This window comes from Grus americana, chromosome 32, assembly GCF_028858705.1.
Source record: "Grus americana isolate bGruAme1 chromosome 32, bGruAme1.mat, whole genome shotgun sequence".
Lineage (NCBI taxonomy): Eukaryota > Metazoa > Chordata > Aves > Gruiformes > Gruidae > Grus > Grus americana.
The window spans coordinates 1,801,237-2,073,499 of NC_072883.1; the positions used below are offsets into that span (position 1 = coordinate 1,801,237).

General features: G+C 59.1%; 16 protein-coding genes, 1 long non-coding RNA gene and 3 pseudogenes across 23 annotated transcripts; 7 read left to right on the forward strand and 13 right to left on the reverse strand.

Annotated features, from left to right (window-relative positions):
• The first annotated feature begins 1,002 nt into the window (after window positions 1-1,002).
• On the forward strand, window positions 1,003-5,334 carry LOC129198429 (myelin-oligodendrocyte glycoprotein-like). 2 transcript variants are annotated; one of them, XM_054807739.1, is made up of 6 exons: window positions 1,003-1,227; window positions 1,542-1,608; window positions 2,050-2,397; window positions 3,715-3,819; window positions 4,035-4,055; window positions 4,726-5,334. In XM_054807739.1, the coding sequence occupies exons 2-6, from the start codon at window positions 1,554-1,556 to the stop codon at window positions 4,761-4,763; spliced, it is 567 nt and encodes a 188-aa protein (XP_054663714.1). In that variant the 5' UTR covers window positions 1,003-1,227; window positions 1,542-1,553; the 3' UTR covers window positions 4,764-5,334. The 2 variants fall into 2 exon arrangements, with proteins under 2 accessions (XP_054663714.1, XP_054663716.1); XM_054807741.1 differs by lacking the exon at window positions 4,035-4,055.
• A 225-nt stretch (window positions 5,335-5,559) lies between these two features.
• Window positions 5,560-12,428, forward strand: LOC129198265 (butyrophilin subfamily 3 member A2-like). The gene is made up of 12 exons (XM_054807415.1): window positions 5,560-5,681; window positions 6,170-6,293; window positions 6,792-6,951; window positions 7,266-7,350; window positions 7,812-8,159; window positions 8,898-9,182; window positions 9,477-9,581; window positions 9,797-9,817; window positions 10,488-10,511; window positions 11,411-11,443; window positions 11,932-11,996; window positions 12,321-12,428. Exons 4-12 carry the CDS (start codon window positions 7,272-7,274, stop codon window positions 12,426-12,428), a joined length of 1,068 nt encoding a protein of 355 aa, XP_054663390.1. The 5' UTR covers window positions 5,560-5,681; window positions 6,170-6,293; window positions 6,792-6,951; window positions 7,266-7,271.
• On the forward strand, window positions 11,378-16,858 carry LOC129198425 (butyrophilin subfamily 3 member A2-like). Its single transcript, XM_054807727.1, has 9 exons — window positions 11,378-11,443; window positions 11,932-12,055; window positions 12,554-12,713; window positions 13,028-13,112; window positions 13,574-13,921; window positions 14,660-14,944; window positions 15,239-15,343; window positions 15,559-15,579; window positions 16,250-16,858. Exons 4-9 carry the CDS (start codon window positions 13,034-13,036, stop codon window positions 16,285-16,287), a joined length of 876 nt encoding a protein of 291 aa, XP_054663702.1. The 5' UTR covers window positions 11,378-11,443; window positions 11,932-12,055; window positions 12,554-12,713; window positions 13,028-13,033; the 3' UTR covers window positions 16,288-16,858.
• Window positions 16,859-17,139: 281 nt separating this feature from the next.
• LOC129198266 (butyrophilin-like protein 2) lies at window positions 17,140-33,114 on the forward strand. Its single transcript, XM_054807416.1, has 15 exons — window positions 17,140-17,205; window positions 17,694-17,817; window positions 18,316-18,475; window positions 18,790-18,874; window positions 19,336-19,683; window positions 20,422-20,706; window positions 21,001-21,105; window positions 21,321-21,341; window positions 22,012-22,035; window positions 22,935-22,967; window positions 23,456-23,520; window positions 24,552-24,636; window positions 25,098-25,445; window positions 31,079-31,228; window positions 33,050-33,114. Exons 4-15 carry the CDS (start codon window positions 18,796-18,798, stop codon window positions 33,112-33,114), a joined length of 1,608 nt encoding a protein of 535 aa, XP_054663391.1. The 5' UTR covers window positions 17,140-17,205; window positions 17,694-17,817; window positions 18,316-18,475; window positions 18,790-18,795.
• A 4,056-nt stretch (window positions 33,115-37,170) lies between these two features.
• Window positions 37,171-38,581, forward strand: LOC129198267 (butyrophilin-like protein 2). Its single transcript, XM_054807417.1, has 3 exons — window positions 37,171-37,432; window positions 38,170-38,437; window positions 38,539-38,581. The coding sequence occupies exons 1-3, from the start codon at window positions 37,171-37,173 to the stop codon at window positions 38,579-38,581; spliced, it is 573 nt and encodes a 190-aa protein (XP_054663392.1).
• A 17,847-nt stretch (window positions 38,582-56,428) lies between these two features.
• Window positions 56,429-62,499, reverse strand: LOC129198268 (class I histocompatibility antigen, F10 alpha chain-like). The gene is made up of 10 exons (XM_054807418.1): window positions 62,474-62,499; window positions 61,953-61,990; window positions 60,950-61,177; window positions 59,939-60,202; window positions 58,912-59,187; window positions 58,562-58,834; window positions 58,378-58,479; window positions 58,198-58,224; window positions 57,866-57,898; window positions 56,429-57,685 (listed from the first exon to the last, which is right to left on the reverse strand). Exons 1-10 carry the CDS (start codon window positions 62,497-62,499, stop codon window positions 57,672-57,674), a joined length of 1,281 nt encoding a protein of 426 aa, XP_054663393.1. The 3' UTR covers window positions 56,429-57,671.
• LOC129198426 (C-type lectin domain family 2 member B-like) lies at window positions 61,998-65,096 on the forward strand. Of its 4 annotated transcripts, none has more exons than XM_054807730.1 (6): window positions 61,998-62,052; window positions 62,921-63,178; window positions 63,505-63,588; window positions 63,992-64,164; window positions 64,424-64,524; window positions 64,687-65,096. In XM_054807730.1, exons 2-6 carry the CDS (start codon window positions 63,040-63,042, stop codon window positions 64,808-64,810), a joined length of 621 nt encoding a protein of 206 aa, XP_054663705.1. In that variant the 5' UTR covers window positions 61,998-62,052; window positions 62,921-63,039; the 3' UTR covers window positions 64,811-65,096. The 4 variants fall into 4 exon arrangements, with proteins under 4 accessions (XP_054663705.1, XP_054663704.1, XP_054663707.1 ...); XM_054807729.1 differs by having other exon boundaries at window positions 62,011-62,052; window positions 62,865-63,178; XM_054807732.1 differs by having other exon boundaries at window positions 62,032-62,052; window positions 62,924-63,178.
• A 1,879-nt stretch (window positions 65,097-66,975) lies between these two features.
• Window positions 66,976-68,950, reverse strand: LOC129198431 (uncharacterized). Its single transcript, XR_008574474.1, has 3 exons — window positions 68,857-68,950; window positions 67,728-67,831; window positions 66,976-67,242 (listed from the first exon to the last, which is right to left on the reverse strand). It is a non-coding gene; the product is annotated as an uncharacterized LOC129198431 (long non-coding RNA).
• A 2,742-nt stretch (window positions 68,951-71,692) lies between these two features.
• On the forward strand, window positions 71,693-146,016 carry LOC129198269 (tenascin-X-like). Its single transcript, XM_054807420.1, has 62 exons — window positions 71,693-71,915; window positions 72,553-72,621; window positions 73,172-73,383; window positions 73,823-74,059; window positions 74,858-74,970; window positions 75,682-75,835; window positions 76,855-77,805; window positions 77,889-77,978; window positions 78,606-78,899; window positions 79,714-80,007; window positions 84,097-84,390; window positions 86,752-87,045; window positions 88,041-88,334; window positions 89,889-90,182; window positions 91,749-92,042; window positions 92,309-92,596; window positions 94,155-94,448; window positions 94,715-95,002; window positions 96,549-96,613; window positions 96,704-96,842; window positions 97,283-97,396; window positions 98,942-99,006; window positions 99,097-99,235; window positions 99,676-99,789; window positions 101,502-101,645; window positions 102,086-102,199; window positions 103,920-104,063; window positions 105,622-105,686; window positions 105,777-105,915; window positions 106,356-106,469; window positions 108,186-108,329; window positions 108,770-108,883; window positions 110,600-110,743; window positions 112,302-112,595; window positions 112,862-113,149; window positions 114,704-114,997; window positions 116,556-116,849; window positions 117,116-117,403; window positions 118,958-119,251; window positions 119,518-119,805; window positions 121,368-121,661; window positions 121,928-122,215; window positions 123,774-124,067; window positions 125,626-125,919; window positions 127,482-127,775; window positions 128,042-128,329; window positions 129,888-130,181; window positions 130,448-130,735; window positions 132,294-132,587; window positions 132,854-133,141; window positions 134,688-134,981; window positions 135,248-135,535; window positions 137,058-137,387; window positions 138,367-138,654; window positions 139,260-139,553; window positions 140,493-140,617; window positions 141,083-141,215; window positions 141,593-141,744; window positions 142,187-142,283; window positions 143,218-143,379; window positions 144,644-144,807; window positions 145,873-146,016. Exons 2-62 carry the CDS (start codon window positions 72,569-72,571, stop codon window positions 145,951-145,953), a joined length of 13,860 nt encoding a protein of 4,619 aa, XP_054663395.1. The 5' UTR covers window positions 71,693-71,915; window positions 72,553-72,568; the 3' UTR covers window positions 145,954-146,016.
• A 15-nt stretch (window positions 146,017-146,031) lies between these two features.
• LOC129198270 (steroid 21-hydroxylase-like) lies at window positions 146,032-157,892 on the reverse strand. Its single transcript, XM_054807421.1, has 11 exons — window positions 157,798-157,892; window positions 156,630-156,781; window positions 156,140-156,229; window positions 155,377-155,531; window positions 152,748-152,843; window positions 151,707-151,814; window positions 150,920-151,006; window positions 150,654-150,839; window positions 149,869-150,038; window positions 147,068-147,171; window positions 146,032-146,689 (listed from the first exon to the last, which is right to left on the reverse strand). The coding sequence occupies exons 1-11, from the start codon at window positions 157,890-157,892 to the stop codon at window positions 146,445-146,447; spliced, it is 1,488 nt and encodes a 495-aa protein (XP_054663396.1). The 3' UTR covers window positions 146,032-146,444.
• Window positions 157,677-161,872, reverse strand: CENPA (centromere protein A). Its single transcript, XM_054807744.1, has 4 exons — window positions 161,646-161,872; window positions 159,499-159,590; window positions 158,507-158,588; window positions 157,677-158,038 (listed from the first exon to the last, which is right to left on the reverse strand). The coding sequence occupies exons 1-4, from the start codon at window positions 161,737-161,739 to the stop codon at window positions 157,920-157,922; spliced, it is 387 nt and encodes a 128-aa protein (XP_054663719.1). The 5' UTR covers window positions 161,740-161,872; the 3' UTR covers window positions 157,677-157,919.
• Window positions 161,873-161,987: 115 nt separating this feature from the next.
• Window positions 161,988-190,171, reverse strand: LOC129198433 (complement C4-B-like). Its single transcript, XM_054807743.1, has 39 exons — window positions 190,050-190,171; window positions 189,529-189,721; window positions 189,234-189,411; window positions 187,699-187,769; window positions 187,305-187,393; window positions 186,714-186,796; window positions 186,171-186,267; window positions 185,667-185,760; window positions 185,139-185,262; window positions 184,723-184,835; window positions 184,332-184,502; window positions 184,029-184,214; window positions 182,980-183,162; window positions 181,411-181,483; window positions 180,595-180,768; window positions 179,832-179,949; window positions 179,214-179,284; window positions 178,858-178,997; window positions 178,011-178,211; window positions 177,853-177,904; window positions 176,950-177,039; window positions 175,817-176,020; window positions 174,505-174,580; window positions 173,966-174,122; window positions 173,136-173,252; window positions 172,160-172,325; window positions 171,251-171,417; window positions 170,601-170,765; window positions 169,904-169,963; window positions 169,343-169,436; window positions 169,002-169,251; window positions 168,307-168,397; window positions 167,780-167,854; window positions 167,010-167,112; window positions 166,578-166,667; window positions 165,683-165,772; window positions 164,771-164,854; window positions 163,594-163,717; window positions 161,988-162,816 (listed from the first exon to the last, which is right to left on the reverse strand). The coding sequence occupies exons 1-39, from the start codon at window positions 190,121-190,123 to the stop codon at window positions 162,684-162,686; spliced, it is 4,821 nt and encodes a 1,606-aa protein (XP_054663718.1). The 5' UTR covers window positions 190,124-190,171; the 3' UTR covers window positions 161,988-162,683.
• Window positions 190,172-190,357: 186 nt separating this feature from the next.
• On the reverse strand, window positions 190,358-193,993 carry LTB4R (leukotriene B4 receptor). The gene is made up of 3 exons (XM_054807422.1): window positions 193,904-193,993; window positions 192,401-193,366; window positions 190,358-190,366 (listed from the first exon to the last, which is right to left on the reverse strand). The coding sequence occupies exons 2-3, from the start codon at window positions 193,346-193,348 to the stop codon at window positions 190,358-190,360; spliced, it is 957 nt and encodes a 318-aa protein (XP_054663397.1). The 5' UTR covers window positions 193,349-193,366; window positions 193,904-193,993.
• Window positions 193,994-218,981: 24,988 nt separating this feature from the next.
• Window positions 218,982-220,508, reverse strand: LOC129198272 (uncharacterized). The gene is given in 1 exon segment (XM_054807423.1): window positions 218,982-220,508. A coding segment is annotated over 1 exon segment (1,527 nt).
• A 6,752-nt stretch (window positions 220,509-227,260) lies between these two features.
• On the reverse strand, window positions 227,261-256,222 carry LOC129198436 (uncharacterized). 3 transcript variants are annotated; one of them, XM_054807748.1, is made up of 5 exons: window positions 255,983-256,112; window positions 228,486-228,545; window positions 228,316-228,371; window positions 228,008-228,169; window positions 227,261-227,865 (listed from the first exon to the last, which is right to left on the reverse strand). In XM_054807748.1, the coding sequence occupies exons 2-5, from the start codon at window positions 228,522-228,524 to the stop codon at window positions 227,274-227,276; spliced, it is 849 nt and encodes a 282-aa protein (XP_054663723.1). In that variant the 5' UTR covers window positions 228,525-228,545; window positions 255,983-256,112; the 3' UTR covers window positions 227,261-227,273. The 3 variants fall into 3 exon arrangements, 2 of the variants coding, with proteins under 2 accessions (XP_054663723.1, XP_054663724.1); XR_008574475.1 differs by lacking the exon at window positions 255,983-256,112 and having other exon boundaries at window positions 228,008-228,077; window positions 228,486-228,588; XM_054807749.1 differs by lacking the exon at window positions 228,008-228,169 and having other exon boundaries at window positions 255,983-256,222.
• On the reverse strand, window positions 235,473-237,417 carry LOC129198273 (HLA class II histocompatibility antigen, DM beta chain-like; annotated as a pseudogene).
• LOC129198274 (class II histocompatibility antigen, M alpha chain-like) lies at window positions 238,170-238,783 on the reverse strand (annotated as a pseudogene).
• Window positions 256,223-261,894: 5,672 nt separating the features above from the next.
• LOC129198275 (uncharacterized) lies at window positions 261,895-263,421 on the reverse strand. The gene is given in 1 exon segment (XM_054807424.1): window positions 261,895-263,421. A coding segment is annotated over 1 exon segment (1,527 nt).
• A 2,737-nt stretch (window positions 263,422-266,158) lies between these two features.
• On the reverse strand, window positions 266,159-267,668 carry LOC129198276 (HLA class II histocompatibility antigen, DM beta chain-like; annotated as a pseudogene).
• Window positions 267,669-268,402: 734 nt separating this feature from the next.
• On the reverse strand, window positions 268,403-269,034 carry LOC129198277 (class II histocompatibility antigen, M alpha chain-like). The gene is given in 4 exon segments (XM_054807426.1): window positions 268,403-268,425; window positions 268,528-268,653; window positions 268,729-268,794; window positions 268,797-269,034. Coding segments are annotated over 4 exon segments (435 nt in total). The 3' UTR covers window positions 268,403-268,420.
• Window positions 269,035-272,263: the final 3,229 nt, after the last annotated feature.

Genomic DNA, 272,263 nt, shown 5'->3' on the forward strand with positions numbered 1-272,263 from the left:
AGCTGGGATGGGACACAGCCAGGACAGGTGACCCAAACTAGCCACAGGGAGTATTCCCTACCATGTCACATCATGCTCCATATAAAAGGGGGGTGGCACGTCTCCAGGGCGCATGGCTCCGGGACAGTCCGACTGCGGGATGGGTCTGAGGGTGCGGTCTAAGTTCTATGGCCATTGGGTGAGAAGCTGCACTGTGTCACCAGGTCTGTACATTCTGTTAAGTACTGTTGTTGTTATTTCCCTCTCCCCTTGCTGTCCCAGTAAACTGTCCTTATCCCAACCTGCAAGGCTTTGCCTTTGTCTTCCCATTCTCCTCCCCATCCCACTGGGGGAGTAGGGGATGAGTGAGCGGCCGCGTGGTGCTCAGCTGCCAGCTGGGGCTAAACCAAGACAGAGGGAGGTCTCAGGCCAGGCAGCCCTTTTGGGGCTGGCACCTTTGGCCTGGGAGTAGGGGCTGGATGTTTACAGTTTGAAATCCCAAATCAGCCAAACTCGGCTCATTCCCAACTTGTCCTGTCAGCGGATGGGAGAAGTGTGAGAAGGGGAAGAGCACAGCAGGACCTGCCTGACACCCCTGAGAGATTTGACACTCGGTGCTGTGTGCTGGGCCAGGAGGGGTTCAGGGAGGGGAGGCACTGCTGGGGGGTGGAGGTGAAGGGGGAGGTGGGAGGTGATTCCTGGTGGGCTGTGGGGGTGGCCAGGGACTCTGTGCACAGGAAGGGGGATACGGCCCTGAGCCCTGCAGGAGGGATCTGGGGACTGGGGCACTGCGAAGAGCACTTTGTGTCTCTCACCTCTCGTCCCCTGTCCCTGGGCCGGGTCCCCAGGAGATTCTGGGTCTGTCTGGACTGCACGCAGGGGCTGGTGACTTTCATTGATGCCGACAGTGGGGTCGAGATCTTCACTTTCCCACCAGCCTCATTCAATGGAAAGAGCATCCCCCCCTGGTTTTGGGTGGGGTTGTTGTTTTCCACCAGAAGGCGGCTGAGCCCCACCCAGCCACTCACTTCCTCCCTATCATCAGGTGTCAGAGAATTGGCAGAGAAACTGTATTTTTCTTTGCTGTTTTGTGGTTAGAAGTTTATTTTATCACTACCCTATTGGTGTCGAAGATGCAAAACCTCATCTTGGGGGAAGAAGCCTGTAGTCAGTTTTTCTGCACCTGAAACTACACAAAGGTTGGATTTATTGGGCAGCCTGGTGCCTCCTGCACCTCGTGCCCGTTGGGTGAGTGACTTTTCTTTACACAGGGGATTTAGAATATGTCCTTTCCTTTAGAGTCTTGTCAGGGATTTGGAATAAATGCTGGTGAGGGGGAGTGGGGCAGGGCAGGGGGCTGCACCAGGGGAGCCGTGTCTGGTCCTGTCCTGCCCTGGAGCAACAGTTTGTTCTGCTGCCATGGGGGTGCTGGTGCAGGTGGTTTGGTGGGATTTCCAGAGCCACTTTGAGGGCAGGTGCAGCCCTTCTTCCCCATCCCCTCTCTGATGGCTGTAACCCCCCATCGCCCTCCCTCTGCCTCCCTTCCCCTCCCTCTTCTCCAGCTCCGGACACAGATGTGGCTCCTCCTGAGTTATTTGGTGACTCTGCACGTCCTGCGGCTGGGATCAGGTAGGGATCCTGCAGGGCTGGCGGGGGGTTTCTCCCACTCTGGGTGGCAGCTGTGGGGCAGGGGAGCTGCCGTGGGGTGGGGGGAGCACAGCCCAGAGCTGGGACCCGCATGGGTTTTGTTTTCTGCAATACGTCCCTCGCCCTGGGGGCACCTTCGGTCCCGTCCTGCAGCGCTCCCCTCAAACATTTCTGGCTTGCAGCAGGGCTGGCTGGGGTGGAGGTCGTTTTCTGGAGCAGGTTCCCACTCCCAGGAAACCTCCTTCTCCTTCCAGTCCTCCTTCTCCAGTTTCTTCAGTGTCTTTGGACCACCGGGAGGGCAAAGCAATGCCCGTGGGATGGAGCGTGCACCAAGGTCACGCCAAGCTCACCCCTTGCCATGCAATGCCCCTAAATTAACGTAGGCGCAATCTCCATGTCTCTGTGCCCTTCTCCATCACCAAGCTGACTTCAGCGTGGTGGGACCAGGCCGCCCTCTCCAGGTCACTGTGGGGCAGGACGTCGTGCTGCCATGTCACTTGTCCCCCAGCATGGACACTCGGAGCTTGGACATCAGGTGGATCCGGCCCCGGTTCTCCAAAACGGCGCACCACTACCGAAATGGAGAGGACCTGTACAGTGAACAGCTGAGGGAATATGTTGGGAGGACAGAGGTGGTCAGGGATGGTCTCTCCCGTGGACGCCTGGACTTGCGAATCTCTGGGTTGAGACCCTCTGATGATGGTCAGTACGTCTGCACGGTGACAGATGGTGCCTCTTATGGAGAAGCTATGGTGGATGTGGAGGTGTCAGGTTTGTGTCCGGTGTGGAGTTTGCAGGGGCTGGTGCGGGTGTCCCTGGGTTTATGTGTCCCTCCCAGAGCTCTGTCCCATCCTCAGGTGTGTGGATGAGGTGCCGAAGGACAGGAGCCGTTGAAAGAGGTGGGGTGCGAGGGGGCTGTTGCCTGCAGTGCCTGCCCAGGAGGGAGCACGCAGGTGGTGCTGGAGGTGGTTTTGGGGCAGAGCGGCATGGATGTGGTGGCTTTGCTGGGTGTGTGCGGTGCCTGTGAAGGGTGTCCTGGTGATGTTGTGAAGGCCGTGGGGACAATGTGCTGAGCAGCTCCTTGGGCTGAGAGCTGGGGCTGCCAGCCAAGCCAAGGCTGGGACCTGACGCTGTTAGGTGTGGAGTTGGGAAGAGACCTCTTCCTGGCTCTGAGCAGCTGGATCTTTGCTTTGGCTTTGCCCTTTGTGCCGTAGGCAACCTGGCACGTTGTCTGGAAGTGTTGGGGCTTCTTGAATGAAGATGGTTCGGTGCAGACGCTGCCTTGAGGCGCTGAAGCTCGGCAGCTGGGTCTTGCTCTGCTGGGCTGTTTTGTGGGAGATCTGGGGCTGTTTGGCATCAATGCTCTGTGGTTCCTGCACAAGTTGGTGTATTTTTGGGGGCCGGTTCTGCAACCCTGGTGGGACCCATGATGTGTCTGCTATTGGATTCGGTTGTCACCTTTGAGTTGAGTCCATCCCACACTGACCCCAACTACGGGCTCTTCCCCAGCCACTGGCTCTTGCCCTCAGCTCTCCCTGGAGGCTTACAAGGACGGAGGCATGCGGATGGTGTGTCGATCGGCCGGCTGGTACCCACAGCCGGAGGTGCTGTGGAAAGATCCTGATGGGCAGCATCTCCCCTCAGTCTCCCAGAGTCATTCCTCAGATGCGAGGGGCCTATTTGGCATCGAAGGCGTCATCGTTGTGTCCAATGGGAACAGACATGGGAAGTGGTCCTGCGTGGTCAGGAACAGCCGCCTCAACCAGGAGCAGGAGACGTCCCTGCACATCTCAGGTGCTTTGAGCAGCTTTGATCTGGGGTTCCCGGTGCAAGATGTGGGGTGTGGGGGCACGGGAGGGGTGTGCACCTTCACATCAGTTTTAGCACACGAGAGAACTGGAGCCTCGTGCGATTCAGGTGAGCATTGGTATGTGCAGGGGAGAGAGAGGACTATGTCCCCTTGAGGCCAGGGCTCCCAGGACAAGGGGCTTGTGAGCTAGAGCTTTGGGGCATTTGTCTTTTTCTTCTTCTGCTCAAACACGGGACTCTAAAACCATCCCTTTTCCTGCTGATGGTTTTGTTTCTCAGCTCCCTTTTTCCACAATGCCCGTCCCTGGATGGTTGGTGTGGGTGTGGTCCTCCTGCTTTTAGTGGTGTTCCTTGGCCTCGCTGCTTATCTGTGGAGAAGGAAAGGTAAGTGGTGCCAGAAGAATGTTTTGCCTTCACCAAAAAGCTCTTTGGGCAACAGAAGGAAGGGCACAAGCACAAGTTGGGGTGTGGTGAGGAGGACAGGGAACAGGGCCAGACTGTCTGTCTGGTGGGAAGGTCCAAGAGGCCCTCTTGAGATGTTCCCAGGGATGAAGCCAGCTGCTGTCCTGACCCCCTCTTCCTCTGCCTTTGCTTTTCAGTGCTGCAGTCCAGAGAGCTGGGTGAGTCCTTGTGGCCCCTTCCCCCAGCAAAACCTCCAGGCAAAGGAGCCCCCCTGGGAGGGACTTGGGTTTGGATGGCTCTTCACCATTCTCTGGCCATTCATCTGGGTTGACGGAGTCCAAAATGGGGCAGGAGAGCTCTGGGGGTGTGGGCTTCACTGGGCATGGGACATGTCCTGCCCCATGGAAAGAAACGGGGATCAATGAGGGGAGCAGAGACCGAGCTGCACGTCTGCCCTCTCCTGTGCTGGTGCTGATGGAAAGGAATGTCCTCCCCTCATCACCCTTCATGTTCCTTGGCTCTTTGGTGGCATGGTGCAGAGTGCTGCATCCATCTCATATTCTGCCCAGTCATGAAAACCTTGCTCGAAGCTGTGCCTTGCTGATCCTTAATCTGGAGCAGCAATTTCCAGATGTTTTCCCAGTATTCAGTTAGCTTCAAGCAGGCTGAGCCTTCAATCTTTGAGTCAGGCTTAAGTCCAGAGTGCCTGGGTGGGCTGACGGGGGGATAGGAGGGCAGGGAGCCCTTCCCAGGAGCAAGGTGGTCTTTTCCAATTCCCCAGGCAAAGAGTTGGGGATCTGCCCAAACTCTGTTTGCTCCTGTGGGAGCAGCCATGGCATGAGAAGCTGTCCCCTCTGATCACTTAGTGCTTTTGGTTTTGCTTTCCAGAGACAACAGTTGCAGGACTGAAGGGTGAGTGTCTGTGAGCTCTGTCATGGCATGGAGTCCTGTCCCGGGTGCTGTGTGCTCGGCCCTGTGAGAGACCGGACTGTAAGAACATTTGTCTCAAAGATTGCTTGCTCAAGCAGAAATCCCCTCCAGCTACTGAGTGGGATAAGGACGATAGCCGGGGCATAGAGACTTTCAACCTGTGAAAAACGCCCTTCGGGGTCATGGGCAGCTCAGTCAGATGACAGCTGTGTGAAGAACAGGGCTGGAACTGCAAGAAGTGTGTGCACGTGTGCAGGAACACTGAGCCGTGTCGCATGTGCTGTGGTGAAAACCACCACTGGTATAAAAGGGAACTGCCAAGATGAGGGGGTCCGCACCTTCGCCCACCATCACAGAATGAGAGATTTGGGCCCCCGAAATGCTGTGGATTCCTGCCTTCACCCACAAGACGCTGTGGTTTTGCACCTCCACCCACCACCACAGAATGAGAAATTTGGACCCCCGAGACGCTGTGGATCCATGGCAGTGACTATTCTTATTTTTCTATCCCAGAGTCTTGCTTGGTTTTCTGCCTTTCTTTTCTGCTCTGTCCTGTCGCTCTTATTGGTTACCTTCACCTTTTTTTATTACTTTTTTCATAATAAAAACTGTTTCCAGTATACAGTATTTGACCTCGTTTGTGTCTTAATCTTGCTCTTGGGATCATATCGAAACGTCTCCGACACTAGATCGAGACAGGCCCTTTCCCTCCTTGCCCGTCCTCTCCATCCCTGCAGCCCCTGGCTCTGGGAAAGTCCAAGGCGATGTGCCTGGCAGGGTGGGCAGCTCGGGGACACCAGCCCACGCCTGGACCCTCTCCTCTGCCCAGACTTGCTGGGGACCGGCTGGGGGATGTGACCAGCTCTTGTCTCTCTTTGTAGCCTGGAGAAAGTTTCTGCTTCCCCATCATCCAGGTAATCGCGTATTTTATTGCCATTCTGGGTGGTTCTCCTCCCTGTGCTTGTGTGCAAGGGGCATCTGGGCTGGGCAGTGCCCGGGACTGGCCATGCCTGGGTGTGTTTGGTGACTCAGACACCCCCGAGCAGGGCACTAGCCTGTTCTCCAGCCCCTTTTCTTGCCTTTCCAAGGCATTGTGAGTGGCATCCCTGGGGCCAAGAGGAGCCCTCTGCCACCCCCCTGAGAGCCCGTGCACTGCCCAGACCCAGCCACTGCCTCCCCATGCTGCTCCTCCCTGCTGGGGCTGCAGCCCCACCGTTGCCTGTTCCCAGGGGACCCAGCTGGGCCGTGGCCGTGCTGGGGCCGGCCCCGTCATGGGCATCTCTAGGAGGAAGGAGATGCCCCGTGTGCTGCCCCGCGGGGCAGAGCCTGGCCCCAGGGTGCTCAAACCCTGCCCACGACGCAGCTCTGCCCCTGATGCTCTGGCTCCTCCTGTCCCCTGCAGACGTGGTGACCCTGGATCCAAACTCGGCTCATCCTGAACTTGTCCTGTCAGCGGATGGGAGAAGTGTGAGAAGGGGAAGAGCACGGCAGGACCTGCCCGACACCCCTGAGAGATTTGACACTCGGTGCTGTGTGCTGGGCCAGGAGGGGTTCAGGGAGGGGAGGCACTGCTGGGGGGTGGAGGTGAAGGGGGAGGTGGGAGGTGATTCCTGGTGGGCTGTGGGGGTGGCCAGGGACTCTGTGGACAGGAAGGGGGATACGGCCCTGAGCCCTGCAGGAGGGATCTGGGGAGTGGGGCACTGGGAAAGGCACTTTGTGTCTCTCACCTCTCGTCCTCTGTCCCTGGGCCGGGTCCCCAGGAGATTCTGGGTCCGTCTGGACTGCACGCAGGGGCTGGTGACTTTCATTGATGCTGACAATGGGGTCGAGATCTTCACTTTCCCACCAGCCTCATTCAATGCAGAGACCATCCATCCCTGGTTTTGGGTGGTGTCGTGATTGTACCCCAGCCAGCAGATGGGCACCACGCAGCTGCTCGCTCACTCCCCCTCATCAGGACGCAGATAATTTGCATAATTTGAATATGTGAAACTCACATCACTATTTTTGCTATTTCTGGTCAGAAGGTTTTCGAACATCAGTGTTGAAAATACGGAACCTCAGCTCATTGCATGGGGGAAGGAGACTGAAGTCACTCGCACAGGCAGGAATTCTGCACCTGAAACTACACAAAGGTTGGATTTACTGGGCAGCCTGGTGCCTCCCGCAGCTCGTGCCCGTCCGGTGAGTGAGTTTTCTTTCCACAGGGGATTTAGAATATTTCCTCTCCTTTAGAGTCTTGTCAGGGATTTGGAATAAATGCTGGTGAGGGGGAGTGGGGCAGAGCAGGGGGCTGCACCGGGGAGCTGTGTGCGGTCCCTTCCTGCCCTGGAGCAACGGTTTGTTCCACCGTTGGGGTGCTGGTGCAGGTGGTTTGGTGGGATTTCCGGAGCCTCTTTGGGGGCACATGCAGCCCTTCTTCCCCATCCCCTCTCCAGCAGCTCTAGAAAACCCCCCATTGCTCTCCTTCTGCCTCCCTTCCCCTCCCTCTTCTCCAGCTCCGCATGCAGATGTGGCTCCCCGCGAGCCCCGGGGGCCTTCTGAGTTATTTGGTGACTCTCCACGTCCTGCGGCTGGGATCAGGTAGGGATCCTGCAGGGCTGGCGGGGGGTTTTGCCCACTCTGGGGGGCAGCTGTGGGGCAGGGGAGCTGCCATGGGGTGAGGGGAGCCGAGCCCAGAGCTGGGCCCCGCATGGGTTTTGCTTTCCCTTGGGCTCTTTCTGCAATACGTCCCTTGCCCTGGGGGCATCTTCAGACCCGTCCTGCAGCGCTCCCCTCAAACGTTTCTGGCTTGCAGCAGGGCTGGCTGGGGTGGAGGTCGTTTTCTGGAGCACGTTCCCGCTCCCAGGAAACCTCCTTCTCCTTCCAGTCCTCCCACTCCCTCGCCACTTTCTCCACTGTCTTTGGACCATGGGGAGGGCAAAGCAACGCCCATGGGATGGAGCGTGCACCAAGGTCACGCCAAGCTCACCCCTTGCCATGCAATGCCCCTAAATTAACATAGGCGCAATCTCTGTGTCTCTGTGTCCTTCTCCATCACCAAGCTGACTTCAGCGTGGTGGGACCAGGCCACTCTCTCCAAGTCACTGTGGGGCAGGACGTCGTGCTGCCATGTCACTTGTCCCCCAGCATGGACACTCGGAGCTTGGACATCAGGTGGATCCGGCCCCGGTTCTCCAAAACGGTGCACCACTACCGAAATGGAGAGGACCTGTACAGTGAACAGCTGAGGGAATATGTTGGGAGGACAGAGTTGGTCAGGGATGGTCTCTCCCGTGGACGCCTGGACTTGCGAATCTCTGGGTTGAGACCCTCTGATGATGGTCAGTACGTCTGCACTGTGACAGATGGTGCCTCTTATGGAGAAGCTACGGTGAAGCTGGAGGTGGCAGGTTTGTGGTGCGTGTGGTGTTTGCAGGGGCTGGTGCGCGTGTCCCTGGGTTTGTGTGTCCCTCCCAGAGCTCTGTCCCATCCTCAGGTGTGTGGATGAGGTGCCGAAGGACAGGAGCCATTGAAAGAGGTGGGGTGCGAGGGGGCTGTTGCCTGCAGTGCCTGCCCAGGAGGGAGCACGCAGGTGGTGCTGGAGGTGGTTTTGGGGCAGAGCAGCATGGCTGTGGTGGCTTTGCTGGGTGTGTGCGGTGCCTGTGAAGGGTGTCCTGGTGATGGTGTGAAGACCCTGGGGACAATGTGCTGAGCAGCTCCTTGGGCTGAGAGCTGGGGCTGCCAGCCAAGCCAAGGCTGGGACCTGACGCTGTTAGGTGTGGAGTTGGGAAGAGACCTCTTCCTGGCTCTGAGCAGCTGGATCTTTGCTTTGGCTTTGCCCTTTGTGCCGTAGGCAACCTGGCACGTTGTCTGGAAGTGTTGGGGCTTCTTGAATGAAGATGGTTCGGTGCAGACGCTGCCTTGAGGCGCTGAAGCTCGGCAGCTGGGTCTTGCTCTGCTGGGCTGTTTTGTGGGAGATCTGGGGCTGTTTGGCATCAATGCTCTGTGGTTCCTGCACAAGTTGGTGTATTTTTGGGGGCCGGTTCTGCAACCCTGGTGGGACCCATGATGTGTCTGCTATTGGATTCGGTTGTCACCTTTGAGTTGAGTCCATCCCACACTGACCCCAACTACGGGCTCTTCCCCAGCCACTGGCTCTTGCCCTCAGCTCTCCCTGGAGGCTTACAAGGATGGAGGCATGCGGATGGTGTGTCGATCGGCCGGCTGGTACCCACAGCCGGAGGTGCTGTGGAAAGATCCTGATGGGCAGCATCTCCCCTCAGTCTCCCAGAGTCATTCCTCAGATGCGAGGGGCCTATTTGGCATCGAAGGCGTCATCGTTGTGTCCAATGGGAACAGACTTGGGAAGTGGTCCTGCGTGGTCAGGAACAGCCGCCTCAACCAGGAGCAGGAGACGTCCCTGCACATCTCAGGTGCTTTGAGCAGCTTTGATCTGGGGTTCCCGGTGCAAGATGTGGGGTGTGGGGGCACGGGAGGGGTGTGCACCTTCACATCAGTTTTAGCACACGAGAGAACTGGAGCCTCGTGAGCTTCAGGTGAGCATTGGTATGTGCAGGGGAGAGAGAGGACTATGTCCCCTTGAGGCCAGGGCTCCCAGGACAAGGGGCTTGTGAGCTAGAGCTTTGGGGCATTTGTCTTTTTCTTCTTCTGCTCAAACACGGGACTCTAAAACCATCCCTTTTCCTGCTGATGGTTTTGTTTCTCAGCTCCCTTTTTCCACAATGCCCGTCCCTGGATGGTTGGTGTGGGTGTGGTCCTCCTGCTTTTAGTGGTGTTCCTTGGCCTCGCTGCTTATCTGTGGAGAAGGAAAGGTAAGTGGTGCCAGAAGAATGTTTTGCCTTCACCAAAAAGCTCTTTGGGCAACAGAAGGAAGGGCACAAGCACAAGTTGGGGTGTGGTGAGGAGGACAGGGAACAGGGCCAGACTGTCTGTCTGGTGGGAAGGTCCAAGAGGCCCTCTTGAGATGTTCCCAGGGATGAAGCCAGCTGCTGTCCTGACCCCCTCTTCCTCTGCCTTTGCTTTTCAGTGCTGCAGTCCAGAGAGCTGGGTGAGTCCTTGTGGCCCCTTCCCCCAGCAAAACCTCCAGGCAAAGGAGCCCCCCTGGGAGGGACTTGGGTTTGGATGGCTCTTCACCATTCTCTGGCCATTCATCTGGGTTGACGGAGTCCAAAATGGGGCAGGAGAGCTCTGGGGGTGTGGGCTTCACTGGGCATGGGACATGTCCTGCCCCATGGAAAGAAACGGGGATCAATGAGGGGAGCAGAGACCGAGCTGCACGTCTGCCCTCTCCTGTGCTGGTGCTGATGGAAAGGAATGTCCTCCCCTCATCACCCTTCATGTTCCTTGGCTCTTTGGTGGCATGGTGCAGAGTGCTGCATCCATCTCATATTCTGCCCAGTCATGAAAACCTTGCTCGAAGCTGTGCCTTGCTGATCCTTAATCTGGAGCAGCAATTTCCAGATGTTTTCCCAGTATTCAGTTAGCTTCAAGCAGGCTGAGCCTTCAATCTTTGAGTCAGGCTTAAGTCCAGAGTGCCTGGGTGGGCTGACGGGGGGATAGGAGGGCAGGGAGCCCTTCCCAGGAGCAAGGTGGTCTTTTCCAATTCCCCAGGCAAAGAGTTGGGGATCTGCCCAAACTCTGTTTGCTCCTGTGGGAGCAGCCATGGCATGAGAAGCTGTCCCCTCTGATCACTTAGTGCTTTTGGTTTTGCTTTCCAGAGACAACAGTTGCAGGACTGAAGGGTGAGTGTCTGTGAGCTCTGTCATGGCATGGAGTCCTGTCCCGGGTGCTGTGTGCTCGGCCCTGTGAGAGACCGGACTGTAAGAACATTTGTCTCAAAGATTGCTTGCTCAAGCAGAAATCCCCTCCAGCTACTGAGTGGGATAAGGACGATAGCCGGGGCATAGAGACTTTCAACCTGTGAAAAACGCCCTTCGGGGTCATGGGCAGCTCAGTCAGATGACAGCTGTGTGAAGAACAGGGCTGGAACTGCAAGAAGTGTGTGCACGTGTGCAGGAACACTGAGCCGTGTCGCATGTGCTGTGGTGAAAACCACCACTGGTATAAAAGGGAACTGCCAAGATGAGGGGGTCCGCACCTTCGCCCACCATCACAGAATGAGAGATTTGGGCCCCCGAAATGCTGTGGATTCCTGCCTTCACCCACAAGACGCTGTGGTTTTGCACCTCCACCCACCACCACAGAATGAGAAATTTGGACCCCCGAGACGCTGTGGATCCATGGCAGTGACTATTCTTATTTTTCTATCCCAGAGTCTTGCTTGGTTTTCTGCCTTTCTTTTCTGCTCTGTCCTGTCGCTCTTATTGGTTACCTTCACCTTTTTTTATTACTTTTTTCATAATAAAAACTGTTTCCAGTATACAGTATTTGACCTCGTTTGTGTCTTAATCTTGCTCTTGGGATCATATCGAAACGTCTCCGACACTAGATCGAGACAGGCCCTTTCCCTCCTTGCCCGTCCTCTCCATCCCTGCAGCCCCTGGCTCTGGGAAAGTCCAAGGCGATGTGCCTGGCAGGGTGGGCAGCTCGGGGACACCAGCCCACGCCTGGACCCTCTCCTCTGCCCAGACTTGCTGGGGACCGGCTGGGGGATGTGACCAGCTCTTGTCTCTCTTTGTAGCCTGGAGAAAGTTTCTGCTTCCCCATCATCCAGGTAATCGCGTATTTTATTGCCATTCTGGGTGGTTCTCCTCCCTGTGCTTGTGTGCAAGGGGCATCTGGGCTGGGCAGTGCCCGGGACTGGCCATGCCTGGGTGTGTTTGGTGACTCAGACACCCCCGAGCAGGGCACTAGCCTGTTCTCCAGCCCCTTTTCTTGCCTTTCCAAGGCATTGTGAGTGGCATCCCTGGGGCCAAGAGGAGCCCTCTGCCACCCCCCTGAGAGCCCGTGCACTGCCCAGACCCAGCCACTGCCTCCCCATGCTGCTCCTCCCTGCTGGGGCTGCAGCCCCACCGTTGCCTGTTCCCAGGGGACCCAGCTGGGCCGTGGCCGTGCTGGGGCCGGCCCCGTCATGGGCATCTCTAGGAGGAAGGAGATGCCCCGTGTGCTGCCCCGCGGGGCAGAGCCTGGCCCCAGGGTGCTCAAACCCTGCCCACGACGCAGCTCTGCCCCTGATGCTCTGGCTCCTCCTGTCCCCTGCAGACGTGGTGACCCTGGATCCAAACTCGGCTCATCCTGAACTTGTCCTGTCAGCGGATGGGAGAAGTGTGAGAAGGGGAAGAGCACGGCAGGACCTGCCCGACACCCCTGAGAGATTTGACACTCGGTGCTGTGTGCTGGGCCAGGAGGGGTTCAGGGAGGGGAGGCACTGCTGGGGGGTGGAGGTGAAGGGGGAGGTGGGAGGTGATTCCTGGTGGGCTGTGGGGGTGGCCAGGGACTCTGTGGACAGGAAGGGGGATACGGCCCTGAGCCCTGCAGGAGGGATCTGGGGAGTGGGGCACTGGGAAAGGCACTTTGTGTCTCTCACCTCTCGTCCTCTGTCCCTGGGCCGGGTCCCCAGGAGATTCTGGGTCCGTCTGGACTGCACGCAGGGGCTGGTGACTTTCATTGATGCTGACAATGGGGTCGAGATCTTCACTTTCCCACCAGCCTCATTCAATGCAGAGACCATCCATCCCTGGTTTTGGGTGGTGTCGTGATTGTACCCCAGCCAGCAGATGGGCACCACGCAGCTGCTCGCTCACTCCCCCTCATCAGGACGCAGATAATTTGCATAATTTGAATATGTGAAACTCACATCACTATTTTTGCTATTTCTGGTCAGAAGGTTTTCGAACATCAGTGTTGAAAATACGGAACCTCAGCTCATTGCATGGGGGAAGGAGACTGAAGTCACTCGCACAGGCAGGAATTCTGCACCTGAAACTACACAAAGGTTGGATTTACTGGGCAGCCTGGTGCCTCCCGCAGCTCGTGCCCGTCCGGTGAGTGAGTTTTCTTTCCACAGGGGATTTAGAATATTTCCTCTCCTTTAGAGTCTTGTCAGGGATTTGGAATAAATGCTGGTGAGGGGGAGTGGGGCAGAGCAGGGGGCTGCACCGGGGAGCTGTGTGCGGTCCCTTCCTGCCCTGGAGCAACGGTTTGTTCCACCGTTGGGGTGCTGGTGCAGGTGGTTTGGTGGGATTTCCGGAGCCTCTTTGGGGGCACATGCAGCCCTTCTTCCCCATCCCCTCTCCAGCAGCTCTAGAAAACCCCCCATTGCTCTCCTTCTGCCTCCCTTCCCCTCCCTCTTCTCCAGCTCCGCATGCAGATGTGGCTCCCCGCGAGCCCCGGGGGCCTTCTGAGTTATTTGGTGACTCTCCACGTCCTGCGGCTGGGATCAGGTAGGGATCCTGCAGGGCTGGCGGGGGGTTTTGCCCACTCTGGGGGGCAGCTGTGGGGCAGGGGAGCTGCCATGGGGTGAGGGGAGCCGAGCCCAGAGCTGGGCCCCGCATGGGTTTTGCTTTCCCTTGGGCTCTTTCTGCAATACGTCCCTTGCCCTGGGGGCATCTTCAGACCCGTCCTGCAGCGCTCCCCTCAAACGTTTCTGGCTTGCAGCAGGGCTGGCTGGGGTGGAGGTCGTTTTCTGGAGCACGTTCCCGCTCCCAGGAAACCTCCTTCTCCTTCCAGTCCTCCCACTCCCTCGCCACTTTCTCCACTGTCTTTGGACCATGGGGAGGGCAAAGCAACGCCCGTGGGATGGAGCGTGCACCAAGGTCACGCCAAGCTCACCCCTTGCCATGCAATGCCCCTAAATTAACATAGGCGCAATCTCTGTGTCTCTGTGTCCTTCTCCATCACCAAGCTGACTTCAGCGTGGTGGGACCAGGCCACTCTCTCCAAGTCACTGTGGGGCAGGACGTCGTGCTGCCATGTCACTTGTCCCCCAGCATGGACACTCGGAGCTTGGACATCAGGTGGATCCGGCCCCGGTTCTCCAAAACGGTGCACCACTACCGAAATGGAGAGGACCTGTACAGTGAACAGCTGAGGGAATATGTTGGGAGGACAGAGTTGGTCAGGGATGGTCTCTCCCGTGGACGCCTGGACTTGCGAATCTCTGGGTTGAGACCCTCTGATGATGGTCAGTACGTCTGCACTGTGACAGATGGTGCCTCTTATGGAGAAGCTACGGTGAAGCTGGAGGTGGCAGGTTTGTGGTGCGTGTGGTGTTTGCAGGGGCTGGTGCGCGTGTCCCTGGGTTTGTGTGTCCCTCCCAGAGCTCTGTCCCATCCTCAGGTGTGTGGATGAGGTGCCGAAGGACAGGAGCCATTGAAAGAAGTGGGGTGCGAGGGGGCTGTTGCCTGCAGTGCCTGCCCAGGAGGGAGCACGCAGGTGGTGCTGGAGGTGGTTTTGGGGCAGAGCAGCATGGCTGTGGTGGCTTTGCTGGGTGTGTGCGGTGCCTGTGAAGGGTGTCCTGGTGATGGTGTGAAGACCCTGGGGACAATGTGCTGAGCAGCTCCTTGGGCTGAGAGCTGGGGCTGCCAGCCAAGCCAAGGCTGGGACCTGACGCTGTTAGGTGTGGAGTTGGGAAGAGACCTCTTCCTGGCTCTGAGCAGCTGGATCTTTGCTTTGGCTTTGCCCTTTGTGCCGTAGGCAACCTGGCACGTTGTCTGGAAGTGTTGGGGCTTCTTGAATGAAGATGGTTCGGTGCAGACGCTGCCTTGAGGCGCTGAAGCTCGGCAGCTGGGTCTTGCTCTGCTGGGCTGTTTTGTGGGAGATCTGGGGCTGTTTGGCATCAATGCTCTGTGGTTCCTGCACAAGTTGGTGTATTTTTGGGGGCCGGTTCTGCAACCCTGGTGGGACCCATGATGTGTCTGCTATTGGATTCGGTTGTCACCTTTGAGTTGAGTCCATCCCACACTGACCCCAACTACGGGCTCTTCCCCAGCCACTGGCTCTTGCCCTCAGCTCTCCCTGGAGGCTTACAAGGATGGAGGCATGCGGATGGTGTGTCGATCGGCCGGCTGGTACCCACAGCCGGAGGTGCTGTGGAAAGATCCTGATGGGCAGCATCTCCCCTCAGTCTCCCAGAGTCATTCCTCAGATGCGAGGGGCCTATTTGGCATCGAAGGCGTCATCGTTGTGTCCAATGGGAACAGACTTGGGAAGTGGTCCTGCGTGGTCAGGAACAGCCGCCTCAACCAGGAGCAGGAGACGTCCCTGCACATCTCAGGTGCTTTGAGCAGCTTTGATCTGGGGTTCCCGGTGCAAGATGTGGGGTGTGGGGGCACGGGAGGGGTGTGCACCTTCACATCAGTTTTAGCACACGAGAGAACTGGAGCCTCGTGAGCTTCAGGTGAGCATTGGTATGTGCAGGGGAGAGAGAGGACTATGTCCCCTTGAGGCCAGGGCTCCCAGGACAAGGGGCTTGTGAGCTAGAGCTTTGGGGCATTTGTCTTTTTCTTCTTCTGCTCAAACACGGGACTCTAAAACCATCCCTTTTCCTGCTGATGGTTTTGTTTCTCAGCTCCCTTTTTCCACAATGCCCGTCCCTGGATGGTTGGTGTGGGTGTGGTCCTCCTGCTTTTAGTGGTGTTCCTTGGCCTCGCTGCTTATCTGTGGAGAAGGAAAGGTAAGTGGTGCCAGAAGAATGTTTTGCCTTCACCAAAAAGCTCTTTGGGCAACAGAAGGAAGGGCACAAGCACAAGTTGGGGTGTGGTGAGGAGGACAGGGAACAGGGCCAGACTGTCTGTCTGGTGGGAAGGTCCAAGAGGCCCTCTTGAGATGTTCCCAGGGATGAAGCCAGCTGCTGTCCTGACCCCCTCTTCCTCTGCCTTTGCTTTTCAGTGCTGCAGTCCAGAGAGCTGGGTGAGTCCTTGTGGCCCCTTCCCCCAGCAAAACCTCCAGGCAAAGGAGCCCCCCTGGGAGGGACTTGGGTTTGGATGGCTCTTCACCATTCTCTGGCCATTCATCTGGGTTGACGGAGTCCAAAATGGGGCAGGAGAGCTCTGGGGGTGTGGGCTTCACTGGGCATGGGACATGTCCTGCCCCATGGAAAGAAACGGGGATCAATGAGGGGAGCAGAGACCGAGCTGCACGTCTGCCCTCTCCTGTGCTGGTGCTGATGGAAAGGAATGTCCTCCCCTCATCACCCTTCATGTTCCTTGGCTCTTTGGTGGCATGGTGCAGAGTGCTGCATCCATCTCATATTCTGCCCAGTCATGAAAACCTTGCTCGAAGCTGTGCCTTGCTGATCCTTAATCTGGAGCAGCAATTTCCAGATGTTTTCCCAGTATTCAGTTAGCTTCAAGCAGGCTGAGCCTTCAATCTTTGAGTCAGGCTTAAGTCCAGAGTGCCTGGGTGGGCTGACGGGGGGATAGGAGGGCAGGGAGCCCTTCCCAGGAGCAAGGTGGTCTTTTCCAATTCCCCAGGCAAAGAGTTGGGGATCTGCCCAAACTCTGTTTGCTCCTGTGGGAGCAGCCATGGCATGAGAAGCTGTCCCCTCTGATCACTTAGTGCTTTTGGTTTTGCTTTCCAGAGACAACAGTTGCAGGACTGAAGGGTGAGTGTCTGTGAGCTCTGTCATGGCATGGAGTCCTGTCCCGGGTGCTGTGTGCTCGGCCCTGTGAGAGACCGGACTGTAAGAACATTTGTCTCAAAGATTGCTTGCTCAAGCAGAAATCCCCTCCAGCTACTGAGTGGGATAAGGACGATAGCCGGGGCATAGAGACTTTCAACCTGTGAAAAACGCCCTTCGGGGTCATGGGCAGCTCAGTCAGATGACAGCTGTGTGAAGAACAGGGCTGGAACTGCAAGAAGTGTGTGCACGTGTGCAGGAACACTGAGCCGTGTCGCATGTGCTGTGGTGAAAACCACCACTGGTATAAAAGGGAACTGCCAAGATGAGGGGGTCCGCACCTTCGCCCACCATCACAGAATGAGAGATTTGGGCCCCCGAAATGCTGTGGATTCCTGCCTTCACCCACAAGACGCTGTGGTTTTGCACCTCCACCCACCACCACAGAATGAGAAATTTGGACCCCCGAGACGCTGTGGATCCATGGCAGTGACTATTCTTATTTTTCTATCCCAGAGTCTTGCTTGGTTTTCTGCCTTTCTTTTCTGCTCTGTCCTGTCGCTCTTATTGGTTACCTTCACCTTTTTTTATTACTTTTTTCATAATAAAAACTGTTTCCAGTATACAGTATTTGACCTCGTTTGTGTCTTAATCTTGCTCTTGGGATCATATCGAAACGTCTCCGACACTAGATCGAGACAGGCCCTTTCCCTCCTTGCCCGTCCTCTCCATCCCTGCAGCCCCTGGCTCTGGGAAAGTCCAAGGCGATGTGCCTGGCAGGGTGGGCAGCTCGGGGACACCAGCCCACGCCTGGACCCTCTCCTCTGCCCAGACTTGCTGGGGACCGGCTGGGGGATGTGACCAGCTCTTGTCTCTCTTTGTAGCCTGGAGAAAGTTTCTGCTTCCCCATCATCCAGGTAATCGCGTATTTTATTGCCATTCTGGGTGGTTCTCCTCCCTGTGCTTGTGTGCAAGGGGCATCTGGGCTGGGCAGTGCCCGGGACTGGCCATGCCTGGGTGTGTTTGGTGACTCAGACACCCCCGAGCAGGGCACTAGCCTGTTCTCCAGCCCCTTTTCTTGCCTTTCCAAGGCATTGTGAGTGGCATCCCTGGGGCCAAGAGGAGCCCTCTGCCACCCCCCTGAGAGCCCGTGCACTGCCCAGACCCAGCCACTGCCTCCCCATGCTGCTCCTCCCTGCTGGGGCTGCAGCCCCACCGTTGCCTGTTCCCAGGGGACCCAGCTGGGCCGTGGCCGTGCTGGGGCCGGCCCCGTCATGGGCATCTCTAGGAGGAAGGAGATGCCCCGTGTGCTGCCCCGCGGGGCAGAGCCTGGCCCCAGGGTGCTCAAACCCTGCCCACGACGCAGCTCTGCCCCTGATGCTCTGGCTCCTCCTGTCCCCTGCAGACGTGGTGACCCTGGATCCAAACTCGGCTCATCCTGAACTTGTCCTGTCAGCGGATGGGAGAAGTGTGAGAAGGGGAAGAGCACGGCAGGACCTGCCCGACACCCCTGAGAGATTTGACACTCGGTGCTGTGTGCTGGGCCAGGAGGGGTTCAGGGAGGGGAGGCACTGCTGGGGGGTGGAGGTGAAGGGGGAGGTGGGAGGTGATTCCTGGTGGGCTGTGGGGGTGGCCAGGGACTCTGTGGACAGGAAGGGGGATACGGCCCTGAGCCCTGCAGGAGGGATCTGGGGAGTGGGGCACTGGGAAAGGCACTTTGTGTCTCTCACCTCTCGTCCTCTGTCCCTGGGCCGGGTCCCCAGGAGATTCTGGGTCCGTCTGGACTGCACGCAGGGGCTGGTGACTTTCATTGATGCTGACAATGGGGTCGAGATCTTCACTTTCCCACCAGCCTCATTCAATGCAGAGACCATCCATCCCTGGTTTTGGGTGGTGTCGTGATTGTACCCCAGCCAGCAGATGGGCACCACGCAGCTGCTCGCTCACTCCCCCTCATCAGGACGCAGATAATTTGCATAATTTGAATATGTGAAACTCACATCACTATTTTTGCTATTTCTGGTCAGAAGGTTTTCGAACATCAGTGTTGAAAATACGGAACCTCAGCTCATTGCATGGGGGAAGGAGACTGAAGTCACTCGCACAGGCAGGAATTCTGCACCTGAAACTACACAAAGGTTGGATTTACTGGGCAGCCTGGTGCCTCCCGCAGCTCGTGCCCGTCCGGTGAGTGAGTTTTCTTTCCACAGGGGATTTAGAATATTTCCTCTCCTTTAGAGTCTTGTCAGGGATTTGGAATAAATGCTGGTGAGGGGGAGTGGGGCAGAGCAGGGGGCTGCACCGGGGAGCTGTGTGCGGTCCCTTCCTGCCCTGGAGCAACGGTTTGTTCCACCGTTGGGGTGCTGGTGCAGGTGGTTTGGTGGGATTTCCGGAGCCTCTTTGGGGGCACATGCAGCCCTTCTTCCCCATCCCCTCTCCAGCAGCTCTAGAAAACCCCCCATTGCTCTCCTTCTGCCTCCCTTCCCCTCCCTCTTCTCCAGCTCCGCATGCAGATGTGGCTCCCCGCGAGCCCCGGGGGCCTTCTGAGTTATTTGGTGACTCTCCACGTCCTGCGGCTGGGATCAGGTAGGGATCCTGCAGGGCTGGCGGGGGGTTTTGCCCACTCTGGGGGGCAGCTGTGGGGCAGGGGAGCTGCCATGGGGTGAGGGGAGCCGAGCCCAGAGCTGGGCCCCGCATGGGTTTTGCTTTCCCTTGGGCTCTTTCTGCAATACGTCCCTTGCCCTGGGGGCATCTTCAGACCCGTCCTGCAGCGCTCCCCTCAAACGTTTCTGGCTTGCAGCAGGGCTGGCTGGGGTGGAGGTCGTTTTCTGGAGCACGTTCCCGCTCCCAGGAAACCTCCTTCTCCTTCCAGTCCTCCCACTCCCTCGCCACTTTCTCCACTGTCTTTGGACCATGGGGAGGGCAAAGCAACGCCCGTGGGATGGAGCGTGCACCAAGGTCACGCCAAGCTCACCCCTTGCCATGCAATGCCCCTAAATTAACATAGGCGCAATCTCTGTGTCTCTGTGTCCTTCTCCATCACCAAGCTGACTTCAGCGTGGTGGGACCAGGCCACTCTCTCCAAGTCACTGTGGGGCAGGACGTCGTGCTGCCATGTCACTTGTCCCCCAGCATGGACACTCGGAGCTTGGACATCAGGTGGATCCGGCCCCGGTTCTCCAAAACGGTGCACCACTACCGAAATGGAGAGGACCTGTACAGTGAACAGCTGAGGGAATATGTTGGGAGGACAGAGTTGGTCAGGGATGGTCTCTCCCGTGGACGCCTGGACTTGCGAATCTCTGGGTTGAGACCCTCTGATGATGGTCAGTACGTCTGCACTGTGACAGATGGTGCCTCTTATGGAGAAGCTACGGTGAAGCTGGAGGTGGCAGGTTTGTGGTGCGTGTGGTGTTTGCAGGGGCTGGTGCGCGTGTCCCTGGGTTTGTGTGTCCCTCCCAGAGCTCTGTCCCATCCTCAGGTGTGTGGATGAGGTGCCGAAGGACAGGAGCCATTGAAAGAAGTGGGGTGCGAGGGGGCTGTTGCCTGCAGTGCCTGCCCAGGAGGGAGCACGCAGGTGGTGCTGGAGGTGGTTTTGGGGCAGAGCAGCATGGCTGTGGTGGCTTTGCTGGGTGTGTGCGGTGCCTGTGAAGGGTGTCCTGGTGATGGTGTGAAGACCCTGGGGACAATGTGCTGAGCAGCTCCTTGGGCTGAGAGCTGGGGCTGCCAGCCAAGCCAAGGCTGGGACCTGACGCTGTTAGGTGTGGAGTTGGGAAGAGACCTCTTCCTGGCTCTGAGCAGCTGGATCTTTGCTTTGGCTTTGCCCTTTGTGCCGTAGGCAACCTGGCACGTTGTCTGGAAGTGTTGGGGCTTCTTGAATGAAGATGGTTCGGTGCAGACGCTGCCTTGAGGCGCTGAAGCTCGGCAGCTGGGTCTTGCTCTGCTGGGCTGTTTTGTGGGAGATCTGGGGCTGTTTGGCATCAATGCTCTGTGGTTCCTGCACAAGTTGGTGTATTTTTGGGGGCCGGTTCTGCAACCCTGGTGGGACCCATGATGTGTCTGCTATTGGATTCGGTTGTCACCTTTGAGTTGAGTCCATCCCACACTGACCCCAACTACGGGCTCTTCCCCAGCCACTGGCTCTTGCCCTCAGCTCTCCCTGGAGGCTTACAAGGATGGAGGCATGCGGATGGTGTGTCGATCGGCCGGCTGGTACCCACAGCCGGAGGTGCTGTGGAAAGATCCTGATGGGCAGCATCTCCCCTCAGTCTCCCAGAGTCATTCCTCAGATGCGAGGGGCCTATTTGGCATCGAAGGCGTCATCGTTGTGTCCAATGGGAACAGACTTGGGAAGTGGTCCTGCGTGGTCAGGAACAGCCGCCTCAACCAGGAGCAGGAGACGTCCCTGCACATCTCAGGTGCTTTGAGCAGCTTTGATCTGGGGTTCCCGGTGCAAGATGTGGGGTGTGGGGGCACGGGAGGGGTGTGCACCTTCACATCAGTTTTAGCACACGAGAGAACTGGAGCCTCGTGAGCTTCAGGTGAGCATTGGTATGTGCAGGGGAGAGAGAGGACTATGTCCCCTTGAGGCCAGGGCTCCCAGGACAAGGGGCTTGTGAGCTAGAGCTTTGGGGCATTTGTCTTTTTCTTCTTCTGCTCAAACACGGGACTCTAAAACCATCCCTTTTCCTGCTGATGGTTTTGTTTCTCAGCTCCCTTTTTCCACAATGCCCGTCCCTGGATGGTTGGTGTGGGTGTGGTCCTCCTGCTTTTAGTGGTGTTCCTTGGCCTCGCTGCTTATCTGTGGAGAAGGAAAGGTAAGTGGTGCCAGAAGAATGTTTTGCCTTCACCAAAAAGCTCTTTGGGCAACAGAAGGAAGGGCACAAGCACAAGTTGGGGTGTGGTGAGGAGGACAGGGAACAGGGCCAGACTGTCTGTCTGGTGGGAAGGTCCAAGAGGCCCTCTTGAGATGTTCCCAGGGATGAAGCCAGCTGCTGTCCTGACCCCCTCTTCCTCTGCCTTTGCTTTTCAGTGCTGCAGTCCAGAGAGCTGGGTGAGTCCTTGTGGCCCCTTCCCCCAGCAAAACCTCCAGGCAAAGGAGCCCCCCTGGGAGGGACTTGGGTTTGGATGGCTCTTCACCATTCTCTGGCCATTCATCTGGGTTGACGGAGTCCAAAATGGGGCAGGAGAGCTCTGGGGGTGTGGGCTTCACTGGGCATGGGACATGTCCTGCCCCATGGAAAGAAACGGGGATCAATGAGGGGAGCAGAGACCGAGCTGCACGTCTGCCCTCTCCTGTGCTGGTGCTGATGGAAAGGAATGTCCTCCCCTCATCACCCTTCATGTTCCTTGGCTCTTTGGTGGCATGGTGCAGAGTGCTGCATCCATCTCATATTCTGCCCAGTCATGAAAACCTTGCTCGAAGCTGTGCCTTGCTGATCCTTAATCTGGAGCAGCAATTTCCAGATGTTTTCCCAGTATTCAGTTAGCTTCAAGCAGGCTGAGCCTTCAATCTTTGAGTCAGGCTTAAGTCCAGAGTGCCTGGGTGGGCTGACGGGGGGATAGGAGGGCAGGGAGCCCTTCCCAGGAGCAAGGTGGTCTTTTCCAATTCCCCAGGCAAAGAGTTGGGGATCTGCCCAAACTCTGTTTGCTCCTGTGGGAGCAGCCATGGCATGAGAAGCTGTCCCCTCTGATCACTTAGTGCTTTTGGTTTTGCTTTCCAGAGACAACAGTTGCAGGACTGAAGGGTGAGTGTCTGTGAGCTCTGTCATGGCATGGAGTCCTGTCCCGGGTGCTGTGTGCTCGGCCCTGTGAGAGACCGGACTGTAAGAACATTTGTCTCAAAGATTGCTTGCTCAAGCAGAAATCCCCTCCAGCTACTGAGTGGGATAAGGACGATAGCCGGGGCATAGAGACTTTCAACCTGTGAAAAACGCCCTTCGGGGTCATGGGCAGCTCAGTCAGATGACAGCTGTGTGAAGAACAGGGCTGGAACTGCAAGAAGTGTGTGCACGTGTGCAGGAACACTGAGCCGTGTCGCATGTGCTGTGGTGAAAACCACCACTGGTATAAAAGGGAACTGCCAAGATGAGGGGGTCCGCACCTTCGCCCACCATCACAGAATGAGAGATTTGGGCCCCCGAAATGCTGTGGATTCCTGCCTTCACCCACAAGACGCTGTGGTTTTGCACCTCCACCCACCACCACAGAATGAGAAATTTGGACCCCCGAGACGCTGTGGATCCATGGCAGTGACTATTCTTATTTTTCTATCCCAGAGTCTTGCTTGGTTTTCTGCCTTTCTTTTCTGCTCTGTCCTGTCGCTCTTATTGGTTACCTTCACCTTTTTTTATTACTTTTTTCATAATAAAAACTGTTTCCAGTATACAGTATTTGACCTCGTTTGTGTCTTAATCTTGCTCTTGGGATCATATCGAAACGTCTCCGACACTAGATCGAGACAGGCCCTTTCCCTCCTTGCCCGTCCTCTCCATCCCTGCAGCCCCTGGCTCTGGGAAAGTCCAAGGCGATGTGCCTGGCAGGGTGGGCAGCTCGGGGACACCAGCCCACGCCTGGACCCTCTCCTCTGCCCAGACTTGCTGGGGACCGGCTGGGGGATGTGACCAGCTCTTGTCTCTCTTTGTAGCCTGGAGAAAGTTTCTGCTTCCCCATCATCCAGGTAATCGCGTATTTTATTGCCATTCTGGGTGGTTCTCCTCCCTGTGCTTGTGTGCAAGGGGCATCTGGGCTGGGCAGTGCCCGGGACTGGCCATGCCTGGGTGTGTTTGGTGACTCAGACACCCCCGAGCAGGGCACTAGCCTGTTCTCCAGCCCCTTTTCTTGCCTTTCCAAGGCATTGTGAGTGGCATCCCTGGGGCCAAGAGGAGCCCTCTGCCACCCCCCTGAGAGCCCGTGCACTGCCCAGACCCAGCCACTGCCTCCCCATGCTGCTCCTCCCTGCTGGGGCTGCAGCCCCACCGTTGCCTGTTCCCAGGGGACCCAGCTGGGCCGTGGCCGTGCTGGGGCCGGCCCCGTCATGGGCATCTCTAGGAGGAAGGAGATGCCCCGTGTGCTGCCCCGCGGGGCAGAGCCTGGCCCCAGGGTGCTCAAACCCTGCCCACGACGCAGCTCTGCCCCTGATGCTCTGGCTCCTCCTGTCCCCTGCAGACGTGGTGACCCTGGATCCAAACTCGGCTCATCCTGAACTTGTCCTGTCAGCGGATGGGAGAAGTGTGAGAAGGGGAAGAGCACGGCAGGACCTGCCCGACACCCCTGAGAGATTTGACACTCGGTGCTGTGTGCTGGGCCAGGAGGGGTTCAGGGAGGGGAGGCACTGCTGGGGGGTGGAGGTGAAGGGGGAGGTGGGAGGTGATTCCTGGTGGGCTGTGGGGGTGGCCAGGGACTCTGTGGACAGGAAGGGGGATACGGCCCTGAGCCCTGCAGGAGGGATCTGGGGAGTGGGGCACTGGGAAAGGCACTTTGTGTCTCTCACCTCTCGTCCTCTGTCCCTGGGCCGGGTCCCCAGGAGATTCTGGGTCCGTCTGGACTGCACGCAGGGGCTGGTGACTTTCATTGATGCTGACAATGGGGTCGAGATCTTCACTTTCCCACCAGCCTCATTCAATGCAGAGACCATCCATCCCTGGTTTTGGGTGGTGTCGTGATTGTACCCCAGCCAGCAGATGGGCACCACGCAGCTGCTCGCTCACTCCCCCTCATCAGGACGCAGATAATTTGCATAATTTGAATATGTGAAACTCACATCACTATTTTTGCTATTTCTGGTCAGAAGGTTTTCGAACATCAGTGTTGAAAATACGGAACCTCAGCTCATTGCATGGGGGAAGGAGACTGAAGTCACTCGCACAGGCAGGAATTCTGCACCTGAAACTACACAAAGGTTGGATTTACTGGGCAGCCTGGTGCCTCCCGCAGCTCGTGCCCGTCCGGTGAGTGAGTTTTCTTTCCACAGGGGATTTAGAATATTTCCTCTCCTTTAGAGTCTTGTCAGGGATTTGGAATAAATGCTGGTGAGGGGGAGTGGGGCAGAGCAGGGGGCTGCACCGGGGAGCTGTGTGCGGTCCCTTCCTGCCCTGGAGCAACGGTTTGTTCCACCGTTGGGGTGCTGGTGCAGGTGGTTTGGTGGGATTTCCGGAGCCTCTTTGGGGGCACATGCAGCCCTTCTTCCCCATCCCCTCTCCAGCAGCTCTAGAAAACCCCCCATTGCTCTCCTTCTGCCTCCCTTCCCCTCCCTCTTCTCCAGCTCCGCATGCAGATGTGGCTCCCCGCGAGCCCCGGGGGCCTTCTGAGTTATTTGGTGACTCTCCACGTCCTGCGGCTGGGATCAGGTAGGGATCCTGCAGGGCTGGCGGGGGGTTTTGCCCACTCTGGGGGGCAGCTGTGGGGCAGGGGAGCTGCCATGGGGTGAGGGGAGCCGAGCCCAGAGCTGGGCCCCGCATGGGTTTTGCTTTCCCTTGGGCTCTTTCTGCAATACGTCCCTTGCCCTGGGGGCATCTTCAGACCCGTCCTGCAGCGCTCCCCTCAAACGTTTCTGGCTTGCAGCAGGGCTGGCTGGGGTGGAGGTCGTTTTCTGGAGCACGTTCCCGCTCCCAGGAAACCTCCTTCTCCTTCCAGTCCTCCCACTCCCTCGCCACTTTCTCCACTGTCTTTGGACCATGGGGAGGGCAAAGCAACGCCCGTGGGATGGAGCGTGCACCAAGGTCACGCCAAGCTCACCCCTTGCCATGCAATGCCCCTAAATTAACATAGGCGCAATCTCTGTGTCTCTGTGTCCTTCTCCATCACCAAGCTGACTTCAGCGTGGTGGGACCAGGCCACTCTCTCCAAGTCACTGTGGGGCAGGACGTCGTGCTGCCATGTCACTTGTCCCCCAGCATGGACACTCGGAGCTTGGACATCAGGTGGATCCGGCCCCGGTTCTCCAAAACGGTGCACCACTACCGAAATGGAGAGGACCTGTACAGTGAACAGCTGAGGGAATATGTTGGGAGGACAGAGTTGGTCAGGGATGGTCTCTCCCGTGGACGCCTGGACTTGCGAATCTCTGGGTTGAGACCCTCTGATGATGGTCAGTACGTCTGCACTGTGACAGATGGTGCCTCTTATGGAGAAGCTACGGTGAAGCTGGAGGTGGCAGGTTTGTGGTGCGTGTGGTGTTTGCAGGGGCTGGTGCGCGTGTCCCTGGGTTTGTGTGTCCCTCCCAGAGCTCTGTCCCATCCTCAGGTGTGTGGATGAGGTGCCGAAGGACAGGAGCCATTGAAAGAAGTGGGGTGCGAGGGGGCTGTTGCCTGCAGTGCCTGCCCAGGAGGGAGCACGCAGGTGGTGCTGGAGGTGGTTTTGGGGCAGAGCAGCATGGCTGTGGTGGCTTTGCTGGGTGTGTGCGGTGCCTGTGAAGGGTGTCCTGGTGATGGTGTGAAGACCCTGGGGACAATGTGCTGAGCAGCTCCTTGGGCTGAGAGCTGGGGCTGCCAGCCAAGCCAAGGCTGGGACCTGACGCTGTTAGGTGTGGAGTTGGGAAGAGATCTCTTCCTGGCTCTGAGCAGCTGGATCTTTGCTTTGGCTTTGTCCTTTGTGCCGTAGGAGACCTGGCACGTTGTCTGGAAGTGTTGGGGCTTCTTGAATGAAGATGGTTCGGTGCAGACGCTGCCTTGAGGTGCTGAAGCTCGGCAGCTGGGTCCTGCTCTGCCGGGCTGTTTTGTGGGAGATCTGGGGTTGTTTGGCATCAATGCTCTGTGGTTCCTGAACAAGTTGGTGTATTTTTGGGGGCCGGTTCTGCAACCCTGGTGGGACCCATGATGTGTCTGCTATCGGATTCGGTTGTCACCTTTGAGTTGAGTCCATCCCACACTGACCCCAACCACGGGCTCTTCCCCAGCCACAGGCTCTGTCCCTCAGCTCTCCCTGGAGGCTTACGAGGACGGAGGCATCCGGGTGGTGTGTCGATCGGCCGGCTGGTACCCACAGCCGGAGGTGCTGTGGAAAGATCCTGATGGGCAGCATCTCCCCTCGGTCTCCCAGAGACATTCCTCAGATGCGAGGGGCCTATTTAGCATCGAAGATGTCATCGTTGTGACCGATGGGAACAGACTTGGGAACTGGTCCTGCGTGGTCAGGAACAGCCGCCTCAACCAGGAGCAGGAGACGTCCCTGCACATCTCAGGTGCTTTGAGCAGCTTTGATCTGGGGTTCCCGGTGCAAGGTGTGGAGTGTGGGGGCACGGGAGGGGTGTGCACCTTCACATCAGTTTTAGCACACGAGAGAACTGGAGCCTCGTGAGCTTCAGGTGAGCATTGGTATGTGCAGGGGAGAGAGAGGACTATGTCCCCTTGAGGCCAGGGCTCCCAGGACAAGGGGCTTGTGAGCTAGAGCTTTGGGGCATTTCTCTGTTTGTTCTTCTGCTCAAACACGGGACTCTAAAACCATCCCTTTTCCTGCTGATGGTTTTGTTTCTCAGCTCCCTTTTTCCACAATGCCCGTCCCTGGATGGTTGGTGTGGGTGTGGTCCTCCTGCTTTTAGTGGTGTTCCTTGGCCTCGGTGCTTATCTGTGGAGAAGGAAAGGTAAGTGGTGCCAGAAGAATGTTTTGCCTTCACCAAAAAGCTCTTTGGGCAAAGGAAGGAAGGGCACAAGGACAAGTTGGGGTGTGGGCAGGAGGACAGGGAGCATGGCCAGACCATCTCTGGCTGGAGGGAAGGTGCAAGAGACCCTCTTGAGATGTTCCCAGGGATGAAGCCAGCTGCTGTCCTGACCCCCTCTTCCTCTGCCTTTGCTTTTCAGTGCTGCAGTCCAGAGAGCTGGGTGAGTCCTTCTGGCCCCTTCCCCCAGCAAAACCTCCAGGCAAAGGAGCCCCCCTGGGAGGGACTTGGGTTTGGATGGCTCTTCACCATTCTCTGGCCATTCATCTGGGTTGACGGAGTCCAAAATGGGGCAGGAGAGCTCTGGGGGTGTGGGCTGCACTGGGCACGGGACATGTCCTGCCCCATGAAAGAAACGGGGATCAACATGAGGACTAGAGACTGAGCTGCAGCTTTGCCCTCTCCCACGCTGGTACTTATGGAAAGGGATGTCCTCCACTCTTCGCCCTTCATGTTCCTTGGCTCTTTGGTGGCGCAGTCAAACAGTCTCCTTATTCTGCCCAGTCGTGAAAACCTTGCTCGAAGCTGTGCCTTGCCGATCCTTCATCTAGAGCAGCAATTTCCAGAAGTTTTCCCAGTATTCAGTTAGCTTCAAGCAGGCTGAGCCTTCAATCTTTGAGTCAGGCTTAAGTCCAGAGTGCCTGGGTGGGCTGACGGGGAGATAGGAGGGCAGGGAGCCCTTCCCAGGAGCAAGGTGGTCTTTTCCTACTTCCCAGAGAAGGAGTTGGGGGTCTCCCTGAGGACTTTCTGCTCCTGTGGGAGCAGCCATGGCATGAGAAGCTGTCCCCTCTGATCACTTAGTGCTTTTGGTTTTGCTTTCCAGAGACAACAGTTGCAGGACTGAAGGGTGAGTGTCTGTGAGCTCTGTCATGGCATGGGGTCCTGTCCCGGGTGCTGTGTGCTCGGCCCTGTGAGAGACCGGACTGTTAGAACATTTGTCTCAAAGATCGCTTGCTCAAGCAGAAAACCCCTCCAGCTACTGAGTGGGATAAGGACGATAGCCGGGGCATAGAGACTTTCAACCTACGAAACACGCCCTTTGGGGTCATGGACCGCTTAGTCAGATGACAGTTACATGAAAAACAGGGCTGGAATTGCAAGAAGTGTGTGAGCATGTTCATGAACGTGGAGCCGTGTCACACATGCCGTCGTGAAAACACAGAGCCATGTCTCACGTGCCGTTGTGAAAACCACCATCAGTATAAAAGGGAACTGCCAAGATGGGGGTGTCTGTGAATTTCCCCACAAGACGCTGTGGATCTGCGCCTTTGTCCACCATTGCAGAACGAGAGATTTGGACCCCCGAGACGCTGTGGATCCATGGCAGTGACTATTCTTGTGATTTTATCCCAGAATCTTGCTTGGTTTTCTGTCTTTCTTTTCTGCTCTGTCCTATTGCTCTTGTCAGTTAACTTTACCTTTTTTTTTTTTTTAATTTTTTCATAATACAAACCGTTTCCTATATACGGCATTTGACCTCGTTTGTGTCTTAATCTCGGTCTTGGGATCGTATTGAAAGCTCCCCAACGTTGGATCGGGACAAGGGCAAGAGGGATGTTAAGGTGATTCTCGGTCCCTTTTGGGGTCTAGATGAGCCCGCAGCCCCAATGTGAGTGTGGCTGTGTGAGGGCCGGTGAGGGAGGTTTGAGGCCAGGCATCCCTTTTGGGGCTGGCACCTTTGTCCTGGGAGCAGGGCCTCGACGTTTACAGTTTTGAGGGTGGACGCTGATTTTGGTCGAGAGGGACGTAGGACTATATGTTGAGCCCTTGCTCGGCTAGGCGAGACCGCAGCCCCAGTGTGAGCGGGTCTGTGCGAGGGCCGCTGAGGGAGGTTTGAGGGCAGGCATGCGTTTTGGGGCTGGCACCTTTGGCCTGGGAGTAGGGCCTCGACATTTACAGTTTGGAGGCTGGATGCTGATTTTGGTCGAGAGGGATGGTAAGGCAATGTTTGGCCCCTTTCGGGGTGCTGGGCCAGGAGGGGTTCAGGGAGGGGAGGCACTGCTGGGGGGTGGAGGTGAAGGGGGAGGTGGGAGGTGATTCCTGGTGGGCTGTGGGGGTGGCCAGGGACTTTGTGGACAAGAAGGGGGATGCGGACCTGAGCCCTGCAGGAGGGATCTGGGGACTGGGGCACTGGGAAGGGCACTTTGTGTCTCTCACCTCTCGTCCTCTGTCCCTGGGCTGGGTCCCCAGGAGATTCTGGGTCTGTCTGGACTGCACACAGGGGCTGGTGACTTTCATTGATGCCACCAGTGGGGTCAAGATTCTCACTTTCCTACCAGCCCTGTTCAATGGAGAGATCATCCATCCCTGGTTTTGGGCAATGTTGTGGTTTTACCCCAGCCGGCAGCTGAGCACCTCGCAGCCGCTCGCTCAGTCCCCTCCATAGGGATGGAGGAGAGAATTGGAAGAGTGAAAAGGAGAAAACTCGTGGGATGAGATAAAGACAGTTTAATAGGGAAAGCAAAAGCCAGGCACACAAGCAAAGCAAACCAAGGAATTCATTCCCCACTTCCCATCTCAGGCAGCTGTTCAGCCATCTCCAGGAAAGCAGGAGATGTAACGGTGACTTGGGAAGACAAAAGCCATCGCTCCGAACGCCGCTGTCCCCCACCTCCTGCTTCTCCCCTTCCCCCAGCCCCTTATAAACTGAGCATGACATCATATGGGATGGAATATCCCTTTGGTCCGTTGGGGTCAGCTGTCCTGGCTGTGTCCCCTCCCAACTCCTTGGGCACCCCCAGCCATCCCGCTGGCGGGGCCGTGCCAGAGCCAGCAAAGGCCTTGGCTCTGGGGAAGCACTGCTCAACAACAACAGCTCCAGATAACAAAAACATCTCTCTGTTATCAACACTGCTTCCGGCACAAATCCAAACCATAGCCCCATACTAGCTACTGTGAAGACAACCCTTTCTCAGCTGAAACCAGGACAGGTGGGGTGAGAACTGGCTCAATGGCAGAGCCCAGAGGGTTGTGGTAAGCAGCACAGAGTCTAGTTGGAAGCCTGTAGCTAGTGGTGTGCCCCAAGGGTCAGTGCTTGGTCTGCTCTTATTCAACATATTCATCAATGGCCTAGATGAGGGGACAGAGTGGACCCTGAGCAACTTTGCTGATGATACACAACTGGGAGGAGTGGCCGACACAGCAGAAGGCTACACTGCCATTCAGCGAGGTCTGGACGGGCTGGAGAGTTGGGCAGAGAGGACCCAAATGAAATTCTGCAAGGACAAGTGTAGGGGAGGAATAACCCCAGGCACCAGTAGAGGTGAGGGGTTGACCTGCTGGGACGCAGCGCTGCAGAGAAGGACCTGGGAGTCCTGGTGGACAACAAGCTCTCCATGAGCCAGCAGTGTACCCTCATGGCCAAGAAGGCCAATGGTATCCTGGGGTACATTAAGAAGAGTGTGGCCAGCAGGTCGAGGGAGGTTCTCCTCCCCCTCTACTCTGCCCTGGTGAGGCCACATCTGGAGTTCTGTGTCCAGTTCTGGGCTCCCCAGTTCAAGACAGACGGGGAACTACTGGAGAGGCTCTAGTGGAGGGCTACGAGGGTGATGAAGGGACTGGAGCATCTCTGGTATGAGGAAAGGCTGAGAGAGCTGGGGCTGTTTAGTCTGGAGAAGAAAAGACTGAGAGTCTGAGACTGTCAGTCTCACCTCCGTGCCTGGTCAGATGATGGAGCAGATCCTCCTGGAAACTATGCTCAGGCACATGGAAAATAAGGAGGTGACTGGTGACAGCCAATGTGGCTTCACCAAGGGCAAATCGTGCCTGACACATTTGGTGGCCTTCTATGATGGGGTTACAGTGTTGGTGGATAAGGGAGAGTGACTGACGTCATCTAGCTGGACTTGTGCAAGGCATTTGACAGTGACCCACATGACATCCTTGTGTCTAAATTGGAGAGACATGGATTCGATGGATGGACCACTCGGTGGATAAGGAATTGGTTGGATGGTCGCACTGAAAGAGGTGTGGTCAATGGCTCGATGGCCAAGTGGAGATGCTATGGTTCTATGTCCCCAGCCATCCCCACCACGTCCCTGCAGTGTCCCCAGCCACGTCCCCACCACGTAACCCCACTTCCACACCATGTCCTCCCCACATCCCCACTGTGTCCCCAGCCGTTCCCTGTGCCACAGGTGGCCATCGTCCCCCAGGAGCCGGTGCTCTTCTCCATGCCAACATCACCTATGGGCCGGAAAGCTGGAGCCCGGCGCAGGTGACAGTGGCAGCCACCCATGCAGGTGCCCACACCTTTATCACCCGCCTGCCCCGGGGCTATAAGACAGGTAGGAGGTGCCCCTCCCCCTCGCTGTCCCCGTGTCCCCATATGCCCACACTGACCCACGTTTTGCGCAGAAGCGGATGAGCTGGGGGAGCAGCACTCTGGGGGACAGTGGTAGGGGGTGGCCATCACTGGTGCCCTGGTGAGGGATCCTTGTGTCCTCCTCCTCAATGAGCCCGCCAGCGCCCTGGACGCAGAGAGCCAGCTGCAGGTGGGAGGTGACACCCGTGTCCCCTCGATCACCCTGTCCAGCAGCACCCCAGTGCCTGGGGGTCCCCCTGGGTCTCCTCTTTCCATCATCTCCTGGGTCCCCACATCTCAGTGTCCTCTCTGTCCCTGGCCCCTGAGTCCCCTTGGTCCCCAGTTCCAGTCTCCCCTGGGTCCCTGCTGCCTGGGTTGCCTTGGTCTCCAGTCCTGGTGTCCCCTGGTGTCCCCATGTCCCCTGGGTCCCTCTCTCAGCAGCCCCCCAGTCCCAGGTCTCCATCTCCCCTTGGTCTTAACTCCCAGTGTTCCCCAGGTCCCTCCGTCCAATGTCCCCTGGGTCCCTGCTCTCCGTGTTCTCTGGATCCTCACTCCCCATGTGCCCTTGGTCCCCATGTCCCCTTGGTCACAATCCCCATGTCCCCTGGGTCTCTGCTCCCTGTGTCCCCACACCCAGGGGTCCCCACTGATGATGTCACCCACCGCAGGTGGAGCAGGAGATCTTCAGAGCCAGCAGGACCAGGTGTGCGGTGCTGCTCGTGATGGGGCAGGTGGCCCTGGCCATGGGGGCACAGTGGGTGGCTGTGCTGGAGAGGGGACGACTGCATGAACTGGGATCCCCCAGGGAGCTCCTGCGCCCAGGTAGCCACTACTGGCACCTGCTGCAGGGTGGGGGAGGAGGGGGGAGAGCAGGGGACGGGGACATGGGGAAGGAGGGTGAAGGACAGCAGGAGCTGAAGCTGGGGACACCAGATGCCAGAATGGGGACACCAAGGGATGGGGATACTGGGGGCAGGGATGATGTCCCTGAGGACATGGATGGGGACACCAAGAGGTGGGATGGGGACACCACATACCAGGATGGGGACATGAGGGACAGGGATGGAGACACCACAAGATGGGTTGGGGACACTAAGAGATGGAATGGAGACACTGGAAGCTGCAATGAGGACACCACAAACCAGGATGGGGACACCAAGAGCAGGGATGTGGACACTAAGAGATGGGATGGGGACAGCAAAAGCTGTGACAAAGAACTGTTAGAGCTGTGATGGGGGAGTGCAGGCACCCAGCTGGGCATGCTGCCACGTCCCTGCTGCGTGATGGTGACCACGGGGGCCAGCGGGTTCCACCGGGTGCCACTGGTACCCAGCAGGGCTGGCCACGGGACACAGAGTTCGAAATAAATCCTTCTGTTTGTACCCAGGATGTATTGGGGCACCCCAGAGCTTGGGTGGGGGAAGGGGCTGCAGGGATGGGGGGCTGAAATAGGGGTGCAGGGATGGGGGCAGCAATGGGGTGGCCAGGGGGGCTGCTCTGCCCACTTTGAGACAGAAATTTGGATGGAATAAAGCAGAATTGCTTCAGACAGCAGCCGTCTGGGTCATGGGGGCCTGGCCCGACTGCGGGGTCTCAGGTGCTGAAGCCATGCAATTGCCCTTCGGTCATTTCTGCCAGGTCAGGTCCACCCCTCCATCGTGAGCCCACCCATCCATAGTGTCTCTTCCCCCAGTGTCCCACAGAACCGTGAACAGCTCACAACGATGTTCTCACTCCAGGTCTACCCGAGCCACTCCAGTTTTAGCCACCCGGTCTACATGGTCCTTGTGTTGATGTTCTCCAGGAACATGCCTCTTGGACATCTACGTGACAGGGCTCAGCCCAGGCACCAAGGTCCTGATGACATAACGCAGCAGCCCAGAGGGGTTTACCTCCGCAGCCATCACTGTAGCCACCCCCACAGGGCACTGGCCACACTCAACGAGTCAGTACGGAGACAGAGTACTGGCCACATTTCTCAGGCAGCAATCTCTAGGTCCAGCTGGGTTCCTACAGAGAACATCTCCCCTGAGATGTCTGATGCATCCACCCAGATGAAAGTGGTAAGGAAGGAGACTTCAGGCCAGGCGGTAGGTTGCAGGGAGTGCCCAGACCCCTCTCCTGCTGAAAAGGTCCGTACCTGCACGAGGTGTGCACAGGTTGATGACCTGTTGCGTCAGGTGTCCGAGTTGCAGGAAACAGTGAAAAGACTGCCCAGTGTTAGAGGGGCCAAGACAGAGATAGATGGGTGGTTCCATAACCAAGTACCTGTAGTGGGCACCGCTGAGAATGAGGCACCTTGGACCCTGCTGACCCACAAAAGCAGGACTCTGCTTCAGTCTCCACCCTCCAGCTTCACAACCAAAACCAGATATGAAGCTTTAACAGCTATAGACACCCACGAGCAAGGTGTGCAAGGAGAAACTGTACCAGCAGCACACAGTGGGGACCGTAAAAAGAAATGACGAGTGCTCGTAGTGGGTGACTCTCTGCTAAGGGGCACCGAGGCGCCCATCTGCCGACCTGACAGGGAGTCACGAGAGGTACGCTGCCTTCCGGGAGCCAAGATCCAAGAGGTTGCTGAGAGGGTGCCACAACTTGTCAAGAGGACACACTACTGTCCACTGCTCTCTTTCATGGGGCTGATGTGCAGCAGCTCTGACTCAGCGTGGGCAGGGACAAGAGTTTTGGTGGCCAAACCCCCTCACATCCAAGAGTACCCCCCAGGGAGCGCGAGCAACCTGGAGTGCAGCAAACAGGATGTGGTGTGTCAGAAGGGCGTGGTGCGGCAGTTTGCGTAGGCAGGGCGAGCGGGTAGGGCACAGTCCCCATCCCCTCTCAAGAGGCCAGCTCGCCTAACGGCCATCACCCTCCCAGAAGCACTAGACCTAGCCATGGTCTCCACCCGGCTGAAAGCTGTCGCCAGAAAGAACATGGCGACCCAAACCGAGCGCCCACGTAAACATGCGGCTGTCCAAGTCTCTGGCTGCAGGGAGTGCCTGAGCGTATCGCTGCTACTGGAGGGTGGCGGAGCCAGGCAGATCTCCTCCCAGCCTACGTTGCCCTCCCAGGTGCCCCTACGGAACAGGTTTGTGGCCCTGGAACTTGAGGGACAGGAAAATGAGAACGTGGGTGACAGCCCATCCAGCGGATTGTCTAGAGGGAGTCGGTCGTCCCCACGCCTCATGACTGCCTCTGCCAAGAACAAAAGAAGGGTCATTGTCATAGGCGACTCCCTTCTGAGGGGAACGGAGGGGCCGACATGCCGACCTGACCCTACCCATGGGGAAGTCTGCTGCCCCCCTGGGGCCCGGGTCGGGGACGTTACTAGGCAGCTCCCTGACCTGGTGTGGCCCTCTGACTATCACCCGTTTTTGGTATTTCAGGTCGGCAGCGATGAAGGTACAGGGAGAAGCCCGAGGGCCATCAAAAGGGGCTTTAGTGCATTGGGGCGATTGGTGCAAGGAGCAAGGGCACAGGTGGTATTTTCCTCTATCCCTTCAGTAGCAGGGATAAACACTGCAAGGAGCAGGAAAACCCACCTGATCTACACATGGCTCAGAGGCTGGTGCCGTCGGTGGAATTTTGGGTTTTTTGATCACGGGGCGGTCTATTCAGCACCAGGCCTACTGGCGACAGATGGGGTCCACCTGTCTCAGAGGGGGAAAAGAATTCTAGCCCAGGAGTCGGCAGGGCTCGTGGAGAGGGCTTTAAACTAGCTCTGAAGGGGGAAGGGGATAGAACCAGGCTTGCTAGAGATGAGCCTAGGGGCACCATGTCAGAGACGGGGGTTAGACCAGTAGCCCAGCTGAAGTGTAACCACATCACCAGTGACGAGCTATGGGAAGGCAGGCCACAATCAGAGGGGCTGTGTGCTAGTAAGATTCTTCAGTCTGCTCCACGAGGTGCTGGGTACATGGAAGCACATCTGAAATGCTTCTGTACCAATGCACGCAGCATGAGGAACAAGCAAGAAGAGCTAGAAGCCTTGGCTCAGTCCCAGTGCTATGACGTCATTGGCATAAGTGAAGCCTGGTGGGAAGAGGCCTGCGACTGGTGTGCTGTGATGGATGGTTACAGGCTCTTCAGAAGAGACAGGCAGGGCAGAGGAGGTGGGGGGGTGGCCCTCTATGTAACAGAGGGGCTGGACTGTACGGAGCTGTCAGTCGGCAACAGCACAGTTGGGAGCCCCTCGGACCTCCCTGTGTCCCCTTCTCTGGGGGATGGGCTGCCCCTGCATGGGGATGGGAGGGTGGGGACAGCGGGGGACACGTCCTCCCCTGGGATCTGAGGTCCCCGAGGGGACAGGGCAAAGGGACAGGGCACAGCTGGCATGTCCCAACACTGCAAGCCCACACACCCCATCTTGTCCCCTTCTCACCCACTCCCCACGAGCTCCTGGCTGTTGTCGGGCTGCAGGGACGCTGCTGGGCTCCTCCTGGATGGCCCAACATCACAACGAAGCTCTAAGCTTTGCACCATCACCCCCAACAAACAGCCTTCTTTTGCCTTTCTTCTTCTCCTTTTCTCTTCCTATGACTGAGGGGCTCCTGCCTTTCACTCCGGAACACACCAATGTCCTGAAACACCAAAGAACCCCAAGAGATGGACCCAGTGCAACTGGCTCGGGTGGACAATTCCCTGGGGTCTGGTTGGGGGTTTCCTCATTGCTGCAGCGACAGTGCTCATGCACAAGACAATCAGCCCTTTTTGGGAAAGGAAACAGGTATTTCTGGGTGCCAAACCTGGCCTAGTGCTGTTCCCCAGCACAGGCTGCCGGGAGAGGTGCAGCTCCGGGAAAAGCCACCTTCAGCAGCTCCCATCCAGGTGGGAGTGGGGACGCTGTTGGTTTCTCTTTTGGTTTTGTGTTTGGAAGATGATTTTATGACCCTGGACTTGGATATGTGGTTGTGAAACCTCAGCTCCTTGTCTGGTGGATAGAGCCTGAAGTCACCCCACATTTAGAAATTGTGGACCTGAAACTAGACAAAGGTTGGAATTATTGGGCAGCCTGGTGCCTCCTGCACCTCGTGCCCGTCCGGTGAGCGACTTTCCTTTCCGCAGGGGATTTAGAATATTTCCTTTCCTTTAGAGTCTTGTCAGGGATTTGCAATAAATGCTGGTGAGGGGGAGTGGGGCAGAGCAGGAGGCTGCACCAGGGGAGCCGTGTGCGGTCCTGTCCTGCCCTGGAGCAACGGTTTGTTCTGCCGTCAGGGTGCTGGTGCAGGTGGTTTGGTGGGATTTCCAGAGCCTCTTTGGGGGCAGGTGCAGCCCTTCTTCCCCATCCCCACTCCAGTGGCTGTAACCCCCCATCGCCCTCCCTCTGCCACCCTTCCCCTCCCTCTTCTCCACCTCCAGCTCCGGACGCAGATGTGGCTCGTCCTGAGTTATTTGGTGACTCTCCACGTCCTGTGGCTGGGATCAGGTAGGGATCCTGCAGGGCTGGCGGGGGGTTTCTCCCACTCTGGGTGGCAGCTGTGGGGCAGGGGAGCTGCCGTGGGATGGGGGGAGTACAGCCCAGAGCTTGCCTTGCCCTGGGGGCACCTTCGGTCCCGTCCTGCACCGCTCCCCTCAAACGTTTCTGGCTTGCAGCAGGGCTGGCTGGGGTGGAGGTCGTTTTCTGGAGCACGTTCCTGCTCCCAGGAAACCTCCTTCTCCTTCCAGTCCTCCCACTCCATCTCCACTTTCTCCAGTGTCTTTAGACCACAGGGAGGGCAAAGCAACGCCCATGGGACGGAGCGTGTACCAAGGTCACGCCAAGCTCACCCCTTGCCATGCAATGCCCCTAAATTAATGTAGGTGCAATCTCTGTGTCTCTGTGTCCTTCTCCATCACCAAGCTGACTTCAGCGTGGTGGGACCAGGCCACTCTCTCCAGGTCACTGTGGGGCAGTATGTCGTGCTGCCATGTCACTTGTCCCCCAGCATGGACACTCGGAGCTTGGACATCAGGTGGATCCGGCCCCGGTTCTCCAAAACGGTGCACCACTACCGAAATGGAGAGGACCTGTACAGGGAGCAGATGGAGGAATATGTTGGGAGGACAGAGTTGGTCAGAGATGGTCTCTCCCGTGGACGCCTGGACTTGCGAATCTCTGGGTTGAGACCCTCTGATGATGGTCAGTACATCTGCACTGTGACAGATGGTGCCTCTTATGGAGAAGCTATGGTGGATGTGGAGGTGTCAGGTTTGCGGTGCGTGTGGTGTTTGCAGGGGCTGGTGCGCGTGTCCCTGGGTTTGTGTGTCCCTCCCAGAGCTCTGTCCCATCCTCAGGTGTGTGGATGAGGTGCCGAAGGACAGGAGCCGTTGAAAGAGGTGGGCTGCGAGGGGGCTGTTGCCTGCAGTGCCTGCCCAGGAGGGAGCACGCGGGTGGTGCTGGAGGTGGTTTTGGGGCAGAGCCACATGGATGTGGTGGCTTTGCTGGGTGTGTGCGGTGCCTGTGAAGGGTGTCCTGGTGATGTTGTGAAGGCCGTGGGGACAAGGTGCTGAGCAGCTCCTTGGGCTGAGAGCTGGGGCTGCCAGCCAAGCCAAGGCTGGGACCTGACGCTGTTAGGGGTGGAGTTGGGAAGAGATCTCTTCCTGGCTCTGAGCAGCTGGATCTTTGCTTTGGCTTTGCCCTTTGTGCCGTAGGAGACCTGGCCCGTTGTCTGGAAGTGTTGGGGCTTCTTGAATGAAGATGGTTCGGTGCAGACGCTGCCTTGAGGTGCTGAAGCTCGGCAGCTGGGTCTTGCTCTGCCGGGCTGTTTTGTGGGAGATCTGGGGTTGTTTGGCATCAATGCTTTGCAGTTCCTGTGCAAGTTGGGGTGGTTTTGGTGGCCGGTCCCCAGCCCTGGTGGAACCTGTGATGTGTCTGCTATCGGATTCAGTCGTCACCTTTGAGTTGAGTCCATCCCACACTGACCCCAACCACGGGCTCTTCCCCAGCCACAGGCTCTGTCCCTCAGCTCTCCCTGGAGGCTTACGAGGACGGAGGCATCCGGGTGGTGTGTCGATCGGCCGGCTGGTACCCACAGCCGGAGGTGCTGTGGAAAGATCCCGATGGGCAGCATCTCCCCTCGGTCTCCCAGGGACATTGCTCTGATACGAGGGGCCTGTTTGGCATTGAAGACGTCATTGTTGTGTCCAATGGGAACAGACATGGGAAGTGGTCCTGCGTGGTCAGGAACAGCCACCTCAACCAGGAGCAGGAGACGTCCTTGCACATCTCAGGTGCTTTGAGCTGCTTTGATCTGGGGTTCCCGGTGCAAGGTGTGGAGTGTGGGGGCACGGGAGGGGTGTGCACCTTCACATCAGTTCTAGTGCACGAGAGAACCGGAGCCTCGTGTGCTTCAGGTGAGCATTGGTATGTGCAGGGGAGAGAGAGGACTATGTCCCCTTGAGGCCAGGGCTCCCAGGACAAGGGGCTTGTGAGCTCGAGCTTTGGGGCATTTGTCTTTTTGTTCTGCTCAAACACGGGACTGTAAAACCATCCCATTTCCTGCTAATGTTTTGGTTTCTCAGCTCCCTTTTTCCACAATGCCCGTCCCTGGATGGTTGGTGTGGGGGTGCTCCTCGTGCTTTCACTTGTGTTCCTTGGCCTCGCTGCTTATCTGTGGAGAAGGAAAGGTAAGTGGTGTCAGAAGAATGTTTTGCCTTCACCAAAAAGCTCTTTGGGCAACGGAAGGAAGGGCACAAGGACACGATGGGGTGTAGGCGGGAGGTCCGGGAGCATGGCCAGACCATCTCTGGCTGGAGGGAAGGTGCAAGAGACCCTCTTGAGATGTTCCCAGGGATGAAGCCAGCTGCTGTCCTGACCTCCTCTTCCTCTGCCTTTGCTTTTCAGTGCTGCAGTCGAGAGAGCTGGGTGAGTCCTTCTGGCCCCTTCCCCCAGCAAAACCTCCAGGCAAAGGAGCCCCCCTGGGAGGGACTTGGGTTTGGATGGCTCTTCACCATTCTCTGGCCATTCATCTGGGTTGACAGAGCTCAAAATTGGGCAGGAGATCTCTGGCATCAGGGGCTGCACTGGGCATGGGACATGTCCTGCCCCATGGAAAGAAATAGGGATTAACGTGGGGAGCAGAGACCGAGCTGCAGGTCTGCCCTCGCCTGTACTGGTGCTGATGGAAAGGGATGTCCTCCACTCATCACCCTTCATGTCCCTTGTCTCTTTGGTGGCGTGGTCAAACAGTCTCCTTATTCTGCCCAGTCGTGAAAATCTTGCTCAAAGCTGTGCCTTGCTGATCCTTAGTCTGGAGCAGCAATTTCCTGATGTTTTCCCAGTATTCAGTTAGCTTCAAGCAGGCTGAGCCTTCAGTCTTTGAGTCAGGCTTAAGTCCAGAGTGCCTGGGTGGGCTGACGGGGGGGATAGGAGGGCAGGGAGCCCTTCCCAGGAGCAAGGTGGTCTTTTCCCACAACCAAAAAGAAGCAGTTGGGGATCTGCCCAAGCACTTTCTACTCCTGTGGGAGCAGCCATGGCATGAGAAGCTGCCCCCTGTGATCACTTATTGCTTTTGGTTTTGCTTTCCAGAGAAAACAGTTGCAGGACTGAATGGTGAGTCTCCATGAGCTCTGTCATGGTTTGGGTGCTGTCCCAGGCACTCTGTGCTCGGCCCTTTCCCTCCTTGCCCGTCCTCTCCATCCCTGCAGCCCCCAGCTCTGGGAAAGCCCAAGGCGATGTGCCTGGCAGGGTGGGCAGCTCGGGGACACCAGCCCAGGCCTGGACCCTCCCCCTGCCCAGAGATGCTGGGGACCGGCTGGGGGATGTGACCAGCTCTTGTCTCTCCTTGCAGCCTGGAGAAAGTTTCTGCTTCCCCAGAATCCAGGTAATCCCGTATTTTAGTGCCATTCTGGGTGGTTCTCCTCCCTGTGCTTGTGTGCAAGGGGCATCTGGGCTGGGCAGTGCCCGGGACTGGCCGTGCCTGGGTGTGTTTGGTGACTCAGACACCCCCGAGCAGGGCACTAGCCTGTTCTCCAGCCCGTTTTCTTGCCTTTCCAAGGCATTGTGAGTGGCATCCCTGGGGCCAAGAGGAGCCCTCTGCCACCCCCCTGAGAGCCCGTGCACTGCCCAGACCCAGCCACTGCCTCCCCATGCTGCTCCTCCCTGCTGGGGCTGCAGCCCCACCGTTGCCTGTTCCCAGGGGACCCAGCTGGGCCGTGGCCGTGCTGGGGCCGGCCCCGTCATGGGCATCTCTAGGAGGAAGGAGATGCCCCGTGTGCTGCCCCGCGGGGCAGAGCCTGGCCCCAGGGTGCTCAAACCCTGCCCAGGACGCAGCTCTGCCCCTGATGCTCTGGCTCCTCCTGTCCCCTGCAGACGTGGTGACCCTGGATCCAAACTCGGCTCATCCTGAACTTGTCCTGTCAGCGGATGGGAGAAGTGTGAGAAGGGGAAGAGCACGGCAGGACCTGCCCGACACCCCTGAGAGATTTGACACTCGGTGCTGTGTGCTGGGCCAGGAGGGGTTCAGGGAGGGGAGGCACTGCTGGGGGGTGGAGGTGAAGGGGGATGTGGGAGGTGATTCCTGGTGGGCTGTGGGGGTGGCCAGGGACTCTGTGGACAGGAAGGGGGATACGGCCCTGAGCCCTGCAGGAGGGATCTGGGGACTGGGGCACTGCGAAGGGCACTTTGTGTCTCTCAGCTCTCCTTGCACCTCCCTGTCCCCAATCCCCGTCCCCAGGAGATTCTGGGTCTGTCTGGACTGCACGCAGGGGCTGGTGACTTTCATTGATGCCGACAGCGGGGTCAAGATCTTCACTTTCCCACCAGCCCTGTTCAATGGAGAGATCATCCGACCCTGGTTTTGGGTGGAGACAGAGGAAACCGAACTGTGCCTGAGGGACAGCACCTCCTGCACCCTCTGCCCCCCTTCCATCCCCACCGCAGCCCCAGACAGCCCCTGCCCTTCTGCAGACACTGCCCGCTCTCCTCTCCTCCATCCCGCAGCAGCACATGTCCCTCTCTGCCCTGCCCAAGCCCGCCCTGCCCAAGCACAGCACCATGGCCTTCAAGAAAGCTTTGTGGGTGACCATGGAGTGTGGCCGTGCTGGTTCCTGGGGGCTTTTGGTCCTGATTCCTGCCTGCCCGCGAAGGGCATTTGCAGCCAGCGCAGTTGGAGCAGTGGTTGGAGCAGGAGCCTGGGGGCAGCTCCCTGCAGGATGAGCACGGGGAGTGGGGGGCGGAGGCGGGGGGCACTCACAACTCAGGCACCCCCTTCTCTTCCTTCTGGGCACCCCCAAACTTTGCCAGCACCCCCTGTCCCCAGGATGCCCCTGCTCTCTCAGCATCCTTCTGCACCACACAATCCTGTTGGGAGCAAGAGTGATTTCTCTTTCCCTAATCCCCTTCCTCGCTGGGCACTCGGGACAGGCGGCTGCGGCTCGTTGCTTCTTTTGGGGATTGGGCTGAGTGTGCGAAAGCATCTTGGTAACCGAGTGGCTTTAGGTGCAGCAGCAGAGGAACCTTCTGAGTGGAGAAAGAATTTCCCAACCTGGGGCTCTTTTAGGGTGATATTTAGCAATACTGATGGCTGCTGCTGCTGCTGCTCCAGAGTTTAGTGTAGTATTGGGGACAGTGGGATGGGATGGGATCGTGGTGGGAGCAGGGGTCTAGGGTGGCTGAGCCCGGAAGGGCATGCAAAGGAGTGGGGGACACACAAGAAGCAGGAGCCGGGACGGCAGGACCTGAGAACAAAGCAGAGCCCAGGCAGCCCGGCTGCTTGGAGCCAGTACAGATGCTCGGATCCGCTCCTGGTGATGCCAAATCTTTGTAAGTAATTGGCAGAGGATGGCTGGGGCTGGGGACGAGACTGTCCTCGCTGCACTGACTGGGGGGGGCTTATGGGCCGTCCTTCTTCAACCCTTGCTGTCTTTCGAAGCTGGACTCTGGTAGACAGCCAGACAGACGTAAGGCGTTGTTAGGACTGTTTAGGCGGCTGGGCGAGTCTGCAGCCCCAGTGTTATGAGGGCTGTGAAAGTGCCGCTGAGGGAGGTTTCATGGTGGAAACTTTGGGCACTGAGTGTTGTAGCCAAGTCCCTGCTCGACTTTGTGATGTGCCTGAAGGAACAAAGCTTCCCAGCTGTGTGCTGGGGCTGGGCAGCCCAGGTGGGTGCCATGAGGCTGGGGCTGGGCAGCCCAGGTTTTCCAAAGGCTGGAGGTGGGCAAGGGCCAGGGCAGCTCTTTGTGCAGCGCCTGAGGCTGGGGCTGGCCCTGCTGGGCCAAGGGCTCTAGCTGGGGAGGGGGCTGCCTGCCCTTGCCTGCCCTTGCCAGCTGGCCTAGGAGGGAAGGGCAGGGCAGGGCAGGGAAGGGAGGGGAAGGGGCTGCCGCCACAGGCAGCTGCCTCCAGCAAGGAGCAGCCCGTCCCCGTGGCAAGGAAGGATCCCTCCCAGCAATGCCTGACTTCACGCACCACCAGCACACAGTGCCGGGAGCTCGGTGCCTCCGTCGGCCGTGTGCGTGAGCTGCCGTGCGTCCGGGAAGCCTGGTGGGAGAGGAGTGTGAAGGTACCCGCCACCTGCTCCTGGGTGGGCGAGGGTCGGGCAGCCGGCACTGTGGAGGAGCAAGGGGCGGAGGCAGAGAGAGGCCTCGGTGTGCTGAAGGTCTCCCGTGGGTGCCAGGAGGTGGGGTGAGTCATGTGTGCGGGCCCATCCCTGCCGTGCTTCTCCAGATCTCTGCCTGCCTCCTTCCTCTCCCTGCCTCCAGCTCCCTTTCCACCTGGCCGGATCCCCCAAGATCGTTGCTCTTCTGCCAATGCTGCCCTGTACCCTGCTGCCTTCCACTTGGCCTTTCTCTGCCTCTCCTGTTCTGCTACCCCACCTGCTGGGATTTCATTCTGCCCTCATGGCTTCTGACAAATGCATTTCTGCCTCTGTGTCTGTGCAGCAAGCTGTCTCTGTCTGCAGTGTGTCCCTCTGCTCTGCCCCCCAGGGCTCTTCCAAGGTCCTTTGCCCTGTGGCTGTCTGCTGGCTTCCCTCTCCTGATCTCTAAGTTCTGACCTGTATGGACAGGACTGTTGGGGAGAGAGAGATGTCGGGGGCTGTTAGGTGGTGAGGGGAGGCCACAGCCCCAATGGGAGTGGGACCGTGTGAGGGCCGCTGAGGGAGGTTTGAGACCAGGCATCCCTTTTGGGGCTGGCACCTTTGGCCTGGGAACAGGGCCTCGACGTTTACAGTTTGAAATCCCCAATCAGCCAAACTCGGCTCATTCCCAACTTGTCCTCTCGAAGCTCTAAGCTTTGCACCATCACCCCCAACAAACAGCCTTCTTTTGCCTTTCTTTTTCTCTTCTCTTTCCTACGACTGAGGGGCTCCTGCCTTGCACTCCAGAACACACCAATGTCCTGAAACACCAAAGAACCCCAAGAGATGGACCCAGTGCAACTGGCTCAGGTGGACAATTCCCTGGGGTCTGCTTTGGGGTTTCCTCATTGCTTCAGCGACAGTGCTCATGTACAAGACAATCAGCCCTTTTTGGGAAAGGAAACAGGTATTTCTGGGTGCCAAACCTGGCCGAGTGCTGTTCCCCAGCACAGGCTGCCGGGAGAGGTGCAGCTCTGGGAAAAGCCACCTTCAGCAGCTCCCATCCAGGTGGGAGTGGGGAGGCTGTTGGTTTCCCTTTTTATTTTGTGCTTGGAGGTTTATTTTGTGACTCATGACTTGGTGACATAGATGCGGAACCTCAGGTCCTTGTGTGGGGGATGGAGCCTGAAGTCACCTGGGATGGGTTGACCCTGGCTGGAGGCCAGGTGCCCCCCAGAGCTGCTCCATCACTCCCCCTCCTGTACTAGACAGGGCAGAAAAGTGTAAGGAAAGGCTGGTGGGTCGAGATAAGGACAGGAACAGATGACTCAGCAATTACCATCATGGGCAAACAGACTCATCGTAGAGGAAAAAAAATTCATCTAATTTATTACCAAGCAAAAGAGAGTAGAGCAATGAGAAATAAACCCAAATCTTAAAACACCTCCCCCCACCCCTCCCATCTTCCCGGTCTCAACTTCACTCCCGATTTCTACCTGTTCCAGCGCAGCATCACAGAGGGATGGGGAATGGGGGCTGTGGTCAGTTCATCACACCTTGTCTGCTGCTCCTTCTTCCTCAGAGCAAGGCTCCTCACACTCTGCCTCTGATCTACCATGGGGGTCCTTCCATGGGAGACAGTCCTCCACCAACTTCTCCAACGTGAGTCCTTCCCATTCTTCACCAACTGCTCCAACATGGGTCCCCCACGGGGTCACAAGTCCTGCCAGCAAACCTGCTCCAACGTGGGCTCCTCTCTCCATGGGGCCACAGGTCCTGCCAGGAGCTTGCTCCAGCGTGGGCTTCCCACGGGGCCACAGCCTCCTTCAGGTGCCTCCACCTGCTCCAGCGTGGGCTTCCCACGGGCCACAGCCTCCTTCAGGTGCCTCCACCTGATCCAGAGTGGGGTCCTCCACGGGCTGCAGGTGGAATCTCTACACCCCCTCATCCTTCCTCCATGGGCTGCAGGGGGACAGCCTGCTTCACCATGGTCTTCACCACGGGCTGCAGGGGGATCTCTGCTCCGGTGCCTGGAGCACCTCCTTCTGCACTGATCTTGGTGTCTGCAAAGTGTCTCACATCTTAATGTCGTTGCAAAAGCTGTTGCTATTTTTTTTTCTCTCCTTCATATCTCTGTTGTCCTAGAGGTGCTACCACCATCGCTGATGGGCTTGGCCTTGGCCAGTGGTGGGTCTGTCTTGGAGCCGGCTGGCATTGACTCTATCAGACACAGGGGAAGCTTCTAGCAGCTTCTCACAGAAGCCACCCCTCTAGCCCCCCGCTACCAAAACCTTGCCACGCAAACCCTGAACATCACCCCACAGGCAGGAATTCTGAACTGGAAATCGAGCAGCCTGGTGCCTTCTGCAGATCGTCCCCTTCCGGTGAGCGACTTTTCTTTCCGCAGGGGATTTAGAATATTTCCTTTCCTTTAGAGTCTTGTCAGGGATTTGGAATAAATGCTGGTGAGGGGGAGTGGGGCAGAGCAGGGGGCTGCACCAGGGGAGCCGTGTCTGGTCCCGTCCTGCCCTGGAGCAAGAGTTTGTTCTGCCGTCAGGGTGCTGGTGCAGGTGGTTTGGTGGGATTTCCGGAGCCTCTTTCGGGGCAGGTGCAGCCCTTCTTCCCCATCCCCTCTCTGATGGCTGTAACCCCCCATCCCCCTCCCTCTGCCTCCCTTCCCCTCCCTCTTCTCCAGCTCCGCATGCAGATGTGGCTCCCCGCGAGCGCCGGGGGCCTCCTGATTTATTTGGTGACTCTCCACGTCCTGTGGCTGGGATCAGGTAGGGATCCTGCAGGGCTGGTGGGGGGTTTTACCCACTCCGGGTGACAGCTGTGGGGCAGGGGAGCTGCTGTGGGGTGGGGAGAGCCGAGCCCACAGCTGGGTCCCGCATGGGTTTGGCTTTCCCTTGGGCTCTTTCTGCAATACGTCCCTCGCCCTGGGGGCACCTTCGGTCCCGTCCTGCACCGCTCCCCTCAAACGTTTCTGGCTTGCAGCAGGGCTGGCTGGGGTGGAGGTCGTTTTCTGGAGCAGGTTCCCGCTCCCAGGAAACCTCTTTCTCCTTCCAGTCCTCCCACTCCCTCTCCACTTTCTCCAGTGTCTTTAGACCACAGGGAGGGCAAAGCAACGCCCGTGGGATGGAGCGTGCACCAAGGTCACGCCAAGCTCACCCCTTGCCATGCAATGCCCCTAAATTAATGTAGGCACAATCTCTGTGTCTCTGTGTCCTTCTCCATCACCAAGCTGACTTCAGAGTGGTGGGACCAGACCGCCCTCTCCAGGTCACCGTGGGGCAGGATGTTGTGCTGCCATGTCACTTGTCCCCCAGCATGGATGCTCGAAGCTTGGACATCAGGTGGATCCGGCATCCATTCTCTGAAACGGTGCACCACTACCGAAATGGAGAGGACCTGTACAGGGAGCAGATGGAGGAATATGTTGGGAGAACAGAGTTGGTCAGAGATGGTCTCTCCCATGGACGCCTGGACTTGCGAATCTCTGGGTTGAGACCCTCTGATGATGGTCAGTTCGTCTGCACTGTGACAGATGGTGCCTCTTATGGAGAAGCTATGGTGGATCTGGAGGTGGCAGGTTTGTGGTGCGTGTGGTGTTTGCAGGGGCTGCTGCGGGTGTCCCTGGGTTTGTGTGTCCCTCCCAGAGCTCTGTCCCATCCTCAGGTGTGTGGATGAGGTGCTGAAGGACAGGAGCCGTTGAGAGAGGTGGGGGTGTGAGGGGGCTGTTGCCTGCAGTGCCTGCCCAGGAGGGAGCACGCAGGTGGTGCTGGAGGTGGTTTTGGGGCAGAGCGGCATGGATGCGGTGGCTTTGCTGGGTGTGTGCGGTGTCTGTGAAGGGTGTCCTGGTGATGGTGTGAAGGCCCTGGGGACAAGGTGCTGAGCAGCTCCTTGGGCTGAGAGCTGGGGCTGCCAGCCAAGCCAAGGCTGGGACCTGACGCTGTTAGGTGTGGAGCTGGGAAGAGATCTCTTCCTGGCTCTGAGCAGCTGGATCTTTGCTTTGGCTTTGCCCTTTGTGCCGTAGGAGACCTGGCACGTTGTCTGGAAGCGTTGGGGCTTCTTGAACAAAGACGGGTGGGTGCTGATGCTGCCTTGAGGTGCTGAAGCTCGGCAGCTGGGTCTTGCTCTGCCGGGCTGTTTTGTGGGAGATCTGGGGTTGTTTGGCATCAGTGCTCTGCAGTTCCTGTGCAAGTTGGGGTGGTTTTGGTGGCCAGTCCCCAGCCCTGGTGGGACCTGTGATGTGTCTGCTATCGGATTCGGTCGTCACCTTTGAGTTGAGTCCATCCCACACTGACCCCAACCACGGGCTCTTCCCCAGCCACAGGCTCTTGCCCTCAGGTCTGCCTGGAGGCTTATGAGGATGGAGGCATGCGGGTGGTGTGTCGATCGGCCGGCTGGTACCCACAACCGGAGGTGCTGTGGAAAGATCCCGATGGGCAGCATCTCCCCTCAGTCTCCCAGGGACATTTCTGGGATTCAATGGGCCTGTTTGACATTGAAGGCGTCATCGTTGTGTCCAATGGGAACAGACATGGGAAATGGTCCTGCATGGTCAGGAACAGCCGCCTCAACCAGGAGCAGGAGATGTCCCTGCACATCTCAGGTGCAACGATGGCAGCCAGACCCTGCGGCGCTGGCAGCAGGTTTCCTACGTTGCTTTGAGCAGCTTTGATCTGGGGTTCCCGGTGCAAGGTGTGGGGTGTGGGGGCATGGGAGGGGTGTGTACCTTCACATCAGTTCTAGTGCACGAGAGAACCAGAGCCTTGTGTGCTTCAGGTGAGCATTGGTATGTGCAGGGGAGAGAGAGGACTATGTCCCCTTGAGGCCAGGGCTCCCAGGACAAGGGGCTTGTGAGCTAGAGCTTTGGGGCATTTGTCTTTTTCTTCTTCTGCTCAAACACGGGACTCTAAAACCATCCCTTTTCCTGCTGATGGTTTTGTTTCTCAGCTCCCTTTTTCCACAATGCCCGTCCCTGGATGGTTGGTGTGGGGGTGCCCCTTGTGCTTTCAGTGGTGTTCCTTGGCCTCGGTGCTTATCTGTGGAGAAGGAAAGGTAAGTGGTGTCAGAAGAATGTTTTGCCTTCACCAAAAAGCTCTTTGGGCAAAGGAAGGAAGGGCACAAGGACACACGGTGGGGTGTGGGCAGGAGGACAGGGAGCACGGCCAGACCATCTCTGGCTGGAGGGAAGGTGCAAGAGACCCTCTTGAGATGTTCCCAGGGATGAAGCCAGCTGCTGTCCTGACCCCCTCTTCCTCTGCCTTTGCTTTTCAGTGCTGCAGTTCAGAGAGCTGGGTGAGTCCTTCTGGCCCCTTCCCCCAGCAAAACCTCCGGGCAAAGGAGCCCCCCTGGGAGGGACTTGGGTTTGGATGGCTCCTGAAGTTACGGCTGAACTCCAGAGTGCCTGGGTGGGCTGACGGGGGGATGGGCTGGCAGGGATCCATTCCCTGGTGTCTGGGGTTTTTTTGCACTCCCCAAAGAGAAAGAGTTGAGGGTCAGCCCAAACTCTGTCTGCTCCTGTGGGAGCAGCCATGGGATGAGAAGCCGTCCCCTCTGATCACTTATTGGTTTTGGTTTTGCCTTCCAGCAAAAACAGATGCATTACTGGGTGAGTGTCCATGATCTCCATCACCGAGTGGGGTGCTGTCCCTGACACTCTGTACTCAGACCTTTCCCTCCTTGCCCATCCTCTCCATCCCTGCATCCCTAGGCCCTGGGAAAGCCCAAGGCGATGTGCCTGGGAGGGTGGGCAGCTTGGGCAGACCAGAAATGGGTTGTCCCCTCTCCCCTGCCTAGAGCCCTGAGTACCAGCCATGGGACGTGACCAGGCTGGCAGGGAGCCATTCCCAGGTTTTCAGCATTTTTCACATTACCCAAAGAGAAGGAGTTGGGGGTCAGCCCGAACTCTGTCTGCTCCTGTGGGAGCAGCTATGGGATGAGAAGCTGTCCCCTCTAATCACTTACTGGTTTTGGTTTTGCTTTCCAGAGGAACAAACTGCAGAACTGATGGGTGAGTCTATGTCAGCTCCGTCACGGCATAGGATCCTACCCTGGGCTTTCTGTGCTCGGCCCTTTCCCTCCTTGCCCGTCCTCTCCATCCCTGCATCCCCTGGCTCTGGGAAAGCCCAAGGCGATGTGCCTGGCAGGGTGGGCAGCTCGGGGACACCAGCCCAGGCCTGGACCCTCCCCCTGCCCAGAGATGCTGGGGACCGGCTGGGGGATGTGACCAGCTCTTGTCTCTCCTTGTAGCCTGGAGAAAGTTTCTGCTTCCCCATCATCCAGGTAATCCCGTATTTTAGTGCCATTCTGGGTGGTTCTCCTCCCTGTGCTTGTGTGCAAGGGGCATCTGGGCTGGGCAGTGCCCGGGACTGGCCGTGCCTGGGTGTGTTTGGTGACTCAGACACCCCCGAGCAGGGCACTAGCCTGTTCTCCAGCCCGTTTTCTTGCCTTTCCAAGGCATTGTGAGTGGCATCCCTGGGGCCAAGAGGAGCCCTCTGCCACCCCCCTGAGAGCCCGTGCACTGCCCAGACCCAGCCACTGCCTCCCCATGCTGCTCCTCCCTGCTGGGGCTGCAGCCCCACCGTTCCCTGTTCCCAGGTGACCCAGCTGGGCCGTGGCCGTGCTGGGGCCGGCCCCGTCATGGGCATCTCTAGGAGGAAGGAGATGCCCCGTGTGCTGCCCCGCGGGGCAGAGCCTGGCCCCAGGGTGCTCAAACCCTGCCCACGACGCAGCTCTGCCCCTGATGCTCTGGCTTCTCCTGTCCCCTGCAGACGTGGTGACTCTGGATCCAAACTCGGCTCATTCCCAACTTGTCCTGTCAGCGGATGGGAGAAGTGTGAGAAGGGGAAGAGCACGGCAGGACCTGCCCGACACCCCTGAGAGATTTGACACTCGGTGCTGTGTGCTGGGCCAGGAGGGGTTCAGGGAGGGGAGGCACTGCTGGGGGGTGGAGGTGAAGGGGGATGTGGGAGGTGATTCCTGGTGGGCTGTGGGGGTGGCCAGGGACTCTGTGGACAGGAAGGGGGATACGGCCCTGAGCCCTGCAGGAGGGATCTGGGGACTGGGGCACTGCGAAGGGCACTTTGTGTCTCTCAGCTCTCCTTGCACCTCCCTGTCCCCAATCCCCGTCCCCAGGAGATTCTGGGTCTGTCTGGACTGCACGCAGGGGCTGGTGACTTTCATTGATGCCGACAGTGGGGTTGAGATCTTCACTTTCCCACCAGCCTCGTTCAATGGAGAGATCATCCGACCCTGGTTTTGGGTGGAGACAGAGGAAACCCAGCTGTGCCTGAGGGACAGCACCTCCTGCACCCTCTGCCCCCCTTCCATCCCCACCACAGTCCTGGACGGCCCCTGCCCTGCTGCAGACACTGCCCGCTCTCCTCTCCTCTCCTCCATCCCGCAGGAGCACATATCCCTCTCTGCCCTGCCCAAGCCCAGGGAGCAGAGGAGCAGTGAAGGGCCGGTGCTGGTTTGAGCTGGGCTGGCGTTTATTTGCTTCATAGTAGCTAGTATGGCACTCAGGTTTGGATTTCTGCTGGAAACAGTGTTGATAGCACAGGGATGTTGAAGGGGTTGCAAGGACAGGTTTGCTTGCAATATGCTAGATTGTATTTATAGCTGTTACTGCTGTTTAGGTATTGGTTGGCAGGGTCCTGTGCTTGCCATGGGTCTTGCTTGCCTTCCTGGATGGTAGAGTCTGGTGCACGTCAGCAGCGGATTTTTGCTTTTGCGACTCGCTGTACTGCCGTACTGCTGATCATGGCACTGTGCTGTGCTGGGAACACTTTGCTAAGAGCCATGGCCGTACGCGTGGGCTGTGCGATGGCCAGGGCATCGCTGCTGTTCCTGTGCTGCTGCACCGGACAGCCTGGAACTGCATTTTGAGCTCGGGTCGAAGGGATGGTGACCCCAAAGTGCCTGTGGCCATGAAGAAGTCCAGAGCAGAGCCCCTGCCCTTCTGCAGACACTGCCCGCTCTCCTCTCCTCCATCCCGCAGCAGCACATGTCCCTCTCTGCCCTGCCCAAGCCCACCCTGCCCAGGCACAGCACCATGGCCTTCAAGAAAGCTTTGTGGGTGACCATGGAGTGTGGCCGTGCTGGTTCCTGGGGGCTTTTGGTCCTGATTCCTGCCTGCCCGCGAAGGGCATTTCCAGCCAGCGCAGTTGGAGCAGTGGTTGGAGCAGGAGCCTGGGGGCAGCTCCCTGCAGGATGAGCACGGGGAGTGGGGGGCGGAGGCGGGGGGCACTCACAACTCAGGCACCCCCTTCTCTTCCTTCTGGGCACCCCCAAACTTTGCCAGCACCCCCTGTCCCCAGGATGCCCCTGCTCTCTCAGCATCCTTCTACACCACACAATCCTGTTGGGACCAAGAGTGATTGGTCTTTCCCTAATCCCCTTCCTCGCTGGGCACTCGGTGCCTGTGACTGTGGCTCGTTGCTTTTTTTTGGGACTGGGCTCATTGCACAAAACCGTCTTGGTAACCGAGGGGCTTTAGTTGCAGCAGCAGAGGAACCTTCTGAGTGGAGAAAGACTTTCCCAACCTGGGGCTCTTTTAGGGTGATATTTAGCAATATTGATTGCTGTGGCTGCTGCTGCTCCGTGGTTTTGGTACTGTAGCAGAGCCAGGGACTGTTGGCTGGGGTGGGGTGGGGTGGGATGGGAGGGTGCCGGGAGTGGGGTGGAAGGGTAGCCGAACCCGGCAGGGCATGAGAAGGGGTGGGGGACACACAAGAAGCAGGGACTGGGGCTGCGGGAATGAAGAACAAAGCAGAGCCCAGGCAGCCTGGGTGCTCGCAGCCGGTACTGATGCTCGGACCCTCTCCCAGTGATGCCACATCCCTGTAGGTAATGGGCAGAGGATGGCTGGGGCTGGGGACGAGATCCCCCCACTGCACTGACCTGGGGGGTTTCTGGGCCATCCTTCTGCTCCCCCTGCCCTCTTTTGAAGCTGGACTCTGGTAGACAGCCAGGCAGATGTAAGGCGTTGTTAGGACTGTTTAGGCGGCTGGGCGAGCCCGCAGCCCCGGTGTTATCAGGGCTGTGAAAGTGCCACTGAGGGAGGTTTCATGGTGGAAACTTTGGGCACTGAGTGTTGTAGCCAAGTCCCTGCTCGACTTTGTGATGTGCCTGAAGGAACAAAGCTTCCCAGCTGTGTGCTGGGGCTGGGCAGCCCAGGTGGGTGCCATGAGGCTGGGGCTGGGCAGCCCAGGTTTTCCAAAGGCTGGAGGTGGGCAAGGGCCAGGGCAGCTCTTTGTGCAGCCCCTGAGGCTGGGGCTGGCCCTGCTGGGCCAAGGGCTCTAGCTGGGGAGGGGGCTGCCTGCCCTTGCCTGCCCTTGCCAGCTGGCCTAGGAGGGAAGGGAAGGGAAGGGAAGGGAAGGGAAGGGAAGGGAAGGGAAGGGAAGGGAAGGGAAGGGAAGGGAAGGGAAGGGAAGGGAAGGGAAGGGAAGGGAGGGAAAGGGGCTGCCGCCACAGGCAGCTGCCTCCAGCAAGGAGCAGCCCGTCCCTGTGGCAAGGAAGGATCCCTCCCAGCAATGCCTGACTTCACGCACCACCAGCACACAGCGCCGGGAGCTCGGTGCCTCCGTCGGCCGTGTGCGTGAGCTGCCGTGCGTCCAGGAAGCCTGGTGGGAGAGGAGCGTGGAGGTACCCGCCACCTGCTCCTGGGTGGGCGAGGGTCGGGCAGCCGGCACTGTGGAGGAGCAAGGGGCGGAGGCAGAGAGAGGCCTCGGGGTGCTGTAAGGTCTCCCGTGGGTGAGTGTACTTTAATGCCTTGCAGCTACGAAGGGGTGGAACCCATCCCTATTTCCGTAGTGACAGGGGGATCCCAACAGTTGACTCTGCTGGAGGCTGAAGTGAGTCTAACTGGGAATGAGTGGCAAAAGCCCCCCATTGTGACTGGCCCAGAGGCTCCGTGCATCCTGGGCATAGACTACCTCCGGAGAGGGTATTTCAAGGACCCAAAAGGCTACCGGTGGGCTTTTGGAATAGCTGCCTTGGGAGCGGAGGAAATTGAACCATTGTCTAGTCTGCCCGGTCTCTGAGGACCCTTCTCTTGTGGGGTTGCTCAGGGTTGAAGAACAACAGGTGCCAATCACTCCCACAACAGTGCGCCAGCGGCAACGCCACACCAACCGAGACTCCCTGGTTCCCATCCATAAGCTGATTCGTCAACTGGAGGGTCAGGGAGTGGTCAGCAGAACCTGCTCACCCTTTAACGGTCCCATATGGCCAGTGCAGAAGTCCAATGGAGAGTGGAGGCTGACAGTAGACTATCGTGGCCTGAATGAATTCACGCCGCTGATGAGTGCTGCTGTGCCAGACATGGTGGAACTTCAATAGGAACTGGAGTCAAAGGCAGCCCAGCGGTACGCCACAACTGATATTGCTAATGCGTTTTTCTGAGTCCCTTTGGCGGCAGAGTGCAGGCCACAGTTGGCTTTCCCTTGGAGGGGTGTCCAGTCCACCTGGACCCAACTGCCCCAGGGGTGGAAACACAGCCCCACCATTTGCCATGGCCTGATCCTGGCTGCATCGGAACAGGGTGACGCTCCGGAGCACCTGCACTACATTGATGACATCATCGCATGGGGCAACTCAGCAGAGGAAGCTTCTGAGAAAGGGAAGAAAATAATCCAAATCCTGCTGAAAGCTGCTTTCACCAGAAACCAAAGTAAGGTCACGGGACCTGCACAGGAGATCCAGTGTGTAGGAATAACATGGCAAGATGGGCGTCATCGGATCCCAATGGATGTGAGTAACAAAACAGCAGCCATGTCTCCACTGACCAAGAAAAAGGAAACACAAACTTTCTTAGGTGCTGTGGGTTTCTGGAGAATGCACATCCCAAATGACGGTCTGATTGTAAGCCCTCTCTATGAGGTGACCTGGAAGAAGAATGATTGTAAATGGGGCCATGAGCAACAACAAGCCTTTGAAGAAACCAAACAATAAATTGTCCATGGAGTATCCCTTGGGCCAGCCTGGGCAGGACCAGATGTTAAAACCAAAAGTACTCTACACCGCAGCCGGGGAGAATGGCCAGACCTGGAGTCTCTGGCAGAAAGCACCAGGGGAGACTCAAGGTGGCAAAGGCAAACCCATCTGTGGCATTGCTTTTGCTCAAGGACCTGGGTGCACCTGGTGGTTGATGCGGAGGGATGGGGAAGTCCGATGTGTACCTCAGGGGGATTTGGGTTTGGGTGAGAATAGCCGGTGATTAAAATTGTATGATGTTAATTACTAAATAATATTGCGTGTCATTGCTGTTCTGATTGCTGTGTGCCGTAATAATGGCATTACAGTAAGAATTATCCAGATTAATGATGAACTTTGATGAAACTGAGCAAGGTGCAGAGGTGATGAAACCCGAACTGGCTTTAGCAACAACCGCCCAGCAACTTCCTCGAGATTGATGTCTCAACCCACAGCGCTTCAGCGTGGACCGTGCCAGATGCATCAGCTAGGAGCTCTGGATGCAGCAACCCAACAGCACCCACCATCTCCCCTGCCCTGGGAGACTGTTATGACAGATGGAGCCAGAAGTCATGGACTAAATGAACTCAACAGACATCTTCTGGACATTTATGAATATTTTACCTACACTTCACAGTCCATTGACTAAGGGAATCATATCTGTGTGTATATATCAGAAGACAGGAAAAACAGTGGTGATTAATTGCAATGTCTTGGAAAGTGTGGGACCTGGATATGATGTAGATGATATAGAACAAGTGGGGGATCCTGTCCTGGTTTTGGCAGGGATAGAGTCAATTTTCTTCCTAGCAGCGGGTACAGTGCTGTGTTTTGGATTTAGGATGAGGGTAATGTTGATAACACACCGATGTTTTTAGTTGTTGCCAAGCAGTCAAAGACTTTTCAGCTTCTCACACTGCCCTGCCAAGGAGAAGGTGAGGGGCAACCAAGAAGCTGGGAGGGGACACGGCCAGGACAGCTGACCCAAACTGGCCAAAGGGATGTTCCATAGCGTATGACATCATGTTCTTTATATAACTGGGGGTGGGCCAGTAGGTGGGGCAGCTTGGGAAGTAGCTGAGCATCGACTTCAGGTGGTGAGAAATTGTGCTGTTCATCACTTGTTTTGTATACTATTGTTGTTGTTATTATTGTTATTCCTTTTCTGTCCTATTCTCAACCCACAAGTTTTACTTCTTTTTTTTTTTTTCCTTTTCTGATTCTCTCCCCCATCCCACTGGGGTGAGCAGACAGCCATGTGGTGGTTTTAGCTGCCAGCCGGGTTAAACCATGACAGAGGGACCCTGTGCTGGAGTAGAGGAAGAGTGTGAGGAGTCCTCCACCTGAGGAGGAAGGAGCATCAGAGACAAGGGGTGATGAAGTGACCACAGCCCCCATTCCCCGTCCCCCTGTGGTGCTGGGGGAGAGGAGGGAGATAAATCAGGAGTGAAGTTGAGCCTGGAAAGAAGGGAGGGATGGGGGGAAGCGGGTTTGAGTTTTGTTCTTATTATCCTACTCTGATTTGATTGGGGGGACAGAGGGACATGGTGGGGGACATGGGGACACGGACCTGGCAGGGAGGGCATGGGGGCATGGTGAGGGGACATGGCACGTGGACATGGGGACATGGCAGGGAGAGTATGGGGAGGGCCGGGGACACTGCAGGAGGGGGTGTGGGGGTGTCACCTCTGTCCCCCCCAGGGCGTGTCCCTGGAGCTGCACCCCGGGGAAGTGCTGGCGGTGGTGGCCCCCCCAGGGGCAGGGAAGAGCACCCTGGTGTCCCTGGTCCTGTGCCTGCGCCCGCCGGGGGCCGGGCGGGTGCTACTGGATGGTCATCCCCTCCCTGACTACCAGCACGCCTACCTGCGCTGCCAGGTGCTGCCACCGCCCTATCACACAATGTCCCCACTGGTCCCCACTCCCACCCCTGTGTCACCAGCCACCCCCAACGGGTCCCCACTGCCACCCCCGTGTCACCAGCCATCCTCACCATGACCTCGCCAGCACCCCGTGTCACCAGACATCCCCGACGCATCCCCAGACATCCCTACCACATCCACAGGCCGCTTCCACCGTGTCCCCACCACTTCTCACGCCATGTCCCTGCCATGTCCCCAGCCATCCCCATGTCGCCAACGCGTCCCTGCTATGTCCCCAGATGTTCCCCCTGCTATGTCCCCAGCTGTGTCCCCAGCCATCCCTGCCATGTCCCTAGTTGTGTCCCCACTGTATCCCGATCCCCGCCATGTCCCTGCCATGTCACCTCTGCATCCCTGCTGCATCCTCGGCTGTCCCGTCCGTGTCCCTGCCAAGTCCCCTGCCACGTCCCCTGCAGCGTCCCCATCCATCCCCACCATCTCCTTGCCCCATACCCACCCTGTCCCCAGCCATCCCCACCAGGTCCCTGCCACATCCCCAGCCATGTCCCCCCTACTTTCCCCCGACATACCCCCACATCCCTGCCATGTCCCCAGCCCTCCCCTCCGCTGCAGGTGGCGGCTGTCGCCCAGGAGCCGGTGCTCTTCTCCTGCTCACTCCACCGCAACATCACTGTCCCGTCCCACTCAGTGGGTGAGGTTAACTTTTTAATTCTCTGTGCGGTAATCGGGAGTAACGACAATTACTCGAGAGGTTCAAACATCACAAATTTACTTAAAACTCCGCGCAACTACAAAAGATAGCGGCTTGGCAAAAGTTATAACGAACAGCACAGGAACAGCAGCGTTGCCCTGGGCACCTGCCAGCCCGGGTACATTGCCATTGCTGTTACCAAAATGTTCCCAGGAACAGCACAGTAAGGTGATAAGCAGTACGGCGAGCAGCAAACGCAAAAAGCAGCCACTAACGAGCACTAGCCTCTAACATACAGTAAGGCAAGCAAGGCCCAGGGCAAGCACAGGAAGCTGCCAATTAACAGCTAAAGAGCAAGAACTATAAATTCAATGTAGCATATTCCAATCAAATCTGTCATTATCTTGAACCCTTCGAGCCCCACGTTGGGCGCCAAAAAGGACTGTCGGGGTTTTACCCCAGCCAGCAGCTGAGCACCGCGCAGCCACTCGCTCACTCCCCCCCATCGGGATGGGGGAGAGAATTGGAAGAGTAAAAGTGAGAAAACTCATAGGTTGAGATAAAGACAATTTAATAGCTAAAGCAAAAGCTGCGCGCACAAGCAAAGCAAAGCAAGGAATTCATTCACCACTTCCCATTGCAGGCAGCTGTTCAGCCCTCTCCAGGAAAGCAGGGCTCTGTCACGCGCAACGGTTACTTGGGAAGACAAACGCCATCACTGTGAATACAGCCATCTCCTCACCTTCCCCTTCCCCCAGCCCCTTATAAACTGAGCATGACATCATATGGGATGGAATATCCCTTTGGTCCATGGGGTCAGCTGTCCTGGCTGTGTCCCCTCCCAACTCCTTGGGCACCCCCAGCCATCCCGCTGGCGGGGCCGTGCCAGAACCAGCAAAGGCCTTGGCTGTGGGGAAGCACTGCTCAACAACAACAGCTCCAGATAACAAAAACATCTCTCTGTTATCAACACTGCTTCCAGCACAAATCCAAACCATAGCCCCATGCTACTGACTATGAAGACGATTAACCCTCTCAGCTGAAACTGGGCTAATATGAGGAAAATTAACTCCATCTCAGCCAGACCCAACGCAATCCTAAACACCTCACCATGCTGGGCTGCTGTGAAGAAAATCAGCTCTATCCCACATAAAACCAGCTCAGCCCTCGACTCAAGGCTGCCAGAGCAGCCCAGGCACCAGGATTTTAAAAGTATTGTAAAGAAGGCAGTTCACCCAGCCAGAAGAGCCACAAGCGTAGTGTGGTGGGCAGGCGCAGCGTGACCAGCTCTCTGCGGGCAGCTCCCAGCCGCCTCCAGCACCTCTGTGTCCAGCCGGTGAGAGGGCAGGGGGCCGCATCCAGCCCCCCAGTCCCTCGTGGAGCGGTTAGGCGTTCATCACTGCAGGGACCAGAGGAAGAGACAGTGTCACCCAGGGCCACCTCCCTGTCCCCAACCCTCTGCTCGGGGGGTCTCAGCATCCCCCTCCCGCAGCCCGGTGCTGCTCTGGCCACAGGTCCCATGGGGGAGCACAGAGAGCTGGGGTTGCCCCCGTCCACCCCCCCTGGTCCCATGCCGTACCTTGGGCCGAGCTGCCAGCACCCCTGTCCGTGCCTGCGAGGGAGAAATAGCCGTGAGCTGCCAGCCCCCTGCTCGCTGCGGGCTCAGTGCACGTGCCAGGAGCCGGCCCGGGAGCCGTGGCCACGCTGCAGCCACCGGGAGAGGAGGATGGCACCGCGAGCACCGGGGGGGAGACACCACCTCTGCCACACGTCCCCGCTACGGGGCTGTAAAGAGGGGCGGCACAGGGAGGACGGGGGATGGGGAAATGCCGGCAGCGGCCAGAAACCAGAGCCACGAGACCACCCCGGCACTGGGCAGCGGCTGGAGCCAGACCTGCCCCCGGTACTCACTTGACGCCATGCCGTAGCCCTTCTTCCCTGCAGAGAGAGAGAGGCATCAGCATCCACCACGCTTCACCGTCAGGCTCGGGGGCTCCCCAGAGTGCAGCAGCTCGTGCCCACAGCCCCTCCTGGACCCCCGGGCCCTGCCTTCCTCCCACACCCCTCTGCCTCACCACCCCGGTGCTTTACCTAATCTCTGCTTCAAAATGACGACTCCAACGATGATGGCGATGACAGCCAGGATGGCAACAATCACGCCCAACACGATGGCCAACAGGTTGGACTCCGACTCTGGGGGAGAGCAGGGCCGTGAGGAGGGGAAGGGGAACCACCCCAGCCCACCGCTCCACGTGCCCAAGGCCACCGGGCTCACCCCACGCAAAGAGCCTGGGCTCGGGCAGGCTGGCGTGCTCCACGCGGCACCGGTACTTGTCCTTCTCCTCCGGGCGGGCCGTGATGGAGGCCCAGGTGTAGTAGGTGCCGTCGCTGTTGGGCGCGATGCTGCCCCGCTCGGTCTCGTGGTCCCTGACCTCGCCGTCCTTCAGCCAGCTGACGGTGATGGGCCGCGGGTAGAAGCCGTAAGCGCGGCAGTGCAAGGTCAGGATCCCGGGGGTCTCCTGCCCCGACACTCGGACCGTGGGGCGCTCTGCGGAGGGGGTGGCGGTGAGGGCTGGCACACGCGCCCACGCTGGCCGGTCCCCGGGGTCCCCGTCTCGCCCTCACCTTTCCACTCCAGCACGGCCTGCCCGTAGCTCACGTATTTCCTCAGCCACTCGACGCAGGTGTTCTGCAGGTAGTGCTTCTGTCGCTCAGCTTCAGTCCCGTCCGCCTCCCACTTCCTCTTGGTGATTTGCGCTGCTGCGTCCGCCGCAGTGAACGTCATCGTGTCCATGTCAAAGGCGATGAAGTCCCTCCCGTCGTAGGCGATCTGCGAATACCCCCTGGTGCTACCATCCTCCAGGAGGTCACAGCCAACCATGCACTGCCAGGTGTGGGCCCCTGAAACATGACCAGGGAGACGGGGCTGAGGGGCTGCCACAGCCCTGGGCCTTCAGTGGGGCATGGACCCCCCGGCAGCGCCCACCACTCCAGCCCTGTGTGAGGTCCGGGGGGATCAGGCACCGGCACCAGAGCTGCCCCCCATCCTGCCCAGGGCCCACAGCACTCGGGGCGTCACATACAGCCGTGATCCAGACCCCCTGCGCCCAGGGCATGGCTGAGCTGGCACCCAGCCCCACGGCACCCTGCGACAGTGATGAGCTGGGACAGGGTCCTGAGTGCCATTCAGGGGGGGAGAAGGAGGTGGGGTGTGTGGGGGGAGCCCCTCTGCCTCTGGGGTGGGGGGTACAATGTACCACAGGAATGGCGAGGGGATGAGACCCCCTCCGGTTCTGGGGGTCTCGACTGCCGTGGGGACGGCAAGGGGCTGGGATGTGGTGGCCCAGTCCTGGGATGGGGTGCTGGGCACTGTGGGGTGGGGATGCACTGGGTGGGGCGGCCAGAAGCCCCCCCGGCTCTGGGACAAGGGATCCCAAGGACTGTGGGGCTGGGACAGGCAGCCGGGACCCCCTCGCACTGGGGGACAGGGTGGCTGGGAGCCCTCTGACAATGGCACCGGGCAGGGAAGGGTCAGCACAAGCCGGGGCAGGAGCGTGGGGCAGGGCAGGGTCTTGTGGGGGGGGGTGGGAACTCTCCCATCCCACGGAGCCTCCTCCCAGCCCCACAGAGCCCCGTCCCAGCCCGCACTCACTCCCACTCTGGTTGTAGCGGCCCCGCAGTGTGTCCAGGTTCACACGGTTAACCTTCTGATTGTTCTGTCCAATCTGGGTCTGCCCGTCCCAGTACCGCTGATCCAGGTTGTCCCTCATCCAGTCCGCCCCAGGCACCGTCTTCCCTGTCTCGCTGTCGTAGCGTGCAATGAGGTTCCCGTCCACGTACCCCACGGACACGAACTGGGGCACCCCCGGGCTGGGCTCTGACACCCCGATATCGAAATAGCACAGGGAATGGAGCTCTGTGGGAACACGGGGGACGGTGAGGGATTGGGGGGCTCGGGGGGACAGGGGTGAAGGTGCCCAAGGGGTGGGGGTCCAGGGGTGGGCAACGAGGATGGGTGGGGGTCCCAGGGGAGCAGATCCGGGGGGGATGGGGGGCAGCTGCAGGGGGGCTGTGACTGGTGGGGGGGTGTTGGGGGAGCGAGGTGTGTCCAGGAGGGGGGTCCTGGTTCCCAGGAAGGGAAGCCCAGGGGGTCCCTGGTGTCAATGAAAGGGGGGCCCGGGGGGTGGGGGACCCCAGGTGCCCAGGAAGGGGGGTGCAGGGGGGTCCCCAGCGTCAAGAAGCAGATCAGGGGCATGGTCGGGGGGGGCGGGGCCCAGGGAGGCAGACCCGGGGGTCTGGGGGGTGTTCCCAGGGGGTACTCGGTGTCCAGGGAGGAGGACCGGGGGGGTCCCCGTGCCAGGGGGGGTTCCCGGTGCCCAGGAAAGGGGGTCCAGGGAGGTCCCGGTGCGCAGCAAAGAGGGTCCAAGGGGGTCCCGGTGCCTCGGGACGGAAGGGAAGGTCAAGGGGGGGGGGTCCCGGTGCCCGGGAGGGTGCCCACGTGCCCAGGAAAGGGGCTCCAGGGGGATCCTGGTCACCCGGGATGGAGGGGGAGGTCAAGGGGGGGTCCCCGTGACCGGGGAATGGGGCACCGGGGACCAGGAAAGGGGGTCCAGGGGGGTCCCGGCGCCAAGGAACGGGCTCCCGGGTCCCCGCCCGCGCTCACCGCTCGCCGCCCCGCCGAGGACCCCCAGCAGAAGCCCCAGCCCCAGCGCCCGGCCCCATCGCTCCGCTCCGCTCCGGCACCGCGCCCGCACCGGCCCCACGAGCCTCGCGCCGACCCAAGCCCCGCCCCAGGACCCGCCTCGCCCCGCGATTGGCGCCGCCAGAGCCCGTCCGCCAATGGCAGCCCGAGACGCTTCAGACGTCACCGGGCGCCGGGCAGATCCCGTCTCTGCAGGTTGGGGAGCAGCGAAAGCGGCGGAGGCAGCGCGGGGGGAGGGGCGGGGACAGGAGCTCCCCGGGACCAACCGGGACCCCGCCACCCCCCGGGATCCTCGGGCCGGGACCCCCCACGGGGCAACCCAGCCCTCAGCCCCCCCCGACCCCTCCTCAGGGCCCGAGACCTCCCCCCCCCAGCCTGGGGTCACCCCTGGGCCCCCCAAGTCACAGTTCTACACCCGCCCCCCCGGCCCTGCTCTTGTCCCCTTCCCCTGGGGCACCCCGAGACCCCCACGACCTGTCTGTCCCTGGGGGAGGGGGACACCCAGGTGCCCCACGGCTCTCCCCACCCCGGCTCTGCCACCCTGGGGGTTTATGGGTGAAAAAGCTGGGAAAATGGTACAAAAACTGGGGAGTGTGGGCACCCCCCGGGGCTTCTGGGAGGTGTCCCTTGCACCCGCTGTCCCTCGTGTCCGGTGCCCACGGGCTCCAGTTCTTCACCAACTGCTCCAGCGTTGGGCCCTGTCGTGGTTCAGCCCCAGCCGGCAGCCGAGCCCTTTGCCTGCTCCTCCTGCCCCATGGGATGGGGAGGAAAATCAGAAGAAAAAGGCAAAACTGTTGGGTGTGGTAAGGACAGCCCCCCGCCATCACAAGTCCCCCCAGAAAGCCGCTCCGGCGGCAGCAGCCCAGCCCGCCCCCACCTCCCTCACAGCGGGCAGCGACAGGTTACGGGGGCGGGGCTAAAATATAAGTGGTCTCGATTGGCTGCTTCCCCCGCCACTCCTCACCTTTTGCGCGCTGATTGGTGGGCGAGCGGGCGGGCCACCTTTAAAGAGCAGAGCGGCGCTTTCCTCAGAGCGGTGCGGGCGCACGTGGGCAGCGGCGGAGGTAGGGGCCGGGCGGGCGGTGGTGCTCGGGCCCGGTGGTTGTGGGGTGCGGGGAGGGCTCCCCGTCCCTGTATTGCTCGCCGTGTTCCCCCCGGCTTTCCCGCCTCCCTCCTGGGGCTGCTGAGGGAGCGGCCGCTTGTGGGCCCCCCCTTGGCGCTGTGCCCTGAGCCGTGCCGGGCGGGGAGCCGTGCTGAGTCTGTGGGGCTTGGGAACCCTTCAGGGCACCGGCACGGCGGGAGCTGCTTGGCCCAGCCGCCGCCAGCACCCCTGGGGTGAACAGTGTGATGGTCTTGGGCGGGCTCGGCCTGCGCTGTCCCCGTCCTGTGCCAGCAGCGGGGAGTAGCCAGGCGCTGGGATGTGCCTGTGTCCCCCTTAGATCTGGGCTGCATCTGCCCTCTGGGGTAAAACCCTCTGGTTAAGACCATTCCCCCTCGTCCTGTCGCCGCATGGCATCACTTGGAGCTTTTCCGGCTGAGCTGCCTCTGGGCGGTGCAGGGGAGCAGCCCTGTCCTCCTGTCCCCCTTTAATCCTGTGTGCTCATCTGTTTGTAAAACAGGGCTGAGACCCACCCTCGGTATCCTCTGCCCAGGTGGGGGTGGGATGTTGTGTGCCGACTTTGACTCGGTATCCTTGATGTTTTGTTAAGGACACCCTGGGCCTCCGATTTTGGTGTCTGGGGGCTGCTGTGGTGCCTTGTTCTGCCAGGTGCACCCCGTTCCTGCCTCTCTGGGTGCTGGTGCTTCCTTCCTGTGTGTCGGCTGAGCCGGGAAGGGAGACACTCCTAGCCAGCGAGTGCCTTGCTTCTATTAATAGAATTAGAAGTCCTGGTCTGGTGTGTCCTCAGCATGTTCTTGGCAATCTCCCAATAGCAGCTGTGATGGTAAAACAAGATCTAAGCCTGGCTTGGAACAGCCTCTGCCAGCAGCTGTGATGCCTTGGGCACAAGACTCTGCTTATCACAAGCAAAGTGCTTCTACATCCCTTTCCCATGGGACAAGGGGAGGAGGAGGCATTCCCCTGTACCAGTAGGAACATGGAGGAGCCCCTGGGTCCCCAGGACGAAGAGGCATCCTCCCACACAGAGGTGCCTGGGTATCCAGACAAAAGGACACACAGAAGAGTTCTGGGTGAGTGTGGGGCCACCCCTGTGACCTGTAGGGAGGGGACAATGTCTTGGTGGTGGTGTCACCCTGGGAGGATTGGGGCTGGCAAGTGTGACGCTTCTTCCAGCTGTCTGGAAAAGGCCTCGTCTTGTGCTCAGTTCCCATCAGGTGGTCTGTAGCAGCTCCCCACCACTTCGCCATCTGTCTGGCAGCTCTCCTGCTGTGGGCCGTCCCCTGGGGGGTCCCTCCCGCGATCCCTGGGTAGCTTGTGTTGAGGGTGGCGGGGATGTGAGGGCCGTGCCTGCTCTGGGACAGCACCGTCTGTTTCGAGTGACTTTTTCCTCCCGCAGGCAAGCGGTGCGGTCCCTATCTAGCGTACATCCTGGTGGTGGTTGTGGTCCTAGCTTTGGCTGCCGCTCTTCCTGTACAATCAGGTAAGGGAGGAGCAGCTGCCTCCTTCTGGCCCCTTGGCACAGGACCGTGTGTGCTGCCAGCAACCCGGCCCACGCAGTACCAGGCTGGATGTGGCCCCTTCCCCTCTGGGCTGGGGCAACTGTTGGTGTGGGGGGAGCGTGATGGGGCCAGGCCCTTGGAATGGCTGTGCCCCCACCCTGTCTGAGGGGTCCTGGGGAGGAGCAGGGACACCCTCACCTGTGCTGTGGGGACAGGCTGTTAACGCCTGGGGTGTCTGCTCCTTCTCGGTCCCTGGGAGCAAATTGGGGATCCCTGTGGGGGGAGCCCGTGGTTACCTCCTTCCCTGCCCTGCAGAGCTGTGTCCCCTGCTCCCTGCGGAGGAGAATCCTCTGACCTTCTTCCCTTCTCCTTTTCCCTCTCCAGCAGGGAGACATGAAGGCTGTCCAACTCTGGTGCTGGCCTGTCCTGACGACTGGGTTGGGTATCGCAAAGTCTGCTACTACCTCTCGAATGAGGAGGGGAGCTGGGAGTGGAGCCAGGAGTGGTGCTCCTCACACGGGGCCTCGCTGGCTGTGCTCCAGAGGGAGTGGGAAATGGTGAGTGAGGGGCTGTTGTGGCTGCGGGGGGGTGAAGGAAGGGGGTTTCCTGGGTTGGGTGCAGACCCTGGGTGTGGAGCCTGGGGCTGGTGAGCTCGTTCAGAAGCGCTGGAGCCTGTTGGAGCAGCCGTTGGGAGGGAGCTGCTGCCATCCCAGGGCCAGTGGTGGTGGTGCAGGGCTGGGGCTGCCTGCGAGGCCGGCAGGGACCAGCGTGGGGCCGGCAGCAGCTCCTGACTGTTGGCTTGTCTTTCCTACCCAGGAGTTTCTCTTGCGCCTCAAGGGCAACACTGATGTCTGGCTTGGGCTGCGGAGACAAGGCGAGCGCCTGGAGTGGGTGGATGGCAGCAGCTTCAACCAGAGGTGAGTCCCATGCGGAAACCACCCTGCGGTGGGATGGGCAGAGGCCTGGTGGGACGTGTCTGCTGGGACTGTCCCTTGCAGGCAGCCCTTGTCCCCTCCCGGTGCCTGAGGGGACACCCGCTAACCCGATGGTACCAGCAGTGTATTTGCTTCCTGTTGCAGGATCCCGGTGCAGGGCCAAGAACCGTGTTTGTTCCTGAAGGACCATGATCTCTGGAGTTCAAGCTGCTCAAAGCAACGGCCTTATGTGTGCAGCAAGGCCTCAGTTCTGATGGGAACCACGTGAGGGAGCTGGTGGAGAAAGGTCCTTCCCGGTGCTGGGGACTGTTGGGTTTACGTGGCAAGGGTTTGGTAGTGGGGGGCTTCTCTGAGGAGATGCCAGGAGCTGCCCCCGTGTTGGATGGAGTCACTTCCAGCTGGCTCCAGGACGCACTCACTGCTGGCCAAGCAGTGTGTTTGAACCGTTAGAGTAATTGTCGTTAATTCTCTGCACGGTACTCAGGAGTAAAAAGTTAACCTCACCCTAACGCACTGAGTGGGCTGGGCCATTAAAATTGGTGACAGCCAATGTGGCTTCACTAAGAGCAAATCATGCCTAAGAACTTTGGTGACCTTCTCTGATGGGGTTACAGTGTTGCTGGACAAGGAGAGCGACTGATGTCATCTACCTGGACCTGTGCAAAGCATTTGACACTGTCCCACACAACGTCCTTGTCTCTAAATTGGAGAGACGTGGATTTGACGGATGGAGGATAAGGAATTGGCTGGACGGTCGCACTCAGGGAAGGGTGCCTCTGGATGGCATCCCTTCCAGGCTTGAGAGGTGATGGCCTAAAGCTGCAGGAGGGGAGATGGAGATGAGATGTGAGGCAGAAATTCTTCCCTGTGAGGGTGGTGAGGCCCTGGCACAGGGTGCCCAGAGAAGCTGTGGCTGCCCCTGGCTCCCTGGCAGTGTTGAAGGCCAGGTTGGATGGGGCTTTGGGCAAGCTGGGCTAGTGGAGGATGTCCCTGCCTGTGGCAGGGGGTTAGAACTGGATGGGCTGTGAGGTCCCTTCCAACCCAAACCAGTCTGTGATGCAATGGTTCTGTCCCCAACCATCCCCACCACGTCCCTGCAGCGTCCCCAGCCACGTCCCCACCATCTACCCCCACTTCCACACCATGTCCCCCCCCCACATCCCCACCGTGTCCCCAGCCGTCCCCTGTGCCGCAGGTGGCCGCCGTCCCCCAGGAGCTGGCGCTCTTCTCCCGCTCACTCCACGCCAACATCGCCTACGGGCCGGAGAGCTGGAGCCCGGCGCAGGTGACAGTGGCAGCCACCCGTGCGGGTGCCCACACCTTTATCACCCGCCTGCCCCGGGGCTATGACACAGGGAGGAGGTGCCCCTCCCCCTCGCTGTCCCCATGTCCCCACACTGACGGCTGTTTCACGCAGAGGTGGGCGAGCTGGGGGGGGCAGCTCCCCGGGGGACAGCGGCAGGGGGTGGCCATTGCTCGTGCCTTGGTGAGGGACCCTTGTGTCCTTGTCCTCGATGAACCCACCAGCACCCTGGATGCTGAGAGCCAGCTGCAGGTGGGAAGTGACACCCATGTCCCCTCGATCATCCTGTCCAGCAGCACCCCAGTCCCTGAGGGTCCCCCTGGGTCTCCTCTTTCCATCATCTCCTGGGTCCTTGGTCCCTGTGTCCCATTGGTCGCCAATCTCAGTGTCCCTTTGGTTGCCAATTGTGGTGGGTTGACCCTGGCTGGAGGCCAGGTGCCCACCAGAGCCGCTCTCTCACTCCCCTTATTCACTAAACAGGGGAGAAAAGGCATAACGAAATGCTTGTAGGTCGAGACAAGGACAGGGAGAGATCACTCACTAATTATCGTCACGAGCAAAACAGACTGAACTTAGAGAGGGAATTCATCTAATTTATTACTAGGCAAAACAGAGTAGAGGAATGAGAAAATAAAATCAACTCTTAAAACACCTCCCCCCACCCCTCCCATCTTCCCGGGCTCAACTTCACTCCTGGCTTCAACCTTCCCCCCCCTCAGCAGCACAGGGGGACGGGGAGTGGGGGTTACGGTCAGTTCATCTCACGGTGTTTCTGCCGCTTCTTCATCCTCAGGGGGAGGACTCCTCTCATCCTTCCCCTGCTCCAGCATGGAGTCCCTCTCACGGGGTGCAGACCTTCAGGAGCAAACTGCTCCAGCATGGGGTCCCCCACGGGGTCACAAGTCCTGCCAGCAAACCTGCCCTGGCGTGGGCTCCCCTCTCCACGGGTCCACCGGTCCGGCCAGGAACTTGCTCCAGCGTGGGCTTCCCACGGGCCACAGCCTCCTTCAGGTGCCTCCCTGCTCCGGCGTGGGGTCCTCCACGGGCTGCAGGTGGAATCTCTACACCCCCTCATCCTTCCTCCACGGGCTGCAGGTGGAATCTCCACACCCCCTCATCCTTCCTCCATGGGCTGCAGGGGGACAGCCTGCTTCACCATGGCCTTCACCACGGGCTGCAGGGGGATCTCTGCTCCGGTGCCTGGAGCACCTCCTGCCCCTCCTTCTGCACTGACCTGGGTGTCTGCAGAGTTTCTTACATCTTCTCACTCCTCTCTCTGGCTGCAAAAGCTCTCTCTCTAAGTGTTTTTCTTCTTCTTAACTATGTTATCCCAGAGGCGCGGATTGGCTTGGCCTTGGCCAGCGGCAGGCCTGTCTTGGAGTCGGCTGGCATTGGCTCTATCAGACACAGGGGGAGCTTCTAGCAGCTTCTCACAGAAGCCACCGCTGTAGCCCCCCCCCCGGCTACCAAAACCTTGCCACGCAAACCCAATACACCAATCCCAGTGTCCCCCTGGTCCCCAGTTCCAGTCTCCCCTCAGTCTGTGGTCCCCGTGTCCCTGCTGCCTGGGTTGCCTTGGCCTCCAGTCCTGGTGTCCCCTGGTGTCCCCATGTCCCCTGGTTCCCTCTCTCAGCAGCCCCCCAGTCCCAGGTCTCCATCTCCCCTTGGTCTTATCTCCCAGTGTTCCCCAGGTCCCTCCGTCCAATGTCCCCTGGGTCCCTGCTCTCCGTGTTCTCTGGATCCTCACTCCCCATGTGCCCTTGGTCCCCATGTCCCCTGGGTCCTTGGTCCCCATGTCCCCTTGGTCTCAATCCCCGTGTCCCCTGGGTCTCTGCTCCCTGTGTCCCCACACCCAGGGGTCCCCACTGATGATGTCACCCACCGCAGGTGGAGCAGGAGATCTTCAGAGCCAGCAGGACCAGGTGTGCGGTGCTGCTCGTGATGGGGCAGGTGGCCCTGGCCATGGGGGCACAGCGGGTGGCTGTGCTGGAGAGGGGACGACTGCATGAACTGGGATCCCCCAGGGAGCTCCTGCGCCCAGGTAGCCACTACTGGGACCTGCTGCAGGGTGGGGGACGAGGGGGGAGAGCGGGGGATGGGGACACGGGGAAGGAGGGTGAAGGACAGCAGGAGCTGAGGCTGGGGACACCAGGTGCCAGGATGGGGACACCAAGGGATGGGGACACTGGGGGCAGGGATGATGTCCCTGAGGACATGGATGGGGACACCAAGAGGTGGGATGGGGACACCCCATACCAGGATGGGGAGACCAGGGACAGGGATGGGGCACCACAAACCAGGACGGGGACTGTAAGAGGTGGGATGGAGACACCAAGAACCAGGGTGGAGACGCTGGGTGCGGGGATGGGCACACCAAAAACCAGGAGGGGAGGGGGTGCAGGGTGGGGGGAAGGGATGGGGAAGGAGGAGGGGGAGGGGAGATGGAGGGTGAGGGGTCCAACATGCCCATGACAGGCTGGGCACCAAGTGATGGTGGGGACAGGATGGTGGGATGGGGACAGTGAGGACAGGATGGGATGGTGGGGATGGGATGGGAACAGTGGGGACGGGGACAACGGGGACAGGATGGGGACAGGATGGTGGGATGGCAATGGGGGGTCAGGATGGGGACTGTGGGGGGGACGGGATGGGGACAGTGGGGATGGGATGGTGAGATAGGGTCAGCTGGGATGGGGACAGCAGAGTGGAGCCTGTGGAGTGGGGACAGAGCTTTGGGGCTGGTGGGGACCTGGGGGGTCTGTGGGGACATCAGCCACCTGAGGTGGGGCTGGGGGGGACATCGGCCACCTGGGGGGTCCATGGGGACGTCAGTCACTCAGGGTGGGGCTGTGGGGACCACGGGTGACGGACGTCCTGGGTATCCCATGGGATTGGGGATCCTGGGGGGCACCATGGGGTGGGGCCCCATGACACCCCACCCCCCCTCATGTCTTGGTCATCTGCCCCCTCCCCCCACCCGGACGGCTGGGTCTCCCCGCCCCCCCCATTACCTCATGCTGTTGATGGAGGCCGAGAAAATTCCTTGGCAGGAGCAGCCGTGGGGCTGCGCCAGGGTGGGCTCCCCCCACGCAGCCTGTGCCCCACACATTTCCCCAGCCCCACACGGGCCCTGTGGCCCCATATCTGCCCCATGGCAACCCCCCAGCCCCACATCTGCCCTATCCTCCCCCCCCCCAGCCCCACATGTGTTGCATGGACCCTTCCAGCCCCACATATGACAGTGACACCCCCCCCAGCCCCACACATAACTGTGACCCACCCCAGCCTCACATATGTCCCACGCCCCCCCCCGCCAGCCCCACAACTGCCCATGGACTCCCCTGCCCCACATGTACTCATGATCCCCCAGCCTCCCTCGTGACCCCCCAGCCCCACATGTGCCCCACGGACTCCCCCAGCCTCCCCTGTTCCCCCAAGCCCCACACATCCCCCATGGATCCCCCCAGCCCCACACTTGCCCTATGGCCCTCCCAGCCCCACACGTGCCCCCCAGCCCCACACGTGTCGGGCCACCCGCCCAGCCCGGGGGCGATGAGCAAAACACCAGCCCTCGCCAAGGAACCCGAGCGTCCGGCCCCCCCAGCTCTGCCCTACACCCCCAGCCCCAAGGGACCCAGCCAGCGGGGCCCCCACCCCCCGCCCGACCCTGCCAGACCTCGTGGCGAACCCACGTGCCCCCCTCCCCCCCCCCCGCTGCCTCTTCGGGGACCTGGGCACCCGGGCCCCCCCCCAGGTCACCCCCCTCCCAGGCATCCCACTGTCCTCAGGGGACCCAGGTGTCTGGGTCCCCCCTGCCCCACATCCCCCACCCCCCCACTGCCTTCTGGGGGACCCAGGCATCCGGGTGACCCCTGACACCCCCCCCCCCCAGTGGACCCAGGCGTCCGGCTGAGTCGTCCCCCCGCCCCCATGTCCTGCAGCAACAACAACAGCAGCGGGGGGGGGGGGAATGGGGGGGGCCCGGCCAGGCTGAGTCACGGTCCCACCCGACCCCACCCGTGACTTGGCCCCACGGCGCATCCCCGTGGCTCAGTCCCATGGCTCAGCCCTGCAGCCCCGTGCTGTGGCCCCACTGACCCACGGCGGAGCCCCGCTGACCCACGGCACAGCCCCACTGACCACAGCTCCCCTGACCCACGGTACCACGGCTCAGCCCCATGGCCTGGCCCCACAGCCCCACAGCTGGGGTCCATAGCACAGGGGACGGGGAGGTGTGGGGCACATGGCACTGTGGATACTGGGAGCACTGGGAGCTGTGGGGCAGGTGGGTTTGTGGTTCCTGGGAGTACTGGGAGCCGTGGGTCAGGTGGCACCGTGGTTCCTTGCAGCTGTGAGGCAGGTGGCATCATGGTTACTGGGAGCAGTGGGGCAGGTGTGACTGTGGTTACTGGGAGTGGTGGGGCAGGTGGCATCATGGTTCCTGGGAGCACTGGGGCAGGTGGGCTTGTGGGTACCAGGAGCACTGGGAGCCCTGGGTCAGGTAGCACCGTGGTTCCTGGGAGCACTGGCAGCCATGGGGCAGGTGGGCTTGTAGGTACTGGGAGCACTGGGACCCCTGGGTCAGGTGGCACCATGGTTACTGGGAGCACTGGGAACACTGGGAGCTGTGGGGCAGGTGGCACCGTGGTTCCTGGGAGCCCTGGGTCAGATGGCACCATGTTTGCTGGAAGCACTGGGAGCCATAGGGCAGGTGGGGTTGTGGGTACTGGGAGCATTGGGACCCCTGGGTCAGGTGGCACTGTGGTTCCTGGGAGCACTGGGAGCTGTGGGGCAGGTGGCACCGTGGTTCCTGGGAGCTGTGGGTCAGATGGGGCTGTGGTTCCTGGGAGCACTGGGAGCAGTGGGGCAGATAGCACCATGGTTACTGGGAGCACTGGGAGCTGTGGGGCAGGTAGCACCATGGTTACTGGGAGCACTGGGAGCTGTGGGGCAGGCTGTGCTGTGGTATTGGTGTTACTGGTGTTACTGGGAGCACTGGGAGTCGTGGGTCAGGTAGCACTGTGGTTACTGGGAGCACTGGGAGCTGTGGGGCAGGCTGTGCTGTGGTATTGGTGTTACTGGTGTTACTGGGAGCGGCCTCTGCCCCCCCCCCGCTCTGGCAGCTGGACCCCACATCTGGCTGTTCCCGCCCAGATGTTTGGTTACCGCGGCGACCGCCACCCCATAAACACATGGGGGGGAGCGGGGCCCGCCCGGACGCCTGGGTCCCCGCCCGGACACTTGGGCCCTCTCTGACCCACGGGTCCTGAGTGGGGGGGCGCAGGGCCCGGACGCCTGGGCCCCCTGTGTGCGGGGGGGGGGGGGCTGTGGGGCAGGACTTGGGGGAGCAGGACTGGGGGGGTCTGGCCACCCGGGTCCCCTGACACCCGTGGGGTGGGAGATGTGGGGCAGGTGCGTGGGATGTGGCTCCTCCCCCCGGCCACGCCCCCAGGCCCCCCCTTTCCCGCCGGCCCCGACCCCACCCCACCCCGCAGTGGAGCCGCGGGGCCGGACTGGGACGGGAGGTACTGGGGTTACTGGTGTTACTGGGGTTACTGCCTATGCTGGAAGTGCTGGACTCGCTGCGGTTACTGGACTTACTGGGGTTACTGGAGCTGCTGGAGTCGCCGGGGTTACTGGAGGTGACCAGAATTGCTGGTGGTGTTTCTGTTACTGGAGTTACTGGAGTTACTGGGGTTGCTGCTGGTGCTGGAAGTGACTGGAATCGCTGGTGTTAATGGACTTACTGGGGTTACTGGAGGTGACTGGTGTGGCTGGAGTTACTGGGGTTACTGGAGTTGCTGCATGTGAAGTCACTGCTGTTGCTGCTGTTGCTGCTGTTGCTGGGGTTACTGGAGTTGCTGGAAGTGACGGGAGTTGCTGGCGCTACTGGAGTTACTGGTGTTACTGGAGACAGGGTGACTGGTGTTGCTGGTGTCGCTGGCGTTGCTGGTGTTGCTGGAGTTACTGGGGTTACTGGAGTTGTTGCATATGCTGGGCTTACTGGAGGTGACTGGTGTTGCTGGTGCTGCTGGACTTACTGGTGTTACTGGACACGGGGTGACTGGAGGTACTGGTGGTGGTGCTGCTGCTACTGGAGTTACTGGACATGGGGTTACTGGGGTTACTGGAGTTGCTGGAGGTGACAGGAGTTGCGGGAGGTGACAGGAGTTGCTGGTGCTACTGGAGTTACTGGTGTTACTGGAGGCAGGCTGACGAGTTACTGGTATTGCTGGTGCTACTGGAGTTACTGGTGTGTACTGGAGACTACACGTTACTGAAGTTACTGGTGCTACTGGAGTTGTTGCTGGGGTTGCTGCTGTTACTGGGGTTACTGGTGTGAGCTGCTGGAGGTGCTGGTGTTACTGATGTTACTGGAGACTGGGGATTACTGGAGTTACTGGAATTAGTGGAGATGCTGGATAGCGGGGTTACTGGGGGCTTACTGGGAGGTTACTGGTGTTACTGGGGGCTGGAGGGATGAAGCTACTGCAGCTAGTAAGACCTGGGGGGGTCACTGGGGAGGTTACTGGTGTTACTGGGGGCTGCTGGGCATTACTGGTGTTCCTGGGCGCACTGGTGCCAGGCCACACAAGTGCCGTGGGCGGGTGTCGTGGGTCAGTATTGCTGTGGGTGCCATGGGTGGGTGCTGCTGTGGGTGCTGTGGGTGGGTGCCGTGGCTCACGGTGTCTGTGTGTCCCCTGTAGATGTGCCCATGTCTCCATGGGTGTCCCTCTGTCCCCTGGGTGTCCCCCACAGCTGTCCACGTGTCCCCGGTGGGTGTCCGTGTGTCCCCTCCGATGTCCCCTGTGGGTGTCCGTGTGCCCCTTTCACGTCTCTGTGTCCCCTGGGTGTCCCCACGGGTGTTTGTGCCCCCCCGGTGTCTGTAGTTCTTAGTCTGTCCCCTCTGGGTGTCTGTGTCCCCCCTGGGTGTCCCCTTGGGTGCCCAGGTGTCCCCACTGATGTCCCCTGTGGGTGTCTCTGTGTGTGTCCCCCCCCCATGATGTCCATGCGTCCCCTGGCTGTGTCCGTGTGTCCCCTGGGTGCCCTTTCACAACGTCCCTGTGTGTCCATGTGTCCCCACGGGTGTCCATGTGTCCCCGTGGGTATCTGTGGTTCTCGCTCTGTCCTTTTTGGGTGTCCATGTCCCCTGGGTGTCCCCCACGGGTGTCCCTGTGTCCCCCATGACGTCTGTTTGTCCCCTGGGTGGCCCCCACCGGTGTCTGTGTCCCCCGTGGGTGTCCCTGTGTCCCCTGGGTGTCCCCTATGGGTGTCTGTGTGTCCCCACGGGTGTCCCCACGGGTGCCATCCATCTCCTCCCTGCAGGACCATGACCCCGGGGCTGCCCCTGCTGCTGCTGGCACTGGCGCTGAGGGGGGGGACAGGGACCCCCCCTCGGTCCCCCCCGGGTCCCCCAGGTCCCACCTGTGGGGCCGCGGCGCTGGTGGCCATCCTGGGGCGCCTGCGGGAGCTGGAGGGACAAGTGCGGGCGCTGCAGGATCAGTGCGGGGACAGCCAGGGTCCCCAGGCTGGCACCGGTACGTGGGGGGACATGGGGGGTCGGGGGGGGGGGCATGGGGGTCGCGGGGACATTGCGGGGACACGGGGGGGACATGGGGGACATGGGGACACTGGGACATATGGAGGGGGGAACTGGGGGGATATAGAGGGACATGGGGTATTTGGAGGGACGTGGGGGGGGACATGAGGGTCACGGGGGACGGGGGGGACCTGTGGGGGGAGGAGGGGACATGAGGGTCATGGGGATATTGGGACATGGGGCGTTTTGGGGGTTGTGGGGGGTCATGGGGACATTGGGGGGACATGGGGGGGAAATGGGGGGACATGGGGACACTGGGACATATGGAGGGACATGGGGGGGATGTGGGGACATTGGGGGGGTGATGGGGGGCCATGGGGGTGGCAGGTAGGGGGCCATGGGGCCTTGTCACCCCCGTGTCCCTCCCGTCCCCGCAGGACGCACGCTGGCTCGGGAGCTCTGTGCCCCCACCGCCGGGGACGGCTGCGGCTGCCCCTCCCCCCCCTCCCCTCCCCCCAGCCCCCCTTCCCCCCCCCAGCCCCCCTGTCCCTTCGGCTGCAGCGACCAGGGACGATGTCGGGGGGGTCGCTGCCGCTGCTTCCCCGGCTTCACCGGCCCCCACTGCGCCACCCCCGCCTGTCCCCCCGGCCATGGCGGGCCCCGCTGCGCCCTTGGTATGTCCCTGAGGGTCCCTGAGGGTCCCCAAGTGTCCCCGTGAGTCCCCGGTGCTCCCCTCAGTAGTGGCCCCCCCCCAGCTGTAGTGGGCTCTGATGTCACCTTGGTATGTCCCCAGGTGTCCCCAGTGCTTCCCTCGTGGTCCCCACTGCTCCCAGTGTCCCCCAGTGTCCCCACCCCAGTGCTCCCAGTGCCCCCCTGCCTGGAGCCCCACAGCCATGGTGGACCCTGATGCCACCTTGGTATTGTCCCATGTCCACAGTGTCCCCTGGTGTCCTCCAGTGCTTTCCCAGTCCTTCCAGTGCCTCCCAGTGCCCTGGGCCTGAGTGTCCCCATGGTGTCCCCATCCTGTGGGTGCCCCATATCCTGCTGTCCCCATGGCTTGGGTGGCCTTGTTCCTTGGGTGTCCTCTCCATGTCTCCCTGTGTCCCCATCCAGTGGGTGCCCTGTTCCATAGTGTCCCCATCCCGTGGTGTCTCCATCCCATGGGTGTCCCTGTCCCCATGATGCCCCCATCCCGTAGGCACCCCATCCAATGGTGTCCCCATCATGTATTGAGGGTGTCGCTGTCCCATGATGTCCCCAGAGTGTGTCTGGATGTGTCCCCATCCCCTGGGTGGCCCATCTCATGGTGTCCCCGTGGTGTTTTCAGGGTGTCCCTGTCCTGTGGTGTCCCCATCTCATGGGTGCCCTGTCCCATGGTGTCCCCAGGGTGTCCCCATCCCATGGGCAACCTGTCCCATGGTGCCCCAAATTGTCCCCGTGGTGGCACCCACTGATGGACCGTGTTCCTGCAGAGATCCCCTCAGTGACACCGCGCTTGGCCACCCGCAACCAGACGTCCTTCCGTGTGACCTGGCCCCGCCCCCCCGTGCCGGTGGATGGCTACCAGGTGGCCCTCATTCCCCTGGTGAGCTGGGGACAGGGATGGGGTGGGGACATGCCCCCAGCACTGCGGTGACCCCAGTGTGGTGGCCCCAGCATCGCCCCAATGTGGCCATCATCCCCAGGATGAGATGGCGTCTGTGGCCAGCTGCTGCCCCGCTGGGGGCACCATAGGGGTGTCCCTATGGTGTCCCCAATCTGTCCTCTGTTGTCCCCAGAGCAAGCCAGTGGTCAGGCCACCTCCTGCTGCCTAACTCAGGGATGGGGTCATCTCCCCAGTGTATCCCTTGTCCCCAAGATGAGCCAGCAGCTGTGGCCACCTTCCTGCTGCCTGGCTTGGGGACAGGGTTGTGTCCCCAACATGTCCCCTGTCCCCAGGATGAGCCACCTGCCTGCAGCCACCTACCTGCAGTCCTGCTTAGGGACCAGGACATGTCCCACCATGGTGTCCCCAATATGTCCCCAGTGTGTCCCCAACGTGTGCTCCAGCCCCAGGACAAGCCATTGGCTGCAGCCACCTGCCTCTTGCCTGGCTCAGAGATGAGGAGGTGTCCTCACCACACTGTCCCCAGTGTGTCCCTCCTTAGCTGTCCCCAACACATCCCCAGTGTGTCCCCAATATGTCACCCAGACCTGGGAGAAGCTCTTGGCTGTGGCCACCTGCCTGCTGCCTCACTCAGGACTAAGTCCCACCGTGGTGTCCCCAGCATGTCCTTGGCATGTCCCTTGTTCCTAGGACGAGCCAGCAGCGATGACCACCCATGAGCTGCCTGGCTCCGCTGTCACCTTCGAGGTGACGGGGCTGGCACCCGGCCACGCCTTTGAGCTCTTCATCCAGGCCCAGCGGGAGCAGCACCTCGGGGCACCCGGCACCCTGCGAGTCCGCACCGGTACGTGCCAGCCACTCAGTGCAAGGACCACAAGGGGACAGACGTGGGGATGAGGACAACAACGGGGATGGCAACGGGTGTGGGCAGGGGGACAGGGATGGAGATGGCACATGCATGGGGTAGGGGATGGTGATGGCATGGTCATGGTTGTGGGGGACAGCAATGGGGACAGCATGGGGCCAGGGATGACACAGGGATGGGAATGGCATGGACATGGGGACAGGGATGGCATGGGGATGGGAAAAGCCTGGGGACATGGATGGCACGACCACAGGGATGGGGACAGTGATGGAGAGAGCCATGGAGATGGCATGGGCACATGGATGGCACGAGGATGGGGATGGTATGGGCACAGACATGGTTACAGGGACAACATGGGGATGGTGATGGGGACAACACATGGATGAGGACAGCGTAGGGATGGCACAGGGACAGCATGGGGACAGGGATGATGCAAGCATGGGGGTGAGGACAGCATGGACATGGGAACAGGGATGGTGACAAGCATGGGGGTGGCAGAGGGATGTGTACAGGGATGGGGATGTCACGGCCACAGGGGTGGGGACAGGGACTGGGATGGGCATGGGGACAAGGGACAGTGCCTGCAGCCTCTGTCCGTCTCCACGTGTCCATGTGTCCCCATGGCTCTGTGGGTCCACATGCGTCTGTCTGTCCTGGTGGGTCTGTGTGTCACTGGTCTGTCCCCTGTGGGTCTGTGTGTCCCCTTGGGTCTGCCTATCTGCATCTGTCCCCACGTGTCCCCATGGGCTCGTGTGTCCTCATGGGTCCATGTGTTGTCACGTCTCCTGGTGCTCCCCCGTGTGATCCGGATGTCTCCAGTTTGTCCCAGTCAGTCCATCTATCCCAGTCTGTTCCCATTAGTCTGGATGTCCCCAGCCTGTCCCTATGAGTCCGTCTGTCCCCATCCCTTCCCGTGTCCATCTGTCCCTGTGTCCCCCCAAGCTCTGGGGAGATTTTTGGGGACGGGTTGATGACCCTGGTCCCCTTTGCTCTCACAGTGCTTGCCCAGACTCTGCCCACCCATGGGGGGTCCCCAGGGTCCCCTCAGGGTTCCCTGGGGTCCCCAGCATCACCAGTGGCCCCAGCGTCACCATCTGCCCGAGGGTCTCCAGCATCCCCAGGGTCACCAGGGTCTCTGGGATCACCGGCATCACCAGTGTCACCGGATGCATCCTTGGGGTCACCAGGGTCTTTGGGGTCACCAGCATCTCCAAGGTTTCCATCCTCCCCAGTATCTCGAGGCTCGCCGGGGTCCCCAGCATCCCCGAGGTCTCCAGTGTCACCAGAGTCCCCGGCATCACCAGTGTCCCCTAAATCCCCAGGGTCATCAGTGTCCCCAAGGTCCCCAGAGGCACCAGTATCCCCAGTGTCCCCAAGGTCACCTGTGACTCCATGGTCCCCAGCATCACCACAATCTCCTGTGTCACCTCCATCTCCATGGTCCCCAGTGTCCCCAGCATCCCCGCTGTCCCCAGTGCTCCCAGTTGGCCCATCTCTGCATGACCTGGGGGCCAAGCTCTCCTCCTACAATGGCTCCTTGCTGCAGCGCCTGGAGAGCCACCTCCGGGCTACAAACTTCCCCCTCCGGGGCAACCAAACGGTGCCGGCAGTGGCCCGCGCCATCCTCTCTTACCTTCTGCGTCGCAGCCCGGCCCCGTTGCGTCACCAGCTCCTTCGCCAGATCCCCCACCCCAAGCCCCAGCTGATGCCAGGGGCTGCTGGTGAGGCTCTGGTGGACCTGGACGGGCTACGGGGCCATGCAGAGACTGTGGTGATCCGTTACCGGCTCCTGGAAGAGCCAGAGGGGGCCGAGGGGGAGCTGCAGGTGCCAGGGGACACAGCGGTGGCCCGGGTGCCAGGGCTGGTGCCAGGGGCCATGTACCGGGTGGAGGTGCACGGCGTGGTGCGGGGGCAAGTCTCCAAGTCCTACACATTCCTGGTGACGGCAGGTGGGTGATGGGGATGGACATGGAGATGGGGATAACATTGCACAGGGACATCCCATAACCACCTACTCCTCTTTTGGGTGCAGGGGTGGGTGGCACCGATGAGCCCCCGCCGGACTGGGAGCACAAGTATGAGATGGAGTTGACGGAGCCCAAAAGTGCTATAGCCAAAGCAGGTACCATCAGATGGGAGGGACCCAGATGTTCAGGCTGACCTGCTCTTGGAAGACAAGTTGTGGATGGTCAGATGGATGGTTGGATGGTTGCATGGATGGATGGATGGTGATTGGACGGTTGGGATGGGTGAGTGGGTGGATGGATGGATGACGGATGCAATGTTGGATAGATAGGTGGGTGGGTGGATGGATGGAAAGATGGATGGATGGGTGGAAGGATGGATGGTTGGATGGGTGCGTGGATGGAAGGATGGATGGATGGATGGGTGTTTGGATGGATGGAAGGTTGGATGGATAGGTGGGTGGGTGGATTCAAAGACTTATGTAAGGAAAAGTGAATGGAAAAGCAGGTCATTGATTGGATGGAAGCCTGGTTCCTTGAATGGACAAATGAGGGGACAGACAGATAGACGGATTGATGGATGGAACAATGGAGAAATAACAGAATGAACAGACGATTGGATGGACGGTCAGACACCCAGTTGGATCAATGGGAGGATGGGTGGATGGTTGGGTGCTTGGATTGAAAGGTGCATGGTTAGACAGATGGGTGGATGGATAGCTGGTTCAGCAGAAGGATGCATGGGTGGGTGGATCTTCATGTTCTTTGTGCCACCTCCATTGCAGTGCCAGCTCCGCCATCGGAGGAACCACCACTCCGGCCCCGCCTGGGCGAGCTCACGGTCTCCCATGTCACCTCTGGCTCCATCCAGCTGGAGTGGAGTGTCCTTGAGGGCACCTTTGACTCCTTCACGGTGCAGTACAGGGATGCACAAGGCCAGCCTCAGGCACTTGCAGTTGATGGCGGGTCCCGCACAGTGACGGTGCCTGGGCTGTCACCGTCCCGCCGCTACAAGTTCAACCTGTACGGGGTGTGGGGTCGGAAACGGATTGGTCTTATCTCTACTGATGCTGTCACAGGTGAGGACATCTCTGGGCCCCCTCTATGTCCTCTGTGGGCACTGGGTTTGGAGCGAATCAGGAACCTTTGCAGGTCCTTTGACCTTGAGAGATATGGGAAGAGCATCTTGTCCTTGATTTGGTGGTGGGTGTGGGTGCATGAAGGTCAGAGGGATGGAGGGCTGTTTGTATGAAAGGATGGATGATTGGATGAGTGTGTGGGTGGTTAGGTGGATGGTGGGAAGGTGGGTGGATGGGTGGGGATGGGGAGATGGATGATGGATGGTTGGGATTGGATGGATGGTTGGGATTGGATATATAGATTTTAGATGAGTGGCTGGAAAAATGGCTGGGTATACTGATTGATGGCTGGATAGATGAATGCACAGCAGCATGGATGGATGGAAGCAGGGGTGGTCAGATGGACAACCAGACTATTTAATGAATGAATAGATGGATGGTTGCGTGTTTGGCTAGCGGGGTTCATGGATCCATGAAAAGATGTGATGGAGAAGGGTCATGGAAAGATGATGGATGACTGGGTGGAAGTAAGCATGAGTGGGCGGGAAGACACATGGATGGATGGATTTCTGGAAGGTTTGAATTGCCTGACAAAGGGATAATTGGATGGATGAGTGGATGAGTGGACAAACAGCTGGAGGAATGGAAAATGTATGGAAGATGAGATTGTTGGGTGAGTTGAATAATGGGTGGGTGATTGGATGAATGGAGAGGCAGGCGGAAAGATGGATGGATGGATGGATGGATGGATGGATGGATGGATGGATGTCTGTACGTACCCATTGTGTCCTGCATGGTGCTATCCCTGTTGCAGCCCCAGCCCCACCAAAGAAGGAACCACCATCCCAGCCCATCCTGGGCGACCTCACAGCCTCCCACGTCAGCCCTGAATCCGTCCAGCTGGAGTGGAACGTCCCCGAGGGCACCTTTGACTCCTTCACGGTGCAGTACAAGGATGCCCAAGGCCAGCCCCAGGTGCTGCCCGTGGACGGTGGTTCACGCACGGTGACGGTGCCTGGGCTGTCACCATCCCGCCGCTACAAGTTCAACCTGTACGGGGTGTGGGGTCGGAAACGCCTGGGCCCCGTCTCCACCGATGCCGTCACAGGTGAGTGGTGCTGTGGGACCATGCGTGTCCTCGCTGGCCCTGGGTTTGGAGTGTGTCAGGAGCTTGGGCAGGGCCCGTTGCAGATGGTTGGCCCATGTGGGAACTGGGAAGTTCTCTTGGTGGGTGTTGATTGGAGACTGGATGGAGGGATGGGTGCAGGCAGGGTTGAGGGCAGTAAGGGAGTGGGGGAGAGAGGGAAGTTTGGAGGGAGGGAGTGATGGGGGTACGGGCAGACGGATGAGTGTGTGGCTCATTGGGTGAGGACATTCTCAGATTCAGAGATTCACAGATTCACAGATTCACAGGTTGGTAGGGGTTGGAAGGGGCCTCTGGAGATCATCTAGTCCAACCCTCTTGCTAGAGCAGGATCACCTCGAGCAGGTTGCACAGGATTGCATCCAGGCAGGTTTTGAATCTCTCCAGAGAAGAAGACTCCACAACCTCTCTGGGCAGCCTGTCCCAGTGCTCTGTCACCATCAGAGTGAAGAAGTTTTTCATCATATTGAGATGGAGCTTCCTGTATTCCAGTTTGTGCCCATTTCCCCTTGTCCTGTCACTGGGCACCACTGAGAAGAGTCTGGCCCCTTCCTTTAGACATCCGCCCTTTAGATATTTAGAAGCATTGATCAGATCCCTTCTCAGTCTTCTCTTCTCCAGGCTAAACAGCCCCAGCTCTCTCAGCCTTTCCTCACACCAGAGATGCTCCAGTCCCCTCGTCATCCTTGCAGCCCTCTGCTGGACTCTCTCCAGTAGTTCCCTGTCTGTCTTGAACTGGGAGCCCAGAACTGGACACACAACTCCAGATGTGGCCTCACCAGGGCAGAGTAGAGGGGAAGGAGAACCTCCCTCGACCTGCTGGCCACGTTCTTCTCAAGGCACCCCAGGACACCAGTGGCCTTCTTGGCCACGAGGGCACATTACTGGCTCATGGAGAGCTGCTTGTCCACCAGGCCCCCCAGGTCCTTCTCCGCAGCGCTGCTTCCCAGCAGGTTAACCCCTCATCTGGGGTTGTTCTTCCCTCGGAGCAGGACCCTACACTTGCCCTGGTTGAACTTCATTTGGTTCCTCTCCACCCAACTCTCCAGCCTGTCCAGACCTCACTGAATGGCAGTGCAGCCTTCTGCTGTGTCGGCCACTCCTCCCAGTTGTGTATCATCAGGAAACTTGCTGAGGGTCCACTCTGTCCCGTTGTCCAGGTCACTGGTGAATATGTTGAATAAGAGCAGACCAAGCACTGACCCTTGGGGCACACCACTACCTACAGGCTTCCAACTAGACTCTGTGCTGCTTACCACAACCCCCTGGGCTCTGCCATTGAGCCAGTTCTCGCCCCACCTCACTGTCCACTCATCCAACCAACGCTTCCTAAGCTTGCTAATGAGGATGGTATGAGAGATAGTGTCAAAAGCCTTGCTGAAGTCAAGGGAGACAACATCCACTGCTCTCCCCTCATCCACCCAGCCGGTCATGTCATCATAGAAGGTTATCAGATTGGTCAGGCATGATTTGCCCTTGGTGAATCCATGTTGACCGCTCCCAATAGCCTCTTCCTCCTCCACATGCTTATTGATAACCCCCAGAATAAGTTGTTCCATCACGTTTGCAGGGATGGAGGTGAGGCTGACTGGCCTGTAGTTTCCTGGGTCCTCCTTCTTGCCCTTTTTGAAGACCGGAGTGACATTGGCTTTCCTCCAGTCCTCAGGCACCTCTCCTGTTCTCCAGGACCTTTCAAAGATGAGGGAGAGCAGCTTAGCAAGAACATCTGCCAGCTCCCAGAGCACTGTGGTGGGTTGACCCTGGCTGGGGGCCAGGTGCCCACCAGAGCCGCTCTCTCACTCCCCTCCTTCACTAAACAGGGGAGAAAAAGTATAACGAAATGCTTGTAGGTCGAGATAAGGACAGGGAGAGATCACTCACTAATTGTTGTCACGAGCAAAACAGACCGAACTTAGAGAGGGAATTCATCTAATTTATTGCTAAGCAAAACAGAGTAGAGGAATGAGAAAATAAAATCAACTCTTAAAACACCTCCCCCCACCCTTCCCATCCTCCCTGGCTCAACTTCACTCCCGGCTTCAACCTTTCCCCCCCTCAGCGGCACAGGGGGACGGGGAATGGGGGTTGCGGTCAGTTCATCTCATGTTGTTTCTGCCGCTTCTTCATCCTCAGGGGGAGGACTCCTCTCATCGTTCCCCTGCTCCACATGGAGTCTCTCCCATGGGCTACAGTCCTTCACGAACTGCTCCAGCGTGGGCCTCTCCCACGGGCTGCAGACCTTCAGGAGCAGACTGCTCCAGCATGGGTCCCCCACGGGGTCACAAGTCCTGCCAGCAAACCTGCCCTGGCGTGGGCTCCCCTCTGCACGGGTCCACCGGTCCGGCCTGGAACTTGCTCCAGCATGGGCTTCCCACGGGGCCACAGCCTCCTTCAGGTGCCTCCACCTGCTCCGGCGTGGGGTCCTCCACGGGCTGCAGGTGGAATCTCTACACCCCCTCATCCTTCCTCCATGGGCTGCAGGGGGACAGCCTGCTTCACCATGGTCTTCACCACGGGCTGCAGGGGGATCTCTGCTCCGGCACCTGGAGCACCTCCTGCCCCTCCTTCTGCACTGACCTGCGTGTCTGCAGAGTTTCTTACATCTTCTCACTCCTCTCTCTGGCTGCAAAAGTTCCCTCTCTCTAACTGTTTTTCTTCTTCTTAAATATGTTATCCCAGAGGCGCGGATTGGCTTGGCCTTGGCCAGGGGCAGGTCCGTCTTGGAGCCGGCTGGCATTGGCTCTATCAGACACAGGGGGAGCTTCTAGCAGCTTCTCACAGAAGCCACCCCTGTAGCCTCCCCCCCCGCTACCAAAACCTTGCCATGCAAACCCAACACAGCACTCATGGGTGCATCCCATGTGGATGTCAAGTTTGCCTAGATGTTTTTTAACTCGATCGTCCTCGACCAAGGGAAGGTCTTCCTTTCTGCAGACTTTCTCTCCTACTTCCAGGGTCTGGGATTCCTGTGGGCCGGCCTTAGCAGTAAAGGCTGAAGCAAAGGCAGCATTCAGTAACTCCGCCTTCTCTGTGTCCGGCATCACCAGGGCACCCACCTCATTCAGCAGCGGGACCACATTTTCCCTAGTCTTCCTTTTGCTGCTGATATATTTGAAAAAGCCCTTCTTGTTGTCCTTGACATCCCTTGACAGTTTTAATTCCAAGTGGGCATCAACCTGCCTCGTTGCATCCCTACATTTTCTGACTACATCCCTGTATTGCTCCCAAGTGGCCAGTCCCTTTTTCCACAGTCTGTAAATTTCCTTCTTCCCTTGGAGTTTCTCCAGGAGCTCCTTGCTCATCCATGCAGGTCTCCTGCCTCCTTTGCTTGATTTCCTGTTCTTCAGGATCCTGACCTCGGAGGAAGTGGTGCTTGAATGTTGACCAGCTCTCTTGGACCTCCTTACCTTCTGGAGCCCTAATGGATGGATGGATGGATGGGTGGATGTTTGGATGATGGTGGGTGGTGGTTGAACAGGTTGATTGGATGGAGAGATGAATGAGGAGATGGTTCCCTGGATTGATGAGGGTTTTGATGGAAGGTGGGTGACAGGATGGTTGGGTAGAGGAACAGATTCAAGGACCACTGGCTGAAATAATGGACAGGAAAATGGTAGATCAGCTGGATGGAAGCATGGCTGCTTGGGGGTCGAAATGGAGGGAGAGAAGGTTGCATGGATAGAGAGACAAAGGAATTGTTGTGTAGATGAAAAGACTGGTGAAGAACATGGATGAATCAATGGATGTAGGACATGGGTGACCAAAGACCTGCCTTAATGAGTAGATGGATATGTGGTAAAATGTTTGATTGGGTGATTTGGCTGATGGATGGATGATTTGGTGAAGGAATGAAAGATGGTGAGTAGACTGCGAGATGGTAAGTAGAAGGCTGCAGGTGTGGCTGGTTGGCAGGCTGATGAGTAGTGGAATATTAAGGAGGTGTGGAAGGAGAAGTCAGTGGATGCTTTGCTGAACTGATAACTGCAGGGATGATTTGTTGAAGGGATGGATGGATGGATGGATGATTCTTCCTTGCATTGATCCCTGTTACAGCTGTGGCTGAGCCAGAAGAAGAACCACCACCGCAGCCCATCCTGGGCGAGCTCACGGCCTCCCACGTCAGCCCCGACTCCGTCCAGCTGGAGTGGAACGTCCCCAAGGGCACCTTTGACTCCTTCACGGTGCAGTACAGGGATGCCCAAGGCCAGCCCCAGGTGCTGCCTGTGGACGGTGGTTCACGCACGGTGACGGTGCCTGGGCTGTCACCATCCCGCCGCTACAAGTTCAACCTTTATGGGGTGTGGGGTCAGAAACGCCTGGGCCCTGTCTCCACCGATGCCGTCACAGGTGAGTGGGGCTGTGGGCTCCATGCATGTTCCCTGTAGACCCAGGTTGAGGACTAGGACATGAGTTTGGTGAGGGCCCTTGGACTTTGTTTGAAATGAGATCATCTGTTTGGGGATGGGATGAGGAGGAGGAAGAGATGGGAGCATGGATGTTTACAGTACCATGGGAGAAAGCCCTGGAGGGAAGAAGGGCCCAAGAAAGGTGATTCGTATTCAAGGATCACCTCCTCCAAGCTCAGGAGCGATGCATCCCATCAAAGAGCCAGTCAGGCAAAACCACCAAGAGGCCTGCATGGATGAACAAGGAGCTCCTGGGCAAACTCAAACGCAAAAAGGAAGCCTCCAGAGGGTGGAAGCAAGGGCAGGTAGGCTGGCAGGAATACCAAGAAACTGTCCGAGCAGCCAGGGATTAGGTTAGGAAAGCCAAAGCCCTGGTAGAATTAAAATCGGCCAGGGACATCAAGGACAAGAAGAAAATGTTCTATAGGTATATCAGTGATAAAAAGAAGATGAGGGAAAATGTGGGCCCTCTCTGGAATGAAACAGGAGACCTGGTTACCTGGGATATGGAGAAGGCTGAGGTTCTCAATGATTTTTTTGCCTCAGTCTTCACCGGCAAGGGCTCAAGCCACACTGCCCAGGTCACAGAAGGCAAAGGCAGGGACTGGGAGAATGAAGAACCGCCCACTGTAGGAGAAGGTTCGAGAACATCTAAGGAACCTGAAGGTGCACAAGTCCATGGGACCTGATGAGATGCATCCGCGGGTCCTGAGGGAACTGGTGGATGAAGTGGCCAGGCCACTCTCTATCATATTTGAAAAGTCCTGGCGGTCTGGTGACGTTCCCACTGAGTGGAAAAGGGGAAACAGAACCCCCATTTTTCAGAAGGGAGAAAAGGAAGACCTGGGGAACTATAGACCGGTCAGTCTCACCTCCTTGCCTGGCAAGATCATGGAGCAGATCCTCCTGGAGAATATGCTCAGGCACATGGAAAACAAGGAGGTGATTGGTGACAGCCAACGTGGCTTCACTAAGGGCAAATCGTGCCTGACACATTTGGTGGCCTTCTCTGATGGGGTTACAGTGTTGGTGGAGAAGGGAGAGTGGCTGATGTCATCTAACTGGACTTGTGCAAAGCATTTGACACTGTCCCGCACGACATCCTTGTCTCTAAATTGGAGAGACATGGATTTGACGGATGGACCTCTCAGAGGATAAGGAATTGGCAAGACGGTCGCACTCAAAGAGTTGTGGTCAACGGCTCGATGTCCAAGTGGAGAACAGTGACGAGTGGCATTCCTCAGGGGTCGGTACTGGGACTGGCGCTGTTCAACATCTTTGTCGGCGACATGGACTGTGGGATCGAGTGCACCCTCAGCGAGTTTGCCGATGACACCAAGCTGTGTGGTGTGGTCGACACGCTGGAGGGAAGGGATGCCATCCAGAGGGAACTTGACAGGCTGGAGAGGTGGGCCCGTGCAAACTGCATGAAGTTCAACAAAGCCAAGTGCAAGGTCCTGCATGTGGGTCGGCACAATCCCAAGCATGACTATAGGCGGGCAAGGAATGGATTGAAAGCAGCCCTGAGGAGAAGGACTTGGGCGCATTGGTTCATGAGAAGCTCAACATGAGCTGGCAGTGTGCACTTGCAGCCCAGAAAGCCCAACCATGTCCTGGGCTGCATCAAAAGAGGTGTGACGAGCAGGTCGAGGGAGGTGATCCTGCCCCCTCTACTCCACTCTGGTGAGACCCCACCTGGAGTACTGCATCCAGCTCTGGGGGCCTCAGTACAGGAGAGACATGGAGCTGTTGGAATGAGTCCAGAGGAGGGCCATGAAGCTGATCAGAGAGCTTGGAGCACCTCTCCTATGAGGACAGGCTGAGAGAGTTAGGCTGGTTCAGCCTGAAGAAGAGAAGGCTCTGGAGAGACCTAATTGTGGCTTACCAGTACCTGAAGGGGCCTACAGGAAAGATGGGGAGGGGCTGTTTATCAGGGAGTGTAGTGACAGGACAAGGGGGAGTGGGTTCAAGCTGAAGGAGGGTCGATTTAGATTAGAAGTTAGAAAGAAATTCTTTACTGTTAGAGTGGTGAGGCACTGGCTCCCTGGAAGTGTTTAAGACCAGGTTGGATGAGGCTTTGGGCAACGTGGTCTAGTGGAGGGTGTCCCTGCCTGCAGCAGGGGGGTTGGAAATAGATGACCTTTAAGGTCCCTTCCAACCCAAACCATTCTATGATTCTGTGTTAGAAGGAAATGCTTCCCTGCGAGGGTGCTGAATTACTGGAACAGGTTGCCCAGAGAGGTTGTGGAGGCCCCTTCCCTGGCTGTCTAAAGGCCAGGGTGGATGTGGCTCTCTGTTACAGCTGCAGCCGAGCCAGAGGAGGAGCCACCATCGCAGCCCATCCTGGGCGAGCTCACGGCCTCCCACGTCAGCCCCGACTCCGTCCAGCTGGAGTGGAGCGTCCCCGAGGGCACCTTTGACTCCTTCACGGTGCAGTACAAGGATGCCCAAGGCCAGCCCCAGGTGCTGCCCGTGGACGGTGGTTCACGCACGGTGACGGTGCCTGGGCTGTCACCATCCCGCCGCTACAAGTTCAACCTGTACGGGGTGTGGGGTCGGAAACGCCTGGGCCCCGTCTCCACCGATGCGGTCACAGGTGAGTGGTGCTGTGGGACCATGTGTGTCCTCGCTGGCCCTGGGTTTGGAGTGTGTCAGGAGCTTGGGCAGGGCCCGTTGCAGATGGTTGGCCCATGTGGGAACTGGGAAGTTCTCTTGGTGGGTGTTGATTGGGGGCTGGATGGAGGGATGGGTGCAGGCAGGGTTGAGGGCAGTAAGGGAGGGGAGAGAGGGAAGCCCAGAGGGAGGGAAGGAGTGTTGGGAGGGAGGGATGGGGTTATGGGCAGTTGGATGATTATATGGCTTGTTGGGTGAGGAGATGGATGGATGGATGGATGGATGGATGGATGGATGGATGTTTGGGTGATGGTGGGTGGTTGTTGAACAGGTTGTTTGGATGGAGAGATGATTGGTTGCCTGGATTGATGAGTATTTTGCTGGAAGATGGGTGATAGGATGTTTGGGTAGAGGAACAGATTCAAGAACCAATGGATGAAATACTGGACACAAGAATGGTTGATCGGCTGGATGGAAGCATGGCTGGTTGGGTGTAGAAATGGATGGAGAGAAGTTTGCATGGATAGATGGACAAAGGGATTGGTGCGTAGATGGAGAAAGTGAAGAACACATGCATGAATGCATGGATGATGCCATGGTTGACCGAAAACCTGCCTTAAAGAGAGTAGGTAGATGTCTGGTAAAATGTTTGTTTGGGGGAATTTGGCTGATGGTTGGATGATTAGGTGGATGAATGGAGAGCAAGATGGTGAGTAGAAGGCTGCAGGTGTGGTTGGTTGGCAGGCTGATGGGTAGAAGAGTGTTAAGGATGTGTGGACGGGCAGCTGGGTGGATGCTCGGCTGAACTGATAACTGTAGGTCTAATTCCTTGTGCTGGGTGGAAGGAAGGAAGGAAGGAAGGAAGGAAGGAAGGAAGGAAGGAAGGAAGGAAGGAAGGAAGGAAGGAAGGAAGGAAGGAAGGAAGGAAGGAAGGAAGGTTGGTTGATTCATCCCTACATTGTGCCCTCTCTGTTACAGCTGCGTCCGAGCCAGAGGAGGAGCCACCATCGCAGCCCATCCTGGGCGAGCTCACAGCCTCCCACGTCAGCCCCGACTCCGTCCAGCTGGAGTGGAGCGTCCCCGAGGGCACCTTTGACTCCTTCACGGTGCAGTACAGGGATGCCCAAGGCCAGCCCCAGGTGTTGCCCGTGGACGGTGGCTCACGCACGGTGACGGTGCCTGGGCTGTCACCATCCCGCCGCTACAAGTTCAACCTGTACGGGGTGTGGGGTCGGAAACGCCTGGGCCCCGTCTCCACCGATGCGGTCACAGGTGAGTGGTGCTGTGGGACCATGTGTGTCCTCACTGGCCCTGGGTTTGGAGTGTGTCAGGAGCTTGGGCAGGGCCCGTTGCAGATGGTTGGCCCATGTGGGAACTGGGAAGTTCTCTTGGTGGGTGTTGATTGGGGGCTGGATGGAGGGATGGGTGCAAGCAGGGTTGAGGGCAGTAAGGGAGGGGAGAGAGGGAAGGCGAGAGGGAGGGAGGGAGGGATGGGGGTATGGGTGGTTGATGAGTGTGTGGCCCATTGGATGAGGAGATGGATGGATGGATGGATGGATGGATGTTTGGGTGATGGTGAGTGGTTGTTGATCCAGTAGATTGGATGGAGAGATGATTGAGCAGTTGGTTGCCTGGATAAATGGGTTTTTTGATGGAAGACGGGTGATAGGATGGTTGGGTAGGGAAAAGGAATCAAGGACCGATGGATGAAATGGCTTACGGTAAAATGGTTGATCAGCTGGATGGAAGCATAGAACAGAATCATAGAATCATTAAGGTTGGAAAAGGCCTCTTAGATCATCATGTCCAACTCTCAACCCAACATCACCATGCCTACTAAACCACGTCCCAAAGTGCCACTTCTAAACTTTTGTTGAACACCTCCAGGGTTAGTGACTCCACAACATCTCTGGGCAGCCTGTTCCAATGCCTGACCACTCTTTCGGTGAAGAACCTAATATCCAATCTAAACCTCCCCTGATGCAACATGAGGCCATTTCCTCTCGTCCTGTCACTAGTTACTTGGGAGAAGAGACCAACACCCACCTCACTATGCCCTCCTTTGAGGCAGCTGTAGAGAGCGATCAGGTCTCCCCGCAGCCTCCTCTTCTCCAGGCTAAACAACCCCAGTTCCCTCAGCCACTCCTCACAGGAGTTGTGCTCCAGACCCTTCACCAGCTTCGTTGCCCTTCTCTGGACTCGCTCCAGCACCTCAGTGTCCTTCTTGGAGTGAGGGGCCCCAAACTGAACACAGTAGTGGAGGCGCGGCCTCGCCACAGCAGAGTGCAGGGGCACAACCACGTCCCTGCTCCTGCTGGCCACGCTATTCCTGACACAAGCCAGGATGCTGTTGGCCGCCTCGGCCACCTGGGCACACTGCTGGCTCATGTTCACCCCGTGGTCAGTCAACACCCCCAGGTCCTTTTCCACTGGGCAGCTTGGCAGCCACTCTGCTCCAAGCCTGTAGCACTGCCAGGGGGTTGTTGTGACCGAAGTGGAGGATCCCGGCACTTGGCCTTCGTAAACCTCATCCAGTTGGCCTCGGCCCATTGATCCAGCCTGTCCAAAGATGGTAGACAGGTGGTGGTAAAATGTTTCTTTGGGTGATTTGGCCAACGATTGGATGATTGAATGGAAGAACAGATGGCCAGATGGTGAGTAGAAGGGTGCAGATGTGCCTGCCTGGAAGGTTGATGGGCAGGAGAGTGTTAAGAATGTGTGGAAGAGCAGGTGGGTGGATGCTCAGGTGAACTCATAGTTGTAGGGATGATTAGTTGAGTGGATGGACAGATGATTCTTCCCTGCATTGTGCCCTCTCTGTTACAGCTGCGTCCGAGCCAGAGGAGGAGCCACCATCGCAGCCCATCCTGGGCGAGCTCACGGCCTCCCACGTCAGCCCCGACTCCGTCCAGCTGGAGTGGAGCGTCCCCGAGGGCACCTTTGACTCCTTCACGGTGCAGTACAAGGATGCCCAAGGCCAGCCCCAGGTGTTGCCCGTGGACGGTGGTTCACGCACGGTGACGGTACCTGGGCTGTCACCATCCCGCCGCTACAAGTTCAACCTGTACGGGGTGTGGGGTCGGAAACGCCTGGGCCCCGTCTCCACCGATGCGGTCACAGGTGAGTGGTGCTGTGGGACCATGTGTGTCCTCGCTGGCCCTGGGTTTGGAGTGTGTCAGGAGCTTGGGCAGGGCCCGTTGCAGATGGTTGGCCCATGTGGGAACTGGGAAGTTCTCTTGGTGGGTGTTGATTGGGGGCTGGATGGAGGGATGGGTGCAAGCAGGGTTGAGGGCAGTAAGGGAGGGGAGAGAGGGAAGGCGAGAGGGAGGGAGGGAGGGATGGGGGTATGGGTGGTTGATGAGTGTGTGGCCCATTGGATGAGGAGATGGATGGATGGATGGATGGATGGATGGATGGATGGATGTTTGGGTGATGGTGAGTGGTTGTTGATCCAGTAGATTGGATGGAGAGATGATTGAGCAGTTGGTTGCCTGGATAAATGGGTTTTTTGATGGAAGACGGGTGATAGGATGGTTGGGTAGGGAAAAGGAATCAAGGACCGATGGATGAAATGGCTTACGGTAAAATGGTTGATCAGCTGGATGGAAGCATAGAACAGAATCATAGAATCATTAAGGTTGGAAAAGGCCTCTTAGATCATCATGTCCAACTCTCAACCCAACATCACCATGCCTACTAAACCACGTCCCAAAGTGCCACTTCTAAACATTTGTTGAACACCTCCAGGGTTAGTGACTCCACAACATCTCTGGGCAGCCTGTTCCAATGCCTGACCACTCTTTCGGTGAAGAACCTAATATCCAATCTAAACCTCCCCTGATGCAACATGAGGCCATTTCCTCTCGTCCTGTCACTAGTTACTTGGGAGAAGAGACCAACACCCACCTCACTATGCCCTCCTTTGAGGCAGCTGTAGAGAGCGATCAGGTCTCCCCGCAGCCTCCTCTTCTCCAGGCTAAACAACCCCAGTTCCCTCAGCCACTCCTCACAGGAGTTGTGCTCCAGACCCTTCACCAGCTTCGTTGCCCTTCTCTGGACTCGCTCCAGCACCTCAGTGTCCTTCTTGGAGTGAGGGGCCCCAAACTGAACACAGTAGTGGAGGCGCGGCCTCGCCACAGCAGAGTGCAGGGGCACAACCACGTCCCTGCTCCTGCTGGCCACGCTATTCCTGACACAAGCCAGGATGCTGTTGGCCGCCTCGGCCACCTGGGCACACTGCTGGCTCATGTTCACCCCGTGGTCAGTCAACACCCCCAGGTCCTTTTCCACTGGGCAGCTTGGCAGCCACTCTGCTCCAAGCCTGTAGCACTGCCAGGGGGTTGTTGTGACCGAAGTGGAGGATCCCGGCACTTGGCCTTCGTAAACCTCATCCAGTTGGCCTCGGCCCATTGATCCAGCCTGTCCAAAGATGGTAGACAGGTGGTGGTAAAATGTTTCTTTGGGTGATTTGGCCAACGATTGGATGATTGAATGGAAGAACAGATGGCCAGATGGTGAGTAGAAGGGTGCAGATGTGCCTGCCTGGAAGGTTGATGGGCAGGAGAGTGTTAAGAATGTGTGGAAGAGCAGGTGGGTGGATGCTCAGGTGAACTCATAGTTGTAGGGATGATTAGTTGAGTGGATGGACAGATGATTCTTCCCTGCATTGTGCCCTCTCTGTTACAGCTGCGTCCGAGCCAGAGGAGGAGCCACCATCGCAGCCCATCCTGGGCGAGCTCACAGCCTCCCACGTCAGCCCCGACTCCGTCCAGCTGGAGTGGAGCGTCCCCGAGGGCACCTTTGACTCCTTCACGGTGCAGTACAGGGATGCCCAAGGCCAGCCCCAGGTGTTGCCCGTGGACGGTGGTTCACGCACGGTGACGGTACCTGGGCTGTCACCATCCCGCCGCTACAAGTTCAACCTGTACGGGGTGTGGGGTCGGAAACGCCTGGGCCCCGTCTCCACCGATGCCGTCACAGGTGAGGGCTTCTGTGAGCCTCTTCTATGTCTCCTTTTGAACGGGGTTTTATATGGGTCAGGGTCTCTCCTGGGTATTTTATGCCTTCTGGGATGTGGGAACATCTCTTTGGTGCTGACTGGATTGGATGGATGGGTGAATGGATGAACCAGTGGTAATATGAAAGACAGAGGGAGCATTGCATGGATGAATGTTTGTCTTCCTGACGGATGGACGTAAGGCTCAATGTTTCCATCCTGCATTGTGCTCTCTGCATTGCACGCCCAGCTCCACAAGAAGAGGAGCCACCATCGCAGCCCATCCTGGGCGAGCTCACGGCCCCTCATGTCAGCCCCGACTCCGTCCAGCTGGAGTGGAGCGTCCCCAAGGGCACCTTTGACTCCTTCACGGTGCAGTACAAGGATGCCCAAGGCCAGCCCCAGGTGTTGCCCGTGGACGGTGGTTCACACACGGTGACGGTGCCTGGGCTGTCACCATCCCGCCGCTACAAGTTCAACCTGTACGGGGTGTGGGGTCGGAAACACCTGGGCCCCGTCTCCACCGATGCGGTCACAGGTGAGTGGTGCTGTGGGACCATGTGTGTCCTCGCTGGCCCTGGGTTTGGAGTGTGTCAGGAGCTTGGGCAGGGCCCGTTGCAGATGGTTGGCCCATGTGGGAACTGGGAAGTTCTCTTGGTGGGTGTTGATTGGGGGCTGGATGGAGGGATGGGTGCAAGCAGGGTTGAGGGCAGTAAGGGAGGGGAGAGAGGGAAGGCGAGAGGGAGGGAGGGAGGGATGGGGGTATGAGTGGTTGATGAGTGTGTGGCCCATTGGATGAGGAGATGGATGGATGGATGGATGGATGGATGGATGTTTGGGTGATGGTGAGTGGTTGTTGAACCAGTAGATTGGATGGAGAGATGATTGAGCAGTTGGTTGCCTGGATAAATGGGTTTTTTGATGGAAGACGGGTGATAGGATGGTTGGGTAGGGAAAAGGAATCAAGGACCGATGGATGAAATGGCTTACGGTAAAATGGTTGATCAGCTGGATGGAAGCATAGAACAGAATCATAGAATCATTAAGGTTGGAAAAGGCCTCTTAGATCATCATGTCCAACTCTCAACCCAACATCACCATGCCTACTAAACCACGTCCCAAAGTGCCACTTCTAAACATTTGTTGAACACCTCCAGGGTTAGTGACTCCACAACATCTCTGGGCAGCCTGTTCCAATGCCTGACCACTCTTTCGGTGAAGAACCTAATATCCAATCTAAACCTCCCCTGATGCAACATGAGGCCATTTCCTCTCGTCCTGTCACTAGTTACTTGGGAGAAGAGACCAACACCCACCTCACTATGCCCTCCTTTGAGGCAGCTGTAGAGAGCGATCAGGTCTCCCCGCAGCCTCCTCTTCTCCAGGCTAAACAACCCCAGTTCCCTCAGCCACTCCTCACAGGAGTTGTGCTCCAGACCCTTCACCAGCTTCGTTGCCCTTCTCTGGACTCGCTCCAGCACCTCAGTGTCCTTCTTGGAGTGAGGGGCCCCAAACTGAACACAGTAGTGGAGGCGCGGCCTCGCCACAGCAGAGTGCAGGGGCACAACCACGTCCCTGCTCCTGCTGGCCACGCTATTCCTGACACAAGCCAGGATGCTGTTGGCCGCCTCGGCCACCTGGGCACACTGCTGGCTCATGTTCACCCCGTGGTCAGTCAACACCCCCAGGTCCTTTTCCACTGGGCAGCTTGGCAGCCACTCTGCTCCAAGCCTGTAGCACTGCCAGGGGGTTGTTGTGACCGAAGTGGAGGATCCCGGCACTTGGCCTTCGTAAACCTCATCCAGTTGGCCTCGGCCCATTGATCCAGCCTGTCCAAAGATGGTAGACAGGTGGTGGTAAAATGTTTCTTTGGGTGATTTGGCCAACGATTGGATGATTGAATGGAAGAACAGATGGCCAGATGGTGAGTAGAAGGGTGCAGATGTGCCCGCCTGGAAGGTTGATGGGCAGGAGAGTGTTAAGAATGTGTGGAAGAGCAGGTGGGTGGATGCTCAGGTGAACTCATAGTTGTAGGGATGATTAGTTGAGTGGATGGACAGATGATTCTTCCCTGCATTGTGCCCTCTCTGTTACAGCTGCGTCCGAGCCAGAGGAGGAGCCACCATCGCAGCCCATCCTGGGCGAGCTCACGGCCTCCCACGTCAGCCCCGACTCCGTCCAGCTGGAGTGGAGCGTCCCCGAGGGCACCTTTGACTCCTTCACGGTGCAGTACAGGGATGCCCAAGGCCAGCCCCAGGTGTTGCCCGTGGACGGAGGTTCACGCACGGTGACGGTGCCTGGGCTGTCACCATCCCGCCGCTACAAGTTCAACCTGTACGGGGTGTGGGGTCGGAAACGCCTGGGCCCCGTCTCCACCGATGCCGTCACAGGTGAGGGCTTCTGTGAGCCTCTTCTATGTCTCCTTTTGAACGGGGTTTTATATGGGTCAGGGTCTCTCCTGGGTATTTTATGCCTTCTGGGATGTGGGAACATCTCTTTGGTGCTGACTGGGTTGGATGGATGGGTGAATGGATGAACCAGTGGTAATATGAAAGACGGAGGGAGCATTGCATGGATGAATGTTTGTCTTCCTGACGGATGGACGTAAGGCTCAATGTTTCCATCCTGCATTGTGCTCTCTGCATTGCACGCCCAGCTCCACAAGAAGAGGAGCCACCATCGCAGCCCATCCTGGGCGAGCTCACGGCCCCTCATGTCAGCCCCGACTCCGTCCAGCTGGAGTGGAGCGTCCCCGAGGGCACCTTTGACTCCTTCACGGTGCAGTACAAGGATGCCCAAGGCCAGCCCCAGGTGTTGCCCGTGGACGGAGGTTCACGCACGGTGACGGTGCCTGGGCTGTCACCATCCCGCCGCTACAAGTTCAACCTGTACGGGGTGTGGGGTCGGAAACGCCTGGGCCCCGTCTCCACCGATGCGGTCACAGGTGAGTGGTGCTGTGGGACCATGTGTGTCCTCGCTGGCCCTGGGTTTGGAGTGTGTCAGGAGCTTGGGCAGGGCCCGTTGCAGATGGTTGGCCCATGTGGGAACTGGGAAGTTCTCTTGGTGGGTGTTGATTGGGGGCTGGATGGAGGGATGGGTGCAAGCAGGGTTGAGGGCAGTAAGGGAGGGGAGAGAGGGAAGGCGAGAGGGAGGGAGGGAGGGATGGGGGTATGGGTGGTTGATGAGTGTGTGGCCCATTGGATGAGGAGATGGATGGATGGATGGATGTTTGGGTGATGGTGAGTGGTTGTTGAACCAGTAGATTGGATGGAGAGATGATTGAGCAGTTGGTTGCCTGGATAAATGGGTTTTTTGATGGAAGACGGGTGATAGGATGGTTGGGTAGGGAAAAGGAATCAAGGACCGATGGATGAAATGGCTTACGGTAAAATGGTTGATCAGCTGGATGGAAGCATAGAACAGAATCATAGAATCATTAAGGTTGGAAAAGGCCTCTTAGATCATCATGTCCAACTCTCAACCCAACATCACCATGCCTACTAAACCACGTCCCAAAGTGCCACTTCTAAACATTTGTTGAACACCTCCAGGGTTAGTGACTCCACAACATCTCTGGGCAGCCTGTTCCAATGCCTGACCACTCTTTCGGTGAAGAACCTAATATCCAATCTAAACCTCCCCTGATGCAACATGAGGCCATTTCCTCTCGTCCTGTCACTAGTTACTTGGGAGAAGAGACCAACACCCACCTCACTATGCCCTCCTTTGAGGCAGCTGTAGAGAGCGATCAGGTCTCCCCGCAGCCTCCTCTTCTCCAGGCTAAACAACCCCAGTTCCCTCAGCCACTCCTCACAGGAGTTGTGCTCCAGACCCTTCACCAGCTTCGTTGCCCTTCTCTGGACTCGCTCCAGCACCTCAGTGTCCTTCTTGGAGTGAGGGGCCCCAAACTGAACACAGTAGTGGAGGCGCGGCCTCGCCACAGCAGAGTGCAGGGGCACAACCACGTCCCTGCTCCTGCTGGCCACGCTATTCCTGACACAAGCCAGGATGCTGTTGGCCGCCTCGGCCACCTGGGCACACTGCTGGCTCATGTTCACCCCGTGGTCAGTCAACACCCCCAGGTCCTTTTCCACTGGGCAGCTTGGCAGCCACTCTGCTCCAAGCCTGTAGCACTGCCAGGGGGTTGTTGTGACCGAAGTGGAGGATCCCGGCACTTGGCCTTCGTAAACCTCATCCAGTTGGCCTCGGCCCATTGATCCAGCCTGTCCAAAGATGGTAGACAGGTGGTGGTAAAATGTTTCTTTGGGTGATTTGGCCAACGATTGGATGATTGAATGGAAGAACAGATGGCCAGATGGTGAGTAGAAGGGTGCAGATGTGCCCGCCTGGAAGGTTGATGGGCAGGAGAGTGTTAAGAATGTGTGGAAGAGCAGGTGGGTGGATGCTCAGGTGAACTCATAGTTGTAGGGATGATTAGTTGAGTGGATGGACAGATGATTCTTCCCTGCATTGTGCCCTCTCTGTTACAGCTGCGTCCGAGCCAGAGGAGGAGCCACCATCGCAGCCCATCCTGGGCGAGCTCACGGCCTCCCACGTCAGCCCCGACTCCATCCAGCTGGAGTGGAGCGTCCCCGAGGGCACCTTTGACTCCTTCACGGTGCAGTACAGGGATGCCCAAGGCCAGCCCCAGGTGTTGCCCGTGGACGGTGGTTCACGCACGGTGACGGTGCCTGGGCTGTCACCATCCCGCCGCTACAAGTTCAACCTGTACGGGGTGTGGGGTCGGAAACGCCTGGGCCCCGTCTCCACCGATGCCGTCACAGGTGAGGGCTTCTGTGAGCCTCTTCTATGTCTCCTTTTGAACGGGGTTTTATATGGGTCAGGGTCTCTCCTGGGTATTTTATGCCTTCTGGGATGTGGGAACATCTCTTTGGTGCTGACTGGGTTGGATGGATGGGTGAATGGATGAACCAGTGGTAATATGAAAGACGGAGGGAGCATTGCATGGATGAATGTTTGTCTTCCTGACGGATGGACGTAAGGCTCAATGTTTCCATCCTGCATTGTGCTCTCTGCATTGCACGCCCAGCTCCACAAGAAGAGGAGCCACCATCGCAGCCCATCCTGGGCGAGCTCACGGCCCCTCATGTCAGCCCCGACTCCGTCCAGCTGGAGTGGAGCGTCCCCGAGGGCACCTTTGACTCCTTCACGGTGCAGTACAAGGATGCCCAAGGCCAGCCCCAGGTGTTGCCCGTGGACGGAGGTTCACGCACGGTGACGGTGCCTGGGCTGTCACCATCCCGCCGCTACAAGTTCAACCTGTACGGGGTGTGGGGTCGGAAACGCCTGGGCCCCGTCTCCACCGATGCGGTCACAGGTGAGTGGTGCTGTGGGACCATGTGTGTCCTCGCTGGCCCTGGGTTTGGAGTGTGTCAGGAGCTTGGGCAGGGCCCGTTGCAGATGGTTGGCCCATGTGGGAACTGGGAAGTTCTCTTGGTGGGTGTTGATTGGGGGCTGGATGGAGGGATGGGTGCAAGCAGGGTTGAGGGCAGTAAGGGAGGGGAGAGAGGGAAGGCGAGAGGGAGGGAGGGAGGGATGGGGGTATGGGTGGTTGATGAGTGTGTGGCCCATTGGATGAGGAGATGGATGGATGGATGGATGTTTGGGTGATGGTGAGTGGTTGTTGAACCAGTAGATTGGATGGAGAGATGATTGAGCAGTTGGTTGCCTGGATAAATGGGTTTTTTGATGGAAGACGGGTGATAGGATGGTTGGGTAGGGAAAAGGAATCAAGGACCGATGGATGAAATGGCTTACGGTAAAATGGTTGATCAGCTGGATGGAAGCATAGAACAGAATCATAGAATCATTAAGGTTGGAAAAGGCCTCTTAGATCATCATGTCCAACTCTCAACCCAACATCACCATGCCTACTAAACCACGTCCCAAAGTGCCACTTCTAAACATTTGTTGAACACCTCCAGGGTTAGTGACTCCACAACATCTCTGGGCAGCCTGTTCCAATGCCTGACCACTCTTTCGGTGAAGAACCTAATATCCAATCTAAACCTCCCCTGGTGCAACATGAGGCCATTTCCTCTCGTCCTGTCACTAGTTACTTGGGAGAAGAGACCAACACCCACCTCACTATGCCCTCCTTTGAGGCAGCTGTAGAGAGCGATCAGGTCTCCCCGCAGCCTCCTTTCTCCAGGCTAAACAACCCCAGTTCCCTCAGCCACTCCTCACAGGAGTTGTGCTCCAGACCCTTCACCAGCTTCGTTGCCCTTCTCTGGACTCGCTCCAGCACCTCAGTGTCCTTCTTGGAGTGAGGGGCCCAAAACTGAACACAGTAGTGGAGGCGCGGCCTCGCCACAGCAGAGTGCAGGGGCACAACCACGTCCCTGCTCCTGCTGGCCACACTATTCCTGACACAAGCCAGGATGCTGTTGGCCGCCTCGGCCACCTGGGCACACTGCTGGCTCATGTTCACCCCGTGGTCAGTCAACACCCCCAGGTCCTTTTCCACTGGGCAGCTTGGCAGCCACTCTGCTCCAAGCCTGTAGCACTGCCAGGGGGTTGTTGTGACCGAAGTGGAGGATCCCGGCACTTGGCCTTCGTAAACCTCATCCAGTTGGCCTCGGCCCATTGATCCAGCCTGTCCAAAGATGGTAGACAGGTGGTGGTAAAATGTTTCTTTGGGTGATTTGGCCAACGATTGGATGATTGAATGGAAGAACAGATGGCCAGATGGTGAGTAGAAGGGTGCAGATGTGCCCGCCTGGAAGGTTGATGGGCAGGAGAGTGTTAAGAATGTGTGGAAGAGCAGGTGGGTGGATGCTCAGGTGAACTCATAGTTGTAGGGATGATTAGTTGAGTGGATGGACAGATGATTCTTCCCTGCATTGTGCCCTCTCTGTTACAGCTGCGTCCGAGCCAGAGGAGGAGCCACCATCGCAGCCCATCCTGGGCGAGCTCACGGCCTCCCACGTCAGCCCCGACTCCGTCCAGCTGGAGTGGAGCGTCCCCGAGGGCACCTTTGACTCCTTCACGGTGCAGTACAGGGATGCCCAAGGCCAGCCCCAGGTGTTGCCCGTGGACGGTGGTTCACGCACGGTGACGGTGCCTGGGCTGTCACCATCCCGCCGCTACAAGTTCAACCTGTACGGGGTGTGGGGTCGGAAACGCCTGGGCCCCGTCTCCACCGATGCCGTCACAGGTGAGGGCTTCTGTGAGCCTCTTCTATGTCTCCTTTTGAACGGGGTTTTATATGGGTCAGGGTCTCTCCTGGGTATTTTATGCCTTCTGGGATGTGGGAACATCTCTTTGGTGCTGACTGGGTTGGATGGATGGGTGAATGGATGAACCAGTGGTAATATGAAAGACGGAGGGAGCATTGCATGGATGAATGTTTGTCTTCCTGACGGATGGACGTAAGGCTCAATGTTTCCATCCTGCATTGTGCTCTCTGCATTGCACACCCAGCTCCACAAGAAGAGGAGCCACCATCGCAGCCCATCCTGGGCGAGCTCACGGCCCCTCATGTCAGCCCCGACTCCGTCCAGCTGGAGTGGAGCGTCCCCGAGGGCACCTTTGACTCCTTCACGGTGCAGTACAAGGATGCCCAAGGCCAGCCCCAGGTGTTGCCCGTGGACGGAGGTTCACGCACGGTGACGGTGCCTGGGCTGTCACCATCCCGCCGCTACAAGTTCAACCTGTACGGGGTGTGGGGTCGGAAACGCCTGGGCCCCGTCTCCACCGATGCGGTCACAGGTGAGTGGTGCTGTGGGACCATGTGTGTCCTCGCTGGCCCTGGGTTTGGAGTGTGTCAGGAGCTTGGGCAGGGCCCGTTGCAGATGGTTGGCCCATGTGGGAACTGGGAAGTTCTCTTGGTGGGTGTTGATTGGGGGCTGGATGGAGGGATGGGTGCAAGCAGGGTTGAGGGCAGTAAGGGAGGGGAGAGAGGGAAGGCGAGAGGGAGGGAGGGAGGGATGGGGGTATGAGTGGTTGATGAGTGTGTGGCCCATTGGATGAGGAGATGGATGGATGGATGGATGGATGGATGGATGGATGTTTGGGTGATGGTGAGTGGTTGTTGATCCAGTAGATTGGATGGAGAGATGATTGAGCAGTTGGTTGCCTGGATAAATGGGTTTTTTGATGGAAGACGGGTGATAGGATGGTTGGGTAGGGAAAAGGAATCAAGGACCGATGGATGAAATGGCTTACGGTAAAATGGTTGATCAGCTGGATGGAAGCATAGAACAGAATCATAGAATCATTAAGGTTGGAAAAGGCCTCTTAGATCATCATGTCCAACTCTCAACCCAACATCACCATGCCTACTAAACCACGTCCCAAAGTGCCACTTCTAAACATTTGTTGAACACCTCCAGGGTTAGTGACTCCACAACATCTCTGGGCAGCCTGTTCCAATGCCTGACCACTCTTTCGGTGAAGAACCTAATATCCAATCTAAACCTCCCCTGATGCAACATGAGGCCATTTCCTCTCGTCCTGTCACTAGTTACTTGGGAGAAGAGACCAACACCCACCTCACTATGCCCTCCTTTGAGGCAGCTGTAGAGAGCGATCAGGTCTCCCCGCAGCCTCCTCTTCTCCAGGCTAAACAACCCCAGTTCCCTCAGCCACTCCTCACAGGAGTTGTGCTCCAGACCCTTCACCAGCTTCGTTGCCCTTCTCTGGACTCGCTCCAGCACCTCAGTGTCCTTCTTGGAGTGAGGGGCCCCAAACTGAACACAGTAGTGGAGGCGCGGCCTCGCCACAGCAGAGTGCAGGGGCACAACCACGTCCCTGCTCCTGCTGGCCACGCTATTCCTGACACAAGCCAGGATGCTGTTGGCCGCCTCGGCCACCTGGGCACACTGCTGGCTCATGTTCACCCCGTGGTCAGTCAACACCCCCAGGTCCTTTTCCACTGGGCAGCTTGGCAGCCACTCTGCTCCAAGCCTGTAGCACTGCCAGGGGGTTGTTGTGACCGAAGTGGAGGATCCCGGCACTTGGCCTTCGTAAACCTCATCCAGTTGGCCTCGGCCCATTGATCCAGCCTGTCCAAAGATGGTAGACAGGTGGTGGTAAAATGTTTCTTTGGGTGATTTGGCCAACGATTGGATGATTGAATGGAAGAACAGATGGCCAGATGGTGAGTAGAAGGGTGCAGATGTGCCCGCCTGGAAGGTTGATGGGCAGGAGAGTGTTAAGAATGTGTGGAAGAGCAGGTGGGTGGATGCTCAGGTGAACTCATAGTTGTAGGGATGATTAGTTGAGTGGATGGACAGATGATTCTTCCCTGCATTGTGCCCTCTCTGTTACAGCTGCGTCCGAGCCAGAGGAGGAGCCACCATCGCAGCCCATCCTGGGCGAGCTCACGGCCTCCCACGTCAGCCCCGACTCCGTCCAGCTGGAGTGGAGCGTCCCCGAGGGCACCTTTGACTCCTTCACGGTGCAGTACAGGGATGCCCAAGGCCAGCCCCAGGTGTTGCCCGTGGACGGTGGTTCACGCACGGTGACGGTGCCTGGGCTGTCACCATCCCGCCGCTACAAGTTCAACCTGTACGGGGTGTGGGGTCGGAAACGCCTGGGCCCCGTCTCCACCGATGCCGTCACAGGTGAGGGCTTCTGTGAGCCTCTTCTATGTCTCCTTTTGAACGGGGTTTTATATGGGTCAGGGTCTCTCCTGGGTATTTTATGCCTTCTGGGATGTGGGAACATCTCTTTGGTGCTGACTGGGTTGGATGGATGGGTGAATGGATGAACCAGTGGTAATATGAAAGACGGAGGGAGCATTGCATGGATGAATGTTTGTCTTCCTGACGGATGGACGTAAGGCTCAATGTTTCCATCCTGCATTGTGCTCTCTGCATTGCACGCCCAGCTCCACAAGAAGAGGAGCCACCATCGCAGCCCATCCTGGGCGAGCTCACGGCCCCTCATGTCAGCCCCGACTCCGTCCAGCTGGAGTGGAGCGTCCCCGAGGGCACCTTTGACTCCTTCACGGTGCAGTACAAGGATGCCCAAGGCCAGCCCCAGGTGTTGCCCGTGGACGGAGGTTCACGCACGGTGACGGTGCCTGGGCTGTCACCATCCCGCCGCTACAAGTTCAACCTGTACGGGGTGTGGGGTCGGAAACGCCTGGGCCCCGTCTCCACCGATGCCGTCACAGGTGAGTGGTGCTGTGGGACCATGCGTGTCCTCACTGGCCCTGGGTTTGGAGTGTGTCAGGAGCTTGGGCAGGGCCCGTTGCAGATGGTTGGCCCATGTGGGAACTGGGAAGTTCTCTTGGTGGGTGTTGATTGGGGGCTGGATGGAGGGATGGGTGCAAGCAGGGTTGAGGGCAGTAAGGGAGGGGAGAGAGGGAAGGCGAGAGGGAGGGAGGGAGGGATGGGGGTATGGGTGGTTGATGAGTGTGTGGCCCATTGGATGAGGAGATGGATGGATGGATGGATGGATGGATGGATGGATGGATGGATGTTTGGGTGATGGTGAGTGGTTGTTGAACCAGTAGCTTGGATGGAGAGATGATTGAGCAGTTGGTTGCCTGGATAAATGGGTTTTTTGATGGAAGACGGGTGATAGGATGGTTGGGTAGGGAAAAGGAATCAAGGACCGATGGATGAAATGGCTTACGGTAAAATGGTTGATCAGCTGGATGGAAGCATAGAACAGAATCATAGAATCATTAAGGTTGGAAAAGGCCTCTTAGATCATCATGTCCAACTCTCAACCCAACATCACCATGCCTACTAAACCACGTCCCAAAGTGCCACTTCTAAACATTTGTTGAACACCTCCAGGGTTAGTGACTCCACAACATCTCTGGGCAGCCTGTTCCAATGCCTGACCACTCTTTCGGTGAAGAACCTAATATCCAATCTAAACCTCCCCTGATGCAACATGAGGCCATTTCCTCTCGTCCTGTCACTAGTTACTTGGGAGAAGAGACCAACACCCACCTCACTATGCCCTCCTTTGAGGCAGCTGTAGAGAGCGATCAGGTCTCCCCGCAGCCTCCTCTTCTCCAGGCTAAACAACCCCAGTTCCCTCAGCCACTCCTCACAGGAGTTGTGCTCCAGACCCTTCACCAGCTTCGTTGCCCTTCTCTGGACTCGCTCCAGCACCTCAGTGTCCTTCTTGGAGTGAGGGGCCCCAAACTGAACACAGTAGTGGAGGCGCGGCCTCGCCACAGCAGAGTGCAGGGGCACAACCACGTCCCTGCTCCTGCTGGCCACGCTATTCCTGACACAAGCCAGGATGCTGTTGGCCGCCTCGGCCACCTGGGCACACTGCTGGCTCATGTTCACCCCGTGGTCAGTCAACACCCCCAGGTCCTTTTCCACTGGGCAGCTTGGCAGCCACTCTGCTCCAAGCCTGTAGCACTGCCAGGGGGTTGTTGTGACCGAAGTGGAGGATCCCGGCACTTGGCCTTCGTAAACCTCATCCAGTTGGCCTCGGCCCATTGATCCAGCCTGTCCAAAGATGGTAGACAGGTGGTGGTAAAATGTTTCTTTGGGTGATTTGGCCAACGATTGGATGATTGAATGGAAGAACAGATGGCCAGATGGTGAGTAGAAGGGTGCAGATGTGCCCGCCTGGAAGGTTGATGGGCAGGAGAGTGTTAAGAATGTGTGGAAGAGCAGGTGGGTGGATGCTCAGGTGAACTCATAGTTGTAGGGATGATTAGTTGAGTGGATGGACAGATGATTCTTCCCTGCATTGTGCCCTCTCTGTTACAGCTGCGTCCGAGCCAGAGGAGGAGCCACCATCGCAGCCCATCCTGGGCGAGCTCACGGCCTCCCACGTCAGCCCCGACTCCGTCCAGCTGGAGTGGAGCGTCCCCGAGGGCACCTTTGACTCCTTCACGGTGCAGTACAGGGATGCCCAAGGCCAGCCCCAGGTGTTGCCCGTGGACGGTGGTTCACGCACGGTGACGGTGCCTGGGCTGTCACCATCCCGCCGCTACAAGTTCAACCTGTACGGGGTGTGGGGTCGGAAACGCCTGGGCCCCGTCTCCACCGATGCGGTCACAGGTGAGTGGTGCTGTGGGACCATGTGTGTCCTCGCTGGCCCTGGGTTTGGAGTGTGTCAGGAGCTTGGGCAGGGCCCGTTGCAGATGGTTGGCCCATGTGGGAACTGGGAAGTTCTCTTGGTGGGTGTTGATTGGGGGCTGGATGGAGGGATGGGTGCAAGCAGGGTTGAGGGCAGTAAGGGAGGGGAGAGAGGGAAGGCGAGAGGGAGGGAGGGAGGGATGGGGGTATGGGTGGTTGATGAGTGTGTGGCCCATTGGATGAGGAGATGGATGGATGGATGGATGGATGGATGGATGTTTGGGTGATGGTGAGTGGTTGTTGATCCAGTAGATTGGATGGAGAGATGATTGAGCAGTTGGTTGCCTGGATAAATGGGTTTTTTGATGGAAGACGGGTGATAGGATGGTTGGGTAGGGAAAAGGAATCAAGGACCGATGGATGAAATGGCTTACGGTAAAATGGTTGATCAGCTGGATGGAAGCATAGAACAGAATCATAGAATCATTAAGGTTGGAAAAGGCCTCTTAGATCATCATGTCCAACTCTCAACCCAACATCACCATGCCTACTAAACCACGTCCCAAAGTGCCACTTCTAAACATTTGTTGAACACCTCCAGGGTTAGTGACTCCACAACATCTCTGGGCAGCCTGTTCCAATGCCTGACCACTCTTTCGGTGAAGAACCTAATATCCAATCTAAACCTCCCCTGATGCAACATGAGGCCATTTCCTCTCGTCCTGTCACTAGTTACTTGGGAGAAGAGACCAACACCCACCTCACTATGCCCTCCTTTGAGGCAGCTGTAGAGAGCGATCAGGTCTCCCCGCAGCCTCCTCTTCTCCAGGCTAAACAACCCCAGTTCCCTCAGCCACTCCTCACAGGAGTTGTGCTCCAGACCCTTCACCAGCTTCGTTGCCCTTCTCTGGACTCGCTCCAGCACCTCAGTGTCCTTCTTGGAGTGAGGGGCCCCAAACTGAACACAGTAGTGGAGGCGCGGCCTCGCCACAGCAGAGTGCAGGGGCACAACCACGTCCCTGCTCCTGCTGGCCACGCTATTCCTGACACAAGCCAGGATGCTGTTGGCCGCCTCGGCCACCTGGGCACACTGCTGGCTCATGTTCACCCCGTGGTCAGTCAACACCCCCAGGTCCTTTTCCACTGGGCAGCTTGGCAGCCACTCTGCTCCAAGCCTGTAGCACTGCCAGGGGGTTGTTGTGACCGAAGTGGAGGATCCCGGCACTTGGCCTTCGTAAACCTCATCCAGTTGGCCTCGGCCCATTGATCCAGCCTGTCCAAAGATGGTAGACAGGTGGTGGTAAAATGTTTCTTTGGGTGATTTGGCCAACGATTGGATGATTGAATGGAAGAACAGATGGCCAGATGGTGAGTAGAAGGGTGCAGATGTGCCCGCCTGGAAGGTTGATGGGCAGGAGAGTGTTAAGAATGTGTGGAAGAGCAGGTGGGTGGATGCTCAGGTGAACTCATAGTTGTAGGGATGATTAGTTGAGTGGATGGACAGATGATTCTTCCCTGCATTGTGCCCTCTCTGTTACAGCTGCGTCCGAGCCAGAGGAGGAGCCACCATCGCAGCCCATCCTGGGCGAGCTCACGGCCTCCCACGTCAGCCCCGACTCCGTCCAGCTGGAGTGGAGCGTCCCCGAGGGCACCTTTGACTCCTTCACGGTGCAGTACAGGGATGCCCAAGGCCAGCCCCAGGTGTTGCCCGTGGACGGTGGTTCACGCACGGTGACGGTGCCTGGGCTGTCACCATCCCGCCGCTACAAGTTCAACCTGTACGGGGTGTGGGGTCGGAAACGCCTGGGCCCCGTCTCCACCGATGCCGTCACAGGTGAGGGCTTCTGTGAGCCTCTTCTATGTCTCCTTTTGAACGGGGTTTTATATGGGTCAGGGTCTCTCCTGGGTATTTTATGCCTTCTGGGATGTGGGAACATCTCTTTGGTGCTGACTGGGTTGGATGGATGGGTGAATGGATGAACCAGTGGTAATATGAAAGACGGAGGGAGCATTGCATGGATGAATGTTTGTCTTCCTGACGGATGGACGTAAGGCTCAATGTTTCCATCCTGCATTGTGCTCTCTGCATTGCACACCCAGCTCCACAAGAAGAGGAGCCACCATCGCAGCCCATCCTGGGCGAGCTCACGGCCCCTCATGTCAGCCCCGACTCCGTCCAGCTGGAGTGGAGCGTCCCCGAGGGCACCTTTGACTCCTTCACGGTGCAGTACAAGGATGCCCAAGGCCAGCCCCAGGTGTTGCCCGTGGACGGAGGTTCACGCACGGTGACGGTGCCTGGGCTGTCACCATCCCGCCGCTACAAGTTCAACCTGTACGGGGTGTGGGGTCGGAAACGCCTGGGCCCCGTCTCCACCGATGCGGTCACAGGTGAGTGGTGCTGTGGGACCATGTGTGTCCTCGCTGGCCCTGGGTTTGGAGTGTGTCAGGAGCTTGGGCAGGGCCCGTTGCAGATGGTTGGCCCATGTGGGAACTGGGAAGTTCTCTTGGTGGGTGTTGATTGGGGGCTGGATGGAGGGATGGGTGCAAGCAGGGTTGAGGGCAGTAAGGGAGGGGAGAGAGGGAAGGCGAGAGGGAGGGAGGGAGGGATGGGGGTATGAGTGGTTGATGAGTGTGTGGCCCATTGGATGAGGAGATGGATGGATGGATGGATGGATGGATGGATGGATGGATGTTTGGGTGATGGTGAGTGGTTGTTGATCCAGTAGATTGGATGGAGAGATGATTGAGCAGTTGGTTGCCTGGATAAATGGGTTTTTTGATGGAAGACGGGTGATAGGATGGTTGGGTAGGGAAAAGGAATCAAGGACCGATGGATGAAATGGCTTACGGTAAAATGGTTGATCAGCTGGATGGAAGCATAGAACAGAATCATAGAATCATTAAGGTTGGAAAAGGCCTCTTAGATCATCATGTCCAACTCTCAACCCAACATCACCATGCCTACTAAACCACGTCCCAAAGTGCCACTTCTAAACATTTGTTGAACACCTCCAGGGTTAGTGACTCCACAACATCTCTGGGCAGCCTGTTCCAATGCCTGACCACTCTTTCGGTGAAGAACCTAATATCCAATCTAAACCTCCCCTGATGCAACATGAGGCCATTTCCTCTCGTCCTGTCACTAGTTACTTGGGAGAAGAGACCAACACCCACCTCACTATGCCCTCCTTTGAGGCAGCTGTAGAGAGCGATCAGGTCTCCCCGCAGCCTCCTCTTCTCCAGGCTAAACAACCCCAGTTCCCTCAGCCACTCCTCACAGGAGTTGTGCTCCAGACCCTTCACCAGCTTCGTTGCCCTTCTCTGGACTCGCTCCAGCACCTCAGTGTCCTTCTTGGAGTGAGGGGCCCCAAACTGAACACAGTAGTGGAGGCGCGGCCTCGCCACAGCAGAGTGCAGGGGCACAACCACGTCCCTGCTCCTGCTGGCCACGCTATTCCTGACACAAGCCAGGATGCTGTTGGCCGCCTCGGCCACCTGGGCACACTGCTGGCTCATGTTCACCCCGTGGTCAGTCAACACCCCCAGGTCCTTTTCCACTGGGCAGCTTGGCAGCCACTCTGCTCCAAGCCTGTAGCACTGCCAGGGGGTTGTTGTGACCGAAGTGGAGGATCCCGGCACTTGGCCTTCGTAAACCTCATCCAGTTGGCCTCGGCCCATTGATCCAGCCTGTCCAAAGATGGTAGACAGGTGGTGGTAAAATGTTTCTTTGGGTGATTTGGCCAACGATTGGATGATTGAATGGAAGAACAGATGGCCAGATGGTGAGTAGAAGGGTGCAGATGTGCCCGCCTGGAAGGTTGATGGGCAGGAGAGTGTTAAGAATGTGTGGAAGAGCAGGTGGGTGGATGCTCAGGTGAACTCATAGTTGTAGGGATGATTAGTTGAGTGGATGGACAGATGATTCTTCCCTGCATTGTGCCCTCTCTGTTACAGCTGCGTCCGAGCCAGAGGAGGAGCCACCATCGCAGCCCATCCTGGGCGAGCTCACGGCCTCCCACGTCAGCCCCGACTCCGTCCAGCTGGAGTGGAGCGTCCCCGAGGGCACCTTTGACTCCTTCACGGTGCAGTACAGGGATGCCCAAGGCCAGCCCCAGGTGTTGCCCGTGGACGGTGGTTCACGCACGGTGACGGTGCCTGGGCTGTCACCATCCCGCCGCTACAAGTTCAACCTGTACGGGGTGTGGGGTCGGAAACGCCTGGGCCCCGTCTCCACCGATGCCGTCACAGGTGAGGGCTTCTGTGAGCCTCTTCTATGTCTCCTTTTGAACGGGGTTTTATATGGGTCAGGGTCTCTCCTGGGTATTTTATGCCTTCTGGGATGTGGGAACATCTCTTTGGTGCTGACTGGGTTGGATGGATGGGTGAATGGATGAACCAGTGGTAATATGAAAGACGGAGGGAGCATTGCATGGATGAATGTTTGTCTTCCTGACGGATGGACGTAAGGCTCAATGTTTCCATCCTGCATTGTGCTCTCTGCATTGCACGCCCAGCTCCACAAGAAGAGGAGCCACCATCGCAGCCCATCCTGGGCGAGCTCACGGCCCCTCATGTCAGCCCCGACTCCGTCCAGCTGGAGTGGAGCGTCCCCGAGGGCACCTTTGACTCCTTCACGGTGCAGTACAAGGATGCCCAAGGCCAGCCCCAGGTGTTGCCCGTGGACGGAGGTTCACGCACGGTGACGGTGCCTGGGCTGTCACCATCCCGCCGCTACAAGTTCAACCTGTACGGGGTGTGGGGTCGGAAACGCCTGGGCCCCGTCTCCACCGATGCCGTCACAGGTGAGTGGTGCTGTGGGACCATGCGTGTCCTCACTGGCCCTGGGTTTGGAGTGTGTCAGGAGCTTGGGCAGGGCCCGTTGCAGATGGTTGGCCCATGTGGGAACTGGGAAGTTCTCTTGGTGGGTGTTGATTGGGGGCTGGATGGAGGGATGGGTGCAAGCAGGGTTGAGGGCAGTAAGGGAGGGGAGAGAGGGAAGGCGAGAGGGAGGGAGGGAGGGATGGGGGTATGGGTGGTTGATGAGTGTGTGGCCCATTGGATGAGGAGATGGATGGATGGATGGATGGATGGATGGATGGATGGATGTTTGGGTGATGGTGAGTGGTTGTTGAACCAGTAGCTTGGATGGAGAGATGATTGAGCAGTTGGTTGCCTGGATAAATGGGTTTTTTGATGGAAGACGGGTGATAGGATGGTTGGGTAGGGAAAAGGAATCAAGGACCGATGGATGAAATGGCTTACGGTAAAATGGTTGATCAGCTGGATGGAAGCATAGAACAGAATCATAGAATCATTAAGGTTGGAAAAGGCCTCTTAGATCATCATGTCCAACTCTCAACCCAACATCACCATGCCTACTAAACCACGTCCCAAAGTGCCACTTCTAAACATTTGTTGAACACCTCCAGGGTTAGTGACTCCACAACATCTCTGGGCAGCCTGTTCCAATGCCTGACCACTCTTTCGGTGAAGAACCTAATATCCAATCTAAACCTCCCCTGATGCAACATGAGGCCATTTCCTCTCGTCCTGTCACTAGTTACTTGGGAGAAGAGACCAACACCCACCTCACTATGCCCTCCTTTGAGGCAGCTGTAGAGAGCGATCAGGTCTCCCCGCAGCCTCCTCTTCTCCAGGCTAAACAACCCCAGTTCCCTCAGCCACTCCTCACAGGAGTTGTGCTCCAGACCCTTCACCAGCTTCGTTGCCCTTCTCTGGACTCGCTCCAGCACCTCAGTGTCCTTCTTGGAGTGAGGGGCCCCAAACTGAACACAGTAGTGGAGGCGCGGCCTCGCCACAGCAGAGTGCAGGGGCACAACCACGTCCCTGCTCCTGCTGGCCACGCTATTCCTGACACAAGCCAGGATGCTGTTGGCCGCCTCGGCCACCTGGGCACACTGCTGGCTCATGTTCACCCCGTGGTCAGTCAACACCCCCAGGTCCTTTTCCACTGGGCAGCTTGGCAGCCACTCTGCTCCAAGCCTGTAGCACTGCCAGGGGGTTGTTGTGACCGAAGTGGAGGATCCCGGCACTTGGCCTTCGTAAACCTCATCCAGTTGGCCTCGGCCCATTGATCCAGCCTGTCCAAAGATGGTAGACAGGTGGTGGTAAAATGTTTCTTTGGGTGATTTGGCCAACGATTGGATGATTGAATGGAAGAACAGATGGCCAGATGGTGAGTAGAAGGGTGCAGATGTGCCCGCCTGGAAGGTTGATGGGCAGGAGAGTGTTAAGAATGTGTGGAAGAGCAGGTGGGTGGATGCTCAGGTGAACTCATAGTTGTAGGGATGATTAGTTGAGTGGATGGACAGATGATTCTTCCCTGCATTGTGCCCTCTCTGTTACAGCTGCGTCCGAGCCAGAGGAGGAGCCACCATCGCAGCCCATCCTGGGCGAGCTCACGGCCTCCCACGTCAGCCCCGACTCCGTCCAGCTGGAGTGGAGCGTCCCCGAGGGCACCTTTGACTCCTTCACGGTGCAGTACAGGGATGCCCAAGGCCAGCCCCAGGTGTTGCCCGTGGACGGTGGTTCACGCACGGTGACGGTGCCTGGGCTGTCACCATCCCGCCGCTACAAGTTCAACCTGTACGGGGTGTGGGGTCGGAAACGCCTGGGCCCCGTCTCCACCGATGCGGTCACAGGTGAGTGGTGCTGTGGGACCATGTGTGTCCTCGCTGGCCCTGGGTTTGGAGTGTGTCAGGAGCTTGGGCAGGGCCCGTTGCAGATGGTTGGCCCATGTGGGAACTGGGAAGTTCTCTTGGTGGGTGTTGATTGGGGGCTGGATGGAGGGATGGGTGCAAGCAGGGTTGAGGGCAGTAAGGGAGGGGAGAGAGGGAAGGCGAGAGGGAGGGAGGGAGGGATGGGGGTATGGGTGGTTGATGAGTGTGTGGCCCATTGGATGAGGAGATGGATGGATGGATGGATGGATGGATGGATGTTTGGGTGATGGTGAGTGGTTGTTGATCCAGTAGATTGGATGGAGAGATGATTGAGCAGTTGGTTGCCTGGATAAATGGGTTTTTTGATGGAAGACGGGTGATAGGATGGTTGGGTAGGGAAAAGGAATCAAGGACCGATGGATGAAATGGCTTACGGTAAAATGGTTGATCAGCTGGATGGAAGCATAGAACAGAATCATAGAATCATTAAGGTTGGAAAAGGCCTCTTAGATCATCATGTCCAACTCTCAACCCAACATCACCATGCCTACTAAACCACGTCCCAAAGTGCCACTTCTAAACATTTGTTGAACACCTCCAGGGTTAGTGACTCCACAACATCTCTGGGCAGCCTGTTCCAATGCCTGACCACTCTTTCGGTGAAGAACCTAATATCCAATCTAAACCTCCCCTGATGCAACATGAGGCCATTTCCTCTCGTCCTGTCACTAGTTACTTGGGAGAAGAGACCAACACCCACCTCACTATGCCCTCCTTTGAGGCAGCTGTAGAGAGCGATCAGGTCTCCCCGCAGCCTCCTCTTCTCCAGGCTAAACAACCCCAGTTCCCTCAGCCACTCCTCACAGGAGTTGTGCTCCAGACCCTTCACCAGCTTCGTTGCCCTTCTCTGGACTCGCTCCAGCACCTCAGTGTCCTTCTTGGAGTGAGGGGCCCCAAACTGAACACAGTAGTGGAGGCGCGGCCTCGCCACAGCAGAGTGCAGGGGCACAACCACGTCCCTGCTCCTGCTGGCCACGCTATTCCTGACACAAGCCAGGATGCTGTTGGCCGCCTCGGCCACCTGGGCACACTGCTGGCTCATGTTCACCCCGTGGTCAGTCAACACCCCCAGGTCCTTTTCCACTGGGCAGCTTGGCAGCCACTCTGCTCCAAGCCTGTAGCACTGCCAGGGGGTTGTTGTGACCGAAGTGGAGGATCCCGGCACTTGGCCTTCGTAAACCTCATCCAGTTGGCCTCGGCCCATTGATCCAGCCTGTCCAAAGATGGTAGACAGGTGGTGGTAAAATGTTTCTTTGGGTGATTTGGCCAACGATTGGATGATTGAATGGAAGAACAGATGGCCAGATGGTGAGTAGAAGGGTGCAGATGTGCCCGCCTGGAAGGTTGATGGGCAGGAGAGTGTTAAGAATGTGTGGAAGAGCAGGTGGGTGGATGCTCAGGTGAACTCATAGTTGTAGGGATGATTAGTTGAGTGGATGGACAGATGATTCTTCCCTGCATTGTGCCCTCTCTGTTACAGCTGCGTCCGAGCCAGAGGAGGAGCCACCATCGCAGCCCATCCTGGGCGAGCTCACGGCCTCCCACGTCAGCCCCGACTCCGTCCAGCTGGAGTGGAGCGTCCCCGAGGGCACCTTTGACTCCTTCACGGTGCAGTACAGGGATGCCCAAGGCCAGCCCCAGGTGTTGCCCGTGGACGGTGGTTCACGCACGGTGACGGTGCCTGGGCTGTCACCATCCCGCCGCTACAAGTTCAACCTGTACGGGGTGTGGGGTCGGAAACGCCTGGGCCCCGTCTCCACCGATGCCGTCACAGGTGAGGGCTTCTGTGAGCCTCTTCTATGTCTCCTTTTGAACGGGGTTTTATATGGGTCAGGGTCTCTCCTGGGTATTTTATGCCTTCTGGGATGTGGGAACATCTCTTTGGTGCTGACTGGGTTGGATGGATGGGTGAATGGATGAACCAGTGGTAATATGAAAGACGGAGGGAGCATTGCATGGATGAATGTTTGTCTTCCTGACGGATGGACGTAAGGCTCAATGTTTCCATCCTGCATTGTGCTCTCTGCATTGCACGCCCAGCTCCACAAGAAGAGGAGCCACCATCGCAGCCCATCCTGGGCGAGCTCACGGCCCCTCATGTCAGCCCCGACTCCGTCCAGCTGGAGTGGAGCGTCCCCGAGGGCACCTTTGACTCCTTCACGGTGCAGTACAAGGATGCCCAAGGCCAGCCCCAGGTGTTGCCCGTGGACGGAGGTTCACGCACGGTGACGGTGCCTGGGCTGTCACCATCCCGCCGCTACAAGTTCAACCTGTACGGGGTGTGGGGTCGGAAACGCCTGGGCCCCGTCTCCACCGATGCGGTCACAGGTGAGTGGTGCTGTGGGACCATGTGTGTCCTCGCTGGCCCTGGGTTTGGAGTGTGTCAGGAGCTTGGGCAGGGCCCGTTGCAGATGGTTGGCCCATGTGGGAACTGGGAAGTTCTCTTGGTGGGTGTTGATTGGGGGCTGGATGGAGGGATGGGTGCAAGCAGGGTTGAGGGCAGTAAGGGAGGGGAGAGAGGGAAGGCGAGAGGGAGGGAGGGAGGGATGGGGGTATGGGTGGTTGATGAGTGTGTGGCCCATTGGATGAGGAGATGGATGGATGGATGGATGGATGGATGTTTGGGTGATGGTGAGTGGTTGTTGATCCAGTAGATTGGATGGAGAGATGATTGAGCAGTTGGTTGCCTGGATAAATGGGTTTTTTGATGGAAGACGGGTGATAGGATGGTTGGGTAGGGAAAAGGAATCAAGGACCGATGGATGAAATGGCTTACGGTAAAATGGTTGATCAGCTGGATGGAAGCATAGAACAGAATCATAGAATCATTAAGGTTGGAAAAGGCCTCTTAGATCATCATGTCCAACTCTCAACCCAACATCACCATGCCTACTAAACCACGTCCCAAAGTGCCACTTCTAAACATTTGTTGAACACCTCCAGGGTTAGTGACTCCACAACATCTCTGGGCAGCCTGTTCCAATGCCTGACCACTCTTTCGGTGAAGAACCTAATATCCAATCTAAACCTCCCCTGATGCAACATGAGGCCATTTCCTCTCGTCCTGTCACTAGTTACTTGGGAGAAGAGACCAACACCCACCTCACTATGCCCTCCTTTGAGGCAGCTGTAGAGAGCGATCAGGTCTCCCCGCAGCCTCCTCTTCTCCAGGCTAAACAACCCCAGTTCCCTCAGCCACTCCTCACAGGAGTTGTGCTCCAGACCCTTCACCAGCTTCGTTGCCCTTCTCTGGACTCGCTCCAGCACCTCAGTGTCCTTCTTGGAGTGAGGGGCCCCAAACTGAACACAGTAGTGGAGGCGCGGCCTCGCCACAGCAGAGTGCAGGGGCACAACCACGTCCCTGCTCCTGCTGGCCACACTATTCCTGACACAAGCCAGGATGCTGTTGGCCGCCTCGGCCACCTGGGCACACTGCTGGCTCATGTTCACCCCGTGGTCAGTCAACACCCCCAGGTCCTTTTCCACTGGGCAGCTTGGCAGCCACTCTGCTCCAAGCCTGTAGCACTGCCAGGGGGTTGTTGTGACCGAAGTGGAGGATCCCGGCACTTGGCCTTCGTAAACCTCATCCAGTTGGCCTCGGCCCATTGATCCAGCCTGTCCAAAGATGGTAGACAGGTGGTGGTAAAATGTTTCTTTGGGTGATTTGGCCAACGATTGGATGATTGAATGGAAGAACAGATGGCCAGATGGTGAGTAGAAGGGTGCAGATGTGCCCGCCTGGAAGGTTGATGGGCAGGAGAGTGTTAAGAATGTGTGGAAGAGCAGGTGGGTGGATGCTCAGGTGAACTCATAGTTGTAGGGATGATTAGTTGAGTGGATGGACAGATGATTCTTCCCTGCATTGTGCCCTCTCTGTTACAGCTGCGTCCGAGCCAGAGGAGGAGCCACCATCGCAGCCCATCCTGGGCGAGCTCACGGCCTCCCACGTCAGCCCCGACTCCGTCCAGCTGGAGTGGAGCGTCCCCGAGGGCACCTTTGACTCCTTCACGGTGCAGTACAGGGATGCCCAAGGCCAGCCCCAGGTGTTGCCCGTGGACGGTGGTTCACGCACGGTGACGGTGCCTGGGCTGTCACCATCCCGCCGCTACAAGTTCAACCTGTACGGGGTGTGGGGTCGGAAACGCCTGGGCCCCGTCTCCACCGATGCGGTCACAGGTGAGTGGTGCTGTGGGACCATGTGTGTCCTCGCTGGCCCTGGGTTTGGAGTGTGTCAGGAGCTTGGGCAGGGCCCGTTGCAGATGGTTGGCCCATGTGGGAACTGGGAAGTTCTCTTGGTGGGTGTTGATTGGGGGCTGGATGGAGGGATGGGTGCAAGCAGGGTTGAGGGCAGTAAGGGAGGGGAGAGAGGGAAGGCGAGAGGGAGGGAGGGAGGGATGGGGGTATGGGTGGTTGATGAGTGTGTGGCCCATTGGATGAGGAGATGGATGGATGGATGGATGGATGGATGGATGTTTGGGTGATGGTGAGTGGTTGTTGATCCAGTAGATTGGATGGAGAGATGATTGAGCAGTTGGTTGCCTGGATAAATGGGTTTTTTGATGGAAGACGGGTGATAGGATGGTTGGGTAGGGAAAAGGAATCAAGGACCGATGGATGAAATGGCTTACGGTAAAATGGTTGATCAGCTGGATGGAAGCATAGAACAGAATCATAGAATCATTAAGGTTGGAAAAGGCCTCTTAGATCATCATGTCCAACTCTCAACCCAACATCACCATGCCTACTAAACCACGTCCCAAAGTGCCACTTCTAAACATTTGTTGAACACCTCCAGGGTTAGTGACTCCACAACATCTCTGGGCAGCCTGTTCCAATGCCTGACCACTCTTTCGGTGAAGAACCTAATATCCAATCTAAACCTCCCCTGATGCAACATGAGGCCATTTCCTCTCGTCCTGTCACTAGTTACTTGGGAGAAGAGACCAACACCCACCTCACTATGCCCTCCTTTGAGGCAGCTGTAGAGAGCGATCAGGTCTCCCCGCAGCCTCCTCTTCTCCAGGCTAAACAACCCCAGTTCCCTCAGCCACTCCTCACAGGAGTTGTGCTCCAGACCCTTCACCAGCTTCGTTGCCCTTCTCTGGACTCGCTCCAGCACCTCAGTGTCCTTCTTGGAGTGAGGGGCCCCAAACTGAACACAGTAGTGGAGGCGCGGCCTCGCCACAGCAGAGTGCAGGGGCACAACCACGTCCCTGCTCCTGCTGGCCACGCTATTCCTGACACAAGCCAGGATGCTGTTGGCCGCCTCGGCCACCTGGGCACACTGCTGGCTCATGTTCACCCCGTGGTCAGTCAACACCCCCAGGTCCTTTTCCACTGGGCAGCTTGGCAGCCACTCTGCTCCAAGCCTGTAGCACTGCCAGGGGGTTGTTGTGACCGAAGTGGAGGATCCCGGCACTTGGCCTTCGTAAACCTCATCCAGTTGGCCTCGGCCCATTGATCCAGCCTGTCCAAAGATGGTAGACAGGTGGTGGTAAAATGTTTCTTTGGGTGATTTGGCCAACGATTGGATGATTGAATGGAAGAACAGATGGCCAGATGGTGAGTAGAAGGGTGCAGATGTGCCCGCCTGGAAGGTTGATGGGCAGGAGAGTGTTAAGAATGTGTGGAAGAGCAGGTGGGTGGATGCTCAGGTGAACTCATAGTTGTAGGGATGATTAGTTGAGTGGATGGACAGATGATTCTTCCCTGCATTGTGCCCTCTCTGTTACAGCTGCGTCCGAGCCAGAGGAGGAGCCACCATCGCAGCCCATCCTGGGCGAGCTCACGGCCTCCCACGTCAGCCCCGACTCCGTCCAGCTGGAGTGGAGCGTCCCCGAGGGCACCTTTGACTCCTTCACGGTGCAGTACAGGGATGCCCAAGGCCAGCCCCAGGTGTTGCCCGTGGACGGTGGTTCACGCACGGTGACGGTGCCTGGGCTGTCACCATCCCGCCGCTACAAGTTCAACCTGTACGGGGTGTGGGGTCGGAAACGCCTGGGCCCCGTCTCCACCGATGCCGTCACAGGTGAGGGCTTCTGTGAGCCTCTTCTATGTCTCCTTTTGAACGGGGTTTTATATGGGTCAGGGTCTCTCCTGGGTATTTTATGCCTTCTGGGATGTGGGAACATCTCTTTGGTGCTGACTGGGTTGGATGGATGGGTGAATGGATGAACCAGTGGTAATATGAAAGACGGAGGGAGCATTGCATGGATGAATGTTTGTCTTCCTGACGGATGGACGTAAGGCTCAATGTTTCCATCCTGCATTGTGCTCTCTGCATTGCACGCCCAGCTCCACAAGAAGAGGAGCCACCATCGCAGCCCATCCTGGGCGAGCTCACGGCCCCTCATGTCAGCCCCGACTCCGTCCAGCTGGAGTGGAGCGTCCCCGAGGGCACCTTTGACTCCTTCACGGTGCAGTACAAGGATGCCCAAGGCCAGCCCCAGGTGTTGCCCGTGGACGGAGGTTCACGCACGGTGACGGTGCCTGGGCTGTCACCATCCCGCCGCTACAAGTTCAACCTGTACGGGGTGTGGGGTCGGAAACGCCTGGGCCCCGTCTCCACCGATGCGGTCACAGGTGAGTGGTGCTGTGGGACCATGTGTGTCCTCGCTGGCCCTGGGTTTGGAGTGTGTCAGGAGCTTGGGCAGGGCCCGTTGCAGATGGTTGGCCCATGTGGGAACTGGGAAGTTCTCTTGGTGGGTGTTGATTGGGGGCTGGATGGAGGGATGGGTGCAAGCAGGGTTGAGGGCAGTAAGGGAGGGGAGAGAGGGAAGGCGAGAGGGAGGGAGGGAGGGATGGGGGTATGGGTGGTTGATGAGTGTGTGGCCCATTGGATGAGGAGATGGATGGATGGATGGATGGATGGATGTTTGGGTGATGGTGAGTGGTTGTTGATCCAGTAGATTGGATGGAGAGATGATTGAGCAGTTGGTTGCCTGGATAAATGGGTTTTTTGATGGAAGACGGGTGATAGGATGGTTGGGTAGGGAAAAGGAATCAAGGACCGATGGATGAAATGGCTTACGGTAAAATGGTTGATCAGCTGGATGGAAGCATAGAACAGAATCATAGAATCATTAAGGTTGGAAAAGGCCTCTTAGATCATCATGTCCAACTCTCAACCCAACATCACCATGCCTACTAAACCACGTCCCAAAGTGCCACTTCTAAACATTTGTTGAACACCTCCAGGGTTAGTGACTCCACAACATCTCTGGGCAGCCTGTTCCAATGCCTGACCACTCTTTCGGTGAAGAACCTAATATCCAATCTAAACCTCCCCTGATGCAACATGAGGCCATTTCCTCTCGTCCTGTCACTAGTTACTTGGGAGAAGAGACCAACACCCACCTCACTATGCCCTCCTTTGAGGCAGCTGTAGAGAGCGATCAGGTCTCCCCGCAGCCTCCTCTTCTCCAGGCTAAACAACCCCAGTTCCCTCAGCCACTCCTCACAGGAGTTGTGCTCCAGACCCTTCACCAGCTTCGTTGCCCTTCTCTGGACTCGCTCCAGCACCTCAGTGTCCTTCTTGGAGTGAGGGGCCCCAAACTGAACACAGTAGTGGAGGCGCGGCCTCGCCACAGCAGAGTGCAGGGGCACAACCACGTCCCTGCTCCTGCTGGCCACACTATTCCTGACACAAGCCAGGATGCTGTTGGCCGCCTCGGCCACCTGGGCACACTGCTGGCTCATGTTCACCCCGTGGTCAGTCAACACCCCCAGGTCCTTTTCCACTGGGCAGCTTGGCAGCCACTCTGCTCCAAGCCTGTAGCACTGCCAGGGGGTTGTTGTGACCGAAGTGGAGGATCCCGGCACTTGGCCTTCGTAAACCTCATCCAGTTGGCCTCGGCCCATTGATCCAGCCTGTCCAAAGATGGTAGACAGGTGGTGGTAAAATGTTTCTTTGGGTGATTTGGCCAACGATTGGATGATTGAATGGAAGAACAGATGGCCAGATGGTGAGTAGAAGGGTGCAGATGTGCCCGCCTGGAAGGTTGATGGGCAGGAGAGTGTTAAGAATGTGTGGAAGAGCAGGTGGGTGGATGCTCAGGTGAACTCATAGTTGTAGGGATGATTAGTTGAGTGGATGGACAGATGATTCTTCCCTGCATTGTGCCCTCTCTGTTACAGCTGCGTCCGAGCCAGAGGAGGAGCCACCATCGCAGCCCATCCTGGGCGAGCTCACGGCCTCCCACGTCAGCCCCGACTCCGTCCAGCTGGAGTGGAGCGTCCCCGAGGGCACCTTTGACTCCTTCACGGTGCAGTACAGGGATGCCCAAGGCCAGCCCCAGGTGTTGCCCGTGGACGGTGGTTCACGCACGGTGACGGTGCCTGGGCTGTCACCATCCCGCCGCTACAAGTTCAACCTGTACGGGGTGTGGGGTCGGAAACGCCTGGGCCCCGTCTCCACCGATGCCGTCACAGGTGAGGGCTTCTGTGAGCCTCTTCTATGTCTCCTTTTGAACGGGGTTTTATATGGGTCAGGGTCTCTCCTGGGTATTTTATGCCTTCTGGGATGTGGGAACATCTCTTTGGTGCTGACTGGGTTGGATGGATGGGTGAATGGATGAACCAGTGGTAATATGAAAGACGGAGGGAGCATTGCATGGATGAATGTTTGTCTTCCTGACGGATGGACGTAAGGCTCAATGTTTCCATCCTGCATTGTGCTCTCTGCATTGCACGCCCAGCTCCACAAGAAGAGGAGCCACCATCGCAGCCCATCCTGGGCGAGCTCACGGCCCCTCATGTCAGCCCCGACTCCGTCCAGCTGGAGTGGAGCGTCCCCGAGGGCACCTTTGACTCCTTCACGGTGCAGTACAAGGATGCCCAAGGCCAGCCCCAGGTGTTGCCCGTGGACGGAGGTTCACGCACGGTGACGGTGCCTGGGCTGTCACCATCCCGCCGCTACAAGTTCAACCTGTACGGGGTGTGGGGTCGGAAACGCCTGGGCCCCGTCTCCACCGATGCCGTCACAGGTGAGTGGTGCTGTGGGACCATGCGTGTCCTCACTGGCCCTGGGTTTGGAGTGTGTCAGGAGCTTGGGCAGGGCCCGTTGCAGATGGTTGGCCCATGTGGGAACTGGGAAGTTCTCTTGGTGGGTGTTGATTGGGGGCTGGATGGAGGGATGGGTGCAAGCAGGGTTGAGGGCAGTAAGGGAGGGGAGAGAGGGAAGGCGAGAGGGAGGGAGGGAGGGATGGGGGTATGGGTGGTTGATGAGTGTGTGGCCCATTGGATGAGGAGATGGATGGATGGATGGATGGATGGATGGATGGATGTTTGGGTGATGGTGAGTGGTTGTTGAACCAGTAGATTGGATGGAGAGATGATTGAGCAGTTGGTTGCCTGGATAAATGGGTTTTTTGATGGAAGACGGGTGATAGGATGGTTGGGTAGGGAAAAGGAATCAAGGACCGATGGATGAAATGGCTTACGGTAAAATGGTTGATCAGCTGGATGGAAGCATAGAACAGAATCATAGAATCATTAAGGTTGGAAAAGGCCTCTTAGATCATCATGTCCAACTCTCAACCCAACATCACCATGCCTACTAAACCACGTCCCAAAGTGCCACTTCTAAACATTTGTTGAACACCTCCAGGGTTAGTGACTCCACAACATCTCTGGGCAGCCTGTTCCAATGCCTGACCACTCTTTCGGTGAAGAACCTAATATCCAATCTAAACCTCCCCTGGTGCAACATGAGGCCATTTCCTCTCGTCCTGTCACTAGTTACTTGGGAGAAGAGACCAACACCCACCTCACTATGCCCTCCTTTGAGGCAGCTGTAGAGAGCGATCAGGTCTCCCCGCAGCCTCCTCTTCTCCAGGCTAAACAACCCCAGTTCCCTCAGCCACTCCTCACAGGAGTTGTGCTCCAGACCCTTCACCAGCTTCGTTGCCCTTCTCTGGACTCGCTCCAGCACCTCAGTGTCCTTCTTGGAGTGAGGGGCCCCAAACTGAACACAGTAGTGGAGGCGCGGCCTCGCCACAGCAGAGTGCAGGGGCACAACCACGTCCCTGCTCCTGCTGGCCACGCTATTCCTGACACAAGCCAGGATGCTGTTGGCCGCCTCGGCCACCTGGGCACACTGCTGGCTCATGTTCACCCCGTGGTCAGTCAACACCCCCAGGTCCTTTTCCACTGGGCAGCTTGGCAGCCACTCTGCTCCAAGCCTGTAGCACTGCCAGGGGGTTGTTGTGACCGAAGTGGAGGATCCCGGCACTTGGCCTTCGTAAACCTCATCCAGTTGGCCTCGGCCCATTGATCCAGCCTGTCCAAAGATGGTAGACAGGTGGTGGTAAAATGTTTCTTTGGGTGATTTGGCCAACGATTGGATGATTGAATGGAAGAACAGATGGCCAGATGGTGAGTAGAAGGGTGCAGATGTGCCCGCCTGGAAGGTTGATGGGCAGGAGAGTGTTAAGAATGTGTGGAAGAGCAGGTGGGCGGATGCTCAGGTGAACTCATAGTTGTAGGGATGATTAGTTGAGTGGATGGACAGATGATTCTTCCCTGCATTGTGCCCTCTCTGTTACAGCTGCGTCCGAGCCAGAGGAGGAGCCACCATCGCAGCCCATCCTGGGCGAGCTCACGGCCTCCCACGTCAGCCCCGACTCCGTCCAGCTGGAGTGGAGCGTCCCCGAGGGCACCTTTGACTCCTTCACGGTGCAGTACAGGGATGCCCAAGGCCAGCCCCAGGTGTTGCCCGTGGACGGTGGTTCACGCACGGTGACGGTGCCTGGGCTGTCACCATCCCGCCGCTACAAGTTCAACCTGTACGGGGTGTGGGGTCGGAAACGCCTGGGCCCCGTCTCCACCGATGCCGTCACAGGTGAGGGCTTCTGTGAGCCTCTTCTATGTCTCCTTTTGAACGGGGTTTTATATGGGTCAGGGTCTCTCCTGGGTATTTTATGCCTTCTGGGATGTGGGAACATCTCTTTGGTGCTGACTGGGTTGGATGGATGGGTGAATGGATGAACCAGTGGTAATATGAAAGACGGAGGGAGCATTGCATGGATGAATGTTTGTCTTCCTGACGGATGGACGTAAGGCTCAATGTTTCCATCCTGCATTGTGCTCTCTGCATTGCACGCCCAGCTCCACAAGAAGAGGAGCCACCATCGCAGCCCATCCTGGGCGAGCTCACGGCCCCTCATGTCAGCCCCGACTCCGTCCAGCTGGAGTGGAGCGTCCCCGAGGGCACCTTTGACTCCTTCACGGTGCAGTACAAGGATGCCCAAGGCCAGCCCCAGGTGTTGCCCGTGGACGGAGGTTCACGCACGGTGACGGTGCCTGGGCTGTCACCATCCCGCCGCTACAAGTTCAACCTGTACGGGGTGTGGGGTCGGAAACGCCTGGGCCCCGTCTCCACCGATGCCGTCACAGGTGAGTGGTGCTGTGGGACCATGCGTGTCCTCGCTGGCCCTGGGTTTGGAGTGTGTCAGGAGCTTGGGCAGGGCCCGTTGCAGATGGTTGGCCCATGTGGGAACTGGGAAGTTCTCTTGGTGGGTGTTGATTGGGGGCTGGATGGAGGGATGGGTGCAAGCAGGGTTGAGGGCAGTAAGGGAGGGGAGAGAGGGAAGGCGAGAGGGAGGGAGGGAGGGAGGGATGGGGGTATGGGTGGTTGATGAGTGTGTGGCCCATTGGATGAGGAGATGGATGGATGGATGGATGGATGGATGTTTGGGTGATGGTGAGTGGTTGTTGAACCAGTAGATTGGATGGAGAGATGATTGAGCAGTTGGTTGCCTGGATAAATGGGTTTTTTGATGGAAGACGGGTGATAGGATGGTTGGGTAGGGAAAAGGAATCAAGGACCGATGGATGAAATGGCTTACGGTAAAATGGTTGATCAGCTGGATGGAAGCATAGAACAGAATCATAGAATCATTAAGGTTGGAAAAGGCCTCTTAGATCATCATGTCCAACTCTCAACCCAACATCACCATGCCTACTAAACCACGTCCCAAAGTGCCACTTCTAAACATTTGTTGAACACCTCCAGGGTTAGTGACTCCACAACATCTCTGGGCAGCCTGTTCCAATGCCTGACCACTCTTTCGGTGAAGAACCTAATATCCAATCTAAACCTCCCCTGGTGCAACATGAGGCCATTTCCTCTCGTCCTGTCACTAGTTACTTGGGAGAAGAGACCAACACCCACCTCACTATGCCCTCCTTTGAGGCAGCTGTAGAGAGCGATCAGGTCTCCCCGCAGCCTCCTCTTCTCCAGGCTAAACAACCCCAGTTCCCTCAGCCACTCCTCACAGGAGTTGTGCTCCAGACCCTTCACCAGCTTCGTTGCCCTTCTCTGGACTCGCTCCAGCACCTCAGTGTCCTTCTTGGAGTGAGGGGCCCCAAACTGAACACAGTAGTGGAGGCGCGGCCTCGCCACAGCAGAGTGCAGGGGCACAACCACGTCCCTGCTCCTGCTGGCCACGCTATTCCTGACACAAGCCAGGATGCTGTTGGCCGCCTCGGCCACCTGGGCACACTGCTGGCTCATGTTCACCCCGTGGTCAGTCAACACCCCCAGGTCCTTTTCCACTGGGCAGCTTGGCAGCCACTCTGCTCCAAGCCTGTAGCACTGCCAGGGGGTTGTTGTGACCGAAGTGGAGGATCCCGGCACTTGGCCTTCGTAAACCTCATCCAGTTGGCCTCGGCCCATTGATCCAGCCTGTCCAAAGATGGTAGACAGGTGGTGGTAAAATGTTTCTTTGGGTGATTTGGCCAACGATTGGATGATTGAATGGAAGAACAGATGGCCAGATGGTGAGTAGAAGGGTGCAGATGTGCCCGCCTGGAAGGTTGATGGGCAGGAGAGTGTTAAGAATGTGTGGAAGAGCAGGTGGGCGGATGCTCAGGTGAACTCATAGTTGTAGGGATGATTAGTTGAGTGGATGGACAGATGATTCTTCCCTGCATTGTGCCCTCTCTGTTACAGCTGCGTCCGAGCCAGAGGAGGAGCCACCATCGCAGCCCATCCTGGGCGAGCTCACGGCCTCCCACGTCAGCCCCGACTCCGTCCAGCTGGAGTGGAGCGTCCCCGAGGGCACCTTTGACTCCTTCACGGTGCAGTACAGGGATGCCCAAGGCCAGCCCCAGGTGTTGCCCGTGGACGGTGGTTCACGCACGGTGACGGTGCCTGGGCTGTCACCATCCCGCCGCTACAAGTTCAACCTGTACGGGGTGTGGGGTCGGAAACGCCTGGGCCCCGTCTCCACCGATGCCGTCACAGGTGAGTGGTGCTGTGGGACCATGCGTGTCCTCGCTGGCCCTGGGTTTGGAGTGTGTCAGGAGCTTGGGCAGGGCCCGTTGCAGATGGTTGGCCCATGTGGGAACTGGGAAGTTCTCTTGGTGGGTGTTGATTGGGGGCTGGATGGAGGGATGGGTGCAAGCAGGGTTGAGGGCAGTAAGGGAGGGGAGAGAGGGAAGGCGAGAGGGAGGGAGGGAGGGAGGGATGGGGGTATGGGTGGTTGATGAGTGTGTGGCCCATTGGATGAGGAGATGGATGGATGGATGGATGGATGGATGTTTGGGTGATGGTGAGTGGTTGTTGAACCAGTAGATTGGATGGAGAGATGATTGAGCAGTTGGTTGCCTGGATAAATGGGTTTTTTGATGGAAGACGGGTGATAGGATGGTTGGGTAGGGAAAAGGAATCAAGGACCGATGGATGAAATGGCTTACGGTAAAATGGTTGATCAGCTGGATGGAAGCATAGAACAGAATCATAGAATCATTAAGGTTGGAAAAGGCCTCTTAGATCATCATGTCCAACTCTCAACCCAACATCACCATGCCTACTAAACCACGTCCCAAAGTGCCACTTCTAAACATTTGTTGAACACCTCCAGGGTTAGTGACTCCACAACATCTCTGGGCAGCCTGTTCCAATGCCTGACCACTCTTTCGGTGAAGAACCTAATATCCAATCTAAACCTCCCCTGGTGCAACATGAGGCCATTTCCTCTCGTCCTGTCACTAGTTACTTGGGAGAAGAGACCAACACCCACCTCACTATGCCCTCCTTTGAGGCAGCTGTAGAGAGCGATCAGGTCTCCCCGCAGCCTCCTCTTCTCCAGGCTAAACAACCCCAGTTCCCTCAGCCACTCCTCACAGGAGTTGTGCTCCAGACCCTTCACCAGCTTCGTTGCCCTTCTCTGGACTCGCTCCAGCACCTCAGTGTCCTTCTTGGAGTGAGGGGCCCCAAACTGAACACAGTAGTGGAGGCGCGGCCTCGCCACAGCAGAGTGCAGGGGCACAACCACGTCCCTGCTCCTGCTGGCCACGCTATTCCTGACACAAGCCAGGATGCTGTTGGCCGCCTCGGCCACCTGGGCACACTGCTGGCTCATGTTCACCCCGTGGTCAGTCAACACCCCCAGGTCCTTTTCCACTGGGCAGCTTGGCAGCCACTCTGCTCCAAGCCTGTAGCACTGCCAGGGGGTTGTTGTGACCGAAGTGGAGGATCCCGGCACTTGGCCTTCGTAAACCTCATCCAGTTGGCCTCGGCCCATTGATCCAGCCTGTCCAAAGATGGTAGACAGGTGGTGGTAAAATGTTTCTTTGGGTGATTTGGCCAACGATTGGATGATTGAATGGAAGAACAGATGGCCAGATGGTGAGTAGAAGGGTGCAGATGTGCCCGCCTGGAAGGTTGATGGGCAGGAGAGTGTTAAGAATGTGTGGAAGAGCAGGTGGGCGGATGCTCAGGTGAACTCATAGTTGTAGGGATGATTAGTTGAGTGGATGGACAGATGATTCTTCCCTGCATTGTGCCCTCTCTGTTACAGCTGCGTCCGAGCCAGAGGAGGAGCCACCATCGCAGCCCATCCTGGGCGAGCTCACGGCCTCCCACGTCAGCCCCGACTCCGTCCAGCTGGAGTGGAGCGTCCCCGAGGGCACCTTTGACTCCTTCACGGTGCAGTACAAGGATGCCCAAGGCCAGCCCCAGGTGTTGCCCGTGGACGGAGGTTCACGCACGGTGACGGTGCCTGGGCTGTCACCATCCCGCCGCTACAAGTTCAACCTGTACGGGGTGTGGGGTCGGAAACGCCTGGGCCCCGTCTCCACCGATGCCGTCACAGGTGAGTGGTGCTGTGGGACCATGTGTGTCCTCGCTGGCCCTGGGTTTGGAGTGTGTCAGGAGCTTGGGCAGGGCCCGTTGCAGATGGTTGGCCCATGTGGGAACTGGGAAGTTCTCTTGGTGGGTGTTGATTGGGGGCTGGATGGAGGGATGGGTGCAAGCAGGGTTGAGGGCAGTAAGGGAGGGGAGAGAGGGAAGGCGAGAGGGAGGGAGGGAGGGAGGGATGGGGGTATGGGTGGTTGATGAGTGTGTGGCCCATTGGATGAGGAGATGGATGGATGGATGGATGGATGGATGGGTGTTTGGGTGATGGTGAGTGGTTGTTGAACCAGTAGATTGGATGGAGAGATGATTGAGCAGTTGGTTGCCTGGATAAATGGGTTTTTTGATGGAAGACGGGTGATAGGATGGTTGGGTAGGGAAAAGGAATCAAGGACCGATGGATGAAATGGCTTACGGTAAAATGGTTGATCAGCTGGATGGAAGCATAGAACAGAATCATAGAATCATTAAGGTTGGAAAAGGCCTCTTAGATCATCATGTCCAACTCTCAACCCAACATCACCATGCCTACTAAACCACGTCCCAAAGTGCCACTTCTAAACATTTGTTGAACACCTCCAGGGTTAGTGACTCCACAACATCTCTGGGCAGCCTGTTCCAATGCCTGACCACTCTTTCGGTGAAGAACCTAATATCCAATCTAAACCTCCCCTGATGCAACATGAGGCCATTTCCTCTCGTCCTGTCACTAGTTACTTGGGAGAAGAGACCAACACCCACCTCACTATGCCCTCCTTTGAGGCAGCTGTAGAGAGCGATCAGGTCTCCCCGCAGCCTCCTCTTCTCCAGGCTAAACAACCCCAGTTCCCTCAGCCACTCCTCACAGGAGTTGTGCTCCAGACCCTTCACCAGCTTCGTTGCCCTTCTCTGGACTCGCTCCAGCACCTCAGTGTCCTTCTTGGAGTGAGGGGCCCCAAACTGAACACAGTAGTGGAGGCGCGGCCTCGCCACAGCAGAGTGCAGGGGCACAACCACGTCCCTGCTCCTGCTGGCCACGCTATTCCTGACACAAGCCAGGATGCTGTTGGCCGCCTCGGCCACCTGGGCACACTGCTGGCTCATGTTCACCCCGTGGTCAGTCAACACCCCCAGGTCCTTTTCCACTGGGCAGCTTGGCAGCCACTCTGCTCCAAGCCTGTAGCACTGCCAGGGGGTTGTTGTGACCGAAGTGGAGGATCCCGGCACTTGGCCTTCGTAAACCTCATCCAGTTGGCCTCGGCCCATTGATCCAGCCTGTCCAAAGATGGTAGACAGGTGGTGGTAAAATGTTTCTTTGGGTGATTTGGCCAACGATTGGATGATTGAATGGAAGAACAGATGGCCAGATGGTGAGTAGAAGGGTGCAGATGTGCCCGCCTGGAAGGTTGATGGGCAGGAGAGTGTTAAGAATGTGTGGAAGAGCAGGTGGGCGGATGCTCAGGTGAACTCATAGTTGTAGGGATGATTAGTTGAGTGGATGGACAGATGATTCTTCCCTGCATTGTGCCCTCTCTGTTACAGCTGCGTCCGAGCCAGAGGAGGAGCCACCATCGCAGCCCATCCTGGGCGAGCTCACGGCCTCCCACGTCAGCCCCGACTCCGTCCAGCTGGAGTGGAGCGTCCCCGAGGGCACCTTTGACTCCTTCACGGTGCAGTACAGGGATGCCCAAGGCCAGCCCCAGGTGTTGCCCGTGGACGGTGGTTCACGCACGGTGACGGTGCCTGGGCTGTCACCATCCCGCCGCTACAAGTTCAACCTGTACGGGGTGTGGGGTCGGAAACGCCTGGGCCCCGTCTCCACCGATGCCGTCACAGGTGAGGGCTTCTGTGAGCCTCTTCTATGTCTCCTTTTGAACGGGGTTTTATATGGGTCAGGGTCTCTCCTGGGTATTTTATGCCTTCTGGGATGTGGGAACATCTCTTTGGTGCTGACTGGGTTGGATGGATGGGTGAATGGATGAACCAGTGGTAATATGAAAGACGGAGGGAGCATTGCATGGATGAATGTTTGTCTTCCTGACGGATGGACGTAAGGCTCAATGTTTCCATCCTGCATTGTGCTCTCTGCATTGCACGCCCAGCTCCACAAGAAGAGGAGCCACCATCGCAGCCCATCCTGGGCGAGCTCACGGCCCCTCATGTCAGCCCCGACTCCGTCCAGCTGGAGTGGAGCGTCCCCGAGGGCACCTTTGACTCCTTCACGGTGCAGTACAAGGATGCCCAAGGCCAGCCCCAGGTGTTGCCCGTGGACGGAGGTTCACGCACGGTGACGGTGCCTGGGCTGTCACCATCCCGCCGCTACAAGTTCAACCTGTACGGGGTGTGGGGTCGGAAACGCCTGGGCCCCGTCTCCACCGATGCCGTCACAGGTGAGTGGTGCTGTGGGACCATGTGTGTCCTCGCTGGCCCTGGGTTTGGAGTGTGTCAGGAGCTTGGGCAGGGCCCGTTGCAGATGGTTGGCCCATGTGGGAACTGGGAAGTTCTCTTGGTGGGTGTTGATTGGGGGCTGGATGGAGGGATGGGTGCAAGCAGGGTTGAGGGCAGTAAGGGAGGGGAGAGAGGGAAGGCGAGAGGGAGGGAGGGAGGGAGGGATGGGGGTATGGGTGGTTGATGAGTGTGTGGCCCATTGGATGAGGAGATGGATGGATGGATGGATGGATGGGTGTTTGGGTGATGGTGAGTGGTTGTTGAACCAGTAGATTGGATGGAGAGATGATTGAGCAGTTGGTTGCCTGGATAAATGGGTTTTTTGATGGAAGACGGGTGATAGGATGGTTGGGTAGGGAAAAGGAATCAAGGACCGATGGATGAAATGGCTTACGGTAAAATGGTTGATCAGCTGGATGGAAGCATAGAACAGAATCATAGAATCATTAAGGTTGGAAAAGGCCTCTTAGATCATCATGTCCAACTCTCAACCCAACATCACCATGCCTACTAAACCACGTCCCAAAGTGCCACTTCTAAACATTTGTTGAACACCTCCAGGGTTAGTGACTCCACAACATCTCTGGGCAGCCTGTTCCAATGCCTGACCACTCTTTCGGTGAAGAACCTAATATCCAATCTAAACCTCCCCTGATGCAACATGAGGCCATTTCCTCTCGTCCTGTCACTAGTTACTTGGGAGAAGAGACCAACACCCACCTCACTATGCCCTCCTTTGAGGCAGCTGTAGAGAGCGATCAGGTCTCCCCGCAGCCTCCTCTTCTCCAGGCTAAACAACCCCAGTTCCCTCAGCCACTCCTCACAGGAGTTGTGCTCCAGACCCTTCACCAGCTTCGTTGCCCTTCTCTGGACTCGCTCCAGCACCTCAGTGTCCTTCTTGGAGTGAGGGGCCCCAAACTGAACACAGTAGTGGAGGCGCGGCCTCGCCACAGCAGAGTGCAGGGGCACAACCACGTCCCTGCTCCTGCTGGCCACACTATTCCTGACACAAGCCAGGATGCTGTTGGCCGCCTCGGCCACCTGGGCACACTGCTGGCTCATGTTCACCCCGTGGTCAGTCAACACCCCCAGGTCCTTTTCCACTGGGCAGCTTGGCAGCCACTCTGCTCCAAGCCTGTAGCACTGCCAGGGGGTTGTTGTGACCGAAGTGGAGGATCCCGGCACTTGGCCTTCGTAAACCTCATCCAGTTGGCCTCGGCCCATTGATCCAGCCTGTCCAAAGATGGTAGACAGGTGGTGGTAAAATGTTTCTTTGGGTGATTTGGCCAACGATTGGATGATTGAATGGAAGAACAGATGGCCAGATGGTGAGTAGAAGGGTGCAGATGTGCCCGCCTGGAAGGTTGATGGGCAGGAGAGTGTTAAGAATGTGTGGAAGAGCAGGTGGGCGGATGCTCAGGTGAACTCATAGTTGTAGGGATGATTAGTTGAGTGGATGGACAGATGATTCTTCCCTGCATTGTGCCCTCTCTGTTACAGCTGCGTCCGAGCCAGAGGAGGAGCCACCATCGCAGCCCATCCTGGGCGAGCTCACGGCCTCCCACGTCAGCCCCGACTCCGTCCAGCTGGAGTGGAGCGTCCCCGAGGGCACCTTTGACTCCTTCACGGTGCAGTACAGGGATGCCCAAGGCCAGCCCCAGGTGTTGCCCGTGGACGGTGGTTCACGCACGGTGACGGTGCCTGGGCTGTCACCATCCCGCCGCTACAAGTTCAACCTGTACGGGGTGTGGGGTCGGAAACGCCTGGGCCCCGTCTCCACCGATGCCGTCACAGGTGAGGGCTTCTGTGAGCCTCTTCTATGTCTCCTTTTGAACGGGGTTTTATATGGGTCAGGGTCTCTCCTGGGTATTTTATGCCTTCTGGGATGTGGGAACATCTCTTTGGTGCTGACTGGGTTGGATGGATGGGTGAATGGATGAACCAGTGGTAATATGAAAGACGGAGGGAGCATTGCATGGATGAATGTTTGTCTTCCTGACGGATGGACGTAAGGCTCAATGTTTCCATCCTGCATTGTGCTCTCTGCATTGCACGCCCAGCTCCACAAGAAGAGGAGCCACCATCGCAGCCCATCCTGGGCGAGCTCACGGCCCCTCATGTCAGCCCCGACTCCGTCCAGCTGGAGTGGAGCGTCCCCGAGGGCACCTTTGACTCCTTCACGGTGCAGTACAAGGATGCCCAAGGCCAGCCCCAGGTGTTGCCCGTGGACGGAGGTTCACGCACGGTGACGGTGCCTGGGCTGTCACCATCCCGCCGCTACAAGTTCAACCTGTACGGGGTGTGGGGTCGGAAACGCCTGGGCCCCGTCTCCACCGATGCCGTCACAGGTGAGTGGTGCTGTGGGACCATGTGTGTCCTCGCTGGCCCTGGGTTTGGAGTGTGTCAGGAGCTTGGGCAGGGCCCGTTGCAGATGGTTGGCCCATGTGGGAACTGGGAAGTTCTCTTGGTGGGTGTTGATTGGGGGCTGGATGGAGGGATGGGTGCAAGCAGGGTTGAGGGCAGTAAGGGAGGGGAGAGAGGGAAGGCGAGAGGGAGGGAGGGAGGGAGGGATGGGGGTATGGGTGGTTGATGAGTGTGTGGCCCATTGGATGAGGAGATGGATGGATGGATGGATGGATGGGTGTTTGGGTGATGGTGAGTGGTTGTTGAACCAGTAGATTGGATGGAGAGATGATTGAGCAGTTGGTTGCCTGGATAAATGGGTTTTTTGATGGAAGACGGGTGATAGGATGGTTGGGTAGGGAAAAGGAATCAAGGACCGATGGATGAAATGGCTTACGGTAAAATGGTTGATCAGCTGGATGGAAGCATAGAACAGAATCATAGAATCATTAAGGTTGGAAAAGGCCTCTTAGATCATCATGTCCAACTCTCAACCCAACATCACCATGCCTACTAAACCACGTCCCAAAGTGCCACTTCTAAACATTTGTTGAACACCTCCAGGGTTAGTGACTCCACAACATCTCTGGGCAGCCTGTTCCAATGCCTGACCACTCTTTCGGTGAAGAACCTAATATCCAATCTAAACCTCCCCTGATGCAACATGAGGCCATTTCCTCTCGTCCTGTCACTAGTTACTTGGGAGAAGAGACCAACACCCACCTCACTATGCCCTCCTTTGAGGCAGCTGTAGAGAGCGATCAGGTCTCCCCGCAGCCTCCTCTTCTCCAGGCTAAACAACCCCAGTTCCCTCAGCCACTCCTCACAGGAGTTGTGCTCCAGACCCTTCACCAGCTTCGTTGCCCTTCTCTGGACTCGCTCCAGCACCTCAGTGTCCTTCTTGGAGTGAGGGGCCCCAAACTGAACACAGTAGTGGAGGCGCGGCCTCGCCACAGCAGAGTGCAGGGGCACAACCACGTCCCTGCTCCTGCTGGCCACACTATTCCTGACACAAGCCAGGATGCTGTTGGCCGCCTCGGCCACCTGGGCACACTGCTGGCTCATGTTCACCCCGTGGTCAGTCAACACCCCCAGGTCCTTTTCCACTGGGCAGCTTGGCAGCCACTCTGCTCCAAGCCTGTAGCACTGCCAGGGGGTTGTTGTGACCGAAGTGGAGGATCCCGGCACTTGGCCTTCGTAAACCTCATCCAGTTGGCCTCGGCCCATTGATCCAGCCTGTCCAAAGATGGTAGACAGGTGGTGGTAAAATGTTTCTTTGGGTGATTTGGCCAACGATTGGATGATTGAATGGAAGAACAGATGGCCAGATGGTGAGTAGAAGGGTGCAGATGTGCCCGCCTGGAAGGTTGATGGGCAGGAGAGTGTTAAGAATGTGTGGAAGAGCAGGTGGGCGGATGCTCAGGTGAACTCATAGTTGTAGGGATGATTAGTTGAGTGGATGGACAGATGATTCTTCCCTGCATTGTGCCCTCTCTGTTACAGCTGCGTCCGAGCCAGAGGAGGAGCCACCATCGCAGCCCATCCTGGGCGAGCTCACGGCCTCCCACGTCAGCCCCGACTCCGTCCAGCTGGAGTGGAGCGTCCCCGAGGGCACCTTTGACTCCTTCACGGTGCAGTACAGGGATGCCCAAGGCCAGCCCCAGGTGTTGCCCGTGGACGGTGGTTCACGCACGGTGACGGTGCCTGGGCTGTCACCATCCCGCCGCTACAAGTTCAACCTGTACGGGGTGTGGGGTCGGAAACGCCTGGGCCCCGTCTCCACCGATGCCGTCACAGGTGAGGGCTTCTGTGAGCCTCTTCTATGTCTCCTTTTGAACGGGGTTTTATATGGGTCAGGGTCTCTCCTGGGTATTTTATGCCTTCTGGGATGTGGGAACATCTCTTTGGTGCTGACTGGGTTGGATGGATGGGTGAATGGATGAACCAGTGGTAATATGAAAGACGGAGGGAGCATTGCATGGATGAATGTTTGTCTTCCTGACGGATGGACGTAAGGCTCAATGTTTCCATCCTGCATTGTGCTCTCTGCATTGCACGCCCAGCTCCACAAGAAGAGGAGCCACCATCGCAGCCCATCCTGGGCGAGCTCACGGCCCCTCATGTCAGCCCCGACTCCGTCCAGCTGGAGTGGAGCGTCCCCGAGGGCACCTTTGACTCCTTCACGGTGCAGTACAAGGATGCCCAAGGCCAGCCCCAGGTGTTGCCCGTGGACGGTGGTTCACGCACGGTGACGGTGCCTGGGCTGTCACCATCCCGCCGCTACAAGTTCAACCTGTACGGGGTGTGGGGTCGGAAACGCCTGGGCCCCGTCTCCACCGATGCCGTCACAGGTGAGTGGTGCTGTGGGACCATGCGTGTCCTCGCTGGCCCTGGGTTTGGAGTGTGTCAGGAGCTTGGGCAGGGCCCGTTGCAGATGGTTGGCCCATGTGGGAACTGGGAAGTTCTCTTGGTGGGTGTTGATTGGGGGCTGGATGGAGGGATGGGTGCAAGCAGGGTTGAGGGCAGTAAGGGAGGGGAGAGAGGGAAGGCGAGAGGGAGGGAGGGAGGGATGGGGGTATGGGTGGTTGATGAGTGTGTGGCCCATTGGATGAGGAGATGGATGGATGGATGGATGTTTGGGTGATGGTGAGTGGTTGTTGATCCAGTAGATTGGATGGAGAGATGATTGAGCAGTTGGTTGCCTGGATAAATGGGTTTTTTGATGGAAGACGGGTGATAGGATGGTTGGGTAGGGAAAAGGAATCAAGGACCGATGGATGAAATGGCTTACGGTAAAATGGTTGATCAGCTGGATGGAAGCATAGAACAGAATCATAGAATCATTAAGGTTGGAAAAGGCCTCTTAGATCATCATGTCCAACTCTCAACCCAACATCACCATGCCTACTAAACCACGTCCCAAAGTGCCACTTCTAAACATTTGTTGAACACCTCCAGGGTTAGTGACTCCACAACATCTCTGGGCAGCCTGTTCCAATGCCTGACCACTCTTTCGGTGAAGAACCTAATATCCAATCTAAACCTCCCCTGATGCAACATGAGGCCATTTCCTCTCGTCCTGTCACTAGTTACTTGGGAGAAGAGACCAACACCCACCTCACTATGCCCTCCTTTGAGGCAGCTGTAGAGAGCGATCAGGTCTCCCCGCAGCCTCCTCTTCTCCAGGCTAAACAACCCCAGTTCCCTCAGCCACTCCTCACAGGAGTTGTGCTCCAGACCCTTCACCAGCTTCGTTGCCCTTCTCTGGACTCGCTCCAGCACCTCAGTGTCCTTCTTGGAGTGAGGGGCCCCAAACTGAACACAGTAGTGGAGGCGCGGCCTCGCCACAGCAGAGTGCAGGGGCACAATCACCTCCCTGCTCCTGCTGGCCACACTATTCCTGATCCAAGCCAGGATGCTGTTGGCCTTCTTGGCCACCTGGGCACACTGCTGGCTCATGTTCACCCCGTGGTCAGTCAACACCCCCAGGTCCTTTTCCACTGGGCAGCTTGGCAGCCACTCTGCTCCAAGCCTGTAGCACTGCCAGGGGGTTGTTGTGACCGAAGTGGAGGATCCCGGCACTTGGCCTTCGTAAACCTCATCCAGTTGGCCTCGGCCCATTGATCCAGCCTGTCCAAAGATGGTAGACAGGTGGTGGTAAAATGTTTCTTTGGGTGATTTGGCCAACGATTGGATGATTGAATGGAAGAACAGATGGCCAGATGGTGAGTAGAAGGGTGCAGATGTGCCCGCCTGGAAGGTTGATGGGCAGGAGAGTGTTAAGAATGTGTGGAAGAGCAGGTGGGCGGATGCTCAGGTGAACTCATAGTTGTAGGGATGATTAGTTGAGTGGATGGACAGATGATTCTTCCCTGCATTGTGCCCTCTCTGTTACAGCTGCGTCCGAGCCAGAGGAGGAGCCACCATCGCAGCCCATCCTGGGCGAGCTCACGGCCTCCCACGTCAGCCCCGACTCCGTCCAGCTGGAGTGGAGCGTCCCCGAGGGCACCTTTGACTCCTTCACGGTGCAGTACAGGGATGCCCAAGGCCAGCCCCAGGTGTTGCCCGTGGACGGTGGTTCACGCACGGTGACGGTGCCTGGGCTGTCACCATCCCGCCGCTACAAGTTCAACCTGTACGGGGTGTGGGGTCGGAAACGCCTGGGCCCCGTCTCCACCGATGCCGTCACAGGTGAGGGCTTCTGTGAGCCTCTTCTATGTCTCCTTTTGAACGGGGTTTTATATGGGTCAGGGTCTCTCCTGGGTATTTTATGCCTTCTGGGATGTGGGAACATCTCTTTGGTGCTGACTGGGTTGGATGGATGGGTGAATGGATGAACCAGTGGTAATATGAAAGACGGAGGGAGCATTGCATGGATGAATGTTTGTCTTCCTGACGGATGGACGTAAGGCTCAATGTTTCCATCCTGCATTGTGCTCTCTGCATTGCACGCCCAGCTCCACAAGAAGAGGAGCCACCATCGCAGCCCATCCTGGGCGAGCTCACGGCCCCTCATGTCAGCCCCGACTCCGTCCAGCTGGAGTGGAGCGTCCCCGAGGGCACCTTTGACTCCTTCACGGTGCAGTACAAGGATGCCCAAGGCCAGCCCCAGGTGTTGCCCGTGGACGGAGGTTCACGCACGGTGACGGTGCCTGGGCTGTCACCATCCCGCCGCTACAAGTTCAACCTGTACGGGGTGTGGGGTCGGAAACGCCTGGGCCCCGTCTCCACCGATGCCGTCACAGGTGAGTGGTGCTGTGGGACCATGCGTGTCCTCGCTGGCCCTGGGTTTGGAGTGTGTCAGGAGCTTGGGCAGGGCCCGTTGCAGATGGTTGGCCCATGTGGGAACTGGGAAGTTCTCTTGGTGGGTGTTGATTGGGGGCTGGATGGAGGGATGGGTGCAAGCAGGGTTGAGGGCAGTAAGGGAGGGGAGAGAGGGAAGGCGAGAGGGAGGGAGGGAGGGATGGGGGTATGGGTGGTTGATGAGTGTGTGGCCCATTGGATGAGGAGATGGATGGATGGATGGATGGATGGATGGATGTTTGGGTGATGGTGAGTGGTTGTTGATCCAGTAGATTGGATGGAGAGATGATTGAGCAGTTGGTTGCCTGGATAAATGGGTTTTTTGATGGAAGACGGGTGATAGGATGGTTGGGTAGGGAAAAGGAATCAAGGACCGATGGATGAAATGGCTTACGGTAAAATGGTTGATCAGCTGGATGGAAGCATAGAACAGAATCATAGAATCATTAAGGTTGGAAAAGGCCTCTTAGATCATCATGTCCAACTCTCAACCCAACATCACCATGCCTACTAAACCACGTCCCAAAGTGCCACTTCTAAACATTTGTTGAACACCTCCAGGGTTAGTGACTCCACAACATCTCTGGGCAGCCTGTTCCAATGCCTGACCACTCTTTCGGTGAAGAACCTAATATCCAATCTAAACCTCCCCTGATGCAACATGAGGCCATTTCCTCTCGTCCTGTCACTAGTTACTTGGGAGAAGAGACCAACACCCACCTCACTATGCCCTCCTTTGAGGCAGCTGTAGAGAGCGATCAGGTCTCCCCGCAGCCTCCTCTTCTCCAGGCTAAACAACCCCAGTTCCCTCAGCCACTCCTCACAGGAGTTGTGCTCCAGACCCTTCACCAGCTTCGTTGCCCTTCTCTGGACTCGCTCCAGCACCTCAGTGTCCTTCTTGGAGTGAGGGGCCCAAAACTGAACACAGTAGTGGAGGCGCGGCCTCGCCACAGCAGAGTGCAGGGGCACAATCACCTCCCTGCTCCTGCTGGCCACACTATTCCTGATCCAAGCCAGGATGCTGTTGGCCTTCTTGGCCACCTGGGCACACTGCTGGCTCATGTTCACCCCGTGGTCAGTCAACACCCCCAGGTCCTTTTCCACTGGGCAGCTTGGCAGCCACTCTGCTCCAAGCCTGTAGCACTGCCAGGGGGTTGTTGTGACCGAAGTGGAGGATCCCGGCACTTGGCCTTCGTAAACCTCATCCAGTTGGCCTCGGCCCATTGATCCAGCCTGTCCAAAGATGGTAGACAGGTGGTGGTAAAATGTTTCTTTGGGTGATTTGGCCAACGATTGGATGATTGAATGGAAGAACAGATGGCCAGATGGTGAGTAGAAGGGTGCAGATGTGCCCGCCTGGAAGGTTGATGGGCAGGAGAGTGTTAAGAATGTGTGGAAGAGCAGGTGGGTGGATGCTCAGGTGAACTCATAGTTGTAGGGATGATTAGTTGAGTGGATGGACAGATGATTCTTCCCTGCATTGTGCCCTCTCTGTTACAGCTGCGTCCGAGCCAGAGGAGGAGCCACCATCGCAGCCCATCCTGGGCGAGCTCACGGCCTCCCACGTCAGCCCTGAATCCGTCCAGCTGGAGTGGAGCGTCCCCGAGGGCACCTTTGACTCCTTCACGGTGCAGTACAAGGATGCCCAAGGCCAGCCCCAGGTGTTGCCCGTGGACGGTGGTTCACGCACGGTGACGGTGCCTGGGCTGTCACCATCCCGCCGCTACAAGTTCAACCTGTACGGGGTGTGGGGTCGGAAACGCCTGGGCCCCGTCTCCACCGATGCCGTCACAGGTGAGTGGTGCTGTGGGACCATGCGTGTCCTCGCTGGCCCTGGGTTTGGAGTGTGTCAGGAGCTTGGGCAGGGCCTGTTGCAGATGGTTGGCCCATGTGGGAACTGGGAAGTTCTCTTGGTGGGTGTTGATTGGGGGTTGGATGGAGGGATGGGTGCAGGCAGGGTTGAGGGCAGTAAGGGAGGGGAGAGAGGGAAGGTCGGAGGGAAGGAGGGAGGGAGGGATGGGGTTATGGGCGGTTGGACGAGTGTGTGGCTCGTTGGGTGAGGAGATGGATGGATGGATGGATGGGTGGGTGGATGTTTGAATGTTTCTGTGATGGTGTATGATTGTTGAATAGGTTGTTTGGATGGTGAGATGATTGAGCAGATGGTTGCCAGGATTGATGGGTGTTTTGATGGAAGATGGTGATAGGATGGTTGGGTAGAGGAACCAATTCAAGGACTGACGGATGAAATAGTTGATGGAAAAATGGCTGACTGGATTGATGGAAGCATGGCTGCTTGGGGGTCGAAATGGAGGGAGAGGAGTTTGCATGGTTAGAGAGACAAAGGGATTGATGGGAGATTAAGAGAGTGATGAACACATGGATGAATGAATGGATGTTGGACATGGGTGACCAAAGAGCTGCCTTAACGAGAGTAGGTAGATGTCTGGTAAAATGTTTGTTTGGGGAATTTGGCTGATGGTTGGATGATTAGGTGGATGAATGGAGAGTGAGATGGTGAGTAGAAGGCTGCAGGTGTGGTTGGTAGGGAGGCTGATGGGTAGAAGAGTGTTAAGGCTGTGTGGACGGGCAGGTGGGTGGATGCTCAAGTGAACTGATAACTGTAAGGCTGATTAGTTGAGTGGATGGATGGATAACTGATAACATGAAAGATGGAGGGAGCATTGCATGGTTGAACGTTTGTTTTCCTGATGGATGGAGGTATGGCTCAATGTTTATGTCCTGCTTTGTGCGCTCTCCATTGCACACCCAGCTCCACAAGAAGAGGAACCACCATCGCAGCCCATCCTGGGCGAGCTCACAGCCTCCCATGTCAGCCCCGACTCCGTCCAGCTGGAGTGGAGCATCCCCAAGGGCACCTTTGACTCCTTCATGGTGCAGTACAGGGATGCCCAAGGCCAGCCTGAGTCACTGCTCGTGGATGGTAGTTCTCGCACGGTGACGGTGCCTGGGCTGTCACCATCCCACCGTTATAATTTCTACTTGTACGGGGTTTTGGGGCAGAAACGTCTGGGCCCCATCTCCCTTGACACCATCACAGGTGAGGGCATGTGCTGGATCTATCCATGTCCCCTGTGGGCACTGGGTTTGGAGTGCGGCAGGAGTTGGGGCAGGGCCTGTGCTGGTCCCTTGGGCCTGGTGGGGACTGGGAACATCTCTTGGGCACTGAGTGGGGGCTGGATGGAGGTATGGGAGCATGAAAGGTTGGAGGGATGGAGGGATATGTTGATGGAAGATTGTTTGTTGGAAGGATGGATGGATGGATGGATGGATGGATGGTTGCTTGATTGGATGGTTTGGTGGATGGATGGACAGACGGACAGGCGGATGGATGGGAACATGCAAGTTTGAAGGAATTGGCAGATATTGATGGATGGATGGTTCAGTGCTTGGATGAATGGATATGTGGTTGGATGGAGGAAGGGATGGATGGACAGATGGACAGGCGGACACATGATTGGATGGAGGGATGGATGAGTGGAGGGATTGTGGCATGGATAGATGAATGGATGGTTAAATGGATGGATGAAGGTGCATGGAGGATGGATGGACAGATGGCTGGAGGAGTATTTTTTTGGTTGTTCAACAGATGGATGGGTGGATCAGTTGATGAGTATGCCCTGCATTGTGTCCTCTCCGTTGCAGCCCCAGCTCTACAAAAGGAGAAACCACCAGCCCAGCCTCGCCTGGGCGAGCTCACGGCCCCTCATGTCAGCCCCGACTCCGTCCAGCTGGAGTGGAGCGTCCCCGAGGGCACCTTTGACTCCTTCACGGTGCAGTACAAGGATGCCCAAGGCCAGCCCCAGGTGTTGCCCGTGGACGGTGGTTCACGCACGGTGACGGTGCCTGGGCTGTCACCATCCCGCCGCTACAAGTTCAACCTGTACGGGGTGTGGGGTCAGAAACGCCTGGGCCCCGTCTCCACCGATGCTGTCACAGGTGAGGACATCTGTGGAGCATTTCTGCATCTCCTTTGGGCGCTGTTTTTGGGGTGGTGACAGGAGCTGGGGCAGGGCCCATCCTTGTATCTTGGGTCTTGCGGGAACATCTCTTGGGTGCTAGAAGTGCGTGGATGATGGGATGGGTGTGTGCAAGGTTGGAGGGTTGGGTGGATGGATGGATGTTTAGTTGGTTGGTGCAATGGGTGAATCGACTGAAGGTTGGTTGAACAGATGCATGGACAATGAAGGGTTGGATGGGTGATTGGATGGATGGGAAGGACGATTGGGTAGACTGATGTAGTCATGGGCAGAGGAATGTGTGGGCCAATGGAAGGGCACACGGCTCTGGAGACGGTGGGGAGGGATGAGGGATGGGTGAGTGAAAAGATGGACATATGGTGACTGGGTGGGTGGGGGGATGGATGGATGGATGGATGGATGTGTTATGGGTGGTGGGATGGTTGGAAAGATGGGTCGGTGGTTTTATGGATGGAGGGATGGTTGGCTGATTGGACAGTTGGATGTTCTGATGATTGGATGGTTGAATGGTTGGACTTTTGGATGGGTGGTTTGGTGGGTGGGTGGGTGGTTGATGGATGGACGGTTGGACAGCGGGATGGGCGGTTGATGGTTGGACGGTTGCTGACTGGATGCCTGGATGGTTGAAGAGATGGTGTCTTGGAGTCCTGGGTGGGGTGTCCCTGGTGCGGGTCCAACCTAGGAGAGTCCCCTGGGGGCTCTGGGTGGGGAACCCTGGGGTGCTACGGGGGGGTCTGGTGATGGGGGGTCCATGGGGGTTTCTTTGGGGTTGGGGGGGCTGTGGTGGTAAGATGGGGGTGTGGGGGTTGTCTCTGTCCACAGGGAAGCAATTTGGGGGTGAGTCTCGGGGGCTGGGGGTGGGGTGGGCATGTCAGTGACCTCCCCCCGCCCCGCGCAGGCGCCCCGGGGACCCTCTGGGTGGGGACCGTGTGGCCCCGCAGCGCCTGGCTGCACTGGGCACCCCCCCACACCCCCCCTGATGGCTACGACCTCATCTATGGCCCCCCCGGAGGACCCCAGCAGGTAACAACCCCCCCCGCCCCAAACACCCTGAAACCCCCGAATCCCCCTGGGGCACCCCGTAACCCCCCTGGGGACCCCAATATTCCTTGTGGGACCCCAGTACCTCCCCACAGGCCCCAATAATCCCTTGGAGACCCCACTCCCCCCCCCAGGAGACCCCAACTTCCCTTGTAGGACCCCTACTTTCCTTCTGGGACCCCAATAGCCCCCAGGGACCCCAATACCTCCCAGGTGCACCCCAATATGGGACCCCCAATACTCCTTTAGGGCACCCCTGTGCCCTCTCTGAGACCTAAATAACCCCCTGGGGACCCCAATAACTCCTTGTGGGACCCCAATAACCCCTTGGGGACCCCAATATTCCTTGCAGGACCCCAATATCCCCCTGTGCACCCCAATATCCCTTGTGGGACCCCCAATCCCCCCTTGGGACATGCCAAAACCCCCCCCGTGCCCCCCCCCCAGACGCTGCGGCTGCCCCCCGAGGTGACATCCCATCAGCTGTGGGGCCTGGAGCCGGCGGGGCGCTATGGGGTGCAGCTGTGGGGGCGGGGAGGGGACACCCCCCACCCCCCCCTGGAAGTGACCTTTGACACCCGTGAGACTGGGTCCATGGTGGGGGGAGGGGGCACCCGGACACCTGGGTCCTTGGGTGGGGGGCGCTGAGTCCTTGGGTGGGGGGCGCTGGGTTCTGGCGTGGGGGGCGCTGGGTTCTGGCGTGGGGGGTGCTGGGTCCTTGGGTGGGGGGCGCTGGGTTCTGGGGTGGGGGGTGCTGGGTTCTTGAGTGGGGGGTGCTGAGTCCTTGGGTGGGGGGTGCTGGGTTCTTGAGTGGGGGGTGCTGAGTCCTTGGGTGGGGGGTGCTGGGTTCTGGGGTGGGGGGCGCTGAGTCCTTGGGTGGGGGGCACTGGGTCCTTGGGTGGGGGCACACCTGGATGCCCAGGTCCCCACCTCCCCGTTGCACACCCCCCCCCCCAGCTCCTCTCCCCCACCCGCACCCCCGGGACTGCGCCGAGGAGCAGCTGAACGGGCCGGGGCCTTCGCGCGAGACCCTCATCTTCCTCGGGGGAGACCCCGGGACCCCCCTGCGCGTCTTCTGCGACATGGAGACCGACGGTGGCGGCTGGCTGGTGGGGCGACTGGGCAGAACTGGGAGGCGCTGGGAGGGGCTGGGGGGCTTCTGGGGGGGGGGTTATGGGGGGAAATGGGGGTCTTGGGTGGCATTGGGGGGGTCTTGAGGGGAGCAGGAGGACTGGGGGGGCACTGGGAGAGACTGGGGGGCTTCTGGGGGGGTTATTGGGGGATATGGGGGGGTTATGGGGAGAAATGGGGGTGTTAGAGGGCACTGGGGGGCACTGGGGGGGTCTGGGGGGAAAGGGGGTCAGTGGGGGGGGTCTTGGAGGGGACACTGGGGGGGGGGGGGGTCTGGGAGGTTCCATGGGGGGATAATGGGGGGTCCTGGGGGGCAATGGGGGTCACTATGGGGCATTAGGGGGTCTGGGGGGTCTCGATGGGGATCAGTGAGGGGTGTTGGTGCCCCCCCGCCCCGACCCTCCCGACACCCCCCCCAAGGTGTTCCAGCGCCGCCAGGATGGGGGCACCGATTTCTGGCGGGGGTGGGACGCCTATGCCCACGGCTTCGGCAACGTCACCGGGGAGTTCTGGCTGGGTGAGGACCCCCACGTCCGGTGGGGGGGGGACCCCGGCATCTGGGGGGGACCTCTGTGTCTGGGGGGGGACCCAGGGGTCCGGGGGGGGGGAACGACCCAGGGGTCTGGCTGGGTGACCGGGGGGGACCTAGGGGTCCGGGGAGACTTAGGGGGACCCAGGGGTCCAGCTGGGTGACTGGGGGGGACCCAGGCATCTGGGGGGGGGGGGGGGACCGGAGGGGGTGGCCCAGGCATCCAGGGGGGGCCCAGACATCCAACTGGGTGACCAGGGGGGCACCCAGGGGGGCCCCAGGGACCCAGGTGTCCAAGGGGGGGACACCCAAGGGTCTGGCTGGGTGACTAAGGGGGTACCCAGGCATCTGGGGGGACTTAGGGGGACCCAGGGGTCCAGCTGGGTGACTTAGGGAGACCCAGGTGTCTAGGGAGACTTTTAGGGGGATCCAAGTGTCTGGGGGGGACACCCAGGGGTCCGGCTGGGGGACTGGGGGGATCCAAGCATCTGGGGGGGGACCCGGGGGGGGGGGGCGGGTCCCAGGCATCCGGGAGGGACCCAGGGGTCCAGCAGGGTGACCCAGGGAGGGATCCAGGCATCTGGGGGGGATCCAGGTGTCCGGGGGGGACCTCTGTGTTTGGGGGAGGAGGGGGCCCCAAGCATCTGGGAGGACTTAGGGGGATCCAGGTGTCTGGGGGGACCTGGGGGTCCCAGTGAGTGACCGAGGGGGGACCCAGTGAGTGACCCAGGCATCTGGGGGGACTTAGGGGGACCCAGGGGTCCAGCTCGGTGACCAAAGGGGGGACCCGGGCATCCAGGTGGGCCCCGGGGGGGGGCGGACCCAGGTGTCTCAGGGGGGACCCGGGGGGGGACCCTGGCACCCGGGGGGGGGCGGTACCCCAGCACCCGAGCGGTGGCCAGACGTGGTCGCGGGGGCGCAGGGAACGAGGCGCTGCACGCGTTGACGGCGGGGACCCCGACGGAGCTGCGGGTGGATCTCCGCACGCCGCAGGACGCCGCCTTCGCCCGCTACCGTGACTTCGCCGTGGCCAGCCCTGAGGACCATTACCGCCTCCGCCTCGGCGCCTACAGTGGCACCGCCGGTACCGGGGGGGGGTCCTGGAGGGGTCCTGAGGCGATCATGGGGGGTCCCGAGATGATCTTGGGGGTCCTGAGGAGATCTTGAGGGTCCCTTGACCCATGAATGGGGTCCCTGGGGGATCTTGGGGATGTCCTAAGGGGTGTTGGGGGTGGTGAAGGGGCTCGCAGGGGGGTCTTGGGGGATCCTGGGGGGTCTGGAGGGGTCTTGGAGGGGTCCCTTGGCCCACAAAGAGGGTCCTAGGGGGGAATAGTGGGGATCTCTTGGCCCATGGTGGGGGCTGTGGGGGGTCTTGGGGTCCTGATCAGTCTTGGAGGGGTTCTGGAGGCATCTTGGGAGGTCCTGAGGGGTCTTAGGGGGTCCTGGGGGGATATTCGGGGGTTAAGGGAGTCTTGAGGGGTTCTGAGGGGGCTTGGGAGGTCCTTGGGGGGGTCTTGAGGGGTCTTGGGGGATGCTGGGGGTGGGTCATGGGGGGTTCTGAGGAATCTTGGAGGGGTCTTGGAGGGGTCTCGGGTGTCTCTTGGCCCCTGGGGAGGACCCTGGTGGGAATCCTGGGGGTCCCTGGAGGGGTATTGGGGGTCTCTTGGGCCATGAAAGGAGTCCCTGAAGCATCTTGGTGGGTCTCGAGGGGTCCTGGGGGGCTCTGGAGGGGTCTTGGGGGGTGCTGAGTGGTCTTGGAGGGGTTCTGAAGGGGTCTTGGGGCGTCCTGGGAGGTCCTGAGGGGTATTGGGGGTCCCTGGGTGGGTCTTGAGGGGGTCTGCAGACCTTGGAGGGGGGGTCATGGGGGAGTCTTGGGGGTTTCCGGGGGGGGGGGATGACTTTGGAGGAGGTGTCTGGGGGGGGTTGGGGTGTCTTGGGCATCCCTTGGCCCTGGGGGGTCCCTGGGGGGATTCCTGAGGGGGTCTGGGGCTCTCTGGATCATGGGGGTGTCCCTGGGGGTGTCTTGGGGGTCCCTTAGCCCTGGGCAATCCTGGGGGGTCCCTGGGAGGGGGTTCCTGGGGGTCGCTGGGGGGGGGGTCCCTCGAGGGGTGTTGTGGGGGAGGTCCGATGGGGTCCCTCAACTGGGGTGGATCTTGGGGCGGTTCCTGCGGGGTCTCGGGGGGGGGGGGTCCTGGGGGTCACTACAGGGTCCCTGGGGGGGTCCCCGTGGGGGGGTATCCCCTGGGGGGGGTCTTGGGGGGGGTTGTCTCTGGACCATGTGAGGGGGTCCCTGGGGAAGGTGGGGTGTCCTGGGTGGGGGTCTGATGGGGTGGGGGGGGGTTCCGCAGGGGACGCGCTCTCCTACCACGCCGGCAGCCCCTTCTCCACGCGGGACCGGGACCCCCGGGGCCGCCCCCGCCCCTGCGCTGTTGCCTACACCGGGGCCTGGTGGTACCACAACTGCCACTACGCCAACCTCAACGGGCGCTACGGGACCCCCCACCACCACCAGGCACGCCATAGGGGCTGGGGACCTATAGGGGGCAACTGGGGGGGGGGGGGGGCGCTATGGGGCCAAAGCACGGTTGATGGGGTCTATAGGGGCCGTGGGGGGGCCATAGGAGGCTGTAGGAGGACCTGGAGGGCACATAAAGGGGTCAATGGGGGGGGCTATAGGGGCCATAGTGGGGTCTATAGGGGCCGTGGCGATGCTATAGAAGCCTTGGGGGGATCTGTAGGGGCTGTAACGGGGTCTATAGGGGACATAATGGGGTCTATGGGGGGGCCTATAGGGTCCATAACGGACTCTATAGGGACAAAGGGGGGGCTATAGGGGCCACAGGGGCCTAAAGCTGCCATAGGGGGATCTACGGGGACTACAGGGGAGCTGTATGGGCCATAGGGAGGCCTCTAGGGGCATATAGGCACCTATAGGGGCTATACAGGGGTCTATAAGGGGCCATAGAGAGGCCGTAGGAGCTATATGAGCCATACAGCGGTCTGTATGGGTCATAGGAGGGTCTATAGGGGCCATAGGGGGACCTATATGGGATATGGGGCAGCTATAGGGGCTATACAGAGGTCTGTAGGGGACATGGGGGGTCCTGTGGAGGTCACAAGGGAACATATGATGGGGCTACAGCAACTATAGGAAGTTCTATAGGGGCCATGGGGGGGATGTCCTATGGGGGGGACACACGTATATGGGCACTACGCAGCACAGGACCCCCATGGCACTGCCCACAGCGGTGGGTACCTATGGGGACCATAGGGGTGGTGGGCACGGCACCCCTACGGGGGATGGGGGAGCAACGGGGGATCCTATGGGGGCTACGCGGGCCACTCGGTCCTACACCCTATAGGCTCCATAGGGCCCAAGACCCTATAGAGCCTAGCCCCAGATCCACTCTGGGCATGGGGACCCTATAGGAGCCATAAGGCCCGGGGCAGGGGAGGGATCTAGGGCCCCTATAGGGATCTATAGGGATCTATAAGGATCTGTAGGGATCTATAGGGATCTATAGGGTGCCTATAGGGTGCCTACAGGGCCTGACGGACCTCCCCTGGCTCTCCTCAGGGCATCAACTGGTTTCCCTGGAAAGGGTTCGAGTTCTCCATCCCCTTCACCGAGATGAAGCTGCGGCCGCAGCGTGACTGAGGGGGCGCGGGGGTCCGGGCAGGACCCGGGGGGGGGGGGGGGGGGGGGGGCCCAGGAAGGAGGCGGGACATGTGGGGGGAGGGGCAGAGGCGAAGCTTTTATGGAGGGGTGGAGGGGAATAAAGGTTGCCTGTAACCCCCGCCCCCCGGTGAACCAGGTGTTGGGGCGGTGAGGGGGGGACACCCAGGTATCTGGGGGTGCAGGCAGCACCAGGCATCCAGGAGTGCAGGCAGGAGCAGCACCAGGCGTCCAGGAGTGCAGGCAGCTGGGGTGCAGGCAGCACCAGGCAGCCAGGAGTGCAGGCAGCAGGCAGCACCTGGCATCCAGGAGTGCAGGCAGGAGCAGCACCAGGCATCCAGGAGTGCAGGCAGCTGGGGTGCAGGCAGCACCAGGCAGCCAGGAGTGCAGGCAGGAGCAGCACCAGGCAGCCAGGAGTGCAGGCAGCAGGCAGCACCAGGCATAGCGGCCCAGTCCCAGGAGCCCGCGCTTGGTTAGGCAGGGGGTTGGCAGGGCACCATGCGGACGCGGAAGGGCGGGCAGCGCAGGACGGTGCCTGCCGATACGTCCAGGCAGGGCAGGACCCCCGGGGCCGGGGGTTCCAGGCGGAATTCCTGCAGGATCTTGCCCAGGAAGACGAAGAGCTCGGCCCGTGCCAGCCCCTCCCCCAGGCAGGATCGGGCCCCGCAGCCGAACGGCACCAGCGCCCGCCAGGGAGCCCCCGGCTCCAGGAACCGCTCTGGGGGGGGCAGGGCAAGGGGGGGGGGGGTCAGGGGACTCAGTCGGGAGGGGACCCACCCCAAGGGGGTCAGGGGACCTGGATATCCAAGGAGGGGACCCACCTAAAGGGGTTCAGGGGACCCCGGTGGCCGGGGAGGGGACCCACCCCAAGGGGGTCGGGGATACCAGCGTCTAGGAGGGGACCCCCAGCATCTAGGAGGGGACCCCGGTGGCCGGGGAGGGGACCCACCCCAAGGGGGTCAGGGGACCTGGATATCCAAGGAGGAGACCCACCTAAAGGGGTTCAGGGGACCCCGGTGGCCGGGGAGGGGACCCACCCCAAGGGGGTTCAGGGGACCCCCAGCGTCTAGGAGGGGACCCCGGTGTCTGGGCGTACCGGGCAGGAAGTCCTCGGGGTGGTGCCAGGTGTCGGGGTCCTGATGGGCAGCCAGGAGGTTGGGGACCAGGATGGAGCCAGCCGGCACCGTGATGTCCCCGACGCTGGGATGGGACAGGGAGGTACTGGGATGTACTGGGCTCTGCTGAGGCCTACTGGGACCTACTGGGATCTTCTGGGCACTGCTGGGGCCTAATGGGGTTCTCTGGGATCTATTGGAGTCTACTGGGGCCTGCTGGGACCTCCTTGGACCTACTGGGTTTTTTGGGGGCCGCCTGGGGTCCACTGGGCCCTGCTGAGGCCTATTCGGGTCTACTGGGACATACTGGACTCTGCTGGTGTCTTCTGGGGCCCACTGGGATGTACTGGAGCATGCTGGGGCCTGCTGGGATCTTAGGGGGGGGTGTCTATTGGGGTCTACTGGGACCCTACTGAGACATACTGGGTTCTGCTGCCATCTTCTGGGGCCTCCTGGGATATACCGAGGCTTACTGGGGCTTACTGAGATGTACTGGGCTCTGCTGGCACCTGCTGGGCTCTACTGGGGCAGCTACTGGGAACTGCTGGGCTCTGCTGGGGTCTACTGGGGCTTAGTGGGGCTCTTGGGGTCTACTGGGGTCTACTGGGACCTCCTTGGGCCTACTGGGGCCCTCTGAGGCCTACTGGGACCGGCTGGGGCCTTCTCGAGCCTACTGAGGTTTCCTGCAGTCTATTGGGGTTTACTGAGACCTACTGGGGGCTACTGGGAGTTACTGGGAGTTGCTGGGATGTATTGGAGTCTACGGGGGCCTGCTGGGGCCTTCTGGTGTCCACTGGGCCCTGCTGAGGCCTATTCAGGTCTACTGGGACATACTGGACTCTGCTGGTGTCTTCTGGAGCCCACTGGGATGTACCGGAGCATGCTGGGGCCGGCTGGGATCTTAGGGGGGGGGGGTGTCTACTGGGGCCCTACTGGGATCTACTGGGCTCTACTGGCATCTACTGGGACCTGCGGGGATCTTCTGGGCTCTGCTGGGGCCTACTGAGGCTTAACAGGGCTCTCTGTGGTCTACTGGGGCCTGCTGGGATCTTGGGGGGGGGGGGTCTGTTGGGGTCTACTGGGGCCCTACTGGGATATACTGGCTTCTGCTGCCATCTTCTGGGGCTTACTGGGATATACCGAGGCTTACTGGGGCCTGCTGAGTTGTACTGGGCTCTACTGGGGCACCTACTGAGACCTGCTGGGCTCTGCTGGGGTCTACTGGGGCTTAATGGGGCTCTCAGGGGTCTACTGGGTTCTACTGGGACCTACTGGAACCTCCTTGAGCCTAGTGGGGCCCTCTGGGCCATGCTGGGGCCTCCTTGAGCCGACTGGAGTCTATTGCAGTCTATTGGGGTTTAGTGAGGCCTACTGGGGTCTACTGGGACCTACTGGGATGTACTGGAGTCTACCGGGGTCTGCTGAGACCTGCTGGGCCCTTTTGGGGTTCACTGGGCTCTGCTGGGGCCTACTCGGGCCTGCAGGGGTCTACTGGGACATACTGGACTCTGCTGGGATCTACTGGGGCCTGCTGGGATCTTGGGGGGGGGGGGGGTCTGTTGGGGTCTACTGGGACATACTGGGACATACTGGGTTCTGCTGCCATCTTCTGGGGCCTCCTGGGATCTACCGAAGCTTAGTGGGGCCTACTGGGATGTACTGGGCTCTGCTGGCACCTGCTGGGCTCTACTGGGACTTAATGAAGCTCTCTGGGTTCTACTGGGGGTCTGCTGGGACCTTCTGGGGCTTACTGGGATCTACTGGGGCTTACAGGTGCCTGCTGGGATCTACTGGGGCCAGCTGGCACCTACTGGGCTCTGCTGGATCCACTGGGCCCTAGTTGGGTCTACTGGGGCCTGCTGGGACCTACTGGGCTCTGCTGGAGGCCTACTGGGACGTACTGGGATCTACTGGGACCTACTGGGTCTACTGGGAACTGCTGGGGTCTCTTGGAGCCCTACTGGGATCTACTGGGGCCTATGGGGCCCTACTTGGGTCTCTTGGGGTCTACTGGGCCCTACTGGGGATGCCCAGTGGTCCCTACTGGTCTATAGTGGTTCATCCTAGTCCATACTCATCTAAACTAGTTCGTACTGTCCTATATGGGGGTCATACTCATCTAAACTGGTCTGTGCTGGTTCATACTGGGCTAAACTGGTGCAAAACACTGATATACATTAGTATACAGTGCTGCAAATGGAAGCCCGGTGATCCCTACTGGTTTATAGTGGTTCATACTGGTTTAGTCTAGTTCATACTCATCTAAGCTGGTCTATACTAGTCCATACTGGGCCATCTTCATCTCAACTGGTCCATACTGGTCTAAACTGATGCAAAACACGGGTGCACAGGGCTGCAAAGGAATGCCCAGTGGTCCATACTGGTCTATAGTGGTCCAAACTGGTTCATTCTAGTTCTTACTCATCTAAACTGGTCTACGCTGGTTCATACTGGTTCAAAACACATTGCTGCACGGTGCTGCAATCTGATGCCCTGTGGTCCCTAACTGGTCTATAGTGGTTCATGCTGGTTTCTTCTAGTCCATACTGGCCTGTACTGGTCCATGCTAGTCTATACTGGTCCATGCTAGTCTATACTGGTCCATGCTGGTCTATACTGGTTCATACTGGTCTATACTGGTTCAAAACACACTGCTGCACAGTGCTGCAACCCGATGCCAGGTGGTCCCTAACTGGTCTATAGTGGTTCATGCTAGCACCCGCTCGTCTGTACCCATTCATACTGGTCTGTACTGGTCTGCACTGGTTTCTACTGGCCATACCTGGTGTGGCGGCGGGCACAGTGGGGCAGGGCCAGGGGGGCGGGGGGCCGGAGCCGCAGGGTCTCGGTGACGGTGGCGTGGAGGAGGGGCAGGCGCCCGGTGTCCCCCGCCTGGGGGGTCCCGGTGGGACCCAGCTCCCGCCGCAGCTCTGCCCGCAGCCGCTCCTGCAGCTGGCGACACGTGGGGCACACGCATGTCACACACCGGGCACCACCTCCTGGGGTGACACGCGTGTCGCGGTGCATCTTGGGGGGAAAGGGGGGGGTGGGACATAAAGGGACCGAGGAGCCACGTGGGGCACGGAAACAGATGTGACACGCGTGTGACATGTGTGTGGCACCTCGGGGCGGTGCAAGGGGATGGCGATGGACGCGGGGTGGGGGACAAGGGGGACGTAGGACACGGGTGGGAACACGGGATCCCCTGGGGACATGGGACCGTTCTGTGGGGACATGGACACGGATGTGACGTGTGTGTGGCACCTTGGGGCAATGGAAGGGAACAGCGATGGCCATGGGGAGGGGGACACGGAGGACACGTGTGAGGACACGGGACCCCCTGGAGACACGTGTGGGGACGCGTGGACACATGTGGGGCCGCGGCCACGGCTGTGACACGCGTGTGGCACCTCGGGGCAGAGCAGGGAGATGGGGCTGGCCATGGCGGGGGGGGCACAGGGGATGCATAGGACACGTGTGGGGACGTGGGACCCCCCCGGGGGACACATGTGGGGACATGAGGACACACGTGGGGATGCTGACACAGCTGTGACACGCGTGTGGCACCTCGGGGCGGTGCAGCAGGAAGGCGACGGCCCAGGCCAGCGCAGCAGCCGTGGTCTCGGTGCCCCCGATGAAGAGATCGACCAGGGCCATGTGGAGGCGGGGGGGGCTCAAGGGACCTCCCCGGACACGGGGGTCCCGTCCCTGCAGCACCCCCAGAACCGTGTCCCCGGGGGGGGACGGGCACTCCTGTGGGGACACGTGGCAGTGGGTGGGTGTCCCGTGTGTCCGTCCCCCCCCCCCCGGGTCCGTGTGTGTCCCCCCCCCACCTCGTGCCGCCGGATCTGAGCTTCCACGAAGGCGTCGCGGCGCTCAACCAGGCGCAGCAGCTCCCGCAGCCCCGGGTTGGGCAGGACCTGGGACGTATGGATCCCATAGGGACCCCCCCCCCAACCCCGAGCCCTATAGACACCACCACCCCCCCCCAGGACCCCCCCCCCCAACTCCTCTCAGCCCTATATAAACCCTATAGCCCCCCCCGGCCATATAAACCCCCCCCAGCCCCATATACCCCCCAGGGCCATATAGCCCCTATAACATCCCCCTGCCCCCGACCATACAGCCCCTCCCTCAGCCCCATATAGATCCCTCCACGACCCATATAGATCCCCAGCCCCATAGAAACCGTGCACCTCAGCCTCCCAGAGCACACAGCCCGTCCCCCAGCCCCATACAGCCCCTATACCCCCCCCAGCCCCATACAGCCCCTGTACCCCCCCACCCAGCTCCATATAGCCCCTATAGCACCCCCCAGCCCCGTACAGCCCCTATACCCCCCTGGGCTGTATAGCCCCTATAACACACACCCCCCAGCCCCATACAGCCCCTATACCCCCCCCCCCGGGCTGTACAGCCCCTATAACACCGCCCCCCCCCCAGCCCCATACAGCCCCTATCCGCCCCCCCAACCCCATATAACCCCTATACTCCCCCCCAGCCCCATACAGCCCCTCCCCCCCCCCGGGCTGTACAGCCCCTATAGCACCCCCAGCCCCCCCCAGCCCCATACACCCCCTGTCCCCCCCAGCCCGTGCAGCCCCCCCGGGCCCGGCTCACCCGCAGCAGCGGCAGCAGCTCGAGCGCCCGCACGCTGCCCCTGCCCCACACCGCCAGCAGCTCCACCAGGCAGCGCGTGAAGGCGCGGAGCTCGGCCTCGGGGGGCAGCTGGGGGGGACACGGGGGGCACCACGCGGCGGGGTCACCCCCCACCCCCCCCCCCCAGGGAACCGGGGTACCCCCGGGCACATGGGGACCCCCCGACTCCTGGGTCACCCCCCCCCCCAACTCCAAGGTCACCCCCAGAGCTGGGTCACCCCCAAACTCCCAGGGTTCCCCCCCCCCCCAATTCCTGGGTCTCCTCAGGACACCTGGGACCCCCCCCCAACTCCTGGGTGTCCCCCAAACTGCTGGGACCCCCCGAACTCCTGAGACACCCCAAATGTACGGGTCCCCCCCAAACCCCTGGGTCCTCCCGAGCCCTTGGGTCTCCCCCGAACCCCTGGGTCCCCCCAAATTCCTGGGTACCCCCCCGCAACCCTTGGGTCCCCCCCAATCCCTGGGTCCCCTCCCCAAACCCCTGGGACCCCCCAGGACACCTGGGTCCCCCCAAATTCCTGGCTTCCCCCAACCCTTGGGTCCCCCCCCCAAACCCCTGGGTCCCCCCAAACCCCTGGGTCCCCCCAAATTCCTGGCTCCCCCCCCAACCCCCGGCCCCCCCCCCAACTCTTGGGTCCCCCCCCAACCCCTGGGTCCCCCCAAACCCCCGGCTCCCCCCCACCCCCCCGCCCCCCCCCAACTCTTGGGTCCCGTCCCCCCCAACCCCTGGGTCCCCCCAAACCCCTGAGTCCCCCCGAATTCCTGGCTCCCCCCCCCCCTAACCCCCGGGTCCCCCCCGCAACTCTTGGGTCCCCCCCAGTCCCTGGATCCCCCCAAACCCCCGGGTCCCCCCCCAACTCTTGGGTCCCCCCCCAACCCCTGGGTCCCCCCAAACCCCTGGGTCCCCCCGAATTCCTGGCTCCCCCCAACCCCCGGCCCCCCCCCCAACTCTTGGGTCCCCCCCCCAACCCCTGGGTCCCCCCAAATTCCTGCCCCCCCCACCAGCTCCCCGAAGAGGAGGCGGCCGATGGTGCTGCACGTGTGGAAGGGGAAAACCTCAAAGGGGTCCAGGGGGGCCCCCCCGTGGGAACGCAGCTCCTGGGGGGGGGACAGGGGGGGGCTCAGGGGGGGATTGGGGTCCCCGGGGGGTACCGGGGGGGGGGGTGTTGGGGTCCCTAAGGGGTTTTTTTGGGAGCCCAGGGGGCCCTAAGTGAGATTTGGGGGGGGCTCAGGGAGGTGTTGGGGGGCCCTGAGGGGGTTTGGGGGTCTCTACGGGGGTTTAGGGGGGTCCCAGGGGGATATGGGGGGGCCCTAAGGAGTCTGGGGGGGCCCCACCGTGGGAACATAGAGCCCAGGGGGTGTCGAGGGGAGAGTTGGGGTCTGCAGGGGCGTTTTGGGGTCCCTAAAGGGGTTTTGGGGTGTCTCAGAGGGATATGGGGGGGGTAAGAGGATATTGGGGTGTCCCAGGGAGATAAAAGGGGTTTGGGGTCCCCATGGGTGGTATTGGGGGGCCCTAAGTGGGGTTTGGGGGGGGCTTGGGAGTCCCTAAAGGGGTTTTGGGGTGCTCCAGGGGGTGTTTGGGGGCCCTGAGAGGGTTTTGGGGGTCCCAAGGGAGCATCGGGGGGTCCCGGGGGACAGAGAGGGGGCTCTAAGGGGGGGTTTGGGGGGTCCTAAGGGGATTTTGGGGGGCTCTAAGAGGTTTGGGGGGGGTCCTAAGGGGATTTCGGGGGTCCCTTAAGGGTGTTTTGGGGTGTGCTGGGGAGGTATTGGGGGGCCCTAAGTGGGGTTGGGGGGGTTGGGGTTCCTAAGGGGGTTTTGGGGTGGCCCAGGACAATATGGGGGGGCCCTAAGGGCGTTTTGGGGTTCCCTGGGGAATATTGGGGGGTCCCAGAGGGTTTTGGGGGACCTAAGGGGGAGTTTGGGGGCCCCAGGGGGTTTTGGGGTCCCTTGGAGGGGTATTAGGGTGCCCTGTGAGGGTTTGGGGGGGCCCAGGGGAATGGGGGGGCTCTAAGGGTGATTTTGGGGTGCGGGGGGGGTGCAAGGGGCGTTGGGGTGCGGGGTTTCGGGGTGCAGGGGGAGGGGCTGCGATGGCGGGTTTGGGGGTGCTCGGGGGGGGGGGTGGGGGTGTCTCCCGGGTTTGAAGCAGAGTTTCGGGGTGCAGGGGGATGATTTTTGGGGTGCAGGGGTTTATGAGGTGCGGGGGGGGGTGCAGGGTAATTTCGGGGTGCGGGGGGGTGCAGGGTGGTTTCGGGGTGCTGTTTTGGGGTGCAGGGACACATTGGGGTGCAGGGTGATTTTTGGGGGTGCAGGGGTTTATGGGGTGCGGGGGTGATTTCGGGGTGCGGGGGGTTTCAGGGTAATTTCGGGATGCAGTTTCGGGGTGCAGGGGGTTCGGGGGTGATTTCGGGGTGCAGGGTGGTTTCAGGGTGCGGGGGGGGTGCAGGGTGTTTATTCCGGGGTGGAGGGGGGCAATGCGGCGGGGGGGTAATTTGGGGGTGCAGTGTGGGGGTGCAGGGGTGATTTGGGGGTGCAGGGGTGATGTGGAGGTGCAGGAGGGATGTGGGGGTGCAGGGGGGTGATTTTGGGGTGCAGAGGGGTGCAGGGGTGATTTGGGGGTGCAGGGGAGTGATGTGGGGGTGCAGGGGTGATTGGGGGTGCAGGGGGATGTGGGGGCGATTTGGGGGTGCAGGAGTGATGTGGGGGTGCAGGGGTGATTGATTTGGGGGGTGCAGGGGTTTATGAGGTGCGGGGGGGTGCAGGGTAATTTCGGGGTGCGGAGGGGTGCAGGGTGGTTTCGGGGTGCTGTTTTGGGGTGCAGGGGGACATGGGGGTGCAGGGTGATTTTGGGGGTGCAGGGGTTTATGGGGTGCAGGGTTTGGGGTGTGTGGGGGTTGTGGTGCAGGAGGGTGAGTTTTTTGGGGGAGGTTGGGGTGCAGGCAGGGTAATTTTGGGGTGCGGGGTGCAGTTTCGGGGGTGCAGGGGCTGTTCTGGGGATTGGGGTGCAGGGTGATTCCGGGGTGCGGGGTGATGTTTTTGGGGTGCGGGGCTTTATGGGGTGCGGGGGTGATTTCGGGGTGCGGGGGGGGTTTCAGGGTAATTTCGGGGTGCAGTTTCGGGGTGCAGAGGATGATTTGGGGGTGCAGGGGTGATGGATGATTTGGGGGTGCAGGGGGATGTGGGGGTGCAGGGGATGATTTGGGGGTGCAGGGCTGATGTGGGGGTGCAGGGGTGGATAATTTGGGGGTGCAGGGAGTGATGTGGGGGTGCAGGGGATGATTTGGGGGTGCAGGAGTGGGTGATGATGTGGGGTGCAGGGGATGATTTGGGGGTGCAGGGGTGATGTGGGGGTGCAGGGGTGGGTGATGATTTGGGGGTGCAGGGGTGATTGAGGGTGCAGGGGATGATTTGGGGGTGCAGGGCTGATGTGGGGGTGCAGGGGTGATTTGGGGGTGCAGGAGTGGGTGATGATGTGGGGTGCAGGGGATGATTTGGGGGTGCAGGGGTGATGTGGGGGTGCAGGGGTGGGTGATGATTTGGGGGTGCAGGGGTGATTGAGGGTGCAGGGGATGATTTGGGGGTGCAGGGCTGATGTGGGGGTGCAGGGGTGATTTGGGGGTGCAGCGCCGCTCACCGCACACAGCGCTCCCGCCTGGCGCTGCAGAAGGGGCCGCAGCCGCCCCGCCCCCGCCCGGCCCAGCGCCCCCCGCGTCAGCGCGCGCTGCCGCCGCCAGCCCGGGGAGGCCCCGCCCAGCGCCAGGTCCCGCCCCCCGCGAGACACCAGCGCCGCTGGGGGAGGGGAGGGGATGGGGGGGGGGCACCCCCCGGTCAGGGCACCCACCGGCACCCGGGGAAGGGGGGGCAACCCCCACCCCGCCCCCCCCACCCCAAAGCTGACGTCACCCCCAGATCGCCCTCCTCCCCCCCCCATCACCTACGTCACTGCCAGGGTCACCCCGTCACCGCAGGGTCACACCCCCCCACCCCTCCGTCACCCACATCACCCCCAGCCCCCCCCCAGACACCCCCCCCCGGGGCACCCCAGGGGCACCCAGCCCCCCCCCATAGCCCCCCCCATCCCCCCACCCCCCAGAGCACCCCGGGGCCCCCCCATTGCCCCAGAGCCCCCTCCCGGTTCCCCCCGGTTCCCCCCCCGAGGCACCCAGCCCCCCCCACCCCCAGAGCACCCCGATCCCCCCAGACCCCACTCCCCCATCCCCCCCAAACCCCCCCGAGCACCCCAGGGCCCCCCCAGCCCCTCCCCTGCACCCCCCCATCACCCCCCTCCGCCCCCCCCAAAGCCCCCCCCCGGGCCCCCCCGGGTCCCTCCCGGGGCACCCAGCCCCCCCCACCCCCAGAGCACCCCGATCCCCCGGCCCCCCCAAACCCCCCCGTACCCAGGTAGCTGGGGGGCCGCCCCAGCCAGTCCCCCCAGTGCCGGGCCAGCGCCTCCCGGATGGTCCCCGCCGAGCTCAGCACCAGCACGTCTGGGGGGGGGGGGAATTGGGGGGACCCCAAAACTGGGGGAGACACCCCAAAACCAGGGAGGAACCACAAAACCGGGGGGGACCCCCCAAAACCGGGGAGGGACCACAAAATAGGGGGGGGGGGAAGATGGGGAGTCCTGGGGTGGGGGGGTTGGGTCTCTAATTTGGGGGTTCGGGGGGGGATTTGGGGGGTTCGGGGGGGTCTGTGGGGGTTGGGGGGGGTTTGGGGGTTCGGGGGGGGCTCAGGGTCAGTTAGGGGGTCCCCAAGGGGGGGGGGGGAAGGTTTTAGGGGTCCCCGAGGCAGGTTTGGGGGGGGAAGGGGGGCAGTTTGGGGGTCCCCGGGTCAGGTTTGGGGGTGACGGTGTGGGGGTCGGTTTCGGGGTGCCCCCCCCCCACTCACCGCGCTCCCCCAGGCGCATGCGCAGGACGGGCCCGTGCCGGCGGGCGAGGCGGCGGAGGTGCAGCGCCCCCTGCGGGTGCAGCAGGTGCAGCGCCCCCCCCCCGAGGGCCCCCCGCCCCCTCCCGCGCCCCCCAGGGCCCCCCCAGCACCCCCAAAACCCCCAGCGCCCCCCCCAGCACCCCCAGCGCCCCCAAAACCCCCAGCGCTCCCAGCGCCCCCAGCACCCCCAGTGCTCCCAGAACCCCCAGCACCAGCGTGGCCGCCATCGCCCCGGGGGGGCCCCCCCCGACGAGCCCCCCCTATATTGGGGAGACCCCTAAGCCCCGCCCCCCTAAGCCCCGCCCCCGCAGGCCCCCAGCCAGCCGCTATAGTGGGGCCCCTAAGCCCCGCCCCCCCGAAGCCCCGCCCCTGCTGGCACTGTAATGAATGGCTGCTAAGCCCCGCCCCAAGCCCCGCCCCCGCACGTAGCCCCGCCCCCGCCACGCTAACGGGTTGGCCCCTTAAGCCCCGCCCCCTGAAGCTCCTCCCCAAGCCTCGCCCCCACCGGCACGGCGCTGTAATGAATGGCTGCTAAGCCCCGCCCCTCTAACGGGTTGGCCCGCAAGCCCCGCCCCCTCAGTGACACGCACACCCCAACCCCCGCCCCTCGCCCTAAGCCCCGCCCCCGGGAAGCCCCCGCCCGCCGCTATCAATGGGCGCCCCCGGCCCCGCCCCTCGAGGCCCCGCCCCCAAATTATCGGGGCGCCCCCCCCCCCCCAACTGACCCCCCCCAGCGGCAGCAGCACCCGGGGGTTAGCACACATTTATTGGGGGGCACGGGGGGGGTCCCATTTGGGGGGTGCCCCAAGGGGGGGTTCCCATTGGGGGGGTCGCGTTTGGGGGGGGGATCCTGTCGGGGGGTTCCCGAGGGGGGGGGTCCCACGGGGGGGGGGTGTCCCATGGGGGGGTCCCATTTGGGGGTTCCCGAGGGGGGTTCCCGGGGGGTCCCATTGGGGGGGTCACATTTGGGGGGGTCACATTTGGGGTGCCCCAAGGGGGGTTCCCATTGGGCGGGGTCGTGTTTGGGGGGGGGGGGGATCCTGTCGGGGGGTTCCCGAGGGGGGGGTCCCATGGGGGGGGGTGTCCCACGGGGGGGTCACATTTGGGGGTTCCCAAGGGGGGATCCCACGGGGAGGGTGTCCCATCGGGGGGTCCCATGGGGGGATCCCGGGGGGTCCCATTGGGAGGGGTCTCATTGGGGGGTTCCCACTGGGGGGGTCCCATTTTGGGGGGGGTCCCCCCAGACGCCCCCTACTCCACGCCCCGCAGGCGCCGCGCCAGCTGCAGGTCCTTGGGGTAGAGGGTGACGCGCCGGGCGTGCAGGGCGCAGAGGTGGGCGTCCTCCAGCAGCCGCACCGCAAACGCCTCCGCTGCCTGCGCCACCCCCGTCAGCGCACCCGGGGGGGCACCCAGCACCCACCGGGGGCACCCAGCACCCATCAGGGCACCCAGCACCCACCCGGGGCCACCCCTGCCCCAGCACCCACGGGACCTTCCCCAGACCCCCAGCACCCAGTGGACCTCCAGCACCCCGAGATCCTCCCCAGACCCCCCCAGCACCCATGGGACCCTCCTCAGACCAACCCAGCACCCATGGGACACCCCCAGATTCCCCCCAGCACCCCCGGGCCCCCCCAGCACCCACAGACACACCCCCCCCAGCACCCATGGGACACTCCCAGATCCCCCCAGCACCCCCGGGCACCTCCAGCACCCCTGGGCCCCCCCCAGCACCTATAGACCCCCCCCCAGCACCCATGGGACCCCCCCAGGCCCCCCCCAGCACCCATGAGACCCCCCCTAGGCCCCTCCCAGCACCCATGGGACCCCCCCAGCACCCACCTCCTGCAGGGCCACCAGCGCCATGCGCTGCCACCGGTAGTCGACCCCCCGGGTGAAGAGCAGACAGATCTCCCGCACCTGGGGACAGCGGGGTGGCACGGGGGGGGGCACGGGGGGGGCACCCTGGGGGGGCCACGGACAGGGAGGGGACACCCGGGAGGGACTGGGGGGGACAACGCGGGGGGGCACCCTGGGGTGGCAGTGGGGGGACACGACACCCTGGGGATGGCGGGGGGGGGACACAGGCTGGGTGGGGGGACAGCGGGGGGGGGGACACACACACATCCCCCCCTGGGGACACCCTGGGCTGGGGGACACCCGGGGGTGGGGGGGCACCGTGGGGACACCCAGGGACATCCCAGCCCAGTGATGGGGACAGCAGGGACATGGGGGACACCCTGGGGGGGACATGGGGACAGTGACACCCCGGGGGGGGACATCACCCTGGGGGGGGACACAGGGACAGTGACACCCCGGGGGGGGGCATGGGGACATGGGGACACCCTGGGGGGACACCACATGGGGACAGTGACACCCTGGGGGGGGACATGGGGACAGTGACACCCCGGGGGGGGGACATCACCCTGGGGGGGGACACACGGGGACACAGCCTGTCCCGGGGGGAGGGGACACACAAGGCCATTGGGGAGGGGACAAGGCCACCGCGTCATTGGGGGGGGGCAAGGCCGGGGGGAGGGGACCTGCGTCATGGGGGGGGCAAGGACACGGGGGCTGTGACAGCACAGGCTGTGACGCGCTGGGGCTGGGGGGGTCCCGGGGGGGTGGGGGGGTTGAAGTGGGGCTGAGGGTGGGGGGGCCTGGGGGGCTCGGGGGGGGGGGTCAGGGTGGGGGTCCCGGGGGGGGCTCAGGGGGGTCCTGGGGGGCTCAGGGGGGGTCAGGGTGGGGTCCCAGGGGGCTCAGGGGGGGCTCAGGATGGGGGTCAGGGTGGGGCTCAGGGTGGGGTCCCGGGGGGGGCAGCCCCGCTCACCAGGCGCACGAAGGGCCCCGGGCGCAGCAGCAGGCGGGTGCTGCTCTGGTACCGACGGATCTCCTGCAGCGCCCGCTCACCCGGCCGGCGTCCTGGGACGGGGGACACGGGGGGACACGGGGGGACACGGGGGGACACACGGGGGGGACACACGGGGGGGACAGGGATGGGGGAGATGGGGGGTCAGGGGGGTGGGGGGACACAGGGACATGGGGGGGATGGGAGGGACAGGGACACGGGGGGGGACACGGGGGGGCAGAGTGGAATGGGGGGACAACACGGGGACACGCACAGGGACACGGGGGGACACGGGGGGACACGGGGGGACACGGGGGGACACACACACACACACGCACACGCACACACAGTGTCAGGGCCTGGCACGGGGGGGCAGGGGGGGTCTGTGGGGGGCGGGGGGAGGGACGGGGGTGGGGGGGATCTATAGGGGCTGGGGGATCTATAGGGGGATCTAGGGGGGGATCTAGGGGGGCGGGGGAGGATCTATAGGGGGATCTAGGGGGGGATCTATAGGGGCGGGGGAGGATCTATAGGGGTCGGGGAGGGACCTGTAGGTTCCAGGAGAAATCTATAGGGCCCGGGAGTGGAGGGATCCACGGGGTCCGGGGGAATCTATAGGGGGCAGGTTTGGGGAGAGGGAAGGATCTATAAGGTTGGGGGGGGATCTATAGGGCCCGGGGCAGGGTGGGAGCTATAGGGTGCAGGGGGATCTATAGGTCCTGGCATGCAGGGCGGAGTCTGGGAGGGATCTATAGGGCCCACAGGAGGGACGCAGGGGGAGCTATAGGGTGCAGGGGGGAAGGGAGGGATCCATAGGGCCAGGGGGAATCTATAGGATCCACAGGGATCTATATGGCCCAGGGCAGGGAATAACAGAGGGATCTATACAGTCCAGGGGGATCTATAGGGGCGCGGGGGCAGGGATCCATAGGGTCCTGAGGGGTGTGTGTGAGTTCTAGGAGATCTATAGGGGAGAGAACTATAAGGTTGGGGGGAAGGGGAATCTATAGTGTCCGGGGGGGGAGGGAGGGATCTATAGGGTCTGGGGGGGATCTATAGGGTCTGGGGGGGCCTATAGGGTCCGGAGGGGAAAGGGGGTGATCCATAGGGTCTGGAAGGGCCCTACGGGGGTTGAGGGCGTCTATAGGATGGGGGGGGGTAGGGAGGGATCCACAGGGCATAGAAGGGACCTATAGAGCCCTATAGAACCCTATAGGGTCCTACAGAGTCCAGTGGGCTCTATAGCATTGGGGGGGCAGGGAACTTGCAGGGTTTGGGGGGGATCTATAGGGCCGGGGAGGGATCCATAGGGTCTGGGGGGTTCCATAGGGTGAGGGTGGGACCTATAGGGCGTGGGGGTTCTATAGGGTGAGGGAGGGCTCTGTAGACCATGGGGGTTTCTATAGGCCCCAGGGGTTGTATAGGGCCAGGGAGGGATCCATAGGGCCTGGGGCGTTCCATAGGGTGAGGGTGGGATCTATAGGGCCCGGGGGATCCCACAGTCCCAGGGGGTTCTATAGGGTGAGGGAGGGTCCCACAGGCCCAGGGTATCCATAGGGTGAGGGAAGGATCTATAGGGTGAGGGGGGGATCTATAGGGTGAGAGGGGATCTATAGGGTGAGGGGGGCTCTATAGGGGGAGGAGGGATCTATCTATAGGGTGAGGGCTCTATAGGGTGGGGGAGGGCTCTATAGGGTGAGGGGTTTCTATAGGGTGAGGAGGGCTCTATAGGGTGAGGGGTTTCTATAGGGTGAGGGGTTTCTATAGGGTGAGGGGGATCTATAGGGTGAGGGGGATCTATAGGATGGGGAGGGATCTATAGGGTGAGGGGGAATCTATAGGGTGAGGGATCTATAGGGTGAGGGGGGCTCTATAGGGTGAGGAGGGCTCTATAGGGTGGGGAGGGGATCTATAGGGTGAGGAGGGCTCTATAGGGTGAGGGGTTTCTATAGGGTGAGGGGTTTCTATAGGGTGGGGAGGGATCTATAGGGTGAGGGGTTTCTATAGGGTGAGGGGTTTCTATAGGGTGGGGAGGGATCTATAGGGTGAGGGGTTTCTATAGGGTGAGGGGTTTCTATAGGGTGAGGGGTTTCTATAGGCCCCGGGTCCCCCAGCCCCCCCCCACTCACTGCGGGGCCGTCTGGGCGTTGGCGGGGGCGGGGGGGGCGGGGGGGGCGCGGGGACGCGGCGGCGCCGGGGGGCGGTGGGTTTGGGGCGGGGCATGACGAGAGGGCCCCCCGCTATGACATCACCCTGCCGCTCGCGCCGTGACGTCACGCCCGAGACCCCCCGACCTGCCGCCGCCTCGCGGATTCAAATCTCCCGCCGCGCCGCTCTGCGTCTGCTGACGTCACTTCCGCCCTCCCCGCCCTGCCTCCCCTTCGCCCGCCCAATAGGCGCCCGCCCCGCCGCTCTGCGCCGCCGGAGGCCGCGTCTCGATGGTGCCGCGGAGGCCGCGGGGCGAATTAGCATAAATTTGCATGGCTCCGCCCCCCGCCGCGGGGCGCGGGAAAGCCTTTATTCGGTGGGGGCGGGGCGCGGCGCCAGTCGCTCCCAGTACAGTCCCGGGGCGGTCCCAGTTCCTCCCAGTCCCTCCCAGCACCATCCCAGTGGCCCCCAGGGTGCTCCCTGTAGCTCCCAGTGGCTCCCAGTACCGTCCCAGTTTCGTCCCAGTTGCTCCCAGCATGTTCCAGTCACTCCCAGTATGACACCAGCATCATCCCAGTATGATCCCAGTTGCCCCCAGCACGATCCCAGTTGCTCCCAGTTGCCCACAGGGCAGTCCCAGTTCCTCCCAGTTGCCCCCAGCACAATCCCAGTTGCCCCCAGGGTGCTCCCAGTAGCTCCCAGTATCATCCCAGTATCATCCCAGTCGCTCCCAGTAGCTCCCAGTATCATCCCAGTTGCTCCCAGCATGTTCCAGTCACTCCTAGTTGCCCCCAGCACGATCCCAGTTGCCCCCAGGGTGCTCCCAGTAGCTCCCAGTATCATCCCAGTATCATCCCAGTCGCTCCCAGCATGTTCCAGTCGCTCCCAGTTGCCCCCAGGGTGCTCCCAGTGGCTCCCAGTCTGACCGCAGCAGCATCCCCGCCTGATCCCGGTTGCCCCCAGCCTGTTCCAGTGGCTCCCAGTGGCTCCCAGTGGCTCCCAGTGGCTCCCAGTGCCCCTCAGAACGGGCACCCCCCGGCCCGCAGGGTGCTCAGCAGCTCCAGCAGGGGGCGGCAGGGCGCGGCGGGCCCGCAGCGGGGGAGGGGCGGCACCTCCTCGAGCCACGAGTGGGGACCGGGCAGGAACCGCGGGCTGGGGGGCACGGGGGGGTCAGGGGGGTCACGGGGGTCACGGGGGATGGGGAGCACGGGGGGACACGGGGGGATGGGGGACACGGGGGGATGGGGGACAGGGGGCACGGGGGGGACACGGGGGGATGGGGTCACGGGTCATGGGGTCACGGGGGGACACGGGGGGATGGGGGCACGGGGGGGCATGGGGGAGGGGAGGACACGGGGGGGGAAGGGAACGTGGGTAAAAGGGGGGACACGGGGGGGACATGGACACCCACGGACACAGGGGGACACGGGGGGAGATTTGGGGACACGGGGGGGACATGGACACCCACGGACACAGGGGGACACGGGGGGAGATTTGGGGACACGGGGGGACACCCACGGACACGGGGGGGGACGGGACACCCGGGGCACACGGACACGGGGGGACACGGACACGGGGGGGCACAGACACGGGGGTGGACGGATACGGGGGGCACACACACACACACGGGGCACACGGACACGGGGGGGACACGGACACGGGGGGGCACAGACACGGGGGGGGACGGGACACCCGGGGCACATGGACACGGGGGGCACAGACACGGGGCACAGGGACACGGGGGGGACACACAGACACGGGGGGGCACACCCGGGGCACACGGACACGGGGGGACACATGGACACGGGGCACAGGGACGGGGGGGGACACCCAGACACAGGGGGGCACAGACACGGGACACACAGACAGACACGGGGCACACACGGACACGGGGCACACACGGACACGCGGGGCCCACGCGGCTCTCACCGTCCCTGGGGGTCGCTCAGCAGCGTCCCCTCCCCCCCCATGAGCAGGTACCGGCGGGGGGGGCGGAGCCTCAGGGGGCAACTGCCGCGCGCCAGCACCTGGCCCCGCCCCCGCAGGGCCGGCTCTGCCCCCGCCAGCCCCAGTCAGCCCCAGTCAGCACCAGTAACCACCAGTAACCGCCAGTAACCACCAGTAACCGCCAGTACGGCCCAGCGCCCCGCCGCTGCCCCCACAGGGCCCCCCCAGTACGGCCCAGAGCTCCTCCCGTGGGGCCCTTATGCCCCCCCAGTCCATCCCAGTCCATCCCAGTAGTCCCCATATGGCCCCACAGTCCCTTCCAGTCCTTCCCAGCACCCCCAGTCCCAGCTCCCAGTGCCTCCCAGTCCCTCCCAGTGCCTCCCAGTGCCTCCCAGTCCCTCCCAGTGCCCCCCAGTCCCAGCTCCCAGTGCCCCCTGGTCCCTCCCAGTCCCTCCCAGTGCCCCCAGTCCCACCTCCCAGTGCCCCCCAGTCCCAGCTCCCAGTGCCCCCTGGTCCCTCCCAGTCCCTCCCAGTGCCCCCAGTCCCACCTCCCAGTGCCCCCCAGTCCCTCCCAGTCCCTCCCAGTGCCCCCAGTCCCACCTCCCAGTCCCTCCCAGTCCCTCCCAGTGCCCCCCAGTCCCTCCCAGTCCTTCCCAGTGCCCCCAGTCCCACCTCCCAGTCCCTCCCAGTGCCCCCAGTGCCCCCAGTCCCAGCTCCCAGTGCCCCCAGTGCCAGCTCCCAGTGCCCCCCAGTCCCTCCCAGTCCCTCCCAGTGCCCCCAGTGCCCCCAGTCCCAGCTCCCAGTGCCCCCAGTGCCAGCTCCCAGTGCCCCCCAGTCCCTCCCAGTCCCTCCCAGTGCCCCCAGTCCCAGCTCCCAGTGCCCCCAGTGCCAGCTCCCAGTGCCCCCCAGTCCCTCCCAGTGCCCCCAGTCCCACCTCCCAGTCCCTCCCAGTCCCTCCCAGTGCCCCCAGTCCCTCCCAGTCCTTCCCAGTGCCCCCAGTCCCAGCTCCCAGTCCCTCCCAGTGCCCCCAGTGCCCCCAGTCCCACCTCCCAGTGCCTCCCAGTCCCTCCCAGTCCTTCCCAGCACCCCCAGTGCCAGCTCCCAGTGCCCCCCAGTCCCTCCCAGTCCCTCCCAGTGCCCCCAGTGCCCCCAGTCCCACCTCCCAGCAGCACCTCCAGGATCTCCACCTCGAAGGCCAGGAAGGGCCCGGCCTCGCCCTGGGCCTGGGCCTGAACCAGCAGCGCTGGGGGCAGGGGGTCAACGGGTCAGGGGTCACGGGGGTCAGGGGTCACGGGGTCACAGGGGTCACGGGGCTCGGGGGGTCACGGGGGTTGGGGGTCAGGGGGTTTGGGGGTATCAAAGGGGTCAGGGGTCAGGGGGTCAGGGGTCATGGTGGGTCACAGGGGTCAGGGGGTTCAGGGGGTTTGGGGGTCACAGGGTCCCAGGAAGCTGGGGGTCAGGAGGGGTCATGGGGGGTCCCGGGGGTCAGGGGGGTTTGGGGGGTCACTGGGGTCAAAGGTGTTGGGGGGTTCTGGGGGGCAGGGGGGGGTCAGGTGTGGGGTGACCCCTGGGGGGGTTGGGGTGCGGGTTTGGGGTCCCCCCGGGGGTGCAGGGTTTGGGGTGCCCAGTTTGGGGTGCAGGGTCTGGGGTGCGGGTTTTGGGGGTGCAGGTTTGGGGGTGCAGGTTCGGGGTGCAGGTTTTGGGGTGCAGGGTTTTGGGTGCAGGGTTTGGGGTGGTTTTGGGGGTGCAGGTTTTGGGGGTGCAGGTTTTGGGTGCAGGGTTGTGCTGCAGGTTTTGGGGGTGCAGGTTTTGGGGTGCAGGTTCAGGGTGCAGGTTTTGGTGTGCAGGGTTTGGGGGTGCAGGGTTTGGGGTGGTTTTGGGGGTGCAGGGTTTGGGGTGCAGGTTCAGGGTGCAGGTTCGGGGTGCAGGTTTTGGGGGTGCAGGTTTGGGGGTGCAGGTTTGGGGTGCAGGTTTGGGGTGCAGGTTTTGGGGGTGCAGGTTTTGGGGTGCAGGTTTTGGGGTGCAGGTTCAGGGTGCAGGTTTGGGGTGCAGGTTTTGGGGTGCCCCTCACCGTAGCTGACGCGGGGGCTGTAGCAGGCGAAGTCCAGGCGCTCGGCGAGGGCCAGGTCCTGAGCCCCCCCCCGGGGCTGGGGGCACCCGCCTGTGGGCGAGAGGGGCGTCGGGGGGGCGCAGGGGTGGGGGTGCTGTGGGGTGCAGTTGGGGGCTGCTATGGGTGCTGGGCGTGCTGGGGGTGCTACGGGTCACTATGGGTGCCGTGGGTCACTATGGGTGACGTGGGGGGTGCTGTGGGTGCTAAGGGTCACTGTGGGTGCTGTGGGTCACTGTGGGTGCCGTGTGGGTCACTATGGGTGCTGTGGGTCACTGTGGGTGCTATGGGTCACTGTGGGTGCTATGGGTCACTATGGGTGCCATGGGTCACTGTGGGTGCCATGGGGGTGCTGTGGGTGGTGTGGGTGCTGTGGGTCACTGTGGGTGCTATGGGTCACTGTGGGTCACTGTGGGTGCTGGGGGTGCTGGGGGGTCCCACCGCGGGCACAGAGGCAGAGGCAGGATGAGCACAGGGTGCTGCGGGTGCCATGGGTCACTGTGGGTGCTGTGGGTCACTATGGGTACTGTGGGTCACGATGGGTCACTGTGGGTGCCATGGGGGTGCTGTGGGTGCTATGGGTCACTATGGGTCACTGTGGGTCACTGTGGGTCACTGTGGGTGCTGTGGGTACCGTGTGGGTCACTGTGGGTCACTATGGGTCACAGTGGATGCTGTGGGTCACTATGGGTGCTGTGGGTCACTATGGGTCACAGTGGATGCTGTGGGTCACTATGGGTGCTGTGGGTCACTATGGGTGCTATGGGTCACTATGGGTCACTGTGGGTCACAGTGGATGCTGTGGGTCACTATGGGTGCTGTGGGGGTGCTGTGGGTGCTGTGGGTGCTGGGGTCCCACCGTGGGCGCAGAGGCAGAGCTGGGACGAGCACAGGGTGGGCAGGAGGCTGCTCCGGCGCGGGGCGTTGTAGAACACGGTGCAGCGCTGGGCTGGGCGGGGCCGGGGGAGGAGTCAGCCAGGACACGCCCCTCCCGGGCCACGCCCACTGCGACCACACCCACCAACCCGGCCCTGCCCACGGGCTGGCCACGCCCCCGACCACGCCCCACACAGAGACCACGCCCCCGCAAAGACCACGCCCCCAGAGTCCACACCCCAACAGACCACGCCCCCGCAGACCATGCCTCCACACTGACCACGCCCCGCAAAGACCACGCCCCCACAGAGACCACACCCCCACAGAGACCACACCCCCACAGAGACCACACCCCCACAGAGACCACGCCCCTGCAGACCACCCCCCCGCAGACCACGCCCCCGGCCCCGCCCACCCGGCTCGTAGTAGTCGTAGATGGTGGCCATGGCCGGCTGGAGCTGCCCCACGGCCACGTCCTGAGTGGCCCCGAAGCTGAAGCACTGCCGCTGGGTGGGCACCTGCGGGGCACGGGGGGGCGTGGGGGGGGGCACGGGGGCACGGGGGGGCACGAGGGGGCACGAGGGGGTGGGGGACATGGGGACACAGGGGGGCACGGGGGGATGTGGGGGGACCTGGGGGGGTGTGGGGGGACACGGGGGGGATGCAGGGGCATGGGGACACGGGGGGGGCGTGGGGGGGGCATGGGGACCTGGGGGACATGGGGGTGACATTGGGGGGTTGGGGGGTGTGGGGGGACACAGGGGGGCACGAGGGGGTGGGGAACGTGGGGACACGGGGGGACATGGGGATGTTGGGGGACCTGGGGGGGTGTGGGGGGACACGGGGGGGACATGGGGGCATGGGGACATGGGGGGGGGGGCATGGGGACCTGGGGGCACATGGGGACATGGGGTGTTGGGGCCACGGGGGGACATTGGGGGGCTGCGGGGGTGTGGGGGGACACGGGGGGACACGGGGATGTTGGGGGACATGGGGGGGTGTGGGGGGACGTGGGGGGATGTTGGGGACAGGGGGGACACGGGACCCACGGGGACAGAGGGACACAGGGGGCTGGGGGCTGTGGGGGGACACCAGGGGGTCACGGGGGGGGGGGGGACACACACGGGGGGGATATGGGGGGCACACGGGGGGACATGGGGGGCACACGGGGGCGCCCGGCCCCACCTGGTCGAGGTAGATGACGAGCCGCGTCCCACTGAGCTCGTAGTGGCTGATCCAGCGATCGACCACGTCCCGCAGCTGGGGGGGGACAGGGACAGCCTGCACCCCCACACCCCACCCCACCACCCCAAAACCATCCAACCCGCCCAACACACCCAACACCCCAGAAAACCCCCAACCCCCCAAAAACCTTCCAACCCCCCAACACTCCCCAGACCCCCAAATACCCCCCCACACCCCCTACCACCCCCAAATACTCCCGACCCCCCAACACCCAACACCCCCAACCCCCCCAAATACCTTCAACACCCCCAAACCCCCCAACCCCCCAAAACCCTCCAACCCCCCAACACCCAACACCCCAAATCCCCCCAACACCCCAAAACCCCCCAAATCCCCCAACCCCCCAACACCCCCACATCCCCCCAACCCCCCAAAACCCTCCAACACCCCCAAATACCCCCGGCCCCCCCGACCCCCCTGGCCCCCCCCCGCCCCCCCAAACCCCCCCCGCCCCCCCCGTGCCCCACGTTGTCCAGGTCGCCGCGGTGGGGCCGGAAGCCGCTCAGCAGGGAGATCTCGGCCACTGCCATCCCCGCCAGCTCCACCCCCGCCTGCCGCCTGCGCCGCACACGCGCGTCGGGGGGAGGGGCCACGCTAAGCCCCGCCCCCACCTCCAGGCAGAACGGGAAGCCCCGCCCCCATGGCTAGGCACCGAAGGCAGCCCCGCCCCCTTTTACAGGCAGGACGGGAAGTCCCACCCCCCCCTTTACAGGTACAACAGGAAGTCCCACCCCCCCTTTGCAGGTAGAACAGGACGTCCCACCCCCTTTTAGAGGTAGAACAGGAAGTTCCGCCCCCTTTTACAGGCAAAGCAGGATAGTCCCGCCCCCTTTTAGAGGTAGAACAGGAAGTTCCGCCCCCTTTTACAAGCAAAGCAAGAAGCCCCGCCCCCTTTTAGAGGCAGAACAGGAAGTTCTGCCCCCTTTTCCAGGCAAAGCAGGAAGTCCCGCCCTCCCAACCCAGTACCATGGGAATTCCGAGCCCTGCAGCTCAGGAGTAACAGGAAGTCCCACCCCTTCCCACAGGCAGAACGGGAAGTCCCGCCCACAAAGGTGTAGAAACAGGAAGCCCCGCCCCAGTGTAGGCCCAGGAAGTCCCACCCACACAGCAGGAAGAAGTCCCGCCCCTTTCTACAGGCAGAAGAGGAAGTCCCGCCCCTCACCAGACGCAGACCAGGAAGGCGACCTCCCGGCTGAGGTCACGCGCGTCACGACGGCGCCGACGGCCCCGCGCTGCCGCGGGGCTCGGGGGGGCGGCGGCGGCCTCCGCAGGCTCCTCCCCCTCCGCAGGCTCCTCCCCCTCCGCAGGCCTCGATGCTGCCGTAGGCCTCAATCTCTCTGCAGGCTCCGCCCCTTCTCCAGGCTCCGCCCCTTCCTCAGGCTCCGCCTCCTCATAGTCCTCATAGTCCTCCTCTGCAGGGGGCGTGGCCATTGGGGAGGGGGCGGGGCCATTAAGGGCAGGGGCGGGGTGAGGGGGCGTGGCCAGGCGGGGGCGGGGCCTCACCCTCGTAGCTGATTGGCCCGGTGATGGCGACGCGCAGGCCCAGCCCTGGGCAGCTGCTGTTCAGGGGGGAGGAGAGGCGGAACTGGCGCAGGACCTGGGGGGCAGGGGGGCAGGGGGTCAGGGGGGTCAGGGGGCACGGGGGAGGTCAGGGGGGTCGGGGGGACACGGGGGGGTCGGGGGGTCAGGGGGGACACGGGGGGACATGGGGGGACACAGGGGACGTTGGGGGCACGGGGGGGTCGGGGGGGGCACAGAGGGGGACAGGGGTGGGGGGGACATGGGGGGGACACGGGGACACAAGGGGGCACTGGGGGGCAGGGGGGGACACGGGTGTGGGAGGAGGACACGGGGGGACATGGGGGGGACACGGGTGGGGGGGACAGGGGTGTGGGGGGACACACACGGGTGGGGGACACTGTGGGGACACAGGTGGGGGGACGACACGGGGGGACGGGACACGGGGGACACAGGGGTGGGGACACTGGGGGGAACACATCTGGGTGTGGGGGGGATGGGACGCCCGGGGGGGGTGTTTGGGGGAGCCCCGGGGGGGTCACTGACCGTCAGGGTCCCTTCGCCGTGTCCCTCCACCTGCACCGTGATGGGGCTGCCCAGGGGCACCTGGGGGGGCACCGCATGTCCCCAAATGGCCCCAAATGGCCCCCCCGGTGTCTCCCACAACCCCCCCCATGTCTCCACGTCCCCCTACACCCCCCCAACCCCCCCATGGCCCCCCACATCCCTCCCTCATCCCCCCGTGTCCCCCCATGTCCCCAATGTCCTCCATGTCCCCCCCACCCCCCCATGTCCCCCTGTGTCCCCAAAGTCCCCCCAACCCCCCGCACCCCCCCGTACCCCCCATGTCCCCCTGTGCCCCCCATCCCCCCTGTGCCCCCCCAATGTCCCCCCACCCCCCCATGTCCCTCCATGTCCCAAATGTCCCCCTGCACCCCCCGCACCCCCCTGTGTCCCCAGTGTCCCCCCACCCCCCCCGTGCCCCCCATGTCCCCAATGTCCCCCGTGTCCCCCCCACCTCCCCATGTCCCCCTGTGCCCCCCATCCCCCCATGCCCCCCCCCGCACCCCCCTGTGTCCCCAGTGTCCCCCCACCCCCCCGCGCCCCCCCCCGTGCCCCCCATGTCCCCAATGTCCCCCGTGTCCCCCCCACCTCCCCATGTCCCCCTGTGCCCCCCATCCCCCCATGCCCCCCCCGCGCCCCCCCGTGTCCCCAGTGTCCCCCGCCCCCCCCGTGCCCCCACCCGCAGCTCCTGCTCCAGCGCCTGCAGGCCGGGTCCCAGCGTCACCCGCGTCCCCCCCGGCCCCCGCTGGGCCCCCCCCGGCCAGCTCAGCGCCAGGCTCAGCCCCGGCCCCTCGGCCCAGTGCAGCCACAGCTCGGCCAGCGCCTCCAGGGCCACCAGCGTGTCCTGGGGGGGCCGGGGGGGTCAGCGGGGGGCACCCCCACACCCAGCGGCACCCGGGCGGCTGAGGGACCCCCCACACCGGGGGGACCCCCCCGCCCCCCAGGGCACCCAGCCGTCTGGGAGGTCCCCCCGCCCCAGGACCCCCCCACTGCAGGGTGACCCCCACCCTGGAGGCACCCAGGTGTCCGTGGGGACCCCCCACCCCAAAGGGACCCCCCCAGCCAGGACATGCCCCCCCCATGCACCCCCACCCCAGGGTACCCAGACACCCAGGGTGCCCCCCCCAGGATGCTCCCCCCCCGGTGCCCCCCAGCACCCCAGGGTGCCCCCCCCGGGTTCCCTCCCCAGTGCTCCCCAGCCCCCCCCAGGGTGCTCTCCCCCCCCGTGCTCCCCCCCCAGGGTACCCAGACACCCAGGGTGCCCCCCCCCGTGCCCCCCACCCCAGGGTGCCCCCCCCAGGGTGCCCCCCCCAGGGTGCCCCCCCGTGCCTGGGTGGAGCGGAACCCCCCCCCGTAGTTGCCCTGGGCCCGCAGCCATCGGGCCGCCCGCGTGGCGCCGGGGGTGTCGCGGTGCTGCAGCAGGGCCAGCACCCCGTAGCCCGTGGCCTCCACCGTGGCCGCCGGGCCACCGGCCGGCCAGAACTGCGCCCGGCCACCTGGGGGGAGGGACATCGCGCGCCGCGTCACCCCCCGCCACCACCGGGGCCACCCCCGCCCCCGCCACGGGAGCCGCCGCCTCGGGGAGCCCAAAGTCGGGGGGACCCCAGGTGACCCCGGTGACCCAGGTGGCCCAGGATGACCCCAGGTGACCCCGGTGTCCCCAGATGACCCCAGTTGACCCCCATGACCCAATGACCCCAGGTGACCCCAGCAACCCCAGGTTACCCCAGTGCCCCTGGATGATCCCAGATGACCCCAGTGTCCCCAGATGACCCCAGTGCCCCGATGACCCCAGTGACCCCAGATGACCCCGGTGTCCCCAGATGACCCCGTGTCCCCAGATGACCCCGGTGACCCCTATGACCCCAGATGACCCCGGTGTCCCCAGGTGACCCCAATGACCCCAGTGCCCCCGATGACCCCCGATGACCCCAGTGCCCGATGACCCCGATGACCCCAGTGACCCCGATGACCCCGGTGTCCCAGATGACCCCAGTGCCCCTGATGACCCCCGATGACCCCGATGACCCTGGTGCCCCGGTGCCCCCAGATGAACCCAGATGACCCCTGATGACCCCGATGACCCCAGTGACCCCAGATGACCCCAGATGACCCCCTGTGACCCCCATGACTCCAGTGTCCCCAGTGACCCTGATGACCCCCAATGACCCCCCAGTGCCCCCAGTGCCCCCAGTGCCCCCCGTGTCCCCGTGTCCCCGCGGCGGGGGCGGGGCTGACCCTGTGCTGGCCGGGCCAGGTGGCGCAGGCGGAGCAGGGCGGGGGAGGGGCCGGGGGGGGCCGTGTCCCCCAGCGCCAGCGCGTAGGCGGTGATGGCCGTGGCAAAGGGCCCCAGCGTCCCCACGCGCTGCCCCAGGAACGAGGCGGCTCGGGACAGGGCATCGTCCTGGGGGGGACACGGGACATGGGGGGACATTGGGGGACAGGGGGACATTGGGGGGGATGGGGGACATTGGGGGAACGGGGGGACATGGGGGGACATTGTGGGGACAGGGGAAATGGGGGGACATTGGGGGACAGGGGACATTGGGGGGACAGGGGGATGGGGGACATTGGGGACATGGGGGAACAGGGGGTCATTGGGGGGACATTGGGGGACAGGGGACATTGGGGGGACATGGGAAATGGGGGACAGGGGGACATGGGGGACATTGGGGGACAGGGGGATGGGGGACATTGAGGACATGGGGGACATGGGGACATTGGGGGGACAGGGGAAATGGGGAGACAGGGGGACATTGGGGGGACATTGGGGGCGGGGGACATTGGGGGGACATTGGGGGGACAGGGGGATGGGGGACAGGGGGACATTGGGAGATGGGGAACATTGGGGGGACATTGGGGGACACGGGGACATTGGGGGGACATGGGAAATGGGGGAGTGAGGGGCAGGGGGGACACAGGGGAATGGGGGGACATTGGGGACATGGGAAATGGGGGGACAGGGGGGACAGGAGGGCAGAGGGGACATGGGGGGGACAGGGGGATGGGGGGCAGGGGGACATTGGGGACATGGGGTGCATGGGGGGACATGGGGGGGACACAGGGACACGCCAGCGGTGTGGGGCCAGAGGGCAGCAGCCAGGGGTGGGACATGGGGACACCAGTGGGGACGGGGGGGCTCATGGGGGGACACGGGGGGACACAAACAGGGGGACACGGGACACAGGGGACACAGGGGGACACGGGGACGCACCAGGCGGGCGTGGTCGGGGCTGTCCGGTGGCAGCAGCACGCGTGTCCCTTGCAGGGCCACCACCACGAAGGCCGTCAGGGACACGGTGGCCTCGGGACCCGGGTCTGCTACGCTGCCCTGGGGACACGGGGACAGCCGCGTGGGACGGGGGCACACGGGGGACACGGGGGGTTGCAGAGGGGAGATTGTGTGGGGAGGTGGCCCTGGAGGTGACGTGGGGACCCGGCCATGGTGGTGGCCCTGTGGTGTATCTATGGTGGCCACGGTGGCCCTGTGGTGGCCATGGTGTCAATAGTGCCCCCACGGTGGCCCTGCAGTGTCTCTGTGGTGGCCACGGTGGTGGCCACGGTGGTGGCCCTGTGGTGGCCCTGTGGTGTTCCCATGGTGGCCCTGCAGTGGCCATGGTGGCCATGGTGGTGGCCATGGTGGTGGCCCTGCGGTGTCCCTGATATCCCCATGGTGGCCATGGTGGTGTCCCCATGGTGGCCCTGCAGTGGCCCCAGTGGCCATGGTGGTGGCCCTGATATCCCCATGGTGGCCACAGTGGTGGCCCTGGTGGCCCTGTGGTGGCCCTGCAGTGGCCATGGTGGCCATGGTGGTGGCCCTGGTGGCCCCGTGGTGTTCCCGTGGTGGCCATGGTGGCCCTGGTGGTGGCCCTGGTGGCCCTGTGGTGTTCCCGTGGTGGCCCTGCAGTGGTCATGGTGGTGGCCCTGGTGGTGGCCCTGTGGTGGCCCTGCAGTGTCCTTGATATCCCCGTAGTGGCCACAGTGGTGGCCCTGGTGGCCCTGCGGTGGCCATGGTGGTGGCCCTGATGTCCCCGGTGTCCCCACCTGCATCTTGCGGTGCAGGACGGGCTCGTTCTCGTGGAAGGCTCCGTCCGGGCGCTGTTGTCCCAGCAGCCACCGCAGGGACAGCGCGGGGCCACCCGCGGCCACCGGCAGGTAGGGACGGGCCAGGGCCAGCACCCGCAGCACCAGCGCCGTCAGCCTGGGGGGGACCCGGCGTGGGTGTCCCTGGGTCCCCCCAGTGTCCCCCTGTGCCCCAACGTCCCTGTGCCCCCCCGTGTCCCCACATCCCTCCAGGTCCCCCCATGTCCCTGTGCCCCCCCGTGTCCCCCCTGTCCCCATGTCCCCCTGTGTCCCCCCCGTGTCCCTCCCCATGTCCCCCCCGTCCCCAGGTCCCCATGTCCCCCCATGTCCCCCTGCTGTCCCCCCGTGTCCCCCCGTGTCCCTCCCCATGTCCCTCTGTCCCCCCCATCCCCAGGTCCCCCCCTGTCCCCCTGTGTCCCCATGTGCCCCCCATGTCTCCCCCATCCCCAGGTCCCCGTGTCCCCCCCATGTCCCCCCGTGTCCCCCCCCCGTGTCCCCACCAGGTGCTGCCCCGCCGGTGCTGCCAGGCGCTGTAGGAGCCGTCGCTCTTGCGGAAGCTCTGCACGCGCTCGAAGCCTGCGGGGACACGGGGGGGACACGGGGGGACACGGGGGGACATGGGGGGACATGGGGTGTAGGGACACGGGGGGGACATGGGGGGGGACACGGGGGACGTGGGGGGACATGGGGTGTAGGGACACGGGGGACACAGGGGACACGGGGGACATGGGGGGACACAGGGGGGACACGGGGGGAAACAGGGGGATGGGGGGACATGGGGGGACTTGGGGACACCCTGGGGACACCCTGGGGACCCCAGTGTCACCAGTGCCCGGAGCAGGTCCCGAGCCCCCCATCCCATTGCAGCCCCAGCCCCCCATTGCCCCCAGCCCCCTGATCCCCCCACTGCCCCCCCGTACCCCATATCCCCCATTCCACCATCACCCCCACCCCCGTACCCCCTGCACCCATCACCCCCCTGCACCCATCACCCCCACCCCCCAGACCCTCAATCCCCCCCTCCCCCATCCCCCCTGTACCCCCACACCATTGCGCAGCCCCCGCTCCCTGCCTGTGCCCCCCCGTACCCCTGTACCCCCGTACCCCCCCATACCCCCGTACCCCCGTACCCCTGTCCTCTTGTCCCCCTGTACCCCATTCCTCCCCATACCCCCCGTAGCCCCTGTAGCCCCCATATCCCCGTACCCCAATCCCCCTGTACCCCTGTACCCCCATACCCCCTGTACCCCCCGTACCCCCATACCCCCATTCCCCCCCCAATCCCCCCGTCCCCCCCGTACCGGTGTGCAGCCGGCACAGCCCCCTCTCCCTGCCTGTACCCCTGTACCCCCCGTACCCCTGTACCCCCCGTACCCCTGTCCCCCGTACCTCCATACCCCCGTACCCCCATTCCCCCCTGTACCCCCATTCCCCCCTGTACCCCAATCCCCCATACCCCCTGTCCCCCAATCCCCCTGTCCCCCCATATCCCCGTACCCCCATCCCCTGTATCCCCATTCCCCCCTGTACCCCCATACCCTCGTACCCCTGTACCCCAATCCCCCATCCCCCCGTACCCCCATTCCCCCCCGTCCCCCCCGTACCGGTGCGCAGCCCCCGCAGCCCCCTCTCCCTGCCTGTACCCCTGTACCCCCGTACCCCCATACCCCCCTGTACCCCCATACCCCCAATCCCCCCATACCCCCGTACCCCTGTACCCCCATTCCCCCCCATACCCCCTGTACCCCCGTCCCCCCGTACCCCCCGTACCCCTGTACCCCCATTCCCCCCCGTCCCCCCGTCCCCCCGTACCGGTGCGCAGCCCCCGCAGCCCCCTCTCCCTGCCGGGGGGCCCCAGCCCCGCCCGCCCCCAGCCCCCGGCCCGGTCCAGGTAGCGCAGCGCGGCCACGGCCGGGCCCAGCGCCATGAGCGCCTGTTCCCCGCACCCCCGCGGGGCGCTCAGCACCGCCCGGCCCCGGCCCAGCGCCCCCCGCAGCGCCCACAGCCCCACGCGGCCTGGGGACACGGGGGGGGGGGGACAGGGGGACATGGGGGGGGGATGGGGGGGGGAACAGGGGGGACATGGGGGACATGGGGGGACGGGGAGATATGGGGGGGACAGGGGGGACGGGGGGACAGGGGGACATGGGGGGGTGGGGGGAACAGGGGGGACATGGGGGACATGGGGGGACGGGGAGATATGGGGGGGACAGGGGGGATGGGGGGACATGGGGGGATGGGGAGATATGGGGGGACATGGGGGGATGGGGGGTAATGGAGGGACATGGGGGGTAATGGGGGGTGGGGGGGTTGGGGGACAGGGGCACGGGGGGGAAGGGGGGATGGGGGTACGGGGGGGGATGGGGGGATGGAGGGGACATGAGGGGGAACAGGGGGGGCACGAGGGGGGTGGGGGGGACATGGGAGGGAAAGGGGGGGTGGGGAGACAGGGGGCACGGGGGGGGATGGGGATACGGGGGGGTGGGGGGGAATGGGGGGACATGGGGGGATGGGGTGGGGGGTAATGGGGTGGGAGGGGATGGGGGGATGGGGGTGGGGGGGACGGGGGGCACGGGGGGGAAATGGGGGGGATGGGGGGGATGGGGGAATGAGGGGTGGGGGAGGTGGGGGACATGGGGGAGAGTATGGGGGGATGGGGCAGCACGTGGGGGGACATGAGGGGGACATGGGGAGAACGGGGGGGGCACGGGGGGGACCCAGGGCCATGGGGGACACACACAGGGACACGCGCAGGGACACGCACAGGGACACGCACACGGGGGGGACACGGGGACAGAGACACGTCAGTGCTGGGCACCACATGGCCCCGCCCCCCGGGTCCCCCCCCGCACCCCCCATGTCCCCCCGTCCTTCCCCCGTGTCCCCCCCCCCGCCCCCCCCCCCCCCCCCACGCCCCCCCCGTGTCCCCCCGTGTCCCCCCCCACCGGTGACGCGGATGCTGACGCTGAACTCCCCGTCAGGGATGGCCCCGGCCGGGACGGTCCCGGGGATCTGCAGGGTGCGGCCGCCGGCACCTGGGGGGGCAGCGGGGGGGGGAACCCCAAACCCTGGGGGTCACCCTCCCAACCCGGGGGTCACCCCCCCGATCCTGGGTCACCCCCAACCCCTGAGTCACCCCAAACCCTGGGGGTCACCTTCCCAACCATGGGGTCACCCCCCCCCAATCCTGGGTCACCCCAAACCCTGGGTCACCCCCAGACTCCTGCATGTCACCCCCAAACCGTGGGTCACCCCAAACCCCTGGGTGTCACCCCCTGACCCTGGGTCACCCTCCCTGACCCCCAGGGGTCACCCCAAAACCCTGGGTCACCCCCCCAATCCTGGGTCACCCCCAGACCTGAGTCACCCCCAAACTCCCGGGTCCCCCCCAAACGCTGGGTCCCCCCCCAGACCTGCATCACCCCCAGACCGGGGTCCCCCCCAACCCCTGAGTCACCCCAAACCCTGGGGGGTCACCTTCCCAAACCTGGGGTCACCCCAACCCTGGGTCCATCCCCCCCCCAATCCTGGGTCACCCCCAACCCCTGGGTCACCCCCAAAGCTGTGTCCCCCCCAAGACCCCTGGGTCACCCCAAACCCTGGGGGGTCACCTTCCCAAACCTGGGGTCACCCCAACCCCAGGGTCATCACCCCCCCCCCAATCCTCGGTCACCCCAAACCCTGGGTCACCCCCAGACCAACAGGTCACCCCCAAACCCTGGGTCACCCCCAAATCTGTGTCCCCCCCCAAGACCCCTGGATCCCCCCCAACCCCTGGGTCACCCCCCCTGACCTGGGTCACCCCAGACCCTGGGTGTCCCCCCCCAACCCCGGGCCCCCCCCCGCACCGTCGGTGTCCAGGACGTAGCTGGTCTCCTCCAGGTGCAGCTCCCCCTCAGGCTGCGGGAACCGGCTCAGTGGGGACACGGGGGGACACGGGGGGACACGGGGGGGACACGGGGGTTTGGGGGGGCCCAGGGGTCCAGGGTAGGGGGGGGCGACTCACCTCGACGTGGAGGACGCGGGTGAGGCTGTCGCCCACCCCCCAGGGCCCGCGGGCGGTGACGGTGATGGGGACGTCCCCGGGGCGCAGGGGCACCAGGGTGAGGGGCACGGCCACCGCCCCCCCGGGGGGCACCGCCAGGCGCTGGGGGGTCCCGTCCAGCCCCGTGCAGACGCCCTCGGCCACCGCCAGCGTCACCGTCACCTGCGTCACCACAGCGTCACCCGGGGGCTATGGGGCGGGGGGTGCTATGGGGCAGGGGATGGCTATGGGGCAGCTATGGGGCACAGGGGGTGTCTATAGGGCAGGGACCAGCTATGGGGTACAGGGGGTGTCTATGGGACAGAGGATGTCTGGGGGGGGGCTATGGGGCACAGGAGGGGGCTATGGGGCAGGAGGTAGCTATGGGGCACAGGGGGTGTCTATGGGACAGAGAATGTCTATGGGGCAGGGGGGGCTATGGGGCAGGGGTAGCTATGGGGCACAGGAGGGGGCTACGGGGGACAAGGGGTGGTTATGGGGAAGGGGTGGGCTGTGGGGCTGTGGGGCATGGAGGGATCCATGGGGAAGAGGGGGCATCTATGGGGCAGAAGGGAAATCTGTGGGGCACAGATGGGGGCCTATGGGGCATCGATGGAGCCGGGGGGAACTCTGAGGCAGGGGAATGTATGGGGCAGGGGATATCTGTGGGGCACGGGGGGATCTATGGGGCACAGGGGAAGAGAGAAGGATGTATGGGGCACAGGGGGTGTCTATGGGGTGGGGGGTGCCTATGGGGCACAGGGGGATCTATGGGGAAGAGAGGGGGTATCTATGGGGCACAGGGGTGTCTATGGGGTGAGGGACTCACGTTGATGCCGTGGGGCAGCCGGTTGTGGATGTGGGGCAGGAGCTGCAGCTGCTCGTGGGGGCGGGTGCTGGGGGGCAGCTGCAGCCTCACGTAGACGTCCTGGGTCACCGTCACCCGCTGGGGCACGGCCACGCACAGCCCTGCAACGCCGCGTTACCGTGGGGCGGGCACGGGGGGGGACACGGGGGGACATTGAGGATGTGGGGGGACACGGGGGGACGTGGGGACATGGGGGGGACGTGGGGACGCAGCCCCTCGGTAACACTGGGGGTGACATGGGATGGTGTCACCGTGGGGGTCGGTGCTGCCTGGGGACGGGGGGGGGTGACATGGCGGGGACAGGGGGTGACGCTCACCGTAGCCGGGGATGACGGCGATGGCCTGGATCACCCAGGTGGTGATGGAGTCGGGGAGAACCACGGTGACCCTGGGGACACGGGACATTGGGGGACACGGGGGGACACGGGGGGGCACAGGACATTGGGGGGCACGGGGGGACACAGTGACATGGCGATGGGTCACAGGGTGACACAGTGATGGGTGGTGGAATGACAGGGTGACACGGGGTGACGCAGGATGACACGAGGTGACATGAGGTGACACAGTGTGACACAGGGTGACAGGGGGTGACACATGGGACGACACACAAGGTGACACACAGGGTGCCACACAAGGTGACACGGGGTGACACAAGGTGCCAGGGGGTGACACAAGGTGACACACAGGGTGACAGGGGTGACATGGGGTGACACAGTGTGATACGGGGTGACAGGGGGTGACACAGGGTGCCAGGGTGCCCCACGCAAGGTGACACAGGGTGACAGGGTGACACGCAGGGTGCCCCACGCGGGGTGACACAGGGTGACACAGGGTGACAGGGTGACACGCAGGGTGCCCCACGCGGGGTGACACAGGGTGACAGGGTGACACAGGGTGACACGCAGGGTGCCCCACGCGGGGTGCCCGGGGCTCACCGGGCCGGGCCGTTGGCCGGGAGGCTCCGCCAGAGCCAGCTCTCGGGGAAGAAGCTCCGGGCCAGGAGCTGCCCCTCCCCCCACTCCTCCCCCCACTCCTCCGGCTCCAGGAACAGCCCTGGGGGGAGGGGCGGCGGTCCGGGACTGCCCCTCCCCCCCCGACCCAGCCCCCACCCCCCCACCTCGTGCCCCCCCGTGACCCCTCCGACCTTCCACCCCCCCGACCCCCCGCCCGTGACCCCCCCATGACCCCCCGACCCCCATCCGTGACCCCTCCACGCGTGACCCCCCCACCCCGGGGTGCCGCCCCCACTCGTGCCCCCCCACCTCTCCCGCCCCCCCATGCCCCCCCCACCTCGCACCACCCCGGGGTTCCCCCCCACTCGTGACCCCTCCCACCCGTGACCCCCCACCTCTCCCATGCCCCCCCACGCGGGTCCCCCACCTCGCGCATCCCCGGGGTTTCCCCCACTGGTGACCCCTCCACCCGTGACCCCCCCACCTCTCCCACCCTCATGCCCCCCCACTCGTGACTCCCCCCACCTCGCTCCGCCCTGGGATTCCCCCCCCCCCCGTGACCCCGCCCCACCTCCCCCACCCCCCATGCCCCACCCCACGCGTGACCCCCCCACCCCGGGATGCCTCCCCCACTCGTGAACAACCCCCACACTCGTGACCCCCCCACCTCTCCCTCCCCCCATGCCCCCCCCCGACCCGTGACCCCCCACACACCTCTCCCACCCCCCACGCGTGCCCCCCCCACCTCGCGCCACGCCGGTGTTCCCCCCCCGCCCCCGCAGCGCGCGGGCCCGGCGGCAGCAGCGCAGGAACGCCTCGCGACAGCCCCCGGCCGTGGGGACCCGCCGGCCCCGCTGGGGACACGGGACACGCAGGGGCAGCGCCCCGTCACGGCAGCACCGCGGGGCCACGGCCTCGCCTGCGGGACACCGGGGGGGGGGACACGGGGGGGAGACACGGGGGGGGATGAGTCACGGGGGGGACACGGAGGGGGATGTGACACGGGGGGGAGACACGGGAGGGATGTGTCACGGGGGGACACGGGGAGGAGACACAGATGGGGATGTGTCACGGGGGGGATGTGTCACGGGGGGACACGGGTGGGGATGTGTCACGGGTGGGGATGTGTCACGGGGGGACAACAAGGGGACACGGGAGGGGATGTGTCACGGGGGGACACGGGGGGGAGACACGGGTGGGATGTGTCACGGGGGGGCAAGGGTGGGGGACACGGGGGGGTACGGGAGGGACATGGGTGGGAGACACGGGTGGGGATGTGTCATGGGGGGGAAACAGGGGGGAGACACGGGGGGGACGTGTCACGGGTGGGAGACACAGGGGGACTCGCGTCACAGGGGCAACACCAAGGGGACACGGGGGGGGACACCACGGGGAGGGACACGGAGGGGGATGTGTCATGGGGGGGGACACCAAGGGGACACGGGGGGGACACACGAGGGGGGACACCACAGGGGACACGCGGCACGGGGGGGGGGGCACGGGGGGGACAGCAAGGGGGGGGGGCACACGGGTGACACGGGGACACGCGTGGGACACCCACCCTTCTCCTCCAGCAGCTGCAGCACCTTCAGGGAGCGCCGGGGCCGGGGGGGGGGCGGGGGGACACCCGGAGGCTGGGGACACAGACAGCGACGTCACGGGGCCACCCCTGTCCCCCGTGGGTGCCCCCCGTGTGCCCCATCCCCCCCCCACGGCCCCCCGTCCTCCCGTGTCCCCCCCACATCCCCCCGTGTCCTCCCCATCCCCCCCGCCCCCCCCCGTCCCGCTGGTCCCCCCCGTGTCCCCCCCCGTGTCCCCCCCCACATCCCCCCGTGTCCCCCCCCCGTGTCCCCCCGTGTCCCCTGTCCCCACTCACGCGGCCCCGGGGGGGGGTCCGCCCCCCCCAGCACCAGCCCCGCTGCCCTGAACATCTCGGGGGCGTTGGGGCCCCCCCCGGGGCCGCACCCCAAATCGCTGCTCCCCAAAACCGCCTCCACCTGGGGGGGGGGGGGGGGGAGGTCACCCCTCGGCAGTGGGGACCCCCGTGGGGATCGGGGGGGGGACCCGGCCCTGGGGGGGCCGGGTTTGGGGGGGCCCAGGGATTTGGGGGGGCCCCGGGGGGGTCCCGGGGTGCGGAGGTTTGGGGGGGTCCCTGGAAGGGGGGGGCTGGGTTTGGGGCGGCCCTGGGGTGGGGGGTGCCAGGTCGGGGGGTCCCTGGGTCTGGGGGGGTCCTGGCTTGGGGTGCCCCGGGTTGGGGGGGGGGGCCGGGTTTGGGGGGGTCCCTGGCTCTGGGGGTGTCCCCATGTCAGGGTGTCCCTGTGTCAGGGTGTCCCCGGGTCTGGGGGGGTCCCCGGGTCTGGGGGGGTCCTTGTGTGGGGGGTCCCCGGGTTTGGGGGGGGTTCCTGTGTCGGGGGGTCCCTGGGTTTAGGGGGGGGTCCTGTGTCGGGGGGTGTCCCTGTGTCAGGGTGTCCCCGGGTCTGGGGGGGTCCCAGGTTTGGGGGGGTCCCTGGGTTTGGGGGGGTCCCCGTGTCGGGGGGTCCTGGTGACCTGGGCGGGGTCGAGGCGGTGCCCCGGCTCCAGCTCCAGCAGCGCCGCGTCGGTGGCCCCCAGAGCCACGGTGGGGGGGGGGGTCCCCCGTTCTGCCACCGTCACCGTCACCGACAGCGGCGTCTGGGGGCGCAGGGGGGCCCCCCGCTGCCCCACCCCCACCTGCACCTGCACCTGCCCCAGCCAGCGCCACCAGTGTCACCAGTGCCACCAGTGCGACCAGTGTCACCAGCGTCACCAGCGTCACCAGTGCACCCAATACAGCCCAGTGCACCCAGCATGACCAGTCTGCCCAGAGCTCCCAGTGCCCCCCAGTCCCCCCAAGTATGCCAAGTGCCCTCAGTCCCCCCAGTCCCTCCAGTGCCCCCCATCCCCCCCAGTTCCTCCCAGTTCCCCCCAGTGCCCCCAGTTCCCCCCATCCCCCCCAGTTCGCCCCAGTTCCCCTTCCCCCAGCCCCCCCAGTGCCCCCCAGTACCCCCCAGTACCCCCAGTCCCCCCAGTGCCCCCCATCCCCCCCAGTCCCCCCCAGTGCCCTCATCCCCCCCAGTCCCCCCAGTTCCCCCCAGTCCCCCCAGTGCCCCACCTGGCCGTGGCAGGAGCCCCCCACGGGCACCCCCCAGCTGGCGGCCACCAGCTGCCCCCCCGCCTGGTAAAAGGCCACCAGGCGCAGCCGCGGGGCCATGGCCGGCGTCACCGGCACCGTCACCTCCGTCACCGTCCCGCCGCGAACCCCCTGCGCGGCCACCAGCCGCCCCCGCGCCACCGCCTGTGCCGGGACACGCGTGGGACATGGGACACGCGTGGGACACGGGACAGGGGACGTGGGACATGGGGACATGGGACATGTGTGGGACATGGGACACAGGACATGGGACAGGGGACGTGGGGACATAGGACACGGGACACGCGATAGGGGACGTGGGGACATGGGACACAGGACACGCGTGGGACACAGGACACACGTGGGACACAGGACACACGTGGGACATGGGGCAGGGGATGTGGGGATGTGGGGACACAGGACATGTGTGGGGCACAGGACATGTGGGACAGGGGACGTGGGACATGGGGACATGGGACATGCATGGGACACGGGGCAGGGGATGTGGGGACATGGGGACACGGGGACACAGGACACGAGTGGGACATGGGACACAGGACATGGGACAGGGGATGTGGGGACACGGGACACGTGTGGGACACAGGACACGCATGGGACATGGAACAGGGGATGTAGGACACGGGGAAACGGGACACGTGTGGGACATGGGACATGGGACGTGGGGACGTGGGGACACAGGACACACATGGGACACAGGGCAGGGGACGTGGGACATGGGACACGTGTGGGACACGGGGCAGGGGATGTGGGACACAGGACATGGGGACGTGGGGACATGGGACACGTGTGGGACATGGGACACGTGTGGGACACGGGACACGTGTGGGACACGGGACGTGCAACAGGCCAGGCGCCACGTGATGCGCAGGCAGGACACCGCACACGCGCCCAACACGCCACACGCAACCCACACGCGTGATGGGTAACGCAGGACGTGAACAGGGGTCCCGGGGCGGGGGGGGGGGTATCAGGGGGGTTCCCGGGGGGTTCGGGGGGTGCCGTGCTCTCACCACCAGGTGGTAGATGTGGGGGGCCGGGGGGGGCCCCACGTCGCGCAGCTGGAGGCGCAGCAGCTCCCCGGGCCGCAGGGGTCCCCCCGGTCCCCCCAGCAGCAGGAAACGCCCCGAGACGGCAGCAACCGGCGACAGCGTCACCCGCGCCCGGGCCGGGGGGGACCCCGGGGACCCCGCTTCCACCTGCACCCCCCCCCAAAAAAAAAACCAAAACACCCCCACGTCACCATGGTGACCGGGGGGTGGGGGGGGGGGTGTCCGCGTGTCGTGTGTCATCCCCCCCCCCCCAAAACCACTCACGCTCAGGCTGACGTCACGGGCGCCCGCGGGCACGTTGATGGGGACAGTGATGACGCCGTCGGGCCCCGCCCGCGACAGCAAGGTTGGGGGAGGGGCAGCGCCCGTCACCCCCACCTCCACCTTCACCTCCACTCCGGCTGCTGGGGACCCCCCAAATTCTGACACCCGGCCCTGGAGGTTTTGGGGGGGGGGGGGAAGGAAAGGGGGGAGGGGGATGACGACGCGCTAGGCCTCGCACTAGGCCTCACACTAGGCCTCGTGCTAGGCCTCACTAGGCCGCGCTAGGCCTCGCGCTAGGCCTCACACTAGGCCTCGTGCTAGGCCTCACTAGGCCTCGCGCTAGGCCTCGCGCTAGGTCACGGTGCCGTGTGCCCCCTCCCCCCCCACTCACCAACAGCATGAAGGGGCCCCCCGGGACGAAGAAGCGGGGGGTGGGGCTCAGGTCCAGGGTCCAGGGCGTGGCCACCAGCCCCACCCCCACCTCCTGCTGCACCACTTCCCCCCCTGCCAAGATGGGCGGGGAAAGGGGAGGGGCTAAGCAGTAGCCACGCCTCCTTTTTTGCATAAGGAGGTGGGGTTACAGCACCTGGCCACGCCCACCCGCAAAAAGCCCCGCCCACCCCCTTAGCCCCGCCCCATACTCAGCTCCGCCCAATCCTTTACCTCCCTGCCCAGGCCACGCCCCCCACACTGGCCCCACCCCACCTGGCCCCGCCCATCAGCTACCCCCACTCGGCCACGCCCACCTCTGGCCACGCCCACCCCTTCCCAGGCCCCGCCCCCCTTTAGCCCTGGCCCCGCCCCTACCATCGTCATTGATGACGGTGACCCTCAGGTGCAGCCCCTCCCCCTCCAGCTCGTGCGCGGCCACGCCCAGGGCGCTGACGACGGCGTCCAGGGTGACGTTGAACTCCCCCTCCCCTGACGTCACCTGGAGGAGGGCGGGGCCAGGTGGGGAGGGGGCGGGGCTGGGGTCAGCGGGAGGGCAACGGGGTGGGGTGGGGCCAACAAAGGGGCGGGGCCAGGCCGGGGAGTGGGGCGAGGGGGCGGGGCTCCCCGGGGGGGTTTGGGGTCCTGGGGGGTTCTGGGGGCTCCGGGGCTTCGTGTTGGGGCCCCCCGGGGTGCCCTAAGGAGGGTTTTGGGGTGCAGGCGGTTTGGGGGTGCCCTTAGGGGGATGTGGGGCCCCCCGGGGGGGGTGAAGAGGTTTTGGGGGTGTCGGGGGTACCCCGGGGGGGGGGTTTTGGGGGGCCCTAGGGAGGGTCTCTGGGGTGTGGGGGAGGTGTTTAGGGGTGCGGTGGGTTTTGGGGTGTCCCCAGGAGTTTTGGGGTGCCTCACCTTGCCGTGCTGGTCCAGCCCCCGCAGGAAGGGGCCCCCCCGCAGCCCCACCCGCAGCTGAGCCCGGCCCCCCACTGGCGCCCCGTCCAGGTACCTGCGGGACCCCGAAATCAGGGGGGACCTCGAAAAGGGGGAGGGGGACCCCAAAGCCAGTGAGGGTCCCCCCCAAAGGTCAATAGGGGTGAGGGGGTCCCCAAAGGTCGGGGGGGAGTGGGTCAGAGGGTTCCCCCCAAAGGTCACCCAGGGTTGGGGGGTGCCAGAGGTCCGGGGGGTTTTGGGGTGTCCCGGGGGGTGTTGGGGTTCTTGGGGGGAATTTCGGGGGGTGTCAGGGCAGTTTGGGGGCCCAGGGAGTCTGGGGGTCCCGGGGGGGGTTTGGGGGTTCCCGGGGGATTTGGGGGGTCTCGGGGGGGGGGTGGGGTTCCCAGGAAGATTTGGGAGGGTCCCGGGGGGGGTTTATGGGGGTCCCGGGGGGGGGTTGGGGTCCCGTGTGGGCGGGGCCGGTACCGGACGCGCAGGCGCAGGTGCAGCGGGGGGGCGGGGCCGGGCAGCAGCAGCAGGAACCGGCGGTCGGGAACGGCCCGGAGGGAGAAACCTGGCAGCGCTGGGGGCGGGGCCACGGCGTCAGGGGGCGGGGCAAGGGGCGGGGCGTCAGGGGGCGGGGCGTTGGGCAGCGTGAGGGGGCGGGGCGAGGGGTGTAAGGGGCGGGGCAAGGGGCGGGGCAGGGGCGGGACAAGGGGTGGGGCGTCAGAGGGGGCGGGGCAAGGGATGCGTGTCAGAGGGCGTGGCAAGGGGCGTGGCAAGGGGGAGATGGGCTGTGGGGGCGGGGCACCAAAGGGGGCGGGGTGTCAGAAGGGGCGGGGAGTCAGGGCGGGACATAATGGGGCGGGGCTTCATGGGGCGGGGCTTCAGGGGGCGGGGTTTTGGAAGGGGCGGGGTTTCAGGAGGGGCGGAGCTTCAGAAGGGGCAGTGCTTGGGGCGGGGCTTCAGGGGGCGTGGCATCGGGATGGGGCGGGGCCCCGCTCCCCCCTCCCCCCGCCCCTCCCCCACCGTAGGGCCGCACGCTGAAGGTGGCTCCTCCCCCGCTCTGGGGGCTGCTCAGCAGCTGGGCCTGCACCCGCCACCGCCCCGGCCTGGGGGCACACGCACCCTATAGCACCTGTACACCCTATAGCGCCCCACACCCTATAGCGCCCCACACTCTATAGCGCCTGTACACCCTATAGCGCCCCACACCCTATAGTGCCTGTACACCCTATAGCGCCTGTACACCCTATAGCACCCCACACCCTATAGCACCTGTACACCCTATAGCGCCCCACACCCTATAGCGCCCCACACCCTATAGCACCTGTACACCCTATAGAGCCTGTACACCCTATAGCGCCCCACACCCTATAGCGCCCCACACCCTATAGTGCCTCACAGCCTATAGCACCTGTAGCCCCTATAGCCCCTATAGCCCCTAGAGCACCACACACCTATAGCTCTTACAGCACCTCATAGCATCTATAGCCCCCATAGCCCCCCCAGCCCCACACCTCCCATAGCCCCCCCCAGCCCCCCAGCCCCATAGCCCCCATAACCCCCCCAGCCCCACACCCCCCATAGCCCCCCCAGCCCCATAGCGGCCCCACTCACAGCGCGATGTCGGGCAGCACCATCTGGTCGCTCAGCACCATCCCCAGGGGCACCCGCTGCCCCTCACGCACCCGCGCCCCCAGGGGGTTCTGGGAGGGGGGGCAGGGCGTGAGCGGGGCCGCGACCCACGGCGCGACCCATGGCCCAGGCCTGGAGTGCTCAGCCCAGCCCCCCAACCCATAGGGACCTCCCTATAGGCCCCCCCAGCCCCATAGGGCCCCCCAGCCCCATAGGGACAGCCCAGCCCTATAGGGCCCCCCCAGCCCCATAGGGCCCCCCCAGCCCCACAGGAACAGCCCAGCCCTATAGGCCCCCCCCAGCCCCATAGGGCCCCCCCAGACCCATAGGGACAGCCCAGCCCTATAGGGCCCCCCCAGCCCCACGGGCCCCGCACCGTGATGGTGATCAGGATGGGTTCGGGGTTCGGCCGCAGGTCGGGGTCCAGAGAGAAGACACGGAAACGCACTGGGGATGTATGGGATCCATATGGGGGGCAGGGGCACGTATGGGGGGGTGGGGGGGAGTATGGGGGGCAGGGTAATATATAGGGGCAGAGGGAGCTCTGTGGGGTGCAGGGGGATGTATAGGGCTGTATATGGGGTGCACTGTTAGAGCACCTTGGGGTGCAAAGGGACGTATAGGGACGTATAGGGGCTTGGGGACACACAGGGTGGGACATAGGGTGAGGGAGCACCTATAGGGGTGCAGAGATAGAAATAAATATATATACATGGGGTGCAGGGAGAGCTATAGGGGTGCGGGGAGCCCTATGGGGTGCAGGAGCTATAGGGGTGCAATGAGCTATAGGGGTGCAGGAGCTATAGGGGTGCAGGAGCTATAGGGGTTCAATGAGCTATAGGGGTGCAGGAGCTATAGGGGTTCAATGAGCTATAGGGGTGTGGGGAGCTATAGGGTGCAGGAGCTATAGGGGTGTGGAGAGCTATAGGGGTGCAATGAGCTATAGGGTGCAGGAGCTATAGGGCTGCGAAGCGCTGTGGGGCGCGGGGGTGTATGGAGGCTCGGGGAGGTGTGGGGGGCTGTGGGGGCTGTCTGGGGGTGCGGGGGGGTTTAGGGTGAAATTGGGGAATTTGGGGGGGATTTGGGATAATTAGGGGATTTAGAGGGAATTTGGGGTAATTTGGGGGTGATTTGGGGTGATTTGGGGTGAATTCGGGTAATTTTAGGGGGTTCTGGGGTGATTTGGGGGATTTGGGATGATTTGGGGGGATTTGGGAGATTTTGGGTAATTTAGGTAATTGGGATTGGGGGGTGTTTTGAAGTATTCGGGCTTATTTGGGGTGATTTGGGGTGATTTTGAGGTGTTTGGGGTAACTTCGGTGTGATTTGGGGCAATTTGGGGGTGATTTGGGGTGATATTAGGGCTATTGGGGTAATTTTGTGGTGATTTCAGTGATTTGGGGTGATTTTAGGGTGATTTGGGGTAATTTGGGGTGACTTTGGAGTATTTTGAGGTATTTGGAGTGATTTGGGGTAATGTGGGGGTGATTTGGGGTAATTTTGGGTAATTTGGGGGTGATTTTGGGGTGATTTGTGGTCATTTTGGGGTGATTTAGGGGTGACCTGTGGTAATTTGGGGGTGATTAGGGGGTATTTTGATGTATTTGGGCTCATTTGGGGTAATTGGGGGTAAATTTGGGGTGATTTGGGGGTATTTTGAGGTTTTGGGGGGACTTTTGGTATGATTTGGGATAATTTGGGGGTGATTTGGGGTGATTTTAGGGTTATTTGGGTAATTCGGGGGTTATTTGGGTGATTTGGGGTGTTTCGAGGTAATTTCGGGGGGATTTGGGGGAGATTTTGAGGTATTTGGGATTATTTGGGGGAATTTTGGGGTGACTCAGAGTGATTCGGGAGCATTTGGGGTGATTTTGGGGACATTTGGGGTGCCGGGGGTGGGGGGGGTCTCACCGGTCTGCCGGGGGGCGTAGAGGGGTTTGTCAGTCTGGACCAGGAGCACCCCCCGGGGCGCCCCCAGCCCCACACGCAGCCCCCGGGGGGGCAGGGGGGGGCTCCGGGCCTCCAGCAGCAGCGTCTGCCCCACGGCGGCCTCCAGCACCCCACAGCTCTTGGCCTGCTCTGGGGTCACCTGTGGGGCAGGGGGGTCACTGGGGGGGAGGGGGGGGTCAGGACACGTGGGGGGTCCGTGATGTCCCCCCCGCTGCCCCACGGGGACCCCCCCCCCCGTGCCCCCCCGTCCCCACACCTCGATGTTCAGGATCTGGCTGAAGTCGTTGTGGGTCCCGAGGTCGAAGGGGACCGGGGGGGCGCAGGGTCCTGCCCCACGGTCGCCCTCCCCGGGCCAGGCCGTCACCGTCCCCGTCACCGGCCCCACGGCCGCCACCAGCACCCCCACGGGGGTCCCCAGGGCCACGAGCCGAGGGGCCACCAGCACCAGCCTGGGGGAGACAAGGCCTGACCCACGGCTGCCCCATAGACCCCTCCACCCCAGAGGTACCCCACATACGCCTCGATGCCTCCCTGCCCCATAGCTGCCCCATAGAGCCCCCCCTAGGCATCCCTGCCAGACCTAGGGCCACCCCATAGCTCCCCACAAACCCCATAGGATCTTAACGGCCCCCCCAGCCCCACAGCTGCCCCAGAGCCCCATAGCACCCCCAGCCCCATAGTGCGCCCAGCCCCATAGCTACACTGGGCCCCATAGTGCCCCCAGCCCCACAGCTGCCCGCAGCCCCATAGTGCCCCCAGCCCCACAGCTGCCCCTACTCGGGGTCCTGGGGGGTGCCCCCCAGCAGCGGCAGGAGGAGGACGAGGAGCCCCAACACCCAACGTGGCCCCATGGCAGCGCCGGTGTGGGGCAGCCGGGGCCGGTGGCGGAGGGTGAACCGGTTGGGAGTCAATCATTAACCCGGACGCCTGGGTCCCCCGCGGCCCCACGGCCATCGACCCCCGAGCAGGGACACGTGACTGCGGGGAAACGTCCCTGTGGGATGGGGGTGGGGGGCTGTGGGGCAACGGACTTGGACTTGGGGGGCAACAGGGGCCGTAAGGGGTCTGTGAGAAGCTATGGGGCCCTATGGGGTCTGGAGGACAAGGGTTGACCCGTGGGGTTGAGGTTGGGTGTGGGGTGCTGGGCCCCACAGACCCCCTCAGTTGACCACTGGGCCCCACAGACCCCTCAGGTGACCGTTGCTCTTGGGGCACCTCCCCTTGATGAACCTCCTGAGGTTCCTCACGGCCCGCTCCTCCACCCACTGAGGTCCCTCTGCGTAGACACCCGACCCGCTGGGGTCTCAGCTTCTCCTCCCAGTTTGGTGTCATCGTCAAACTGGTGTGGTGGGGGGGCACACGCGTTGCCCCACCGGCCAGGCCATGGGTGAAGATGTGGGACGGGGACTGACCCCCCTGGGTGGGACCAGACCCTCTGGCAGGTGCTGTCCCAGGTCCAAGGGGGACGATGTCCCTCCGGGTCCCCCAGTGCCCCCCATCTCCCGGGGAGGTTCCCATCATCCCCAACCCCTCAGCTCCCCACAACCGCTGGGCAGACGGGGGCTGAGCTCTGTCATCATCACCGATGATGTCACGCATGAGGTTGCCTTGCAATATCTCCCCTCCCCTTCCTCCAGGTCATGTGTGATGTCACATGGGTGTGGCCAGCCATTCTCCCCCCATGTCTCTAACGGGAGGAGGTGGGGTGGATCCCACCCGGAGGAGATCCTGGTGACCCACCAGCGACATCACTTTGATCCCACCCCAATGACACCCTGGGGCACCCTTGGGATCCCACCGTGACCCCCTGGTGATGCGCCAGTGACCCCCTGGTGACTCCTGGGTCATTCCTGGTGACATCCCCAGGACCCTGTGGGGACCCCCCCAAGGTCACCCCCCAGGTGCCATGGGGACATCCCGGCTGTGGCAGTGGCCTCATGGGAGGTCCCGTCCGGTGACCCTCCTGGTGACGTCCCTGGTGACCTCCCTGGTGACCCCCATGGTGACCCCCTAGGTGACATCCCTGGTGACATCCCTGGTGACTCCTATGGTGATCCCCCTGGTGACCCCCATGGTGACCCCCCCCCCCGGTGACCCTCCTGGTGACGTCCCTGGTGACATCCCTGGTGACCCCCATGGTGACCCCCCCCGGTGACACTCCTGGCACCCCCACCCCCATCAGAGCCCCCCAGTGTCCCCAGTCCCCCGAGACCAGCCAACCCCCCGCTGTCCCTTCCCACCCCTGACGCCTGGGTCCCTTCTTGGATGGACGGACAGAAGGACACGGGTGACACCACTGTCCCAGAGACCCCCGAGGGGGGGTCCCAAGCTGTCGTGTTTCTCTTCTGTCCCTCTGTGATGGGTGACAGAGCAGGCAGGGCCACCACGAGGACATGGGGGGAGATGGATGGATGGATGGATGGAGGAGGGAGGGATGGATCAAGGGAGGGATGGATGGAAGGATGGATGGAGGGATGGAAGGATGGAAGGAGGGATGGATGGAGGGAGGGATGGATGGAGGGATCAAGGGAGGGATGGATGGAAGGGTGGATGATGGATGGATGGAGGGGTGGATGATGGATGGATGATGGATGATGGATGGAGGGATGGATGGAGAGGTGGATGGATGATGGATGGATGGAGGGATGGATGATGGATGGAGGGGTGGATGATGGATGGATGATGGATGATGGATGGAGGGATGGATGGAGAGGTGGATGGATGATGGATGGATGGAGGGATGGATGATGGATGGAGGGGTGGATGATGGATGGATGATGGATGATGGATGGAGGGATGATGGATGGATGGAGGGCTGGGGGGGTGGATGGTTGGGGACAGGGATGGAGGAAGGGACGGAGAGGGGCAGCTGGATGGAGAGGTGGATGGGTGGAGGGCTGGAGAAGAGGACGGATGAACACAGGGAGGGTTCGTGTTGGGGTCTCCACCATGCCCACCCCCCCCCAGCCCCTCCCCCACCATCACACCCTCCCCGTTCCCCCCTCCCCAACCCCCCCCTCCTCCTCCACTGTAGTCCCCCCCTCCCCCACCGTGGTCCCTCCCTCCTCCCCTCCCCTCCCCCCCCCCTCCCTCCTCCAGCTCCTCCCCCCCCGCTGGGTCCCCTTGGCCGTGGTCCCTCGGGAGCTGCCAACGATGGCCGAGACCTCCAGGAGCCGGGGCAGGCGAGACCCCCCAGTGCCGCGGTGCAGCCCCCGCCCGGCGCAGGCGTAGAGGAGGGGGTTCATGGCACTGCTGAGGAAGGCCAAGGCGGTGGCCGGTGGCCGAATGGCCTTGGCGGCTGCCTCCAAGGTCCTGCCACCGCCTCGTAGGACCACCGCCACCTCCAACAAGCTGGCCAGGTGGTAAGGTCCCCACGCAACGGCGAAGGCCACCACCACGGCGGCCACCAGCCGGAAAGTACGACCGCGCCGGGCCAAGCGGGTCTGGCGTAACCGGCGGACCAGTAACCCGTAGCCGGCAGCCACGGCGGTCAATGGTAGAGCCCAACCCAAGATGGTCTCCAGAAGGTTGTGGACCACCAACCAAGCCTTTGTGCTGTGGACCCGCTGGCAGTGCCCGTTCTCCACCTGTCGGAAGACGATGGATGGGATGGCCAGCACCAAAGCCACCACCCAAGTCACCGCCGCCGCTCCGTGAGCCAACTGTCCGGCGCGACCACCAGCTGTCACCACTGCTGTCGCTGGCTTGGAGACCGCCAAGCACCGATGGAGACCCAGAAGAGCGATGAGGAAGACACTGACATACATGGCGGCGGCGCAGATGTAGTGACACCCGCGGCAGATGGTCAAGCCCATGTTCCATTGGCCGACACTCAAGGCCCGGAGGTAGATGGGACCGGTGAGGAGGGTCACCACGTCGGCCAAGGCCAAGTGGAAGATGAGGAGGACGGGGACACTGCGCCGGCGGGCAACAGCGCAGCTCCAGACGACCATGGCGTTGCCTGGCAGCCCCACCACCACCGCCACCGCCAGCAGGGTCATCCCCACTGCCGCCCCGGGGACGGGGGTGGATGTGGCATTGGGGGGCGATGAGGCGTTGGCAGGGGACGAGGACATCTTGGTGGCGGGGAGGGGCTGTGGGGAGACGGGGACACAGAATCCTCCGGAGAAGATACAGGTCTCCCTCTGTGCGTCCCTCCTGCTCTCCAGCCCTCCATCCATCTGTCCCTCCATCCTTCTCTCCATCCCTCCCACCCACCTCCCATCCCACCCTTCCCCTCCTCATCCATCCCACCACCCCTCCTTCCTTCTCCACCCCTCTCTGAAGTCTCCTCCTCTTCTTCCTTTACCCCCCTTCAACCTTCTCCTCCATCTTGGCATCTCCCAGACCTCTCGGTTGCCCCCCAGATCTCCCACTGGGCCACCCCACCACTCATTTGCCCCCATCAAACGTCCCAGTTGACTCCCAGACATCCCAGTTGTCCACCCAGACTTCCGGTTGCCCACAAGACCTCCCAGTGGGCCACCGCCCCACCCATTTGCCCCCATCAAACCTCCCAGTTGCCCCCAAAGATCTCCCAGTCACCTTCCAGATCTTCCAGTCAATGCCCCCCAGATCTTTCAGGTGCCCCCCGCCAAGACCTCCCACCCCACCAGCTTTCCCTCCTGTACCTCGGGGACTCACATGTCCCTTCCCGGAGCCCCTGGCCCGGGTGGTGGGTCTTCAGTGTCCTTCTCACCAGTGGTGTCCGTGACTGTTGGGTGCCACTTCCGCTCCACCCAGCCCCAGGCAGGAAATGCTCACGCAAGAGGAAAGAGCCAGGAAAACCACAGGGGAAGAAGGGGACATGTGGTGGGGGAGGGAACATTGGACCTTAATTTGTCCCCTGGGTGAGGAGAATGACAGGAGGGGAGGCATTGCCACCACACAGCAAAACCCTCCAGGAGGTTCTCCAGGAAGGAGCGGGGGGTGTGTGTGTGTGTGTCTGGTTGCTCCATCATGTGGCTGTGGAGGTGGTGGGAACACATTGAGATGGTGTGGAGGGGACAGGGAAGGTCTTCTTCTACATGTGGTATGGCCAATGCACCTTTTCTTCCTTCCTCCACCCATCCCTCCACCCAACTGTTCCAACGTTTGAGTCCTGGCCCTAAAATCATGACGCGCCCGTGATAGGGTGACCCCACGTGAGAAGACGACCCAGTGACAATGGTGGTCCTCCATGACCCACTACACTGAAGGAATCCCAATATCCCATCATCCCATTGTCCAGACAAGGAGAGCTAAGACTCATGATGTCCTGCAACCGGATCCAACCTTCCCCTTCCATGTCTCCTGCAAAATTCCAACAATGCCGTTGACCGGCCAAGACTAGAAATGAGCAACGTTGGCCATTTTCACCGTCTGCTGCCTGGTGGTTTTCTTTTTTTCTCCCCCTTCCAAACTCATGGGGTTGGGTTTATGTAGAAGTTCTCCAGGTGGGACCTCACTGAGATCCAACCCAAGGCTTTCAGCCACCTTGGGAAGAATTTTCCCAGGATTCAGAAAGTCCACATAGGTTGGAGGGAGAATAAAAATAATATTTTTATTTTATTTCTTCGTTCTTTCCACCAGGATAGAGATGAAGCTACAAATAAGGCACCAGATGTTTTCTGGGTTATTCCAAGGTCAAGGATCATTTTTATCAACAAAAGCCATGGTAGAAACATTTGGGTCATCTTTGTTTTGAAGTCCCTTCCAGTGAAAATATCTTAATAAAGAGGTGAAGGAAAAAAAACCCCTCTTTAAACCATTTTGGGGGGGGAGAAAAATAAGTCTCTGCTTGCTCAAACGCCTCATGGGGACACTCCCACCCCAAATGTCCTACCCTTTGGTGGTCAATATGGTGTTAGAACCTCTCCATGCATTCAGAGGATCTGGAGTTTGGGATGAGGTGGCTTCTGGGCCACTAACACCCCACGTGGACAGCATTTTGAGGGAAGATGTGCTGATCACTCAATATTTTTGAGGACTCGAGCGTGGTCTACCTGTTGGAGAGTTCCCAGTCTGAAGACATCCTCGGAGGAGAAGCACTTGGGCCTCAACGGGATGTCTTCTCCTTAGGTGTCAAGGTCCTCTCATTTTAAGTCCTTTTATAGCCTTTCTATCGCTTTACACCCTGATCCTCATCCCTTCCTTTAATCCATTTACTTCTCCTCCTCCAAAAGACACAAACAGCCAATAGGAACACCAGGACTCAATCCAATCCCAAGCACGACTATAGGCTGGGCGAGGAATGGATTGAAAGCAGCCCTGAGGAGAAGGACTTGGGGGCATTGATTGACGAGAAGCTCAGCATGAGCCGGCAGCGTGTGCTTGCAGCCCAAATGTGTTTTCCTCCCCAATCGTTGGCAAGAATGCACCAAGTTTCTCTATGTTTTCCCATCACACCTCCAAAAAAAAGGGCATTTTCTTCAAGGTTTGGGCTCCAAATGTGTCATCAGAAGGCTGCTTTGGCCAACAATGTTCTCCTCCAACCATGCATCATATCCACACCCCCAGACTACCCCACTACAGACGTGTCAGCATGCGATCGTAGCTCCAGCACAAAGGTCTCGACAGTCTTAGAGGAGCTTGGGAAGGACGAGTAGGTTGTAGGACATCACCTTGCAGAATGACCATCACGGCTTGGCCGAGGTTCTTCAGAGGTCTTTGTAGGTGAAATGTCATGGTCAGCAGTCCTGAAGGGCAGCAAAGCTCAGTAGAGTTGGGCTTTGAGGACAGGATCTTGGAAGGACAGGTCCTTACTCGGAAGGAAGATCCATAGCAGAACTCGGCTGACACTCAAAACAAACATTATGTGCGGCAGCCGCTGGAGGCGTTACGAGCAGATACAGAATGGGCTGAGATGTTTTATGTCCACCTTGTCTGTGTCTTCTCCAGCAATGTCTGCCAGACTTGTGTGCCTTAAGGTGGAACCTAAGGAGAAGGACCAGCAGTGGATGAACCAAAGGAGAAAACCCATGAATCTGAAGAGAAAAACCATCAGGGGATGGGGATCAAGCCAGGACTTGCTGATGTCAAGACATTACGAGGTCAATGACATGGTGAGGCCATTCTGAACCATGTCTGAGAGATCACAGAGATCAGGAGATCTTCCTGAGGAGCAACAAAAAGCAAGCGTTGCATACAACTGTCAAAAAGGTCCGAAGAGTGATCTGGAGAATGAGAAGTTGTTCAACTTTGCTTTGGTTAAGGAGGTTTCAGAGAGTGTGTCCTTCTGGATCCCACTCTGCATCCCACTCGGAATCCTAGAATGGTTTGGGTTGGAAGGGACCTTTAAAGATCATCTGGTCCAACCCCCTGCCATGGCATGGACATCTTCAACAAGAAGAGGTTGCTCGGAGCCCCATCCCACCTGACCTCGAATGTTTCCAGGGATGGGGCATCTCCCATCTCTCTGGGCAGCCTGTGCCAGTGTCTCACCATATTCAGCATAAAAAATTTCTTCCTAACATCTCATCTAAATCTCCCCTTTTTTAGTTCAAACCCATTCCCCTTGGCCTGTCACTCCCTGCCCTTGGCACCAGCCCCTCTCCAGCTTTCCTGGAGCCCCTGCAGGGACTGGAAGGGGCTCTAAGGTCTCCCCGCAGCCTTCTCTTCTCCAGGCTGAACAACCCCAACTCTCTCAGCCTGAGGTCTCCACAGCAGAGGTGCTCCAGCCCTCGCATCATCTCCGTGACCACCTCTGGACTCGCTCCAACAGCTCCATGTCCTCCTTGTCCTGGGGACCCCCAAGCTGGACGCAGCACTGCAGGGGGGTCTCCCCAGAGCGGAGCAGAGGGGCAGAATCCCCTCCCTCGACCTGCTGCTCACGCTGCTGGACACGCAGCCCAGGACACGGGTGGCTTTCTGGGCTGCCAGCACACATTGCTGGGTCATGTTGAGCTTCTCATCCCCCCCAACGCCCCAAGTCCTTCTCCTCAGGGCTGCTCTCCATCTGTTCTCCGCCCAGCCTGGAGTTGTGCTTGGGATTGCCCCGACCCACGCGCAGGACCTTGCCCTTGGCCCTGCACCTGGGAGATCCCCTTTCATTGAAGGAAGAGCTGCTATTGGACAGTGTTGTGCAAGGGTCAGACGTGACAGGATCAGACCTCAGGAGAAGTATTATAAATGATCCATAAGAAGGATCATCGCAGAGGAAAAACAGAGGCTCCTGGCCTGAGGCAAACCCTGGGAAATGTGCAAAGGGGAGTCAGGTTCCTGTTGGGCAAGGTTCCTTGGGGCATCCTTGAGCTCCTGGTTCCTCATGCTGTAGATGATGGGGTTCAGTGCTGGAGGCACCACTGAGTACAGAACAGTCACCACCAGGTCCAGGGATGGGGAGAAGATGGAGGGGGGCTTCAGGCAGGCAAAGACGGCAGTGCTGATGAACAGGGAGACCACGGCCAGGTGAGGGAAGTACGTGGAAAAGGCTTTGTGCCGTCCCTGCTGAGTGGGGATCCTCAGCACAGCCCTGAAGATCTGCACATAGGACACCCTATGGGCACACCCAACAGCCTGAAGCTTGTGTGGTCTCCTGCTGTGACAGGAGCGCTCTCCATGTGGCTGCATCGGTTCTACTGGGTGCCAGAAGTCCAGGAGAAGGCTGAAGCCATGGCTTTTTGCTGGGTGGTCACCAGGCTGCCACGCATCTCACTCAGGCCGTGTCAAGGAGTTGCAGCCAATGGCTCAATGTCTGAGTGGAGATTGGTAATGAGTGAATTTCCTCAAAGGTCTGTCTTGAGACCAACACTATTTAATATCTTCATTAACACTCTAGACAGTTCATGAAGTCCAACAAGGCCAAGTGCAAGGTCCTGCACTGGGTTGGAGCAACCCCCAACACCAGTACTGGGTGGATGGATTGAGGGCAGCCCCGCAGAGGACCTGGCAATGCTGGTAGGTTCAAAACTGGACACGGACCAGCAATGTGCGCTCACAGCCTAGAAAAACAACTGTGTCCTGGGCTGCACCAGCTGTGGCCAGCAGGTTGAGGGAGGGGATTCTGTCCCCCTGCTCCGAGATTCTGTCCCTCTCTCATGAGACGAAGGTGATTCTGTCCCTGCAGAACTGCATCTAGCTCTGGGGTCTCCAGTACAAGGCAGACATGGAGCTGGTAGCACTGGTCCAGAGGAGGCCATGAGAAAAGACCAATGGGCTGGAGCACCTCTCCATGAAGACAGGCTGAGAGAGGTGGGGTTGTTCAGCTTTCTCAGAAGAGAAGGCTCCGGGGAGACATTCTTGTGGCCTTCTTGTGGAGGGTGTCCCTGCCCATGGCAGGGGGTGGGACTGGATGTGAGGCTGTGAGGTCCCTTCCAACCCAAACCATCCTGTGACGCGATGATTCTGTGATTTTTATGCGCTTTGATTTTTGAGGCAGCAGAAGGAGGATGTTCTTCACTTCAGCGCTGGATGCCAAGGTAAATAAAGGGGTTGAGCAAGTCTGGGGTTGGCAGATCTGGGGTGATGAAGGAGCATCTGCAGAGCTTTGGAATGAGATGAGCAGGTTTTGGGCAACTCACAGGCCCTGGGAGCTCCTCAGAAGACCACAGCTTTGTGTTAGAAGCAACATGCAGTGAGGCCAGAGATTCACCAGTAAAGCTGGGACCAGTGTCCTCGGGTCAGAGCAAGTTGAGCAGCCCCAGCGTCTCCTCACTCACCCTCTGTAGAGCATGGGAGGTGTCCCACCACTGTTCTGCACGTGGCATTCCGCACCCTCACATCGCACTGCCCCCAGGAAGGGGCCCCAACATCCCGTGAGGGGAAGGACCCCCATTCCCAGGGGATGGAGACCAGGGCTTGGCCATCCTGCATGGGGAACCTGGCAACCTAGTCTAGGGTGTCCCTGCCCATGGCAGGGGGTGGGACTAGGTGTTCTTTGAGGTCCCTTCCCACCCAAACCGTTCTATGATTCTATGAAACACATCAGTTCCTTTCACAGCCACCTCCAGGTTTGATTTTCTACCGGTACCCAGCGCCTCTGCATTCCTCCTTCACCAGCCCACAAGGGAAGCTCAGCTCTTCTGGCCGTTCGCTCCATGCTCTCTTGGGTGATGGTCCTCAGTGGGGTCCACCAGCCCCCTCAGAAACTGGGATGTTTGCTTCTGACTGTTACTCCTCTTGGGGTAGTCAATCCTTCTGTATCTGCCGTTCGGGAGCATGGCACCAGAGGGCTCGTTAGCATGCAAACACCCTGACGAGCAAAGCCTCCGGGTGTAACTTTCATTAATTCCTCAGTTCTCTTGTGGTTAATTAGCGAGACTTTGGAAGTGCAGCCAAAGCGAAAATATTTCAGTAACAAATAACAAGAACGGATTCTTCTTTTCAAAGTCCTCTTTGAGTTTACAGATGAAGTGACATCGTCATTCTCTAACGGATATTGATCCTGAGCATTCCTAGCGGAGTTGACCCTGCGGCGAAGTCAATACTCTTTACGTTAGACACCGTACGGGCGTTCTTCGTCCCGACGCCCCTCTTTCTCTCATCAGCCCCCTGGGACTTACGGCAGCCCCGGCACAAGCCGAGCTTTCTGCTCTAAAGCCTGTAACCGCGTGGCTCAGCCTGGTGGCACCAACACCTGCTTGCTTTATTGGGGAGCAAGGTGCGAGCAGACACAGGTGGATGCGTCTTACTTCCCAGCAAACAAAAACAACGGCAGGTTTACTTCATGTGAAAAAAAAAAAAAAAAGAAAAAGAAAAGAAAAAGGAAAAAAAGGAAAAAAAGGAAAAAAAAAGACGGTCCTCACCTGCGCATTAAGTCCACGTTACCGCCGCTGAAGTCTGCTTCCCACAGCAGATAGCCTTAGGCCAATAGAAAACACATTTTTGTGCCAAGCACAGATCCCACGATGCCCCAAAGCGCTTCCCGCCCCCGACTCTCTGTGTCCACATTCAACCCTTGCCCACCGTGAGTCACACGCTGAATTCACAAGCTGCCTCGAGTCGCAGAGGGCAGCAAAGAGACCAAGTGAATGGAACGCTCTCCTTTGAACAGCCAAATCTGCACTAATCCCAAAATATCTGGGTTACAGAACACCTTCAAGCAGACACTGCAGCATCTAGACCACCTTATTTTTCATTTGCTGTGGGGTGAAGTACATGTGGCTCCACCGTAGGTGAAGGCAGATGAGAGTGTTCTCCTCCAGTGTTGGACACCTCAGGTGCAATTGTTCCGTTTTCCCTTTCTAGTCAAGGCACAGAAATCAGTTGTCTCAACTTGGATGCCTTGGCCGTCCCTGCCTGCCCACCAGCTTCTCCTCCAGAGAGGCTCCGTAGCTCCTGGGCCACCTTTCCCAGTCTCACATCAGGCATCAGCCCCCCCACCCCAGGAGTCTTGGAGGTGGCAGATTCCCTGGGGGAGCTGATTGTCCACCTCCATGTGGGCAACTGAACTAAACCCAGAGTGAAGACGTTAAGCAGAAGTTGAAACACGTGCAGAAAAGACCTCAGAATAATAAGGGTGCGGGAAGACTTTATTTCAGAACTTTGATGTTGGTTGGTTTGGGGTTTTTTTTAGGACATGGACCAGCAAGATGATGACGCTGCCTCTCCCTTTATGCAAATATAGATTGCTATGGACATTTCTAGAATATATTTCCTCCCAACACTTTGAATGGTGAAACTGTGTTCCAAGGATACGTTTCTATTGATACCTTTCACACCTACATTTCATATCTACAAAGAGCCATGAGCACTGTATGCTGAAGATGGATAGATCCCACTGCCACTTCTTTGCTATCAAGTGCTGGCCACACGTGCTAGCACTTCCCTCCTACCACTCCCAGATCTTTACAGGTTGTACAATGGCACAACACCATGGCTGTGCAAGTGCCAGACTTGAAGCACCGAGGCCCAGGGCACAGCAGTTTCACTGCAGACCTTCTACAGAGGAACCCAGAGGGTGCCACCATGCCAAGGCCAAAGCTGGGCAACTGGACCCTTCATTTTAGGCCTGATCTTTGCCAGGGATGAGATTCATCCAACTCAGTTTTAAGAATCATAGAATCATAGAATCTTAAGGTTGGAAAAGACCTCTAAGATCATTGAGCCCACCTGTCAACCCAACACCACCATGTCTACTAAACCATGTCCCAAAGTGCCACGTCCATGTGTCTTTTGAACACCTCCAGGGATGGTGACTCCACCACCTCTCTGGGCAGCAAGGGTTTTAAGGGTTGGACTAAGTCACTCATGTTCAGATTTCCATCAATCAACACCCCCAAGTCCTACAAGAGCAGTTGTGAGCTGCAGCTCCCTGGCCAGAACCAGTCCTGTGCAGAAGGGAATGATCATGTCCACTGGCTGTGCTCCTGCTCTCGCCCCCCAACACCCCAAGTCCTTCTCCTCAGGGCTGCTCTCCATCCGTTCTCCACCCAGCCTGGACTTCTGCTTGGGATTGCCCTGACCCACGTGCAGCATCTCCAGGCAGCTCCAATTTCCCCTTGTAAATGACGTCTGCCATATTTAATCTATGACAGCCATGGACACGTCACTCAGTGTCACCAGCCATCGCCTCCACTGTTGCTGGACACCAAGGAGTGAGTCCTGAATCGAATCCTCCATCTCTACAAGGTCACAACATGGCCAGGAGGCGTTTGCTCCTCAGGCTGTGCAGAACCCAGAGCAACGGTCCTTTTTGGGATGCAATTAGCCACGCGTACTCTTGATGCAAGTATTGGAAGGCAAGCCCAGCGTTCACACACGACACGGAGAAGATCCCATTTTATTACAGAGATGCCGTGAGAGGTTCAGCTCTGACCCAAAGTCTAACACCATTATAGAAGCTCCAGGTAAGAGAGAGCAGGTTCATGCCTCTGTAGAAGCGGGAGGAACGTTAAACACCACTGTAGGACCATTATAACAAAAACGATGGTAATAATAGTAAAGAGAACAAAAAAAGCTCCGGACTGCTATGGAATATGGAATTTGTAGAAAGAAATGGAAAATTTACCGCCGCTTAAAACATGTCCATGAAATCGCATTCCTGATAGCATTCTTGAGCTCCTGGTTCCTCATGCTGTAGATGATGGGGTTCAGTGCTGGAGGCACCACTGAGTACAGAACAGTCACCACCAGGTCCAGGGATGGGGAGAAGATGGAGGGGGGCTTCAGGTACGCAAAGACGGCAGTGCTGATGAACAGGGAGACCACCGCCAGGTGAGGGAAGCACGTGGAAAAGGCTTTGTGCCGTCCCTGCTGAGTGGGGATCCTCAGTACGGCCCTGAAGATCTGCATGTAGGACAGCACGATGAACACAAAACACCATAAGTTCACAAAGACACTGACCGCAATAAGCCAAACTTCCCTGAGGTAGGTGTCTGAGCAGGAGAGCTTGAGGATCTGGGGGATTTCACAGAAGAACTGGTCCAGGGCGTTTCCCTGGCAGAGCGGGAGTGCAAACGTATTGGCAGCGTGCAGCAGAGCAGTGAGAAACCCACTGCCCCAGGCAGCTGCTGCCATCTGGAGACAAGCTCTGCTGCCCAGGAGGGTCCCGTAGTGCAGGGGTTTGCAGATGGCAACGTAGCGGTCGTAGGCCATGATGGTGAGGAGAAAATACTCCCCTAACATCAAGAAGGGAAAGAAAAAGACCTGGGTGGCACATCCTGCATAGGAAATGGTCCTCATGTCCCAGAGGGAATTGAATATGGATTTGGGGAGAGTGGTGGAGATGGCGCCCAGGTCGAGGAGGGAGAGGTTGAGGAGGAAGAAGTACATGGGGGTGTGGAGGTGGTGGTCACAGGCTATGGCAGTGATGATGAGGCCATTGCCCAGGAGAGCAGCCAGGTAGATGCCCAGGAAGAGCCAGAAGTGCAAGAGCTGCAGCGCCCGTGTGTCTGCAAATGCCAGGAGGAGGAACTCAGTGATGGAGCTGCTGTTGGACATTTCCTCCATCTGCACATGGGGACCTGTCCAAGGGAGAAAATGCAGTTACAGGTTACAGGAGACTTCTGAGAGGACAACCTCTGCCAGTTCCCACGGAATCCTCCCAAAATATCTCTCCCCTTTAAGAGTTGTCGCACATCCGTGACTTCACCTCTGGCTGGTGCTGGTTGGTGTCCCTAGGAGCGGGGGGTGCTGCTGTGGGCTCTGGAGGAGTCAGTCCTGCCCTGCCTCAGTAGGTCAATAGGAACACAGGGTGATCTCACATCAAACCCACTCGTGGTACCAAAGAGGTCTTCAGCATTGCTGCTCCCAGTTCGCCTGACGGCAGAGCAGAGCTGGGGGCAGGGCGGGGGGCTTATCCTGTTCTAGCTGCCCCACCACAGCTGAGGACTGTTTTTAAGGCAGAACCCCCTGCACCAGCAATGGTTTGAGGTGAGGGACGATCACACTTGGACGTTCTTCTGAGAAGAAACTGGACGCTGCTGAGAGCAGAGGACTCCAGTTTCCAAGTCCCATTCTCTAACCCCCTCACCTCGATTGTCCTAGAGATTGGATGTCCTGACAGGAGGGTCGGATCATTTCCAGCCCCACACATGACATTTCCCAGAGCCCCACGTTTAGCAGGAGAGTTAGACACTTTTCCTCAATGGACACATCTACGTGACGGGGGACACAGCGTTGGTGGTGTAGCTGCTCTTGAGTTGTCTCCCCCAACCCCACAGTGACCAGAACGATAAGAACAAGGCAAGAGGGGAACATGCCAAAGTGTTACTGTCAAGAGAGCTGGGACAGGGAGACACACGCGGCCGTTGGAGCATTTCTCCTCTTTGGTGGTCCGGCTGCTGGGAACAGAACTCATGACCACGTCCTCCTCGCGTGTCCTGGTTTCAGCTGGGACAGAGATAATTTTCCTCCTAGTAGTGGGTCTGATGCTGTGGTTTGGATTTAGGAGGAGAATAATGTTGACAACACAGTGAGGTTTTGGGTGTTTATGCCAAGACAAGGACTTTTCTGGCTTCTCATATCGTCCCACCAGTGGGACCACAGCTCGGGAACTAGCCGGGCATCAGTGGTCTGCGGGTGGTCAGCACTTGTGCTGTGCATCACTTCTTTTGTATATTCCATCATCATCATCATCATCATCATCATCATCATCATCATCCTTTCCTGTCCTATTAAACTATCTTTATCTCAACCCAAAGTTTAAAATTTTTATTTCTGATTCTCTACCAATGCCACTGGGGTGGGGAGGGTGTCAGCGAACGTCTGAGTGGTTGTTTCAGCTGCCGTTAAACCGCAACACCATGACGTTAAGGATGGGGGGCTCTGACCTGTGAGCGAGGGAGGAGACCGGGGGTTGCTCCAGGGAAGGCATCGGCACGGCAGGGGAAGGCAGGGAGGTGCATGGATCCAGCCCCCGCAGCATTTCTGGGATCTGGCCCCTCTCACTCGCCCAGGTCGCTGCTGCCGGGAGCTGTCCCTGCCTGGAGCTGTTTCTCTGCCCCACATCTCCTCCTCATCCCTCCTGCTTCATGCTCGGCTCTGCCCAGCAGACCCCTCTCTGGGACAGAGCCCTGCCCAGGAGCATCACTGCGTGTGCCGGGGCGAAGGAGCAGCTCGGCCAAGTCCTAACGAGAATGGGGGTCTCAGCGCCTGCTCCAGAATGGAGGAACTCTGGAGAATTCCCACCCAACGCTGCCCACCCAGCCAAGCAAGAGCAGAAACCTCAAAGCAGAGATTCCTTCCCTTTCAGGGAAACACTGCCTTGACATTCTTCTTGCCCAGGACCCTCTGCAAATATCCTCGAGGTGATGTACGGCTGTGAGCAGCCCTGACCGCGCAGCACCTCTCGACAGCACAAGGACCCTGCCCTGCAAGGGTCGCTCCTTCCACCCACAGCTTCTCCCTGCAGCACTGTGGGGAGCTCCCCGGGCAGGCTGAGAGCTGACCCTGGCAGGGCGCAGCACCCTGGGGTGCAGGGACCCTGCTCAGAAGGACAGCCCTGGGCACCCCTGGGTGCTCATGCACCTTCACAGCCCCACAGCTGTCCCTGGGAGAAGAGAGTCAACGTGCCCTGTGCCTGTGATGATGCAGCAGGGAAGACCTGCCCTGGAGCACCTCCTCCTCCTCCTCTTCCTCGATGGAAGGAGAGATCCCACAGGCTGTGGCTCTGCCCGGAGCCCAGCTCTGCAGCACAGTTTCTCCTCCAAAGGAAAGCCCTCCCAGAAGATGCCACAGGCTGTCCAAGCTGTTGCAGACTCCTGTACAGCCGCAGCTGCATTGCCCTGCACCTACAGACTTACTTTGTCAAGGCCCGCTGAGGTGTTCCCCTCCAGTGAGCTCCGAGCATCCTCCCACCCCAGGCTGCCTGTAACCTCTCTTCTCCTTGTTCCTCTCCCCTCGGCGCCTGCAGGCAGAGCCCTCAGCCCTGCTCCTGGGCAGAGCTGTCTCTCTGCAGCACTGCAATGTTACCATGAGCTCCATCAGTCCCAGGAGCCCAGCCCAGCTCAGCAGCAGAGGACCAGCCCATGGCAGCACATTCTCTGTCCCTCTGGGTTCTCCCCAGGTGTCCCTGGGGCTCCAGGGGAACCTGCTGTGAAACGGGCTGAAGGCATCACCGATGTTCCCTCTCCCAGCTGGCGAGAGGCACGTCTTTCCAGCAGCATCATTTCCCTGTTGAGAGACAGATTTAGGTCTAAACGGCAACTTTTTTCATCCCGTCGTTAGACAGGACAGGCAGACAGTGACAGGAGGGATCCCACCGAGCAAAGAGATTCCGTGGGGTCAGCTGAGGCAACTTTTCCTCGGTTTGCAGTCCTGGGGCGAGAAGGGGACTCGGCTCCCTCTCATGCAGACCACGAACCTGTGGGAGGTGGGATTCCTCCCGCCTCCATTCAGGTGGTGACGAAAGAGGCAGCGGCACATGAGCTCCTTGTCTCAGGTCCTGTGGTAATTAATGGCGATGGAGGCCAGGAGTGAGGTGTTCAGATGCAAACATCTGGTGACATCTGAGGTGGCTAAAGAGAAGTGCAGGGAATAGAGACAGGTCAAAGATACGTGCAGGCAGATGTGGAGACAGGACAACATCTGGGCAGGGGTGTGTGTGCTGTTGGGAATTTCCTTTGGCCAACAAAAATGACAGCTGACGCCCTAATTAAGGGCAACTGAACTTGTCCCTGCTCATTACGTTCAGGATGGCCTATAGAGGCGTTCATAGGATGGAACGGAGTCATATGCAGTAGGGAGAGATCAGTCTCTTTGGACAAGAGGAAATGATCTCCAGTTGTGTCAGGGGAGGTTTAGATTGGCTGTTAGGAGAAATTTCTTCACCGAAAGAGTGGTCAGGCATTGGAACAGGCTGCCCAGAGAGGTGGTGGAGTCACCATCCCTGGAGGTGTTAAAAAAAACATGTAGACGTGGCACTTTGGGACGTGGTTTAGTAGACATGGTACTGTTGGGTTGATGGTTGGACTTGATCTTAGAGGTGTTTTCCAACCTTAAGATTCTATGATTCCCCTTCTCCACCTCTTGGATTTACTAGGTCTTTACTGCTGTGTTGTCTGTGTTACACAAATCCACTCAATTTTCCAATCCGGGCCACCTGAGCCATGTGAGATGCCAGGGCTGGCAGGGACAGCACAAGACCTACAGGAAAGCGATTACCGTTCAGGGTGGGTGCACGGCAGACACCTCCGAGGGTGTCACAGAGGGTGCGATTTGGTGACTGTGTGCCGTTGACTGTTGCCATCAGTCAGAGGCATCAGCCCTCAGATGCCGTGAGAGAGGCGAGGTCTGTCCCTTCTCTGCCCAGTAGCTGCAGGTGTTGCGTCAACATGAAGCACGTCACACTGGGTTCTTCACTCCCTCCCTCGATGCTACTGGAACAGACCAGTCATTTTCACAGTGTATCTGGAGAATATCTGGTCTTCAGAGATGATGTCCTCCAGGAACACCAGTGGTTCGTATCAAAACTCAATTGAATCACAAAGGGGATTTGTGGGCACAGAGATGAGCTTTTGCTAATTCAGGAACAGTAGAGGAGCATGTTCTCCTCTGCCTGTCTCCTGACACCCTGTCCTCCTCACTGAGACGTGTGAGAAACTGAGGTCTGGACTGACAATCGTGTCAAGAAAGTTATGTCTAACTGCAGCCAGCGTTGTTCTGCCAGCTCAGGATCCGGCCTTCCGTTGAAGCCCAAACCATTCACGCCACCTCCAGATTCCCTTTGGCACTGGCTGTTGTGTGACACAACTGTCCTGAATCTCCAGGCAGGATGGGAAAGTTTGATGCCTGAACTGGAGCTTTTCCCCTTGCTGGAAATGAATCATAGAATCATAGAATCATAGAATCTTAAGGTTGGAAAAGACTTCTAAGATCATCAAGTCCAGCACCACCATGTCTACTAAATGAGAATTCAGCAGGGTCAAGCCAAGAGGTCCAAGAAACCCAGTTGCTGTAGGGCCAGCTACTGAGGACTTGGGAAATGATCTGACTGTCCCTTCCAGAGATGCCATCCCTGGGACACTTGGTACCTCCTCAGAGTGGCCCTCCAAGCCGCCAGCTGCCCTGCAGCATGAAACCTTCTCCAGCACAGCTTTGCACTCCCCGGAAGCCCCATGGAGAAGCACAGAGATGCTGTGACGGAGGAAACGGCTCTTGGTTTGCTAAAATGAGCCATGTGCATGCTTGACTAGAAGCGAAGGGGTTCTCCCTGCCCACCCCATGGGTGGCTGAGCTGGGCTAGGGATGGCCACCAAGAGCATGGGTAGACGGGGCATCGCTCTGGGTGGCAGGCACCGGTGGGAGAAGCCACATTGATTAGCATCGATGCCGGGAGGATGGACACCTCCATCACTGCCCCAGTGCCAGCATCACCACCCCAGTACTGGCACCGCCATTGCTGCCCTGCTACCGGCGCCACCATCACTACCCCAGCACCACCACTGCTGGCGAGCTGGATCCCGCGCTGGGAAGGAGCCGCAGCCACCCCGGGGGCCAGGCAGGGACTGGCGGAGCACAGAAAACCAGTGGGCATCGCTTGCCGACATCCCAGAGCTGGCGCTGCACCGGCTGCCCAGCTCGCTCTGGCCCCTCTACGGCCTTTGTCTGGTGCTGCCTGGGCCTCATCCGGCAACCCCCCCTGCCCACAGGTGAGCCCCGAGCCCGTGTCACGAAAACTTCGCAACCAGCCCCTGCTGACCGAGGCAGGAGGCTAGGTCGCAAAGTATAGAACTCCAGGGCAAATATTTTTCCCTGCGCATGCCGTCTCCCGGCCCAACTGGAGCACCCTGAATGTGCCGTCACACAGGGCTCTGATAGCCTTCAATCCAACGACTGAAGGTACACGCCAACAGGAACAGCACCGTCTTCTCCTGCGCCTCTCTCCATGCTCGGGAGGAGCTGTTTGCACACCCCTGGCAGCCAGCCTTGCTGCCTGAAAATCCTTGCAGGGATGAGAAGTACCCAGCAGTTCAGCTCACTTCCATTGTTGAAGACAAGGCTTTTGGCTAGAACACAGCCAAAAACATTTTAAGCCAGAACTAACGTACACACCCTCCTCTTTCTCTGTCAGCTCTTTGCATTTCTTTAGCTCCTGGGGAGTACCGATCGAGGTTTTCCTGTTCAAAAGAAACAAGAAAGAGCGGTCACAAATATGCCAAGAACCTGCCAGTCCCACGCATGGTGCCCACGCGGCGGCATTATCGAGGCCGCTGGGTTGGGTCTGGCTGAGATGGAGTTAATTCTCCCCACAGCAGCCCTCACAGTGCTGTGCTGTGTATTGGTAGCTAGCAAGGTGTTGGTAACACACCAGTGTTGTGGCTGCTACTGAGCAGTGCCAGCACACATCAAGGCTGTCTCTCCAACATTTCTTTCCCCCCCTCAGCAGCAGGCTGGGGGTAGGCAAGACCTTGGGAGGGGACACAGTCAGGACAGCTGACCCAAACTGACCAAAGGGATATTCCATACCATATGACGTCTGCTCAGCAATAAGAAACTGAGAGATAGGGGGAGGAGCAGGGCGGGGGCATTCCGGTTTTTTACAATGTTTGTCTTCCGGAGTAAGGAGTACACATACTGAAGCCCTACTTCCCAGGAAGTGGCTGGACATCGCCTGCTGATGGGAAGTAGAGAATAATCTTTTGCTTTTTGCTTCGCTTCCGTGCGCGGCCTTTTGCTTTAGCTACATTAAACTGCCTTTATCTCGACCCACGAGTTTGGGGTTGTTTTTCCATCTTATTTTCTCCCCTCCCTGCCTTGCTGAGGAGGGGAGTGATAGAGCGGCTTGGTGGACACTTGGCGTCTAGCTGAGGGTAATCATAGAATCCCAGAACGGTTTGGGTTGGAAGGGACCTCACAGCCCATCTAGTTCCACCCCCCCTGCCATGGGCAGGGACACCCTCCACTAGCCCAGCTTGCCCAAAGCCCCATCCAACCTGGCCTTGAACACTGCCAGGGAGCCAGAGGCAGCCACAGCTTCTCTGGGCAACCTGTGCCAGGGCCTCACCACCCTCACAGGGAAGAATTTCTGCCTCACATCTCATCTCCATCTCCCCTCCTGCAGCTTAAACCCATTCCCCCTTGTCCTGTCACCACGCTCCCTGATAAACAGCCTGGAGCGGACCGCTACGGTATGCAGTTTGTCTCGACATTGCCGTCGCACCACCATTTCCCTGCGTTGCCGTCCTGCCTCGGAGGGCACTGCCCCCCCCACCTCTATTTCTCTGTCTCCCTACCTGTCTCTCTCCCTCTCCTTTGCTCTCCCCCGTTCTCCCGGTTCTCCCTTTCTCTACAGTCCTTATCCCCCTGACAGGCTGGGGCTGTGGGACCCAAGAACAAAGCAGAGCCCAGGCAGCCCGGCTGCTCGGAGCGGGTACCGATGCTCAGAGCCGCTCCCGGTGATGCCACATCCCTGTAGGTAACGGGTGGAGGATGGCCGGGGCTGGGGCCGAGATCCCCCGCTGCACTGCCCTGGGGGGTTTGCGGGCCACCCTTCTGCTCCCCCTGCTGTCTTTTGAAATGGACTCTGGTAGACAGCGAGTGAGACATAAGGCACAGTTTGGCCCCTTTCGGGGTCTAGGCGAGCCCGCAGCCCCAGCGTGAGTGGGGCCGTGCGAGGGCCGCTGAGGGAGGTTTGAGGGCAGGCAGCCCTTTTGGGGCTGGCACCTTTGGCCTGGGAGCAGGGGCTGGATGCTGACAGTTTGGAGGCTGGACGAGCGAGAGTGACAGTAAGCCATGCTCGGACTTGAGGTGTCTAGCCAAGCCCGCAGCCCCAGGTTTGGCCCTGGTGGGACCCCATGTCTCCACGTGTCCGCCCGTAGATGACAGCACCGTCCCAGTTTGGCCAAGTCTGGCTCTGATGGCACCTCATGTCACCACGTGGGTGACAGTGTCACCGAAATTCGGGAATGAAAGAATATTCCTTAACACCAATTTAGCATTAAGAAGCAGGCACTTCCTTTATTGCAGCGCTGGGTGTCAGGAGGATAGTTCCTCTAACGTGTCCATATATTTTACCCATTTACCTTTAGCTATTCTCAAGGCCTGACATAGTGCAATCAGTTCCGCTTTCTGCGCCGACGTGTCGATGGGTAGCGTCTCGGCCTCCGCAACTTCGGTAGTTGTAACAACAGCATACCCGGCCCTTCGTTTCCCACCCTGTACAAAACTGCTACCATCTGTAACTAGCTCCAACTCAGGGTTAGTCAAAAGTTCGTCATGCAGATCTGAGCGACTGGAATGGACTTAATTGTTTGCAGACAGTCGTGGCTCAAAGGGTCCTCGCTTTCCTCATTCAAGATTAAAAAAAAACTAGCCGGATTGACAGCAGAGGTGACTTTGAGCTCTACATCATCTTGTTTTAATAGTATCACTTGATATTTAAGCATTCTGCTGGGGGATAACCAATGTCCCCCCTTTTGTTCTAGAACTGTGGTAGCCATGTGGGGTGCGTATACAAATTTTTTTTTCTTTTTTTTTTTCTTTTTTTTTCCCCCATGGTTAATTTCCTGGCTTCCTGTATTAATAGGACGGTGGCCACTACGGCTCGCAAACATCCCGGCCATCCCTTACTTACAGGGTCCAGTTGCTTAGAGAAGTACCCGACTGGTCTTTTCCAGTCCCCGATCTTCTGGGCCAATACTCCCAAAGCGAGATGTTGCCTTTCATATACAAATAGTTCGAAGGGCTTAGATAAGTCCGGCAGCCCTAGTGCAGGCGCCATCATCAAAGCCTTTTTTTTTAGTGCGCTGTGCCGTATTTTCTTACGCCGCATTCAGGGTTCCAAGGCAGGTATTCTCCCTGTGCCTCCTTCAAGATGTTGTAAAGAGGTCTTACCAGCAGTCCACAGCTGGATATCCACACACGACACCATGCGGCCGTTCCCAGGAAAGCCCTCACAACTCTTGCTGTCTTCGGTTCTGGGATCTGACAAATGGCCTCTTGCCGATCCGTTCCCAATCTCTACCGGCCCTGTAAAATCTCAAGTCCCAGGTAAGTGACCATTGGTTTTGCCATCTGTGCCGCCTTCTTGGACACTTGGCATCCTTCTTGTCCTAAGAAGTTCAACAGTTATTTGTATACACTCCTCCCAGGTTTCTGCTGCTAATAGAATATCATCCACATATTGTAGCATAACTCTTCCAGGATGGTCTCTTCTCCATATTTCTAATTCTTTAACTAACTGGTTTCCAAAGACTGTTGGACTATTTTGAATCCTTGAGGCAACACAGTCCAGGTTAGTTGAGTTTTTCATCCCGTGGTGGGGCTCTCCCATTCAAAGGCAAAACCAGCCTGACTCTGTTTTTCGAGAGGTATGCAAAAGAAGGCATCCTTTAAATCTAGGACGGTGAACCGTTCATGTTTCTCTCTGAGGGCTGTAAGTAATGTATAGGGGTTTGCCACCACTGGGTGAATGTCCTGTGCTATTTGGTTCACAGCTTGTAAGTCTTGCACTAACCTGTATTCCTCACCCCCTGGCTTTTTAACAAGTAAGACTGGGGTGTTAAGTTCTGATTCGCATTGTATGAGCAACTCATATTCTATAAAGTTGAGTAGTAACTTTTCTAATCCCTTTTTGGCCTCTATCCTCAATGGGTATTGTTTTTGTCTTACCGGATTTGTTCCAGGTTTAAGGATAATTCTTACTGGTTCCGGTCTTCTGGATCTACCTGGAACCTCACTAGCCCGTACCAAAGGTGTCACTGCATTCTCCACCTCCTCGGGAATTCCTTTGTTAGTCTTAGGTTGTTCCTGCAACATAAAAACTCTTGCCTTGATGGCTTTAGATGCAGGCATTAATAATTGAACTTCCCCATCTTTAAGAGTGATCTGCATTTCCAATTTACTCAATAGGTGCCGTCCCAAGAGTGGTATAGGACATTCAGGCCTATATAAAAATTGGTGAGTTACCCTTTGTTTTCCGAGCTTAACATTTGGAGGATGGAAAAAGGCACGCTGTTCTGCTTTCCCTGTGGCACTCACAATGTTTACTGTAGCATTGCTCAATTTTCTTTGACAAGTATTTAAGAGAGTAAGTCGCCCCAGTAGCTACAAGAAAATCTATTTTCCTTTTTCCCAGCTCTAGTGTAGCCAGGGGTTCCGCTGGGGAGGTTTCCCCCAGTCCCCTTCAGGACTTAGTTAAGGGGAACTGATGTGGCAAGGGAGCTGCTTCTTGATTGTATTGTGCCTCCTCCAGAACCTCTGGACTGATAGGCATAGGACCCCCTAAAACGGTCCTTAAATTTCTGACAATCCCATTTCCAATGTCCCAATTCTTTACAATGTGCACACTGATTATCTCCTAAGGTACTGCTGGGTTTTTTTGTGCTGGAGGGGCCTCGCCTCTCCCCCCATAGTATTGCCGTCCTCCCCTGAAGTTGCTGTTTGCTGACTCTCCCTGCAGCGCAGCTCTCAGGTTCCCCTCTCTTTCCCTGTCTCTCCGTGCCTGTCTCCCCTCTCTTTTGTTTTCTCGTTGCTCTTCTCTAACTTCCTTCCCTTTCTGCCTGTTATCAAAAACCATCCATGCAACCTCCAACATCTTCCATTAATTCCAAATCATCCTCCTCATCACGCTCGCACTTCAAACACCTTTGCCCTGTACTACAAGCAGAGCAACACCTTCACAGCCTCCCGCTGCCTTTTCCTGCTTTTCTAATGCTGATGCCAATGCCAGGGGGTCTTGCGGGGTAAACCCACAGTCCTTCAGCCACTCAGGATGATTTCGCAAGGTGAAAAAAACAAATCAACATAAGGTACCTCATCCCATTTCTTCTCCCTTCTACAAAACAACGTCAACTGTAACGTTGTATTATATTCCAAATTCTTATTCTTGGGCCATTTTTCCTGATCATCCAATTTATATATCAGCCACCAGTGAATATAATATTCAATTAGTTGTCTTTTTACAAGACGGTCCCCTCCTCTTTGTTTCCAAAGTTTTAAAATACACCCTAGGGGAGATTTCTTTACTATTCCCCCATCCACCGAAGGTTTGTTACCCATCGTAACACAAATACCACCAAAAAACCACAAAACAAAAATTGACAAATGACAAAAGTGACAAAAGTAACACAAAACAATTAAAACACAAATTCTTGATTGATCAAAATCTTTCAAAAGTTCTTACAAAATTCTTAAATTGCAGTACAATAGCCCCTCGCGTAGCTCACGCCACGGCTTACCTGAAGGCTAAGGGGGCCTCAAACCCAAAATGTGAAATCAGAATTAAAAGTAAGAGAAATGCCTTTTACCTGTCCCAGGGAACGTGCTCAGAACTCTTCCGTCCGGGGGATCGAAGGGTCTCCCCGAGAATCCCTCGGTGCCGGCTGGAGGTCCTATGATCCCACGGATCCGTCGAGATTTAAAAGCCTCGTCCCATCTGGGTCGCCAAAACTGTCACCGAAATTCGGGAATGAAAGAAAACTCCTTAACACCAATTTAGCCTTAAGAGGCAGGCATTTCCTTTATTGCAGCGCTGGGTGTCAGGAGGATAGTTCCTCTAATCAGGCACCCCTAGCGCTAGTTCTCTTGTCATATTTATACACATGTGTCACAAAGATCACAAAGTGGTACACTCCCCATTACAATAATTGGTTCATATTTCTTCGCCTAGCATGCAAACTAGAACGCATGCTCGGTTCCGTTCTCCGCCTCTCTCTTTTGAGTAGGTGGGATAATTTGGGTAGGGGGCTTATGGGTCGTTGGTCGTGGGGACCCTGGCCCAAATTACCTTTCCCCTAGTTTCTCAGTACTTCTGTGTTGGGAATTGTTCGCTATACGCCTCAGCAAGATAAGGATGCTGCTGGAGGCAATTAATGTCCTCCCTTTCTGCAAGTATGTACATAAGGACCTTGAAGTGTCTTGCAGCTCCTCCTTTTTCTCATGATGTGTAGCAGGTGCTTATTCTAAGAATCGTTAGCCTTCTACCTAAAGTAATAATGAACAGTTTCTTACCACCTATAATACAAGTAGGCCTTCATTACAGGCCTTTCTTCTCGGCTACGTTTTCTTATTATGTATAATAGAAGCAGGCCTTCATTACAGGCCTTTCCTTTTGGCTACAATAATTTCTAGAGCCGCTTGCAATCTGATTATCCGATTTAAGTTACAAATTGGTTCTCTTGCCCCTGATATTTGTTCATTAGGGGTCCAGGTGGCAGGTCCGTAATGTTGAATTATTTGCTCAGGAGGCCACTCATTGTTTCCCCATTTTTGTGTCCCACCTAAATTTACCTCGATAGATCACGTCTTACGGGCAATACTTCTATCTCTGAGGTTGTCATATAGTTTTATTCCTAACCGAGCTCCGCCTCTCTCCGGCAAAAGAAAAAATAAGGGCCGGATAATCCCTATGTTAGAGATTCCTGACCATCCTGCAGGTAAATGTTTATATGCGGTGTGTCTGCAGATCCAGCAATGCCCTTTCTTAGCCTTAACGCCATGAGCAAATGGTCCAGCTGCCCCTTTTGGGAGTTGAAAATAAGTTGTGTTGTCATCGCCCAGAGGGCTAAAAAACATGGTTGGGCAATTACTTGTTCGGCCGGTGCAATACCAAGCGCCAGAATTATTTTTCCACTCACAAATTTGCTTATAATTGGTTTGTGGGACAGACAGGGTTTCATTTTTGTTTGACCAATATCCCTTGAATCCCTGAGTGCGCCCCGTTTCATTAAGCCACATCCATATGTAGACTCTCCTATCTTTATCAACTAGCTTACGAGTGAGTGTCCATTGACATTTACTTTCCCCCACGTAAATCCCTCCCCTTTGAGTACGGTTTAGACAATACTGCCCTACAGTTGGATATTGAATTGGCCACGTCCCACTGTCGCCCCAAGTGTCGTCTGCGGTTTCACAATAGTTGCTTACGATCTGGTCGGGGGTGAGGGGTGCGGACGTCCACGGCCAACTCGACAACGCCAGAGGTCCTCCACAAACCCAACAATGACACAAATTGAAGGTTCGGCTCACTGCTTTAGCCAATAATACAAATTCGTTGTCCTTAAAGGGATCATATGGGTCGGGGGAAGGTAGAGGAATTGGTTTTCCATCGCTCTCATAAACACACGTCTGAATTAGAATAATCAAAAATAGCATGCGCATTCTGATCAAACCGCAATCGATGTCTGTCTGGCTTCTTCTGGGGGTATGTGTCTGGGTCAACTGCTTTGTCCTGAAAAACAAGAACAGAAACAAACTCACTCCTCGGGTTAGAAGGAAGGAATAATCCACTTAGCATGAATCTTCTGGATTTTCCCGCTGGCGTCTTTTGCTTTCCAAGTGTATTTATTTATTGGGGTGTCTAAGACTAACGGTAGTGCTCCCACGGTGGGGAGTTCAACTAAAACAGGTTGTCCGGGGAAGTGGGATGGGTTGTCAGGGTGATCAGGGCTATGTGAGGTGGGTATGATTGTCGGGGCTTGTGGGCAAAACGCCGTACTTTTTGGGCATCCATTCGTTCCCCAGCGGCTATTTACGCTGGTCACTGCGTCTCCCACCCGCTCAGCCCATGCTGGTCTGTGTGGTTTCAGGAAGCATTTGAGTAGCCCGTTTGTTCTTTCCATGATTCCATTCGCTTGCGGGTAGTAGGGGGTGTGGAACACCCATGAAATTCCCTCCCGGGCTGCCCATTCCTGAACTATCTTAGCTGTAAAGTGAGAACCGTTGTCCGACTGAATCGACCGTGGTTTGGGGAAGGTACCAAACCACTCTTTCAATGCCTTCACCGTGTTCTCTCCAGTAGCTTTGGCAAATGCCACGGCTTGGACCAACCCTGACACTACCTCCACTCCGACCAACACATACTGCTTTCCTTCCGACTTCCGGAAAGGACCAATACAGTCCACTTGCCAGGTTTCCCACAGCCCCTTCCCCTCCCTCAAGTGTAGGGGATCGTCTTCCAGGGGGTGTCTTTCTAAGCAGGTACGGCGTTGTTCGCAAGCGGACACACAAGTCTTACATTTCTCTCTAGTAACAGGCCAACCTCGAGCTTGGGCCTCACAGTAGAGGTCTTTGATCCCTGAATGTTTCCTCTTTACATGCAACCATTCCAACAATTGCTCCCAGTCTTCTGCTATTGGGGTGTTTTGAAGGGGAGCTAATCGGGCCAACTCATCTACTTCGGTGTTCCACCGGCTCGCTGGGGTGTCACTTTGTTGGTGGGAGGCCACCCACGCCACTGCAAATTCCCCACGTCTAGCAATTGCAAGGATGTCCTGCCATTTTTCCTTTTGCCATATCGGTACTCTGTTAACCTCCCATCCATTTTGCTCCCAGAATGGTAGCCATTCTATGCAACCTTTAAATACTGCATAAGCGTCAGTATAAATGTATACAGGGGAAGTGGTTTGGGCTTCATGTTGGAACACGCTCCATACCGCGACCAGTTCTCCCACTTGTGCGCTACCCTCCCCTTCCGTAATGATTTGTTCCTTGGTTTCTACTTGGAGTGCTACAGCTCGATATTTCCAGACCTTTCCTTCTCGCTTTGACGAGGCGTCTGTGAACCACACGTTGTGCATTTGTTCAGAAAACGGGGGAGCTATCTGTATCACAGGGGGAAGTTCAGCTGTTTCTCTATCTGGGCCCACCTCTTCTTGGATGGTTAACCTCTTTGTGGCTCCCTCAGACACTGTAAATATATCACAATAATGTTCTATTTGGGCATACCGCTTTCGCACAGAGGCTCTCTGAGCCACCCCGTCAGGGGGTGGGGCTCCCACTAGGACTGCTTTAGTCACCTTAGACGGGCCCCAAAGAATTATGCGTTGCTTTCGAGTGGTTCGTTCGGCCTCTCTCAAAGCTAGACTAACTACAAATAGACCCTTCTCCCACACTGTGTATCTTTTTTCAGTGTCTTTAAAACTGCACGAATAAAACCCATAGGCCGAATGGGCCCCTCTGGCCCCTTTTGCCATAAATGAATCGAGAGCCCGGTCCGGGCAAACCCCCACTCAATTTGGATAGCATCTGTGGGGTGAATGGGACCGAGAGCTTGGTGGGCAGTTGCTTCAAATATTAGCAGTCGTAATGCCTCATCATGGACCGGGGTCCACTCCCATTGGGCCTTTTTTCGCAATAAGTCATACAGTGGCCTTGCAATAATCGAAAAATCAGGAATATGCTTTCTCCAAAACACAAATAATCCTAATACATGTTGCAAATCCTTTTTCGACTCTGGCATTTTAATCTGATCTAATGAGGAAAGGGTGTCCAGTGGAATGCGTGTCATTCCTCCTTTCCACCAGATTCCTAAAAACTTTACCTCGCTTGAGGGTGTTTGTACCTTCTCTGGTGGAATTTTCAACCCCAAACTTTCTAAGTGGGAAATTATATTGTCCTGAGTTATCCGCACTTTCTCTGTTTCATCCCCTCCCACAAGAATGTTGTCGATATATTGGTAAACACTGACTTCCTTCTCTGCTTGGACTACCTCGAGTTCCTGCGCCAACGCATGGTGGGCTAGAGTGGGAGAGTGCTTATATCCCTGTGGGAGTCGGGTGAAGGTGAATTGTTGGCCTTCCCACGTAAAAGCAAAGCGATCTTGGTCCTCAGGTTGCAGGGGAACCATAAAAAACATATCTTTAACATCAATTGTTGCCATGATGGGGTGGGCTTGTTCCTGAATAGTCGCTATCAACTCGCCAATATTTGGTACCACTGCTGTCAATGGACCCGTATTTGCATTGAGCCTGCGATAATCTACTGTTAATCTCCACGTGCCACCAGGTTTTTGTACTGGCCACACAGGAGAGTTAAAAGGAGATTGTGCCGGGACTACAACTCCTTGTTTTTTCAAATCCTCCGGTACTGGCGCAATACCTTCTCTTGCTCCCAACGGTAACGGATAGGGTTTTACATTGGTTAGCTGGGAAGGAGGGAGGGGAGGCGCCGCTTGTAGCAGGCGCACTGCCGCACCGAAGGTTCCGGTTAACTGCCTAATTTGAGGGACACCGAAAGACCATGAATTCCTCTGGGTATCCCGCCACTGTTTACCCTTCAGGATGTCTATACCTAAGAGGTTCATTTGGAAGGGCCCCACTGCTGCCATAGTGTTAACGGGACCTTCTTCTCCCGGTAGCCACAACGTCACCAGGGTCATAGGTACGGTTTGGCTTTTACCCAGGGCATTTAGGACTATGAGGCATTTGGACGGGATCGAGATACCGCATTGTTCCGCCTCAGTTTGTCTTAGCGCTGTAATTTGGGCTCCGGTGTCAATTAAAAAGGTTACAGGCCTTTTCTTTGGCCCTACCGCCACCGTAATCAATAAATCCCCTTTTTCGTTGCAGGTGAGTTGCCTTATAAACGTCCACCCTCCGCCTCCCCCCTCACCCTGGGGGGGCGGAGGCTTTAGTTTCCCGCCATTCTTTCCTCCCCTTTTTGTTCCTCCCCCATGTTCACTACTGGTAAGGTATTACGACTTGGTCTAGGAGTAGTTCCCTGTGCGGACCATCTCTGCACTAGCAACTCTGACTTCTTAGTCTGGAGTCCGTCCATCAAATCCCGGGGAATGCCCTTTTGCAGCCCCAACTGCCATAACCCTTGTTGGGTTAGGGGCTTTCCTTTTCCAGTTAGATCTGGGCTCCTCCCAGAGAATGGCAGCCGCCCGCTTCCCTGTTCTGCCGCTCGCACAGCTCTGGTTTCAACCTTCTGGTATGATCGGCTAACAGGGCCATACTTTCTCCCATAGTTAATTAACTCTTGCGCTATCTCCCCCCAGGTCCACGCCTTCCTCCCTAGCCGCCGATGCTCGGGGGTCACCAGTCCCTCCAGGGCAGCTGCGATTCTCTCCTCCCTGGGTATATTCTGAATTTTCCCCCGCAGTTGGATCCCGATAGGTTTTAAAGAATTGGGAAGTCCCCGTATCAGGGGCGTCATTCGTTCCGGATCTACTGGCAACAACATTGGGGAGCTCAGGTTGGGCTTGAGTTCCCGATCATACATCATTTGCAGACAAGCCGCTTTCTGCACACTTTCCAACAGCTGATCTACCGAGCCTGTTATGGCTAGGGGGTCTCCCCTTTCCAAGGGGTTCAACCCTCCTGCCCAATATGCAACCCTCTGAGTTAATGACCATGGGGCTCAGCGGTCGCCAGTGGTTAAAAACATGCCCGGGCCCCAATATCCTTCCGCCTCTTTCTCCGACAGCAAAATCCCATCTCGCCCCGACAGGGACACCCTCCAAACATATTCAGTTTCGGATTCTCTCACAGTCCTTGCAAAGTCCCTTCGCAGCTTGGCCAATTCGGTTGCCGTGAAAGGAGTTTCTTTGGTAATAACCTGGGGGCAATTGTCGTTATTGTCTTCATATACGTGTTCCGTCTTAACTAGTGGGCACATATGGGGGGGTTTCTTTACGGCCTCCTTTACTCCCTTTAGGTCTCCCCAGGGGTAGACTTGCCGTATCCCTTTCTCCTCGAGCAGTACTTCCGCTTCTGCTAGGGTGTCTGTCTCCCTTAGGAGTTGGTTTCTCAACTCCTCCTTCAAGATCAGGTTTTGGCGCTTCTCCTCCTCCAGCGCCCATTTATTTTCCTGTAGCTGTTCCTGCAGCGCTGTTATTGCTGCCTGCAGAGAAGCTACCGCAGCCTCAGCCTGACAGGACCTCCGCGTCCTTTCCTCCACCACAGCTGCCAAACACGCTCCCAACACGGCACAAATTATAGCTTTTCCCTTCCCCTTTTTAACCTTAGCTTCCTTCTGCACTACTGTCATTCTGTCTATTACACTTCGCAACTGGAACCAATGGTCCCTTGCCCAATCTTGTCCCAGGAGCGAGGGACGAGATCGGTATAGTTCCAAAAAATCATCTAACTTACCAATTTCCCCAGTCTGTTCGGGCGCACAGTCACAAATATCTCCTGCCTTCTGGGCAGCCATATCCTACAAAGGGGATATCGTCCCGGGAGGGTCACGCCTTAAAGTCCAAATTTCCCCTATACACCCCCGGGACGCCAAGCTGTCTGCTACTACGCAAGTTATCAATAAAAAGGAACCAACATCCACTCCTTCCTTACGCTTCGTTCGTCTCCGGCTGCTTCCCTCGGGGGAGAGCAGAACCGCGGATCGGAACTCTGCACTCGCTTCGTACTTGCTTGTACGTCTCGTTCACACACACTCGCACAGCACACCACAACAAGGTTGTATGACACTCTCGTCTCAAGGGATCCTGTCCGTGATGCCAATTAAGATGTCCCGATCCGATATCGGGGAGGTTTCGATACGATCCCAAGAGCGAGATTAAGACAGAAACGAGGTCAGATGTGGTACAACGTTTTAGTTTTATTTTGTATGAACAGGGGGATAAGGACTGTATAGAAAGGGACAACCGGGAGAACGGGGGAGAGCAAAGGAGAGGGAGAGAGAGAGAGGGAGATAGAGAAATAGAGAGGTAGTGAGATAGAGAGGGGAAGGGACCAAGTCGGGGACGAGTCTAATTACCACCATTCCGAGTCCAGTGATGTTCCGTTGGCTCCCTCTGTGGTGCCCAAGCGTGGCAGGGTTTGTCGAAGCAGGTCCCGGAAGGTGCACGAGGAGGAGAGGAAGAAGGAGAAAAGCCCCGCCACTTACCGGAGCACGTGCACTCCTTTATAGAGGGTCCCACGCTCATGCGCAGATCGCGGCTGCATACGTGCCGTTCGTGCGGCACGTGTGGTACGTGTTGCCTCCTCGGGAAGACTTTTCACGCCCTGGCTCTCGCGCATGCGCACAGTGGCGCTCGTCCGCAGACCGCGGGGGGGGGGGGGGGGGAGGGGGGGGGCAGTGCCCTCCGAGGCAGGACATCAACGCAGGGAAATGGTGGTGTGACGGCAACGTCGAGACAAACTGCATACCGTAGCAGTCCGCTACACATGCGTGGCTGTGACCTCCACGGACCCGTCTGCCCCTTACCAGCTGTGCTTCCACCACCTCCGGCAGCACAGTCTCCGGCGCCTCTGCCTCCTTCTTCCTCTGCTGCTGGCTGCAGGCAACAGGGCTTGCTTGGACGAGTTACGGACCTCCACGGTGTTGGATGCCGGACTAGTCCAGGCTTGTTGGTGCCGAATACAGGGCCATTAGGAGCCAGCAGAAGGGGCCCTGGGGGAGTCCAGCTTGGGCGAGAGCAGGGATTGAGCAACTTGCTTATCTTGCACTGATAAGCACCGGACCTGAACAGGGGCAGGAGATGAGCAATTTGTTCATCTTAACAAGCTGCAGCGCCTGACGGGTCTACTCCTCAATCAGCTGAGTGACGCCTGGGGTGAGGGGGAGCCTTCACAGCTTGACGTTACTTTGGTAAAACTAAACAGACCACCGCTCCTCTGTACTGAACGCCTTTGTTCTCCGCCACTGCCCCCCCCAGCCCCGATCAACTGCGCAACAAGCCTTGCTAAGGGCCAATCGGCACACAATACCTGACTTAGTCCCGCCTCGCCAAAAGTATAAATCTGGCATTTAGAAGCCTCTTTTTTGAGGATGAGAACTCCAACTATCCGGACGGGTCGACGGGCCTGGACCTCTCTCTCCTCCCCAAGCAGGGACGCCTCTTTGGTAAGACTTGCGCCTCCGATTATGTCGGATGTTACCCCGGGAAAACTATCATTAACAAAAGCGCTTGTCCTGGTTTTAGCTGAGAGGGTTGATTTTCTTCATAGTAGCTAGTGTGGGGATATGTTTTGGATTTGTGCTGGAGACAGTGTTGATAATACAGAGAAGTTTTTGTTCTATGGACTTACTGCTCAGCAGTGTTTACACGGGGCCAAGGCCTTTTCTGCTTCTTGCGCTGCCCTGCCAGCAGGATGGCTGGGGGTGCACAAGAAGTTGGGAGGAGACACAGACAGGACAGGTGACCCAAACTGACCAAAGGGATATTCCATACCATATGACGTCATGCTCAGTTTATAAGGAGCTTGGGGGAAGAGGAGGGGGGGGCGGCGGCGTTCGGAGCAATGGCGTTTGTCTTCCCAAGTAACCATTGCGCGTGACAGAGCCCTGCTTTCCTGGAGAGGGCTGAACACCTGCCTGCCCATGGGAAGTGGTGAATGAATTCCTTGCTTTGCTTTGCTTGTGCGCGCGGCTTTTGCTTTACCTATTAAAATGTCTTTATCTCAACCCGTGAGTTTTCTCACTTTAACTTTTCCAATTCTCTCCCCCATCCCGATGGGGGGGAGTGAGCGAGAGGCTGCGTGGTGCTCAGCTTCCAGCTGGGGTAAAACCTATTAACTATTAACTTGAGCTCAAAATTATTGCAGCAAGTGCATTTCTCAGTGGCGATTCCAAACTTTTTATATCTGTCGCCTCAATAAATTGCCTATTTTTCTTTTCGACTTTGCGAAGCTGTTTCAGTGAAAGTCCTTAGCGGGGCTCTGACAGGCAAACGTTGACTCTGATATGTGGCTACACACATAATCCTTTAGACATAAACCGTTGACCAAGTCTGGGACTAAGACTGGACGCAGCCGCACCGAGGCTCCTCTCTGAGAAGGAGTTTAGAAAGCAAGGGGGCCCTTTCTGAACCTCGTGACTCAACGGGACGGCCTCCCTCAGCCACACATCAGACTTGTACCCTTTCACGCGACAGTAAAATTGGCGTCACGGACAGGATTGCAATGGATAAACTGCTGCAAAAATATAAGAGTGCACCATCCCAAGTTTGGCCCCTTTCGGGGTCTAGGCGAGCCTGCAGCCCCAGTGTGAGTGGGGCCGTGCAAGGGCCGCTGAGGGAGGTTTGAGGCCAGGCACCCATTTTGGGGCTGGCACCTTTGGCCTGGGAGCAGGGGCTGGATGCTGACAGTTTGGAGGCTGGACGAGCGAGAGTGACAGTAAGCCATGCTCGGACTTGAGGTGTCTAGCCAAGCCCGCAGCCCCAGGTTTGGCCCTGGTGGGACCCCATGTCTCCACGTGTCCGCCCGTAGATGACAGCACCGTCCCAGTTTGGCCAAGTCTGGCTGTGATGGCACCTCGTGTCACCCCATGGTTGACAGTGCCATCCCAGTATGGCCCAGTCGTGCACTGGTGGGACCCCCACACCACCCCACGTCCCCATCCAGGTGGCAGTGCCATCCCACTTTGTCCCAGTCACTTACTGGTTCTTCACATGCCAGTGTCCCAACACTTTCTTTTAGTTCTTGTTTTACAGTTTTGCGCCTTTTGTGCAGTGTTTCGGCCCATTGAAGCTCATGGAGGTGAGATCAGCAGTGGCACTGTGTCCTGCCGGGGGGGACACTTGGGGACACTTGGGGGGGGGCGGGGGGGATGTCCCCAAAAAAGGCCGGGAGGGTCCTGCGGGCGGTCAGGAGGACCCGGGGGGGGCGCCCGCTGCCGTTGCCATGGTCACCCGTTGCCACGGCGCCCCCGCTGCGCGCGCGCGAGGCCGGAGTGCCATCCCCTTGGCAACGCTCGTCCCACCCCCCACGCACCGCCATTGGCTGCCGTGCCCCCGCCTTGCGTGCGCTGATTGGCTGGTGCGGAAGAGGCGGTAAGCTGAGGGGGCCCTGAACTGGGAGCCGGCCCCAACCCAGTGCAGGGCGTGAAGTGGGAGCTGGCCTGAAAGTGGGAAAGGGCGTTAAACTGGAACGGAACCTCATCTGGGCCAGGTGCTGAGTGAAAGTGGGCTGGAGCCTTGAAGTGGCTGGGATGTTAAGTGGTACAGAGTCTGGGCTGGGCCTGGGCTGGACCTGTCACCGAAATTCGGGAATAAAGAAAACTCCTTAACACCAATTTAGCATTAAGAGGCAGGCATTTCCTTTATTGCAGCGCTGGGTGTCAGGAGGATAGTTCCTCTAATCAGGCACCCCTAGCGCTAGTTCTCTTGTCATATTTATACACATGTGTCACAAAGATTACAAAGTGGTACACTCCCCGTTACAATAATTGGTTCATATTTCTTCGCCTAGCATGCAAACTAGAACGCATGCTCAGTTCCGTTCTCCGCCTCTCTCTTTTGAGTAGGTGGGATAATTTGGGTAGGGGGCTTATGGGTCGTTGGTCGTGGGGACCCTGGCCCAAATTACCTTTCCCCTAGTTTCTCAGTACTTCCGTGTTGGTAATTGTTCGCTATACGCCTCAGCAAGATAAGGATGTTGCTGGAGGCAATTAATGTCCTCCCTTTCTGCAAGTATGTACATAAGGACCTTGAAGTGTCTTGTAGCTCCTCCTTTTTCTCATGATGTGCAGCAGGTGCTCATTCTAAAAAAACTTTAGCCTTCTACCTAAAGTAACAATGAATAGTTTCTTATCACATATAATACAAGTAGGCCTTCCTTACAGGCCCTTCTTCTTGGCTACATTTTCTTATTCTGTATAATAGAAGCAGGCCTTCGTTACAGGCCTATCTTTTTGGCTACAGGCGTAGAGGCCTGGGCTGAGTTGTGACTTGAACTGGTGCAGAGCCCTAAACTGGAACAGCTGTCAGCTGGGCTGAGACCTGAACTGGGCCAGGAGCTGAGCTGGGACTGTTGAGAAATTCTTTTACCAAACAATGATTAGCTTTGAATGTAACAAGGCCTATGAGTAATTAACGTGTACGGAGAAGATATCCTGACCTTGAGAACAGAAACCGCCTGGCAGGATTGCCCAGACGGGGTTGATGAGGAAGAACAGCTTGGCCGGACAACCGAGTTGGGAAACATGCAAGGAGAAGAAATTGTCCTCAAGAGCATAAAAGGGAAAAAGGAGTGCGGGGCTAACTCCCCAAACAACCACCGACAACCACGCGAGACCCCCCGCGCATGCGTAGTGTAGTTTTGCAATGCCAGCGTTAGGTACTAAAAGAAAGTATTGGAGAGTTTCTTATCCCATAGCTGGTGAGAAAGGCACCGGGGAGACCTAACTGCGGCCTTCCAGTACCTGAAGGGGCCTACAGGAAAGATGGGGAGGGGCTGTTTATCAGGGAGCGTGGTGATAGGACAAGGGGGAATGGGTTTGAGCTGCAGGAGGGGAGATGGAGATGAGATGTGAGGCAGAAATTCTTCCCTGTGAGGGTGCTGAGGCCCTGGCACAGGTTGCCCAGAGAAGCTGTGGCTGCCCCTGGCTCCCTGGCAGTGTTCAAGGCCAGGTTGGATGGGGCTTTGGGCAAGCTGGGCTAGTGGAGGGTGTCCCTGCCCATGGCAGGGGGGTTGGAACTAGATGAGCTGTGAGGTCCCTTCCAACCCAAACCATTCTGGGATTCTCTGATTCTATGACGTCATGCTGAGCATAGAAGGGGGCTAGTCGGGGAGGGGCGACACAGCTCCAGGCCTTGCAGACAGCGTGCTTGCAGAGTCTTGCTGGGTGAAAAAACTGGCTGGAAGGCCGAGCCCAGAGAGTTGTGGTGAACAGAGTTCAGTGCAGTTGGCAGGCGGTCACAAGCGGTGTTCCCCAGGGCTCCGTCTTGGGGGCCAGTCTTGTTTAATATCTGTATCAATGATCTGGACGAGGGGATCGAGTGCGCCCTCAGTAAGTTTGCAGATGACACCATATTGGGTGAGAGTGTCGATCCGCTCGAGGGTAGGAAAGCTCTGCAGAGGGATCTGGACAGGCTGGATGGCTGGGCCGAGGCCAGCTGGATGAGGTTTAAGAAGGCCAAGTGCCGGGTCCTGCCCTTGGGTCACACCAACCGCAGGCAAGGCTACAGGCTTGGGGCAGAGCGGCGTGAAAGCTGCCTGGAGGGAAAGGACCTGGGGGTGCTGGTTGCCAACCGGCTGAACATGAGCCAGCAGTGTGTCAGGGGAGGTTTAGATTGGCTCTTAGGAAAACTTTCTTCACCAAAAGAGTGTTCAGGCATTGGAACAGGCTGCCCAGAGAGGTGGTGGAGTCACCATCCCTGGAGGTGTTCAAAAGAGACGTGGACGTGGCACTTTGGGACATGGTTTAGTAGACATGGTGGTGTTGGGTTGACAGGTGGGCTCGATGATCTTAGAGGTCTTTTCTAAGCTTAAAGATTCTATGATCCTCTGAGTCCCAGGAGGAAGGCGGTCTGTCCCATGCTGAGAGAGCCGCGGCTGCCGCAGGCGGGGGGACAGCAGGAGGAAGGGGTGGGGGCACGCGGGGGCAGGCAGGCAGTGACCGCCGTGCTTCAGGCCTGGCCCCTTGAGCGGCTGCGTGCAGCGGCGCCGCATTCCGGAGTTGGCAGGCCGCATCGCTCCGGCCTCCATGCGACAGGGCCTTTCCCCTCGGCAGCCAAAGTGTGGGGCTGTGGGGAGGGAGAAGGGCAGGGCCTGTGGGGAGCTGTGGGTATGAGGGAGGGTCTTGGAGGGTCTGTGGGTGTGTGGGTGACAGCATTTGCCGGCCTCGGTGTAAATGAGTCCCCGGCTGCTGGAGCCTGAGCAGTCTCAGCCACGCTTACGGGGTGTCCTGCACATTGCTAAAGGGCTGCCGAAAAGGGGGAGTAAAACCCCGACCATGGCCTGAGGAGATGGGGGTTCCACCTGACTATCCAGCGCCATCAATCCTGCGGGGACAGAGGGAGGGAGAGAGGGAGGGAGGGAGGCCGGGTGAGGCTGGCACGCAGGGGCCTGGCTTGCTGCAGGCAGGGCAGCAGCGCCTGGTGCCTTGCAGATGAGACTGGGCCTGGCCTGGAGGGGCTGGGGGGAGCGGCACGCGGGGCAGGACCCTCTCCCTGCGCCCCACCAAACACGCCCGAGCCCATGGAGGTGGAGACAGAAAAGGCTTTATTGGCGGGGGCTGTCAAAAGGGCAGCAGCCCCTCACTGGCCACGGGGAGGATCTTTCCCAGGGCGTAGGCCAGGTCGGTGTAGGTCTCCTCACACAGCACACGTGGCAGCAGGCGGTAGAAGAGCTCGGGGTCGTAGGAGGAGGCGTAGAGCACCGCAGCAGCCAGAGCGAAGCCGACGGCCAGCTGCAGGCCAACCAGGAGCAGGCAGAGTATCCTGCGGGGCAGAAGAGGGATGGGAGACAGGGCAGGGTGGATGCATGCCAAGCCCATCTTGCCTATGGGATGGAGGGGGCTGTCCTGGGAGCCCCGGGGGCTGCCTCCCCAGCCGTTTTGCGTTGCTGCCTCGGGCAGGGTGGGACAGGAGACTCGGCAAGCCCGGGAGAATGCCCTGGCCCAGGGAAAACCGACGCTGAGCACTTGCCAGCAGCAAAGCCCGCAGCCGGCCAGCAGCTCCCCAGCAGCCTGGACTTGTGAGCCGCGGCGGCTGGAGCAGGTGTCCGGCCCATCGCACCCGCTGCCCGGGAGCGGGCCCCCAGGGACCCAGAGGGGACACTCACTGCAGCCAATACATGAAGCCGCGTCTCCTCGCCAGCAGGTCCCTCTCCTGCAGGTCAACGCAGAGCAAGGACACTTGTCAGGCACTGCCGCGCGGTCGGGACAGCTGGGGTTGCGCAGTGCCCCTCCGCCTTGCGCAGGACTACAGCCCACGCGTGGCTGTGAGCTCCATGGAGCAGTCTGCCCCTTACCAGCTGTGCTTCCACCACCTCCGGCAGCACAGTCTCCGGAGCCTCTGCCTCCTTCTTCCTCTGCTGCTGGCTGCAGGCAACAGGGCTTGGTTGGACGAGTTACGGACCTCCATGGCCACGCGGGGGGGTCCCCTTGCAAACATACAGCACCCCAGGCAGGGACTGGGCTCCCCTGTCACACATGCTGCACATGTGCGTGCTGCACGTTCCCCCCACCCCATTGCCTGGCACCGGCATTGGCAGCCCCATCGCTCCGGGTGCTGCAGAGACCCCCTAGGACACCCGTGTGGGGCAGGGGCCCAACTCACCGAATCTCTTCCTGCTCCACGGCCTCGTCAAGCTGCCCTATTTCCTGGCGCAGCACCTGGGAGAAGGAAGGGTCTGAGTCCCTGAGCCCGCCGCGGCCCTCCTCCAGCCCCCCCAGTCCCGCAGGGCCCGTGGGCACCCACCCGATTTCCCCCGGCCCTTTCGGCACTACCTCATTGTAGCGCTTCTCCTCCTGCAGCCAGCCCTTCATCTGGGCACAGTGCTTGTCCCCCTGCAAAACACCGGGCGCATCATGCGGGCGGCTGGGCTGGCACCTGGGCACCCTCATCCCCCTCCAGCCCCAGGGCCACGCCCACTCGCTACCCCACTGCCCCAGGGCACTGGGAGACTGGGCGACCGGCAGGGCCAGGCAAAGGGAAGTAAGTGGTGGATGCCCCCAGCGTCTGGGGAAAACGGCCTCCCCGGTCACACTCCTGCCCATAGCCGCTGGGCAACCGGCGTGAGGTGACCCTCCTTCAGCCGGGGGGTTTGGACAAGACAAGATGACCTCCAGAAGTCCCTTCAAAGCTCTCAGCCCCAGCCGACTCAGCCCTGGGACTTGTGCAGAGGAGAGGACACCCACCTTGCTGCTGAACTTCTCTACGGCTTCGCGCACCGCCCGATGGGTCTCCTCCTGCGTGCGGAAAGGAGAGCAGGGGCTCAGGGCCTGCAGCCCCAGCCCCCGCGGACCAGGAGCCACTCCACACCTACCATATGCTGCAGTAGCTCCTTGCTCTTTGCCATGTTTGTGGAGCTCTGCACAGAACCTCTGCCGGCTGCTCCATCGGTCCCCAGAGCCTCTGCTGCCTGCAGGAATGGGGAACCATCAGATTCCCTGGCACAGCCGTGGACGCACCTCGCCTGTGGCGCTGCCCCAGCTTCCCACGTCCCAGCGCCCATCAGCCACCTGCACACCCGCACCTGGCCAGCGGTCCTGCGCGCCCCTCGCCCTGTGCCCGGCTCGGCCGGCGCTAGCTGGCTGCACTGGCACCCCCCTCCCTGACCCTGTCAGGACGGGCCTCCTTCTCCCCTCTACCTTCTGCGCCTCTTCCAGGCTCGCGGGCGTCTCCCTCGTCTCCATCCGAAAGTTCTGCTGTGGGAGAGGAGGGGAAGAGGAGCAGCCGTCAGGGCAGTGGCACACTCCCACGAGCGCGCTGCCCTCCTCCTCCTTATCCCCTCCCGGCTCCCTTCGGGCACTGCCTTTGCCCTCGCGTCCCCTCTCCTTCCCAGCCCTGCAGGCACTGTGGGCAGACAGAGGGACCCCCAGGCCCAACTCTGGACACGGTCCACGCCTGGACGTGGTCCCGAGCGCCTGGCTCTTGCTGATCCTGCTCGAGCAGGGGCAAGGGCACGAGACAAGATGGTCTCCAGAGGTGTCACAGCCCCAGGCCCCGGGGACACGGGGAACACTCCACACCTACCAGACACCGCAGCAGCTCCATGCGCCTTACTGACCACGCAAAGCGCTGCGCCAGTTGCTCCCAGAGCACACGGAGGCCTTGCTTCACCACTTCTAGCTCCATGACTGGACCTGCGTGGTGGGAGCCATGGTCACGGTCACGGTCGGGGATGCCCAGGGCTGGCACGGGAGCCTCCCCCCAGAGAGGAGCACCGTCAGCCGCCTGCACTCACGTGCCTGCAGCCCCTACAGCCAGCGGTCCCGTGCGCACACGCGCACTAGTTCTGTGCCCGGCTGGGTGTGCACCAGCTGGGGGCTGGGCACGTGGCAGGAGGGGGTGGGGGGCACCCGGGACCAGTCCCCCCCCATCAGCCCCAGCAGCACACATGCGTCCTCCCCACCCGGCCCTGCCCCGGCCCAGGCAGCTGCCTTCCCCCCGCCGCTGGCAGACACGCGCGGACCCCCGGCCGAGGGCTGCGGGGACCATGGGCATCCTCTGCCCTCACCTCCTCTTTTCCGTGGGGTGCCTTCCACTGCACGGCGGACACAGGACAGGTCGTTGGTGACTCCTCTCCAAACTCCTGCCCAGTAGCACCGAGGTTGGGTTCTCCTCCAGATGCTTCCCCACCTCTGGGAGCAGCTCCCTTTATAGCAGCCAGCGCGCCCGTGTCACAAACGCGCAGTGACATCACAGTGACATGGCCACCGCTGCCCACTGTGACACGGCCATCACCTCCCTGGGGTGGTGCCAAGAGCTGAGGTGGGGCATGTCCCGGTTTCAGCTGAGAGACATTGAGCTGTTGGAGCGAGTGCAGAGGAGGCCACGAAGTTGATCCGAGGGCTGGAGCACCTGTGCTATGAGGACAGGCTGAGAGAGTTGGGATTGTTCAGCGTGGAGAAGAGAAGGCTCCGGGGAGACCTAATTGCGGCCTTCCAGTGTCTGAAGGGGCCTAGAGGAAAGAAGGGGAGGGGCTGTTTATCAGGGGGCGTGGTGGCAGGAGAAGGGGGAATGGGTTTAAGCTGACGGAGGGGAGATGGAGATGAGATGTGAGGCAGAAATTCTTCCCTGTGAGGGTGCTGAGGCCCTGGCACAGGTTGCCCAGAGAGGTTGTGGCTGCCTCTGGCTCCCTGGCAGTGTTCAAGGCCAGGTTGGATGGGGCTTTGGGCAACGATTAGCTTTGAATGTAACAAGGCCTATGAGTAATTAGTGTGTACGGAGAAGATATCCCAACCTTGAGAACAGAAACCTCCTGGCAGGATTGCCCAAACAGGGTTGATGAGGAAGAACAGCTTGGCCGGACAACCGAGTTGGGAAACATGCAAGGAGAAGAAATTGTCCTCAAGACCATAAAAGGGAAAAAGGAGTGGGGGGCTAACTCCCCAAACGACCACTGACAACCACGCGAGACCCCCGCACATGCGTAGTGTAGTTTTGCAAGGCCAGCGTTATGTAAATGCAGTAGCTGAGCAGAGAGGCGGAGATTTCTCGGAAAATGTATGACAATTCATGTCGTAAGGTATATAAAGGATGAACTTTTGGTTTAGGGTATGCACGATAGGCGGAGCTACCCCCCATGCATCTGGTGCCTAATAAAGCAATGCCTGCTTTCTAATACTAAAACGGAGTATTGGAGTCTTCATTATCCCATGTTTGGTGACAAAGGCTCCGGGGAGACCTAATTGCGGCCTTCCAGTACCTGAAGGGGCCTACAGGAAAGATGGGGAGGGGCTGTTTATCAGGGAGCGTGGTGATAGGACAAGGGGGAATGGGTTTAAGCTGCAGGAGGGGAGATGGAGATGAGATGTGAGGCAGAAATTCTTCCCTGTGAGGGTGCTGAGGCCCTGGCACAGGTTGCCCAGAGAAGCTGTGGCTGCCTCTGGCTCCCTGGCAGTGTTCAAGGCCAGGTTGGATGGGGCTTTGGGCAAGCTGGGCTAGTGGAGGGTGTCCCTGCCCATGGCAGGGGGGTTGGAACTAGATGGGCTGTGAGGTCCCTTCCAACCCAAACCATTCTGGGATTCTCTGATTCTATGACGTCATGCTGAGCATAGAAGGGGGCTAGTCGGGGAGGGGCGACACAGCTCCAGGCCTTGCAGACAGCGTGCTTGCAGAGTCTTGCTGGGTGAAAAAACTGGCTGGAAGGCCGAGCCCAGAGAGTTGTGGTGAACAGAGTTCAGTGCAGTTGGCAGGCGGTCACAAGCGGTGTTCCCCAGGGCTCCGTCTTGGGGGCCAGTCTTGTTTAATATCTGTATCAATGATCTGGACGAGGGGATCGAGTGCGCCCTCAGTAAGTTTGCAGATGACACCATATTGGGTGAGAGTGTCGATCCGCTCGAGGGTAGGAAAGCTCTGCAGAGGGATCTGGACAGGCTGGATGGCTGGGCCGAGGCCAGCTGGATGAGGTTTAACAAGGCCAAGTGCCGGGTCCTGCCCTTGGGTCACACCAACCGCAGGCAAGGCTACAGGCTTGGGGCAGAGCGGCGTGAAAGCTGCCTGGAGGGAAAGGACCTGGGGGTGCTGGTTGCCAACCGGCTGAACATGAGCCAGCAGTGTGTCAGGGGAGGTTTAGATTGGCTCTTAGGAAAACTTTCTTCACCAAAAGAGTGTTCAGGCATTGGAACAGGCTGCCCAGAGAGGTGGTGGGGTCACCATCCCTGGAGGTGTTCAAAAGAGACGTGGACGTGGCACTTTGGGACATGGTTTAGTAGACATGGTGGTGTTGGGTTGACAGGTGGGCTCGATGATCTTAGAGGTCTTTTCTAAGCTTAAAGATTCTATGATCCTCTGAGTCCCAGGAGGAAGGCGGTCTGTCCCATGCTGAGAGCGCCGCGGCTGCCGCAGGCGGGGGGACAGCAGGAGGAAGGGGTGGGGGCACGTGGCAGAAGGCAGGCAGTGACCGCCGTGCTTCAGGCCTGGCCCCTCGAGCGGCTGCGTGCAGCGGCGCCGCATTCCGGAGTTGGCAGGCCGCATCGCTCCGGCCTCCATGCGACAGGGCCTTTCCCCTCGGCAGCCAAAGCGTGGGGTTGTGGGGAGGGAGAAGGGCAGGGCCTGTGGGGAGCTGTGGGGAGCTGTGGGGAGCTGTGGGGAGCTGTGGGTATGAGGGAGGGGTCTCGGAGGGTCTGTGGGTGTGTGGGTGACAGCGTTTGCCGGCCTCGGTGTAAATGAGTCCCCGGCTGCTGGAGCCCGAGCAGTCTCAGCCACGCTTACGGGGTGTCCTGCACATTGCTAAAGGGCTGCCGAAAAGGGGGAGTAAAACCCCGACCATGGCCTGAGGAGACGGGTTTCCAACTTGTTATCAAAAATTATAATTATAATGATTATTATTAGTTGTTGGGGAAAATATTTTCCATCCGGTTACTTTCCCTCAAATCCCTCAAAGCTCTCTCCTTTCTGCAGGTTCCTGTGAGCAGTGTTACGTACCTTGTTTTATACTAACCGTACCTCCTGCTTCGAGGAGTTACGCAGGTAAATCTTGTATAGTCAAACGGGCCATTTAATGAACATATCCTATTGTCACCGAAAGCTGGGACTAAAGCTCGTAACACCAATGTAGTGTTAAAAGGCAGGCATTCTTTATTGCAGCGCTGGATGCACGGGGGATAGCTCCACCCAACGTGCATGCCAGGTGATCACCAACACACAGGTCATGTAGGATCAAAACATACATAGTCATCGTTTTTCACAGAAAGGGCAGTCCTATGATAATCATTTCTTAGAAGCCATTTCCATATTCTCCTCCCCGTCACGCATGCTCAGTGGTTTGAGTCGGTGGTTCTCAAGGGCTCTCTGGTGGTCGTCAGTGGTCTCGCACCCGTGTCCGCTGGATGACCCTCTTCTTGCAGGCATGCGCGGTATCCTTGTTGTAGGTGCACCTGTCCGTAGCAACTTACTTCACAAGATTAATATTCCCGAACCTATTGTCCGGTTGGGTAGGGACTGTACGTGGGACATAGCAGCATTGTACATTGCCATGGTCAGCTGGCGTCATTACCTATTAGCTTGGTTACAAACTATCTCAACCTGATTCTATAGTTTCTGTTTCAGGGCCCCTAGCCCACGGTTACACTATGTGATACAATTCCTTTACAGGATGAGGTTTGATGAACACATTTGTGGCTCATAGGAATAGCGCAGCCGAGCTCCGTGTTAATTCGCATAAGGTTGTTGGTTTTGAACACTAATTTCTTTGTATTTTGATTTCAGAAGTTGTGACTGTTTCTTGCACTGCTCCTCATAAGCACCCCTAAACGGATGTTTTGGTACATGATTTGCGCAGTTTTAGGCTTGTGGCACCCTTAACTACTTATAGTCATGCTGTTAGGTGATTGAGGGTGGTTTTTGTAATAAGGATTTCTGGCACTTCACAACCCTCAGTGTCTTCAAAACCTTTTTTGTTTTAGCTTCTAAGTAATTTTGTTATTCCGGGTGGTGGTACAAATGTCAGATGCAGCAGTGTCGGTAGCATCACTAACACAAGGTGCTTGTTGCATGTAGCCCAAAATCATCAGTTTAGTATTTTGTTGCGTAAAACGCCTTTGCCACGTTCGGAGTTTAAAAAGAAAAAGATCCTGTCATTTTGTGCTCTCTTCTTAGGTGATGGTCAAATGCATGAAAATAGGCGCTAAACCTTGTTTTCCCTTTTAGTCTGATTTAACCTGTGCAGGACTGTGAAGCACTAGATTGTCCATCTTCTCTTAGAGACTGCTCCGTGTTACTGCTGCCTGGGATTTTGTTTTGCTCGCTGCTGTTCTCAGCTTGGAAGAAACACCCCTGAGGTCTCACTCTCCGCACCCCTGGTTTCAGTTTCCTGGAGCACTTGCCAATCTGTTTTGGCTTTGTGTGGGAAGAGTTTGGTATTGGGGGGGAGGTTCAGCAGTGGCTTCTGCGAGAAGATGCCAGAAGCCGCCCCCACGTCCGACAGAGCCAACGCCAGCCAGCTGCAAGACGGACCCGCTGCTGGCCAAGGACGAGCCCATCAGTGACAGTGGTGCAGCCCGTGGTGAGGCAGGCTGTCCCCCTGCAGCCCCTGGAGGAAGGATGATGTTGGAGCAGAGATTCCCCCTGCAGCCCCTGGAGGAAGGATGATGTTGGAGCAGAGATTCCCCCTGCAGCCCCTGGAGGAAGGATGATGTTGGAGCAGAGATTCCCCCTGCAGCCCCTGGAGGACCCCACTCTGGAGCAGGTGGAGGCACCTGAAGGAGGCTGTGACCCCGTGGGAAGCCCACACTGGAGCAGGCTCCTGGCAGGACCTGTGGCCCCATGGAGAGAGGAGCCCACGCCAGAGCAGGTTTGCTGGCAGGACTTGTGACCCCATGGAAGGGACCCATGCTGGAGCAGTCGGTGAAGAACTGCAGCCCGTGGGAAGGACTCACGTTGGAGAAGTTGGTGGAGGACTGTCTCCCGTGGGAGGGGACCCCACGCTGGAGCAGGGAGGAGTGTGAGGAGTCCTGCCCTGAGGAGGAAGGAGCAGCAGAGACAAGGGGTGATGAAGTGACCACAGCCCCCATTCCCCATCCCCCTGTGGTGCTGGGGGGCAGTAGGTAGAATTGGAGAGTGAAGTTGAGCCAGGGAAGAAGGGAGGGGTGGGGGGAGGTGTTTTAAGATTTGGTTTTATTTCGCATTGCTCTACTCTCTTTTGCTTGGTAATAAATTAAATGATTTTTTTCCTCTGAGTCTGTTTTGCCCATGATGGTAATTGGTGAGTGATGTCTCCCTGTCCTTCTCTCGACCCACCAGCCTTTCGTTGCACTTTTCTGCCCTGTCTAGTACAGGAGGGGGGTGATGGAGCAGCTCTGGGGTCAACCAGCCAGGGTCAACCCACCACAGCCCGACACCGCTTGTGCCTGGCCTTGCCTGCGCCTGGTGTCCCTCATGCCCGACATTGCTTTTGCCAGGCACTGCCTGTGCCCAGCGTGCCCCGTGCCCGGTGTCCTCATGCCCGGTGTCCCTCGTGCCTGGCATCACTTTTGCCCAGCATGAATTGTGCCCCGTGTCCTTCGTGCCCAACATCGCTTGTGCCCAGCACTGCCTGTGCCACATGTCCCTCATGCCCGGCATCACTTGTGCCCAATGCACACGTCACCGCTCGTACCCGGCCCCACTCGTGCCACAGGGGGTGTGGGGGGGTGTGTGTGTGGGGGGGGGGGGGTGTGTCCCCTCAGTGGGACACCACGGGTTCCCCCGTACAAAGCCACCCCATTGCCACGCAGCATCTTTATTGTGGGCACCGCAGTGTCACCCCCGGGGTGACGGTGACACGGGGGGGCCATCGGGGCCAGGAGGTCACGGTCCTGGGGGTCCTCAGATGCTGCCTGGGGGGGACACGGGGTGGCAGAAGGGGTGACATGCCCCTTGGGGACAGGGGGCAGGGACGGGCTGGATGTGCCGTTATCTGCAGGGGAGTTGTCTCCGGGGAGGGGAGTGTAACCTGCAAGAGGGAGTAGAGGGGGTGAGGAGGCTCTGTGTCACCCCAGGCCACTGTCCCTGTCCCCCCCCGGCCACTGTCCCCATCCCCGTCCCCCCCGACCGCTCACCCGGTGCCGGTGGCCTGGCCCGGTACTGGTAGAGGCCGGCGATGAAGGTGCTGAGCCCCAACACCATCAGCACAGTGGCCGCAGCCACCTTCCCCATCAGCCCTGGCGACAAGGTGGGACCTGTGGGGACACGGTGGGGGTGAGCAACGACGTGGTGAGGACCCAGGGGTCTGGGTGGGTGTCCCGTCCCCCCCCGACTCACCCCAGTCCTCCAGGAGGGGCCGGTCCAGGCTGGCATGTTGCACTGAGCACGTGAAGGTGTCTCCGGCCAACGGGGCCACCATCAAGGTGACCTGCGCCTGGTAGGTCCAGTCACCATTGGGGATGGCGGAGATGGGGGGGTGCTCACCGGGGCCCACGATGTCCCCGTTGTGCAGCCAGATGACGGTCACCTCGGGGGGATAGAAGCCCCAGACGTGGCAGGTGAGGAGGACGGGCGCCCGGGCGTTGCCCGTCTTGGAGGGGATGATGCGGGCTTGGGGTGGTGCTGGAGCGGGGAGGGGGGACGGTCAGTGAGCCCCCTCCCCACCCATGCGATGTCCCCATGCGATGTCCCCGTGCAACATCCCTCTGCAATGCTCCGTGCACGGTCCTTGTGCAACGTGCAATGCACCATCCCCATGCAATGCTCCGTGCGACACCCGTATGCAACCCCCATGCAACATCCCCGTGCAACACCCCACGCCACGTCCCCGTGCAAAGCCCCTGTGCACGATGCCCCTGTGCAAAGCCCCCGTGCGCTGCAGGCCTCACTCCTCCACATCACTGTCTGGGTCCAGAATTGGGGGGGGTCAGGTCGTCACAAGCCCAACGCCGGGCTTCGGCGCGCTGCACCCAGGCGGTGCCGTTGTTGAGGATGGCAGCGAGTTGGGTGGCGACGGGGTGGAGCAGCCCCCAGTCACAGGGGACGAAGCGCCGGGCGTCGGGGTCGTAGCAGACCAGCGGGTTCTTGTTGAAGACGAGGGCCAAGTTGAAATCCAGCGCGGAGCCGTTGGCCGCCAGCGGGCAGGAGCTGGCCACGTGCACCAAGAAGGCGCCTACGAGGGGGACGCGGGGGTGGGCAGGGTCCCCAGGGGTCGGACCCCCCCCAAACCTGCTGCACGCCCCTGTCCCCCCACATCCTACCTGCCCCCCGGCAGCTCAGCACCAGCCCCAGCACCCCGAGCACCCACATGGGCGGCTGTGGGTGCTGGTGCGTCCGGCACGGCGGGCGAGCTCCGGCCTCTCCCTGCAGCGCCCGACCTTCATTCCTGCCACCGGCCCGCTCCCTCCTCCTCCCCCTCCTGTTCCTCCTCCTGCTCCTCCTCAGGGCTTATCCCCAGGGATTTGGCCCCGGGATCCCACGTCACCGGCGATGGGCAGCGCAGGGCTTCGCCCCGAGGGGACTGTGCCCCAGGGCTGGGCTTGGCACCGCGGGAATCCTGCCTGTCCCTTCCCAGTGGAGAAACTGAGGCACGCCTCTTGGGTGTGGCTCTCTGGGGAGTGCAATCCTGCTGCACCCCAATAGCAGAGAGCAGAAAAGCCACCACCACGTCCTCCCTGTGGCCAGCTGCTGCCCTTCCATCCTTTGGCAGTGGGGAAACTGAGGCACGCCTCTGGGGAATGGCTCTTTGGGGATGGGGCACGAACCAGCCCAACCCCAATAGCAGGCAGCGGAGAAGTCACGGCTGCAGCCATCTCCTGCCCTTCCCCAGTGGGGAAACTGAGGCACGTTCCTCTGGGATGGCTTTTTGGGGGGCGCGATGCAGCTGAACCCCAATATCAGACAGTGGAGAAGCCACCACAGCGCGGGCTGGGGGACGGACGAGGAGTTTAATCGCTGGGGGTTGCGGGGGAGCAGGAGGGGGCTTATTCCCACCTTCCCCTCCCCCCGCCACCATCTCCACTCCTGCACCGAGCGGTGCCGGACTCTGCACCGTCCTGTGCTCAACCTGGGCGGGGGACACAAGAGGGGATTTGGTGACAGTCTCCTCCTCACCCCCCCCCCATCACACCCCCATCACCGGGGGGACACCCCAGCATCCGGGCTGTACCGTGGGCGCTCCGGCGCGCCGCCAGGATCATGGAGATGCTGAGCAGCCCCAGGAGGATGCCCAGAGCCATGACGGCGCCACACAGCACCGTCTCCAGCACCTCGGAGGGGTCGGGGGTTTGGGGCACTATGGGGGGACATGGGGGGGGGGTCACCACCAGCCCCGATGTCTCCCCAGCAGCCCCGTCCCCGTCCCCACGCTCACCTCAGTAGTCAATGACGGAGGCGTTGTCCCCTTCGCGGGTGACCATGCAGGTGTAGACATCACCGGCAGGTAGGAGAAGCGGATGAAGGCCAGGTCGGCCGCGGGGGTGTAGTGGGTGTGGGTGACCCCTTGGGTGACAGGGACCCCGCCCACCTGCCAACTGATCTCCACCGCCGGAGATCATCTTCCCACCATACACACCAGCGTGTTGGGTTCACCCAACACCAGCGGTCGCACCGGGAAGACGTCGGCCACCGGGACGCCTGCAGCGGTCGAGAGGGGACGGGGTGGGATAGAATCCATCAAAGGACCATTTTGGGGGGGAAGGGACCTCTGAAGGTCATCGCCTCCCTCAGCAGGGGCATCTTCAACCAGCTCCTGTTGCTCACAGCCCCGTCCAGCCCGACCTTGAGTGGTTCCAGGGATGGGGCATCTTCCACATTCTCGCTACGGCATCTCACCACCCTCAGCGTAAAGAATTTCTTCCTTACATCTAACCCAAATCTACCATTTTTAGCTTCAAACCATTCCCCCTTGTCCTAGCGACACTTTTTCTCCCACCAAGTCCTTCTCCGCTCTCCAGCCCTTCATCCCCCAGCCTGTCTCCTTGTTCGGGATTGCCCCGACCCGGGTGCAGGACAGAATCCCAGAATCCCAGACTGGTGGGGGTTGGAAGGGACCTCTGGAGATCATCTAGTCCAGCCCCCTGCTAGAGCAGGATCACCTCGAGCAGGTTGCACAGGATCACGTCCAGGCAGGTTTTGAATCTCTCCGGAGAAGGAAACTCCACAACCTCTCTGGGCAGCCTGTCCCAGTGCTCGGTCACCCTCAGAGTGAAGAAGTTTCTCCTCATGTTCAGATGGAACTTCCCGTGTCCCAGTTTGTGCCCGTTGCCCCTTGTCCTGTCACTGGGCACCACTGAGAAGAGTCTGGCCCCTTCCTCTAGACATCCGCCCTTTAGATAGTTATTAGCATTGATGAGATCCCCTCTCAGTCTTCTCCAGGCTAAAGAGCCCCAGCTCTCTCAGCCTTTCCTCAGACCAGAGATGCTCCAGTCCCCTCAGCATCCTCACAGCCTTCCACTGGACTCTCTCCAGCAGTTCCCTGTCTGTCTTGAACTGGGGAGCCCAGACCTGGACACACAACTCCAGATGTGGCCTCACCAGGGCAAAGTAGAGGGGAAGGAGAACCTCCCTGGACCTGCTGGCCACGTTCTTCTCAAGGCACCCCAGGACACCAGTGGCCTTCTTGGCCACGAAGGCACATTACTGGCTCATGGAGAGCTGCTTGTCCACCAGGACTCCCAGGTCCTTCTCTGCAGAGCTGCTTCCCACCAGATCAACCTCTCACCTGTTCTGGTGCCTGGGGCTGTTCCTCCCTGAGTGCAGGACCCTACACTTGCCCTGGTTGAACTTCATTTGGTTCCTCTCTGCCCAACTCTCCAGCCCGTCCAGACCTCGCTGAATGGCAGCGCAGCCTCCTGTGTGCCCTTCTGCTGTGTCAGCCGCTCCTCCCAGTTGTGTATCATCAGTGAACTTGCTGAGGGTCCACTCTGTCCCCTCATCCAGGCCATTGATGAATATGTTGAATAAGAGCAGACCAAGCACTGACCCTTGGGGCACACCACTAGCTACAGGCTTCCAACTAGACTCTGTGCTGCTTACCACAACCCCCTGGGCTCTGCCATTCAGCCAGTTCTCACCCCACCTCACTGTCCACTCATCCAACCCACACTTCCTAAGCTTGCTCACAAGGATGGTATGAGAGATGCGACCATCCCCGTGGCCTAGAGCAGGAGCCCTTCTTCTCAGCGATCATCTATGTGTCCGCAGAGCAGGAGCCCTTCTTCTCAGCGACCATCTGCATGGCCTAGAGCAGGAGCCCTTCTTCTCAGTGACCATCTACGTTGGCTTCAGAGCAGGAGACCTTCTTCATGGGGGGGGGGGGGTCTGCTACAGGCCTTTGTGTTGGGTTTGCATGGCAAGGTTTTGGTAGCGAGGGGGGGCTACAGGGGTGGCTTCTGTGAGAAGCTGCTAGAAGCTTCCCCTGTGTCTGATAGAGCCAATGCCAGCCAGCTCCAAGACGGACCCGCCCCTGGCCAAGGCCAAGCCAATCAGCGCCTCTGTGATAACATAGTTAAGAAGGGAAACGAAACAGTTGGGAGAGCTTTTGCAACCAGAGAGAGGAGGGAGAAGCTGTAAGAAACTCTGCAGACACGCAGGTCAGTGCAGAAGGAGGGGCAGGAGGTGCTCCAGGCGCCGGAGCAGAGATCCCCCTGCAGCCCGTGGTGAAGGCCATGGTGAAGCAGGCTGTCCCCCTGCAGCCCATGGAGGAAGGATGAGGGGGTGTAGAGATTCCACCTGCAGCCCGTGGAGGACCCCATGTTGGAGCAGGTGGAGGCACCTGAAGGAGGCTGTGGCCCGTGGGAAGCCCACGCTGGAGCAAGTTCCTGGCTGGACCGGTGGAGCCGTGGAGAGAGGAGCCCACGCCAGGGCAGGTTTGCTGGCAGGACTTGTGACCCCGTGGGGGACCCCACATTGGAGCAGTTTGCTCTCGAAGGTCTGCACCCCGTGAGAGGGACTCCATGCTGGATCAGGGGAACGATGAGAGGAGTCCTCCCCCTGAGGATGAAGAAGCGGCAGAAACATCCTGTGATGAACTGACCGTAACCCCCATTTCCCGTCCCCCTGTGCTGCTGAGGGGGGTGGAGGTTGAAGCCGGGAGTGAAGTTGAGCCGGGGAGGATGGGAGGGGTGGGGGGAGGTGTTTTAAGAGTTGATTTTATTTCTCATTCCTCTACTCTGTTTTGCCTAGTAATAAATTAGATGAATCTCCTCTCTAAGTTCAGTCTGTTTTGCTCGTGACGACAATTAGTGAGTGATCTCTCCCTGTCCTTATCTCGACCCAAGCCTGTTGTTATACTTCTCCTCCCCATCATGCTGGGGGAGGGGTGAGTGAGCGGCCGCGTGGTGCTCAGCTGCCGGCTGGGCCTAAACCACGACAGCCTTCCATGATGGGGTTAGATTGTTGGTGGACAAGGGAGAGTGACTGATGTCATCTACCTGGACTTGTGCAAAGCATTTGACACTGTCCCACACGACAATCCCTGTCTCTAAATTGGAGAGACATGGATTTGACGGATGGACCACTCGGTGGATAAGGATTTGGCTGGACGGTCACAGTCAAAGAATTGTGGTCAACGGCTCAAAGTGGAGGGTGTCCCTGCCCGTGGCAGGGGGTGGGACTGGATGAGCTGTGAGGTCCCTTCCAACCCAAACCAGTCTGTGATGCTGTGGTTCTATGTCCCCAACCATCCCCACCAGGTCCCTGCAGCGTCCCCAGCCACGTCCCCACCATCTACCCCCACTGCCACACCATGTCCCCCCCACATCCCCACCGTGTCCCCAGCCGTCCCCTATGCCGCAGGTGGCCGCCGTCCCCCAGGAGCTGGCGCTCTTCTCCCGCTCACTCCAGGGCACCATCGCCTACGGGCCGGAGAGCTGGAGCCGGGCGCAGGTGACAGTGGCAGCCACCCGTGCGGGTGCCCACACCTTTATCACCTGCCTGCCCCGGGGCTATGACACAGGTAGGAGGTGTTCCCCGAAATGGGGAGGCTGCGGTTTCCCTTTGCTGTTTTCTGCTTGGTTCCTCCTTGCAGGTTTATATTTTGATTCATGACTTGGTGACAGATGCAGAACCTCAGCTCATTTTGCGTGGGATGGGCTCTGAAGTCACACCACAAGCCGTAATTCTGACCTGGAAACTGAGCAGCCTGATGCCTCCGGTGCCCGTCTGGTGAGTAACTGTTCCTTCCGCAGGAAATATAGAATATTTTCTTTCCTTCAGAGTCTTGCAACAGATTTGAAATAAATGCTAATGAGGGAGAGTGGGGCGGAGCAGGGGGCTGCACCGGGGAGCCACGTGTGGTTCCGTCTTGCCCTGGAGCATGCAACGCCCCTAAATTAACATAGGCGCAATCTCCATGTCTCTGTGTCCTTCTCCATCACCAAGCTGACTTCAGCGTGGTGGGACCAGACCTCCCTCTCCAGGTCACCGTGGGGCAGGACGTCGTGCTGCCATGTCACTTGTCCCCCAGCATGGATGCTCGGAGCTTGGACCTCAGGTGGATCCGGCACCAGTTCTCCGAAACGGTGCACCACTACCGAAACGGAGAAGACCTGTACAGGGAGCAGATGGAGGAGTACGGTGGGAGGACAGAGTTGGTCAGGGATGGTCTCTCCAGTGGTCGCCTGGACTTGCGAATCTCTGGGTTGAGACCTTCTGACGATGGTCAGTACATCTGCACCGTGACAAATGGTGCCTCTTATGGAGAAGCTACGGTGGATCTGGAGGTGGCAGGTTTGTGTCTGGTGCGGTGTTTGCAGGGGCTGGTGCGGGTGTCCCTGGGTTTGTGTGTCCCTCCCAGAGCTCTGTCCCATCCTCAGGTGTGTGGATGAGGTGCCGAAGGACAGGAGCCGTTGAAAGAGGTGGGGTGCGAGGGGGCTGTTGCCTGCAGTGCCTGCCCAGGAGGGAGCACGCAGGTGGTGCTGGAGGTGTTTTTGGGGCAGAGCGGCATGGATGTGGTGGCTTTGCTGGGTGTGCGTGGTGTCTGTGAAGGGTGCCCTGTCGATGGTGTGAAGGCCCTGGGGACAAGGTGCTGAGCAGCTCGTTGTGCTCAGAGCTGGGGCTGCCAGCCAAGCCAAGGCTGGGACCTGACACTGTTAGGGGTGGAGTTGGGAAGAGATCTCTTCCTGGCTCTGAGCAGCTGGATCTTTGCTTTGGCTTTGCCCTTTGTGGCGTAGGAGACCTGGCACGTTGTCTGGAAGCGTTGGGGCTTCCTGAACAAAGACGGGTCGGTGCTGATGCTGCCTTGAGGCGCTGAAGCTCGGCAGCTGGGTCTTGCTGTGCCGGGCTGTTTTGTGGGAGATCTGGGGTTGTTTGGCATCAATGCTCTGCAGTTCCTGCACAGGTTGGGGTGGTTTTGGCGGCCGGCCCTGTAGCCCTGGTGGGACCTGTGATGCGTCTGCTATCGGATTCGGTCGTCACCTTTGAGTTGAGTCCATCCCACACTGACCCCAACCACGGGCTCTTCCCCAGCCACAGGCTCTGTCCCTCAGTTCTCCCTGGAGGCTTACGAGGACGGAGGCATCCGGGTGGTGTGTCGATCGGCCGGCTGGTACCCACAACCGGAGGTGCTGTGGAAAGATCCCAGCGGGCAGCGTCTCCCCTCGGTCTCCCAGAGACATTTCTCGGATGAGAGGGGCCTGTTTGACATCATCATTATGTCATCATTATGACCGGGAAGGGAAATGAGAAATGGTCCTGCGTGGTCAGGAACAGCCGCCTCAATGAGGAGCAGGAGACGTCCCTGCACATCTCAGGTGCTTTGAGCAGCTTTGATCTGGGGTTCCCGGTGCAAGGTGTGGGGTGTGGGGGCACGGGAGGGGTGTGCACCTTCACAGCAGTTTTAGGGCACGAGAGAACCGGAGCCTCGTGCGCTTCAGGTGAGCATTGGTATTTGGAGGGGAGAGAGAGGACTATGTCCCCTTGAGGCCAGGGCTCCCAGGACAAGGGGCTTGTGAGCTAGAGCTTTGGGGCGTTTGTCTTTTTGGTCTTCTGCTCAAACACGGGACTGTGAAACCATCCCTTTTCCTGCTGATGTTCTTGTTTCTCAGCTCCCTTTTTCCACAATGCCCGTCCCTGGGTGGTTGGTGTGGGTGTGCTCCTCGTGCTTTCACTTGTGTTCCTCGGCCTCGGTGCTTATCTGTGGAGATGCACCTGTGGATGAGTCCACGTGGGAGCAGGACACCCCAAAGCGCCTGTGGTCATGAAGAAGTCCAGAGCAGAGCCCCTGCCCTGCTGCAGACACTGCCCGCTCTCCTCTCCTCCATCCCGCAGCAGCACATGTCCCTCTCTGCCCTGCCCAAGCCCACCCTGCCCAGGCACAGCACCATGGCCTTCAAGAAAGCTTTGTGGGTGACCATGGAGTGTGGCCGTGCTGGTTCCTGGGGGCTTTTTGTCCTGATTCCTGCCTGCCCGCGAAGGGCATTTGCAGCCAGCGCACTTGGAGCAGTGGTTGGAGCAGGAGCCTGGGGGCAGCTCCCTGCAGGATGAGCACGGGGAGTGGGGATCAGAGGCGGGGGGCACTCACAACTCAGGCACCCCCTTGTCTTCCTTCTGAGGTAGGTGTCTGAGCAGGAGAGCTTGAGGATCTGGGGGATTTCACAGAAGAACTGGTCCAGGGCGTTTCCCTGGCAGAGCGGGAGTGCAAACGTATTGGCAGCGTGCAGCAGAGCAGTGAGAAACCCACTGCCCCAGGCAGCTGCTGCCATCTGGAGACAAGCTCTGCTGCCCAGGAGGGTCCCGTAGTGCAGGGGTTTGCAGATGGCAACGTAGCGGTCGTAGGCCATGATGGTGAGGAGAAAATACTCCCCTAACATCAAGAAGGGAAAGAAAAAGACCTGGGTGGCACATCCTGCATAGGAAATGGTCCTCATGTCCCAGAGGGAATTGAATATGGATTTGGGGAGAGTGGTGGAGATGGCGCCCAGGTCGAGGAGGGAGAGGTTGAGGAGGAAGAAGTACATGGGGGTGTGGAGGTGGTGGTCACAGGCTATGGCAGTGATGATGAGGCCATTGCCCAGGAGAGCAGCCAGGTAGATGCCCAGGAAGAGCCAGAAGTGCAAGAGCTGCAGCGCCCGTGTGTCTGCAAATGCCAGGAGGAGGAACTCAGTGATGGAGCTGCTGTTGGACATTTCCTCCATCTGCACATGGGGACCTGTCCAAGGGAGAAAATGCAGTTACAGGTTACAGGAGACTTCTGAGAGGACAACCTCTGCCAGTTCCCACGGAATCCTCCCAAAATATCTCTCCCCTTTAAGAGTTGTCGCACATCCGTGACTTCACCTCTGGCTGGTGCTGGTTGGTGTCCCTAGGAGCGGGGGGTGCTGCTGTGGGCTCTGGAGGAGTCAGTCCTGCCCTGCCTCAGTAGGTCAATAGGAACACAGGGTGATCTCACATCAAACCCACTCGTGGTACCAAAGAGGTCTTCAGCATTGCTGCTCCCAGTTCGCCTGACGGCAGAGCAGAGCTGGGGGCAGGGCGGGGGGCTTATCCTGTTCTAGCTGCCCCACCACAGCTGAGGACTGTTTTTAAGGCAGAACCCCCTGCACCAGCAATGGTTTGAGGTGAGGGACGATCACACTTGGACGTTCTTCTGAGAAGAAACTGGACGCTGCTGAGAGCAGAGGACTCCAGTTTCCAAGTCCCATTCTCTAACCCCCTCACCTCGATTGTCCTAGAGATTGGATGTCCTGACAGGAGGGTCGGATCATTTCCAGCCCCACACATGACATTTCCCAGAGCCCCACGTTTAGCAGGAGAGTTAGACACTTTTCCTCAATGGACACATCTACGTGACGGGGGACACAGCGTTGGTGGTGTAGCTGCTCTTGAGTTGTCTCCCCCAACCCCACAGTGACCAGAACGATAAGAACAAGGCAAGAGGGGAACATGCCAAAGTGTTACTGTCAAGAGAGCTGGGACAGGGAGACACACGCGGCCGTTGGAGCATTTCTCCTCTTTGGTGGTCCGGCTGCTGGGAACAGAACTCATGACCACGTCCTCCTCGCGTGTCCTGGTTTCAGCTGGGACAGAGATAATTTTCCTCCTAGTAGTGGGTCTGATGCTGTGGTTTGGATTTAGGAGGAGAATAATGTTGACAACACAGTGAGGTTTTGGGTGTTTATGCCAAGACAAGGACTTTTCTGGCTTCTCATATCGTCCCACCAGTGGGACCACAGCTCGGGAACTAGCCGGGCATCAGTGGTCTGCGGGTGGTCAGCACTTGTGCTGTGCATCACTTCTTTTGTATATTCCATCATCATCATCATCATCATCATCATCATCATCATCATCCTTTCCTGTCCTATTAAACTATCTTTATCTCAACCCAAAGTTTAAAATTTTTATTTCTGATTCTCTACCAATGCCACTGGGGTGGGGAGGGTGTCAGCGAACGTCTGAGTGGTTGTTTCAGCTGCCGTTAAACCGCAACACCATGACGTTAAGGATGGGGGGCTCTGACCTGTGAGCGAGGGAGGAGACCGGGGGTTGCTCCAGGGAAGGCATCGGCACGGCAGGGGAAGGCAGGGAGGTGCATGGATCCAGCCCCCGCAGCATTTCTGGGATCTGGCCCCTCTCACTCGCCCAGGTCGCTGCTGCCGGGAGCTGTCCCTGCCTGGAGCTGTTTCTCTGCCCCACATCTCCTCCTCATCCCTCCTGCTTCATGCTCGGCTCTGCCCAGCAGACCCCTCTCTGGGACAGAGCCCTGCCCAGGAGCATCACTGCGTGTGCCGGGGCGAAGGAGCAGCTCGGCCAAGTCCTAACGAGAATGGGGGTCTCAGCGCCTGCTCCAGAATGGAGGAACTCTGGAGAATTCCCACCCAACGCTGCCCACCCAGCCAAGCAAGAGCAGAAACCTCAAAGCAGAGATTCCTTCCCTTTCAGGGAAACACTGCCTTGACATTCTTCTTGCCCAGGACCCTCTGCAAATATCCTCGAGGTGATGTACGGCTGTGAGCAGCCCTGACCGCGCAGCACCTCTCGACAGCACAAGGACCCTGCCCTGCAAGGGTCGCTCCTTCCACCCACAGCTTCTCCCTGCAGCACTGTGGGGAGCTCCCCGGGCAGGCTGAGAGCTGACCCTGGCAGGGCGCAGCACCCTGGGGTGCAGGGACCCTGCTCAGAAGGACAGCCCTGGGCACCCCTGGGTGCTCATGCACCTTCACAGCCCCACAGCTGTCCCTGGGAGAAGAGAGTCAACGTGCCCTGTGCCTGTGATGATGCAGCAGGGAAGACCTGCCCTGGAGCACCTCCTCCTCCTCCTCTTCCTCGATGGAAGGAGAGATCCCACAGGCTGTGGCTCTGCCCGGAGCCCAGCTCTGCAGCACAGTTTCTCCTCCAAAGGAAAGCCCTCCCAGAAGATGCCACAGGCTGTCCAAGCTGTTGCAGACTCCTGTACAGCCGCAGCTGCATTGCCCTGCACCTACAGACTTACTTTGTCAAGGCCCGCTGAGGTGTTCCCCTCCAGTGAGCTCCGAGCATCCTCCCACCCCAGGCTGCCTGTAACCTCTCTTCTCCTTGTTCCTCTCCCCTCGGCGCCTGCAGGCAGAGCCCTCAGCCCTGCTCCTGGGCAGAGCTGTCTCTCTGCAGCACTGCAATGTTACCATGAGCTCCATCAGTCCCAGGAGCCCAGCCCAGCTCAGCAGCAGAGGACCAGCCCATGGCAGCACATTCTCTGTCCCTCTGGGTTCTCCCCAGGTGTCCCTGGGGCTCCAGGGGAACCTGCTGTGAAACGGGCTGAAGGCATCACCGATGTTCCCTCTCCCAGCTGGCGAGAGGCACGTCTTTCCAGCAGCATCATTTCCCTGTTGAGAGACAGATTTAGGTCTAAACGGCAACTTTTTTCATCCCGTCGTTAGACAGGACAGGCAGACAGTGACAGGAGGGATCCCACCGAGCAAAGAGATTCCGTGGGGTCAGCTGAGGCAACTTTTCCTCGGTTTGCAGTCCTGGGGCGAGAAGGGGACTCGGCTCCCTCTCATGCAGACCACGAACCTGTGGGAGGTGGGATTCCTCCCGCCTCCATTCAGGTGGTGACGAAAGAGGCAGCGGCACATGAGCTCCTTGTCTCAGGTCCTGTGGTAATTAATGGCGATGGAGGCCAGGAGTGAGGTGTTCAGATGCAAACATCTGGTGACATCTGAGGTGGCTAAAGAGAAGTGCAGGGAATAGAGACAGGTCAAAGATACGTGCAGGCAGATGTGGAGACAGGACAACATCTGGGCAGGGGTGTGTGTGCTGTTGGGAATTTCCTTTGGCCAACAAAAATGACAGCTGACGCCCTAATTAAGGGCAACTGAACTTGTCCCTGCTCATTACGTTCAGGATGGCCTATAGAGGCGTTCATAGGATGGAACGGAGTCATATGCAGTAGGGAGAGATCAGTCTCTTTGGACAAGAGGAAATGATCTCCAGTTGTGTCAGGGGAGGTTTAGATTGGCTGTTAGGAGAAATTTCTTCACCGAAAGAGTGGTCAGGCATTGGAACAGGCTGCCCAGAGAGGTGGTGGAGTCACCATCCCTGGAGGTGTTAAAAAAAACATGTAGACGTGGCACTTTGGGACGTGGTTTAGTAGACATGGTACTGTTGGGTTGATGGTTGGACTTGATCTTAGAGGTGTTTTCCAACCTTAAGATTCTATGATTCCCCTTCTCCACCTCTTGGATTTACTAGGTCTTTACTGCTGTGTTGTCTGTGTTACACAAATCCACTCAATTTTCCAATCCGGGCCACCTGAGCCATGTGAGATGCCAGGGCTGGCAGGGACAGCACAAGACCTACAGGAAAGCGATTACCGTTCAGGGTGGGTGCACGGCAGACACCTCCGAGGGTGTCACAGAGGGTGCGATTTGGTGACTGTGTGCCGTTGACTGTTGCCATCAGTCAGAGGCATCAGCCCTCAGATGCCATGAGAGAGGCGAGGTCTGTCCCTTCTCTGCCCAGTAGCTGCAGGTGTTGCGTCAACATGAAGCACGTCACACTGGGTTCTTCACTCCCTCCCTCGATGCTACTGGAACAGACCAGTCATTTTCACAGTGTATCTGGAGAATATCTGGTCTTCAGAGATGATGTCCTCCAGGAACACCAGTGGTTCGTATCAAAACTCAATTGAATCACAAAGGGGATTTGTGGGCACAGAGATGAGCTTTTGCTAATTCAGGAACAGTAGAGGAGCATGTTCTCCTCTGCCTGTCTCCTGACACCCTGTCCTCCTCACTGAGACGTGTGAGAAACTGAGGTCTGGACTGACAATCGTGTCAAGAAAGTTATGTCTAACTGCAGCCAGCGTTGTTCTGCCAGCTCAGGATCCGGCCTTCCGTTGAAGCCCAAACCATTCACGCCACCTCCAGATTCCCTTTGGCACTGGCTGTTGTGTGACACAACTGTCCTGAATCTCCAGGCAGGATGGGAAAGTTTGATGCCTGAACTGGAGCTTTTCCCCTTGCTGGAAATGAATCATAGAATCATAGAATCATAGAATCTTAAGGTTGGAAAAGACTTCTAAGATCATCAAGTCCAGCACCACCATGTCTACTAAATAAGAATTCAGCAGGGTCAAGCCAAGAGGTCCAAGAAACCCAGTTGCTGTAGGGCCAGCTACTGAGGACTTGGGAAATGATCTGACTGTCCCTTCCAGAGATGCCATCCCTGGGACACTTGGTACCTCCTCAGAGTGGCCCTCCAAGCCGCCAGCTGCCCTGCAGCATGAAACCTTCTCCAGCACAGCTTTGCACTCCCCGGAAGCCCCATGGAGAAGCACAGAGATGCTGTGACGGAGGAAACGGCTCTTGGTTTGCTAAAATGAGCCATGTGCATGCTTGACTAGAAGCGAAGGGGTTCTCCCTGCCCACCCCATGGGTGGCTGAGCTGGGCTAGGGATGGCCACCAAGAGCATGGGTAGACGGGGCATCGCTCTGGGTGGCAGGCACCGGTGGGAGAAGCCACATTGATTAGCATCGATGCCGGGAGGATGGACACCTCCATCACTGCCCCAGTGCCAGCATCACCACCCCAGTACTGGCACCGCCATTGCTGCCCTGCTACCGGCGCCACCATCACTACCCCAGCACCACCACTGCTGGCGAGCTGGATCCCGCGCTGGGAAGGAGCCGCAGCCACCCCGGGGGCCAGGCAGGGACTGGCGGAGCACAGAAAACCAGTGGGCATCGCTTGCCGACATCCCAGAGCTGGCGCTGCACCGGCTGCCCAGCTCGCTCTGGCCCCTCTACGGCCTTTGTCTGGTGCTGCCTGGGCCTCATCCGGCAACCCCCCCTGCCCACAGGTGAGCCCCGAGCCCGTGTCACGAAAACTTCGCAACCAGCCCCTGCTGACCGAGGCAGGAGGCTAGGTCGCAAAGTATAGAACTACAGGGCAAATATTTTTCCCTGCGCATGCCGTCTCCCGGCCCAACTGGAGCACCCTGAATGTGCCGTCACACAGGGCTCTGATAGCCTTCAATCCAACGACTGAAGGTACACGCCAACAGGAACAGCACCGTCTTCTCCTGCGCCTCTCTCCATGCTCGGGAGGAGCTGTTTGCACACCCCTGGCAGCCAGCCTTGCTGCCTGAAAATCCTTGCAGGGATGAGAAGTACCCAGCAGTTCAGCTCACTTCCATTGTTGAAGACAAGGCTTTTGGCTAGAACACAGCCAAAAACATTTTAAGCCAGAACTAACGTACACACCCTCCTCTTTCTCTGTCAGCTCTTTGCATTTCTTTAGCTCCTGGGGAGTACCGATCGAGGTTTTCCTGTTCAAAAGAAACAAGAAAGAGCGGTCACAAATATGCCAAGAACCTGCCAGTCCCACGCATGGTGCCCACGCGGCGGCATTATCGAGGCCGCTGGGTTGGGTCTGGCTGAGATGGAGTTAATTCTCCCCACAGCAGCCCTCACAGTGCTGTGCTGTGTATTGGTAGCTAGCAAGGTGTTGGTAACACACCAGTGTTGTGGCTGCTACTGAGCAGTGCCAGCACACATCAAGGCTGTCTCTCCAACATTTCTTTCCCCCCCTCAGCAGCAGGCTGGGGGTAGGCAAGACCTTGGGAGGGGACACAGTCAGGACAGCTGACCCAAACTGACCAAAGGGATATTCCATACCATATGACGTCTGCTCAGCAATAAGAAACTGAGAGATAGGGGGAGGAGCAGGGCGGGGGCATTCCGGTTTTTTACAATGTTTGTCTTCCGGAGTAAGGAGTACACATACTGAAGCCCTACTTCCCAGGAAGTGGCTGGACATCGCCTGCTGATGGGAAGTAGAGAATAATCTTTTGCTTTTTGCTTCGCTTCCGTGCGCGGCCTTTTGCTTTAGCTACATTAAACTGCCTTTATCTCGACCCACGAGTTTGGGGTTGTTTTTCCATCTTATTTTCTCCCCTCCCTGCCTTGCTGAGGAGGGGAGTGATAGAGCGGCTTGGTGGACACTTGGCGTCTAGCTGAGGGTAATCATAGAATCCCAGAACGGTTTGGGTTGGAAGGGACCTCACAGCCCATCTAGTTCCACCCCCCCTGCCATGGGCAGGGACACCCTCCACTAGCCCAGCTTGCCCAAAGCCCCATCCAACCTGGCCTTGAACACTGCCAGGGAGCCAGAGGCAGCCACAGCTTCTCTGGGCAACCTGTGCCAGGGCCTCACCACCCTCACAGGGAAGAATTTCTGCCTCACATCTCATCTCCATCTCCCCTCCTGCAGCTTAAACCCATTCCCCCTTGTCCTGTCACCACGCTCCCTGATAAACAGCCTGGAGCGGACCGCTACGGTATGCAGTTTGTCTCGACATTGCCGTCGCACCACCATTTCCCTGCGTTGCCGTCCTGCCTCGGAGGGCACTGCCCCCCCCACCTCTATTTCTCTGTCTCCCTACCTGTCTCTCTCCCTCTCCTTTGCTCTCCCCCGTTCTCCCGGTTCTCCCTTTCTCTACAGTCCTTATCCCCCTGACAGGCTGGGGCTGTGGGACCCAAGAACAAAGCAGAGCCCAGGCAGCCCGGCTGCTCGGAGCGGGTACCGATGCTCAGAGCCGCTCCCGGTGATGCCACATCCCTGTAGGTAACGGGTGGAGGATGGCCGGGGCTGGGGCCGAGATCCCCCGCTGCACTGCCCTGGGGGGTTTGCGGGCCACCCTTCTGCTGCCCCTGCTGTCTTTTGAAATGGACTCTGGTAGACAGCGAGTGAGACATAAGGCACAGTTTGGCCCCTTTCGGGGTCTAGGCGAGCCCGCAGCCCCAGCGTGAGTGGGGCCGTGCGAGGGCCGCTGAGGGAGGTTTGAGGGCAGGCAGCCCTTTTGGGGCTGGCACCTTTGGCCTGGGAGCAGGGGCTGGATGCTGACAGTTTGGAGGCTGGACGAGCGAGAGTGACAGTAAGCCATGCTCGGACTTGAGGTGTCTAGCCAAGCCCGCAGCCCCAGGTTTGGCCCTGGTGGGACCCCATGTCTCCACGTGTCCGCCCGTAGATGACAGCACCGTCCCAGTTTGGCCAAGTCTGGCTCTGATGGCACCTCATGTCACCACGTGGGTGACAGTGTCACCGAAATTCGGGAATGAAAGAATATTCCTTAACACCAATTTAGCATTAAGAAGCAGGCACTTCCTTTATTGCAGCGCTGGGTGTCAGGAGGATAGTTCCTCTAACGTGTCCATATATTTTACCCATTTACCTTTAGCTATTCTCAAGGCCTGACATAGTGCAATCAGTTCCGCTTTCTGCGCCGACGTGTCGATGGGTAGCGTCTCGGCCTCCGCAACTTCGGTAGTTGTAACAACAGCATACCCGGCCCTTCGTTTCCCACCCTGTACAAAACTGCTACCATCTGTAACTAGCTCCAACTCAGGGTTAGTCAAAAGTTCGTCATGCAGATCTGAGCGACTGGAATGGACTTAATTGTTTGCAGACAGTCGTGGCTCAAAGGGTCCTCGCTTTCCTCATTCAAGATTAAAAAAAAACTAGCCGGATTGACAGCAGAGGTGACTTTGAGCTCTACATCATCTTGTTTTAATAGTATCACTTGATATTTAAGCATTCTGCTGGGGGATAACCAATGTCCCCCCTTTTGTTCTAGAACTGTGGTAGCCATGTGGGGTGCGTATACAAATTTTTTTTTCTTTTTTTTTTTCTTTTTTTTTCCCCCATGGTTAATTTCCTGGCTTCCTGTATTAATAGGACGGTGGCCACTACGGCTCGCAAACATCCCGGCCATCCCTTACTTACAGGGTCCAGTTGCTTAGAGAAGTACCCGACTGGTCTTTTCCAGTCCCCGATCTTCTGGGCCAATACTCCCAAAGCGAGATGTTGCCTTTCATATACAAATAGTTCGAAGGGCTTAGATAAGTCCGGCAGCCCTAGTGCAGGCGCCATCATCAAAGCCTTTTTTTTTAGTGCGCTGTGCCGTATTTTCTTACGCCGCATTCAGGGTTCCAAGGCAGGTATTCTCCCTGTGCCTCCTTCAAGATGTTGTAAAGAGGTCTTACCAGCAGTCCACAGCTGGATATCCACACACGACACCATGCGGCCGTTCCCAGGAAAGCCCTCACAACTCTTGCTGTCTTCGGTTCTGGGATCTGACAAATGGCCTCTTGCCGATCCGTTCCCAATCTCTACCGGCCCTGTAAAATCTCAAGTCCCAGGTAAGTGACCATTGGTTTTGCCATCTGTGCCGCCTTCTTGGACACTTGGCATCCTTCTTGTCCTAAGAAGTTCAACAGTCATTTGTATACACTCCTCCCAGGTTTCTGCTGCTAATAGAATATCATCCACATATTGTAGCATAACTCCTCCAGGATGGTCTCTTCTCCATATTTCTAATTCTTTAACTAACTGGTTTCCAAAGACTGTTGGACTATTTTGAATCCTTGAGGCAACACAGTCCAGGTTAGTTGAGTTTTTCATCCCGTGGTGGGGCTCTCCCATTCAAAGGCAAAACCAGCCTGACTCTGTTTTTCGAGAGGTATGCAAAAGAAGGCATCCTTTAAATCTAGGACGGTGAACCGTTCATGTTTCTCTCTGAGGGCTGTAAGTAATGTATAGGGGTTTGCCACCACTGGGTGAATGTCCTGTGCTATTTGGTTCACAGCTTGTAAGTCTTGCACTAACCTGTATTCCTCACCCCCTGGCTTTTTAACAAGTAAGACTGGGGTGTTAAGTTCTGATTCGCATTGTATGAGTAACTCATATTCTATAAAGTTGAGTAGTAACTTTTCTAATCCCTTTTTGGCCTCTATCCTCAATGGGTATTGTTTTTGTCTTACCGGATTTGTTCCAGGTTTAAGGATAATTCTTACTGGTTCCGGTCTTCTGGATCTACCTGGAACCTCACTAGCCCGTACCAAAGGTGTCACTGCATTCTCCACCTCCTCAGGAATTCCTTTGTTAGTCTTAGGTTGTTCCTGCAACATAAAAACTCTTGCCTTGATGGCTTTAGATGCAGGCATTAATAATTGAACTTCCCCATCTTTAAGAGTGATCTGCATTTCCAATTTACTCAATAGGTGCCGTCCCAAGAGTGGTATAGGACATTCAGGCCTATATAAAAATTGGTGAGTTACCCTTTGTTTTCCGAGCTTAACATTTGGAGGATGGAAAAAGGCACGCTGTTCTGCTTTCCCTGTGGCACTCACAATGTTTACTGTAGCATTGCTCAATTTTCTTTGACAAGTATTTAAGAGAGTAAGTCGCCCCAGTAGCTACAAGAAAATCTATTTTCCTTTTTCCCAGCTCTAGTGTAGCCAGGGGTTCCGCTGGGGAGGTTTCCCCCAGTCCCCTTCAGGACTTAGTTAAGGGGAACTGATGTGGCAAGGGAGCTGCTTCTTGATTGTATTGTGCCTCCTCCAGAACCTCTGGACTGATAGGCATAGGACCCCCTAAAACGGTCCTTAAATTTCTGACAATCCCATTTCCAATGTCCCAATTCTTTACAATGTGCACACTGATTATCTCCTAAGGTACTGCTGGGTTTTTTTGTGCTGGAGGGGCCTCGCCTCTCCCCCCATAGTATTGCCGTCCTCCCCTGAAGTTGCTGTTTGCTGACTCTCCCTGCAGCGCAGCTCTCAGGTTCCCCTCTCTTTCCCTGTCTCTCCGTGCCTGTCTCCCCTCTCTTTTGTTTTCTCGTTGCTCTTCTCTAACTTCCTTCCCTTTCTGCCTGTTATCAAAAACCATCCATGCAACCTCCAACATCTTCCATTAATTCCAAATCATCCTCCTCATCACGCTCGCACTTCAAACACCTTTGCCCTGTACTACAAGCAGAGCAACACCTTCACAGCCTCCCGCTGCCTTTTCCTGCTTTTCTAATGCTGATGCCAATGCCAGGGGGTCTTGCGGGGTAAACCCACAGTCCTTCAGCCACTCAGGATGATTTCGCAAGGTGAAAAAAACAAATCAACATAAGGTACCTCATCCCATTTCTTCTCCCTTCTACAAAACAACGTCAACTGTAACGTTGTATTATATTCCAAATTCTTATTCTTGGGCCATTTTTCCTGATCATCCAATTTATATATCAGCCACCAGTGAATATAATATTCAATTAGTTGTCTTTTTACAAGACGGTCCCCTCCTCTTTGTTTCCAAAGTTTTAAAATACACCCTAGGGGAGATTTCTTTACTATTCCCCCATCCACCGAAGGTTTGTTACCCATCGTAACACAAATACCACCAAAAAACCACAAAACAAAAATTGACAAATGACAAAAGTGACAAAAGTAACACAAAACAATTAAAACACAAATTCTTGATTGATCAAAATCTTTCAAAAGTTCTTACAAAATTCTTAAATTGCAGTACAATAGCCCCTCGCGTAGCTCACGCCACGGCTTACCTGAAGGCTAAGGGGGCCTCAAACCCAAAATGTGAAATCAGAATTAAAAGTAAGAGAAATGCCTTTTACCTGTCCCAGGGAACGTGCTCAGAACTCTTCCGTCCGGGGGATCGAAGGGTCTCCCCGAGAATCCCTCGGTGCCGGCTGGAGGTCCTATGATCCCACGGATCCGTCGAGATTTAAAAGCCTCGTCCCATCTGGGTCGCCAAAACTGTCACCGAAATTCGGGAATGAAAGAAAACTCCTTAACACCAATTTAGCATTAAGAGGCAGGCATTTCCTTTATTGCAGCGCTGGGTGTCAGGAGGATAGTTCCTCTAATCAGGCACCCCTAGCGCTAGTTCTCTTGTCATATTTATACACAAATGTTACAAAGATTACAAAGTGGTACACTCCCCATTACAATAATTGGTTCATATTTCTTCGCCTAGCATGCAAACTAGAACGCATGCTCGGTTCCTTTCTCCGCCTCTCTCTTTTGAGTAGGTGGGATAATTTGGGTAGGGGGCTTATGGGTCGTTGGTCGTGGGGACCCTGGCCCAAATTACCTTTCCCCTAGTTTCTCAGTACTTCTGTGTTGGGAATTGTTCGCTATACGCCTCAGCAAGATAAGGATGCTGCTGGAGGCAATTAATGTCCTCCCTTTCTGCAAGTATGTACATAAGGACCTTGAAGTGTCTTGTAGCTCCTCCTTTTTCTCATGATGTGTAGCAGGTGCTTATTCTAAGAATCGTTAGCCTTCTACCTAAAGTAATAATGAACAGTTTCTTACCACCTATAATACAAGTAGGCCTTCATTACAGGCCTTTCTTCTCGGCTACGTTTTCTTCTTATGTATAATAGAAGCAGGCCTTCATTATATACAGGCCTTTCTTTTTGGCTACAACTCCCCCCTTTTGAAACTTGTCAGATCCTTTCAGATTCTTATAAGCTTCACCTTCACCTTTTTCTATCAATCAGAGCCATATATAAATCAGTAGATACATTAGCAGTACTTCTAGCAAACATCGTGAGCTGTATCAAGCACTTCATTATTATCCAAAGGTTAATATACCAAACTGTAGTTGAAACAAAGCCTAGTAGGACAAGCAAAAGCAATCCAATAACCGGATACAACATTTTGTTCAATAGTCCAGTAGCGTTAGGCGACCATCCAAACATAGCATCCCACCACTTATGCTCAATAGGATAAAGTATAGTTCCGTTCTTGTTTAGTCCAAGTGGAATGAGTGGGTATGTAGTATGTCTTGAGGCATTTCATATAGCCAGTGCAAATGCTGTGGCGCTCTGGTTGGTGGGATTGTAGGTGAAATTCACTACCTGCCACCAAGACTGGAATTCTTTTTCAAATTCATTTGCGTTATCCCAAATGACCTTATGGACTTCACTAGGCAAGACCCCTTCTTCCCCTTCTCTAATGATTGCTGACGCCACCGACTGGACCCATAGTTGGGCTTGAATATAGCTAAGAGCTAATGAGATATTACTTTGGGCGGTGCCCAGGGCCTCCAGGATTATCTCATGGTCGTTCTCATTAATTTGTTTCCATTGAGGCAATATATCTACTAACAGCCACTGATTTGCCCCTAAAGCTGAAAGGGAGGATCGAAGAGGCGGTTTCGTCTCGGCCATGTTTTCTTATTATGTATAATAGAAGCAGGCCTTCATTACAGGCCTTTCTTTTTGGCTACAATAATTTCTAGAGCCGCTTGCAATCTGATTATCCGATTTAAGTTACAAATTGGTTCTCTTGCCCCTGATATTTGTTCATTAGGGGTCCAGGTGGCAGGTCCGTAATGTTGAATTATTCGCTCAGGAGGCCACTCATTGTTTCCCCATTTTTGTGTCCCACCTAAATTTACCTCGATAGATCACGTCTTACGGGCAATACTTCTATCTCTGAGGTTGTCATATAGTTTTATTCCTAACCAAGCTCCGCCTCTCTCCGGCAAAAGAAAAAATAAGGGCCGGATAATCCCTATGTTAGAGATTCCTGACCATCCTGCAGGTAAATGTTTATATGCGGTGTGTCTGCAGATCCAGCAATGCCCTTTCTTAGCCTTAACGCCATGAGCAAATGGTCCAGCTGCCCCTTTTGGGAGTTGAAAATAAGTTGTGTTGTCATCGCCCAGAGGGCTAAAAAACATGGTTGGGCAATTACTTGTTCGGCCGGTGCAATACCAAGCGCCAGAATTATTTTTCCACTCACAAATTTGCTTATAATTGGTTTGTGGGACAGACAGGGTTTCATTTTTGTTTGACCAATATCCCTTGAATCCCTGAGTGCGCCCCGTTTCATTAAGCCACATCCATATGTAGACTCTCCTATCTTTATCAACTAGCTTACGAGTGAGTGTCCATTGACATTTACTTTCCCCCACGTAAATCCCTCCCCTTTGAGTACGGTTTAGACAATACTGCCCTACAGTTGGATATTGAATTGGCCACGTCCCACTGTCGCCCCAAGTGTCGTCTGCGGTTTCACAATAGTTGCTTACGATCTGGTCGGGGGTGAGGGGTGCGGACGTCCACGGCCAACTCGACAACCCCAGAGGTCCTCCACAAACCCAGCAATGACACAAATTGAAGGTTCGGCTCACTGCTTTAGCCAATAATACAAATTCGTTGTCCTTAAAGGGATCATATGGGTCGGGGGAAGGTAGAGGAATTGGTTTTCCATCGCTCTCATAAACACACGTCTGAATTAGAATAATCAAAAATAGCATGCGCATTCTGATCAAACCGCAATCGATGTCTGTCTGGCTTCTTCTGGGGGTATGTGTCTGGGTCAACTGCTTTGTCCTGAAAAACAAGAACAGAAACAAACTCACTCCTCGGGTTAGAAGGAAGGAATAATCCACTTAGCATGAATCTTCTGGATTTTCCCGCTGGCGTCTTTTGCTTTCCAAGTGTATTTATTTATTGGGGTGTCTAAGACTAACGGTATTGCTCCCACGGTGGGGAGTTCAACTAAAACAGGTTGTCCGGGGAAGTGGGATGGGTTGTCAGGGTGATCAGGGCTATGTGAGGTGGGTATGATTGTCGGGGCTTGTGGGCAAAACGCCGTACTTTTTGGGCATCCATTCGTTCCCCAGCGGCTATTTACGCTGGTCACTGCGTCTCCCACCCGCTCAGCCCATGCTGGTCTGTGTGGTTTCAGGAAGCATTTGAGTAGCCCGTTTGTTCTTTCCATGATTCCATTCGCTTGCGGGTAGTAGGGGGTGTGGAACACCCATGAAATTCCCTCCCGGGCTGCCCATTCCTGAACTATCTTAGCTGTAAAGTGAGAACCGTTGTCCGACTGAATCGACCGTGGTTTGGGGAAGGTACCAAACCACTCTTTCAATGCCTTCACCGTGTTCTCTCCAGTAGCTTTGGCAAATGCCACGGCTTGGACCAACCCTGACACTACCTCCACTCCGACCAACACATACTGCTTTCCTTCCGACTTCCGGAAAGGACCAATACAGTCCACTTGCCAGGTTTCCCACAGCCCCTTCCCCTCCCTCAAGTGTAGGGGATCGTCTTCCAGGGGGTGTCTTTCTAAGCAGGTACGGCGTTGTTCGCAAGCGGACACACAAGTCTTACATTTCTCTCTAGTAACAGGCCAACCTCGAGCTTGGGCCTCACAGTAGAGGTCTTTGATCCCTGAATGTTTCCTCTTTACATGCAACCATTCCAACAATTGCTCCCAGTCTTCTGCTATTGGGGTGTTTTGAAGGGGAGCTAATCGGGCCAACTCATCTACTTCGGTGTTCCACCGGCTCGCTGGGGTGTCACTTTGTTGGTGGGAGGCCACCCACGCCACTGCAAATTCCCCACGTCTAGCAATTGCAAGGATGTCCTGCCATTTTTCCTTTTGCCATATCGGTACTCTGTTAACCTCCCATCCATTTTGCTCCCAGAATGGTAGCCATTCTATGCAACCTTTAAATACTGCATAAGCGTCAGTATAAATGTATACAGGGGAAGTGGTTTGGGCTTCATGTTGGAACACGCTCCATACCGCGACCAGTTCTCCCACTTGTGCGCTACCCTCCCCTTCCGTAATGATTTGTTCCTTGGTTTCTACTTGGAGTGCTACAGCTCGATATTTCCAGACCTTTCCTTCTCGCTTTGACGAGGCGTCTGTGAACCACACGTTGTGCATTTGTTCAGAAAACGGGGGAGCTATCTGTATCACAGGGGGAAGTTCAGCTGTTTCTCTATCTGGGCCCACCTCTTCTTGGATGGTTAACCTCTTTGTGGCTCCCTCAGACACTGTAAATATATCACAATAATGTTCTATTTGGGCATACCGCTTTCGCACAGAGGCTCTCTGAGCCACCCCGTCAGGGGGTGGGGCTCCCACTAGGACTGCTTTAGTCACCTTAGACGGGCCCCAAAGAATTATGCGTTGCTTTCGAGTGGTTCGTTCGGCCTCTCTCAAAGCTAGACTAACTACAAATAGACCCTTCTCCCACACTGTGTATCTTTTTTCAGTGTCTTTAAAACTGCACGAATAAAACCCATAGGCCGAATGGGCCCCTCTGGCCCCTTTTGCCATAAATGAATCGAGAGCCCGGTCCGGGCAAACCCCCACTCAATTTGGATAGCATCTGTGGGGTGAATGGGACCGAGAGCTTGGTGGGCAGTTGCTTCAAATATTAGCAGTCGTAATGCCTCATCATGGACCGGGGTCCACTCCCATTGGGCCTTTTTTCGCAATAAGTCATACAGTGGCCTTGCAATAATCGAAAAATCAGGAATATGCTTTCTCCAAAACACAAATAATCCTAATACATGTTGCAAATCCTTTTTCGACTCTGGCATTTTAATCTGATCTAATGAGGAAAGGGTGTCCGGTGGAATGCGTGTCATTCCTCCTTTCCACCAGATTCCTAAAAACTTTACCTCGCTTGAGGGTGTTTGTACCTTCTCTGGTGGAATTTTCAACCCCAAACTTTCTAAGTGGGAAATTATATTGTCCTGAGTTATCCGCACTTTCTCTGTTTCATCCCCTCCCACAAGAATGTTGTCGATATATTGGTAAACACTGACTTCCTTCTCTGCTTGGACTACCTCGAGTTCCTGCGCCAACGCATGGTGGGCTAGAGTGGGAGAGTGCTTATATCCCTGTGGGAGTCGGGTGAAGGTGAATTGTTGGCCTTCCCACGTAAAAGCAAAGCGATCTTGGTCCTCAGGTTGCAGGGGAACCATAAAAAACATATCTTTAACATCAATTGTTGCCATGATGGGGTGGGCTTGTTCCTGAATAGTCGCTATCAACTCGCCAATATTTGGTACCACTGCTGTCAATGGACCCGTATTTGCATTGAGCCTGCGATAATCTACTGTTAATCTCCACGTGCCACCAGGTTTTTGTACTGGCCACACAGGAGAGTTAAAAGGAGATTGTGCCGGGACTACAACTCCTTGTTTTTTCAAATCCTCCGGTACTGGCGCAATACCTTCTCTTGCTCCCAACGGTAACGGATAGGGTTTTACATTGGTTAGCTGGGAAGGAGGGAGGGGAGGCGCCGCTTGTAGCAGGCGCACTGCCGCACCGAAGGTTCCGGTTAACTGCCTAATTTGAGGGACACCGAAAGACCATGAATTCCTCTGGGTATCCCGCCACTGTTTACCCTTCAGGATGTCTATACCTAAGAGGTTCATTTGGAAGGGCCCCACTGCTGCCATAGTGTTAACGGGACCTTCTTCTCCCGGTAGCCACAACGTCACCAGGGTCATAGGTACGGTTTGGCTTTTACCCAGGGCATTTAGGACTATGAGGCATTTGGACGGGATCGAGATACCGCATTGTTCCGCCTCAGTTTGTCTTAGCGCTGTAATTTGGGCTCCGGTGTCAATTAAAAAGGTTACAGGCCTTTTCTTTGGCCCTACCGCCACCGTAATCAATAAATCCCCTTTTTCGTTGCAGGTGAGTTGCCTTATAAACGTCCACCCTCCGCCTCCCCCCTCACCCTGGGGGGGCGGAGGCTTTAGTTTCCCGCCATTCTTTCCTCCCCTTTTTGTTCCTCCCCCATGTTCACTACTGGTAAGGTATTACGACTTGGTCTAGGAGTAGTTCCCTGTGCGGACCATCTCTGCACTAGCAACTCTGACTTCTTAGTCTGGAGTCCGTCCATCAAATCCCGGGGAATGCCCTTTTGCAGCCCCAACTGCCATAACCCTTGTTGGGTTAGGGGCTTTCCTTTTCCAGTTAGATCTGGGCTCCTCCCAGAGAATGGCAGCCGCCCGCTTCCCTGTTCTGCCGCTCGCACAGCTCTGGTTTCAACCTTCTGGTATGATCGGCTAACAGGGCCATACTTTCTCCCATAGTTAATTAACTCTTGCGCTATCTCCCCCCAGGTCCACGCCTTCCTCCCTAGCCGCCGATGCTCGGGGGTCACCAGTCCCTCCAGGGCAGCCGCGATTCTCTCCTCCCTGGGTATATTCTGAATTTTCCCCCGCAGTTGGATCCCGATAGGTTTTAAAGAATTGGGAAGTCCCCGTATCAGGGGCGTCATTCGTTCCGGATCTACTGGCAACAACATTGGGGAGCTCAGGTTGGGCTTGAGTTCCCGATCATACATCATTTGCAGACAAGCCGCTTTCTGCACACTTTCCAACAGCTGATCTACCGAGCCTGTTATGGCTAGGAGGTCTCCCCTTTCCAAGGGGTTCAACCCTCCTGCCCAATATGCAACCCTCTGAGTTAATGACCATGGGGCTCAGCGGTCGCCAGTGGTTAAAAACATGCCCGGGCCCCAATATCCTTCCGCCTCTTTCTCCGACAGCAAAATCCCATCTCGCCCCGACAGGGACACCCTCCAAACATATTCAGTTTCGGATTCTCTCACAGTCCTTGCAAAGTCCCTTCGCAGCTTGGCCAATTCGGTTGCCGTGAAAGGAGTTTCTTTGGTAATAACCTGGGGGCAATTGTCGTTATTGTCTTCATATACGTGTTCCGTCTTAACTAGTGGGCACATATGGGGGGGTTTCTTTACGGCCTCCTTTACTCCCTTTAGGTCTCCCCAGGGGTAGACTTGCCGTATCCCTTTCTCCTCGAGCAGTACTTCCGCTTCTGCTAGGGTGTCTGTCTCCCTTAGGAGTTGGTTTCTCAACTCCTCCTTCAAGATCAGGTTTTGGCGCTTCTCCTCCTCCAGCGCCCATTTATTTTCCTGTAGCTGTTCCTGCAGCGCTGTTATTGCTGCCTGCAGAGAAGCTACCGCAGCCTCAGCCTGACAGGACCTCCGCGTCCTTTCCTCCACCACAGCTGCCAAACACGCTCCCAACACGGCACAAATTATAGCTTTTCCCTTCCCCTTTTTAACCTTAGCTTCCTTCTGCACTACTGTCATTCTGTCTATTACACTTCGCAACTGGAACCAATGGTCCCTTGCCCAATCTTGTCCCAGGAGCGAGGGACGAGATCGGTATAGTTCCAAAAAATCATCTAACTTACCAATTTCCCCAGTCTGTTCGGGCGCACAGTCACAAATATCTCCTGCCTTCTGGGCAGCCATATCCTACAAAGGGGATATCGTCCCGGGAGGGTCACGCCTTAAAGTCCAAATTTCCCCTATACACCCCCGGGACGCCAAGCTGTCTGCTACTACGCAAGTTATCAATAAAAAGGAACCAACATCCACTCCTTCCTTACGCTTCGTTCGTCTCCGGCTGCTTCCCTCGGGGGAGAGCAGAACCGCGGATCGGAACTCCGCACTCGCTTCGTACTTGCTTGTACGTCTCGTTCACACACACTCGCACAGCACACCACAACAAGGTTGTATGACACTCTCGTCTCAAGGGATCCTGTCCGTGACGCCAATTAAGATGTCCCGATCCGATATCGGGGAGGTTTCGATACGATCCCAAGAGCGAGATTAAGACAGAAACGAGGTCAGATGTGGTACAACGTTTTAGTTTTATTTTGTATGAACAGGGGGATAAGGACTGTATAGAAAGGGACAACCGGGAGAACGGGGGAGAGCAAAGGAGAGGGAGAGAGAGAGAGGGAGATAGAGAAATAGAGAGGTAGTGAGATAGAGAGGGGAAGGGACCAAGTCGGGGACGAGTCTAATTACCACCACTCCGAGTCCAGTGATGTTCCGTTGGCTCCCTCTGTGGTGCCCAAGCGTGGCAGGGTTTGTCGAAGCAGGTCCCGGAAGGTGCACGAGGAGGAGAGGAAGAAGGAGAAAAGCCCCGCCACTTACCGGAGCACGTGCACTCCTTTATAGAGGGTCCCACGCTCATGCGCAGATCGCGGCTGCATACGTGCCGTTCGTGCGGCACGTGTGGTACGTGTTGCCTCCTCGGGAAGACTTTTCACGCCCTGGCTCTCGCGCATGCGCACAGTGGCGCTCGTCCGCAGACCGCGGGGGGGGGGGGGGGGGGGAGGGGGGGGGCAGTGCCCTCCGAGGCAGGACATCAACGCAGGGAAATGGTGGTGTGACGGCAACGTCGAGACAAACTGCATACCGTAGCAGTCCGCTACCCACGAGTGGCTGTGACCTCCACGGACCCGTCTGCCCCTTACCAGCTGTGCTTCCACCACCTCCGGCAGCACAGTCTCCGGCGCCTCTGCCTCCTTCTTCCTCTGCTGCTGGCTGCAGGCAACAGGGCTTGCTTGGACGAGTTACGGACCTCCACGGTGTGGGATGCCGGACTAGTCCAGGCTTGTTGGTGCCGAATACAGGGCCATTAGGAGCCAGCAGAAGGGGCCCTGGGGGAGTCCAGCTTGGGCGAGAGCAGGGATTGAGCAACTTGCTTATCTTGCACTGATAAGCACCGGACCTGAACAGGGGCAGGAGATGAGCAATTTGTTCATCTTAACAAGCTGCAGCGCCTGACGGGTCTACTCCTCAATCAGCTGAGTGACGCCTGGGGTGAGGGGGAGCCTTCACAGCTTGACGTTACTTTGGTAAAACTAAACAGACCACCGCTCCTCTGTACTGAACGCCTTTGTTCTCCGCCACTGCCCCCCCCAGCCCCGATCAACTGCGCAACAAGCCTTGCTAAGGGCCAATCGGCACACAATACCTGACTTAGTCCCGCCTCGCCAAAAGTATAAATCTGGCATTTAGAAGCCTCTTTTTTGAGGACGAGAACTCCAACTATCCGGACAGGTTGACGGGCCTGGACCTCTCTCCTCCCCAAGCAGGGACGCCTCTTTGGTAAGACTTGCGCCTCCGATTATGTCGGATGTTACCCCGGGAAAACTATCATTAACAAAAGCGCTTGTCCTGGTTTTAGCTGAGAGGGTTGATTTTCTTCATAGTAGCTAGTGTGGGGATATGTTTTGGATTTGTGCTGGAGACAGTGTTGATAATACAGAGAAGTTTTTGTTCTATGGACTTACTGCTCAGCAGTGTTTACACGGGGCCAAGGCCTTTTCTGCTTCTTGCGCTGCCCTGCCAGCAGGATGGCTGGGGGTGCACAAGAAGTTGGGAGGAGACACAGACAGGACAGGTGACCCAAACTGACCAAAGGGATATTCCATACCATATGACGTCATGCTCAGTTTATAAGGAGCTTGGGGGAAGAGGAGGGGGGGGCGGCGGCGTTCGGAGCAATGGCGTTTGTCTTCCCAAGTAACCGTTGCGCGTGACAGAGCCCTGCTTTCCTGGAGAGGGCTGAACACCTGCCTGCCCATGGGAAGTGGTGAATGAATTCCTTGCTTTGCTTTGCTTGTGCGCGCGGCTTTTGCTTTACCTATTAAAATGTTTTTTCCTCTGAGTCTGTTTTGCCCATGATGGTAATTGGTGAGTGATGTCTCCCTGTCCTTCTCTCGACCCACCAGCCTTTCGTTGCACTTTTCTGCCCTGTCTAGTACAGGAGGGGGGTGATGGAGCAGCTCTGGGGTCAACCAGCCAGGGTCAACCCACCACAGCCCGACACCGCTTGTGCCTGGCCTTGCCTGTGCCTGGTGTCCCTCATGCCTGACATTGCTTTTGCCAGGCACTGCCTGTGCCCAGCGTGCCCCGTGCCCGGTGTCCTCATGCCCGGTGTCCCTCGTGCCTGGCATCACTTTTGCCCAGCATGAATTGTGCCCCGTGTCCTTCGTGCCCAACATCGCTTGTGCCCGGGAGTGCCTGTGCCACATGTCCCTCATGCCCGGCATCACTTGTGCCCAATGCACACGTCACCGCTCGTACCCGGCCCCACTCGTGCCACAGGGGGTGTGGGGGGGGGTGTGTGTGTGGGGGGGTGTGTGTGTCCCCTCAGTGGGACACCACGGGTTCCCCCGTACAAAGCCACCCCGTTGCCACGCAGCATCTTTATTGTGGGCACCGCAGTGCCACCCCCGGGGTGACGGTGACACGGGGAGGCCATCGGGGCCAGGAGGTCACGGTCCTGGGGGTCCTCAGATGCTGCCTGGGGGGGACACGGGGTGGCAGAAGGGGTGACATGCCCCTTGGGGACAGGGGGCAGGGATGGGCTGGATGTGCCGTCACCTGCAGGGGAGTTGTCTCCGGGGAGGGGAGTGTAACCTGCAAGAGGGAGTAGAGGGGGTGAGGAGGCTCTGTGTCACCCCAGGCCACAGTCCCTGTCCCCCCCCGGCCACTGTCCCCATCGCCGTCCCCCCCGACCGCTCACCCGGTGCCGGTGGCCTGGCCCGGTACTGGTAGAGGCCGGCGATGAAGGTGCTGAGCCCCAACACCATCAGCACAGTGGCCGCAGCCACCTTCCCCATCAGCCCTGGCGACAAGGTGGGACCTGTGGGGACACGGTGGGGGTGAGCAATGACGTGGCAAGGACCCGGGTGTCTGGGTGGGTGTCCCGTCCCCCCCCGACTCACCCCAGTCCTCCAGGAGGGGCCGGTCCAGGCTGGCATGTTGCACGGAGCACACAAAGGTGTCTCTGGCCACCGGGGCCACCATCAAGGTGACCTGCGCCTGGTAGGTCCAGTCACCGTTGGGGATGGCGGAGATGGGGGGGTGCTCACCGGGGCCCACGATGTCCCCGTTGTGCAGCCAGATGACGGTCACCTCGGGGGGATAGAAGCCCCAGACGTGGCAGGTGAGGAGGACGGGCGCCCGGGCGTTGCCCGTCTTGGAGGGGATGATGCGGGCTTGGGGTGGTGCTGGAGCGGGGAGGGGGGACGGTCAGTGAGCCCCCTCCCCACCCATGTGATGTCCCCATGTGATGTCCCCATGCAACATCCCTCTGCAATGCTCCGTGCACGGTCCTCGTGCAACGTGCAATGCACCATCCCCATGCAATGCTCCGTGCGACACCCGTATGCAACCCCCATGCAACATCCCCGTGCAACACCCTACGCCACGTCCCCGTGCAAAGCCCCTGTGCACGATGCCCCTGTGCAAAGCCCCCATGCGCTGCAGGCCTCGCTCCTCCACATCACTGTCTGGGTCCAGAATTGGGGGGGGTCAGGTCGTCACAAGCCCAACGCCGGGCTTCGGCGCGCTGCACCCAGGCGGTGCCGTTGTTGAGGATGGCAGCGAGTTGGGTGGCGACGGGGCGGAGCAGCCCCCAGTCGCAGGGGACGAAGCGCTGGGCGTCGGGGTCGTAGCAGACCAGCGGGTTCTTGTTGAAGACGAGGGCCAAGTTGAAATCCAGCGCGGAGCCGTTGGCCGCCAGCGGGCAGGAGCTGGCCACGTGCACCAAGAAGGCGCCTACGAGGGGGACGCGGGGGTGGGCAGGGTCCCCAGGGGTCGGACCCCCCCCAAACCTGCTGCACGCCCCTGTCCCCCCACATCCTACCTGCCCCCCGGCAGCTCAGCACCAGCCCCAGCACCCCGAGCACCCACATGGGCGGCTGTGGGTGCTGGTGCGTCCGGCACGGCGGGCGAGCTCCGGCCTCTCCCTGCAGCGCCCGACCTTCATTCCTGCCACCGGCCCGCTCCCTCCTCCTCCCCCTCCTGTTCCTCCTCCTGCTCCTCCTCAGGGCTTATCCCCAGGGATTTGGCCCCGGGATCCCACGTCACCGGCGATGGGCAGCGCAGGGCTTCGCCCCGAGGGGACTGTGCCCCAGGGCTGGGCTTGGCACCGCGGGAATCCCGCCTGTCCCTTCCCAGTGGGGAAACTGAGGCACGCCTCTTGGGTGTGGCTCTCTGGGGAGTGCAATCCTGCTGCACCCCAATAGCAGAGAGCAGAAAAGCCACCACCACGTCCTCCCTGTGGCCAGCTGCTGCCCTTCCATCCTTTGGCAGTGGGGAAACTGAGGCACGCCTCTGGGGAATGGCTCTTTGGGGATGGGGCACGAACCAGCCCAACCCCAATAGCAGGCAGCGGAGAAGTCACGGCTGCAGCCATCTCCTGCCCTTCCCCAGTGGGGAAACTGAGGCACGTTCCTCTGGGATGGCTTTTTGGGGGGCGCGATGCAGCTGAACCCCAATATCAGACAGTGGAGAAGCCACCACAGCGCGGGCTGGGGGACGGACGAGGAGTTTAATCGCTGGGGGTTGCGGGGGGGCAGGAGGGGGCTTATTCCCACCTTCCCCTCCCCCCGCCACCATCTCCACTCCTGCACCGAGCGGTGCCGGACTCTGCACCGTCCTGTGCTCAACCTGGGCGGGGGACACAAGAGGGGATTTGGTGACAGTCTCCTCCTCACCCCCCCCCCATCACACCCCCATCACCGGGGGGACACCCCAGCATCCGGGCTGTACCGTGGGCGCTCCGGCGCGCCGCCAGGATCATGGAGATGCTGAGCAGCCCCAGGAGGATGCCCAGAGCCATGACGGCGCCACACAGCACCGTCTCCAGCACCTCGGAGGGGTCGGGGGTTTGGGGCACTATGGGGGGACATGGGGGGGGGGGGGTCACCACCAGCCCCGATGTCTCCCCAGCAGCCCCGTCCCCACGCTCACCTCAGTAGTCAATGACGGAGGCGTTGTCCCCTTCACGGGTGACCATGCAGGTGTAGACATCACCGGCAGGTAGGAGAAGCGGATGAAGGCCAGGTCGGCCGCGGGGGTGTAGTGGGTGTGGGTGACCCCTTGGGTGACAGGGACCCCGCCCACCTGCCAACTGATCTCCACCGCCGGCGGGAAGATGTTTCCCGCCATACACACCAGCGTGTTGGGTTCACCCAACACCAGCGGTCGCACTGGGAAGACGTCGGCCACCGGGACGCCTGCAGCGGTCGAGAGGGGACGGGGTGGGATAGAATCCATCAAAGGACCATTTTGGGGGGGAAGGGACCTCTGAAGGTCATCGCCTCCCTCAGCAGGGGCATCTTCAACCAGCTCCTGTTGCTCACAGCCCCGTCCAGCCCGACCTTGAGTGGTTCCAGGGATGGGGCATCTTCCACATTCTCGCTACGGCATCTCACCACCCTCAGCGTAAAGAATTTCTTCCTTACATCTAACCCAAATCTACCATTTTTAGCTTCAAACCATTCCCCCTTGTCCTAGCGACACTTTTTCTCCCACCAAGTCCTTCTCCGCTCTCCAGCCCTTCATCCCCCAGCCTGTCTCCTTGTTCGGGATTGCCCCGACCCGGGTGCAGGACAGAATCCCAGAATCCCAGACTGGTGGGGGTTGGAAGGGACCTCTGGAGATCATCTAGTCCAGCCCCCTGCTAGAGCAGGATCACCTCGAGCAGGTTGCACAGGATCACGTCCAGGCAGGTTTTGAATCTCTCCGGAGAAGGAAACTCCACAACCTCTCTGGGCAGCCTGTCCCAGTGCTCGGTCACCCTCAGAGTGAAGAAGTTTCTCCTCATGTTCAGATGGAACTTCCCGTGTCCCAGTTTGTGCCCGTTGCCCCTTGTCCTGTCACTGGGCACCACTGAGAAGAGTCTGGCCCCTTCCTCTAGACATCCGCCCTTTAGATAGTTATTAGCATTGATGAGATCCCCTCTCAGTCTTCTCCAGGCTAAAGAGCCCCAGCTCTCTCAGCCTTTCCTCAGACCAGAGATGCTCCAGTCCCCTCAGCATCCTCACAGCCTTCCACTGGACTCTCTCCAGCAGTTCCCTGTCTGTCTTGAACTGGGGAGCCCAGACCTGGACACACAACTCCAGATGTGGCCTCACCAGGGCAAAGTAGAGGGGAAGGAGAACCTCCCTGGACCTGCTGGCCACGTTCTTCTCAAGGCACCCCAGGACACCAGTGGCCTTCTTGGCCACGAAGGCACATTACTGGCTCATGGAGAGCTGCTTGTCCACCAGGACTCCCAGGTCCTTCTCTGCAGAGCTGCTTCCCACCAGATCAACCTCTCACCTGTTCTGGTGCCTGGGGCTGTTCCTCCCTGAGTGCAGGACCCTACACTTGCCCTGGTTGAACTTCATTTGGTTCCTCTCTGCCCAACTCTCCAACCCGTCCAGACCTCGCTGAATGGCAGCGCAGCCTCCTGTGTGCCCTTCTGCTGTGTCAGCCGCTCCTCCCAGTTGTGTATCATCAGTGAACTTGCTGAGGGTCCACTCTGTCCCCTCATCCAGGCCATTGATGAATATGTTGAATAAGAGCAGACCAAGCACTGACCCTTGGGGCACACCACTAGCTACAGGCTTCCAACTAGACTCTGTGCTGCTTACCACAACCCCCTGGGCTCTGCCATTCAGCCAGTTCTCACCCCACCTCACTGTCCACTCATCCAACCCACACTTCCTAAGCTTGCTCACAAGGATGGTATGAGAGATGCGACCATCCCCGTGGCCTAGAGCAGGAGCCCTTCTTCTCAGTGATCATCTATGTGTCCGCAGAGCAGGAGCCCTTCTTCTCAGCGACCATCTGCATGGCCTAGAGCAGGAGCCCTTCTTCTCAGTGACCATCTACGTTGGCTTCAGAGCAGGAGACCTTCTTCATGGGGGGGGGTCTGCTACAGGCCTTTGTGTTGGGTTTGCATGGCAAGGTTTTGGTAGCGAGGGGGGGCTACAGGGGTGGCTTCTGTGAGAAGCTGCTAGAAGCTTCCCCTGTGTCTGATAGAGCCAATGCCAGCCAGCTCCAAGACGGACCCGCCCCTGGCCAAGGCCAAGCCAATCAGCGCCTCTGTGATAACATAGTTAAGAAGGGAAACGAAACAGTTGGGAGAGCTTTTGCAACCAGAGAGAGGAGTGAGAAGATATAAGAAACTCTGCAGACACGCAGGTCAGTGCAGAAGGAGGGGCAGGAGGTGCTCCAGGCGCCGGAGCAGAGATCCCCCTGCAGCCCGTGGTGAAGGCCATGGTGAAGCAGGCTGTCCCCCTGCAGCCCATGGAGGAAGGATGAGGGGGTGTAGAGATTCCACCTGCAGCCCGTGGAGGACCCCATGTTGGAGCAGGTGGAGGCACCTGAAGGAGGCTGTGGCCCGTGGGAAGCCCACACTGGAGCAAGCTCCTGGCCGGACCGGTGGAGCCGTGGAGAGAGGAGCCCACGCCAGGGCAGGTTTGCTGGCAGGACTTGTGACCCTGTGGGGGACCCACATTGGAGCAGTTTGCTCCTGAAGGTCTGCACCCCGTGGGAGAGACCACGCTGGGGCAGTTTGTGAAGGACTGTAGCCCGTGGGAGAGACTCCATGTTGGAGCAGGGGAAGGATGAGAGGAGTCCTCCCCCTGAGGATGAAGAAGCGGCAGAAACATCCTGTGATGAACTGACCGTAACCCCCATTTCCTGTCCCCCTGTGCTGCTGAGGGGGGTGGAGGTTGAAGCCGGGAGTGAAGTTGAGCCGGGGAGGATGGGAGGGGTGGGGGGAGGTGTTTTAAGAGTTGATTTTATTTCTCATTCCTCTACTCTGTTTTGCCTAGTAATAAATTAGATGAATCTCCTCTCTAAGTTCAGTCTGTTTTGCTCGTGACGACAATTAGTGAGTGATCTCTCCCTGTCCTTATCTCGACCCAAGCCTGTTGTTATACTTCTCCTCCCCATCATGCTGGGGGAGGGGTGAGTGAGCGGCCGCGTGGTGCTCAGCTGCCGGCTGGGCCTAAACCACGACAGCCTTCCATGATGGGGTTAGATTGTTGGTGGACAAGGGAGAGTGACTGATGTCATCTACCTGGACTTGTGCAAAGCATTTGACACTGTCCCACACGACAATCCCTGTCTCTAAATTGGAGAGACATGGATTTGACGGATGGACCACTCGGTGGATAAGGATTTGGCTGGACGGTCACAGTCAAAGAATTGTGGTCAACGGCTCAAAGTGGAGGGTGTCCCTGCCCGTGGCAGGGGGTGGGACTGGATGAGCTGTGAGGTCCCTTCCAACCCAAACCAGTCTGTGATGCTGTGGTTCTATGTCCCCAACCATCCCCACCAGGTCCCTGCAGCGTCCCCAGCCACGTCCCCACCATCTACCCCCACTGCCACACCATGTCCCCCCCACATCCCCACCGTGTCCCCAGCCGTCCCCTATGCCGCAGGTGGCCGCCGTCCCCCAGGAGCTGGCGCTCTTCTCCCGCTCACTCCAGGGCAGCATCGCCTACGGGCC

Excerpts from the sequence above, each read along its gene's own strand:
- LOC129198429 (XM_054807739.1), top strand. The coding sequence starts at position 1,554 with ATGTGGCTCCTCCTGAGTTATTTGGTGACTCTGCACGTCCTGCGGCTG. Across the intron at positions 2,398-3,714 it reads GGTGGATGTGGAGGTGTCAG|CTCCCTTTTTCCACAATGCC; the intron begins GTTTGTGTCCGG and ends TTTGTTTCTCAG. Across the intron at positions 4,056-4,725 it reads GCTGCAGTCCAGAGAGCTGG|AGACAACAGTTGCAGGACTG; the intron begins GTGAGTCCTTGT and ends TTTGCTTTCCAG.
- LOC129198265 (XM_054807415.1), top strand. The coding sequence starts at position 7,272 with ATGCAGATGTGGCTCCCCGCGAGCCCCGGGGGCCTTCTGAGTTATTTG. Across the intron at positions 8,160-8,897 it reads GGTGAAGCTGGAGGTGGCAG|CCACTGGCTCTTGCCCTCAG; the intron begins GTTTGTGGTGCG and ends GCTCTTCCCCAG. Across the intron at positions 11,997-12,320 it reads TGTCAGCGGATGGGAGAAGT|GGGCTGGTGACTTTCATTGA; the intron begins GTGAGAAGGGGA and ends GACTGCACGCAG.
- LOC129198425 (XM_054807727.1), top strand. The coding sequence starts at position 13,034 with ATGCAGATGTGGCTCCCCGCGAGCCCCGGGGGCCTTCTGAGTTATTTG. Across the intron at positions 13,113-13,573 it reads CGTCCTGCGGCTGGGATCAG|CTGACTTCAGCGTGGTGGGA; the intron begins GTAGGGATCCTG and ends TCCATCACCAAG. Across the intron at positions 15,344-15,558 it reads TTATCTGTGGAGAAGGAAAG|TGCTGCAGTCCAGAGAGCTG; the intron begins GTAAGTGGTGCC and ends TTTGCTTTTCAG.
- LOC129198266 (XM_054807416.1), top strand. The coding sequence starts at position 18,796 with ATGCAGATGTGGCTCCCCGCGAGCCCCGGGGGCCTTCTGAGTTATTTG. Across the intron at positions 21,342-22,011 it reads GCTGCAGTCCAGAGAGCTGG|AGACAACAGTTGCAGGACTG; the intron begins GTGAGTCCTTGT and ends TTTGCTTTCCAG. Across the intron at positions 31,229-33,049 it reads GCCCCGGGGCTATAAGACAG|GAACATGCCTCTTGGACATC; the intron begins GTAGGAGGTGCC and ends GATGTTCTCCAG.
- LOC129198267 (XM_054807417.1), top strand. The coding sequence starts at position 37,171 with ATGGACACTCGGAGCTTGGACATCAGGTGGATCCGGCCCCGGTTCTCC. Across the intron at positions 37,433-38,169 it reads GGTGGATGTGGAGGTGTCAG|CCACAGGCTCTGTCCCTCAG; the intron begins GTTTGCGGTGCG and ends GCTCTTCCCCAG. Across the intron at positions 38,438-38,538 it reads CTCAACCAGGAGCAGGAGAC|TTCTAGTGCACGAGAGAACC; the intron begins GTCCTTGCACAT and ends CCTTCACATCAG.
- LOC129198268 (XM_054807418.1), bottom strand. The coding sequence starts at position 62,499 with ATGCGGCGACAGGACGAGGGGGAATG. Across the intron at positions 58,835-58,911 it reads GGCCGTGCTGGAGTGGAAAG|AGCGCCCCACGGTCCGAGTG; the intron begins GTGAGGGCGAGA and ends CCCCCTCCGCAG. Across the intron at positions 57,899-58,197 it reads GGGCTACGGCATGGCGTCAA|GCACGGACAGGGGTGCTGGC; the intron begins GTGAGTACCGGG and ends TCTCCCTCGCAG.
- LOC129198426 (XM_054807730.1), top strand. The coding sequence starts at position 63,040 with ATGGGACAAGGGGAGGAGGAGGCATTCCCCTGTACCAGTAGGAACATG. Across the intron at positions 63,179-63,504 it reads GACACACAGAAGAGTTCTGG|GCAAGCGGTGCGGTCCCTAT; the intron begins GTGAGTGTGGGG and ends TTCCTCCCGCAG. Across the intron at positions 64,525-64,686 it reads GGCAGCAGCTTCAACCAGAG|GATCCCGGTGCAGGGCCAAG; the intron begins GTGAGTCCCATG and ends TTCCTGTTGCAG.
- LOC129198269 (XM_054807420.1), top strand. The coding sequence starts at position 72,569 with ATGGGTGTCCCTCTGTCCCCTGGGTGTCCCCCACAGCTGTCCACGTGT. Across the intron at positions 127,776-128,041 it reads CTCCACCGATGCCGTCACAG|CTCCACAAGAAGAGGAGCCA; the intron begins GTGAGGGCTTCT and ends TTGCACGCCCAG. Across the intron at positions 134,982-135,247 it reads CTCCACCGATGCCGTCACAG|CTCCACAAGAAGAGGAGCCA; the intron begins GTGAGGGCTTCT and ends TTGCACGCCCAG.
- LOC129198270 (XM_054807421.1), bottom strand. The coding sequence starts at position 157,892 with ATGGGACCCCCCCAGTGGGAACCCCCCAATGAGACCCCTCCCAATGGG. Across the intron at positions 156,230-156,629 it reads CATGCGCCTGGGGGAGCGCG|ACGTGCTGGTGCTGAGCTCG; the intron begins GTGAGTGGGGGG and ends CCCCCCCCCCAG. Across the intron at positions 147,172-149,868 it reads TGTGCCCGCCGCCACACCAG|CGTCGGGGACATCACGGTGC; the intron begins GTATGGCCAGTA and ends GTCCCATCCCAG.
- CENPA (XM_054807744.1), bottom strand. The coding sequence starts at position 161,739 with ATGCCCCGCCCCAAACCCACCGCCCCCCGGCGCCGCCGCGTCCCCGCG. Across the intron at positions 159,591-161,645 it reads AACGCCCAGACGGCCCCGCA|GACGCCGGCCGGGTGAGCGG; the intron begins GTGAGTGGGGGG and ends CCCCCGTCCCAG. Across the intron at positions 158,039-158,506 it reads GGTGGCCCTGCAGGAGGTGG|CGGAGGCGTTTGCGGTGCGG; the intron begins GTGCTGGGGGGG and ends TGGCGCAGGCAG.
- LOC129198433 (XM_054807743.1), bottom strand. The coding sequence starts at position 190,123 with ATGGGGCCACGTTGGGTGTTGGGGCTCCTCGTCCTCCTCCTGCCGCTG. Across the intron at positions 174,123-174,504 it reads CACCGGCGGGGCAGCACCTG|GCTGACGGCGCTGGTGCTGC; the intron begins GTGGGGACACGG and ends GGTCCCCCCCAG. Across the intron at positions 162,817-163,593 it reads CTGAGCGACCCCCAGGGACG|CCCGCGGTTCCTGCCCGGTC; the intron begins GTGAGAGCCGCG and ends CGTGCCCCCCAG.
- LTB4R (XM_054807422.1), bottom strand. The coding sequence starts at position 193,348 with ATGTCCTCGTCCCCTGCCAACGCCTCATCGCCCCCCAATGCCACATCC.
- LOC129198436 (XM_054807748.1), bottom strand. The coding sequence starts at position 228,524 with ATGAAGGGCTGGCTGCAGGAGGAGAAGCGCTACAATGAG. Across the intron at positions 228,170-228,315 it reads GTGGAGCAGGAAGAGATTCG|TCCCTGCCTGGGGTGCTGTA; the intron begins GTGAGTTGGGCC and ends AGGGGAGCCCAG. Across the intron at positions 227,866-228,007 it reads AGGTGGTGGAAGCACAGCTG|GAGAGGGACCTGCTGGCGAG; the intron begins GTAAGGGGCAGA and ends GTTGACCTGCAG.